The following is a 288,358-nucleotide window of genomic DNA, read 5'->3' on the forward strand; positions in this document are numbered from 1 at the left end:
TCATACACAGAAACGCGATCAATATTTAAACCGTATTTTTGCCAGCTGTAGTAGCTCCACAACAGCACGCATCTTTGCGTTCGTTCGTTCATTCATTCATACATACACAGAAACGCAATTCATATTTAAATAGTATTTTTGCCAGCTGTAGTAGCTCCACAACAGCACGCATCTGTGCGTTCGTTCGTTCATTTATTCATACACAGAAACGTGATCATTATTTAAACAGTATTTTTGCCAGCTGTAGTAGCTCCACAACAGCACGCATCTTTGCGTTCATTCATTCCGATTAGAACAAAGCAAACAGAACTGACCTAATTCCTCAGCGGGATCCGTTTGCTCCTCGAAATGATACTTCCAGAACTTCTGAGGTAAATTTTTGCAGGATTATCAAGATAGTAGTATTCCTCACAGCATCGTAAAGTACATAAGTCTGAAAGTGAACTCGCGGTGTGTGTTATCCAGCTGATGTGGGCGTTTCACAGGTTTGTTTGGATCGCCTCACATTTGCGTTTGAATAGCGCGCGCTCTCCGTGGGCGGAGCACATTAAAACTTAATTAGCTGAGATGAGAACGACTGACATCTCTCTCTCTTCGCATACATATTACATAAACTGTGAATATTTGTTTTTTATAAAAATTACTTAATTTAAAAGAAGAAAATTCAAGCTTCATGCCTGTTTGACTGAGTATTCGCTGAGTTACAGTTCATTTTCGGACGCGTTTCAGAATTGACTTCACTGACAGAGAGTAGGCAGAACTCGCATCATGTTTATTTTTCTTTATTTGGCAAAAAGCACAACACTTTGTTTTTATTATGACCATACACAAAAAAAATACACACTAAACAGGATCGATTGATGTACAACACAAGCATATAAGATAAAAATTAATATTTTTTTTTTATTTTTTTTGCACTCATACGGAAAAAAACGAGCCTATTGCGCCGGCGCGATAGCCGACCTCAGGGGGTTAACAATAAGTGCTTTTGAAGTAAGGGATCAAATATTCAGCAACCCGAGCTTTATCATTTGCTCATTTGTATTATATCTGTTTTTTATTTGTTGAACATTAATTAAATTTTTAGGAGTTTTTTTGTATGTCCTAAATCGGGGAACAGACACAGTCTCTATATGATGATATCTAGATGAAAGAGGCTCTATGTGATGGGATTTATCTGACCTTGGTGACGTGAGACAGCTAGTAGACGGTCGGTTTAGCCAGTCTGTCTGCTTCCTGACCTGAGCCTCAGATTGTCATGTTTGAGCTCTAAGACTATGTGCCATATTACTAGAGAGAAGAGCAGCACCATCCCAGGAGGGATGAAAACCATCTCTTTTCAACAGGTCAGGGGCCTCATTTATAAAACTGTGTGTAGGAACCTTACTAAAAATGTATGTGCGCCCGAAAGCCAAAAATGGCGTACGCAAAAAAATATTCAGACTTATAAAACCGTGCGTACGCCAGAACCTGCGCAGAATTCACTTTATAAATCCCAGTCAGCGGAAGATTGTGCGTACATGCGTCTCCTCCCCGAAATAACCATATATGGAGCTTACAACACCTAGTTTTACTATGCAGATCCTCATCTACATATCATTTGCATATGATTATTCATCCACGTGATAACTTAAACGTTATCACGTGGATGAATAATCATATGCAAATGATATAAACGGTACAAGAAACATTACATTAATACAAATCAAGTAGTTGTCTATCCTTGCCTTGTTTTTGAATAGCCTACATAAATCAAATAGTGTAAAATACATTTCAGAGAAAGTTTTTCTCAATCTTTTCCACTTGCCGAATTGTATTTTTAATTGATTTATATTTTTTTTTTATGGAAACAGATAGGCCTTGGGCATTATTTGCACGAAACTATTTTCTCAGACAATCTGGTATTATCATGATAAGCAATTATCTCTGTGGTTAAAACATTAAAACACAGCATGCCAGAGGAAAAGTGTTCAAAAACAATCGCATCCACAACAAATATTTCTAATGATTGAATTTAAAAAAATGTTGTAACTTCAGTAGCCTAATGATTTCATGTTTAAGTGTTTAACTCCATTAATTTGAATGCATATTTAATATAAATGTTTATATCAGAAGTATTTTATTTATTTAAACTGTTATTTGCGTCAGTTTCACTAAACGGCTCAACTCGCTGCCGCGGACATTTAAGAAGGAATGGATATTTGCTTCAAGTGACAGGCTTGGTGATTGAAATTGTATTTGTATAGTCTTTCTGTATATGTTTAATTTTCTTTAGATTTTCTGTATAAAAGTGACCAAAAATACATTTAACTCCAGCTCACCATCGGTGTCGCCAAAGTGCTCCATCTCCAAAACGTTCGTACGCATGGGTCAGAGTTTGCGTGCAGGTGCGCAAATTTTCCCGTCAAGTTTTTCTTTATAAATCCCACCTTTTGCGTGGGAACTGGCGTACGCATGTTTTCAGCCCCGTTTTGTGCGTACGCAAGCTTTATAAATGAGGCCCCAGGTCTGCCCCAAAAACTTTTTCCAATTGTCTATGAATTCTATATTATTTTGGAGACACCACTTTGACAGCCAGCGATTGAGTGAGGACAATCTACTAAATATCTCATCACTCCGTCGAACAGGAAGGGGGCCAGAGCAAATTACAGTGCCTGACATCGTACTTGCAAGATCACACACCTCTTTAATGTTAATTTTTGTGATCTCCGACTGGCGGAGTCTAACATCATTAGTGCCGACGTGAATAATAATCTTAGAGAATTTACGATTAGCATTAGCCAGCACTTTTAAATTTGCTTTGATGTCAGGCGCTCTGGCTCCCGGCAAACTTGTGACTATGGTGGTTGGTGTCTCTATTTTCACGTTCCGTGTAATAGAATCGCCAATAACTAGGGCACAATCAACAGAATTCTCAGTGGGTGTTTCACTGAATGGGGAGAATCTGTTTGATGTTGTAATCAGAACGGAAGAGCGGTGTTTTGTCCCGCGACTAGAGCGTCTCAGTGTCACCCAGTTGCCCTGCTGCATTGGCTCTACTTCAGCTGGAACCGAACAGTGTACAGAGTTCACTAAGCTAGTCGCATCCAAAGCAGTATCTAAAGCCCTTGCACTCTTACAATTAACCTCGATTAAAGTTTGGATGCGTGTCTCTAGTTCTGAAATCTTCCCCGTCAGCTTTACTATCTCCCTGCATTTATCGCATGTGAATCCTGTGCTGACAGAGAAGGCTATGCTATACATGTTGCATGAGGTGCAGGTGACAATAAGAGGAGATGACATGAATCACCGTGTTTGTTGACTGATACTCACCACAGTTTTTTGATGAACTCTTAAAAGGCGTGAGAGAAAAAATAAATAAATAAAGACGCAAACTAATGCAACGCAGCAGCAGGCAGGGTAGCAGCAGCAGGATAGACAGGAGCAATCAATCAGTCAGCAATCGATCAGATCAGTTTCAGAGCGGTCAACTCTGACTATATGGCTGAATAAAGTCTGTATCATTAAATGGTAACTTGTCTTTCTGTTGTTATTTTGTAGATGTTTGTTGTAACTAGAGATGTTCCGATACCCTTTTTTCCTTTCCGATACCGATTCCGATACCTGGACTCAGGGTATCGGCCGACACCAAGTACTAATCCGATACCTGGGTGTGTATCTATACAGCTGCAATTCATACTAGTCCTGTATGAATTGATATAATTATTTTATAAAAGGTATTTTAGTTTTACAATATAACTGTATAAAAAAGTGCAACAAATAAATCTAGGAATCTAAAAAAATTATATTTGAATAATAACGGTCCACAAAATTCACGGTTTGGTTCGATAAGATACACTGGTGTCATGGTTCAGTACCTTTTCAATACAGCAAAAAGAAATGCCAGAGAAATTTCCTTGATTTACATTTTTTATTAAAACTAACATCATAAAGTATGATCATTTTTTACTTTGAGCAATGATGGAGCTATAGCGTACTCGAACTTATAAAACATAAACAGCACCAAAAAAATGAAAAGTAATATTGTAGTAGTTATAACAAAGGTTTATTTTATTTCAGATTAACATTTGAGGGCAGCAATTTTATTCATAATGTCAAAATAAAACCAACGTAACGTTACTTGAAAGCACAATGTTCCTGGTTTCCACGTCAGCGCTGTTTGATCCGTTATTAACGGAGAATGTTCGCTTTTCACTAGATCTCGCAGTGATGTTATTACTTCTGTGGCTTTTTTACTGGATCTCTTAGCGCTGTGTAGTAACAGTGTAACTTAGCTTGATCTAGATCGCCTCGCGCTGCATTGTTCCAAACTGTCTAATGGTCCGTGAAGCACAAAATAACGAGTAGCGCAGTTTTGTTCCGTTTTCATTACATTTGCCATTTGATGTTGGGCGCCAGCGTCTCTTAACGTTACATAATGCGCTTGCCGCGCGACTACATTTGAAAATATGCGTTTTCATTTCTTCTTCGCTGCTCTAAACAGTGGTTGCTTGTGGCAACACAGGAAGTTGTGCTGTTGCCACAAGCAACCACTGTTTAGAGCAGCGAAGAAGAATTGGTCTCTGATTTGCAGCGTTAAGCAAAGCTAGCGTGCATAACTAGGTATTTTTTAATAAAATGGTATCGGATGGGTACATGGGTAGATGTACTCGCCGATACCGATGCCAGAATTTTTATTGGTATCGGCGGCATTTCCGATACTAGTATCGGAATCGGAACAACCCTAGTTGTAACTAGGCTTAAATGTAATTCAAGATACGTTAGTAAATCCATGGTTAAACTGTGGTAATTCAACCAATTTGTGGTGCATGAACCTTGTTTAAAAAAAAAAAAAAATCATAAGGGATATACATTTTCAAGTGGAACCCAGATTCGGGCCTGTACCGGCTAATCGTACAATTTATGTTGGCGTGATTATGGCCCTAAAAGTATTATGAAAAGTACAAAATAAAGCAGGACAGAACAACCATTAATAAAGAGAACTAAAAAAAACACTTAATCCAGAGTTTCTGACAGGAATTACATGTGTGGAAACTACCGGCGAAGAACATTACAAACGACCGCCACGGCTAGTGAAGTAAAGTCATGCAAAAGAGGAGTCAGAATCTGGCAGGGAGTCGACATCTTTCTTTTACGGTCTTTGGTCGTTCCTGTTTATGAAGGTAGCGTCATAATGCCTGTGTATCAATAAGGAAGAAGGGGCTCATGGGGCCTTTAAATGTCAGAAACATTCCTCCTATCAGTCTAGGGAACAGTTGACACTCAGTTGAATGTAGAGCAGGCCTGCAGCGAGATAAAGCTAATAAATGCTGTATTGTTGGAGTCTGAGGTTTGAGATTTGTAGCCACTGGTCTAGGCTGTTTGCTTGAAGAAGAATGATGTGTGTGTGTCACTGTGCTCGGACAATACAAGCACTGTTTGCTCTCCTCCAGAATGTATGAGGAAAAAAGACAAATGGGGGAGAAATAGGAGGTGGTCATTGAAGGGACGAACCATTTTGAGAGATGTGAGCATTAGCACTGCCGTCTGTGACCAGTTAACACATTAAAATTGTGTTAATGAACTACTGAGGAAAGCTTGATGGTGATCTTAAGGGAATTGCTAATATTGTTCAGAGACACAGGTGAGCTTGTTTTAACTTACTAAATCTGATTATTTTTCATGAACAGTTGCAGGGACTTTAAAAAGAGTATCCAAAACGTAAAATACTATTTTACATATGTCTATACTTGGAAGCAAAACATTACCATTACATACTGACAAACATTTGGACTGTCCATATGTCACTAACCTCAATAACAGGTTTAATATATATATATATATATATATATATATATATATATATATATATATATATATATATATATATATATAGTTAAGTAAGTAAACATTTTCTAAATATTAAATGTTAGTCTAAACTTAAAAAAAAATAATAATTCCATTTGTTAATTAGCATACATATACACAACATTTTAACTTTTGCTTTTTTAACAGTTTTCACATACGTAATATGTCTTTTTTATGTGATGTTTAGTTTTTCCATAGTTACACTTGAACCAAGCGTGTCATTACCCATCATGCATGACGGTAAACAACACATCACAACATGATTCCCCTAATGACCAATTAAAGTGTGCTAAAGATTTGACTGTAGCATGGGACAAAGTTTGACAATCTTCAGTCGTGTCTTGGCAGTCCTTTCAAAAAAGCTTTACCACAATAGTTGTGTGCTGTAATAAATACACATTTAAAATACTAAACACAAAAAAGATACTCTGTTAAACACACCATTTCACATACATGAAGTTGGTGTTTGTGATATATATATATATATATATATATATATATATATATATATATATATATATATAGTTGTCTCTATATCAAAGAATTTCTAATTATTTTCACTTATGCCATGCATGGATGTGCATGAAGTCTAAATAATGCTTTAGTTCAGTATAAAGCAGCAGCACAAAATGTGTTTAACTCTGAGAGGTTAAACATCCTAAATGTGTTTGAGTTGTGTGGTGTAAAAAAAACCTGGTAACACTTTATTTTAAGGGTCCAGAATTATGCATTAGTTCAGCATAAATACACTAGTAATTAATGATTAACTTAGCATATAGTAAGGGCATATTAGTCATTCTTTACCATTTTAAACATTTGAAGGATCCACATTAATGCGATAAATAAGCAAAAATAAGCTACTAATTAATAATTAACTGAATAAACAGTAAAACCTCTTAGCCATTATTTACAATTTAGCAAACCATGTAGTTTTTTTTTTGTGTAGTAATGTACTTTGTTATATTTCAATCATTCACCATCTATTAAGTTAACTGAACAATATGAAGCTAATAACTATGTTTAATTAGTGCTGTTTCTAGTTATAATTTGCTATAATAGTGTAAAAAAGACAATTTCATCATCTGTTCTAAAGTGAAAGTTATATCCTTGTTAATTATGGCACTTATTGAGTGATATTTAAGTTAGACCAGAATAAGCCAATAATTGTGGCTAAACTGTCACTAATACAGTACTAATAAAGACAATTAATGTGGATCCTTCAATGGCTAATATGCCCTTACTATATGCAAAGGTTAATCATTAATTACTATGTGTTGGTGCTTAACTAATGTATAATTATGAGCAAGTTAAACACTAATTACTAGTGCATTTATGCTTAACTAATGCATAATTCTGATCAAAAACCCCGTCCAGGGTGAAGTATCTTTAAAGAGAAAGTAAATATGACCTATGGAAATAATAATCTTAATTTAATTTAGATTTATTAATTTACCATTATATAACCGCTCATATGATAAGGGTTATGTAAGGGTGTAAATCAATGAAATTGTCACGATTCACCTGTATATACGTGTATATGTATATATATATATATTTATTTATTTATTTTACTTGAAATAGCAGAAGTAACACATTTTATGAAACCAGATCCGAGCAGAAATACCTTGAAACATTACATTTTAAATTCTCTGCTACAGTAGGTTGGGTTAGGTTCATGATTAGGATCAACCAACAATGCCACTCAAAAGACAACAAAAAGGACTCCAATTGCTTAAAGTTATACATCCATTGCTGTAGTGTCACTGCTGATCTGGTTTGAGTTTGGAACGTTTGATTTTGTTTGAAATACTGCTGTGTCTAGATCCAGCTCCTCGTTTTTTCATCTTTGCCTCAACCACGTTCTGACACATAGAATCAAAGTCAAATATACTAGCTTGGGATTTTGACCCAAGACATAATTGGCTGGTCAGGCACTTTTTGTTGATATTGTGGTATAACTGTTTCACAGCTTTGCAATATAAGATTTAAAATTTAAAATAGCAACACACATGCATTCCTGCTCTGTGATATCATAACTAAATTAAATTAAATTAGACTTTCACAAGATGGAAAACTCGGAGTCATACTGAATGAACTGTGTTCAAAATAGTTTCATCTTCATTCATGTACAATGAACTATTTGTTGTCCCTAAAATTCTGGGTAACAGTGATGGGAACATCAGGTCATTTTACTGTCTCTCTTGTTCAATCTCATTCAGCAAAATGAAAATGAGAAAAAAAATTATTTGTCTTTTTGTTAATTTCAACCCTGTTGAATTTGAATTTGAAATTAATTTCTTGACAAAAAACAAACAAAAACAAAGCAATAACAACAACAGAAAACACAGGTAACTGGCAGGTAAATATTAGTCACAATAATTTATTTAAAACATAAAAAAGGCAATATAAAAATAACCTCTCACTGCAATAGGTTTGGTTGAAAATAAAATCACATCAACAAAGTGTATTATTTACACTAAGTATGCTATATCTTGTCTAATCGATCTGACTTATAGAATTCCAATATTGGGCTTCCAAACAGGCCCAAATTCCCATAGACCTCCGTTGAAGGGGTGAAAACTTTTAGACAATACCTCTTGTATGTTGTTGAAGCCATCCGTTCGCATTATTTCATATTATTTATAGAAGAATATTGTTTAACATCTGAATTTGTGTTGAAAAAAAACATTAACCAATAAAGAAATTTTCACCAATCAGAGAGCTGACAAAATACTTCACTGAATTGTAGTTGTTTCCCTCGCAGGAAGGAAACAGTCTTGTATGTTTATCTTTTTGTCCGATTTTAAAATACCTTTTTATGTCGTCAGATTTTTTTACAGCGCTTTAACAAAACATTGTTTTAAAGCAGCTTTACAGTAATTGACAGGATTAAATAACAGTATTAATTTTGCATAGTTCTTCAATTATGAAACATATACAATTTCATCTGTGAATAAGTTTCAAAAAGACAATAGTGTCATTATTCAGCTCAATTTAGTTCAATGACTGAGACTGTTGCAAAATTCATTGATTATGAAGCAAACTATATTTATTATACAAATATAATGGAATCATATTAAGTTTCAAAAGCTGTGTGTAAATATTTGACCTGTCAGATACTGTCAGTACATCCAAATTGTACATTCAAGCATATATAAAAACTTAGAAAAATATCCATATTTCTACATGTAAACTGTAAAGTTAGGCAAACTCAGAAATGAGGGAGAGAAGGGATTAGTGATGTCCAATTCTTGAATGAATCGTTCTTTTGAGCTGGTTTATAGGAAGGAACCGGTCGAAACGATTCACAAGATCAAACTGAATCCATCATTAGTTCTGGGTTGATGATGCAAGACGAACAGACGAAGTAGCACGCAAGAACCAAATGAGCCGGTTCAACTAAGTGTTGAAGTTTGCCGAAGATTACTCAGGAATTGCCATATGTGTCACGTTACTAGCAGTAGCCATTTATAAACTTACAGATCAACTAGCCAGTGTGTGTGTCTTGACACAAGCCGGAGAGCCAGTTTGTAAATGACTTATTGAACCAAAGAATCAAACTGACAGGCAGATGTCCGAGCTTACATGCATTAAGCTCTCATGGGCATAGTATAGGACATCTGCCTGTCGGTTTGATTCTCTGGAAATATACTTATTATGGATAAGTATGCAAAACCCTTTCTGTTGAGAGATTAATTGTGCATTAAGATTGTATAAGTTAGGGTTAGTTATAACTAAATAATGGAGCTTATTAGACAATTTTATTCTTTTTATGGTTTATTCTTCCATCTGCATTTGTGCAGCAATTTCTGCATTATTTACTTCAGGTGTAAAACTTTAATGTAGAAAACGAGTTGGAAGAGTTCCTCAGCAAGTGTTGGTTTGATGGCGCATCAGTGGTGGTCACTTCAAGAGACACTGTCACTTTGGTGAGAGCACCCTCTACGAAGCACGCCTACACCTTGAAGTGGAACCTGTTCATTGAGTGGTGCTCTTCTCACCGAAAAGCCAGATCAGAGCTGTGCTCTCCTTCCTGCAAGAATGGCTGGAGCAAAGGCTGTCTCCCTCCACCCTGCAAGTGTATGTTGCTACTATCACCGCACATCACGATGCAGTAGATGGTAAGTCTGTGGGAAAGCCCGACCTGATCATCAGCTTCCTGAGGGGCGCAAGGAGGCTGAATCCTCTCGGTCCTCAACTTGTACCTTCTTGGGACCTCTCTTTGGTCTTAGCAGCCTTACAGAGAGCGCCCTTCGAACCACTGCAGTCATGAAGTGAAAAATCATGTCTCTTAAGATGGCGCTCCTGACTGCACTGGCTTCTGTTAAGAGGGTGGGGGAACTGCAGGCGTTTTCGGTTGACGAATTGTACTTGGGATTCGGACCGGCCAAATCTCACGTGATCCTGAGACCCCAGCCTGGATACATGCCCAAGCCTCCCACTACTCCTTTTAGGGATCAGGTGGCCCAGCCCAAGCTTTGCTCTGTCCCATTCGAGCTTTGCACCTTTACGTGGACCGAACACAGAGCTTCAGGACCTCAGACCAGCTCTTTGTCTGCTATGGAGTAGGGCTGGGCGATATGGACCAAAAGTCATATCCCGATATATTTAGGCTGAATATCGATATACGATATATATCCCGATATTTTTTTCCGCAAAGTGAGAGCAAAAAGTAAAGACTATACTAATAAATAAACATTAGGCCTATGCTAAAGCGATTAAATAGCAGTCCCAAACTAGTTTTTGTTAATACAATGTTGGTATGAGCCACTACAGTCATTTAAAAATATAAAAAATAACACAAAGAAAAATAAAGTGGCATTTTGGGGTTAATATGGAAACGACAGTAACCATGGTGAATACACAATACTAACAATAATGAAACATGGAAACTGCTCCTGATGAAAAGAATGAAAATCATACCTGCATTACTTTTATTTTGTGTAATTTACAATGTAACGGCGTTGCATGATCGTATTTCTTTCGCACTTTATATACAGTGGAGTGGCTCATTTAGTTTACACTCGAAGGTGATTGGGCTCTCAGGCGAGGTACCAATTCGTCAGTTCAGTTCTGAAGTAACGTCTCTGTCGCCTCCTTCAGGGAACGGGGGTTACAAATGTAACCTAGACATTTGTGGAAATGAATCGGACTACCCATCACTAGTAGGGATCCAAATGCAATGTAATATTTAAAGGGGACATATCATGAAATCTGACTTTTTCCGTGTTTAAGTGCTATAATCGGGTCCCTGGTGCTTCTACCAACCCAGAAAACATGAAAAGTGAAACCCAGTAACTTTGTTTTGGTGAGCCTTTCTCTGCAAGCATGACAAAAAATAAGATTTCGCTCTCCTTCTGACGTTGGAAGAGGACCTTATTATAATATTACTGGCCCTTAATCTGCACGTTTACACACACCAGCCGACATTTGGTTTCGCGAGCGACAACAGTGACCAGTTCTAACACAATGGCAGAAGATCCAGCAAAGCATGAAACTGTTCTGTTGTTGAGCACAGACGAGCACTGAACACAATTGACCAAAACATGTCACAGCTGTCTTATAAAGACCTCAGGAACTGTGTACACTTGTGGAAAAGTTAAACATGATGGTACATGCAAGTCGATGAGATGAATCAATGTAACTCCACAGCAACTACATAAATGTATCCACTAACCATTCAGAACAGGTGTATCTAAAAGTTGAACCTCTGAGTCTCTCCGTAAGGCTGCACTCGCTACTGGTTATTCTGAGATTTTGGATGAGTGAGATTTGCATGTTTTGTTATTGCCGGAGTATCTGACGCTTGAGTAAAGGATCGGCGCTCTTCTGTACGGAGGTGGAGCAAAAGCTCATTTGCATTTAAAGGGACACACAAAAACGACGGGTTTTTGCTCGCACCCAAAAAGGGGCAAATTTGACAAGCTATAATAAATGATCTGGTAATTTGAGCTGAAATTTCACAGACACATTCTGGGGACACCATAGATTTATATTACAACTTGTGAAAAGGGGCATAATATGTCACCTTTAATAAAATAATAACAAAAATACATAGTTCACACAACCAAGGAGACAAAACTGTGCTCATACATGACAGCCATTAAAGAACAACACAGAACAATGAATACAGAAAACACAAGGGCTGATAAGAATAACTTATCACAGTTGGGAATGATCAAGACAAACGAGGAGAAACACAGGAACAGAAGAGACAAACTAAAATTCCACATAATACAACGGTACAAAAGACACAGAACCATGATCTAAATATTATCTACAAAATACTTCAGTGACCAAAACTAGCTTAAGTTAGTAAAATGGCTGAAATAAAATGTAATTAATAATTAATTATTATATACAGTATATAATAATTAATAATAAATAATTCATCTGCCTCTTGTATTTCTGTTTATTAAAGTTTTGTTTGCATATTTTAAAACATTTAAAACATGATTAAATATTTGAGATGGTTGTTGTTGTTCCCTGTCAAGGGAACTCGACTGCGTCAATGACACTTTGGGGATGCTCCCTTAGCGTAGCGGCTCTGAAGTATGAATGAAAACTAATCCAATCCTATTGGCGTTGCGTCATGACGAAATGCGTGACGGCATAGGCGGAAGCTAGATAAGGACGCCGGCACAGCATAGAGTTAACTTTTTGCTCTTCAGCAAGCGCCTCTCTGTTGTGTGTGAAAACTGAAAGAGAAAAGAAAAAGTATGTGAAATGACTAGTGAGCAGTTTAAGTTGTGTGTTCCTCCCTGCCCACGCTACATCACGGGCGGGGATACTCATGATTTATGTGTGCTATGCTTGGGAATGCAGCACGCCCAAGCAGCCCTCGAGGGGGCTGCTTGTGGCCACTGTGAGAGTTTATCTATCAGAATGCTGCGCTCTCGGCGGGCTATATTTGATGAAGCTGGCCAACCTCGCGCTCCCCGCAGTTCTGGTCGCAGAGGGAGCTAGCATTTAGCTTTTGCACTGCTTTTGCACTTTCCCGGTCCTCGTCTGGTAGCTCGGATTCCCTTCCTCCCCGTGCGGAAGCCCGCCCCGCGGCTTCTCCCGCTCATGCTGATAATCCCGTGCTGCAGCTCTCTGATTCCGAGGAATTAGATGTGCTCAGCATCGCGGAAGGGGAATTCCTTGAACAGCCCACACACACTGTGCAAACCTCATCTGCACCAGTTAAATATGAGGAGCTTTTAGAGGTTATTACACATGCTGTAGAAAAATTAAATATTAACTGGCCTCAAGAGAGGCAGGAAGCGTGTGCTTCAAGCAAACTGGATGAGCGCTTTTTACAGCACCGACCTCAGCCTCCACGCAGGGCTTTGCCATTTTTCCCAGACTTACACAATGAGTTGTGTAAGTCATGGAACAGGCCGTTTTCTGCTCGCCTGTCTAATCTCCCGATATTGGATTACAGCAATATCGTGGGGTTAAGGAAAATGGATATGGGGTGTTACCGCGGGTCGAGGAATCTTTGGCCAGTTATCTGTCTCCTGACGCGGCGTCATCTCTCAAAGCCCTGGCATTGCCTTCTAAGCCCTGTCGCATGACATCTGGCTTAGTAGGCATGACATATATGGCAGCGGGTCGGGCTGGTGCGAGCCTGCACACCATGGCTATTTTGCAGGCCGACCTGCTACAGGACATTGATGAGGGCGAGGGCCCGACACCTGAGGATGTCGTGGAGCTGCGCAGAGCCACATATTTGTCTCTCCGGGTTACCAAGGAGACGGCCCGTGCTATTGGGTGCTCCATGGCAGCTTTGGTAACTGCGGAGAGGCATCTGTGGCTCAATCTTTCCGGTATAAAAGAGAAAGATAGGGCTTTTCTTTTGGATGCCCCTGTTTCAGCCACTGGTCTGTTCGGCGACGAGGTCAATACAGTTATCGACAGATTTCAGGAAGCCAAGAAACAGAGCGCAGCTTTTAGGCAGTACATCCCTCGCCGCTCAAGGTCCAGGAGGGTGGCTTCTGGGAGAAGTGACCAGCCTCAGCCATCTGCAAGCTCCTCATATAGGCAGGATCAAAGAGAGAGTGTCGCTTCTAGAGCTCCCCCTCGAAGAGCTTGGGACTCTGGACGGCGCTCTCACCCGCAGCCTCCTGAGAGGGCAGATTTAAGAACTGTCCTTCAGGCTAAGAAGGCCAAGGGAAAGAGGTCCTAATGTCAGTGGGACCTCTGAGGGCCGCCCCCCACGAGAGAGAGCGATCGAGGTCCTCTCTCCCGTTGGGCCCTCAGGAAACTGGTGTCAGTATCCCGCTGCCTTTGGCGCTTTGGGACACATCAGTTTCCAGCGCACAGGCTTGTGGTCAGGCAGCGTTCGCGTCCGCACAACGAGAGTCATTTTCGACCACTCCCTGCTGGTACTCCGCTTCAGGGAATCGTCAAGGGCTCTCACAAAACACTAGACCCCAGCCCTGAGGGGCTAGTTCCCTTGGTGAATTTTGTCGAGGCATGGTGAAGCCTCTCCAATGTATCACCTTGGGTCCTGCGTACTGTAGAAAAGGGGTACAGACTGCAGTTCCACGTGCGCCCACCCAAGTTCAACGGGGTGCTCTGGACTGCAGTGGACCCAGAGCAGGGTCTAGTGTTAGAACAAGAAGTTCACTCGCTGCTGGCAAAAGAGGCCATAGAGTATGTTCCTCCACCAGACAGGGAGTCCGGGTTCTACAGCCGGTACTTCATAGTTCCAAAGAAGGATGGAGGGTTGCGTCCGATTCTAGATCTAAGGCATCTGAATCGGTCTCTGAGGAGATTCAGGTTCAAGATGCTCACCATTCCCATGATCGTGAACCAAATCAGGTCCGAGGACTGGTTTGTCACGATAGATCTGAAGGACGCATACTTCCACGTCTCCATCCTTCCCTCTCACAGGAAGTTCCTGAGGTTCGCTTTTGGGGGCAAGGCGTACCAGTATCGGGTTCTTCCATTCGGCCTAGCTTCCCCTCGCACATTCACCAAGTGCATGGATGCAGCTCTGGCCCCACTGAGGCTCCAGGGCATCCGTGTGCTAAACTACATCGACGACTGGCTCATTTTGGCCCAGTCTCGAGATATGGCGGTTCGTCATCGAGATGTCGTCCTTGGCCACATTCAAAGCTTGGGGTTGAGACTCAACACGAAAAAGAGCGTGTAGGCACCAGCCCAGAGAACTACGTTCCTGGGAGTGGTGTGGGACTCGGTTTTGATGCGGGCACAGCTGTCTCCTGCACGGATCGAGTCCATCCTGGCCACGGTGTCCGGGTTAAAGCTAGGCCAAGCCATCACTGTGAAACATATTTTTAGAGAGTGTTAGGGCTCATGGCAGCGGCATCCACCGTGATTCCGTTTGGCCTGCTGCACATGAGGGCCCTACAGTGGTGGTTGAAAACCAAGGGGTTTTCTCCGAGGGGAAATCAATTTCGCATGATAACGGTTACGCGCAAATGCCTTCGTTCCCTATCAATGTGGAAGAAACCTTGGTTTCTGTCCCAAGGGCCTGTGTTGGGAGCGTCATGTCACCGGAGGGCCGTTTCGACAGACGCGTCCCTCACGGGCTGGGGCGCGGTCATGGAAGGCCGCTTTACAAGAGGTCTGTGGCAGAACCAACATTCCTCCTGGCACATAAATTGCCTGGAGATGCTGGCGGTTTTCCAGGCTCTGAGGAGCTTTCTCCCAGACCTCAAGGGTCACCACGTTCTTGTGAGAACAGACAATACGTCAGTGGTGTCATATTGAAACCATCAGGGGGGACTGAGGTCACGCCCTCTATGCAGACTGGCGCATCAGATTCTCCTCTGGTCTCAAGGGAAACTGTTGTCTCTCAGAGCAATGTACGTCCCAGGCATAGGCGTCGATTTCGGTGGGGACGGTGGGTACGTGTACCCACCAGATTTCGTCATGAGTCATTTTGTACCCACCACTTTTAACTTCCGTCCATATTAATTTGACTTTTGGTTCAATTTTTTTTACCGTTTTCAGTGGTTATGAGGAGCAATATGAGAGAGAAATTTGGTAATCATTGTCTGACCCAACAATTTTTTTTTTAATAATATTCATTTATTCAATTATGCATTTATGAGGGAAAAAACACGTGTCAGTTCTCGGTTACGGACGTGAGCGCTCTGAAAGCGGCACTATAAGACTGCTTTAAAACTTTCACAGAGACCTCAAACAGAACAGCTGCCTTTCTTTAAATTGAATTTCGTTTTGTATTAATTATATCTTAATTTTAATCAGTGTTTCATGAACCAATTGCCTAGATTTAATAAATAAGAAGTAAATATCATAAATGAACCGAAACTCAGCGTATAATGCACATTCACATTCACAGCGTATTTAGACACATTCAGACGCATTCATAATCATTACTTTTACCGGTTCTTTGTGGCAAGCTTTATGCGTGCGGTCATGCGCTTGAGTGCGGCTATATTAAGTAAACGCTCATTATCCTGTAGGCTATATAAGTAATTAAATTAATATAAAGGGGCTATTTGTCCACGAATGACTTAAATGAACAACTAGCCTACTAGTCGACTAGAAAAAAATCTTTTAGTCGGAAGCAGCCCTTATTCCACATATTTTCGAACCAGGCAACAGGACATCTGGGTTGAGCAAGCGACCCTGCGGAATGAACGAGCGGAGCGGAATATTCAGAAATGCGCTCTCCACTCTCAGAAACAAACCCGAACCTCAATGTCTGCTGAACTTGCGCAGAAACATCAAAATATAACCAGCTTTTTAAAATGGTTTTTAAAACTAAACACTATTTTAGCACAAATTATGAGCTTATTGGCGATTTTTTTTATAATTATTGACAAAATTAGAATATAGTAAAGTTATATACCTAACCCTAAAGTTTTGTTTTGTTTTTTGTTTTAAAGTTTTGGGTGGGTCTGTTGAAAAGTGGGGCAGTGCCTGAGCTACAGGACATCGTCTTTCAAAACATAACCTGCGCGGAAGAGAGAAAAAAAAATGAATGTGTCATTGTACCCAGCACTTCTGAAAATGCACTTCCGGATGCGTCTCTGTCCCCAGCACATTTCAAACCACACTGACGCCCATGGTCCCAGGGGACCAAAACCTAGGAGCAGACGTCCTGTCGAGGCATGGGCTGAGGCCCGGGGAATGGAGGCTCCACCCGGATGTGGTGGAGTCGATATGTCAGAGGTTCGGCCCAGTGGAAGTGGATTTATTTGCATCTTGAGAGATGACCCACTGTCCACTGTGGTTCTCCCACACTCATCCAGCCCTGCTGGGATGGATGCCATAGTGCAGACGTGGCCGAGGCTGCGTCTGTATGCTTTTCCCCCGATCGCTCTGCTCCCGAGAGTTCTAGAGAGGGTCCGTTGCGACGGGATCAGTCTACTGTTGGCTGCCCCATTGTGGCCGGCCCAAGTATGGTTCTCGGACATCATATCACTCCTGGTCGGCCCTCCATGGGAGATTCCCATCCGGAGGGACCTGCTGACACAGGCGGAGGGCTCAATATTTCACCCTCGCCCAGAGCTGTGGAGTCTTTGGGTCTGGCCCCTGAGGGGGCACAGTACCTAGAGGCTGGTCTGTCAGCAGGAGTGACTGAGACCATACTAAGCTCTAGAGCTCCCTCCACGAGGAAATTGTACGGCCTAAAGTGGAATGTCTTCACCACATGGTGTAGACAACGTGAAGTGGATCCAGTTAACTGCCCAGTGGCTTCAGTGCTGGAGTTCCTCCAAGATGGCTTCTCTGCTGGCTTCTCTCTTACCCCGTCCACACTTAATGTGTACGTGGCTGCCATTGCGGCTTTCCATGCTCCTCTGGGTGATGGGCCGCTGGGAAGACAACAGCTGGTTGTACGTTTCCTCCATGGGGCTCGGAGGATGAGACCTGCGGCTCGTACCAGGGTTCCCACCTGGGACCTGGCAGTGGTTCTTGAAGGGCTGGTCGAGGCCCCCTTTGAACCTCTGGAGTCGGCTGAGGCCAAGAACCTGTCCTTGAAGGTGGCTTTCCTGTTGGCCATTTCCTCTCTGAGGAGGGAAGGAGATCTTCAGGCGCTCTCTCTATCTCACGGGTGCCTGGAGTTTGCTCCAGGGGACATCAGAGTCATCCTTTATCCTAGGCCGGGCTATCTACCTAAGGTTCCATCCAATGTGGCTCGGCCTGTGGTTCTGCAGGCTTTCCATCCTCCACCTCATGAGATGGCGGTCGAAGAGAGACTGCATCGGCTCTGCCCCGTCAGAGCTCTCAGAATCTATATTCAGAGGTCCTCTTTGTGGCGGAAGTCGGACCAGTTGCTGGTGTGTTTCAGGTCGCCCAAGAAGGGGCTTCCTGCCTCCAAGCCCACCATCAGTAGCTGGATCGTTCAGGCTATATCTTAGGCCTACCAAGTGCGCAATCTGCCTTCACCTCTGGCCGTGAGGGCTCATTCTACCTGAGGCATGGCGTCCTCTAGAGCCCTCCTTTCTGGGACTCCCATCCAAGAAGTCTGCGATGCAGCAGGGTGGGCTACCCTGCATACCTTTATTAGGTTTTATAGTTTGGACCTTCCCTCGACACCTGGCACCCTTGTGCTCTCGTCCTAAGTGTGCCTGTATTCAGCTTCACACTGGGACAGGCAGGGCTCGTTGTGGCATAGTGGGTATTCGTTCCCCAAAGTGTCATTGATGCAGTCGAGTTCCATTGACAGGGAACGTCTCGGGTTACGTATGTAACCCTTGTTCCCTTAGAGGGAACGAGACTGCGTCCCTTCGCCACGCCTCCCTCTGCCTGGGAGCGCTTGCTTCATCGCAAAGCTAACTCTATGCTGTGCCGGCGTCCTTATCTAGCTTCCGCCTATGCTGTCACGCATTTCGTCACGACGCAACGCCAATAGGATTGGATTAGTTTTCATTCATATTTCAATGTCCCCAAAGTGTCATTGACGCAGTCTTGTTCCCTCTAAGGGAACGTTTAAGACGTTTTTTTTTTTTTTCAGAAAATGAAAAACCCCTTGCAGATTACACCTAGCCTGATTTGTACTCCAGCTAGACTCCAACACTTCAGTCTATTGAAGAATTCTGTTCACCTTCACCTTAACCCTATAAATCATTCTAAGAATATCTTTCCTCTTTCTCAATAACAGAAAAGTGATCATTTCCTTCTAATGGAGTTTTGCCTCATATCCTGTTTGAGTCCGTCTCCCCCGTTGGCATTATCACCCTGACATCCAGCCCTAACACTCAATGAAACACGGATTTAAAGAACTTCTCAACAATGGACAACTGTTCTGTTCTTCATTTGCTCCTCATGATCTCCATCATGCCTGGCTGGCTTGGGGGTGACCTTATTATCTCAAGAAAACAGCAAGAGATCCTTTCGAGTAAAGCCTCTCGTGGGTCCCATCTGAGAGTGAGACGTGGCTGGATTTGGAGCCAAATATTTGTTGAAGAAGAAGATCCAACACCAAGGAAGATTGGTCAGGTATAACTGGAGTTCACAAAGAACATTGACACCTCTAAACTAAAGAAATGTGGGCAAAGGTCTCATAGCTTAAAGACAAGGATGGGGAGCTCATGAATAAATTCTGTGACAGTCTTACAGTGACAGCCATTTTATTTACCAACAAATATAATAATAATAACCCCTAAAACCTAACATTACGATATTAAGTTGCACTAATAAAATATTGAAAAAAATATGATGAAATATTATTAAAGTATAATTTTATAATTATTAAAGTGTGAGTTCAGAAAATGTTGTTAATTATTTAAAAAAAAATTGTAAGCAATTTCTTACATACCCAATTAGATGTACTTTTGAATAGTAAACCAAACCAACATTAAACCGTATTAATGCTCATTTCAGCATATTCACATTTTAGTCTCCAATAGCAATATTACTTACTCAGCTCAGCTGCTGTCAGAGTTGAGTTTGTTTTCACGCTTTGTATTGTTTGATTTAGCTTTCCTTTTCTGATTGAGAGTTTGCTGTTAGTCTGTTAATTAGTTCTGTCTTCCTCGTCCCTTGCCTGTTGGTTTTCATGGTTTCTGATTGATTTGAGTATTCTGTTCAGGTGTGTCATGTTAACTCACCAGCTCCTTTATTTGTCCTCATGTATTTAAGCCCTCAGTTCCAGGGTGCTTTCACACTGGTAGTTTAGTTCGGAACGGGGCACGGTTAGCATGAAAAATCACTAATGTGAACGCTGTCATGTGGACCCGGGTGCGCACTGGGGTACTGAACCCGAGACTACCTGGAGAAGGTGGTCTGAGTTCAGTTGAACTCGAACCGTGCCGCGGTTCGTGTGAATGTGAAAGCAACACGGACTCGGGTGCGCACTTGTTCAGGAAGAAATGTGACCTGGCCATGCATTTTAACTGATTATTATGTATTTAGTTAAATAAAACACATATAAGGGATGATAGTGTTGATGATTTACCTTGGATACGAGCGAGAGTGAGCCTGCAGTGTATTCGCGCATAGTGTGTGGAATCAGGACAACAAATTAATGGAAATTTCGTTTGCAAGCAGCGGAAAACCACCTTATGCGTCACACACATACAGTAAACTTGTGTTGTTCACTCAGCTGTGCATAATAGCACCAAATTAATAAAAAAACACAATATATTGACTCAAGTTCTGTTTTCTATCATGTGGCGTGCACGTTTGCGATGACGTAAGATGCACGCAAATGCACCAGGGTTCGATAGAATCAAGTTGAGTGTGAAACCAGACCAACATCGCGGGGGGCGCCAGGAACAATCGCGCTCAGGCTCGGACCGCAGCAAACAAGCCCAGTGTGAAAGCAGCCTCAGTCTGTTACTTGTCCTGTATTGTTTAAAATTTATGTTGTGGTTGCTATATTCCATGTCTCCAAGTAGTCTCCAAGTGACCTCCTGCATGTTTCTTTGTTTTGAATTTGCAATTAAATACTATTTTGTTTACTTCCTAATCATGCGCTTCACTACAGCCACCAAACCGTGACAGATGGTGTAGTAAATGTGAAGTCTCAAGAGTGTCTTTTTTTTAAGGGGCATGAGTGACAGTCCTGGTACTTCTCAATTATAATTAGATATTGATATATAGTTGATATGTCTTGCAAAATCTCTTTTACATCCTGTTTATTTTCCTTCAGCTGAAATCAGATTACGACACAGGCGACTTTACTATCAAGTACATCCTATCAGGTGAAGGAGCTGGTGAGATATTCATCATTGATGAGTACACAGGTGACCTTCACTCATTACAGAGTCTGGATCGCGAGCTGAAGCCCTTCTACATACTGCAAGCCCAGGCCATCAACCGCAGATCCAAACAGCCTGTTGAACCTGAATCTGAGTTTATCATTAAAGTCCAGGACATCAATGACAATGCTCCAGAATTTATCAATGAGCCTTACATATCCAGCATCCCAGAGATGTGTCCCACAGGTGCGTTGACCCACTGTGTTTCATATGTTCATAACAAATAAAGAAAACATAAAAGATTATGCATGGTCTAAGTTAATAAATTAACTTCTCAGTGCTAAAAAAAAAGTTTGTTCATACACAGTTTGAGGTGACACTTTAGAATACAATTAATGAATAACTACACAGGATCAAATGAGTAACAATACCCATCCTTCGGATGAGACGTTAAACCAAGGTCCTTTTGTGAAGTATTGGATAGTAATGACTCAAGTATTATCACATCCTTCAGAAGGAACTACTAATTATTTGGATCAGTATTCTAAAGTGAAAACCATAATAACTCCTTAATGTTGACTGAAGGCATTGTAAGTTTTGGAGTTTTTTTTTTTTTGTAAGGTATTGAATAGTAATTCCTTCCGCTCTCCACTCTTACTAATCAGTTAATCAGAGTTTATTGTTAGTTAATAGTAGTTACTAGAGTGTTAATAATGCATTACTCATTTGTTCCTGTGTAGTTATCACTGTAAAGCTGTAAACAATCTGTATTGTATAAAGCACTATAGAAATAAAGGCTTGAGTTCAGTTGACTTGAAGAAATTGACCGACCCTTACAAAGCCCAGACCTGAACCATTATTCAGTATTTTTATAGATGAATTGTAACAGTGGGCCCCAACACCCAACATCAATACTGCTCTTGTCAAAATCATGGCAAAAAAAAAAAAAAAAAAAAAAAAATCTCTCCATTTGCTACAATAACAACTTACAGGGAAATCCTTCCACTTGATGTAGAAAAACATAGATGCAGGGATTTGCTCCCATTCAGAAACTAGAGCATCAGTGAGATCAGTCTGTGCTCAGTTTTTTTGTGATCCAGAAGTGTTTAGTGGGGTTCAATACTGGGGTTGTTCTACTTCTGGGTTTTTATTACCTAATAGAGACAAATACATCAGCACAGACACAGATCAGCACCTACTTCCTCATCGTCTCTTTCATTTCACGTTCTTCATCATCGCCCACTGATGCATTAGTCAAGTCAAGTTACCTTTATTTATATAGTGCTTTATACATTACAGAAGGTATCAAAGCAGCTTTGAAGTGATAACAGGAAAATTATGCATTTCGGCTTTTGTTCGGCTAAAGTCAGTTCAGTGTGGATTCAGTTCCATTTTAAAGATCATCAATTATTAAATTAGTTAATTAAAAGCAGTTCTGCAAAAAAAAAAAAAAAAAGATGTCATTGTCCAGCTCAGTTCAAGTCTCATACATACTGATGCTTTACAGTCAGATCAATAATATTGTTGAATATTAAGTGTCCCCAACTAAGGCTGGGCGTACACTGTTCGATTTTTGTCCGATAATGAGACGAATTCTGACTCATGTGACTCTTTTTTTGAGTCTTTTTCAGCTTTGTCATGCACCGTTTGTCATGCAGTGTACAGAGGGAAACAATCGGCTGGTTGGATGAATTTCTGGCATGTCAGAAATTTTGATCGCCCCTCGTGAGATATCGCACAGTTGAAGCAGAGCTACGAACCGATTGACCTAAACTCAGTGTTTTTTTCCCTTACTGTGCCTGCGCGAAAGTTAAATCATTTCATTTTTAATGCAGCAAGGAAGGAAATGAAAAGAGGGATATATTTAAGTTATGTAGCTATCAAACTAGCTGAAAATTACTGTTGCTTACCTCCAGTTCGTGTTGCAAAATGGATAAACCATATTACCCACATCTTCAAAGCCACCTGCGATGTAGCTACACCGTTGCCTCTTTTATTAATTTACTTGGTAATTAATTTCACTTTTCACTTTATTTACTCATTTATTTAATATGTAGGCTACTTCATTTTATTATCAAGGAAAATGTGAACTATTGTCCATATGCTGATAACGACTATAGCATACTGTCTTGATTTATTTTCTTAATATTTCTCTTTTTGAAATAAAGCTATTTTTAATATTCATGATGACTGATTATTGCAGTGTTCGGAGTTTGGACATATTATAGACTGTTAATAATTTTAATTATAAGCCTCTAATCCATTTGTCACGCACAGAGAGAATAAGACAGGTAAACAGTTCAGAATAGAGCTTTATTGAACAGAGGCACGGAGTGGAACAGCAGAGGAGACTGGTGAATATGTGTTGGAGAATCAGAACTGGATGATAATCTTGATATCTTGATTACAGGAGATGGAAGAGGATTCAGCAGGCTGATGACAGAAGACAGATGATGGATGACAGATGACGGATGATCAGAGATGAAGTCCAGGTGAGGAAGGGTTAGGGTTCTTCAAGGTAGGTAGGAATCGGTAAGTATACGAGTAGAGTCTGTTAGTGCACGTAACGATGAGACCAGACAAGGAAGTGAAGGAGAAGTGTCTCTTTATAGTGTGTGTTGATGATGTGCAGGTGCGGTGAATTGGAATTCCGGGGAGAGTGAACGAGTGGGCAGAGCGTGCTGATCTGATGACTCCTTGACAGTACCCCCTCCTCCACGAGCGACTCCTGACGGCTGGATGGAAAGACGATGGGGCCTACCTTGACCCTTGGGAGCTGGTCGATCTGGGTGTTCTGTATGGTATTGTGTGAGGAGTGTAGGATCAAGGATATCATGACGAGTTACCCAAGAACGCTTCTCGGGACCGTAATCCTCCAAGTTGATGAGGTAATCCAGCCTGGGACCCCGTCATCGTGAGTCTGGGTTAGGGTTAGGGCTAACCTAACCCTAACCCTAACCCTGTGCAAGCATTTATCTCCTCTCTGTCTACTACAGATCTTTGTTAGGAGTTATTTAGTCTAAGCTGACAGTGTGCAGATTTTCTCTTTCTCATCTCTTAATGATCTAAAAAGAGTTTTGAAAAAGTAAAAAAGAGAAAGAGAAATGAGTCAACAGATTAAGCGCTGTGTGTTCTCGTCCCATGTCAGAACTGGATACACACGCTTACTGTTTTGTCTGTTTAGGGGAAGAGCATGTGGCTCTTGCGTTGGAGCAGGGTGAGTGCGAGCATTGCGAGTTGTTTACAGTCAAAATGCTGCGCGCTCACCTTAGCTACTTCCAGACCGCACCCACATTGCCATCGTGGGGCTCTCACATGGATCTGGCTGACGAGCAAGAGGCGGGTCCGTCCCTTTCGCTTGCTTTGTCACCAGATCCACGTGCTCCCTCACATGATCCTGAAGCGCACCCCGGTGCTTCTTCGGCTCACACGGGGAATGACGAAATATCTCTTGGGTCTGCGGACTATGAGCAGCTAGCCTCTGAGCGTTCCTCTCGCGAAGATAAATCTGTCGAGGAATTGCTCGAGGTGGTTACTCGAGCGGTGGCCAGTTTACAGCTTGACTGGCCAAGAGATACCCAAACAGTCTAAGCTAGAGGATAGGTTTCTGTCCGGTGGCAGGGGGGAGGGACCAAAACACCAGTCTCTCTCTTTCTTCGAGGACCTCCATGACGAACTAACAAAGTCATGGAGTAAACCATATACTTCCCGTGTCTTTGTGCCCTCGACGTCGACTTTTTCGACTATCGTGGGTGCGAAGTCGCAGGGGTATTTGGAGATGCCTTGGGTTGAAGAGACACTCGCGAGCTATCTCTCGCCCAAATCGGCATCTTCGATTAAGAAACCTATCCTCTCCACGAAGCCATGTAGAACAACATCAGCGCTCGTGGGTAAAGCTTATCAAGCTGCAGGTCAGGCTGGTGCTGCGCTGCACGCTATGGCAGTGTTACAGACGTACCAGGCTGACCTGTTGAAGGACTTGAGTGTTGGCAGTACCATTGACAAGGAAGCCTTCACCGAACTGCGTAGAGCCAAAGATCTGTCTCTCCATGCTACCAAACAGACGGCCCGTGCATTCGGCCATTCTATGTCAGCACTGGTTAGCACGGAGAGGCATCTGTGGCTGAATCAAGGATAAGGATAGAGTTTTCTTGATAGATTCCCCAGTCTCACCCTCTGGCCTGTTTGGCAACTCAGTTAACACCATCGTCACCAGGTTCAGAGAGGTCAAAAAGCATGAGGAAGCTTTTGTGCAGTTTGCCGCACTCAAGGGGATGGGCCATCGGCCACCCAAACTTTCCCCGGTCCTTCAAGAACTAGGGAGGTTAAGAAGCAGAGTGTGGCGAGTCGCACTCCCCCTCGTAAGGATGGGGGACCGGCTCGCCGCACCAAGCAGCCTCCCAGACCAGACCTTAGGACTATTGTCAATAAAAAGAGGAAGTCCTGATGGTCTGGCGCCCAGTCTGGTGTGGGTAGCCCCCCACGGGATGGAGCGCATATTATATCTGACCGCCCCTTCTCGTTACCCCCACAAAACCTCTCCATCCCTGACACCTCTGGTGCTTCGGGGGGCAGCGAATTGTTAGATGTTCCGTTGCTTCCTGCTTTCACCCAGGACATGGAACATCTAACATCCCCTCAAAAGGAAGTGTTAAAGTTGATACCACTATCAGAGAGTCTGGCAGAGTTGAAACATCTGCCAGGCATTTCTGCTTGGGTATTAAGCAAAGTGCAAATAGGATACAGAATCCAATTTATTTGTCGTCCTCCGCGTTTCAACGGCGTGGTCTCCACTTCTGTGAGACCGGAGCTGATGCATGTACTGTCACAAGAGCTACAAACTCTTCTGAGCAAAGAGGCCATAGATCATGTTCCTCTTCCAGAGAGGGAGTCAGGCTATTACAGCAGATACTTCCTGGTCCCCAAGAAGGATGGGGGGTTGCGTCCAATCTTAGATCTTCGAGGCTTAAACCGTACAGTCAAAGCACTCAAGTTCAAGATGTTAACCGTCAAGATGGTCGTGTCGCAAATTCAACATCACGATTGGTTCGTCACGATCGATCTGAAGGACGCATATTTTCACATACAAATTTTGCCACAACACAGGAAGTTCCTGAGGTTCACTTTCAGGGGCAAAGCATACCCGTTTCGGGTTCTTCCATTCGGCCTAGCCTTATCACCTCACATATACACAAAATGCATGGATGCAGCACTGGCTCCATTACGACTCCAGGGCATTCGCATTTTAAATTATATTGACGATTGGTTAATACTAGCACAATCGCAAGAGATGGTGCTTCAACACAGAGACATCGTGTTAGCTCATCTAGTTTCTCTAGGGTTGAGACTCAACACCAAGAAAAGTGTTCTTTCTCCTGCCCAGAGAACGACTTATCTCAGGGTCGTTTGGGATTCGGTCACGATGCGGGCACAACTGTCTCCCGCTCGAATTGGCGCCTTGTCGTTGCAGATTGTTAACGACAGACGCCTCCCTGATGGGCTGGGGAATGGTCTTAAGTGGTCGTCCAGCTCAAGGGGAATGGGAGGGTCATCAGCTCGATTGGCACATCAACTGCCTCGAGTTGATGGCTGTATTTCTGGCCCTGAAATATTTTCTCCCCCAGTTGAGAGGTTGTCATGTCCTAGTGCGGGTGGACAACACAGCAGCAGTCTCTTATATAAATCACCAGGGAGGTCTGTGCTCGTGCAATCTGAACAGAATAGCGAGGCAGATTTTTCTCTGGGCCCAGGAATAGTTCCTGTCCAGATTTTACGAAGCGGAGGTGGACCTTTTCGCCTCCCAGCAGACAGTGCAATGTCCCCTCTACTTCTCTCTGAGTCACCCAGCCCCCTGGGTCTGGATGCGATGGTGCACACATGGCCCAAAATGCGCCTGTATGCGTTTCCTCAAGTGGCTCTGCTCCCGGGAGTTCTAGCAAGAGTTTGCCAGCAATGGTCTTGCCTCTTACTGATAGCTCCGCGTTGGCCGAACAGAGTATGGTTCTCGGAGAAAATATCTCTCTTCGACGGCTCGTCATGGGCGATTCCGAAGAGGAGGGACCTTCTGTCTCAGGCGGAGGGCACGATATTCCATTCCAGGCCCGACCTGTGGAACCTTCATGTTTGGCCCCTGATGGGTACCAACTGAGGGGCACTGGGCTTTCACCTGCCGTTATTGAGACCATTCTAAGTGCTAGGGCCTCCTCCACTAGAAAGAGTTATGCCAACAAATGGGGTGTTTTTGAAAGGTGGTGTGTTGTACATAATGCAGATCCGGTCAGCTGCCAGATTGCTTCAGTTCTGGATTTCCTGCAAGAAAAATTATCAACAGGCACATGCCTTGCCACTCTCAAGATTTATGTGGCCGCTCTTTCGGCTTGCCACGCTTTGGTTGACAGGGTACCACTCGGGAGACATCCTCTGCTCGCTCGCTCGCTTCATTCGTGGGGCCAGACGACTGAGGCCTCCCGTAAGAACCAAGATCCCTTAATGGGACTTAGCAATAGTACTCGAGGGTCTGGTTGAGACCCCCTTTGAACCTCTAGAGTCAGCGTCTGACAAACTTCTGACCCTAAAGTTGTTTTTTCTTATGGCTATAACCTCTCTAAAAATAATTGGGGATATGCAGGCTCTGTCAATATCGCCATCCTGCTTAGACTTTGCCACAGGAATGGTGAAAGTGATTTTGCATCCTCATCCTGATTACCTGCCTAAGGTACCTTTCTCGGCTGTACATCCGGTCCCTCTAGAGGCATTCTGCCCTCCACTGTTCACAACGACGGAGCAGGAGAGATCTCACAGACTGTGTCCAGTTCGTGCTCTTCAGACATACGTCCACCGCACTAGCCAGTGGCATAAGTCAGAGCAACTATTCGTTTGTTATGGGGGCAGCAACAGAGGCACTGCCGCCACCAAACAGATCATGTCACATTGGGTCAGGGATGCTATTGGTCTTGCCTATGAGGTGCGCGGTCAAGCTTCGCCAACGGGTCTAAGGGCTCACTCCACCAGAGGGGTCGCCTCCTCTGCTGCCTTGGCAAGAGGTGCCCCCTTGCAGTATGTTTGTGATGCGGCAGGCTGGTCCTCTCCGCACACATTCACAAGATTTTATAATTTGGATGTTCATGCCACTCCGGGCTCCAGGCTCTCACGTCCTTGAGTCGACATCACAAGCTGATGTCTAGGGCTTTCCTGCATTCTTGTTAGCACACCTGCACAACCGTAAGGAGTCCAGACAACTTCAAGCACGTTGGCGTGGGCATTCTCGTTCCCAATGTGTTAAGCAGCTCGGCATCGATTGCAGCTTTTGAAAGGGAATGTTCCGGGTTACTTCACTGTAACCCTGTTCCCCGAAAAAGCGGAATGAGATGCTGCGCTGCATTGCCGTGCTGATGATGTCCCAGGACTGCTCTTCAGACAAAATATCCTGACGATGCACCTGTGGCTCATCTAATTATAGCCTCGTGTTGCGGGTGCGTGCCGATGACGTCAGCGACCGAGGCTATATTACTTCCGGTCGATTCCTTCGACGTGTTTATACACTATATTCACAGCGCGTCACGATTAAAGACTTTCCCAATGCGCTAAGCAGCGCAGCATCTCGTTCCGCTTTTTCAGGGAACAGGGTTACAGTCAAGTAACCCGGAACGTTTTTATCCCCAGGTTGATATGAGCCGGTGAAATTAAACCTGGTGAGCAATAAAGTCCACTGGGCTTGACATGGGTTTATTTGAGGTGGAAGTTGAATATTACTCAACTGGACAGGCGGTGATGACATGTCCTTCTCTCCCACAGTACAAACACAGTTGATCGAAGATTCTTTGCTGACGCTCCGCATGTGTTAGGTGATAGGAGTCTATCTGCTTGGGTTCAGGTGCTGGAAGGGCGACTGATGTTGCAGAGGGCGGAGGAAATACAGCAAGATTCAGGAGAGAACAGGCGGTGAGATGTTGAGAAACTCAGATGTTTTTTTGAATAAAGTTCTCTATCCCCATCGCGTTGTCATACACGACCATCAGTTGACGAATATCAGTGTTGAGTCCCTGACGAAAGGCGGTAAGATGTGCAGTTTCATTCCAACCACTAGCGGCAGCTAGAGTGCAAAACTGGAGAGTGTAAGCACTGACAGAATTATTGGCTTGGCGTAGGTTGAACAAAAGGTCGTGAGCTGATAAATCCGAGGCAGTTTGTCCAAACACTTCTTTAACCGTCTGGGGTCTACGGTGTTTTTGTACATGTTTGTATTTTTGAGAGAATAATGTTTATGCATGGTTATTCTGAAATAAGGCCACAAAACACATACTAAATTTGTGTCCACAAGACTTTTGACTAATGGATGTTGTCTCCAGGAGTTTTTGCTTCAAAATGATCTGAAAATCATCCTGCCTAATCATTCACATAAAACAATACATTGATTTAAATTTTGTAAGATACGTTTTGTTTGGAAAGGCAATATGCGTGGGGGCGTGAATGAACATGAATAATGCTCTGATTCACACCTGAGAGGACAATGACCCGCATAATGAGCCTTTCAGTCTTTTAATTTATTTAGAATATAGTTAAGTCCAGGTGAGGAATCTTTGAGGTAGGTAGGAATCGGTAAGTATACGAGTAGAGTCTGTAATTGCACATAAGGATGAGACCAGACAAGGAAGTGAAGGAGAAGTGTCTCTTTATAGTGTGTGTTGATGATGATGTGCAGGTGCAGTGAATTAGAATTCTGGGGAGAGTGAACGAGTGGGCGGAGCGTGCTAATCTGGTGACTCCATTGTATAATCGACCTAAATGTTTTTAAATAATTTTCAATGAGGAGGAGTAAGCTTCTATCTTTATTATCCTCGCAGCATGTCGGTTATGCGGTGATGCGCTATGAAATTATTGCATGGCAAATTAATTATAATAGTCTATCAATTTAATAATAAAAGTAGGCCTTCCCTAATAATAATAATAATAATTACTATAATAAAAGAAAATAATAATTAATAAAATAATACTAATAATTATTTAATACATACATTGGAAATGCTAAATCCTTTTGATATTGATAGCTGATGCTTATTTTGACAATATCTCTGGATACATGATATCATGGGTTTATTGCGCATATTTCAAGTCAAGTCGCAGCTCGATGTTTGTACCATATAGTGTGAGGACACACAGTGGAGAAAATTATTAGTTGATCCTCTGCTGATTTTGTAAGTTTGTCCACTTACAGAGAAATGAAGAGTCAATCATTTTTATGGTAGGTTTATTTTAAACGGAGAGAGACTGAATATCAACCAAATAATCCAGAAAAAAACACACACATTATACATAAGTTATAAATTGATTCGCATTTCAGTGAGTGAAATAAGTATTTGATCCCCTAGGAAAACATAATTGAGTACTTGGTGGAGAAACCTTTGTTGGCAAGCACAGAGGAAAGACGTTTCTTGTAGTTGGTCACCAGGTTTGCACACATCTCAGGAGGGATTTTGGTCCATTCCTCTATACAGATCCTCTCTAAATCCTTAAGGTTTCTTGGCTGTCACTTTGCAACTAGAAGTTTCAGCTCCCTCCACAGATTTTCTATCAGATTAAGGTCTGGAGACTGGCTAGGCCACTCCAAGACCTTAATGTGCTTCTTCTTGAGCCACTCCTTTGTTGCCTTGGCGGTATGTTTTGGGTCATTGTCATGCTGGAAGACCCATCCACGACCCATCTCCAGTTTTCTGGCTGAGGGATGGAGGTTCTCATCCAAGATTTTATGGTAGAGAAACAGCCCAAAAGCATGATGTTTCCAGCTCTAGCTTGACTGTAGGGATGGTGTTCTTTGGGTCATAGGTCTACAGTCTTGTCCCTGATGTCCTTCGACAGCTCTCTGGTATTGCCCATGGCGGTGGAGAGGATGGAATGGAAAATGCATTGGAAGTATTTTATACATATAATGTGCTGACATTAGGAATACTTTCTTAAAGTGACAGGACTAATCTGTGTGTTACATGGGCACATAAGCAATCTGTGGGAGGAAGAACTCTTGCTGGTTGGTTGGAGATCAAATACTTATTTCCCTCGATCAAATGCTAATCAATTTATAACCTTTATATAATGTGTTTTTTTTCTGGATTTTTTGGTTGATATTCTGTCTCAATCCGTTAAAATAAACCTACCATAAAATTATAGACCCTTCATTTCTTTGTAAGTGGGCAAACTTACAAAATCATCAGGGGATCAATTAATTATTTTCTCCTCTGTAAATCCTGAGCTTTGGGTTTACTTTGCATGCAATCTACTCGTACAGTGTCAGTACGTAACCAAGCTGAAATCGCACAGTGTATTCCCGCCTTAAGCAAGCCTAAGACAACAGTGGCAACAACCCAAACTCCATCAGTAAAAGAATGGAGACAAAAACCTTTAGATAAACCAGGCTCAGTCGGGGCCAGTTCTCCTCTGGCCAACGAGCGAACACAATGTCATTATGATTCAGTAAAATGAAAGGCAGGAGAACAGGATCACCAGATTAAAGATGCCACCTTCCAGCAGTTCTAAATATAATGTTATAATCAACACTTTTCATAATTAGTTAATCTCAGCAGCTTTAATAGTACAGATGTAGTAAGGATTTTCAAAGATCCACATCTAATACTTATTTCATATGCTAAAGATGTTACCCAATCATGACAGTGGGTGTTTCCATTTAAATGAGACCTGCCAATTTAAACTGAGTGTTCAAATTAGAAGACTAAAATCAGGGTAAAAAAGGATTTTTATTTCTACTATTTTATGATTATTATTGATGTAAAAAAATCCTACTAACATTATAAGTGCACCTCAGGCAATATTAAAAAGTAATAAAAATGCAATTCATGAACCCCTTAAATGGAACTAAATGCAGTCATTTTTTAGAAGAATTAAAATAAGAAATGTACAGACACCCTAAAAGGACATAGGTAAAAAAAAGAGAGAATTATATGAAAAATTTAAATATAGTATATCAATGAAACATTGTATATCAATGCTTTTGCATTTCCCCGCAAAAATTTTGTAAAATAATATAAGGTAGGAGGAAAAATGTATGTCAGTACTTTCACTATTATTCAGTACTTTTATTTTAATTAATTATTAATGCAGATATCTGAAGCGTCTGTATTGGAGCTCATTTCTGAGATGTCAAAACTCAAATGTCAATGACGACAGCTATACACTACTGCTATGATAGTTTTAAATGTCTGTGTCATGTGTAGATGAACATTCACAAATCAAAGATAAATAAAGAGTATTTTAGTTAGCAAAGGGATAATAAGCAGGAGTATCAGAATCAATTTAGAATTGCGTAGGACACCATACCATCCATGTAGGATTCCAGTGACGAAGAGCTTAGGGTGTTCCATTTAAACACATTTCAAGGCAGTGTGAAAAGAACAATGACCTGACTACTTTGAAAATCGTGCAGTGTGAACTCGGCATAAGGGTGTGTAAAGCAGGGAGATAATGAGTAGAACAGAAACAGGTGTGTGGAAACTAATTAACAGCCAGGGAAACTAACTAGAGAACTAAGGAAGACAGGAACGAAGCAAACTGAGTAAAAACAAAACTAAAACATAACATAACAGAGCATAACCATAACAGTCTGTCGATAGACAATGCCATCACACGTCTTTTTCAGACGTGGCACCCTTAGCCTGTTTCAAACTAAAATACGCTTTTAACCCTCTGGGCCCTGGAGATGTTCTTACATGCCCTGACATTTGTGCTTATTTCTGTTACTTGAAATATTTTCATGGCTAAAGTCTGATTGCATGTATTAAGCACTAACTCTGCTACAATAATATGTGAGCAAAGAATGTGGAGAGATTAAAAGAATGGCTTTTTGATTGTTTGGATTTATTTACAACACAACATAATCCAAAGATAAGTAATGAAGGACAAAAAGTCACAATGTTGAGCACACTGATTTCAACAGAGAGACTTGAACAGTCATACACATTTTAAGCCATTCATGAAACTGTTCCACATACCTGTATAAAAATAAATTGCATTTAAAATTCACAAAAATATATATAAAGAACACCAGATTTGTTGTGTCTTGTATTGTAGGCATATACTTGTAGGGCGCTATAAAATATTAATAACAATACTAATCATTTTCAGTTTACAAAAAACTTTTGGTTTTGTGGGGGAGAAATGTAGGTGGCCTATAACTATACATTATTAAAAAAGAAAACTTCAGTACACTACACTAGAGAAAAATATATGAATTATCATATGTTGCTTCAAATGTTAGTGTTAGGGTTAGGGTTAGTGAAGTTTATGCAACAATAACACGCTAATATAAGTGAGAATTAATTTCCAACTCTAAAAATCTTTCTTACGTTCTTCTTCTTCTGAGGTAAATCCAAGGTAAACTCGCAGCGTGTCTTTTAAACTCGATGAAAAGCAGAGGAAAGATCAAGTTTGGTTTGTTTTGAGGTATTGAGGGCGTTTACAGGTTCACGTTCCTTCACGTGGACGATTAGCAAGAGAACGTATCTCTCATGTCTGTGTGGAAAGTATTTGCTGAGTTACAGTTCATTTTCTGTTGCGTTTCAAAATGGACTTCACTGAGAGAGAGATGGCATCATGGGGTTTAATTTGAGCCAACAGATGTAGGCAGGGGCGCTGCTAAGGATTTTGGGCCCCATGAAAAGAATCTTGACAGGGCCCCCAACACAGCTGAGACTTTTTTCATATTAATTTACATAAAATCATGGTTTATGGTATTTTGACTATCATTCTCATATATTTAAGTCAATCAGACAATTTCCACACCCGTAATTTGTCCTCTGTAATACTGCACTACTTCAGTACTGTATAATGTATATACTGTGCATAGCTGTACATGTGTCATATAGTGTATTCACATATATTTATATTTGTATGTATGTGAGGCAAAGCCGTGCACCCGCTGCACCCTGCTCTATCGAAACGTGCTAACTTGTCGAAAAATGCTACCGTAGAGACCTGGGGCCTCATGTACAAAGCGTGCGTACGCACAGAAAATTGCCGTAGGCTATGATCATTGTCACGGGCGGTCCACTAACAATTTAGGCCTACTTACAAACTCACCTTTTCTTGTGAAATATTGGGTAACATACTGTCGACCCTTTGCCTCTTTCCAGGGTTTCCCCAGGTTTGATCACCCCAAATTTAAGACCTTTTTAAGACCTTTTTAAGACCACCTACATCGCACCCATTATGCAGTCGTAAAACACCAGATCAAATCCCAATAATGACTATTACTAACAAATGTTTTAATTAAAAATGCATTTATTATAAAAAACTCATTCAACAACACACTGCAAAGTGATGTTTTTGGTAGATATCAAACATTCATAACAATAAACAGATAAACTAACTTTTCAAATCGTCTTAGTAAAGTTTCTCAGCATTCAAATTGCTTCAACCATTGCTTCAGAGGGCTAGACAGATAGGTAAGAGAGATATAGATAGTAGGGGTGTAACGGTTCACAAAATTCACGGTTCGTTCAATACGATACACTTGTGTCACGGTTTGGTACGTTTTCGATACAGCAAAAAGAAATAAATGCCAGAGAATTTTTTTTCTATTATTATTATTATTTTATTAAAACTAACACACTTTGACCAATGATGGAGCTATAATAGACTCTTCTTGGGAGCATAAACAAAACAGCTCCTTGAAAAAAAATGAAATGTAACCCTTATATTGAAGTAGTTATAAACAAAGGTCTATTTTTAGTTCAGATTAACATTTGAGGGCAGCAATTGTATTCATAATGTCAAAATAAAACCGATGTAATGTTACTTGAAGCCATTAGCCTACTATTCCTGCCAAACTTCCATGGTTGCAGTTAGTGTAACTACAGTAAATCCATGGTGAATGTTGCAGATCTGTGGACACTGGATAGTTCACTTCATTCATGGCACAATTATTCTTCCTGGCTTCCACGCGCTGTTTGATCTGTTAAAAACGGAGAAATGAGAATGTTTCTCACTAGATCTCACAGCGATGTTATTGCTTCTGTGGCGAATTCAAATGCTTTATTTACTGGATCTCTTATTACCGCTGTGTAACAGTGTCGCTTGATCAAGATCGCTCGCGCTGCACTGGTCCAAACTGATAAGCGGTTCGTCAACCACACAATAACGAGTAGCCAAGTTTCGTTCCGCTTACATTACGTTTGCACATTTGATGTTGGACAATGTTGTGGTCGCGCCGGCGTCTCTTACATTATGAGCGCGCTTGCCACGTGCAACGCGCCTACATTTGAAATAATGAAATTTTGGTCGGCAGGAAAAATGGTCCAACGAACCGTTCGGTTCTATGATACTTCATCACACCGGCGATATAAGTGAAGTCAAGCTGTTTGTGTTGCCTGGATACAATTTGGGCGGACTGAACCATTTTATGATAATCGAGAGGGGGAGAGGGGCCCACGGACGTTTGTGTTTCCTAAACAAATACATTTTTTTGACACCAGGAAACAGCAAATAGAATAATTTAAAGTTAATAATTTTTACTATCAAATATTTTTTTAGCACCACAATTTTATTGGGGGCTTCTCTGGGCCCCCTCTTAGTCATGGGCCCCGAGAATCGTCATCGTTTAGCCCCCCTTTACAGCGCCCCAGGATGTAGGCAACATATTTTAACAACAGACAGTAAGAATAAATACACACATTTAGCAAAGAAGAGACAGGACAGAAGACAACTAGGAACAATTACATCATATAGACACTTCAATTCAATGGAATGAATAAAGAACAGACTCATTAAAGGACTTTTTGTAAATGAGAGACAGACACGCAATGGCAGATTCAATGGGAGTAGCACAATGAATATGTGTGAATGAACCACTATTCACTCATTCACCCTTTTCTCTTCTCTACAGGGACCACAGTCATCCAGGTGACAGCCACAGATGCAGATGACCCTTTGTTTGGGAACAATGCTAAACTCATCTATTCAATCCTGCAGGGGGAGCCCTACTTCTCAGTGGAACCCAAAACAGGTGCAGATCTTGCTCAGCAATAACCTTTGTGCTTTAAACAGCCAAGTTTAAAATGATCTGAATCTCACTGCATTAGGGTTAGGGTTAAATGGCATTTATGTAAAATAAAGACAAAATTGTAAGTACAGTGATTAAAATGAAGATACTGTGTCACAATGAAGTATTGTGAAACATGTCCATTCTATAAACTACACCTGTGGTTACTCTGCTAGGATACCCGTTTTAAAGTCCTGACACTTTGGGCTGGTCGTTTATCTTTTTATCTTTTGTGGCAGGGTCATGGCACAATTGTTTATGTTCTTTGTTTATTTTCCTTGTGCTTCTCTGTCAGTTTCTTGTGTCTCTGGTACTTTTTCACATTTTTATTGAATACACTGAGCAGTGAACCTTCTAATAACCTCCTTTAACAACAGAGCCTCTTTCCTCTAGCTGCCTATAGGACTTCTGACCAATTATGTACTAATTATGTACCATTCCTCTCCACAAATCAGTTTCAGTTTATAAATATTTTTTTATGAATAGTTATCTATCACAGATTTACTTGTGTTCTTTACTTGTTTGCTTTGGGCCATTATTTTGTTGCATCACCCAACCTCTCTAAAGCTTAAAGTCATAAAATGCTGTTCTGGAATTCTCCTTTAAAATTAATTTCCTTCAATGAAATTCAATGCAAAATGTCCAGGTCCTGAGGTAGCATTGCTTCCACAAAGCTTCACAGCTGGGAAGAGGTTTTGGTGTTGGTGTGCAATGCCCCCTTTTCTCCAAACAAAAGCATTGTGCATTTTTGACAAAAAGTTATTTATTTCTTTTTTGTCTCTGCTTTTCGGGTTTCTTTAAAGGAGGTCTGTCCAGTGTAGGCTGGACAGATGATAATTATAACACTGAGTTTGATACATTTGAAATCGTGGCCTGATTTAATTTTTTGAGGCTCCAGTTAGTCCTTGCTGGAAGTTGTATTCTTGAAAAAGAGAGATCTTTGATTAATGAAAAGACAACACTGGAGCCTGGCGCAATCTTAGGGGTCTAGTTCGCTTGCTAAAGGGTTGTGGTTAATTTATGAAATATAACAAATAACTATTGTGCTGATGCAGTGTCTTATTTTCTAGCCCATGAACAAGAAATAAATTGTAACAGAATGTAGTTGTAATTCCTAAATATGTGACGCAGAAATATAAAAGACTTTAATGAACATGGAGAATAACACAGGAGAACACTCAGGCATGTCAATACCAAACAATACATACATAAACACTAGGGCTGTCACAATATCAGGTTTTTCACACCATGGTTATCGTGGACAAAATAATTCACGGTAACGATATATAGCAATATCAATAGTCAAGTCAAGTCACCTTTATTTATATAGTGCTTTTTACAACACATATTGTTTCAAAGTAGCTTTACAGCGATAACAGGAAAATAATGCAACAAAGTTAGTTTCGGCTTGACAGCAGATCTAGAAGAAAATAATGTCATAGTCCAGCTTAAGTAAGTTCAGTGATGGTTCATTTTTGCTGTAAAAAAAGTTATTAATTTAGTTAATTTATCTATACAGCCACTCTGGAGAAAACATTGATGTCAGTTCAGTTCTCATATAATAGTGTCAATGCAGGCAGAACAGTAATATTGTTGAAAATTAAGTGAGTGTGTGTCATTAACTTACAAGATGGCTGCCGTGGTATGAGTGTGTGCTGCAAGCTGCAGTCTGCTGGCCCAACGTTTTGCTTACTGAGGTCATTGTGACATATTTTTCCGCTCAAACTTTTTTGTGCAAATGGTCTACTATTGGTTTATCAAGAAAGGCAAACTAAACCAATCTTCAACTCTAAACCAACTAATTATTGGACCACATCCTTCTCTTTGTGTGAGTGGAAAGAGGCTGGCCTCTCAATGGGTGACGAGACAATTACTCTCCAAAGTATTTGGACATGATGCTGCAAATGAAGCGTGATATGATTTCACACATGGACGCTAAAATTGACTCACTTGGAGCCAATCTGACCAAAATAGATGGATCGCTTCAAATGTTTGGAGAGCAGGTTATCGAGCCAGCTCAAACGAGGATGATATAACAGGTCAAACGTGTAAAAGTGCTTGAAGAGTGAAACACTGACCTGAAATCATGGGCAGAGGACGCTGAGAACCGAAGCAGACGCTCCAATCTACGATTCACTGGCATCCCAGAGAGGGCCGAGGCTAAAGATATCCTTGGCTTCATGAGACATTTGATTCCACAGCTCCTAGGTGAAGTGAATTTCTCCACTCCTCCGGTGATCGAGCGCTGTCATCGTATCCAGGACAACTCCAGAGCCAAGGGTCCCAGGCCGATCCTGGTAAACTTCCACTATTTCCAGGATAAGCTAAAAGTAATGAAACTATCCAGGGAGAATAATGAGTGCCTACAGTACAAAGGAGCCCGTGTCTTCATTTACCCGGACTTCTCCGCTGGTCTGGTCCAGAGACGCCAAGGGTTTGATGCAGTTAAGTAAAAGCTCTGTGATCGGGACATTAAATACGCATTGATCTATCCTTGCACATTGAGAGTTGACTATGCTGGTAAGACCCAATTCATGACATGACAGCCTTAAAGTTAGAGATCGAATGCTAGTGCCATATTCAGCTTGCTGATGAACTCTTTCAACTCTTTAGTTCTTCTCCCTTTTTGTAATAATTTCCTTGCCGGACCGGCATTGAACTTATTATTTATTATTTGTATTGTTGTCACTGGCATAAGTGCTACTTGAGCGGCTGCTGCCTTACTTTTTGTTCAAGTTCAAGTTCAAGTTCAAGTTTATTGACATATGCATATTCGTACAGAGTACCACAGCAATGAAATACAATGTGCCTTAGCACTCTCTCAGCACCAGTCAATAAATAAGAAAAAATAGAAAAAAAATAAAATTAAATTAAAACATACGCTCAAACCTAAACCCTCCTTCCTCTTGCACTATCGTTCAATAGCCTTACAGCCTGTGGATAAAAACTGTCCCTAAAACGTGACGTACGTGTTGGGATGCTCTGCCAACGTCTCCCTGATGGGAGTTGGGAAAAGAGACTATGTGCCGGATGACTAACATCCTGTATTATACTCAGTGCCTTTCCAGTGCTGCGTTTCAAATAATGTCCTGGAGTGATTCCAGTGGAACCCCAATAATGTTTGATGCAGTTTTAACCACCTTTGTCAAAAGATTCAATTCACTTGAAGTAGCCCTTCCAAACCACACTGTAATATTACCTGTCAGTATACTCTCAATTGTACAACAGTATTTTTTTTTTAAATGCTTAGTGACATACCATATTTCTTAAGACAACTCAAAAAGTAAAGCCTCTGGTGTGCCTTCTTAATGGCACAGGTGATGTGAAAAGACCATGAAAGGGAGTCTGAAATATGAATGCCTAAAAACTTAAAAGTATTAACAATTTCAACTGCAGAGTTATTAATGTAAACAGGTGTATGTGTGGGTTTCTTTCTTCTAAAATCTATGATGACCTCCTTAGTTTTCCCCACATTCAGGGACAGATTACTTCTTCGGCACCACATGATCAAATTACTCACCTCATCCCTATAGGCAGTTTCATTATTGCTGTCAATGAGTCCTACCACTGTAGTATCGTCTGCAAATTTCACAATACTATTTGTGGGATATTTTGCAATACAGTCATAGGTATAAAGACTATATAATAGAGGACTAAGACAGCAACCTTGTGGTGCTCCGGTATTTAACACTATTGGGGCTGAGTATGTAGTGCCTACTCTAACTGTCTGAGAACGGCCTGTTAGAAAGTCCTGTATCCATCTGCAGATGGAAGTACAGAGGCCCAGGTCTAACAGCTTAGATATTAAAATGGAAGGTCTGATGGTATTGAAGGCACTGCTATAATCAACAAACAGCATCCTGACATACGTATCCCTACCCTCTAGATGTTGAAGTGCAGAATGTAAAACCAAAAATACAGCATCGTCCACAGCTCTATTTGATCTATATGCAAATTGTAGTGGATCAGTGAAGACAGGAATGCAGTTGTTAATATATGATTTCACAAGCAGTTCAAAGCACTTCATTATCACAGAAGTCAAGGCTACAGGTCTAAAATCATTCATACAGGTGGCAGTTGTTTTCTTAGGCACAGGAATTATGATTGATTTTTTAAAACAATTCGGAACCATACAAAGAGAGAGTGACAGGTTAAAGATATTCATTCATTTTCATTTACTTTATTTATAAAGCACAATTAAAACAACGTGATGTTGACCAATGTGCTGTACAGTCACACAATAAAAATTACATAATAAAATATTTCTTTTTCAGACAGGACAATGACTAACAAACATCTGAAAAGAGCCTCTTACTAGTTAACCTACTGAACCAAACGCTAATTCTAGCAAATGCAGTTTCAGATTTCATTTAAAATAACCTAAGGAAGGAGTTCAGTTCTGACATTTCACAAATCCAACACTCTCTACAAACGGACTTAATATAAACTTAGTTCAAAAATGGTTTTCTTCTAATAAACTCCTCTTGAACAGGAAAAAAATCTTGCAGTATGTTGTTTTGCACTCGACCTAATTCTTTGCCTTTATCTAAAAACTGGTTTATTAGTTTTCTTGATGGAACAGCTTTAACAAAAGTCGAAGAATTTAAATATCTTGGTCTCTGGCTTGATACCCAGCTCTCCTTAAAACCTCATATTAACTCAGTCTGCAAGAAAATATATGGTCAATTGAAGTCACTTTATCGCTCTGCTGATTGCTTCTCACAACAAGTTCAGAAAATGATTATTACTCATTTATCAGCTCTTCTTTCATACACCCAGAATCAGCAAAGAAATAGGTTGTTGTGCATTTAAATTTAAAGCTCCAAGACTGGAACAATCTTTCCTGCTCGCTCAGATCTATAACCTCTTTTTATGTTTTCAAGTCATCTCTTCTTACTTGTTTTCAAACATTGTGTTCTTGTTTCTGATCCCTCCCTCTTTTTATTTTATTTATATATTTATTTATTTATTTATTTATTTTTGCTGTTTATTGTACATGTTTGCATTTATGTATCTGTACGGGTATATTGATGTGTGTAAGCATATTTACACCTTGATTTTGTATTTGCATTTTCGCAGATGGTTCACAGATTGTCTTTGATTATGGTATGGGCCAAAAGGGAAGGGACTAGGTTTGTGGGAGCACTGTTAGAGTGTGCATGTGGATGAATGTGAATGTCAATGTATCTAAATGTTTGTTATAGTCCTGTGTTGTATTTACTTTAATTATGATTTTCTATTATGATGTTGGTTTCTTTGTACTGTAAGGACCCCCTCGAAAATGAGATGGTTCATCTCAAGGGGCTATCCTTGAAAATAAAGAATAAAGAATGAAGTGTCCCCAACTAAGCAAGCCAAAAGCCAAAGGTGACAAAGGCGACAGTGGTAAGGAACCAAAACTCCATCAAGTGACAGAATGGAAAAAAACATTGGGAGAAACCAGGCCCAGTCGAGGGGCCAGTTCTCCTCTTGCCAACAAACGAACAGTGTATGACTTTGATTCAGGCATGATCCGGCTGACTACAGTAAATCTCGGGATAAACAGATAGATTAATTTTTAGTCTTGATGCCATTCTTCTTATGATGCAATGAGTACATCTGGTGTTTTAGGAAGTGTTCCCGGTTCCGACTGACCTAGTTTATGCAGCCTAACAATCATTTAACTGATTGGAATAATAGACATTCATAATGTTCTATGTGTATGGCACGTTAAAGAGATGTGTTTTTAGTCTGGGTTTAAACTGACAGAGTGTGTCTGCTTCTCGAACAATGCTTGAAGACTATTCCAAAGTTTAGGTGCTAAATAGGAAAAAGATCTACCAAATTTAAATAGCAATATACATGCGTTAAGAGCTCGCTCAAGTACTGTGGAGCTAAACCATTTAGTGTTTTGTAAGTAATCAGCAATATTTAAAAATGTATGTGATGTTTAATAGGGAGCCAATGCAGTGTTGACAGAACCGGGCTAATATGGTCATACTTCCTGGTTCTGGTAAGAACCCGAGCTGCTGCGTTTTGGACCAGCTCTAGTTTGTTTATTAAGTGTGTAGGGCAACCACCCATTAGAGAGCCAAGGTCATGGGTTCAATTCCCAGGGAAGGCAAGAATTGATATTGAAGAATTGATAAGAATTGTGTACCTTGAAATGCAATGTAAGTCACTTTGGATAAAAGCGTCTGCCAAATGCATAAAATGTAAAAAATTAAAACAATCTAGCCTTGAGCGCATGAAGACATGAACAAACTGTTCTGCTTTTGTCATTGAAAGCATGTCGTAATTTAGATATATTTTTTATATGGAAGAATGTAGTTTTACAGATGCTAGAAACACGGCTTTCAAATGAGAGAATGGTATTAAAGAGCACACCCATGTTCCTAACTGACGACGAAGATTTGACAGAGAACGTGCCTCATCCACTTCACGAAGTGGAACGCACTTAAAAATGGCAGCTGGGATTCCCCTGAGGGAAAGTGCTTAGGGAAGTTTGCGAGTGTGTGTCTAAAAGTGGAGTGGAACGCAACCCTAGTAATCCTGAAGTCCTTGATAAGCTTGCTCAGGTGTGTTTGATCAGGGTTGGAGCTAAACTCTGCAGGGCATTGGCCCTCCAGGGCAAGATTTGAGAAACCCTGCTATAGTGCAAACGTACATGTCTTACTAGAAATAACATTTAGCACACTTGAACAAGGACAGTCTGTGCTCAATGTTTATTTTTCTTTCTCTCCAACACAGGCATAATTGTGACGTCATGGTCTAATATGGACAGAGAAGCCAGGGAGGTATATCTGGTTGTGGTTCAGGTGAAAGATATGCTGGGACTTAACGGAGGCTACAGTGCCACAACTACCGTGACCATCAGCCTAATGGATGTCAATGACAACGGACCCACTTTCCAGCACAGTGAGAAACCAAAACATGACCATGACACATCAGATGATCAAACAAACCGATGAATTATATTAAACTTATGGGAAAGACAGGACCTTTTATACCCATTAAATTTGGCTTTATCACATTATATATTATTATATTATATTTCTGTGATTTATTTTCTTAAATATCAACTTTGAATATAGCAGTAGCGAACCATGACTCTCGATCCTTGGCCCCCTTCTCTCATCGGTAAAAAAGTATACTTAGCCTAAAATCAGCCTAGCTTACTGTGTCCTCTTCTATAATACTGCATGTTACCTTTGACAAGAAATGCCACAAGCAAACATCAGAGTGAGCATGAGAGTTAAAACCAAAACTATACAATAAGTAATAAAATGAAAATCATTTCAAAGAATTGCATCATCACACAATCTGTGTGTCATTTCAGGGGAATATGGTGACAACTGTCCACAAAACCAACAGAATTTAATGTAAGCCATCATGACAGCGCTCAGACCAAAGCACATTAGTGAGCAACACTTCCTCATATGTTGATAATAAATCATATCATTAGACTGGCACAGCAGCTGATTAAATGTATGTAACTATGGAATTCGAACGCTGCCAAAATTAAAAATAAATAAATACATAAATAAATATACAAATAAATGTAAAAAAAAAAAATATATATATATAAATAAATATACATAGAAAAGCAAAAAAACGAAAATAAAGAATTATTTATAGATTTATCTTCTTTATGTATATATTTATTTTTTTCATATTTATTTATTTATTTATTTATTTTTTATTTCTACATTTATTCATTTCTACATTTATTATTTCTACATTTATTTATTTTTACATTTATTTATTTCAACATTTATGTATTTCTACATTTATTTATTTATTCATTTATTTCTTCCTACATTTCTTCCTGCGCAGGGTAATGAGGAGGGCGTGGTTTACCTCAGACATAGCAATCGAGCTCAGAGTAAGCGAAGGCGAAGGGTTGAGGCCACAGTGACACCCTGTGGCAAAATACAATAAGTATATCTCACTGACGTTGATGCGGTCTGTGACTGCGAGGTATATGGTCAAAATCCTAAATCTTACTGTCTGTGTGACATGGATAGGCTACTCTTTATTCCGGACATGGCCGTAGAACATCGTTTGGTCTGGATTTGTAAAATGTCCTGGGCTAACATGAAACAGGGACTCTGAAACGGAAGCGCTTGATATTTTCCATTTTTCGGTCAGAACTCATGGAAAGGAAGCAGGGCACATATAGGCTACAGTGAAGTCGACGCAAGCATATTGACCAATGCTTTTGAAACGAGACCATTGCATTTTAATGTAGCCTAATTTCCCAAAACAATACTGACAGCAACAGAATTTTTTTTTTATTCTATTAAGCGGTGGTAGTCTTTAGCATAAACTCATGTCCAGGGGCAACCTTATTAAATGTATGAACGTCACGTTAATCCACATCGATAAATTCAGTTAGAGGATAAGACTGTAGGGCAGTGTTATTTCGTTGACGAATAATTTTCATCATTATTTTCGTCAACAACATTTTTTCACAGACGAAAACGAGACGATAACTAAATAAAAACTAGTTTTGAATGACAAAAACTATGACGAAAATCTATTGACATTTTCGTCAACGAATAAAAACTAGACGAAAATGTTAGATAGTGACGATTTGGAAAGCGATCCAGTATGATGCCCTGCATTTGTGGTAGATGCGCACAATTACAGTAGATTTAGTCGACTAAAATATAATGAGTTTAAATTGAAATGCATTAATTTAGAATTTCTCTAAAATTCCCAAACCCAAGGCTACTCCTGGAGAAAACATATATTAACCCGCTAATATGAATGATTTTAAAGTTTTAACATGCAATACAGATACAGATTTAACTACTGTAACTTAAAAAAAATATCTTAAAATTAAATAAAACCACTTTTCCTAAAGTAGAACACAGTCTTCTTTTCAATGAATGATATATGCATTCTTTATAACTACTTGCATACATCATTCTCTATTCTTTCAAGCAGACATATTTATTTGTATGAATGAAATATAATTAATCCTTATTAAAGCTATTAATGAGCAATGAATGCTTTTCTCTTTTGCTTTTGTTGCTTGATCAATATTAAAGGTCCCATGACATGCTACTTTTTGTAGGCTTTAATATAGGCCTTAGTGGTCCCTAGTACTGTATCTGAAATCTCTTTCCAAAAATTCAGCCTCGGTGCAGAATTATAGCCACTATAAGCCAGTCCCAGAATGAGCTTCCTTCAGACGGGCCGTTTCGGTGTCTGTAGCTTTAAATGTTAATGAGGAGGAGAAAGGCGGGGTAAGGTGGAGGGTGGGTGTGGCCTTGACCATCTGCACCAACGGTAGACCATGCATGTTTACATTGGATATATTGCAATGGCACGGAGACACGCAGTCGTTCAAGCATTTCAGTTTGACCCAGAATCTGATCCGGATGGAGAAGCAACGGATGAAGAAGTTGCAACTCAGCAGCTCCAGCAGGACGTTTCCGAATGGTTAGTTTAAAATATTATGTCTGGATACGGTACTTTATTCGGATGGTTTACAGTTATTATCATGTAGCTAACGCGAACCTACTGTTGCCTTTTCACGGGAGATCTGTAACGTCTGTAATTTATCTTATTACAATTACATCAAGCTCTGCGATCTTGAAATGCGGATATCGCGCACGCCGGATAACCAACAGGAAAACGCTATCCAAATAACAAAGAAGTGTACAACACTCGCGTTACAGTGTGTGTATTCACACACCTACTTGATGCTGTCTACCTTTACATTAGCGCAAGTAACTGCATAGCTAATGTTACATCCACATTCTACGTGTAACAAGCTAGGTAACCATAAACAGTAAAGCAACAACTTGTATCATTAGTTGACTTACTTGTCCGAGTTGTGTAACGTTAGCTGAGCCAAAGAGAGTTGGTACTGATCCAGACTTTAGTTTCAGACGTTCAGCAAGCCCAGCTCTGTATTAACCCCTCGGTGTTCATTTGTACATCCAATTATTGAGCAATTATTGTGCTTCGCTCGCTCAAAAGCCGTTATATCTCTCGTGGACAAACTAAAATCGCGCGCGCGCGTTCCTACTTCCTAGCTCATTTTCTCATGGGCGGAAAATATTCTCTGGGCGGGCAAAGCAGAGACAGGGGAGGTAACATTCCTCCTTATAACGTCATAAGGAGGAGATTCAAGATCAGCGCGGTTGAGCGTCCATTTTCTCAAAGGCAGAGAAAGATAGCAAAAGCTCGATTTACACCGATTAAAATTTCTAGAAACTTGGGGACCATATACAGGCTAGGGGAACTCATATTAATGTTAAAAAACCTCAGAAAGTGAAAATTTCATGTCATGGGACCTTTAAGGACACAGACCGCATTAAGTTTATTACTCACTGTCACTTTAAGACATCGAATCATGTCCAATGACATGCGGATCCAATTGCACTGATGGACATGCGATACATACACTCACAACTGTTTAAGACATAACCGACATAATTTACGTGAATACTCTCCAAAACTGACATTTAGACATAATGTTGTGTGTATTTGTCCATTCAGACACGAAAGAGAGCTCAATTCTGTACTCGCGCGCTGTATAGGTGTCTATGTGAATGGCTGCACGCTTCGGGTCGGGTGTGTGCGCACAGAAAACCGTACCGAATAGAGCTCTTTTTTGCGTCGTCACTCTTATTCAGATCTACATGTCTGCTCTCCTCATTCTCCCAGACGTGTACATGTTTTAACGTTTTATGAGACATGCAGCGCATGCCAACCCGTGCCGCTGGGTAGATCATGTCACAGTACAATTGTGCGCATCTACCACAAATGCAGGACATCATACTGGATCGCTTTCCAAATCGTCACTATTTAACATTTTCGTCTAGTTTTTATTCGTTGACGAAAATGTCAAACAATTTTCGTCATAGTTTTTGTCATTCAAAACTAGTTTTTATTTAGTTATCGTCTCGTTTTCGTCTGTGAAAAAATGTCGTTGACGAAAATAATGACGAAAATTATTCGTCAACGAAATTAACACTGCCCTACAGTCTTATCATCTAACTGAATTTATCGATGTGGATTAACGTGACGTTCATACATTTAATAAGGTTGCCCCTGGACATGAGTTTATGCTAAAGACTACCACCGCTTAAAGGAATACTCCACCGTCTTTTCATACTAAACTATGTTATTCCCTTAACTAAGACGAGTTGATACATACCTCTCTCGTCTCAGTGCGTGCACTCAATCGCTCTGGCGCGCGGCGAAACTTTGTTCACTCAGTTCATTCAATACGGGCCAAGCAGAGAAGCTACCAAACACCTCCACGTTTTCCCTATTTAAACACAGTTACTCGCGTAGTGTAACTCGACCTAGGACGGTGACACAAAACAAAACGTTGCGCTTTTCTAAGCGTGTAAAATGGATAACTATATTGTATGGCGGAATACCATAGCAAGTGCTTGTAAGCACTTCGACTTCGGCACAGTAATATCTTCACCAGAGGGAGCGGGGGCCGGTGAGAGGATTTTTCACGAGTGAAGATATTACTCCGCCAAGTCGAAGTGCTCATAAGCACTTGCTATGGTATTCCGCCATACAATATAGTTATCCATTTTACACGCTTAGAAAAGCGCAACGTTTTGTTTTGTGTCACCGTCCTAGGTCGAGTTACACTACGCGAGTAACTGTGTTTAAATAGGGAAACCGTGGAGGTGTTTGGTAGCTTCTCTGCTTGGCACGTATTGAATGAACTGAGTGAACAAAGTTTCGCCGCGCGCCAGAGCGATTGAGTGCACGCACTGAGACGAGAGAGGTATGTATCAACTCGTCTTAGTTAAGGGAATAACATAGTTTAGTATGAAAAGACGGTGGAGTATTCCTTTAATAGAATAAAAAAAAAGATTCTGTTGCTGTCAGTATTGTTTTTGGAAATTAGGCTACATTAAAATGCAATGGTCTCGTTTCAAAAGCATTGGTCAATATTTTTTGTAAAGCAGCCAATGTTGCTCACATAGAAAACAGCTTAATAAACAACATAAGATAACATCTTATAATGTGGTGATGGGAACTATTTCTAAGAGGGTTAAAAATTAGATGTCCATGGAACATTTGCACAATAGCAGAAAAAACACAAAGGTGTGTGAGTGGTGACAATTTATATCATTATCAGCATTCAGTGATTTATTACATTATGTAGTTTTTGTGTTTCTGTTACCAAAGCACATGAACATTGAAAGTTTTCTATCATTTTCCTCTTTATGTCCAGATTTGTACACATTTGCTATATCAGAGTCAGCCCCAGTGGGCACCACAGTGGGAAGAATAATGGCAGATGACAGTGATGTTGGTCTGAACGCTAAAATGAACTACAGCTTAGAGGATCTCGAGGAGAGCAGCACCTTCACAATCCAGACAGACCCTGACTCTCAAGAGGGGATTGTCATACTGGATCAGGTCTCATAGTACAATCCTGTTATATGCATATGTTCTATCATCTAATCATAGTTTACAAATGTTGGACATGATGTTCTCAGATTCAAGCATCAAACGTTCAAGACACTTTTATTATTATTAAAATTTTGTTGAATAATATTTTCATTTATGATTAAAATGTGTTGATATTATTTTCATTTATTATATTATATTATATTATATTATATTATATTATATTATATTATATTATATTATATTATATTATATTATATTATATTATATTATATTATGAAAGATAAAGTCATATTGAGGCAGTACTTTTTAGATATACAAAAAGCCTTACAACCCCCATGGGAGATCTTTTATGTGTTTTCTGTCTTTTATAAGTGTTTTCTCTTCTCTGTAGCCACTGGATTTTGAGAGCAAGAGGCGGTACGTCATCGCTGTAGAGGCCATCAATGAAAACATAGACACACGTTTTTTAAGTGCATATGAGTTTCAAGACAGGACAACACTCAAAATTACTGTGACAAATGTGGATGAACCACCCATATTTTCTGAAACATCTTATAGCTGGAAAGTTCTAGAAAGCACCCAAATTGGCACTCAAGTTGGTACAATCTATGCTAGAGACACAGACACCACCAACAACCCCATAAGGTAATTTTCATTTTTATTTTTCATTTTCTCCTTTCCCGTTTGGACCCATACTAACCCCTAAATGCCAGGTGACTCAAACACAAGCAATGGAATATGTCCAGGGCAGAACTGCAAGGGCCGGATCAAACGGCAAAAAAAGAAAAGAAAAAACTCAACCCCTCAAAGCCTACCTAGCTACATGACACAATAGCCGCTTTTCTACTGTCAGGCTAGTGAGATTCAGGGCTATAGTAGGAAACTCAGAAGCGAAGATCAGACTTTATTGAGAATATGCTGTTTCGCACTGCAGTCATCAAGTCTAATTTGAGGCAGACATGTATGATGTTTTGTAAGCATTCGGTCCTTATCAATATTGGCCTTACACCCAGGGGTGGATCAATGATCTTACCTAGGTCCATCACAACCCATGCCAGTCTCCCAAGGAGAAGAGCTGCTTTAAATTCCAATACCATAAATTTCCAAACATTAATTTACTTACTTAGCTTGCATTCATCAATCACGTTGTGTTTAATATTGTTAGACCAGAAGAGAACCCTCTGTAAATTTGGAGCAATCTGGAGAAACAGACCGAGAGATTCTGAATCTACAGAACAGAATACATTATGTTTGCCATATAGTCTATGTGCTTGTATAGACAGTCCATAATATTTTGATTTACATGCTGCTTGTGAATGGTTGAAATCTGCATGTGGTAACAAACATTAGAAGTATATGAGAAAAATTGCCCCAAATAACAATTGTTTTCCTTGAACAGATACAGCATTTCAAAAAGCAGTGACACACAACAGATATTCAGAATTGATCCTAGTAATGGGACAGTGTATGTGGCCAACAGTTTGGATCGAGAAACAGCAGCCTGGTACAACTTGACCGTCAACGCCAGAGAGATCAGTGAGCACATTCTTGTCATTAACATTCATCAACCTCTAACACAAAACTTCTGAGACCACTAGTGAAAATGCATCTATGCTTCTGATTTTTGCATTTTAACAAATAGATACACTATCGTTCAAAAGTTTGGGTTTGGTAAAAAAAAAAAAAAGAAAAAAAAGAAATCTCTTCTGCTTACCAAGGATGCATTTATTTTATCAAAAATACAGTAAAAACAGTAATATTGTGAAATAAAACTGTTTTCTATTGTACTATATTTTTTAAAATGTCCCTGTGATCAAAGCTGAATTTTCAGCATCATTACTCCTGTCTTCAGTATCATATGATCTTTCAGAAAACATTCTAATATATATGCTGATTTGCTGCTCAGTCATGTTGAAAACAATGCGTCTGGCATTGATCCAATGGGGAAAGGCATCAGCGTGACCGTTGTCTGAGGCAGGTGTAAACAAAAGCCAATGATCGAAAAAAAAAAAAAAAATATTTACCAAAAAACTGGGTAGGAATATTAAAGGTTAGATCAGAAGTTTTATCAGGCAATTATGTATTTTATTTTTTCATTTAGACACCTATGTGTATGGCACATAGAAGCCTTGGGTCTGAGAAAACATATTGGAGCTGCAGGGTTTACCTCTTAAGAAAATTATGGGCCATTTTTATATTTTGCACAAAGTAATAAATTACTAAAAACAAACAATATACATAATCTAATAATAAAAACTGTCATCATGAGCACAAAACAAAGATAACTTGTATTTTCAAAGTTTTTTATCTTCCTTTGCCATCTCTACATAATTTCCATTGTTAGTTATGAAATGCTCTTAATGTGCTGATTGGTAATGCGGAGAACCAGCGGAGAAGAAAGCTCTGTGCTGGACGGGACCAGCAGGGAGGAAGGCGCTGTGCGGGACGGGACCAGCGGAGAAGAAGGCTCTGTGCTGGACGGGACCAGCGATGAAGGCTCTGGCTCTGGCGGGCAGGCTACTGGCTCTGGCGGGCAGGCTACTGGCTCTGGCTCTGGCGGGCAGGTGACTGGAACTGGACTCAGAACTGGACTGATGGCTGAAACTGGACTCGGAACTGGGCTGATGGCTGGATTAGTGGATCTGATGGGACGTGGAACAGATCTGAGAGCTACCCGGACAGACATCAAAACTGGGTCAAACATTTTGGAGGTTAAATCAGCACTGTTAGAGATGAACTTACGTGCTCTGGGCCATGTGATCTCAGACAGAGGTCCAGAACGGATTTGGGGCTTAGTGGGGAGTGGTACAGTGTGTTTGTCTGTGCTGGTAGTATGAGTTGGTTTGGCTGGGCTAAATGAATTTGTGAGAATAAAACTCTCCCGGCAGATGGCAACTGCTTCTCTCCAGTTCAGCCCCGTGAAATCGGGAAATGGTCGAGGATCAATGCATCCGACTCCGATCATAAAATTTGTCATAATGGTTTCATCACTCCAATCACTGTTAGCAGCCAAGTCACAAAACTTCTCCATAAACTCCAGCAGATCACAACTTTCTCTCACCATCTTCACGAGCTGATCCCTGCACATCTTTGAAAGAGGTTATGTTCCGTGACTCAGAGAGGGAAGATTCTCACTGCAGTCAAACAGTCTCCTTTCTTTTTAAGGTCGGTTGTTCTGTCACAAGTGTGGTGCAGGTTGAAGGAGACTCAAAGACCAAAGGCTCCAATACAAACAATTTACTTAAATCTTACTCATAGGTACATACAGGTAGGCAGGATGACAGGCAGGTAACACACTCTACATATGACTAACAACCGGCAAACACTGAAGGAAAACACAGGGCTTAAATACATAGGGACTAACAAGATAATTTACGAGGAAATTAACAGGGCACAGGTGAGTGAAATAACTAATTAGACAGACTGAGGAAAACTAGGTTACAGGGACTAAACCAAAAACACAGAAACAGGGTATACAAGAAACTGAATGCAATAAAGACAGTCCAAAACACAAACGGAAACGTGACACCTGAGCGCTTGTATTGTGAACTGATCTGTTGTTTTGATGCGCTGCTTACTTTAAACTGTAAAAATGGTCAAATTAATGGTCCTGATTTTTTTTAAACATTTATGTGGTAACATCTTGAACAGGAGCTTGTGCAGGGTCTAAGATTTGTTGCAATCCACTGCCTTTCTTTGGCACGATCAAGTAAGGGCTGTAGAGACCCTTCTTCATCTCCGCTGGATGAACTATTGCTATTGCAAAACTATTGCTTCCCTAGCCATTAGGACTGCAATATCTGTATGCAGGACAGGGACGTCTTTGTCTGCCACAAGGTAAAGAGAACACCGCTGAACCTGTGCGGGTGTCTGGCGAACTGAATTGCATAGCAGACTCTAACTGTCCTCATGAGCCAACGCGAAGTGTTGGGAAGTGCTAACCAGACCAAACTCTGCATGAGCGGCACTAGAGGAACATTTTTTTTTTAATTACCAAAGGTGGGACAGCAAAGTGGAGCGGTGCTCACCATGTCGGGAAGCCACGCATACTGATCCTGTGGCTTTGATGGAATACTTACATTGCTCCGTAAAACTGGAACTGGCCTGTAACTGTGAGGAAGTTGCGTATCCTCTGAATGCACCACAGCGACCTGTGCAGGGCTGTGTGTGAGTCACGTCCAAACATGAGGAGGTGGAGATTTGGCATCCATCATGTCCGGGCTGCGAACTGCGTGACTGTTGCTTAGTAACTAGCTGATTATTTAATCAGCCTGCAGCTGAAGCTAGTTAATTCTGTTGTTAGCTGCCTATATCTAGCAGGAGTGATTATTGCTTGGTGTCGGTTCGTCACTCTTGTTTATGGTCTCTTTCCCAGTTCCGGTGCCTGAGTTTCCTTATGGAGTTATTTCCTCGATTTCGTCTGTGTTCCCAGACTTCTGGAGATCGTTTGGAGTTCTCCTCATTCCAGTTCCCGTTTGGCATCCACACAGGATTATTCATATCACTCATCCTCTCCGGTGTATTTGTATCCTGGTCACCCGCCTGCTATACGTGGTGTTTTGAGTATTATCATCTGTTCAACCTGCCTTCAATAAACTGTTTGCTTGCAATTGGATCTACGACTCTCATTCTGACAGTGACCTAGAGAATGAAGAAATTACTTTTTCTTTGAAAAAATGACCTTGACAGTCTTTAGGTGGCCGTGGAGTCAAACCAAGGGAACATATGTTTAATTGCCTACTGGACTGCTGAGAACTGCTGGGCGAGAAGTCCTCGACAGTGTCGGCGAAATGGGCATTGTGCAAGAGGGGGGCATCAAGAAAGCAGACTTTGTCTGCCTCCCTCATCCCAGCAAGGTTGAGCCAGAGATGGTGCTACTGGAACACCATGGTGGACATTGCCTGGCAGAGAGCCAGTGCTGTGACCTTTGTCGCTCGGAGAGCAAAGTTGGTCTCCAAGCGCAGTTCCTGCATCAATCCTGGCTCAGAACTACCCTCTTGCAGCTCTTTTAGAGCTTTAGCCTGATGGACCTGCAGAATGGCCATGGCATGCAGGGCATAGGCGGCCTATCCAGCAGCCCTATAAGCCTTCGTTATGAGACGAAGTGAACTTACGGGCCTTGGACGGGAATCTGGGACCATTCTGCCAGCTGGTGGCATTTTGTGAGCATAAATGCCCCGCAACAGCACTTTCCACCTCTGGAACATCCGTATAGCCCCAGGATCGTTCCACCGTCGACGGTAGTGAGGGTGGAAGAGATCATGAGCTCACTTTTCATATGGAATGCTGTATTTTAATATTTTAACTACAGCGAGGTTTGATAATTTTGCTTTGAATTGTGTTCTAAATAGCAGAACTAATGTTCTGAGAAAATAGTACGTGAATAATGAACAATGATGCACACTTTGGGGATACTTAATTTAATTAATCAATCAACAATACTATTGATGAGCATTACCAAACGTGGACGTTTTACACTAGAAACAAACACTGATGTACTATTTTATTTAATACTGTGAAGCTGCTTTGATACAATCTGTATTGTGAAAAGCGCTATATAAATAAAGTTGACTTGACTTGACTTCGCCTAAGCAGATGGCTTAGCAACATAGTCAGTAGGCCTATAATGACAGACACTGAAGGAGACGCTCGGTGATCAAACAGTCCATTGGCTGGTTTGAATAAGTCTGATGACAGTAGGCTGTAAAACCTCTGCTGCACGCAGGTGCTCTTGGTGTCATGCATGGAGAGTAGCCTAATGATAACCATTTTCGGGGTCTTCTCAATATTATGAAAAATACTATTGTATTTGAAGGATAGAATATGAAGAAAACAGTAAGATTTGCACATTTTATTTTTTTTAAATAAGTTTTGTCAGTGACACGCTGAGTCTCACAACAGGCACTTTTCTCTTTTTACCGCTGCTTTACATGTGACTTTAACTGTTTGCATAATTAAATCATTATTTTCCTGTTGATCATTGTAAAGCTGCTTTGAACAAATCTGTACTGTATAAAGCGCTATTAAAAAAAGTGAGGAACAAATTCATATGTTAATACATGTTATATATTACTAAGTTATCATCTCTGAAACTCTGCCAATTTTCACCCTCTTTTCAGAAAGTGATGACTTGGTCAAAACATCCGGTAGTGTGGGTCAGAGTCCTGCACGGGTCCGATTTTGTAAACCCGCACCCGCCCGTACCCGCAGTGCTTAAAACCGCATCCGACCCGTTATCCGTCAACAGCACTAATTAAAATCTGCACCCGACCCGACCCGCTTAAAATAGAACCGCTACCCGACCCGCACCCGAAATAAAATCAGTTTAGACTATCACATTATAGACACAATTACAAAAATGTTTATTGCCAGGTCATACAGAAGTTATTACAGGACAATTAACACAAGGACAACTTCAGCCGAAGCTGTCAAAAGGCCGGTACATGAAGAACATGGCTAACGTTACCACAAAACTGAGTAGCCTTATAACATTTTACCAGTCGAACAGATGCGGCTACAACACTATCTGCCACGCAATTCGTCTAGCCGACAATTTTGGGTTCAAACACGCCCTGCACACCACACATTATTAACAGTGCTAAATTTGAAAAATACTGTTCGATAGAACTGCTTTGTTACCACAGTTATATGCGTGCTTCCTCAGTGATGAAGTTCCACATTTGCGGCTATCCAAAACGAAAATGCATGCAGCAAAGCCTTTCACAATATTTTCTTCAGATAACTCCAAATTTCTCCCACACACTGGACTTTATTTTTGATGACGTATTGTCGACAACTTTACAATCTCCACTAGCTATTCTTTTCTTCAACTCCTCAGCATCCATCTCGACGACTGCAAGCAGATCGCGCGCGCCGTTATGAGGATTTTTTTAAAGTGAAAGTAATCTATACGTTATACAGTTATACGTTTCGTGCATGGGAGGGCGTGGCGCGTGGGCACAAATAAGCTGATGTGGATTTTAAATGATTTTATCAACTTGAAATACTGGCATATTTTTGTAGATGTGTTCCTAAAATAATGCATATATTTTTACTTTGCATGTGATTGTTTTAAACCCGTGTTTAGACCCGTGTTTAGACCCGTGTTTCCCCCGTGTCCGACCCGACCCGCACCCGTATCCGACACAGTTGGATATTTCTCACCCGTTTGAGCAAAATTTGCGGGGTACCCGAACCCGTGCAGGACTCTAGTGTGGGTTTTCCAGGAAATGCATGAACTTGCTGGACCTCTGCTTTTCGTAAATACTACCATGCATTTTTGACATTATTTTTTGACAGACATCAATGTAGATATTCAAATAATGTGGATTTGAAAACAGATGGATTGTAAGGTTGTGATGAGGTTCAGTATATGGAAGGAAGGAGACAGGGTCGGCTTTACTGAGACTCGTGGATTTATTTTATAAACTGCTCAAAAACAAACAGGTGCACTCTGCACTTCAAATAAACTCAAATTAAGTCTTTCAGCAAATTCAATCCAACGGCAGCTCTCCAGAGCATTCTCCTGATCGCCACGAGCCCTCAGTCAATCTCTCTCCAGCTTCCTGTTTCCCGGTGGCTTTAATCCAGTCTCTCCACACCAATTACTGAAACAAGACACAGGTGTTTGTCATTTGCACTTGACCTACTTTCAAACCGCTTGTCTCCTGGCTCTCTCTCCTGTTGCAGACCTCACTGAACCACGCTGCCCTTGCCATAAAGGTAATAGTTATTTATTTCATAGCAGGCAAGTATTCAGTGAAGTGACTCTTTCTCATTCAATTAATCAGAATGACTAGTTCACAGTCAATCTGAAAGATGAATGAATGAATGAATGATGTATGTAGCGCTTTCATATGTACTATTGTACACCCAAAGCGCTTTACAATCATATCAGGGGATCTTTCCCCAACCACCACCAGTGTGCAGCATCCACTTGGATGATGTGAGAGCAGCCACAGAACAGCAGCACCAGTGTGCTCACCACACACACACACACACACACACACACACACACACACACACACACACACACACACACACACACACACACACACACACACACACACACAGAGCTATAGGTGGAGAGGAGAGAGAGTGATAGAGCCAATTCAGTGGATGGGGATTATTAGGAGGTCATGATTGGCAAGGGCCAATGGATGGAGTTTGGCCAGGACACAGGGGTTACACCCCTACTCTTTACGAGAAGTGCCATGGGATTTTACATGACCACGGAGAGTCAGGACCTCGGTTTAACGTCTCATCCGAAGGACGGTGCTTGTTACAGTATAGTGTCCCCATCACTATAGTCAAGTCAATTCATTTATATAGCGCTTTTAACAATGTAGATTGTTCCAAAGTGGCTTTACAGTGATAATAGGAGATTAAAGTAACAGAGATTGTTTTGGCTTTATAGCAGCTCTAGAATAAAGTTACTGTCCAGCTATACTGGGGCGTTAGGACCATAGATATCATATAAAGGCTAGATGTCTTAAGGCGGAGTCACTTCCGGCATCACCAGCGGCCATCTTACTACAGGGCTCTGTGAATTAAGGTGAGTGATCAGCATGCACACAAATCCTCTTATCTCGGTGAAATCTTGACGGATTTACAAACGGTTTGGTTTCTTACAAACGTCATTACCGTGGCTATAATTCTTTCATATGGAAGTCCATTTGTATAATTTTTCATATGTATGCAGTTTCATAGCTACATCTCTGACGTTTATAACAAACCAAACCGTTTGAAAATCTGTAGAAAATTGAGCAAGTTATGGTTATTTAAAAGTACATGCACCATGTTACGAGTGAGCGAGCACCCTGTCGTAAGATGGCCGCCGTGTGCGGACGTCGACCTCCATTGACCAGCAGCGCGGACGAGACATCTAGCCTTTATATGATATCTATGGTTAGGACCCACACAGCCCACAGGGTGAGCGCCCCCTGCTGGCCTCACTAACAACTCTTCCAGCAGCAAATTAGTTTTCCCAGGAGGTGTCCCATCCAGGTACTAACCAGGCTCAACCCTGCTTAGCTTCAGTGGGCAACCAGTCTTGGGCTACAGGGTGGTATGGCTGCTGGCAAAAGATGTTTTTTTCCACATAATCCCCTGCACAGAACTTTTCTTTGATTGTCCAAGTTCTGTGTATGTATGAGGCAAGTTTACCCCGGCTGAGAATAACATATCTCAAACTATCATCTATCATCACAAGTGGATGACGCCGACCACTTCCAGAGGTAGTAGAAAACGCATTTGACCAGATTGCTTTCGTTGTGTGGTGTTCATGTTGGCGAATGCATTTTATTTAGCTCATCAAAGAGGTGTTTTCTGGCCAGGGATTGATAATGTATCGTACAGTGAATCACAAGACATTGGGGAGTCTTTTCATTCAAACACTTATTTTTTTCCCATGATTGAAGCAGCTCCATATGTGCAGCATGTGACTAAATTATTAATTACTAAATAATAATTATTATTTTTATATACACTATAATTAAAATATTCGAATTATTTATTGTGCTGTTACAATTAATAATAGAAGAAAGCATTTCTTACTCTTGTAACCCTTAAAATGAGAGTGAGTTTGGCAACCCCTCAAAAATCTTTAGCGACCCCTAGTGGGGATCCACTTATCTATAGCAAGAGCCCATTCTCTCCCTAATGAATTGCCTCATACAATTCAAGGAAGGAGCGAGGTTACAATATCACACATTTCAGACTATAGTGTCTTTTTTCCATCATATATCTTTTATAGTTGCTTAAACACACTTTGAAAATGAACAAGATTGATTAATTGATGGGAAACCTACATTAACATGTATGTGTTGCTGCACCTTTCAGGAGATGACCAGCTGTCCTCCTCTGTGTCTGTATTCATCTCAGTCCTGGATGTCAATGACAATGTGCCTACCCTATCACAAGACTATCAGCCCTATGTGTGTGAGGACACACAGGCAGGAGAGGTAACACACACACATGCTTTTTTCATAATCGGTCCTTACATTATAGAGCTTTTTCTGTCTCCTATGAGAATTACTTGCTCACCCCTTTTAGTTACAATAACAGTTTAGATCAGAGAAGTAGAGAAATCACAGAAAGATTAACAGCTAACAATGGCCCGATGTATTAAAACATACAAAACAGATAGATTTACACTAACAAGTCCATATTCTGTATCTAACTGGATGATTTTATTTTTTTATTTTTACATAAAAGCAACATTTCAACAATCCCCAGATATATACACACAATAGTCATAGTATATGTCCTATTGGCAAGGTTCTAACTGGTTGAGTTTGAACTGTCGATGAATTCATGTACATGCACAGATCGTAATGTTCTCTGTATGTCTCACTTGAAGCTAATTGAGTTGATCAGTGCCACTGATGCAGATGATCCTGTAGATGGCCATCATTTCTATTTCTCCATGATCCCAGACAAACACATCAATCCCAACTTCACCATCAGAGACAACCAAGGTATGTCACAACATTAGCTTTCTACGTTTAGAATGGCGAGTTTCACACATCTTACACCTGCGACACCAACAGTGCCTTTTGCTGTCTATATTGGTGAAACGTTTTCCCAAGGAAGATGAAATAAAACAAGACTAATTAAATAACTCAGAATAGTAAAACAAACAACGATCCATCAATACAAAACTTTTGTGCACAAATAATACCGGAGAACGAGTGATACAAACAGAGGAACTTAAATAGACAGAAGCAAAGAACTAAGTGATAAGCAGCTGTGATGATTAATCAGTGTCCATAGAAACTAATGATTGGTGGGAAACTAAGACAAAGGATAACATGTGGCTGAAAAACTTTAGGTATAGGTATCAATTAGGTATAGAGTATTCACACAGCATATGTGATCAGTACAGTGCTAAACACCAAACTTCAAGAAGTTTCATGCTGAACTCAGCAGAAATATGTTTGCCAAGCACAAGCAAACAAACAGCACTTTCTGTTTAGTCAGTCTGACAGAACCTAGATGATAATTTAGCAATATATAGCTACAGTTTGGGGTTTGGATTCTATTACCCATAACCATTTAACTTATGGCTGTTATTTAAGATGAAAAACATAATGTAGTAACTTCGAAATCACTTTTTATTAATAACTGTAATAATTCTTAAAAATACTAACTTGAAGAGATATTTAGTTTTAATGAAAACAACATTCATTAAATTGATCATTTAAAAATACAAATTATAATTTAATTGGTTGCTGTTTTTAAAACTGGAATGTTTATTTAACCTGGAAAATTTGTCAACATTAAGTGCAACTGAAACAATAATTTACATTGGATTAAAATAAAGCATTTTAAAATAATGAGGACTTTGCCTCCTCATTTAAAAAAGCACTGCATGCCACTGATATACAGATCCAATGATAAAGTCTTCTGGATACTTTTTGTATACTGCACTGTATGTATATAATTGTATGGTAATCTGAAACTGTTGCAGATAACACAGCTAGCATTCTGGCACGGCGGAGCACCTTCACCCAACATGATCGCACACACTATTATCTTCCAGTGGTGATCAGAGACAGCGGTTCCCCCATTCTGTCCAGCACCACCACTCTCACCATCAGGGTGTGTGTGTGCCAGCCGACCGGTCACTGTCCATCAGCCGGTGTTGAAGCCCAAGCGCTCGCTCTGGATCTCAACATGCAGATTCTGCTGGGCCTGTCTGTTTGCCTCATCACACTTGCAGGTGAGGCTGAATGAGAAGTGGCACTGTGCAATTATGACCATCTGATTCTTAGGGAATCTTTTAAAAGTGGTACATAGCCCAGGATAAATTTCTCCAGTTCTCCATTTGAGGTTGCATTAGTACTGAATCACAAGACTCTCTTTTCTAGCAGAGCTTTTGTGTTAATGAGGGAATATTCTTCAAGCTTCAAGCAGGCAAGTATGACAGCAGTGAACAATCTAATAAGCTCTCATAATCAATATACTCATATACCAGTGTGACCTCACACTAATATAATAACAATGATGCTTGGGTAAGTGTCATAATGCTAATTACATACTGTACGCAAATGAGACTGCATATATAATTGCAATATTGGGTGTAACATAATGGATATTCTTCAAAGTCAGCCATTAAATTGACCTTATCTAGGTCTAATGAAGACTTGTGATCTTCTCCATACCTAATCTAGATAAATAGTATCACCAAAAGTTTTAAAGAGCATCAATAATAGCTGTGTTTTCACTGTCACTTCTAGGGCCAACGACCAGGAGTTTTTGGCCCGCTGATTACCTTGAGATGTGGTCATAGTTTATCTGACTAAAGTACCACTAAAGCTCATTTGCTATCTTGTCATATCATGCCAACTGCTAACATTAAAATTGAATACATTTAAAACTTTTTTCTCATCTCAAAATGGACTTTCAAGATGTCCTGCTTTGAAACTCTCTTGACTAATGACAGACAAAAGATGCAATGATTAAGTAGACATTGATCCATTCATGTTGTGCTAACATATATCAATCTAATCTTGAAAGTATTTACCATCACATGCATGGATACATTTCTACAGACATGCACTGTGACAATGTAGCATTTTGTTTCGGTACACAGCCTGGTCAGTTTTCAGTTGTCACCAATGGTTTACCTTAAATCTGAAATGGCATTTGGGATAAAGAAATAGGGTGCATGCCTCATTTTCCTAAAAAGAAACTGAGGAATTATTTTAGCTGGCATTCCTATTATAAATAGTTTAGGGATATTTATTTCAATTACATTAAAGGCACAGTATGTAAGTTTCGTCACTAGAGGTCACTTCTTCAAAACAATTAAAAGGGCAATTAAAAAACAATTAAAGTTTTATTAATGTTACTGTGGTATGAAGCAGGGCGCAGACGAGAGTGGGATATTTTACATTGCTGTTTTTACTATATGCCTATATGGCGCTAGCCTGGAAATCCAGACCTAAATCTAAAAGATTAATGGTCTGGCGTCGACTAACGAAAATCGGCCAGCTCGAGGGGCGGCACCAAGAATGCATTTGAAAATCTCACTGCACGCAATTGGATAACATTACGACCAATCACAACAATAAACCCCATATGCTCAGCAACCAGTGGAGCTAACTGGTAGATTAGACTCTTGCCTTAACCGGTCAGCAAAACAGCAAAACGTCCTTCTTGCAAAGGAACGATTCGAGCGGTGTCTTCTGTTCCTGTTTTAGATAAAAAGCCAAGTCTAACTCGTTCATTGTAGCTGCCAAAGCCGTTTCAAACAACTGGTGTTCATCCATAGCCATTTGCCATGTTTATTAATGACTTCGACGTCACAGCGCTGTCGTCATCTGTTTAGCTCGCCTCTGGCCCGCCTATATCAGATAACCCAATGTGATTGGTGCAGCTCAGATCGAGGGGCATATTTCTTTTTTTAATTAATTATGCATCACATCTTATTCACATATACAACATTTTTTACATCTATCCCCCCCTTCAAGAGAACCCCGCCCCCCCCCCCCCCCCTCCAAAGTTGAACATGCAGCACAGCATTCAGCCACAGTCATGGAAGAATATCATATGGCAATGGTAATGACAATAATTAACAATAGTATAAAATTAAAAGATAATAATAATAATAAAATAAAAATAAGTATACATTACAACAATTAGGAGATAAGATAGAAAGTAAAAAACAAAACAACCAAAAGTAGTATTACAAACAGCAAAACTTCTCCTTTAACATTTAACTGTTATTCCTTGGTCTGGGAAGCACCTTCCAAAATATGGCAGATATTCTAGGTCCTACATAATCAAGAAATGGGGTCCATATATGATAAAATAAAACAATTTTCCCTCTGGACCAGTATGTCAAGTATTCCATGGGTAAAAGTTCAAATATTACCTTATGCCAGTCTAAAACTGTAGGTGGTTTATTTGAAATCCATTTCAACAATATAGCTTTATGTGCAGCATATGTTAAAACATTCCACAATTTTTGACAATGTGATCCTTTTATTTGTGGGTGTGGTAATCCCAACAATAAACACACTGGGTCCAGGTCTAACTTCTTATTAAAAACCAAGTCTAATTTCAAAGCCACTTCTACCCAAAAATCCTGGATATGCATACAGGTCCATACAGTATGTATAAAGCTACCAACTTCCCTGTTACATTTCATACACAGAGCTGATCTCCTTGGGTCCATCTTATGTCTGAGTTCAGGTGATATCTGAAGGCGATGCAGTAACTTAAATTGTAATTCCTTTGCTCTATTAAACATGGATATGCTATTAGCATGCTCCCATATGTCCGCCTCCATACCTTTATCTATTACCGTCCCAAGGTCCTGAGCCCATGTTTGAATAATTGTATTATTAGTCTTAATGGACTTATAAAAGGCCTGATAGCATCGCCTTACTATAGCCTTATTGCTATGTATTTTGTATAGTAGTTGCTCAATTGGTGACATTTCCAGAGTAAATTTATGCCGAATTGGATTCTGTATAAAGCTTTTGATTTGTAGGAACCTAAAAAATTGTGTGTGTGATAAGTTAGTGTGGATTTAACAATGAAATTACCCTCTGCAACCTCTAGTTTATTCCGATTCAGGATAAAAGGGAGACTAGCTAATTGTAATGGCTTACATCGAGGGGCATATTTAATGAGCATCGTTACTTGACACCAGAGTAACACGCTGAGCAAATTCAACTTGTGCTCTCGCGAGATCTCTGGATTACCAGGGTAATATGGCACAGTGGGCCAAGCATGCGCCCTTAAAATAGCATCTGAACGCGCCACTGGCTTTAGACTAGGTTTTTCCTGGTCTGTGGCGGAATTGTTTTCTGGAACTGCAAAATAGCACCAGGGAACGTTTGTGCCAGAACACGCCTCCTCTTTTTGCTGATCCGCCCCTGGGAGCACAAGTTCATTCCCTAATTTCCTAATTTACTGACGTGCGTCTGTCGAGGGAAAAGTCCGCTGTGCGTTGGGTGCAAAATAGGAATGACACATGCGTCGGTGTACAAAGTCAATTGCGCTGGGAGCAAGATAGGGCCCATGATGTCATTTACAGGCAACGCAATGACACTGTTACACTTGTTAAAATTGCTGATTTCTCTAATGTAGTCAAGTCACCTTCATTTATATAGCGCTTTTAACAATATACTGTAGATTATTTCAAAGCAGCGACAGTGATAATAGGAAATTAAAGTAACATAGATTGTTTTGGCTTTACAGCAGCTCTAGAATAAAGTTATTGTCCAGCTAAAGTTAGTTTGATTGATTCAGTTCCGTTGCGAAGATCATTAGTTATTGACTTAGCGGCCGCTAAAACGACACCGTTCTAAAAGAAAACCCTTAATGCAATCCGGCTGCTCATTCGCACAAAACCGTGCTTGATGACTCGAGAACGCAAACCATGGAAATAGGATCCAAGGTACAAGCCTTGAAAAATGTATAATACAGAATTTTTTATCGCGTCCGCATAGCCACGTGGATTTATCTCGACAACGGAATTATCTCGACAACGCTTTATCTGTAGAGAGGTGAAGGAAGGGAGGGAGGGAGCCCTTTACAGGGGAGAGCCTAGTTGACACTTCAGCACTGCGTTGTTGTCGCGTCCAAGCGCAGGTCCTTCATCAGATCTGGATACAGCCTGGATCCGGCGGACTGCAGTAAACCTCGGGATAAACAGAGAGACTAATATTAGCGTAGATGCCATTCTTCTTATGATGTAACGAGTACATCAGGATTTATGGGAAGTGTTCCCGGTTCCGGCTGACCTAATCTATGCAGCCTAACATTGAATTATTTTTTATTAAGCGTGCAGGGCAACCACCCATAATAGCATTACAATAATCTAGTCTTGATGTCATGAACGCATGAACTAACTGTTCCGCATCAGACATTGAGAGCATATGACATAATTTAGATATATTAAAAATGCGGTTTTACAGATACTAGGCATGTGACTTTCAAATGAAAGATTGGTATCAAAGAGCACAACCAGGTTCCTAACCAACGACGAAGACTTAACAGAGCAGCCATCAAGTGTTAAACAGTATTCTAGGTTATTACGTGAGGAAGTTTTTTGTCCAATAATTAGAATCTCTGTTTTTTCCAGAATTAAGTAGTAGGAAATTACTAGTCATACAGTTTTTTATATCAGCTGTGCATTCCGTTAATTTTGTGAATTGGTAAGTTTCGTCAGGGCGTGAAGAAATATAGAACTGAGTATCATCAGCATGATAATATATTACAAAATTTTTGTAATATCGATTTCTTTTTTGCTCTTTTTTTAGGAGACACTGCCTCCCTTTCCTCCTCGGAGGAAACGCCCCTGATATATATGTCTATGTACACACACTTTATAAAGACATTAGTAGATGTAAACATGACTGTGTGGTCACAATTTTGAATATGAGACTACTGATATAAACTTCTTCTATTTTGTATGTGCATTTTGTATTTTATTATGTATTTATATAAGCAGAATATTTGCAGCATAAAGGGAAAAAAGTGGATTTTAGGTTAGAAAGCATGATGCTCACGGTGTCAGAATGGAAGTCTGTCAGTCAAGTTCCAACCAAGACGCAATCGACAGCAACACATTATGGGAAAGATGTCTAAAATAGTCTGACGGCAGTTAAAAATTAATAGTAAATAAATGACATTTGAGTGTGCATCAAATACGCCTAACATTGAAGCTTGAATGTGTGTGTGAGACATGCTAGAACAGACTGCATTGGTTCTCGAGCACATTTGAGCTTCTTCTTTTCCATTTAATGGCGGTCGCTGTTTGGCAATCCTACAACACAACACCGGCGTGACAGCGGATGTAAAATAAAGGCTCGGGTTTAGGGTAGCCGATACCGACCAGTTAAAAAAATGCTTAATCGGCCCTGATCCTGATCCTTGAGATCGGCTTGGGATATTCCTAATTGTAATCCAGAAATGTTACATATTGTGCCTTTAATACCGTTTTTAATGTATTTGATGTTTTTATGAAGTCCTGGACATGACCCTGGTAAGATTTTCTTAACTATATCCAGTTTAAAAAGTGTTCATTTTAAAAGTGTAGTATTTGTTTTTTTATTTTTCTTAGTTTTATTCTGTTCTGTATAGCACTTTGGTCAGCTTTGGTTGTTTTTAAATGTGCTTTATAAATAAATATTGTATTGTAAAACACTTCTCTTTCTGGCTTGCCCTGCAGTGCTATCCACGTTAATTCTAGCTGTGCGAAAATACAAGACATTACGGCAGGAGAAAATGGCAACACAAGAGCTGGAAACAGAAGAGTTCTCTGAGAAAATCTTGAGTTTTACAGTCCCAGAGACACAGTCCAACCAAACAGTTTGTCTTCGGCATCCGCACCGGCGAGAGCGCAAGCTCTGTCGAGAACAAGTCACCACCAGTATCCGCATGTCTCTACGCCACTCTCACCTCATAGGACCAGAAGACGGGGTCTTTCAACAGTTTATTATGGATCGTCTGGCTGAGGCAGATGAAGACCCCTACGTCCCACCCTTCGACTGTCTGCACACGTATGCGTTTGAGGGGACGGGGTCGGTCTCGGGGTCACTGAGCTCGCTGGAGTCTGAGGTCACGGGGTCACCGAGCTCGCTGGAGTCTGAGGTCATGGGGTCACCGAGCTCGCTGGAGTCTGACACATCTGACCCTTGCGTGAGTCAAACTCGTGATTCGGGGCCACAGCTCTTGAAGCTCTCCCCATGGCTGGGAGCAGCCGATGATGACACCTTATTCTGACCTGACGATAAAAAAATATTATGATCATACCTACAAATCTTGGAGTGACTGAACTGAACTTTTAGGGGTCAAAACAAAGAAGGATCTTGAACCTTGTTTTTCTTCTACTACTGAAACTCTTTGGGCATCAGAGAATGTATATTGCAGAGACCCTAAAATTGTTATGATGGTCTAATATGGCACTAATACTCATGTCTACATACACACATCCATCTTTATGTAACATAATAATAATAATTGAATTTATATTCATATCTCAATAGGAGCCCTAGCGACTGATGGTAAAGTGCTGCAGTTTTTTTATCGCCCCCACCTCCCATGCCGGTTCGAACCCTGCTCTGAGCGGTTGCGAGTTGGACCAGCCACTAAAAAAAAAAAAAAAAAAAAAAAATTGTACTGTCCAACACGCAGAACCTGATTTCACCAAGTGCAACATGTTCCTGGAACAACATTCCAATCAACCAATAAGATTTGAGGGACAAGTTTAAAGTTTATGTCAAGTCAAATTTAGGATTGCAACCAGGGTTAAGTGCTTCTACATCAGTGTTATTACAATAATAATAATAATATAATAATAATAATCATTAATTCTTCAGATAAGGGACAAAATGTTTTAGAAGTTAGTTTTTATTATTTAATAGTACATTAATTATAAACTGATAGATTTGTAGACAAAGGTCTCAGCTAATTAACCATGTGAGGGAACAGGTTTTTCTGAAAATGTTTTTTTTTTTTTTTTTTTTTTTTTTATATAGATTTATTCACTTCATAACCTAATTGCATTACTTAAAAACACATTAAAAAGCATGCTATTTTAATTTGATTTATTGGACAACAGTGTAAAGTCTTCAATTATGTAATGCTGGTATTCAGTAAAGAGGCTAAGTGAAAAAGTTAATTTTCTAAAAAAAAAATTGGGTTGGGGTTATTATGAACAATCCAGTCATAAATTCCTTAAATCTCTAACCTCCTTTTTAATATTAAACATATATAACCAATGTTCTTAGGTAAATCAGACATAATATCATGTAGTTCAGTTGATGTTTTAATATTTTAACACAATAAATGGAAAAAAAAAAATATTTATTTCAAAATTAATAGAAACCTTCATCTGACGGTGTTAAAAACTGAGGGTGTTGACAAAGGACCAACTGAGGGTACAACAAACGATTGACGAGACAACCAATTAAGACAACTAATTTTTATACTAATATTTAATTTAAAACAACAGTCCTTTCAATGGTTTGTTTTTCTCCTTTTAGCTGTACAGAACATCTCATTCTGGGTCTCCGCTAGCTCACAGAACACAAGAAGCGTACGTTAGGTTGAGTGTAATGTAAGCATTATTATGAGCCGCTGTAGCAGCGACAGAAATCTTCCTGATGTGAATCCAGAGGATCTGTAGCCTGTGTTTAAACCACATCAATTACATACATTTGATTTGTGCCGACCTGCATGACTTAAGCAGTGGGAAATGCCATCAGACATGTTACTCTCTATGAAGTCCATTAATATAAAATCATGAAACAACATTAGAATAATTCCCCATATGCTAAAATAAATAAATAAATAAATAAATAAGTAATATAATATATGACAAGTTTTGTGAGCACTTGTCAACTCCATCACCATACAGGTCAACTCCATCAGACAGAAAACCTGACAGAGTTGACAAGTCTGAATATGTCCACCTTCACCACGTGTTGTACAGTGGAACAAGTTTTAGTCGTAGCTGCCTTAATAAACATACCAATGTCTAGATGTATCCCACAGCTATTTACAGAAACTATAACACTGGGATGACGAAGTTGACATGTTAAAGCTATGACTTTGAAAATATATATAAAACGTTTTGGACTATGTGTCTTAGTGTGAGATCCACAATGAGCAGGAAAGAGAAAAGGGGTCCTCAGAGTCAAAGATGACCATGACATTGCCTGATTTATTCAGAATTATAAAAAATCCTGAAGGAGTTTACGCATAGTGAGGATACAACTTTGGCATTTTTTTATGGCAAATATAATTCAAGATTTACTTTTTATATTGTTTGATATATTACAGATCTCTGCCTTTCAATTTAAATGTTTGCATTTTTAAACACTTGTTTGGCTGTTTTACATTATGACCTCATGCTGAGGACAGGTTAAACTACATGTATTTTCCAAGTATAGAGCATGTATTTAAAATAATACTAACAAAATTATTTAAAAATTAAAGCACTGAATGTCCTGAGTATCCAGATTTCCTTTAGATGTATCTTTTTAAATATTTTTATTTTTATGAATTTCTTTATTTTTGACATAAAGATGTCTTTTGTGTGTAGGACATGTTTTGTCCTTCATCTCAAGAATATACATATATATATATATATATATATATATATATATATATATATACATACATACATGCAAATGTTTTAACTAATCATCTTGTAATGAATGTCATTTCACTTCTCCTTTCTGAGTATGAATTATCATATGCAGTAAAAGACAACAATACTCGAGCACTGTAAAAGGTTTTGACACAAACTCAGCTGACTGGCTTCTCTCCTGTTTGATTTCATGAGTCTCTTCAGACCTAACTGTACATGGTTTATGAGCTTCTACAACTTTTGACCTCCTAACTGAACTCCTTTCCACAAATTGATCACAGAAATTAAAACAGTATAAATAAAAATGAATAACACAGGTTTCTCTAAGTCTTATTAAGTCCAATCATAATCAAAGTATGTCTCAATATTAAAGTGCAAATAGAGACCAAACTTTAGCTAAAAGAAGGTTATAACTACACAGCCCAGCCTAAGATAACTTTCATATTGGGAGATATTCGCATGCATCAGGGAGCCGCTATCAAAATGCGGGGTATTGAAATACCGTTTGAATGCGCACTCGTGTTTTGCTTACACTTTCGATTTCGTGATTGCACGTAGGCCTACTCTGTGAGTAAGGAGCAGCGGCGGCGCTGAACATGCATTCAACAAGATAAGACATTTATCAGATGCTTAGACTGTGTTGTGCAACGAATCCTCCGCCATGGTCGTGTCAGTCATTTCGTCACTTACTATCGTCATGTGATCAGTGAACTCTGATTCTGCTGCAGTACGTATGACACTGCAGCTTAAATACAATACAAATTAAATATACAGTGTTTTTTGGGTTTCTCAGGTAGGCCTAGGTCTAACAGTAGTTTTCATGTTCAGAAATTTAAATAATCAAATGTGCAATGACACTGCATATTCATCACTATATAAAGTAAATATAGATGGATCTTTATAAAGTTACAAAAGTTATTCAGTCAAGAGCCATGAGTGATTTATTTGACTTTGTTTGAATAACATTAAAACATAGCAACAGGTTTATTGCTGTCCCATTAAGACCAAACACACGGATCCCATTTGAATATACTGTCTACGTTCACTTGAGATATAACCGACTATGTTTACTAGGATACTCGCCAAGACGGGCGTTTTTACACAATTATATGTGAATTCGTCCGTTCAAGTGCAAGACGTGAAATAGAATTCAGTTCAGTGTTCGCGTGCTGTCTGAGACAGCAAACACTGAGACAGCAAACGTCCTGCAATAATGTAAGGAACCACTGGTTATACATTAATCATTAAACAGACACAGTGTACATGTGCATGGTGCATCGACGATCCCCTCCATCTGGTCTTCAGCTGCGCGTGTCGCGCTACAACGGCGTCATCAGAACACTGCAGAGCTTGGAGTATGTAGTAACCCTACACCGCTCCTGAGAGCCTCTAGCGGTGGGAGATATATAAAACACGGAGAGGACCACAGTGTACTGCGGAGCTTACAGAGACTTTCCCCATCAGCTCTGTCTCCAGCCACTATGGAATTATTCAACACACAATCCCTTACCAATAAATCCCTGCTATCCATGACCATATTCTGGATAGAGGATTAGACTTCATGTGCCTAGTGGAAACTTGGCACAAAACAGGCGGCCACTCAGTACTCAATGAAGCTTGCCCCCAGGGTTATGTCTATATGGAAAAATCACGCAGCTCTGGACGTGGGGGTGGTTTGGCCGTCATCCATCGGGATGAACTGAAACTCTCTCCTCTGCTACTGCCTGATCTTACCTCAATGGAATGCTTAACCTTCAAATGTAAACCTCCATACTCCATGACAGTGCATCTCATATACCGTCCCCCCAGACCACACTCCTCATTTCTCCCTGAAATACATGATCTACTCACATCACTCTGTTCCATGTCAACCAGGATTGTTATTCTTGGTGATTTTAATATCCATATTCACAAACCCTCCTGTCATCTTGCAACAGAGTTCATGAGTCTAATTGATTGTCTTGGTCTCCAGCAACATGTGAAGGCTCCTACGCACACCAAGGGCCACACCTTAGATCTTGTCATTACTGACGCGGCCCCCATAAACAGCCTGGAGGTAAAATATCTGGGTGTGTCCGATCACAAGTTGGTCTCTTTGGCCCTTACATTCTCACTGCCCATCATCAGACCTAAGCGCCAAATATCTTTCCGGAACTGGAAACAAATAAACCCAACTTTCTTCACTGTAGACCTTCAATCCAATATAAACTGCCCAGTCTCTAGAACAGTGGACGGACTAGTGGATCACTACAATACATCATTGAGCAGTGTTTTTGACCTCCATGCCCCTGTCAGGACACGGGAATTCAACTTTGAACGCTCTGCCCCCTGGTTCACACAGGAACTGCGGCAAATGAAAACTGAGGGCCGTATCCTGGAACGCCGCTGTAAACAGACTGGTCTAACTGTTCACAATCTTGCATTCCGCGACCATCAAAAGGCTTATCTTAAGTCCTTGAAGGGTGCACGCTCAAAATTTTATTCCAACCTCATCAATAAGAACACTGGAAATTCTAAACAGCTTTTTTCTTCAGTAAACAATCTCATGAAGCCGAAATCATCTTTATCAACTGAAACCACAGTGGAGCGATGCAACAGCTTCAGTGACTTTTTTAAATCTAAAGTCAATAACATCCGCTCTTCAATATCTGGCTCTCCATCACTGTCTCCACCGTCCTCCAACCCCCTGTCCGGTGGATTGACAATTCTTCCGTACTTTACCGAGGTTCAGCAGAGCCATGTTGAGAAAACCATTAATAAAATGAAGCCGTCCGCCTGCATCTTGGATCCCATCCCGACTGTTTTGCTCAAGTCACTCATTCCCAGTGTCAGCCCAATCATCACTGAGTTCATTAATCTCTCACTAAAAACAGGCGTTGTTCCTCCTGCCCTTAAAGCTGCTGTCATTCGTCCGATACTTAAGAAACAACCTAGACCCAGAGGTCCTGGGAAATTACAGGCCAATCTCTAACCTCACCTTTTTGTCAAAGGTTCTAGAGAAGGAAGTCGCCATTCAGCTTCACAACCATCTAGAACACAATAACCTATATGAGGTATTTCAATCAGGCTTTCGTTCGGCCCACAGCACCGAAACAGCTCTGCTAAGGGTGACAAATTACCTTCTCATGGCAGCTGATTCAGGATCACCATCGCTGCTCATTCTACTCGACCTAACAGCCGCATTCGACACAGTGGACCATACCATCCTTCGGGACCACCTCCACAATACAGTTGGACTATCGGGAACAGTGCTGCAGTGGTTTCAGTCCTACCTTTCTGGCAGGACTGAACGAGTTATATTAGGAGAATGTGAGTCCAGACTGCTCCCTGTTACATGTGGTGTTCCGCAGGGGTCGGTTCTCGGCCCTATCCTATTTATTCTATACCTGCTTCCCCTCGGTTCTGTCATCAGCAGACATGGACTATCCTTCCACTGTTATGCGGACGATTTGCAACTTTATATTAAAACTGCTCCAAGCCCCTCCACAACCTTGTCGCGACTCAACACATGTCTTCTGGAGATAAAGGAATGGATGAAAAGCAACTTCCTCCAGCTAAACTCCGGTAAAACTGAGGCACTACTTGTTGGAACCCCGCACCAGATCCACTCCTCTCCTGTATCTCAGTTCATCTTGGACGACCAAGCCATCACTTTCTCCTCCTCAGTTACAAACCTAGGGGTTAGGTTTGACCCGCAACTGACCTTCAACGAACACATTAAATATATTTGCAAAACCTCCTTCCACCAACTTCGAAATATCTCCAAACTACGTCCTCTTTTAACTCTTCCGGATGCAGAAAAGCTTGTTCATGCTTTTATTTCCACCAGATTGGATTATTGCGACGGACTCTTCATTGGGATTTCTTCATTGAGAGTCCGAAAATATGATCACATAACTCCCATCTTGCACTCACTCCACTGGCTCCATTTTTCATTCCGGATCGACTTCAAAATTCTGCTGTACACACACAAATGTATCACTGGACATGCACCACCTTATCTACAAGAACTCATCACCTTGAAATCCTCCTCCCGCACTCTCAGATCATCAGGCCACCTACTTCTTCAGGTCCCGACCACCAGACTTCGTACTATGGGGGACCAAGCTTTCTGTTCAGCTGCACCGCGGCTTTGGAACCACCTGCCAAGTGAGCTGAGGGAAGTACAGAGCTTGGACACTTTCAAGGCAGAACTAAAGACTTTTTTATTTAGAAAGGCTTTTATGTGCTGATTGTTTTATTGTTTTTATGGGTTTTAGTATTCTGTAGTTATTATTGTTCTTTTGTGTAGCACTTTGAGATTCTTCGGAATGAAAAGTGCGTTATAAATAAAATCTATTATTATTATTATTATTATTATTATTATTATTAGTGTGAGTAGTGTCAGGCCTAGGAGAGGCATTTATTAAAGTAAATAAACATAAAATGTCCAAAAATGGGGGAAATAAAGTTTTAAAACAAAAGGGAATCTGGTGTCCTCGTCATGCCAGGGAATCGTGAAGGATAGGTAGTGAAGAGATGGGATGGGTCCAGGTAAGAGGGTGGTGTCCGGCGGTCGTACGCGCTTCTCTCTCTCTCCGGTCTGAGGCGCGAGGGGTGGCGGCTTCGGCATCGCGGCTTGTCCTCTCTAGGCCCCGAAAACTGAGGGGAATAGCGGCCTGGCATCATAGCCCGTCAGCGGCGTCATGCATGTTTCTCCATTCTGGACCGCGGGTCCGGCGACTCACATATTGGACGGCGCGGGAATCCCTCCGCGCTCTCTTCCTGGACCCACGAGGACACCAGTGTGCAAGCACAGGGAAGAGACCGGTCTCTCTAGGAGAGGCGCGCTCAGCATTTAACAGCGGCAGTGATGAGGCTTCATTCTCGTCAGGTATGCCTCATCACACGCCGCCAGTTCTCCTCTTCAGCGCCCCTCCTCTCCAATCACACACACTCCAGTCGGGAACCTCTCTCTCTCTCTCTCTCTCTCTCTCTCTTTCTCTCTTACCATCAATTAATAATACATGCCTCGTTTTATTTTCTTTGCCATTGACATATACAATCATACGGAGCCCCTGAGGGGACCTGTAAAAAAAAAAAAAAAAAAAATAGGACTTTCGCGTGCGCACGAGAAACTATCGCGTGTGCACGAGAAACTATCGCGTGCGCACGAGAAACTATCGCGTGACAGAGTTGAGATGTTTCCTTCATCTCAGTAGCAGAAGATTATTAGCCTGTTGTTTATTTTTTATCAATACACATACAAATACAAAGTTTATTAAAAGTAGGCCTATATTCAAAGTTAATACATTTGAATTGTGACTAAAATATGCCTCTAAGTCTTGTCTTTAATAGCACCTTGCTTGAGATTTTTGCTAAAATATACACTTCAAAACATGTCAAACATCAACATAAATGATATATACATCATCCATATTTCCACATTTGTATTAATGACGCTATAACGCAAACCGAAAGTTTCTCGTGCGCACGCAATAGTTTCTCGAAAGTTTCTCGTGCGCACGCGAAAGTCCTATTTATTTATTTTTTTCACAGGTCCCCTCAGGGGCTCCGTACAATCGAACTACAAACTCTATTGTCAGTGTTTCTTTGTCTGTACACTGTACAGACGCTGCATGGTATCGTTGTTGGTATCGAAGCATTTTTATGAGTTCAAGTACACAAGCACATTATCGGGCCTAAAAAGCATAAAAGTTACATCCTCGTTTCGTTCGACATTTAGTTACCCATTTCTGTCCTTATGTTTGATATTTCAATATGTTTCTTTTGATTTAACACAACTAAGTCTGGTAATATAGTTGGGAAAAACCCAACTAGTAAAATTAGTACATTTATTTAAAAATGTTATATCAACTTATGTAATTCATAAATGAGTTACTCAACAGAAATCTATCCTCTATTTGAATCAAGCTGTGTCGGATCATATTCTTCTTCTGAGGTAAATTCTTATTCCTCACAGCGTGTCGTCTTCCAAATCTGATGTAGCTTGATGCATTGTTTATCAAGGTGATGGGGACATGTACACATTCGCCTGGTTTACGGATTAAGTAATCAGAGAATATTTCATTTCGATATGAATTTGTTCATTTAAAAGACATAGACATTTCTATTCAAGCTTTCTATAGACATGTTTCTCATGTCTAGGAGGAAAGTATACGCTGAATTTCAGGTCATTTTTGTGACGGGCTCCAGAAGTTGTTCACAGTAACAGAGATGGCAGAAAGGGCATACTGTTTGTTTTCTTTATTTTACAAAAGCACAACATTTAATTGTTCTTGTAAGCATACATAAATAAAAGTAGACTTCTGTTCACAGGGGTGCCGCCAGAAATTCTGGGCCCTATGGAAACCAAAATTTCTGGGCCCCCTACATTTTTTACAGATACAATTTAACCCAATAAACATTCCCTGTATACTTTAAAAAAGATACTTCGCACATTGCGTAGTTAAAATGTCTAAAGATGAGTACAAAGCCTACAAAAACAAGAAAAAAAAATGTATTTATACAAATTTGACTTAAAGTCAAACACACACGTAATAACCATTGGCCTATTTAGTTTTCATAATATAAAATATTAAAATATCTATTTTGTAAACACCTTATAGCCAATGGTTACTACAGACACATGTTTTATTCGTTTTTTTTTATATTATTTTTTTTATGGGGCATTTTATTCATATTAAGAACGTCAAGTTTGACATAATCGATCGTAGCAGCAGCACTGTCACTTCACAGAACACACAACACACTGATTTTGTGATTTTTGAAGCGTATAGATTACTTTGTTTTGTAAAGTTATCATCATGTGGCGAACACAGTAGATAAGACGTGTTTAGAGGCTTCAATCTTCGTGAAGTTTCGCGCTCAGGCTCACCTTGTTCGGCTGAAGGTCCTTGCACACTGAATCCGAAATTTTCGCATGCGTTTTTTCGTATCCGTCATTCTGTGGCTCTAAACACCATTCAAACCCTTGTTACGGATGCGAAAAACGCAGAAAATCGAACCCAATCCGATTTTTTTATTTATTTTTTTGACGGACGAAAGTTTCGGAGGCAGTGTGCAAGTGTGATTGACCTAACGTGAGGTTGTAGTTATTTTTTAACGTGCTAAAATATCGGACGCGAATTTCGCACGGGGGGAGAAGGAGGATGTGGGTGTGCAGCAGCCGCTGAATCTGTGTAGCTATTTTTTACAGTCTATGTTGTAGAGACATGATAACCCAGAGATGTTATTATTGTTGGATGTAAATCATAATTCAGTAATTATTTTACTAAGCTAGCTAGATAAAAGCAGGTCATGTAGCAACAAAAATAAGTAACTCTGAAAGTTTTGAAATACAGGAATAGGGCCAGATACCTTTCTTTTTGAAAAACTGTGTGACATACTGTCGACTTCGGCGTTCTCTGTTTTCTCTTTCCTTTTCTTTTTTGATGTCCTAACTTTTGATGTGACATGCCTGCGTGAGTCACTGTCTGCGCTGCAGCAAGTACAATAAGAGACGTTAGGCCTACACTAGCGATCGTAGCTCGGACAGAGCAGGTGGAATGAACCATTGTAAGGGGGAGGGGTGTGACTGAAACAGTAAATACGTTATTTGTTTTTTAAATATTAAATCTATGGTCAAAACGGACAAAATACACATTTAGTGCATGAGGGGCCCTAGCAGATTTAATGTATGTATAAAAAAAGAAAAGAAATAAGAAAAAAAAAAGAGGGTCTGCTCTTCTGGGCCCTAAATCAGCCTGGGCCCTTAGAATCGTCCTAACCTTCCACCCCTTTACGGCGCCCTTGTCTGTTCAGTACATCGAGGTCAGTCATCCCTAGGTAAAAAGAGCTGCTTTATACTTCAAATTGATGTTGTGATACTAACTTTTTATTTTATTTATTTTAACTTTATTTATCCAGGGACTGTTTGAGAACCACTTCTCATTTACAAACATGACCTGGCCAAGAGGCTACAGGAATAAATAGGAACATACTGTACAACTATACATAGTCAAACACATGACACATATAACAAGCTATTGAATTAAAAAAAGATAGACAACAAAGAAAAAAGAGAAAAAGAAAAAGAATAGTATGTAAAGTATGTGTGTATACATATGATTCATGATTGTCAGCAGGAACAAGAGTCAACTATGTAATTTTGGAGGTTCTGCTTAAAGGTGGAGACTGGGATCAGAGATGTTAGTTTCAGGGTATTTTGTAGTATGTTCCAGTCATGTACTGCTGCAAATCGGAAAGGCATTACTAACTGAAAGAGACACTGTCACTGTTTTATTTTTCATGATTAATGCTGTAAAGATGCTTATTTTAAAGCAATCTATTGTATAAAGTGCTGCATAAATAAACATGACTGGAGTCTGAATAGCAGAGCTGGTGCAAACATCCCCATCATGATCAGCTGCTCTCTGACTTGTGTTTAGGCTATTTACCCGTAAGCGAGGAACGAGATGTGACTATATCGGGGTCTTGACAGAATACTTTAAGTTCTTTCTAAAGGAATAAATGCAAGTGATCGTGCTGGTGCCTCCACTGACTCCAGAGCGATATTATTGCATTAAAGGTGAAAAAGGATATGATATTATTTATCTTGGATTTTTTTTACATCTCAAAAACCTGCAATTTTAACAGGGATAAGTAGTTAAAAAAACTAAAGCTACATTATTGGCCCTCTTAAATCAAACTATTGGATCTGTAGTAGTTGAAGTATAAAACTACAAGTTACTTGCAGAGAGATCTTGTTGAGGTAATTATGTGAGTTGGGTTTCAGTGCTAATGTCATGTTGTGTTAGCTAACTCATAAGGAGCTGGACAGACTGAATACATTACCATCATCAGGTCAATGTGACAACAACATATCATGCCCTTATTGAAAACTAACATCACAACTTTCCTAACACTTGTAATAAATGAACACAAAGAACAAAAATCAAGCAGAATATAATCTACCTGGTAATCTTCCACTATCAAAAAAGAACTGTATTAAAAAAATTCCAGCAAATGTTATGTTGGGAAAACCAAACCTCAATTTTAACAGACTGAACAAAGATTGAACAAAGGAGATTTGACAGCTTACTTCGAGAGACATAGCTTAAGCAACTTTAGAATTAGAATTTTGAAATCTAAGCAATTCTTCCTGCTTGCCGTTCTCAACGATTTAGACGTTGACTGGTGCACTTTTATATGTTAATGACATTAATAATGTTGCATTTGAGGAGGACATCTGAAACCATTCAGCTGCACACAATTTCAAGATAATTTGTGATTTTTATACATTTCACATCAAGAAAAGAGGGTTAGATGTGAAATTTATAATCTCTCTGAATCACACGTACGCACATTTGAGAAATGTTCCTAAGGTTAAATGTAGGACGGTTTATATGCAACATTTTATAAATGAGGCCCTCTGTTTCCTCACAGCTGGTTGAGTCCCGGTTTCCGTGTGTCATCCGGTTTCCTCCACAATCCAAAGACATTCAGTTTAGGTGAAGAGGGCATAATAAATTGGCCGTCGGTGTGTGTGTGTGTGTGTGTGTGTGTGCGTGTGTGTGTGTGCGTGTGTGTGTGTGTGTGTGTGTGTGTGTGTGTGATCCCTGTGATGGACTGGCCATCAGTCTACAATGTTCCTCGTCTCGGCCCTAAGTTAGACTTCAGCATTTACAGAGAATAAGTGGTTTGTATAATATATATATATATATATATATACACACACACACATTTATTTACATTTATATATACTGTATATGTAAACAAAATCAACTATATTATATTTTTTAAAGAAATTTACATTTTTGATGAATAATGAAATAGCCATAACCAAATAATATTTTTTTTTTATTGAATATTTGTTATAATTGGCAAATTGTGAATACAAATTGAGTGATTCACTCAATTAGCCTATAAGTTTTAATGAATAGCGAAGATGTTTTAATGAATAGCGAAGATGTTTTAATAAATAGCGAAGATGGGTGGTGGGGGGGGGGGGGGGTTATGAGTCTTGATGCGTATAATTAAGTTCAGTTTACAGTGTGTTCTGTGTTTGTCATCATTAGACATGCCTGGGCTGCTGTGTGTGTGTGGGTGGCATGCGTGCATTTGTTTATCATGTTGACACAGACAGCGCTTACATGCAACAGTTCTGCTCTATTGCTCTCTCTGTTCCCCAGAACAAGTCCTGCCCTAATGATGCTGACAGCACTGCGTGTGTGGGTTCATACATAAAGGAGCATTATCATGAAACATATTTTTAAGCCACACAAGTTTAAGTTCCCCCTTTATCATTACAGTGTCGTTGAAGCATTTCTCAGTGCTCAGGATTGAGTAGTTTAATCACTCTGTGTTTCATGTTCAGATCACATCAGAGGTTGCATTAATCGAATAATTTTCTAATCGAATATTTGAAACGTACCTACAAATCAAACCCCAGATTCGAACTAACTCAGGTATTACTACAAATCCTTTACAGATCCTTTACAAAGATTTTTATATGTCCTTGCATTCATTAGAGCTTTCTTCTAATTCCTCCAGCTTTGATGATTTTTTTTCAGTTATGCCTTCCATTGAACAATCATCTTCGGATGAATTAGACCAGCCAATTACTATCAAAGAACTTTATGTAGCTGTTTCTTTTTATAGTCTGGGAAAAGTCCAGGACCAGACGAGGACCCGGTGGAATTCTATAAAGTGTTTTGGATATGTTTCATGAATAATTGAAAAAAGGCCTTCTACCTCAGACCCTCAGTCAGGCTTCTCTCTTCTTTTGAAAAAAAAAAAGACAAGGACCCATTAGACTGTACTTCCTTCCATCCGATAAGTTTGATAAATGTAGATTTCAAACTGTTATCAAAATTGCTGGATTTAAGACTGGAACACGTTCTTCCGACTATTATTTCAGTAGACCAAACAGGTTTTATCCGGAATCGTCACTTATTCTCTAATCTCAGGCAGCTTTTTACAGTTTTTCTCGATTGTTTACACACATTTTCTGAAAGCATGCCTCATATTCTCAGAACTTTACACACAAATCAAAAAACACACACACAATGGGCAAAACCCCTCAATTCTCCTGCAAAATGAAACTTTACATTCAAAACAATGTTATTTCTTCTCAAAATGGTATTTTGTTTTCAAATGACACACACAAACCATCATATGAATAGACATTTATAAGAACCAGTTGAACACTGATGTGCTCAATGGAAAACACTATGATGAATGGAAAACACTTCTTCTCCATTCATCATAATGACTTAGGCCTTTTATTTTGTTCAGTGTTACACTTACTACAGACAGTACATACATAAGTATGTTGTAAAATATTTGAGAATATTGTTTTTATACTCAGAACACACAAATACACGGTAACAAATATATTTTATTTTTCCCACAAAAACAATGTACACAGTGTACATCCCAACCAGCACAAAGTAGGACATACAGTGGTCTACATACAAAACAACAGAAGAATTGACTGTATACAGTTACAGTAAAAAAAAAAAATCCAATGTTGGCATCCATTACTCCATTGAAGAGCTGACCTGTTGAAGAGCTGCCCTGTTGAAGAGCTGACCTGTTGAAGAGCTCACCTGTTGAAGAGCTCACCTGTTGAAGAGCTCACCTGTTGAAGAGCTCACCTGTTGAAGAGCTCACCTGTTGAAGAGCTCACCTGTTGAAGAGCTCACCTGTTGAAGAGCTGACCTGTTGAAGAGCTGACCTGTTGAAGAGCTCACCTGTTGAAGAGCTGACCTGTTGAAGAGCTGACCTGTTGAAGAGCTGACCTGTTGAAGAGTTCACCTATTGAAGAGCTGACCTGTTGAAGAGCTGACCTGTTGAAGAGTTCACCTGTTGAAGAGCTGACCTGTTGAAGAGCTCACCTGTTGAAGAGTTCACCTGTTGAAGAGTTCACCTGTTGAAGAGCTCACCTGTTGAAGAGCTGACCTGTTGAAGAGCTCACCTGTTGAAGAGCTCACCTGTTGAAGAGCTCACCTGTTGAAGAGCTCACCTGTTGAAGAGCTGACCTGTTGAAGAGTTCACATGTTGAAGAGCTGACCTGTTGAAGAGTTCACCTGTTGAAGAGTTCACCTGTTGAAGAGCTGACCTGTTGAAGAGCTGACCTGTTGAAGAGCTGACCTGTTGAAGAGCTCACCTGTTGAAGAGTTCACCTGTTGAAGAGCTGACCTGTTGAAGAGCTGACCTGTTGAAGACCTGACCTGTTGAAGAGCTCACCTGTTGAAGAGCTCACCTGTTGAAGAGCTGACCTGTTGAAGAGTTCACCTGTTGAAGAGCTGACCTGTTGAAGAGCTGACCTGTTGAAGAGCTCACCTGTTGAAGAGCTGACCTGTTGAAGAGCTCACCTGTTGAAGAGCTGACCTGTTGAAGAGCTGACCTGTTGAAGAGCTCACCTGTTAAAGAGCTCACCTGTTGAAGAACTGACCTGTTGAAGAGCTGACCTGTTGAAGAGCTGACCTGTTGAAGAGCTGACCTGTTGAAGAGCTGACCTGTTGAAGAGCTCACCTGTTGAAGAGCTCACCTGTTGAAGAGCTGACCTGTTGAAGAGCTCACCTGTTGAAGAGCTCACCTGTTGAAGAGCTCACCTGTTGAAGAGCTGACCTGTTGAAGAGTTCACCTGTTGAAGAGCTCACCTGTTGAAGAGCTGACCTGTTGAAGAGCTCACCTGTTGAAGAGCTCACCTGTTGAAGAGCTGACCTGTTGAAGAGTTCACCTGTTGAAGAGCTCACCTGTTGAAGAGCTGACCTGTTGAAGAGCTCACCTGTTGAAGAGCTCACCTGTTGAAGAGCTCACCTGTTGAAGAGCTCGCCTGTTGAAGAGCTCGCCTGTTGAAGAGCTCGCCTGTTGAAGAGCTCACCTGTTGAAGAGCTGACCTGTTGAAGAGCTGACCTGTTGAAGAGCTGACCTGTTGCCCTTTTATGATAAAGCTCTGATTGCTAATTGTAAAACTGTGTGACGGGTGTTTGCCCATGTGATGAGTCAGTGTGCATATTTGAATGGCAGTGTGTTCCTTGTGAAAACAAGAGATTTTCTGCATGAAAATTGTGCCAAAAGCAGAGAATTGTGTGTAGTGTTTTGAAAAAGGTGTGTTTTAGAACTGCAACCTGAGTGTAAAGCAGGAATTGTGCTTGTAGTTCAGCAGAATTGGTTCAGGGGGTTGGTGAATGAGTTACATGTTGTGGTCATTGTGTCTCAAGTACCAGTATTTGTGTGTAAACAATTGAGAAAAACTGTAATATAATTTACAATCCATCTCAGGCTAATACAGAAGAAGCTATGATTTAGTTGGACGCTGAGAAAGTGTTTGATAGAGTGGAGTGGAGCTATTTATTTTATACTTTGGATAAATTTGGTTTTGGAAAGAAATTTATTTCTACCAGAAAGACTCGGGAGAATTAATACTGTAACAATAACATTTATTTAGGAGCTCAGCAAGCAATCAGGTTCTTTGGCGTAGGCCCCGTTCATAACTCGCATTCAGAGGGTACTGAATCTGCGAGTCCCGCCTGAAGACGAAGGCGGGGGCGCCGCTCACCCCCCGGCGGAGTAAGGAAAGGGGCCGTCTGGTGGTGGTGGGGTGGATGGAGGAAAAGACATCTGAAGTCTTCAGGATGGAAGGGATAGCCTGACTGATGGTGTTGGGGTTGATAGAGGGAGGACCCAGCTTGGTTGAGTAGAGGAGTTGGAGGAAAGATCCCATCTTGGTGGAGGCGGGGAGGATGGAGGTACTGGAGTGACAGCATCTGCGAACTCAGACATGTGTAAGCGCTGCCCTTTTAAGCTACAGTAAGTGATATAATTGGATAGATGAGGAGGTAATTAATGACGCGAACGATTGAGTCTTCCTGGCAGAACTTGCGCTAGCTTCATTTCTACCAGAAAGACTCGGGAGAATTAATACTGTAACAATAACATTTATTTAGGAGCTCAGCAAGCAATCAGGTTCTTTGGCGTAGGCCCCGTTCATAACTCGCATTCAGAGGGTACTGAATCTGCGAGTCCCGCCTGAAGACGAAGGCGGGGGCGCCGCTCACCCCCAAAGATAGGTGGAATTAAGGATCCGCCGGAACGGGGCCCACCCCCCCAAAAAAGTTTTTTTTTTTTTTTTTTTTTTTTTTTTTTTTTATATATACATATATTTTTTAATTAACTCACCGGCCGTGAATCCTGAAGTTCCTAACATATATGAGAAAGGAAGAGAGAGAGAGAAAAAAAAAAAAAGAACATTAGATTTAGACGAGTACCATCCTTGATTATATCGAATAAGCCACTGCCGTCGTGGTTCTAGCATATTATTATTATTTATAATAAGAAAATATATATCAACTTTCGAGATACATGGACATATGCTGCTGGTATCCTTGGTTGCACGCATAAAACAGAACCGCCTTTAGATGGACCTATGAGCACGAGCCGTCTTTTGATAGAACACATGGGCCACAGGCCATCTTTTGAAAGAACACATGGGCCACAGGCCATCTTTTGATAGGACACATGGGCCACAGGCCATCTTTTGATAGGACACATGGGCCACAGGCCGTCTTTTGATAAAACGCATGGGCCACAGGCCATCTTTTGATAAAACACATGGGCCACAGGCCATCTTTTGATGGGACACATGGCCACAGCCGTCCTTTAATAGAACACATGGGCGCAGGCAGTCCTTGATAGAACACATAGGCCGCAGGCCATCTTTTGAGATGACACATAGGCCGCAGGCCGTCCTTTGATAGAGCATGTAGGCCGCAGGCCATCTTTTGAGAGGACACATAGGCCGCAGGCCGTCCTTTGATAGAACACGTGGGCCACAGCCACTTTGGTAGTACACTTGGGCCGCAACCACTTGAAACCATAACATGTAACAACTGTTTAAACAGACGTGAAACCCACGGCCATCTTGGTTTAGTAGCTAGCCATACGATCATAGAATGCCAATCTGCTTTGGCAAAAACACCACCACCAGTAGATAAATAGGAATTTACCTAGATCAAGACTGGAGAGCTTGCTGGGCTTCGAGGATGGATTTTAAATCTGGTCTTATGTAGGACTCGAAAGCCGAGGAGGACCACCTGCCCAAGATTTTGATAGCTGCTGTAGAGATGCCGCGCTCGGCTGCTGTAGTGGCAGCTCCAATTCTGAAGGAATGTCCGGTGAATTGAGAAGGAGATAAGCTGCAGCTTTTGAGAACGGAGTTGAGATGGAACTTGAACCAGTTTTGAGAGAGAGGTGCTCCGTTGGGTAGAATGAAGAGGGGAGAACTAGCAGAATGTCTGAGACGGATTTTTAGGAATTTAGTCATTGAGGAGAAGGGGCAGAAATCGCTACTGATTTTAGAGATAGTTAAAGTAATGCCAGAGCCTTTAGAGTCATTCTTGGAATGTTTAAGAAAGAGTGTGAAAAAATAAGGAAAGAATTGTAAGTCTGAAAAGGAAAGACCGCGTGCTGGATCGAATGTATTGGTTGGTGAAGTAAATTCTCCTGGACGCATAAAGCCGTAGAAAGCTGTAAGAAATACTGCTTCGAGCAGAGTGTTGATATATTTGGAAAAGAGGCCGTTGCGAACTGAAATGATTAACCTATGAATTAAAGGTAACGTCAAAGGCAGCCTTTTGTCAGGGGACACGATAGAAGTTTTAGCCATACCTTTGAGCATGAGGCGAATAGGAGTAGCGGTGAATAGGCTAGGAGAATCGGGGTTATAATATTTGGCGTAGAATTGAACACCTGCGAGTAATCTACGAATGGAAGAGATTTTTAAATTTCGTTTGTCGAAATTAAACGCGAGAAAGGAGCAAACTGTCGAAATCAAAATAGGGAATAAAGGAAGTTGAAAGGCTAAACAAAACATTGAAAACGAATACCAGGCAGAAGTATAAGCTTTGAGAGTCGATGGAGCAACGCCTTTAGACATGTAAAGTCTGGCTGAGCAAAGCAAATCTTCTAGTATAACGTTGTGGCTGACAGGGGAGGGCAGGGTGTTGGATCCTTGTTGGCTGCGGGGCAGAGCCGTCTGAAGGTCTGAAAACGAAAGCGAGATAGAGCGTCAGCGACAACATTGAAATGGCCAGGTATGTGAGCAGCTTTAATAATGAAGTTGTGGATGACTGACTGCCAAATTAAGCGACGCAGAAAAGGCATGATCATCAGGCAAGATGATCTGCCTTTATTAATAATAGCTACGGTGGCTTCGTTATCGCAAAACATAAGAATGCGTTTCCTAGACCACTCAGGACCCCAGATTACGCTGGCTACGACTAGAGGATAGAGTTCGTATAGCGCTGAAGAGAGTGAACTAGATGTAGAACTAGGAAAATCATTCGGCCATCTCTCTGCGAACCAGTGCCCTTGGAAAAATCCCCCGAACCCGACGGACGGAGCAGCATCGGTGAATAAATGTAAATCTGCGGATGATTCGAAGTTCTCGTTATAGAAAAAAGAAATGCCGTTCCAATCATTTAGTAAGCGAGACCAGAATGTAATATCGGACCGACAACCTTCGTCTAACTGAACCGGATTACTAAGTTCGGGCACGGAATGTGCAGCTGTTAATAGACGCGAAATGAAAGCCCTGCCTTGCGGGATGATGCTCATCGCGAAATTTAGGTGGCCCAAGAGGGACAATAGATCGCGCTTCGAGACGACTGGTAGAGAGGAAATTTTTTCCAGGAAAGATCGGATTCTTATAAGCTTTTCTAGGGGAAGAGAAGCTTGCATCTTAACCGTATCGAGGGAGATACCTAAAAATTCGAGATTGGTGGAGGGGCCCAGAGTTTTCTCTGAAGAGAGGGGAACGCCGACGTCACTGAAAACCTGCTTTAAGATATCGAGGACGGAAGAATGAGGAGAAGGGAAATCGATAAGCAAGAAATCGACAAGTAAATGCAAAACGAACGGGAGTTTGCAGACGTTCAGCAGGATCCAACACAAAGCTTCCGACAGACTATTGAAGATATGAGGGCTGCTCCTACACCCGAAAGTGAGCCTTACTGCAAAATAGAATTTTGAATCCCATTTAACGCCGAAAAGTGGCCAGTCAGCAGGGTGTATTGGCATGGTTTTAAAAGCGTCTGTTATGTCTGCTTTAGCCAGCCAAGCACCATGGCCAGCTAGCTTGATTAACTGAATAGCGTTGTCCACCGAAGCGTAATGAAGGGAGAATGGTTCGAGGGGAATGCATTCATTAACGCTTAGAATTTTGCTGGAATGGGGAGAAGACATGTCAAAAATGAGACGTTTTTTACCAGAGTATTTTCGGGTAGCGACACCAATAGAGTTAATCCTGAAGGGGGAAAAAGGAGGGAAGGCGAAAGGGCCGATAACATAGCCTTTATTGACTTCTTTCTCGAGCAGTGTAAAAACAACGTCGGGCTCGTTCATAGCTGATTGCAAGTTTTTAGCTGAAAAGGATGAAGTGAGTTGTGAGAGAATTCCCACCCTAAACCCTTGAGACAAGCCGGTGATGAGATAATCGACGAAAGATGGATCGGGGTGAGAAGAGAGGTAGCTAGAGAGGTTTGAAATGTTGATAGGTGTGGACGGATGTTTGCTCAGAATTTCTTCTGAAACTGGGCTTTCCTTGTGGTTTGAGGTTTGTATCGGCGTGGGCAGACTGATTTCGGGTGTGGGTCTTTGCACAAGCTGCAAATATGAGCGAAACGACAGTTATTAAATGTACACACAGCTTCGTTAAACTGATTGCAAATAGGATTGTCATTAAATGTTTCAGCGGGGCGTCCTCTGCTGGAGGAGCTGCGTCTTACATTTTCAGTACCGCGGACAGCGGCCTAATCGCGGCTAGGAAAAGCTTTCCGGCAGAAAGCAGCTGAGTGTCCGTGAGCGCTGCATATAGAACATGACAAACTTCTTTGACCGCCGAAATGGCGAACTAGCAATTCAGTATCCGTGATGGACCAGTCGAGTCTTGAATTGTAGAGTGTAATGCAAGACGCGGATTTAGCGGAAAAGGATTTATGATACTCATAGAATAAGGTGCCCCCGTACCTTTGATTAAAGTCTGCCATCATGGATAGATAGAGGTCTAACTCTTCCCTCCTATCTGGAAAAACTTGGCATAGAGTGTCCCTGTAAATGCTGAATGCAATTACGAACTCTCCGAACGAAAGATTGCGTTGCAAGCGTGGATCGGAAGTTTTAAGGAGCACTGCCACGTCACCGCATTCCACCATTTTCCTGTCGGCAGCAGGCGAAGGGAGAAGTAAAGAAGCCAGGTTGATGTCCTTACCTTGGATAATATTTGACCTGAGATGTGGAGAGACTGTAGCGGCGGCGGGAGGAACGAAACGCCTACCGAAAGCTTGAGCTGGTGTAGATGAGGAGAGATTAAAACTGGGAGAAGCCGGTGAAGCTGAGACGTTTTGGAATGACGGCTGGATCCTGAGAAGAGGAGCGGGCAGAGAGGTCAATGTAGAAGGTAAGTTTGCTGAAATATTACCGGAGAAAGAGGGCCGAGTTGTAGCGGGATCTGGGCTGCTGTCAGGGTTGAAGAGAGAGTTTTCAAAATCTGTCATCTTGGACTGTAATCCTTTGACCGTTTGGGATAGGTTTTGAACTGCGGAAAGGAGCAGCAGATTAGTATCGGGTGGGTCGGCGATTTGAGAAGGAGATATCTCTTGATCCGGTAATGATGTTCTTTTAGCTGAACGAGGTGTAGATTTTGCAGATCTTTTTCTGCTGGCTTTTTTCGGTTGAGCAGAGGTTGTGGCGGCGTCTGGATGTGGAGAAGTAGATGCAGGAGGATTGCCCAGTGTGTTCTGGGCCAAGAGCAGAAGATCTTCTCTAGAAATTCCTTCGCTAGCAGGGATGCCGGCGTCCTCGAGAGCGTTTAATATGAGTTCAGAAGAGCAGCTCGCCCACGAAGAGGTGCGGCATTGAATTCGGGTACTCCGGCGTGTAGCAGAAGGGGATGGCTGAACGAAATCGTCTGAATCTGAGTAGTCACAAATGGATTGGTTATCCTGAGACATGTTTGGTCGGCTACTGTCGCTAGCAGTTGAGTTACTGGAGTGACAGCATCTGCGAACTCAGACATGTGTAAGCGCTGCCCTTTTAAGCTACAGTAAGTGATATAATTGGATAGATGAGGAGGTAATTAATGACGCGAACGATTGAGTCTTCCTGGCAGAACTTGCGCTAGCTTCATTTCATGGATCAAGTTGCTTTATTCCTCCCCACTGCAGTAAGGATAAACAACAGTCAATCTGATTATTTTTGATTATATCGTTCTACAAGACAACGATGTCCCTTAAGCACTCTCTTATTTGCAGTATTAAACCCCTTTCTATCATCCTTCGGTCTAACTGTGCCATTACGGGCATGGTTAGGAACTGTGTCAAGTTCAAAGTTTCTTCAAATGCGAATGATTTACTTCTTTATGTTTCTAATTTGTCTGTTTCCGTCCCTGCTGCCCTGGCCACTCTTCAATCCTATGGTCAAATTTCTGGTTACAAATTGAACTTAAAATTAAAAGTGTAAAATTTCACATTACAGTTTTTCTTAATTGTTTACACACTGGTACTTGAGACACAATGACCACAACATGTAACTCATTCACCAACCCCCTGAACCAATTCTGCTGAACTACAAGCAAAATTCCTGCTTTACACTCCAATTGCAGTTCTAAAACACACCTTTTTCAAAACACTACACACAATTCTCTGCTTTTGGCACAATTTTCATGCAGAAAATCTCTTGTTTTCACAAGGAACACACTGCCATTCAAATATGCACACTGACTCATCACATGGGCAAACACCCGTCACACAGTTTTACAGTTAGCAATCAGGGCCCGTATTCATAAAGAATCTTAATGCAAAGAGTAGCTCCTAGTGACAAAATTCTAAGAAAATTCTTAGAAATGTGGGCGTTTACTCTTAAATTTAAAGAAAAAATCCTAGCAAAGAAAAAAGTAATTCAGAAAGCATCTTAACCCTTAAAAGAGGTCTTAAGGTCAAAATTGTTACGAGCACGGACGAGGACTTTTAAGAGGCTTAAGAGTTTCTTTAGCAGAGGAGAAAATGGCAGAAAGACGAAGAAGGAGAAGAAATGTGTTGCAGACAATGGATGACAGTGAGTTAATAAGACGCTTTAAATTAGATCATGCATGGATCATGTTTGTGACAGATCTTTTTAGAGACACGCTAATATCTCCAACACAGCGCAGAAATGCCATAGCGCCTGAAATGAAAGTAATCACTACATTACGATATTTGGCAACTGGGAAAATTCCATGTTTGATACATTAAAACCAACATTCAAACCACCATTTAAATAGACATGCCAACAATCAGTGTAATTAGAAAGAGTGGAACAATTTTTATCATTCTAAGCCAAGCAAATACCTTATAGGAAATCAACTGCATGGTTAATAAAATAAGGATTTATATATATAATGTGTGTGTGTGAGAACGGTCAAATAGGAAAAATTACGCATGTAATTTCAAAGTGAAGGCTTAGAATAGACCCTATACTTAAAATCACTTTTTTCCCCTTCTTGGACAACCAACCAATCACAGTCTTCAAAAGATTGTGTCATACATAGCAAAGGGGTCAACCCCGCCTTCTTACTAAGATAAAAGTTTTTGTCTTTTCCTTACTCAGAGTTGCTCTCAGATCAGTCCCGAATTGCTCTTAAGCTAAGACTCCTACGTAAAAGTTTTTAAGCTAAATTAAGAGTTTTCTGAGAGGATTCTTAGAATCTTTATGAATACGGGCCCAGAGCTTTAGCATAAAAGGGCAACAGGTCAGCTCTTCAACAGGTCAGCTCTTCAACAGGTCAGCTCTTCAATGGAGCAATGGATGCCAACATTGGATTTTTATTTTTATACTGTAACTGTATACAGTCAATTCTTCTGTTGTTTTGTATGTAGACCACTGTATGTACAACTTTGTATTGGTTTGGGATGTACACTGTGTACATTGTTTTTGTGGGAAAAATAAAATATATTTGTTACCGTGTATTTGTGTGTTCTGAGTATAAAAACAATATTCTCAAATATTTTACAACACACTTATGTATGTACTGTCTGTTGTAAGTGTAACACTGAACAAAAAAAAGGCCTACGTCATTATGATGAATGGAGAAGAAGTGTTTTCCATTCATCATGTTTTACACTGAGCACATCAGTGTTCAACTGGTTCTTATAAATGTCTATTTATATGATGGTTTGTGTGTGTCATTTGAAAACAAAATACCATTTTGAGAAGAAATAACATTGTTTTGAATGTAAAGTTTCATTTTGCAGGAGAATTGAGGGGTTTTGCCCATTGTGTGTGTGTTTTTTTATTTGTGTGTAGAGTTCTGAGAATATGAGGCATGCTTTCAGAAAATGTGTGTAAACAATCAAGAAAAACTGTAATACTTTAGCAAAGAATTTTCCTCTAATTAGCCTACCCTTCAAAAATCGTTTAATTTAGTTTTTCATATCTTGGAATTCATGTTACACATAAATATGCAGATCTATTCAAAGCAAATTGGATTCGTTTGTTGTCCCATTCTAGAAAGGATTTTGATCGATGGTCCCTCTGAATCTCTATTTAGCTGCTCGAATTACAGTTTTTGTCGATTGTTTACACACATTTTCTGAAAGCATGCCTCATATTCTCAGAACTCTACACACAAATCCAAAAACACACACAAAATGGGCAAAACCCCTCAATTCTCCTGCAAAATTAAACTTTACATTCAAAACAATGTTATTTCTTCTCAAAATGGTATTTTGTTTTCAAATGACACACACAAACCATCATATAAATAGACATTTATAAGAACCAGTTGAACACTGATGTGCTCAATGTAAAACACTATGATGAGTGGAAAACACTTCTTCTCCAGTCATCATAATGATTTAGGCCTTTTTTGTTCAGTGTTACACTTTCTACAGACAGTACATACATAAGTGTGTTGTAAAATATCTGAGAATATTGTTTTTATACTCAGAACACTCAAATACACGGTAACGAATATATTTTATTTTTCCCACAAAAACAATGTACACAGTGTACATCCCAACCAACACAAAGTTGGACATACAGTGGTCTACATACAAAACAACAGAAGAATTTACTGTATACAGTTACAGTAATAAAAAATAAAATCCAATGTTGGCATCCATTGCTCATTGAAGAGCTGACCTGTTGAAGAGCTCACCTGCTGAAGAGCTCACCTGTTGAAGAGCTGACCTGTTGAAGAGCTCACCTGTTGAAGAGCTGACCTGTTGAAGAGCTCACCTGTTGAAGAGCTCACCTGTTGCCCTTTTATGCTAAAGCTCTGATTGCTAATTGTGAAACTGTGTGATGGGTGTTTGCCCATGTGATGAGTCATTGTGCATATTTGAATGGCAGTGTGTTCCTTGAGAAAACAAGAGATTTTCTGCATGAAAATTGTGCCAAAAGCAGAGAATTGTGTGCAGTGTTTTGAAAAAAGTGTGTTTTAGAACTGCAATCTGAGTGAAAAGCAGGAATTGTGCTTGTAGTTTAGCAGAATTGGCTCAGGGGGTTGGTGAATGAGTTACATGTTGTGGTCATTGTGTCTCAAGTACCAGAAAATGTGTGTAAACAATCGAGAAAAACTGTAATGCTGTGAAGATGTTTGTTATCTCATGATTTTTTATATTTGTTTCAATGCATTCCTCTCTTTCTCTTTAGAAATTGTTCTGGGATTTAGACTCCAAGATACTGGGCTTTATCTGGACTAAAAAGGTCCCCATGTTACGTAAAGTATATTTACAGAGACCCAAGCCATTGGGGGGTTTAGCAATACCTAACTTGAGGTTCTATTATTGGTCCGTGTACATGTTGAGTCAGATCAAAAGTATTTAAAACAGTTATGATTTATTTTGCCATACTGGTTTCTGCATTATCTAAGTGAATATTAAAATCCCCAGCAATAGCAAAACAGTCAAGCTCTGAGGAAATTGTTGATAACAGTTCTGTAAAGTCAAGGCTGGAGAGTATTTTGGAGGCCTGTAAATAATGATAAGTAAAATGCGTGGAGCACCTTTTAACACAATACCCAGATATTCGAAAGAAGGGAAATTCCCCGATGATATTTGCTTACATTGATAGACATCTTTACAGTTTTTCTCAATTGTTTACACACATTTTCTGGTACTTGAGACACAATGACCACAACATGTAACTCATTCACCAACCCCCTGAACCAGTTCTGCTGAACTACAAGCACAATTCCTGCTTTACACTCAAATTGCAGATCTAAAACACACCTTTTTCGAAACACTACACACAATTCTCTGCTTTTGGCCCCTTTTTAATGCAGAAAATCTCTTGTTTTCACAAGGAACACACTGCCATTCAAATATGCACACTGACTCATCACATGGGCAAACACCCGTCACACAGTTTTACAATTAGCAATCAGAGCTTTAGCATGAAAGGGCAACAGGTCAGCTCTTCAGTGGAGCAATGGATGCCAACATTGGATTTTTTTTTTTAAATTTACTGTATACAGTCAATTCTTCTGTTGTTTTGTATGTAGACCACTGTATGTACAACTTTGTGTTGGTTGGGATGTACACTGTGTACATTGTTTTTGTGGGAAAAATAAAATATATTTGTTATTTGGCTCAGAGGCGGGGAAGCTGGAGAGAAGAATAACGTGTCTGATGAGAGGGGCTGTTGCTCTGGTGTTACCGGAGGCTGTGATATGTTGTCCTGGTTTTCCTGCCTGTTTTCCAGGAAGTCGTCCTTGGGTGCTGAAACTTCGAGCAGTTCTAATGCGTCACAGTTTGTCTGTGGTGAGCTCTGTGAGCAGGGCTCAGCTGAGATTGTGTCTGTGAGCAGAGGTTGTTGTGGCTCAGTGGTGTTATCATTGTCCTTGTGTGATATGTCAACCAAGCTGAAGTGAAGTCCTGTGTTTATTTATACTCTGTCCAGGTTGTGTGTGCCATTCAGATTGAGTGGATTGGCACACACTGCAGAAGGATGATTGAGGGATATGTAGATATTGTCCTTTAGCACTCTTGCACCAAGTTTGTTTGGGTGGAGGCCATCCTGATGAAACAGTTGTCTCTGACTCCAGAAAAGATTGAAGTTGTCAATGAAGTGTACTCATTTTATATTGCAGTTTTTTTGCAGCAATGTATTAAGCCCAAGCAACCGCGAAAACCTGTTTGTTCCTTTGGCTGGGAGTGGTCCACTGATGAATGTTTGAACTTTCAGTCTTTTAAGTGTTTCAAAAAGTTCATTGAAATCCTTCTTAAGGAGTTCTGACTGCTCTTTATGAATATCATTCTTCCCCACATGAATGATAAGTCAATTTGCAGTCTTATGTTTCATCAGAATGTTCTGAAGTTCCCTGTTTACATCAGAAGTTGTTGCTTGTGGAAGGCAGCACGTAGTTGTATCCCCACTGCTAATGTTTCTGATTATGGAGTCCCCCACTATCAGAGTCCTGGGCTCTGCTGTGCTCTGAGTGCCGCTGTCTGCTCGAACTTGAGCGCCAGTTAGCATCAGTGTTAGCTACTGGCTGATTCAGTCTGTGTTCGATCACATTCATCTCGTTTGGGGATTCCTCATTTACATTCATTAGTACTTTTTCCTCTCCAGATAACCTACGTTGAGGGAGATTTCTTTGGAGATATTTTTCTTTATTTTTTCTTTATTGGTTCGCTATTATTTTCACCTGCTTTGTTGTTCATTATGTTGGTTTCCCCTATCCTGTAGACCTGATTGCCTTATTGGGTTAATTGATTGTATTAGGCCTTATTAGGCTAATTGAATTTTCTCTGATTATGGGTGGGACTTAACTTATAATGTGGTGTCATTCTCATTCTCTGTTACTTTGCCCTGAAGAAGACCACTTGTTGGTCGAAACATGTTGACTCATGTATTTTTAAAATGACTTAAGCCATACTAAATAAAGGCTTATTAACTTTATCCTTCTCCTCATTGAGTGCCTGGGACCTGTTTTTCGTTTATTTGGATTTTTTCCCTACTCCAAGAGCACCTATCACGGACTTTATAACTTTACCTGAGCGCCTGGTTGAACCTCTTACAGTACTTCAAATATGTTCGCAAGATGTATAGGCGGTAGTAGGAGACCAGTGTTTGCAATCCTTGTCAGAGCTGTATCTGGGGTAGAGGATGCACTGTGGCAATATGTGAGGCTTGTGACAATCTGATGTCTCGAGTGCCTTTGGGTCTCGCTCCCTGTTTGTGCCATCGATTAGTGTGTTGATCAGCTTGTTTCTCTACACTCAGTATGGATTTTCGAGAAGCACTAGATTAATGGGACTCACTGGCTTGATGCTGGGAACGTCCATGACGAAACTCTGTTGTGTGTTCCGTCTGGTTTGGTAGACCCGTAAGTAACTTTGTTTCAAGAACTGCAATCCTTTGTAAAAGTATGTGGCAGTTTGTAGAGCAAGTAGATTCTAGAAGAGGCATTTTCTTTCTTATCATTTTGGATGCAGGCAGCTGTGTTTTCCCTTCTCCGCAATATAAGCTCAACAGCAGTAAAAAATATGAAAAGACAATGCAGAAAAGCTGAGCGCATGTGGCGGAAGACAAAACTTGTAATCCATTATATCATCTATAAAGACAGCCCCCACACTTTCAATGTGGAACTAGGCAAAGCAAGACAGACTTTCTTCTCAAATATTATAAACAGAAACAGAAACAACACACGCACTCTTTTTGCTACCGTAGAGAGACTGACAAACCCCCCAAGTCAGATAACCAGTGAAATGCTCTCAGACAGCAAGTGCAGTGAGTTTGCTTCTTTCTTCTCTGAGAAAATCAATAATATCAGAAAGGCGATCAGCACATCCTTGTGTGGCACTGAGATCAGACAGATCAGACCACATCCTTGGAACAATCTACATTGTTAAAAGCGCTATATAAATAAAGATGACTTAACTTGACTTGACATGTCTCCCCAGAGGCCCATCACCCAGAGGAGTGTGGAAAGCCGTAATGGCAGCCACGTACACCTTAAGTGTGGACAGGGTAAGACCAACAGAGAAGCGATCCTGGAGGAGCACCAGAACTGAAGCCAAACCGGGCAGTTAACTGGGTCCACCTCATGCTCTCTACACCAAATGGGAAAAACATTACATTGTAGGCCATAAAATTTCCTCATGTAGGGAGTTCTAGAGCTGAGTATGGTCTTGTCTACTCCCTACTGACAGGCCAGCCTCTCGGTACTGTGCCCCCTCAGGGGCAAGACCCACAGTTTCCATAACTCTGGCCTTGGGTGAAATAATGAGCCCTCTGCCTGCAACAGCAGACCCCTCCTGATGGAGATCTCACATGGAGGGCCCTCTAGGAGTGATATGTCGGCCCGGCCACAACGGGGCTACTAGCAGTAGACAGACGGACCCTCTCCAGAACTCCTGGGAGCAGAGTGATCAGGGAAAATGCCTACAGGTGCCGCCTCGGCCACGCCTGCACCATGGCATCCAACCCCAGCGGGGCTGGATGAGTGAGGGAGAACCACAGTGGACAGTGTGTTGCATCTTGAGACACGAACAGATCCACTTACACTGGGCCGAACCGCTCGCATTTCGACTCCACCACCTCATATAGGGCGTGGTTTCAGACCCCCCTGATGATTTAGATAGGACACCACTGACATATTGTCTGTTCTTACAAGAACGGGGTGACCATTGAGGTCTGGCAGGAAACTCGTGAGAGCTCGGAAAACCACCAGCATTTAAAGGCAATTTATGTGCCAGGAAGTCCTACCTCAGACCTCTCATAATGCGGCCATCCATGACCGCGCCCCAGCCTGTGAGGGAGGCGTCTGTTGAAACGGCTTTCCGGCGACATGGCGCTCCCAGCACAGGGCCTTGGGACAAGAACCAAGATTTCTTCCACATAGAACGATGGGATCTGCGGGTAACCCTGATCATGCGGAACGGGTTCCCCTTCAGGGAAAACCCCTTGATTTTTAACCACCACTGCAGGGCCCTCATGTGCAGCAGGCCGAATGGAATCACGTTGGACGCTGCTGCCATGAGCCCTAACAGTGTCTTTTTTGAAAATGTTTTACAGTAATGGCCTGGCCTAGCTTGGGCTAGGATGGGCTCGATCCGTGCAGGCGACAGTTGTGCCCGCATCGAGTCCCACACCACCCCCAGAGAACTACGTTCCTAGAACTAGGAACTACTACCTAGTTCCCTCTAGGCAGGTGCCAACACACTTCCCTTTGTGTTGAGTCTCAACTCCAAGCTCTGGATGTGGGCAAGGACAACATCTCAATGCCGAAATGCCAGCTCCTGCGACTGGAAGGATGGATATGTGGAAGTATGCGTCCTTCAGATCTACCGTGACAAACCAATCCTTGGATTTGATTTGGCTCACAATGATGGAAATAGTGAGCATCTTGTGCCGATTCAAATGTCTTAGATCTAGAATTGGATGCAACCCCCCATCCTTTTTGGGAATTACGAAGTAGCGACTGTAAAACCAGGACTCCCTGTCCGGCGGAGGAACACATTCTAAAGCCTCCTTTGCCCACAGGGAGTTTACTTCTTGTTCCAATACCCGACCCTGCCGTGGGTTGACTGCAATGGGACTGCAGCCTACATTTACATTTATTCATTTAGCAGACACTTTTTATCCAAAGCGACTTACAAATGAGAACAACAGAAGCAGTTAAACTAACAATAGGACAACAATATGCAACTGCTATGACCCTTTCAGTTTAATCTAACACAGTACCACGTTATTTTTTTATTTATTTTTTTATAAAGATAATAGATACAGAATAGAAGAGAAAGTGTTAGTATTAATGGATCAAGTGTTGCGGAAAAAGATGCGTCTTCAACTGTTTCTTGAAAATGGACACGGACTCAACCGCTCTGGTTGAGTTGGGCAGATCATTCCACCAGCATGGAACAGTCATGGTGAAGGTCAGAGAAAGAGATTTTGTGCCTTTTTGAGATGGCACCAGAAGATGGCGTTCACTTGCAGAGTGCAAGTTTCTGGATGGCACGTAAGTCTGAAGTAATGAGTTTAGGAAGGAGGGAGCAGAGCCAGTGGTTGTTATGTAGGCAAATGTCAGTGACTTCAGTGTAGGCAAACCAGTGCAATTTTGTGAGGAGAGGAGTGACGTGTGCTCCCCTGAAGCGGAGGACTGGCAGAGAACAATCGAAAACGATTTTCGGTGTGCGGACGCGAATACAGCCTGGCTGCAAGACTTTGGGGAAAACACTGCAGTGTGTGTTCACTGGAAACAGATGTGTCCTGAAGCGCACTTTACGGCGGAATACAAACATCGATTTCCTGAGGGCTCCATGGAGGAGCGAAAACTTCAGAGCTCTGCGCACAGTGACAGAAGCTTACCTGAAGCCATCTTTGAGAAAATTACAGTCCTCAGATCTGTTTTCTCTTTGGAAAGCCTCGAGGAAGAGTGTTGCTTCGACCCCCAGGCTTCCTCATGGGGGGCTCGAGAAGCAACCACTCATTCGCTGCTGCTTAAACTAGGATCTCGGCACATAATGTGCGCAGGCACCCCCCTCAAGAACTGCCCATGCATGCTCTGCTCCCAGCTTAGTCAGATGAATATTTCACCTTTTCAATTCCTGAATGGTAGGCTGAATTAAAATATTTAGCTCAAAGTCAGATATTCCACCAATTTAATTAATCAGAATTAAATGCAGTCATAATAACCAGACAAGTGAAACATGGTCTGAATGGTAGGCTGAATTAAAATATTTAGCTTAAAGTCAGATAATATTCCACCATTTTAATTAATCAGAATTAAATGCAGCCATAAACACCAGACAAGTGAAACATAGTCTGAATGACAGGCTGAATAAAAATATCTAACTCCTCAAAGCCAGATAATATTTATACATGTATTTAACCGGTCTCGCAATCTACACGTTGCCCCGTAAACGCGAGATACGAGCCGTTCATAATACATATCGGCTTTCTTCCCTCGAGAAGGGCGTGGGGTTGAAACTGTCACGGAATGGGTAGGTGGAAGTAGCGAGGACTCAAGTGCAGAAAAAGATGTTTATTAAGTAAATAAAACAAAAACCAAAACGACAAACAAAACTCCCTGTGGGGGGAAAACGAGACAGGTCTCAGGTGGGAACAGAAACACAAGGGAACATGGACAATGAACCAGCACAGGACTGCAAACACAGGGAGACTAAATAGGGAGCAAACAAAAGATGGTAACAAACAAGGCAGGTGGGGCAAATTAATCAATAATCAGGTAACAAGATGGGAGGGGCCAGACAATTGACAGGAGAGCACATGGCACAAGGAATACAAGACAAGCCATGTGCTCACAAAAAACCAGACTAGACACAAACACAAGACAAACCGGGAATGTCAGAGCTCTGTCACCAAACCAGATACAAACCAAACAGAGGTGACAGAACCCTGACAGAAACACCCAAAAGCGCACGTCTTTTTTTTTTGCTGTACGCTTCGAGATATTTCTCAATGAACACAGCCAGTACCCTCAAGAGCCGACTGTGCATGCCTCACATCCAAACTGTATCACACACCGAGGTTTAATAGTGGGCAGGAAGACACACGCTTTCTGCTGTGCTTATAGTAACAATTCATATTCCTACAGGACAAACAACACCAAATAGGACATACAGTTGAAACAGAGCGCTTGCTTCATCGCAGAAGCTGTTGTGTGCCGGCATCCCTTTGTAGCTTCTGTGTATGCCGTCACATGTTACGTCATGACACAGCACCAACCAGGATTGGATTAGTTTCATTCATACTTCAGAGGCGTTACGCTAAGAGCATTCCCCAAAATGTCGTCATCGACGCAGTGTGAGTTCCCTCGAAAGGGAACCATAACATGTCGGAGATCCAGGGTCCGCTGCACTCATGCACACTCACAGGAACCTGCAAACACGACCATATCACACATATAGTATTTTACACTCCTTGCATTGGCTGCCAGCCCGTTACCAAATTGATTTCAACATTTATTGTATTAGTTTATAAAGCTCTTAATAATTTAGCCCCTAAATACCTCACCGATCTACTTGTTTCTCATAACCCATCCAGATCACTACGATCTCAGAACTGTCACCTCCTGTTTGTTCCACGATCTCGCCTGCGACGCAATGGAGATCGAGCTTTTGATCAAGCTTCTGTCTGTTAGAACAGCTCCTATGTTAGCTGAATTCAGATCTAACCTAAACCTAACTAACCCTAACCCAAATGTTAAAAATCTTTTCTCTCAGGCTTTTAATAATTTGTAACTCTTACCTGTCTCGTTTTCATATTTCTTTGTCTTTTTTATGTACATCACTTTGGCAACCAAGGTTGATTTTAAATGTGCTTTATAAATAAACTGAATTGAATTTGAATTGCATTAAATATATAACCGGGTTGAATTTCAGCCCACTGAAATGCAAGCACTGAAAATGCAATGCATTTTGTTTAATTAATGCAGTTCAACATGCTTTTTTTCCCAAAGAAATTTGTCATTAATTTACTTCCATAGTTTACCATCACTGGCTGGAGCAGCAGGTTTCCTGTTTTTGAGAGTAACTGCAGTCTCTCACTGAAGTATTACTGTACCTGTTACTTACAGATACTTCTTTGACCTTATTTGATCATTGTAAGAATAAAGTGATTTGAAATTAAAGATGGTGTAGAATATGTTATTCTCTAATTATTATGTTATTCATCAATTTATCTTTGGATAAAAGTAATAAATGTAATGTAAATGTTATGGTTCAGTATAAATATCTGGATGAAGATTCGTAAATCCTTCACATGTGTAGTTAGTTTCTGGATTATTTTCACTGTTGTCTTTTATTTATTTATTTTATTTAAATAATTTATTTATTTTGCAGATTGAATGTTGGGCCAGATCTTTGAAACCCTTTGCTGAATAAAAAAAGGTTTTTATACTTCAGTCTCAGTTTAGCTGCATTTTCTCTTGCATGATATAAATGCTACAGCTGAGAAAAAGCACACACACATACAGAAATGAGGACTGATGTGTCAGAATCCATTTATGCGGTGAATCCCTAGCAGTCTGCATTTCTGTCCACTGAGAAGACGCACTCTCCCTCAGGTCTTGGTTGACATTAACATATCTCTTTTGGCAATTGATCATTCAGAAAATTGAATCTCCCCAAAGACCTGAATCACTGAAACATGAAGAGCAATTAAGGAACAGAAATACTCATGTAATGAATGTTACAACAATCTACAGATGTATGGCAAGTTGTTTTAACATATAATTCCCCTTTACAATTCCAGATATCATGCAATTTTGACTCGTCGTAATTGGCATTGAAGATATCGAGAACACTATTTTGACTAGTCATACTTCCATTGACATTCTTCAGAAAGTATTTTATGATATTTACAAATTAGTTTGGATTGGTAGGGATTGACTGAGTGCGTTGTTGTGTTTGGAGCTCCGTCGAATTAATTCAGAAACCTCGTTTTTCTTCTTTACACTCTTTTACAAACGAACTTTTTCATTTTTATAGCGTGTGAACATATCTGGAATACTATTCTCCTTAAAAAACAATCGGATTGCTCGGATATCGCTACATATATCCAACCTTTCGAACTTCCGCTACTAGCCTTAGCCCGCTAGCATTACACGCGTGGTCGCGCCTATCGATCGACTTATTTACACCCGTATCACTGAAAGCTATAATTCGCCATTATAGCACATCTGCTATAATGGCGAATATATCGGATGTGTGTCTAACATTACCTTTGAGTGCAGGTGAGGACACCTTCGAGCTGCATTCGGTGCAGTTAGAGCTGGAATCCGTGGAGAAGCAGATCCGCGACCTACTAGAGAGACAGGCCGAGCAGCGAGATCGACGATTCGCGCTTGAAACATCACGCGCCGATGTTCACAAGTCAGTGGTTAGTAACCTTTTGACTCTGACCTCGTCTACTCCATGTGTTTCTCTGCCCAGGATGCGATCATCCCTGGTTTCATTCACTCCGGCACCGACACAACAACATGGACCCTGGGTGATTCCACAGCGGAAGACGCGGGCCAGGACCAGAGCTAGGACCTCTCCGCCCCTCCCGGCCTTCGAGATCTCCACCCGGAACCGCTTCTCCCCTCTACGCGAGACGGAACGCGACGCTGTGATCATCGGCAGTTCCATCGTCCGGCATGTCCATGCTTCCATAGGTAAAGGTAAGGTGCGCACTCACTGCTTTCCTGGTACTCGTGTTCTCGATGTCGCTGCACAGGTTCCCGGGATTCTGAACGGTGACGAGCGCGTCGGACCTGTCGTGCTGCACGCGGGAATGAACGACATCAGGCTACGGCAGTCGGAGGTTCTGAAGAAGGACTACAGGAGCCTGATCGAGACGGTACGCAGCACATCGCCTGAAACAACGATCATCGTGTCTGGATCGCTTCCCACTTACCGACTAGGACATGAAAGGTTCAGTAGATTATTTGCTCTAAATGAATGGTTAATGTCATGGTGTAATGAACAGAGACTGCTCTTTGTAAATAATTGGAATCTTTTCTGGGAGCGACCTAGGCTCTTCCGTGCTGATGGCCTTCACCCCAGCAGAATCGGAGCGGCTCTTCTGTCGGACAACATCTCCAAGACGCTACACACCAAATGACTAGTAAGTCAAAGTCCAAATCACACTCTTTGCTGTCCAAACTTAATTGATATAAGTACCAATGTAGAACATTATATTGAAACTGTGTCTATTCCTCGTTTAGTGAGATCAAATAATAAATCTACTGCAGGATCTAGGAAAAATCTAATTGTGATTAAACCAGAAAATCTCAATATTGGTGAACAAAAACAATTTATAAAGCTAGGTCTTTTAAACATCAGATCGCTTACACCTAAGGCAGTTATTGTAAATGAAATGGTCACAGATAATAGTTTCGATGTACTTTGCCTGACTGAAACCTGGCTTAAACCAAATGATTATTTCGGTCTTAATGAGTCTACTCCATCAGGATACTCCTATAAGCACGAGCCCTGTCTGATTGGTCGTGGCGGCGGTGTTGCTATAATCTATAAAGATATTCTTACTGTTACTCAGAAAACAGGTCACAGGTTTAATTCGTTTGAAGTACTTGTGCTAAATGTTACTCTCTTAGATGTAAGAAAGAAATCCCTATTATCTCTAGCCTTGGCTACTGTATATAGACCGCCTGGGCCTTACGCTGATTTCCTAAAAGAGTTTGCAGACTTTCTCTCAGATCTTTTGGTCAATGTCGATAAAGCATTAATTGTTGGAGATTTTAACATACACGTAGATAATTCAAATGATGCGTTAGGGACTGCGTTTACAGATTTATTAAACTCCTTTGGGGTCAAGCAAAACGTAACTGGTCCCACTCATCGTCTTAATCATACGCTAGATTTAATTATATCACATGGAACCAATCCAACCGATATAGATATTATACCGCAAAGTGATGAAGTCACTGACCATTACATGGTCACTTGCATATTACGTACCGCTGAAATTTGTCATGTTGCGCCACGTTATCGACCAGGCAGAACAATCCTTCCAACAACTATAGATAATTTCTCAAATAGCTTACCTGATCTATCTCAGCTGCTCAGTGAACCCAAACAAACAGATGAACTAGAGGAAATGACTAGCACTATGAGCACCATTTTCTCTAGTACATTAGACATCGTTGCACCAATTAGATTAAAAAAGGTTAGAGAGAAAACTAAAGCACCATGGTACAACAGTGCTACGCATGTTCTAAAGAGAGAAACTCGTAATTTAGAGCGTAAATGGAAACAAACTAATTTAGAGGTGTTTAGAATCGCATGGAAAGACAGTACGTCACGTTATAAAAAGGCCCTAAAAGCGGCCAGGGCTGAGCATCTCCGCAAACTAATAGAAAACAACCAAAATAATCCTAGGTTTTTATTTAACACCGTCGCTAGACTAACAAATAAACAGACGTTACCGGAGCAAAATATTCCGTTACAGTGTAGTAGTAATGATTTTATGAATTTCTTCACTGAGAAAATAGAAAGCATCAGAAACACAATTGTAAATGTACAATCTTTAATGGTGTCTTATGATTCAGCCTCAATTATCACCCCGCAAGAACAATTACAGCGCTTTGCAACTATAGGAAAGGAAGAGCTAAATAAACTTATCATTGCATCTAAACCAACAACGTGTTTATTAGATCCAATACCAACTAAACTACTGAAACAAGTGTTACCTGTAGTGGAAGAGCCTCTTCTCAATATTATTAACTCGTCTTTATCCTTAGGTCATGTTCCAAGAATATTCAAGTTGGCAGTCATAAAACCTCTCATTAAGAAACCACAATTAGATCATAATAATCTAGCAAATTACAGACCCATTTTAAATCTTCCATTTATGTCTAAAACACTATAGATCACAAAATACTCTTAGACCGACTACAAAACTACACTGGTGTTCAGGGACAGGCATTAAACTGGTTTAGATCGTACTTATCAGACCGCTACCATTTTGTCTGCGTAAATGGGGAAAAATCGAAGATAACGTCAGTAAACTACGGTGTACCGCAAGGATCTGTGTTAGGCCCTCTGCTATTCTCAATATATATGCTACCACTTGGTAATATTATAAGAAAACATGGAATTAATTTCCACTGTTATGCTGATGACACTCAATTATATATTTCATCACGACCAGATGAAAACAATAAATTATCTAAATTAACAGAGTGTGTTAAAGATATAAAATACTGAATGACATGTAATTTTCTGCTATTAAATTCAGATAAAACGGAGGTATTACTTATTAGTCCAAAAAACTGCCCACAAAATCTCTTACAATACAACTTTAATTTAGAAGGGTGTCCTGTTACTTTATCCTCTACAGTAAAAGACCTGGGTGTTATATTAGACCGCAACTTGTCTTTTGAAAATCATATTTCATATGTTACAAGAACAGCCTTTTTCCACCTTAGAAACATTGCTAAGCTACGTAACATGCTATCTGTTTCTGATGCAGAAAAGTTAGTTCATGCATTTGTCACGGGGTGACAAACAGCCCCGGAACAATTCCCCTCTGGAGAATTGTTCCCGTTGGGACGTCTTCAGCGCAACACCGTCCCCGGACGTGTATGAGTGTTTGTCGTCATGACAACTAAACGGCAGATTGGTGACAGGTGTAGGGACTTCACGCTGAGCGTTTGATTGAGACCACTCCCGCTTCTTGACAGGATAAAAAGACACAAGGAAGAGAAGGCTGGGTTGTGCTGGGTTGTGCTGGGTTGTGCTGGGTTGTGCTGGGTTGTGCTGTGTGGTGCGGTGCCATGCTGTGGTGTTGCGCTGTTCTTCTGCCCCGTTGATCTGGATTGTTCTTCCCCCTGATCGTTGGTGGCTTCTCTCCCGTGGGGATTTGTTTATGGAACTGCAGCTGAGGGGTTGTCTTGAAGGAAAAGGAGTGTTATTTGAGAGGACTCGGGGACGGTCAAGAGGAATGAAATTCGCTGACTGAGCTGGGGAAGAGAGAGATGAGTAGTTATCAAACTGAATCTCATAACTGCATGTGTTCTACACTAAATTGGGTATTGGATTGAAGTGCTTGGAGCATGTGTACACCTTTCACCGAGTGAAATATTGATTCCTGTTGATTTCCTCATCTCCTCTCCCCGATTGGAGTCCAGCAGAGTGAAGTCCGTCTGTGACCGTGAAGACCAATCTCTCGAGTGTTCTGTCCGCCCCTGGCGATCATCAGTCCGGTAGACCAGGATCTGTGGGTGAGTGCTGGCCTTATGCGCACTAGAAGAGTGGAATTGCAGTGTGTAAATTGACGTTTCCCCTCACGAATACATGTTTAGAGTTGGATTGCAGTACATCTACGTGCGGTGTCTAGAAAGAAGAACCTCTGCGAGACAACATCACCCCATTTGAGAACTGTACACTGCTGTTGAAGTTGATTCTGTCTGTCCTAGAGAAGCCCCGTTCAGCCTGCGACTGTGAGTCTGCTGCAGCCCTAAGCCTACCTGCATGGTGTGAAGTTATCTGTCCCCTGCAACACACGTGAGAACTGTATACTGCTGTTGGAGTTGATTCTGTCTGTCCTAGAGAAGCCCCGTTCAGCCTGCGACTGTGAGTCTGCTGCAGCCCTAAGCCTACCTGCATGGTGTGAAGTTATCTGTCCCCTGCAACACACGTGAGAACTGTACACTGCTGTTGAGGTTGATTCTGTCTGTCCTAGAGAAGCCCCGTTCAGCCTGCGACTGTGAGTCTGCTGCAGCCCTAAGCCTACCTGCATGGTGTGAAGTTATCTGTCCCCTGCAACACACGTTAGAACTGTACACTGCTGTTGAAGTTGATTCTGTCTGTCCTAGAGAAGCCCCGTTCAGCCTGCGACTGTGAGTCTGCTGCAACCCTAAGCCTACCTGCATGGTGTGAAGTTATCTGTCCCCTGCAACACACGTGAGAACTGTACACTGCTGTTGAAGTGGATTCTGTCTGCCCTAGAGAAGCCCCGTTCAGCCTGCGACTGTGAGTCTGCTGCAACCCTAAGCCTATCTGCATGGTGTGAAGTTATCTGTCCCCTGCAACACACGTGAGAACTGTACACTGCTGTTGAGGTTGATTCTGTCTGTCCTAGAGAAGCCCCGTTCAGCCTGCGACTGTGAGTCGGCTGCAACCCTAAGCCTACCTGCATGGTGTGAAGTTATCTGTCCCCTGTAACACACGTGAGCACTGTATACTGCTGTTGAAGTTGATTCTGTCTGTCCTAGAGAAGCCCCGTTCAGCCTGCGACTGTGAGTCTGCTGCAGCCCTAAGCCTACCTGCATGGTGTGAAGTTATCTGTCCCCTGCAACACACGTGAGAACTGTACACTGCTGTTGAGGTTGATTCTGTCTGTCCTAGAGAAGCTCCGTTTAGCCTGCGACTGTGAGTCTGCTGCAGCCCTAAGCCTACCTGCATGGTGTGAAGTTATCTGTCCCCTGTAACACACGTGAGAACTGTGCACTGCTGTTGAAGTTGATTCTGTCTGTCCTAGTGAAGCCCCGTTCAGCCTGCGACTTGGAGTCTGCTGCAGCCGAGCCTTGATCCCTCTACTCACCGGAGATACTCACCTGTCTAACGCTCTTCCACTGCTCTCCCACCGTGAGTCTGGCATCCGTCTGTGAGGGAGCGAGCTGGGATTTCTCTACTCACCTGTGGTATTCACCTGCCCAACGCTCTCCCACTGTGAGTCTGACGCCAGTCTGTGAAGGAAGTGATCTTCGTTCTCTCTACTCACCTGTGATACTCACCTGTCCAACGCTCTCCTACTGTGAGTCTGACGCCAGTCTGTGAAGGAAGTGATCTCCGTTCTCTCTACTCACCTGTGATACTCACCTGTCCAACGCTCTCCCACTGTGAGTCTGACGCCAGTCTGTGGAGGAAGTGATCTCCGTTCTCCCTACTCACCCGTGATACTCCCCTGTCCAACGCTCTCCCACTGGGAGTCTCGCCGGTTCATACCCGCGGCGGTGCTGCTCTGGGTCCCTGGGAAGGAGAGGACAAGGAATTTTAGACTAGGACTTCTTAATTGCTTTTTAATACAAAATAAAGTTGTTATTCCTTTTACTCCTGCCTCCTGCCTCCTCCTTTGATACGCTCCTCTGGGTGATAGTGGGTTAGGGGTGGGTGCAGTCTGGTTTGGCCCACCCCGACCTGTGACAGACATTCATGACCTCGAGACTAGATTACTGTAATGCTTTATTAGCAGGTTGTCCTGCATCCTCAATAAACAAGCTACAGTTAGTCCAAAATGCCGCCGCTAGAGTTCTTACTAGATCAAGAAAATACGATCATATAACACCAATTCTGTCGTCTCTACATTGGTTACCTATAAAGTTCCGTATTAATTACAAGGTATTGCTACTGACTTATAAAGCCCTAAATGGTTTAGCTCCCGTGTATTTAACAGATCTTCTATCGCCCTATAATCCATCGCGCTCTTTAAGATCACTAAATTCGAGGCTTCTGGTCATTCCTAGAATATCTAAGTCCACTAAAGGAGGGAGGGCGTTTTCACATTTAGCTCCTAAACTCTGGAATGGCCTTCCTGATATTGTTCGAGGCTCAGACTCGCTGTCCCAGTTTAAAACTAGATTAAAGACGCATCTCTTTAGCCAAGCATTCACATAATACTTACCTTTTATACTACAGTTGAATCAGATTGAATGCATTTATATTGCGAACAGCAGCTACGCTAATTATTTCCCATATGCTTTTCTGTTGTTATCTCGGGACGCTAGTCCCGAGGTAAATACAGATCGTCAGCTCCAGTTTGTATCCAGCCTCTCATGGAAACTACAGATTCTCCAACACCCGTGCAGAGACGACTCGGCGCCTGTGAAGAGACGACTCAACGCTGGCGATATATTTATGCCCTAAATCAATACGTGATTAACTAACTGTATTTCTCTATGTACATTTCTGAAATGCACTTTCTGTAAAGCTGCTTTGAAACAATATGTATTGTGAAAAGCGCTATACAAATAAATTTGAATTGAATTGAATTGAATTGTAAATAAAGGAATCTATAATTGATGTTGTATGTGGTGGTGGTGGTGGGGGGTTGTTCAGCACAGTCAGCAACCGGAGAGAGAAGCAGAAGATAATCGGTGAGTAATAGTTTAAATGACCTGCACTTGACCTACAGTACTTACTCACAGACGAGTCAAAATTACATTATGGGCCATATTTTAACGATCTGAAACACAAGTGTCAAAGCGCAAAGCACAAGTAACTTTGTGGGCGGGTCTTGGCGCTGTTGCTATTTTCCCGGCGGGATAAATGACTCTTGCGCCAGGCGCAAATCTAAAATGTGTTGGTCTGAAGCAGCTTCATTATTCATAGGTGTGGTTTGGGCATAACGTGAAATAAACCAATCAGAGCGTCATCTCAAATTCCCTTTAAGAGCAGACGCGTTTGTTCTAAAGCGGATTCCTATTATAACGGCGGATTTGCCAGGCGTGCGCCAGGAGCCAAGGAGAGCAACGCTCTCGTCAGGGACGTTGGGGATGGAGAAACCCACCCAAATTAACTTCGGTTAAAAAGGCGTATGATAATTTGGGTAAATGTGTAAGCTAGATGTGTAGATGAGAGAATCAAAGTGTATGCGCGTTGTGCACACGCTGCATTTATTATGGCCAAGCATGCGCCCTTAAAATAGCATATGAATAACATGCGCAACGCGCCACTGACTTTAAGGGCCCTATCTTGCACCCAGCGCAATTGACTTTGTACACCGACGCATGTATCATTCCTATTTTGCACCCGCGCAAAGCGCGCTTTTCCCTCCACAGAAGCACGTCGCTAAACTAGGGAATGAACTTGCGCTCCCTGGGCAGTTCAGCGCAAAAAAGGAGGCGTGTTCCAGCGCAAACGTTCCTTCATGCTATTTTGCAGGTTTAGAAAACAATTGCGCCACTAACCAGGAAAAACTAGTTTAAAGTCAGTGGCGCGTTGCGCATGTTATTCATATGCTATTTTAAGGGCGCATGCTTGGCCATAATCAATGTAGCGTGTACAGAACACACACTTTGATTCTCATCTAAACAGAAGCAGCAGTTTTCATTTTTGCTAATCATACATTATTACAATAAATAGATAGATAGATAGATAGATAGATAGACAATTTATTATAAAAGCATACATCTAGCTTACACATTTACCCAAATTATCATACGCCTTTTTAACCGAAGTTAATTTGGGTGGGTTTCTCCATCCCCAACGTCCCTGACGAGAGCGTTGCTCTCCTCGGCTGTGAACCGCTCCTGGCGCGAGCCTGGCAAATCCGCCGTTACAATAGGAATCCGCTTTAGAACAAGCGCGTCTGCTCTTAAAGGGAATTTGAGATGACGCTCTGATTGGTTTATTTCACGTTACGCCCAAACCACACCTATGAATAATGAAGCTGCTTCAGACCAACCCATTTTAGATTTGCGCCTGGCGCAAGAGTCATTTATCCCGCCGGGAAAATAGCAACAGCGCCAAGACCCGCCCACAGAGTTACTTGCGCTTTGCGCTTTGACACTTGCGTTTCAGATCGTTAAAATAGGGCCCTAAACTATTTTTTCCTGGTTAGTGGCGCAATTGTTTTCTAAACCTGCAAAATAGCATGAAGGAACGTTTGCGCCGGAACACACCTCCTTTTTTGCGCTGAACCGCCCAGGGAGCGCAAGTTCATTCCCTAGTTTAGCGACGTGCTTCTGTGGAGGGAAAAGCGCGCTTCGCGCGAGTGCAAAATAGGAATGATACATGCGTCGGTGTACAAAGTCAATTGCGCTGGGTGCAAGATAGGGCCCTATATCTCAAATTACACCTTGAGATCTGGTAACACTTTACAGTAGAGGTGCACTAAGATTCATTCATGTTTAACTAATGCACAGATAATCATGAGTAAATGAAGAACTAAGACAGTTATAAATGATAATAAAGAATATAATAAAAAACACAAACAAGCTAATGAACCACAGTTGGGGGAAATCAAATACTAATGAGTAGAAACACAATGAATTCTTCAGAGTCTGGGGCCACTAAGTGGCTGGGAGAATCATTACAAAAGTATTGATCAAATCAGACCCAAAAACTCACAAACCAGGGCCCGTATGCAAGGGCGTAGATTTGGTTTGAACATTGGGGGGGGAGGGGGGAGGGGGGAGGGGGGAGGGGGGGGGGGGTTGAAGTTCGGGTATGCCTCCTGATATTGTGATCATGTTATAAATATTGGGGGGGTTGTAATGCATAGATTTAAATATTGGGGGGGTTATCTCCCCCCCATCCCCCCCACAAACTACGCCCCTGCCCGTATGTATAAAACTTTTAAGAAATGCTCTTTAGAATAGTCTTCAGCTTTGACTTAAGTGTCAAAAATCCTTAGTAAAAAGTAGGACTTCTCTAAGAGTAGGAGACTTTTATAAAGAAGCTAAAAGCAACTCTCAGTTAAGTCTAGGACTGATCCTTAAGTGCTGACTGAAGTGGCACTTAAAGTCCCCATGAAATCAAAATTGACCCTATTTACTTTGTTAGCGCATATTACTAGTCTTGTGGTGAACAATTAATCCGTGCAAGAAAATATTTAAAAAAAAATTTTTTTACCATGGTAATCTTTAATCAAAATCTGAAAATGCCCCTCCCCTCTGCATTGGAGGACCTTCTCTGATGACGTAGGTTTGAGGAATTGGTTTGGGCAACGCGTAACCACTCCCCTCAAACCGTTAGTCTGCTATGAGCAGAGATGGAGAGGAGGAGCGCTAGAGTAAATCCCTGCCCTCTGTTCAATATTCCGTTTCACTGGGAAATACGTCATAACACTGGAGAAAAGTCGTTTGCAACTTCCGGTTCACGGGGACTTTAAGTGTTGTGAACTAAGGACTACAGTGATGTCAACCCAAAATGGCCGCCCTCAACCACTGAATCAGCCAATAGTGAGCCTGCAAGGGTGAGGTCACTGCAGCATGACACCAATCATTTAATCTAATTATAATAAAATCATTTAATTAAAACACTTTAATATTTAAATTTATTTAAAAAAAAATGCTTTGCATTGTGCAAAATTATCACAAATTAGTATTTATGCTGTGGAATCCTCTTCTGTTGATGCCTGTCTCCTCATTTACAATTATGCAAACATGAGTTCCATCAATGGATCCAACAACTCAGGAAAGCCCGAAATACTCATTAAAGTGGCTTTATTTTGCTGCGAGATTTGAAGATCAATTGCAAAGTCAATGAACTGCCATACAGTAGTGGCCAAAAGTGAGGCAAAGGAAAATTGTCAGATTCACCCTTTATTCAAATAGTATTAAAAATGTGTTAAAGATTTTGAACGCGTATTGTGTAGTTGTGCTGAGAGTCAATTGTTTATTTGTGATAACACAATGAAACATGCCAAATTGTACAGACATAATTTTTAGCCAGGCTGTCAAACAAATGAACAAGAGAGGACAATGAAATATTAATAACTGACTATTGCAGACAATGTATGATTTTTTTTCTCCTGTAAGCTTTTTTTTCTTTTCTTTTTTTTTTTTCTTTTTATTTTTTTTATAAAAACCTGTAGCTGTAGTTAGGCCTTTTTTCAACAATATTATTGATCTGCCTGCATTGACACCATTGTCTCTGAACTGAACTGAGCTGAACGATGACATCACTGTTTTCTCCAGAGCGGCTGTATAATGAACTAAATAGTTATCTAATGATCTTTTACAATGGAAATGAATCATCATCGAACAAACTTAAGCTGTACAATGGCACTATGTTCTTCTAGAGCTGCTGTACAGCCCAAACTAACTCTGTTGCATTATTTTCCTGTTATCACTGTAAAGCTGCTTTGAAACAATCTGTACTGTAAAAAGCGACTTGACTTGAAATAATTTTGTCAGATAAATATCTTCACTAAGTTTATTTTTATATTTATATATTTTAAATATTTTTAAATATGAGGGATGAACAAAACACCATTTTCCTCATATTTTGATGGTTTAAGCAAACTTGTAGTGTCATTAAAAAATTAAAAATAAAAACTCTGCACATCACTTTTAGCCACTACTGTATTTGATGTGGTCAGTGCCACAATAGTGCTATTGAGACCCTGCTTACAGTGGACTGATGAGCTCAAGTCATCACCGGTGCACTGCTGCTTTTTTACCAGTCAGCAACAATGTAATTATTACTTTCCTTTCATTTCATTGCTATAAAATTTCTTAAAAGTCAGTTCGAAAAAGGATCCCTTGATGATCAAACTTTTATTGTTTGATCAACTCCGTCATCATTTACTGTAACTCCAATACATCATATTTTCATTGAAAAGTGAGTGGCCTCCTCCTCTCTGCGGCCATCTTGTTACTCCTAACTAGGTTAAGAGACCTCTTCAGCTCTCTTAAATAATTTAGGAGCTGAGACCTAGTCTTGACACTTAGTAACCTTTATGAATCACACTTATTCTTAAGTCTAGGAATAAAAGTAAAGTGCATCATTCTTAGAATTTTGAGAGACTTAAGACTAAAATTTTACTCTGAGTGGCTTTATACATACAGCCCCAGGTTTCTACAATTCCAGATGCATTTCATAAATCTTTATGTAACTCTAATGTTAAAGAAAAGGCCTTTTCTCCCAGACTAATCTGATGTTTCCAAACTTTCTTCTTTTCTCTATGTACAGTACGCCTATCTTCAAAGTGTGTGGTGTCAATAACCTCAAGGATAGATTCTGTTTACCAGCAAGCGGATATGGATTACATCCTCATTGCATTTGGTTGCATCACGGTAAATTAAAGAACACCTTGCTGATTTCAATGACATGATGCTCATACAATCAAATCCTTCACCTGGTATTGCATCACTATAAGCTAGTGGTGCATATGGCATACAGTTAAGGAGAAAGCTGACTGTAATATTAACCCTGCCAAACAGGGCAGTGATGCAATAAAGATGCCACAGAACATCAGCACTGGACTTTTTCTGAGGATGATCCAAACACGGAAGAATGACTGTTTGGGCAAAGCTATCCATGGATAAACATAAGATTTAATAAGTGTGGCGGGACGAGTAAAGACATACACAGTGGGTGCGGTGTCAGGCCTCGGGGAGACTTTTATTTAACATAAACATAAAATATCTCAAAAAGAGGAAAAGTGTTCAAATAAACAGGGGTTTCAGTGTCCTAGCCGTGCAGTTTTCTTCTATAAATCTACAACTGCATTATGTTTAATGCTATTATACAAGAAACACGAAGAAGAAGAAGAAGATCACAGCATATGAATAAAAGTGTCAGGATCATGAAGGAATGAGTCTGGACTAATTTGTTCCATCATAATGGATTTCATTAGCTGGGATGGGCAGTCTTATATTCACCAAGAAATAAAGATTTCACCAATGATCTTCCTTACCTTTATAACAGAAAATTACCAAAGACTTCTGCTCTCTTCCATAAAAAAAAAAAAAAAAAAAAAAAAAAACGAATAGCAGGCATTCAGTAGGGTTTTGAAGAATCGAATTTTCTTTTTTTATTGTTCACCCAAAGAGGATTTTTTTTTTAAATCCATTAAATATTTTCCTTCCTTACATCTTCAAAATGTAGAACTTTAAGAGTTCACACGTTTGTTTGCTCAGCTTTGACTGTGATATTTATCTTCAGTGAAAAACATATTAACGGCATTGCTTTGTAAACCTCAGTTTTTCAACGAATGTATAAAATCCTCAGCCTTGTGTAATCACACATATTTGTGCAAGCTTTCACTTTATTATACTGATTAAGTTTAAAGCAATATTATTTGTTTTTAAAAAAAAGACTGCTGAACTGATTTTTACATTTCAGACTGAAACTCTAGGTCACATAGACAATCTGAGGTTTACAAAAAAACATTCAAGAATTATTTTTGAGACTTTTGTAGAGATATTCAAGCAAACAATCTAGATCACCAACAGTATTATTTGGAATGCAACCCTAGTTCATGATATCAAACGTAAAATAAAAGCAAATTGAAAATATTTGTCCAATCTGTTTACGTGTTTTCCCTAAAGGTGTTTCAATCCGGCCCACAATCAAAATTATACATTTATTCACTAGACTTATCTAACTCCAGTTCGCCTTCATAAAATGTTCCCCAATTCTTCTCAATTATGTTTCAAATGCAGGGCAGACACTGGTACGGTGATGCATGTGTTTTGGGGTTGTGATAAAATTAAAGGTTACTGGAAGGAGATCCACAAAATTATTCAAAAGATTACTGGAAAGATTTTTGCATTGTCTCCAAATGTATATCTTCTGAACTGTAAAGGTAGTCTGTGCCTTGATGGTGACAAAGAAAGTGTACTGAATTTGTGTTTATATTTAGTAAGAAAATGTATATTACTACTACTCCTCAGATACTCTCAGTCAATATGTGAATGAGTCAAGCCGCTACTTCTACCTCTAGAGAAACTAACATATGATCTGCATTAAAGATCTGATGTTTTCTGGTGCACTTGGTCTTCTCTGTGGAACTTTCTTGAAGATGCTCAGTGACTGATATATCCTTTTAATTTTTATTTTTTTTGGTTTATAAAATGTACTCAGATATGCCCTGTTGTATTATAACTATTAGTTCTATTTTTGTTATCATTTTATATGCATATGTATGAACATGTATATCCAAAGATTGTAAGATAATATTTGGCTGTACGTGCTGTTATGAGATACCAGGATCACTGTTGTGTTCTTGTAAAAAAAAAAAATAAATTGTCCTTTAACCAGGTTGAATGATAACAAGTAGATGTTTCTGGACTGTTCTGAAAATTACGGTTCTTGTAGATTACTTCATTATGAATATATCATCATTTTTCCTATCAGTTTTTTACTCCAGCTGCTCTTTTAGAAGCCTCTGAACATGGACAAACTCTTTGAAGTGTAAAATGTATTCTATCCATAGTCTTATATATACAGTGCACAAGGTTCCTCAGATCCTTCCCTGGACAACCACTGCCCTGCAGAGTTTAACTCAAAACCTGATCAAACTCACCTATATGTAGTTCCCTTTCGAAAGGTAGCATATGGACTTGGGCCTCCAGAGTAGGCTCCACTCAGCTCGCTGAGCTACTGCTCAAGCGATGGGTTGAAGGTGGTTGGCTTGCCGCACTCCCCTAGGCTGGGCGCAGACATATTTCTGTCACCTCTAGAGCCACTGGCAGGCCCACACCCTGTTAAATTATCAGGGGCAGGTGGTTGGTACTCCCCTGTTGATACAGGGTAGTTCTGAGTACTCCACTTTCAGCTCTGTATCATTCTACCTCACACTAGAGGTCTGCAAGCCCGTTGGGACCCCATTCGGGCCGGGCTCGGGCCATTTTTTTTTTTTTTACAGATCGGGCTCGGGTCGGACTCGGGCTTATTTAGCTTCTCTCCTTTCATTGTGCCCATATACGTGCAGAGCACACGTCACATAATGTGTGTGAAATATTGTTGTATTTATTATTTTATAAATATTATACATCGCATAAGCAACACAAACGCAATACGCAAATTGTCGCAAATACGCATGCGTCACTCACGTGCATTAACAGGTGACAGTTGACCATGCAGAGGATCAGGGAGAAGTTGGATTTTTTTATTTTCTTTTTTATTAATATTATTTAACATTAGCCAGTTGGCGAAGAGTTCTTCATTTTTGAACATTGTTCTTTAGTTACTTAAAAGCAAAAAAAGGTAGGCCGTTTATTTACTTATTTTTGGGGTTGGATCCCGTGGCGCTATATTCTCTACTGCATGCTTATGCTTCTCTCTAATGTACAGTCTGTTCAATATTTGTGGGCATGATTGGTGATGTTTCAGGCCAATAATAAAAGTTTACCTTTTAGTAGCGTGTGATGTGCCGTGCGTGAAGCAGAGACAGCACGCATCAGAGAGCGCGCATCAAAGAGCGCGGGTCAGAGAGAGCTTAAAGTGATACGTCTCGGGTCGGGTCGGGTTCGGGCTGAAAAAATTGCAGCAGTTGTCGGGCTGGGGCCGGGTAGGGCTTGAACACCACGGGCCAGGTCCGGGTTAGGGCTGGAGTTTTTGGCCCATGCAGGGCTCTACCTCACACCACTATGGCTTGTGTCGAGCAGAAAGATCTAACCTTCACTTCATTTTGGTTTTCGAAGTATGCTCCCTTGAAGCCAGAGCATTGCCATGAGCTGATACCCATGCGTATAGATGGTAGGCCCCTCAATCTAGGGCCTCCATTTAGGCAAGGTGGCGTGTGTTGTACTCCCCTTACTTAAAGGGTGTTGCGTTTGTGCTGAGTACACTGCCATGGGCAATGTAGTTAGGTACCAGGATGCTGTAGGCGCTGTATAAACAGCTTATCTGCCAAAGAAGGCTGCGCTGTCAAGTAGTAGGCCTCAGTAGGCCTCCTTGATGGGCAGCCCCCAAAAGGGCTCTTTAGGCCAGCTTGCCTCAGGTGGTTGGCCTTAGTAGTTCAGGCAGTTGACTCACTGACGGGTAGTAGGCCTTAACAGGCCTCCTCGGAAGAGAGTCCCAACGTTGTGGGTCATACATTAAAGCTGCGACCAGGTAGCCAGCCTCAAGAGGCCTCCTGTGGGTGACCCCAATATTTGAGTTGGTGTAGTATGGTTCCCAACAGTGTTGTGTTCATAGCAGAATAGACTTGCTATCAGCTAGTAGGCCCTACCAGGCCTCCCTGAATGCGAGTCCCCAGCAGTATGGGTAGATGGCTGACAGCACTGGCGTGCTTCAGGCCGAGTAGACCTCTCACATCCTCAAATGACTGTTTGAGTGACGCGGTATACTGCCAGCAGTGTTGACAGTCAGGCACTGGCCTTAGCAGGCCTCCCTAACCCTGAGACCCAACATGGGGTGCTTGGCTGTTAAAATTCACTGGCCAATCAGACAATTGGCTTCAGTGGGCCTCTCTGGAGGCGAGCCCTGATTATGATCAGCTAAATAAGATTTGCTGCTGCATGGTTGGCCGTTTAGGCCTCCCAGAAGGCAAACCCTAATTTTTGCCAGCTAGTATGACCACTGTCAGGCGGTTGGCCTTATCAGACCACCATGAAGCTCAGTCCTCAACCTTACTGGTCCATGGCAGTCAGTTTTTTACCTAAGAAAACGTTCAGGCAGCCGACCTTGACAGGCCGCTCCGAGACTGAGCCCCAGGACTGGGTAGCTGGGCTTAGCTGGCCCTGGGACTGACACCCAGAGTCGGAGTTCATAGCAATCAGTTGCTATCAGGTAGTAGGCATCACCAGGCCTCCCTGTAAGTTGTTTCCCAGCGATACTGGGTTCTGGCAGCTAGTGGCCACTTGCTATCAGTTCAGCTGGCCTTCTGAAGCCCAGCTTGCGCCCTAACACGATTAAAGTGTTCACTTTCTGCTACTGGTTCCCTCTTGAAATCTCTTTTTTAGCCTACAGCCTGGTTTGCCTACCAGCCAGGCCATGTGCTCCCCTCACTGAGGGTCACTATGAGTACTCAGCCTCCTGATTCTGGTCAGACAGTTGTAGACCTCTCGTGAGGCCTCCCAGTTAGATCAGTCCTTAGGCCTTTTCAGGCCTCCTCAATGCTTTTAAACACAAGCGCTGGGTAGATCTGCGGATCGAGCAGAGAAACTCCCCTCACTGGCAAGAGTTGTAAGTGCTATGCTGAGTCATGCTCTCCTGGATACCCCGTCTCTGAGATCCAGGCTGAGTGGTTCACTGTCAGCTTTGCAGTCCCTTGCATTGGATGCCTTATCTATAGACAAGTGTCCAGAGGCTCTGTCTTTGGACAGACAGGAAGTTGGCCAGACTGAAATGTCCAATGTAAGTGACACCAGGTCAGGCCTTCCTGGTGGCATTTCGGGTGAGTATGTTCCCCTGAATAGTGTTTGGCTGGCGCTCCTTTGGGTTCCCTAGCCACATTCCCTAGAAGAGACACCTTCTAATTTGAAGCTGTGGTCCTAGGCCCTTGAGCAGGCCCATGTAGGCCTTTCATTAAATTCGGTTTATGCAGGTTTCCCTGTGAAGCATATAGCTTGGGCTATGACTGTAGGGAATGTTGTCACTGACAGCCCAGTGTGACCTGAGGGTGAGTGGTTCTGGCATTTCATTTGAATTTTGCTGGTTCTGACAGTTGTCACTGCCAATGGACATGCACTCCCCTTAGCGTGGTGGCGTTGGTATATCATTCCCCAAAGCGTCATCGATGCAGTGCGAGTTCCCTTTCGAAAGGGAACGTCTAGGTTACAACAGTAACCTCTGTTCCCTGAGAACAGGGAATGAGACACTGCATCTTTTCTCCATGCCTCGGGGCCTGCCTGCCAAACAGCCCCTTCAGACGAAAGGTGATTGTCATGTTGGCAAGGCGCCCTTATATAGTTCCGGGTTACACGTTAATGAAGTCAGTGGCTGTCGCCGGTCAATATGATTGCCGTGATTTGACAGTGATTTCAGACACCTGTCACGCCTGAGGCGTTCCCCAAAGCATCATCGACGCAGGGTCTTGTTCCCTGTTCTCAGGGAAGATAGGTTACATTCGTAACCTAGACGTTTTCCAGAAACCAGCTTAAGTCGTTACATATCGAATACAGATTACTGGTCCAAGCCTCCACTCTGTTTCAATTGAGAATACCATTTCAACAGCAATTTATGAGCACTTTCATAGCATTTATCGTGGTGTAGACTACAGTCCCGTGAAGACGTGAAGTCTGAGAATTTCCCATAGTGACAATTGCACAGTGTTTAAATCAGACAAAGATTGCACTGCTTCAATCCAGACAGCGATCGATCTGAGTAGAACTGCACTGAGTCGAACGCACTCTTGATTAGCTTGCTCAGGTTTCTTTGATTAAGGTTGAAACTAAACTATGCAGGGCAGTGGTCAGATTGGAGGGACACTACAGTACACCTACCCAATCAAACCCTGGCACCACACTTTCGTTTCATTTGATTGAGTCGACAAACCTGTTAAAGCCAACTAAAGAAATTTAGACCTTACACATTGTCTTTACACCTGCAGAACAATAACAATTGTTGTGTTGTCGAATGTTTGTAGCCCATTATTAAGGCTAGGAGAAAACCCTGTTTCCGTCAAGATTGCCGTACAGGTCTGCCAGCTTCTTGAAGCGTGGTCCACAGTTGCTGAGGTAATCGTAACTCTGTTCTGAATCTGAACTGGGAGAATCTAGGGAGCTCAGAGACCCCGCCACAGAGCCGTTTCCCTCAAACGCATAGGTCTGAAGAGAATCATACGGTGGAGCTGACAGATCGACATCAGTCACTCTCAGTCTGTCCCAGATAAACTCTTGAAAGACAGTGTTGTCAGGAAGTGATTTGTAAGATGTCCTAGCTGAAGCTGAGTATGGGTTAACAGAGTTAACTGGAGTTAAATTTTGGACCTTTGAATCACGTATGACATTGAGATTACGCAGAGCAGCCATATCGAAAGCTTCTGTATCTTCTTCACCTCCTCCTTCATCATCATACTGAACAATGTTTTCCCGCACATCACGCTCATCCTCCAGGAAAAGAGGCACTTTTCGTCTGCGTTGCATCGCCACGATCAGCAGCATCAGAACTAGAGGAGAGACAGCAATGAAGGTTCAGTGGTTGCACCAATACAATGGAACAAAACTCTGATACACTTATCTTTACTGGATTTGTTTTTACTGAATGAAATGTCGACCTAGGATGAGCTATAGGACTGTGAAGCTTTGGGGGTGTTGATGGACTTGATCTAGTGTTTTTATCATCGTTCTGAATCCAATCTGAATGTAGTCTTTGACAAAAATGTGCTCAAAATGTTGCTTTTGTTAAGAAACTTAGTCAAGTCCAGTCAAGTCACATTTATTTATTTATAGCACTTTTTACAATACAGATTGTTTAAAAGCAGCTATACAGAGATAACAGGAAAATGCAGCAAAGTTTGTTTCCAGAAGAAAATACGTCACAGTCCACCTAAAGTAAGTTCAGTGATGTTTCATTTTGTTGTGAAAAAGTTATTAAGTTAGTTCATTTATATATATAGCCGCTCTGGAGAAAACTGTAATGTCATCCAGCTCAGTTCAGTTCAACCAGAAAGACTTGGGAGGCAAAATAATGTAGTCAAGTCAAGTCAAGTCATCTTCATTTATATAGCGCTTTTAACAATGGAGATTGTTTCAAAGCAGTTCTTTAATAAAGTTATTTTCCAGCTAAAGTTAGTTTTGATTGATTCGCTTCCGTCGCAACGATCATTTGTTATTAAATTAGGGGCCGCTAAGACGACACCATTCTCTCTACACAGACTTTAAATGCGAACCTGTGAGAAACGCTGATGGCGGTCACATGCGCATTTAGAATTGGTTCTATAGTTATGTGCGTTTGAATATACGCAGGTTTGGAATTCCCTACAAGCCAAGCCTAAACAAAGTACTTGTCTTTCCTTATAAATTTTGATCAAGAATTTTATTTTATTTTGTCGCTTCAAGTAACAAGTATGCATTTATTAACAGCCCAGCAAGCAAGTATTATGATATAAAGTTATTTGGCGTAGGCCCCGTCTGTAATCTGAGGGTACGGAATCTGCATTTCCTGCCTGAAGTCAGAGGCAGGGGTGCAGCCGACCCCCGGGGAGGTATGAGAAGGGACCATCCTGGTGGTGGTGGGGAGAATGGAGGGGAATGTACGCATCAGCATCTGTGAACTCAGACATGTGTAAGTACCGATCTTTTATACTAAGTATTAGAGCTCGATTGGATAGATAAGAAGGTAATAAGTGACGTAACAATTGAGTCTTCCCGGCAGAACTTATGCTGAAGCTTTCATTTCTCATATAATGGTGTAAATGCAGGCAGATCAATATTATTGTTGAATATTAAATTAAATGTTAAATTTAATGTCCCCAACTAAGCAAGCCAAAAGCCAATGGCAACAAAGGTGAAAAAAGGCGACAAAGGTGACAGTGGCAAGGAACCAAAACTCCACCAATGACAGAATGGAGAAAAAACCTTGGGAGAAACCAGGCTCAGTCGCTCAGTTCTCCTCTGGCCAACGAACGAACTGTGTGTGATTATGATTCAGGCAGCATTACAGGTCAGAAGTCAGATTGGATTGGAACAATCAGAATATTATCCAGTTCCATCTGGTTTAAGATCGGAGTCATCACGCCGGTATGGAGACGGGTTTGTTGAGGATCAGTGCCGATGGCTGTCGTATCAATGAGGCAATTTTTTTCAAAAACGATGGTGTGGAAAGAGTTAATATAAATCAGATAGAATTGTAGCATATACGACTCTGGGTAAATATGAATTAGCTCAAGAATATGGGGAATTTTGGGAATATTAATATTTATGACTCATGGTCCTAATTCATAAGTCGCATTTATTTTATCAATTATCGAGATTACCTTGTTCTGTAACTGGTCTGACCAACATTTAATTCGTCCCGCGAATAAATGTAAGATCATTACAGTTAAGAAGAGGTATTCACAAACTCCAAGAAAGTTTTATGTTCTGGCCACGGACATCAAACTTTCTGAGTTTATTAATTAAAACTACTCAAGTAGTCTATATATCGAGCTTTGTAGCTTATAATTGGATCTTTTAAGTTTCATTGACTTATAAGGTGGTTTTTTAAAACACAGAGACAGTGAAAAGTATTTATGAATTTTAATAAATGTAAGACTAGAGATTATATGAGCTACAAATATAAACGTACGTAAAAATGCAAACAATAAACAAACAAACACTTAACCGAACCAAAACATAAAACATAGCATGATCAGAATGAAATGAAAGAAAGAAAGAAATAGAGAGAAGGGAAAATTAGTAATTATTACATACAGAAACCTTTGTTCACGAGACCCCTGGAAACAGCTTTTATCAGCTCAATATACTTGCAGAATTCTGTGCTCTTTCGGGTGAGGCTGAGGCTGAGGCAGGAAGCGGACAGCGCGGACGGTGTCCTGTTTCTGCTGGGTCTTCCAGTGCCGCGAAGTTTAAAAAGGCTCACTGAAATGTAACGTTACCGAGAAAGTTCAATTCGTCTCCCGGGATGGGAGAGGCCGGATCTTATTTGCAAAAGACGGCAGGCAACTCTACATGACGCGGGGGTTTGCGTCCCAGAGGCCAAGGCAAGGCCTGTCCAGCTGGAGCAGCGCTGCACGTGGAGAAGGAGGAGGAGGACAGGGACCGGAGAAGCGAGGAAGTGGGATCAGCGGGATCGATGAGAGAAGAGAGGGTGGAAACAGGGTCTCTTGCTTTTTAAAGACATCTGTTTACGCCCTGCTTTCGGTGACAACAGCCAATCAGATCTTCTGATCTGTAGCGGGAAGAAGTCTTCTTTGTGTGAAGAAGACACGCCTACTTTGACCATATGTCTTATGAGAGAAAGGATTCATACTTAGAAATATGATATTTCCTGGAACAAATGCATATTATTGTACTTTGCAGTCAAGATTCGTCTCCGTGAGATGGAGAGGATTACAGAGATATCAAAAATAGAATATAGACGTTGTAGCAATGCACAGATACATCATTATGCATTAGTATAGGCATTTTAGTTCTATTAATGTTACAATAGGACACATATGCTTTCCTATGGTTTACACACTTCTTAACACAAAAGGGATATATTTTAGTACATTTAAAAGCGACTTTATTGGTGAAAAGTATTTTTCCTGTGGTGGGTTTCTGTTTGAAAGTCCACGAGTGTGTGTGTGTGTGTGTGTGTGTGTGTGTGTGTGTGTGTGTGTGTGTGCGTGGAATGTCACGAGCCTGTGAGGTTGGGGGAAACACCAGCCAAACCGGCGCTGGCAAATTGCTGCGTGGCTATAAAATCACTAGGGGTCCACGCTGAGCTGGGGGGTTTTAGAGGGGATTCTTAAAAACAGGGTTTCCTTTGTGACTCAAATGTCCCTCTGGGGGGGCAAAAAGGTTGCACCTTTGATATGTCCAAGCAGACTTAGCGACGCCATGGACAGACCCGTTGTCTGAAAAGACAACGAAGGATGTGTTTGGAGACAAGGTTTTACTAATTGGAACAGCATGTGACCGCATGTCAGGCATTGTCGCTACAGAATGTATAAGCAACATAAAATTAATTTTAACTAAAACTTTAGCATGTTTTAAAATGTCATTTTAATGGTAAAATAATGTAAAATGTTGCAGTAACAACTTATTAATTTATTATTTATTCCTTAGTTACAGTGAAAAATTAACTGATCTATGCAAAATTACATTAAAATAATCAAAAATTGTCAATTGACATTTAAAGTGATGATTTCTTAGCTGAATTAATAGAGCGCAAACTTTAAAACTCCAGGTTTGCAGTGTTGAAAGAAAGTGGAGTAGATTGTATATGTTTACAACTTAGATTAATGCCAAATTTGCAAAAAGAACAAGATTTTGAGATGTTCACAAACCTGTTTTTGTTTTAACCATTTTTTTTTTTATTTTTTTTTCAGTTTTTTTTCCATTTTCAGTTCAACTGGCAAACGTTACAAAGCAGTGTACCTTTATCTAAAAATATATAATCACCCATTGGCGATCAGTTGTATAACGGCTGATACCTGTCAACACCAGACATGATCATCAAAAGCAAATAAAAGCCATTATAATCAAATGACGCTGTCTACACTGGATACAGTATATGGCTGTCCATTCAGTTTCTGATGTTCTCTACTAATTTGAGTCTTCTGACAACAGGACAAATGGAAGAATGTTCACTTAATGAATTCCATTTAAAAAGTTAATTTGTGTCTCTGTACAGACTTCAGAAGGACCCCAGCATCAGGAACAAGTGCAGAGATTTGATTGTGTGACTAAGTGTGTTCCACAGCTTATTCTGATCAAGAACAACCCATGTAGACAGGAAGAGACTGTCTGATTGACATGTAAAGGAAATTCAAACAGTGCTAAAAAATACTTGTGGAATTTTTTATAGAAACATTCCTCCTCAGGCGCCATTGCCATCTCACTTATTTTGCCACATCCCCTCTCATTGATTACAAAACTAAAATAATCTACAACAAAATGTCAACCAGCAGGGAGAGTGAAATATTGTTTAGTGAAAGCAATATTTGACTGTGATTTTTAGTGGATCCTTTAGTGAAGCTTCCAGATAGTAAGGAATGTGGTGCATTCATACAGACTCGAGCAGATCGAGGGTTTGAGATTCAGAATGTCACATATGAGATGAATATGGAGACTATGGCGAACTTTAACTGTATGCATCAGTTCTCTTTGTACAGTCGTTATTTATTACCTTGATCATTAAAGTTGAAATTGTGTAAAAACTCTCCATTGAACTTGAAGAATCTTTCCCTGTCGCCTTCATTTGCATCCATTTTTACTGAGAAATTTATGTAATTAAATTGTGCAAACGATCCATCACATGCAATCAATAAGAAATGAGTGAATTTTCAGGCCTCACGTCTCGCTACCTCAAGTGTATATGAGTAAAATGCAGGGGCGATTCTAGGATTTTCATTTTAGGGGGGCTCAGCCCCCAATTTTAAAATAAAATAAAATTCTTGAAAAAAAAAAAGTTAGTTTATGGTCTAATGCTCACTATTAACTAGTTTCATTCATTCATCCAGTAACAATATGGCACGGTTTTATAATCACTGGTCCTGAATGTGATGTATTTAGGGGGGTTGGGGGGCATGCTCCCCCGAGAACATTTTTATTTATCTGATCTACATGTGTGCATTTTAAGATGTTTTGAAGGCCAAAAAAATGGATGACAACAGCTTTAAAACCATGTGCGGGCAGCTGTTTTTTTTCTCACCTCATCAGCATCACACTCTTTTTCTTTTTGTTTTTATCTTGCTCTGTCTTTTCCCCTCCTAAAGCTGAGCTTTGACTGATATAGGCTTTTTATTTTTGTCTGTCAGTGAAGAAAGTAATTTCAAATCATTTAACTAACCAGCTAAACGTGTATTAATGTAACTGTCTATTGGCAATATGAATAATCTGTTCTATATTTATTTGTCGGTCTGAAATACGATGGGATCATCGCTCTCACCTCAATGGCTGGGTGAAGTCCCAGCCGCCTATTTGAGGTGATGGCCAACACTCGCGCATTACAAGTCCAACCTACTGAGCTTTGTGGTGTGGGCCCAAGGTGCTTTCTTCGGGTCATCAGGTGGGTACCCTCCTTCAACAGTGTTTCGTCAATTAACCCACAACACCTCCAGAGGGCTTGACAGCCAACCCCAGCGTCCTGGGGCAGCCCCCTCGGCCCCTTGGGCTCCACAGCCAGTGCTCTTTTATGTTCCCTCCCTACCCGGTGGGTTGTTCCATCGCTCACAGCGCTTCAGCCACAGCCATCTCGATGCTGTCTCTGCTCTTTTTGTAATATTCGCCACGAGCCGTCTCCTGCTGGCACCTCTTATTCCAAGTCTGGACAAGGCACTCCAAAGTGACTGCCCGGGAAATCCTCGGCAGCCCACTTCCACTGGCAAGTTCCATGCCCGCCACCCCACCTGTTGGCACTGTTGGATGAGTGGTTGGTACTTCCCAAGCTTTCTCTCATGGGCCTCTTCTATCCTCTCCTCCCATGGTACAGTCAGTTCCAGCAGCACCACCTGTTTTGTTGCTCTAGACCACAGAACTATGTCTGGTCTGAGAGTTGAGGTAGTAATCTCCTCTGGAAACTTAAGCTGTCTCCGGAGGTCAACTCTCATGTCCCAGTCAGCAGCCGATGTCAGGATTCCTGAGCCAGTCGATGTCACTCTGGAACTCTCCCCTGCTCTAACAAACCTGATCAAACGGGGTGCTGTCGTCCTCATGATGTTGTGGGTCTTCCTTCTCTCTTCCTCCAGGCCTGTAGCCAGCTCGGCAAGTATCTGGTCATGCCTCCATCTGAACTTGCCATCAGCCAGGCTAGCTTGACATGATGACAACACATGATCAAGGCTTGCCGATTTCCCACACAGCATGCAGTCTGGGCTCTCAACCAGCCCCCAACGATGGAGATTCACTGGTGTTGGTAGGACATCGTATGTGGAGCACAGGAGGAATTTTATCCTATTCTCCTCCATGCCCCACATATCCCTCCACCCCAATGATCTTCCTTGGACACTGCCCCAACGCTGCCCTCACTTGCCTGTCCTCCTCCTCCACCATACGGAGCTCTTCCTGGACTAAGCTGCGGCGACCTTTGGCATTAGCATCCCTCCACCTAGCTCTGGTTATAACTCCTAGGCCCAGCCTGCCTTGGTTGACCGTCCCCACGATGTCTTTGTGGCGTAGCCTTGCCTCTGCATCTGCCACAGCCCTGCTTGCTGACCATTTCCGTCCTGTGCGGATGGTGATATCTGCCTGGCGGACCAATTGGTCACTACTGTCGCGAAGCATTATCACCTGCCGGGCTTTGGCCACCTTAAACTCTTCAACCACAGATGTTAATGGCAGCTGTAACTTGCTTCCTGAACTGTACAGGCCGATTGAAGAAAGGCTTTTGGGGACTGACAGCCATCTGCGAAGGAAGGTGTTGATCCTCCTTTCCAAGGCTTCAACTGTTGTTAGGGGCACTTCATACATGAGCAATGGCCAAAGAAGTCTTGGGAGCACACCATGCTGGTAGCCCCAGAGTTTAAATCTTCCAGGTAGCCCACTCCTATCCAAGGCTCGCATCCAAGCTTCCGCCTGCCCAAGCATCTCCTTCACACTCTCTCGGTCATTCAGTTCCGCTCTAAACCATTTTCCCAAGCTCTTAATGGGTCTCTCACTGACAGTGGGGATGAGGTCTTCTCCAATCCTGAAGCGAAACTGGTCCTGCACATGTCCTTTCCTCAGCACAATGCTCCTCGACTTTGCTGGCTTGAACTCCATCCTAGCACCTGCAATGACTTTGCATAGATCTTCCAGAATCCACCGACCTTCTGGGAATGATCTTGCCGTTATGGTCAGGTCATCCATGAATGCCTTAACTGGAGCCTGCTGAATCCCGCTTGCCAGAACTGCACCTCTTCTAGGCTTCTCTACTGTCTTAACCAAGAGGTTCATTGCAGCTGCAAACAAGATGACCGAGATGGTGCATCCAGTTACGATTCCTTTTTCTAACCGCTGCCAGCTGGTGGTGAAGTCCCCACAGGTGAATCGTATCCTGAAATGGTTGAAATACTCCTGCAGGAGATGCTGGACTTTCCCTGGGACATGGTACGCATGCAGTGTGAGATCCACCAGCTTATGAGGGACAGTTCCATATGCATTGGATATATCGAGCCACAGGACTGCAAGATCTCCGTGGTTGGGCTTTGCATCCTCAATTATCTTTGAGATGACGCTTGTATGCTCGATACAGCCTGGAACTCCTGGGACTCCCCCCTTCTGTACAGAGGTGTCGATATACTTGTTGCTCAGCAGAAAGGTGGTGAGTCTGCTCGCCAATATTCCAAAGAATATCTTACCCTCCACATTCAGAAGGGAGATGGTACGAAACTGCTTTATACTTGATGAGTTTTCCTCTTTGGGGATAAAACACCCCTCTGCAATGAGCCACTCATCTGGAAGATGATTCCCCCTCCACACCGCCTTCAACAGCTTCCAGAGTCTCCTTCTCAGCCGCTCACATTGTTTGTACACTTTATATGGAATCCCATTGGGTCCCGATGCTGAGCCAGCCCTTGCCCTTTTGAGGAAGTCGTTGACCTCCTTCCATGAGGGTTCTTGGTCAGCAAACTTGGTAGTTGGTTCTCCAAGTTTCATCAAGGTCTCTCCGATCTCAAGTTCGGTGCCCCTTCCTGGATCGCTGTGTGTACTTGAGAGGTACTTCTCTACCTCTTCCCTTGATGCCTGAAGTTGACCCGATCTTTTGTCCCCCAGGAGCTTAGTCAGGTAGGCGAACGGGTTCTTAGTGAACTGCTCCCTCTGCTTTGCCCGCCTTCTTCGGTCTCTCCTGTAGTACTCTGCTCGGCGTAAGGTTTTTATACGCTCTCTCAGGTTGTCCCGGATTTCCTTCAAAGCTGGTTTTTCCCCCTCTTCAGCTTGCCTGAAAGCTTTTCTGAGCCTCCGGAGATCAGCACGAAGTTGTTTGATCTCCTTAATCCTGCGATTCTCCATCAGCTCAACAGGTCTTGATTGGTAAGATCTCATCTGTTTTATTCCAAAACGTTCAGCACCAATATTCCAGATAATACTTGCCATTGCCTTCATTTTCCGGTTCAGCTCCCCTGCAAGAACGTGCTCCAACACCTCATCCACTTCCTGGTCAAATCTGTCCCAATCCTTCCTTGCATACGCTGCCGGCCAGTTGACTGCTCGCTTCCCTGCCTCCTGGCTGTGCTGCAAGTGCCACTGGGTGCTCCCCCTCTGCCGTGGTTCTGCCCTCAGAGGTGCTCCCCCTCTGCCGTGGTTCTGCCCTCAGAGGTACATCCGAAGTGGTATTGCCCGCGCTCTCTCTGCTGTGTGCCTGGAGATTCTGGGTACTGTGGTTGGCCACCGGTCCCAGCCTCTCCTCCGTCTCACCAGGTTGCCCTGTGCGTTGCACACTACTTGGGCGCAGGCAACCCATCTTTGCCTGATGGATCTTAAGGCCTTTCGTATTCTTACAAACTTTCCCACATGTGCAAACCACAGCTGTACCGTCATGCTGTGTCAAAGTCCGATTTATACTTTCCGAGGTTGTTGCCATGGTCCGTCCTGTAGGTCGATCATCCTCCCCCGCTCTCGCCCGACCTTGGGGGTATCTTATCACGTACTTGTTCATAGCGAGTGTTTTGGGTTCCTCCTCACGGAAGATGTGTTTTGGCCTGCCAAGCCGCCACACCCCTGACTGACTCTATTTATTAAAAATAATGCTATTTTTAATAAATAGCATTATTTCTATTTATTAAAAATAACAACATGAATTATCAATTTGCCACTTCTATAAATCAAGTAGCCTACTTAAAAGAAAATCACAAATCCCTTTACTCTACTCTTACTCTAATATATGTATCATGATAAACTCCTCCTGGTTCATTATTACTCAATACAAAACTATATTTATTAATACAAAACATAATAACTCCACATGATGTTTCTCTCTCTGGGCAATCTAGTGCTTTCAGACAATGATGTGTCTTTAATCATTTATGTGCATGGCTGCATAATGTAATGCCGAAATACAAAATAATATGTTTTAAAGTTTAAAAAGTAAATTAAAATAAATCATGACCGTTTTCTAAAGTATGTTTTCATGGGTGTTAACCTGTTAAGCTGCAACCCCACTTTTGAAAAATCCCCAGAAATGACATACCCAAACTGAAACAGATACAGTTCATGAACCCTTTGTACTAAAAGCACAAGTATGGTCTCATTTGAAAGCTGACACCTGGCAGTTTATTGTAAATGTAGAATTAATTATTGTCATAATGACAAAAATTGTTATAAATAGCTTCAAAGTTTTGTAAAGTTATTAGAAATTAATTTTAATGAAACATCCTCATGAAAATAAAATTGAAGTTGGCCCTGTAGCAATCTAGAAATGCACTACAGCTAAAGCCACATGTCTAAACATTTTATGTTTAAAATCTGAAGATAATAAGTCCAAAACTCTGTATTTAGTTAAATGTTTTTCAAGACCATGTCAGTTGACTTAATTTTGATTTGAGGCTAAAATGCTGCTGATGTTTAGTCATCTTTTAAGTCATCCATTCAGTCTTATTGTCTCTATTGTTTTGTGGTGCAAACGATCCCCATTCAGTCTCAGTCTCCCCCTGCACACATTCACACCTCTCCAGCCTGGTTATGGCTCTAAATATGCATTTCTTTTGTCTGCATTATAGTTACTAATGACTGGCTATTCACAGGCTATTCATATGGTTTCAATCCCTAAATTCTTTTCTCAAAGTTCACCTCACATTTTAAATAAAGAATAAAGAACATTTTTGAATAAAGAAACTTTCAGTAAGCATTCAAAAAAACATAAAAGTATAACTTCTAGGTTGCAGGTGCACCTAGGGAGCTAGCATGTTAGCTTAGCACACCATCAATACATGACAATTTATGAGATTAAAACGTACTCGGTTACTAACGTAACCTCGGTTCTCTCTAGAGAGAGGAACGAGTACTGCGTAGAATACGCTAGGGGAAAATCCTTTTCCACGAGAATACTGAAGCCAAAAAATTATCCTTTAATTTTGTATTAATGTAAAACGCGTTGCGGCAGCATACAGACATGTCAAGTCATCTTCATTTATATAGCGCTTTTAACAATGTAGATTGTCTCAAAGCAGCTTTACAGAGATAAGCGTATAATTTAAGGTAACAGAGATTGTTTCGGCTTTACAGCAGAGTTAAGTTATTTCCATCTAAAGTTAGTTTTAATTGATTTGGTTCCGTCGCAATGATCATTTGTTATTAAATTAGGGGCCGCTAAGACGACACCATTCTCTCTACACAGACTTTAAACGCGAACCTGTGAGAAACGCTGATGGCGGTCACATGCGCATTTAGAATGGGTTCTATAGTTATGTGCGTTAGAATATACGCAGGTTTGGAATTCCCTACAAGCCAAGCCTAAACAAAATACTTGTCTTTCCTTATAAATTTTGATAAGGAATTTTATTTTATTTGTTGCTTTGGGGTAGGACCGCAAGACGAATTTTCCCGACAACGCCTTATCTGTAGAGTGGTAGTGGGATCCTCCATAGGGAGAGACTAGTTGGCACTTCAGCACTGCGTTGTCATCGGTCCAGGTGAAGGTCCTTCGTCAGATCTGGATACGGCCTGGATCCGGCAGGCTGCAGGAAAAACCTTGGGATAAACACAGACACTAAAATTAGCGTAGATGCCATTCTTCTCATGATGTAACGAGTACATCAGGATTTTTGGGAAGTGTTCCCGGTTCCGGCTGACCTAATCTATGCAGCATAACATTAAATTATAGAAGTCTATAATGTATTATGTGAAAGCTAGGTCAAAGAGATGTGTCTTTAATCTGTCTTTGAACTGACAGAGTGTGTCTGCTTCCCGGACAATGGTAGGAAGACTGTTCCAGAGTTTTGGTGCTAAATAGGAAAAGGATCTACCGCCAGCAGTGGATTTTGATATTCTAGGTATAATCAACTGGCCGGAATTTTGAGATCGTAATAGACGTGACGGACTATAATGCGTTAAGAGCTCGCTCAAGTACTGCGGAGCTAAACCATTCAGTGCTTTGTAAGTAATCAGCAATATTTTAAAATTTATGCGATGTTTAATAGGGAGCCAGTGCAGTTTTGACAGAACTGGGCTAATATGGTCATACTTCCTGGTTCTGGTAAGAACTCGAGCTGCTGCGTTTTGGACCAGCTGTAGTTTGTTTATTAAGCGTGCAGGGCAACCACCCAGTAGAGCATTACAATAATCTAGCCTTGAGGTCATGAACGCATGAACTAATTGTTCCGCATTTGTCAATGAGAGCATATGACGTAATTTAGATATATTTTTAAGATGGAAAAATGCAGTTTTACAGATACTAGACACGTGACTTTCAAATGAAAGATTGGTATCAAAGAGCACACCCAGGTTCCTAACCAACGACGAAGACTTAACAGAGCAGCCATCAAGTGTTAGACAGTATTCTAGATTATTACGTGAGGAAGTTTTTTGTCCAATAATTAGAAACTCTGTTTTTTCAGAATTTAGAAGTAGGAAATTACAAGTCATCCAATTTTTTATATCCGCTATGCATTCCGTTAATTTTGTGAATTGATAAGTTTCGTTAGGTTTTGAAGAAATATAGAGCTGAGTATCGTCAGCATAACAGTGAAAGCTAATTCCATGTTTCCTAATGATATCTCCTAATGGTAGCATGTACAGAGTGAACAGCAGCGGTCCTAATACTGAGCCTTGTGGTACGCCATACTTAACCTGTGATCGATGAGACATCTCATCATTTACTGCTACAAACTGATAACGGTCAGATAAGTATGATTTAAACCATGCTAGTGCATTTCCTGTAATGCCAACATAATGTTCTAATCTATTTAAAAGAACGTTGTGGTCGATGGTGTCAAATGCAGCGCTAAGATCGAGTAACACTAATAGAGAGATACAACCACGATCGGATGATAAGAGCAAATCATTTGTGACTCTAACGAGAGCTGTTTCGGTACTATGGTACGGTCTAAATCCGGACTGGAAATCCTCGCAGATATCATTTCTTTCAAGAAAGGAACACAGTTGTGAGGATACTGCCTTTTCTAATATCTTTGACAGAAAAGGTAGATTCGAGATCGGCCTGTAATTGACTAATTCTGAAGGATCAAGTTGCGTTTTTTTAACAAGCGGTTTAATCAAAGCCAGCTTAAAGTTTTTTGGTACGTATCCTAGAGACAAAGACGAATTAATGATATTAAGAAGAGGATCTATGACCTCTGGAAGTATTTCTTTCAGTAGCTTAGTCGGTATAGGGTCTAACATACATGTTGTAGATTTAGATGATTTAATGAGTTTAGTAAATTCTTCCTCTCCTATAGCAACGAATGAATCAAATTTTTCCTCAGGGAGACTACAATGCACTGCCTGATGCGATACTGTAGTAGACGGTTGCATAGTTATAATTTTGTCCCTGATATTATCAATCTTATAAGTGAAGAAGTTCATAAAGTCATTACTGCTGTGTTGCTTGGAAACTTCGGTGCTTGAAGCTTTATTTTTCGTTAGTTTAGCCACCGTTTCAAATAAATACCTAGGATTATGTTTATTTTCTTCTAATAGGGTTGAAAAATAAGCAGATCTAGCAGCTTTTAAAGCCTCTCTGTAAGTAATTGAGCTCTCTTTCCATGAAATGCGAAATACCTCTAGTTTTGTTTTCTTCCAGTTGCGCTCCATTTTTCTGGCTGCTCTCTTAAGGGCCCGAGTGTGCTCGTTGTACCACGGCGTTGGACTATTTTCTTTAATCTTCTTTAAGCGCAACGGAGCAACTGTGTCTAAAGTGCTGGAAAAGAGAGAGTTAAACGTTTCTGTTGTAATATCTAGTTCTTCTAAGCTATCTGAGATGCTGAGATGATGAAACTGATTAGGAAGATTATTAATAAAGCAATCTTTAGTAGCAGAAGTGATAGGTCTCACATATTTGAAACACGGAGTCGGCTTTGCAGCCTTGGCTAAATGCAAATTACACGAGACTAGATAATGATCTGAGATGTCATCGCTCTGCTGCAGAATTTCAACGGCATCCACATCTATTCCGCGTGATAATATTAGATCTAGAGTATGATTACGACGATGAGTAGGTCCTGACACGTGTTGTCTAACTCCAATTGAATTTACAATGTCTTTAAATGCCAATCCCAATGCATCTTTTTCATTATCGATGTGTATATTAAAATCACCAACAATTAGTACTTTATCTGCAGTCAATATTAATTCTGATAGAAAGTCCGCAAATTCTTTGATAAAGTCTGTATGGTGCCCTGGTGGCCTGTATACAGTAGCCAGCACAAATCTCAAACGTGATTTATCGTTTACACTATATATTTTTACATTAAGCACCAATGCTTCAAAAGAATTATATTTAAAACTTGATTTCTTAGTGGTTTTGAAACTATTACTATAGATTACAGCAACACCACCCCCTTTGCGTTTCAGACGAGGCTCATGTTTATAACAGTAATCTTGCGGGGTTGATTCATTTAAAGTAATGTAATCGTTTGGTTTTAGCCAGGTTTCTGTCAAACACAGCACATCTAGGTTATTATCTGAAATCATATCATTAACAATGAGTGCTTTTGAAGTAAGCGATCGAATATTCAGCAACCCAAGCTTTAGCATTTGCTCATCTGTATTATAGCTGTTTTTTATTTGTTGAACATCAATTAAATTTTTAACCTTAGTTGGGTTTAAACGTTTTTTGGATTTCCAAATTCGGGGAACAGACACAGTCTCTATATGATGATATCTAGGTGAAAGAGGTTCTATGTGATGGGATTTATCTGACCTTGGTGACGAGAGGCCGCTAGCAGACAGTCGGTTTAGCCAGTCTGTCTGCTTCCTGACCTGAGCCCCAGATTGTCATGTTTGAGCTCTAAGACTATGAGCCATATTACTAGAGAGAAGAGCAGCACCATCCCAGGAGGGATGAATACCATCTCTTTTCAACAGGTCAGGTTTGCCCCAAAAACTTTTCCAATTGTCTATGAATTCTATATTATTAAGCGGACACCACTTAGACAGCCAACCGTTAAGCGAACACAATCTACTAACTATCTCATCACTCCTGCGAACAGGAAGGGGGCCAGAGCAAATTACAGTCCTTGACATCGTACTTGCAAGTTCACACACCTCTTTAATATTAATTTTGGTGATCTCCGACTGGCGGAGTCGAACATCATTAGTGCCGACATGAATAATGATCTTAGAGAATTTACGATTAGCATTAGCCAGCACTTTTAAATTTGCTTTGATGTCAGGCGCTCTGGCTCCCGGCAAACATGTGACTATGGTGGTTGGTGTCTCTATTTTCACGTTCCGTGTAATAGAATCGCCAATAACTAGGGCACAATCATTCTCAGTGGGTGTTTCACTGAGCGGGGCAAATCGATTTGTTATGGTAATCGGAACGGAAGAGTGGTTTTTAGATCCGCGACTAGAGCGATCCCTCACTGTCACCCATTTGCCCGGCTGCACAGGCTCTACTTCAGCCAGAACCGACTCATGTAAAGTGTGCACTATTCTATGCGCATCCAAAACATCTAAAGCACTAGCACTCTTACTATCCTCAATTAAAGTTTGGATGCGTGTTTCTAATTCTGAAATCTTCTCTGTCAACCTAACTGTCTCCTTACATTTATCACATATAAATCCTATATTGTCGACAGAGAAGCCTATACTAAACATGTGACATGAAGTGCAAGTGACAATAACAGGACAAGACATTACTCACCGTGTTTGTTGAGTGATTCTTACTCACCTGAGCTTTTTATGAACTCAAAGGCGCGGACGCGCGAGAGAAAAATAAATAAATAAAATAGCTGAGCGCACGGGTGGCGCGTTAACAGGCTAGCGAATTACTAGCGTTTTGAGCTAGTAGTACTAATAACAAAAGCTAGCGATGTCAGGTTAATCTGAGATGTTGGGTAAAATGTAGTAGTATAAACAACTAGAAATGGTAGTAAAATGATGGTTCAAAACAAAGAAATATATGGCTAAGACGGAGCTTATCGCACCGAATCAAACAAACACACTCACAGCAGGCAGCGAGGCAGACAGGAGCAATCGATCAGACAGGAGCAATCCTCAGACCAGCTGCCTCGCCTATCAATCCATAGGCGAGGCAGCTCGCGCACCTATTGGCTGGTCTGCTGGCAACTGCTTAAGCCTATCGAGCGAGACCTAGAGTGACGTCAGACCCAATGAGGGCGCTTCGCGCCCTCTGCGTCACGTCCCGCCGAAACGGGCGTGGCTTAGGTCTATAAATACCGCTCGCAGGCATTATATCTCTGGTTTTTCATAGTCGAAGCAACCAGAGCGCGTGCAAGCACGGCAGGATACGCAGTACTCGTTCCTCTCTCTAGAGAGAACCGAGGTTACGTTAGTAACCGAGTACGTTCTCTTACGAGAGATACTCTCGTACTGCGTAGAATACGCTAGGGGAACCTACTGTAAAACGCCGTGCGTGCTGGGATCTGATACCATAGACTCAAGGGCGACAGCCCGGAGTTCATACAGTACATAATCACCCAGGGGACTCACAGGGAATCCTGGAAGAGAGGGGGGTTAGCCACTATCTTCCTTATAGCAGTATAGAGCAAGGATTGCAATACTCAATAGCTGCATAACTGACAGCGCCAGTTATGAGATTTTGGCCATACTAGACCGACAGTAGTCTGGCCTGTAGTGCGGGAACCTCTAGGTTGTAAAACCTAATAAATGTAGACGGAGAGGCCCAGCCTGCCGCCATACAAATATCTTACAAGGCAATCCCACTTGACCATGCCCACGATGAAGCCATGCTTCTCGTGGAGTGCGCTTTGACACCCAGCGGGCACTGCATGCCCTTGGTTGTGTAAGCTAGCGCTATTGCGTCCACTACCCATCTGGATAGGGTCTGTTTCGAAGCGGCTAGTCCCTTAGAACGCCCGCTGAATGAAACAAAGAGCCGCTCCGTCTGTCTGAAAACAGACGAGCGAGACACATAAGCTCTTAACGCCCTGACTGGGCAAAGGGAGCTTTCGTCCATATTTCCTTCAGTGACCGGCAGGGCAGACAGGGAAATGACCTGTGCTCTGAACGGTGTATTGAGGGATTTAGGAACATAACCGTGCTTAGGTTTGAGTATAACTCTAGAGTTATTCGGCCCAAATTCCATGCACGTCGCGCTTACTGAGAGCGCGTGTAAGTCCCCTATGCGCTTCACTGAAGCGAGAGCCAGAAGAAACGCCGTCTTGAAAGACAGGTGTTTAAGATCAATCTCCTGCAAGGGCTCAAATGGATGACCTTTCATGGCTTCCAGTACCGTAGAAAGGTCCCATATAGGGACTGTGGGAGGTCTGGGAGGATTCAGTCTCTTAGCTCCACGAAGGAAGCGAATAACTAAATCATTCCTTCCAATAGACTGGCCGAGCGTGGTCGAAGAGAACACTGCTATGGCCGCTACATAGACTTTGAGCGTGGAGGGGGACCTGCCCTTATCCAACAGCTCCTGTAGGAAGGAAAGAACCTCCGTCACACCGCAATGCAGGGGTGACACACCACGAGCTGTGCACCAGCTAGAGAACACTGACCATTTTGAGGCATAGAGACGTCGCGTAGACGGAGCTCTGGCCTGTGTGATAGTGTTTAGCACTCCCTGTGGGAGGTCAGCGGGTACCCGTTGATGGCCCACACATGGAGGGACCACAGCTCTGGGTGAGGATGCCAAATCGAGCCGTTGGCTTGAGAGAGGAGATTCCTCCTCAGAGGCACTGGCCACGGGGCGGTTCTTGCTAACTGCATCACAATTGGGAACCAAGGTTGGCTCATCCAAAGTGGGGCTACAAGCAGCACTGAGCATCCTTCTTCCCTGACCCGTTCTACCACCTGAGTCAGGAGGGAGACGGGGGGAAAAGCGTAGAGAGGACGGCGAGGCCACTCGTGGGTCAGCGCGTCCTTGCTCTCCGAGAAAAATTCTGGACAGTGAGCGTTTTCCTGAGACGCGAACAGGTCTACTTCCGCTCTGCCGAATTTCTTCCACAGCAGCTGGACTGTCTGTGGGTGCAAAGACCATTCTCCTGTCGGAACTTGCTTCCTGGACAGTCTGTCTGGTCCTATGTTTAGGAGCCCTGGCACGTGCGCTGCTCTCAGCGAGAGCAGGTTGCTGCGGGCCCATATCAGGAGGCGCCTGGTTAGCCTGTACAGAGACAGGGACCTGAGGCCGCCCTGGCGATTTATGTAGGACACCACTGAGACGTTGTCTGAACGTATTAGCACGTGGTGTCCCTGTATGAGGGGACAAAAGCGCGTGAGCGCTTTGCTCACTGCCAGCATTTCGAGGCAGTTGATATGTAAGAGCATCTCCCGCTTTGACCATAGGCCAAAAAACGGTCTGCCCTCGAGCAGCGCTCCCCATCCCGAGGTGGATGCGTCCGTGGACACCACCATCACTCTCGAGGAAGTCCCCAGGCTTACACCTGATTGGTACCAGTCTTTTGCCTCCCAAGGTTTCAAAGCTGCACAGCATGCTTGATTGACCTTGACGCGAAGCTGACCGGAGGCCCACGCTTAGCGTGGTACTCTCTTTCTGAGCCAGAACTGCAGTGGGCGCATGCGCAGAAGGCCCAACTGGAGAACTGAAGATGCTGAGGCCATCAGACCGAGCATCCTTTGAAAAGCTTCAAGAAGGACTATCACGCCGCAGCGGAACGAGCCGGCTGCGCGCCGAATGTCCAGTGTGCGCTGAGATGACAGGCGTGCTGTCATTAGCAGCGAGTTCAGCTCTATTCCCAGAAAAGATATAATCTGTCTGGGGAAAAGCGAGCTCTTTTCCCAGTTCACTGCGAGACCGAGATTCTCGAGGTGATCGAGTAAAATGGTCCTGTGCTCTACGAGCTCTGAGTGAGATTGGGCTAGAATCAGCCAGTCGTCCAGATAGTTCAGCACTCGTATGCCCCGTATCTGAGGGGTGCGAGCGCTGCATCCATGCACTTCGTAAATGTACGGGGTGCCAGGGACAAGCCGAAAGGCAGGACTGTGTACTGATATGCCTGGCCCTCGAAGGCGAATCTCAAAAATCGCCTGTGACGTGACGCTATTTGTATTTAAGTACGCGTCTTTTAGATCTATTGACACAAACCAGTCCCCCTGGCGGACGTGCGCGAGGATTTTTCTGGTTGTGAGCATCCTGAACTGGCGCTTCATAAGCGCTCTGTTCAACTGCCGCAGATCTAGTATGGGTCTGAGACCCCCGTCTTTTTTGGGCACCAGGAAGTATCTGCTGTAAAGCCCCCCCTCGCTTTGAGCTTGAGATAGGGGTTCTATAGCCCCTTTGCTCAACAGTTTCAAAATTTCGGCTCGAAGTAGATGGGCTACTTTCGATTCTACCGTGGTCTCGACGCGCGCCATGAAGCGGCGAGGGCGTCGGCGAAACTGCAGCGAATAGCCTCCTTTTACAGCATTGCTCGCGTGAGCAGAGCGTATGCATACTGGTCCTGTATTTACAGAGACCGTGAGACATGTGTGAAGTAGCGTTTGTGGGCACTGGGTAGTGGGCACGTTTGCTACGTTTAAAGCGCAATCGATCTGAGTTGATTTTATGTGCGCGAGCCCTGTGTGAAGGGCTGTGTTTGTGTGTAGGAATGGGCACTGAGTAGTGGCCATTTTTTCTACACATGAAAACACCGTCGGCCGTGGCCGGGACACCAGAAAATACACTCTTTAAGGGATTTATCTGGGTAGCCGTAAAATGGCTTTTTTTTTTTTTTTTTTGTGCAGGCAAGCGGGCAATGGAACCGGCTTGTTGGCTGCTAAATACGCTGGACCAGTCACATTTCTTGGAACTGGACGAGCGGCAAGGTTTGGGTGCAGGCGAGGGGGTTGTACAACGCACTCGTTGGCTGCAAAATACACATCTGCAGTCGCCTCTTCAGGGAACTGACAGAGCGAGCATTGGCGGCATAATTTTATTTGCCGGTAGACCCGGGATCGAACACGGGTCTCTCGTGCAGAAATTTGTGAATCTGCCACTGGCCCACAGGGGAAGACACATAAGATTTCAGTCAGCGCGAGTTTTATCAGAGAGCGTCAACATGCTGGCGTTTGTTTGCAGGCGTGCGTGTAACAACAGGCTCGCTCACTGCAATAAAGACATTTCCAGTCGCCTGAATATCAGAGGGGAATGAGAAATGTGTAAGAGATTGAGATCGGCCCGGCCGCAGCGGGACTAAAACACTCTTTTCTCCTTTCGCCAGTGACGCACGGGAACCATAGAAACGGTGTCTGGGTGCAGGCGAGCGGGTTGCACAACGCGCTCGTCGGCTGCAAAATGCACGTCTGCAGTCGCCTTCCAGGGAACTGACAGAACGAAGCATTGGCGGCATAATTTATCTGCCGTTAGACCGGGATTCGAACACCGGTCTCCCGTGTGACAAAACCTAGGATTCCGCCACTGAGCCACAGGGGGGAAACACAAAGGCTTTCAGATGCACGAGCATATAAAAGAGCGTCAACATGTTTTCTTCGGCGTTTGCTTGCAGGCGTGCGTGTATAAAAAACAGGCACGTTTGCTGCAGTATAGACATTTCCAGTCGCCTGATCAGGGAACTGAGACATGTGTGAGAAATGAGGTCAGTCCGGTCTCGACGGGACTGTAAACACTTTTCTCCTTTCGCCGGTGAGAGACGCGTGACGGTCCGCTCCAGACATCCCCTGTGAACGGCGCGGTTGCGCGGCTCGAACAGAGGGCGAGCAGGTATCATCCCCCAAGCAGGCAAGGCAAGCGGGCGAACCGGCGAGTTTTGCGGCTTGGAAGGACGGAGGAGCAGTCTCGGAGAAGGATGCCCGGTGAGTCCTCAGAGTCACCATAGGCAGTACCTAGCTCGCAGTGAGGGCAGTCGCCGTCAGCGAGCGCAAGAACTGCGTGATCCTCAGGAAAGGGGCGTCTTGAAAAAGACGCCCGGCTCTTTTAGTGCAATGAGAGTGTGTGTCGCGGCGGCGAGCACACACACAAGGCATAGTAAAAGAGAAAAAGGATACAGCACCGGATAGCACAGCAGGAAGGCGATGAAGGCGGCGCAGCCAGCAGCTTCTCGACTCGTCCCGCTGAAGTGCTTCTTCAACAGCGCGGCTTCTTCTCGGATCCAGCGATGTGAGTTGCTTCGCTGAAGGATGAAAAATCAGAGATATAATGCCTGCGAGCGGTATTTATAGACCTAAGCCACGCCCGTTTCGGCGGGACGTGACGCAGAGGGCGCGAAGCACCCTCATTGGGTCTGACGTCACTCTAGGTCTCGCTCGATAGGCTTAAGCAGTTGCCAGCAGACCAGCCAATAGGTGCGCGAGCTGCCTCGCCTATGTCTGTATGCTGCCACAACGCGTTTTACATTAATACAAAATTAAAGGATAATTTTTTGGCTTCAGTATTCTCGTGGAAAAGGATTTTCCCCTAGCGTATTCTACGCAGTACGAGAGTATCCCTCGTAAGAGAACCATGTTTGTGCTCCAAACTTACTTTAAAACGCAAGTGGAGTATTTTAAATAATCTTCTGTAATCTAATTTGGCTTCAGATAAAAAAATCAGACAGAAAATATACTATTGTATACTGTTCTGCACAATGATAGTCTATATAGATTAGCATTACATTATAAATATAATCTATTATTATGAAAATACCTGGCATGGCTTGGAAAACACAGGTAACTCAAATATCATTGCAATCATGTTTATTATCTTCAAAACATCTGTATCTGCATTTTACAGCGCGAACTCTGTAGCTTTGTGTGTATCAGTGACGTCCTGGAATGTCACATGATCATGGCTCTTCTTCATGTTCTATATATGGACAATTATTGTGCATATAGCGCCCTCAGGCTATTGGTATGAATTGAAAACACAGTATCAGAGTATGCAAACGCTCATAATGATTACATCGACGCATTTGGGTATAAATTCAATAAATATTATTCCTGTCTATAGAAATATGATGTGAATCTATGAGAATAGATCAATATTTCTCCAAATCTGCACATTTTTGAGCTAAAGCCCTGAGGGACGTTGTTTTGTGTATCGCTGTCATGACGACAGCACGGGAGTTTTTTTATGAATGAAAGCAGCTGACACGCATAATTCATATCAAAGGTATCGACTCATTTTTTCATTTCATAACTCCTGACACAAATTAAGAAATAACTGTCGCTATAAGTTTCTCAGAATACAATAGTGGTCAAATACTGAAACTTGAGTCTTATATCTTTTTAATGATGTATAGTTTGTCGAAGTATAACATTAAATCTGATAGTAACTTTGAGCTATATATAAAAAAAAAAACGCTTCAGTGCGCCGACGCACTGGTGCAGCTTAACAGGTTAATCGCTTCATTTTTGTAGGAATAAAAAACAACTATCACACTGTGATAAGGGCTGAAAGGTGAACGTTGGTATTGGATGAGAAACCGAACCGTCCCGTGTTGCTCCCAATGCTCCAGTAACATTACATTATGTAAACTGCAATGCATTTATGACAAAGAACTGCACCGATGCAGATATCATAGGCCTAATATCATAGCAATCTATCAATAAATGCACTCACGAGTCACGACAAACCTTGTACTCTCTGATGTTCGCTCAGCTCGGCGCATCTGCAGATTGAAAAATGCGCTAAATCCAAGCAGACTCAGATAAGGGGAGGAGCCGAAACTTGACGCAGCTTGCCGCCGTTTCAAATGAGTTTTTTTTTAAAGGGGACTGAAGCGATCAAAAATGTATTAATCAAATATTTTTAGGGGGGCTGGGCAGAAGTGACGCCTAGTGACGCCCCTGTTCCCCGTTAGGTTTAGCAACGCACTGCGTTGATCTTTTTTTATTTTAGTTTGTTGTTTTTGTGCTGACACTGAGTTGAGAGCGCTGCCGCTTTTGTATGTCTCACTGGTTTGTCCGTGAGTTTATACATCTGATGGTATTTGAGTGCTTAAAAATACTCGACTCTTGGTGGAGGCATGAAGACTAGGGTTGAGTTATTTTAGGGGGGAGGAGAGAGAGTAATCACTTGTTAGTGCTTGTAAATTAAAGCAATCGATTACGAGTTCTGCTGAATAGAAAATAGATAATGGCTACTGTTTTAGATGTATTTTTTGAGTCTCCTTGTGAGGGATTGTTTAATCAACTAACGAAAGAACAATTGTTGGAGGTGGCCGCTAGGTATGAGATCTGTTTAACCACCAAAGAAAAAAAGTTAACCTACATTTAAGGAGCAAGGAGTCTGTTGCACTAATTGTTAAAGCCGCTCTAGTTAAGTTAGAGGTCTTTGATCCTGATAAGCCTGTTGGTTTTGATGATGATGATGATGATGATAGCGCTGCACAATCTTTAGTTGTTGCTTCCACATTCTCTTTTGAGCAACGAAAAGAACTTATGCTTTTAGAGATAGAAAAGGCGAAATTGAATCGTGAAATTGAAATTCGCAAATTGGAGGTTGAGGCTTTGCAGTTTCAGTTAATTGGTGAGGGTAAAATGGGGGACAGTGCAAGTGGTCTACCCAGTTCTGTCAGAAAAGGGTTGGATGTAGCCAATAATATTAAGCTGATACCCAAATTTAGTGAAACTGATGTAGACACATTCTTCAGTCTGTTTGAGCGTTTGGCAGATGTTATGAAATGGCCAGATACTGAACAGACTTTGATGTTGCAGTGTGTGCTAACTGGTAAGGCACAAAAAGCTTATTCTTCTTTAAGTGCTCGTGATAGTCAAAATTATCATAGGGTTAAAGAGACTGTACTGAAAGCTTATGAGCTGGTACCAGAGGCCTATCGGCAGAAATTTAGAAACATGCGAAAACCTGCAGAACAGACTTATGGTGAATTTGTGAGAGACTTAAAAATCCCGTTAGATCGCTGGTGTGCTGCTTCAGGTGTAACTAGTCGTGAAGATCTTCATGAGTTGTTCCTGTTAGAACAGTTTAAAAGCACTTTGTCTGAGCATGTTTCCATCTTTTTGACTGATCGAAATGTTACATCTATGGAAGAGGCTGCCATTCTTACTGATGAGTATGTACTCACTCATAAATGTGAAGTCAAGAGAAGTAGGTTCAAGTTCAGTGATAGTCCAACAGAGAGTGTAACTGCCCGTCATGCCTTGTCTGATAAGAGTGAGAGGAATTTTAAAAGTTACGCTGATAAAAATGACCGGGGTGCTTATTGTCATTTAAAGGGACACTGGAAAAAGGATTGTTTAGCACTTAAAGGAAAACTGATGCGTGTTAAACCTGAACCTAAGCCTGCTCTTGCTATTTCATCTGTTCAGACAGATAATAATTCTGACTGTTTTGATATTTTACAGAATCTGGAGAAACCAGTGGTACCTTACAATGTTGGAGATGTTGGATATGCTCCCTTCATTACAGAAGACTATGTGTCATTGCTTGGAAGTACTTCCTATTAAGATTCTCAGAGACACGGGTGCATCGGAATCATTCATTTTGCAAACTGTCCTTCCTTTTACTCAGGAGTCAAATACAGGAAGCAGTGTGCTGATTCGCAGCATTGGCTTGCAAACATTGTCTGTACCCCTACATAACATGTTTCTCCAATCTGATTTAGTAAATGGAGCAGTGGTGATGGGAGTCCGTCCTTCATTACCAATGGAAGGAGTTTCAGTGATTTTGGGGAATAATCTGGCGGGTGACCGTGTATGGTGTGATGTTCCACCTCCACCTGTGGTTGCTACTTGTCCTGCTCCGTGTCTTGTGCACTTACGCGTGCAATGCGTAAACAATCAGCCGATGCAAAACTAAGTGATGTGAAGGATTTGTTTACCTCTAAGAGGGTAGTGCCTGGTCTCCTTGCTTTGCCTTCTATTCCCCATCAGGTCTGGGTGTCTGCTCAGAAAGAGGATTCATCTCTGAACTCGCTGTTTGATGCTGCTTTATCTCCTGATGTAGCAGAGAGTTCCGTTAATGGGTACTTCATTGAAAATGGGGTACTATTGCGGAAGTGGACTTCTAACACAGAGGGAGGTTTGACTGAACCAATTATACAGGTAGTTGTGCCTGTTTCTTTGCGAAATGCTGTGTTGGATTCTGCTCATGGCGGGGTGTCTGGTCATTTGGGCGTAAATAAGACCTACCAACATTTGCTGCAGTATTTTTACTGGCCTCGTGTTAAGAGTGATGTAAGGCAGTATATTAAGACTTGTTCGGTCTGTCAGCTGACTGGAAAACCAAACCAGACCATAAAACCTGTGCCTTTGTACCCCATACCTGTTATGGAACAGCCTTTTCAGCATCTTCTGGTGGATTGTGTTGGGCCTTTACCACCTTCAAAGTCTGGTAGCGTTTACTTATTGACAGTGATGTGTCAGAGCACTCTATATCCTGCTGCATTTCCTTTGCGTTCAATCACCACACGATCAGTTGTAAAAGCCTTGCCCCAGTTCATTTCTATTTTTGGAATTCCAAAAGTTGTTCAGAGTGATCAGGGGACAAACTTTACATCTAACCTGTTTCAAGAGGTTCTGCGGCAGCTTGGCATTAGACACAACAAATCCAGTGCGTACCATGCGGAAAGTCAGGGTGCCCTAGAACGTTTTCACCAGACGTTAAAATCTTTGTTGAGGGCATATTGCACTGAGTTAAAAGGTGATTGGGAGGAAGGTCTACCTTGGTTGTTGTTGGCCACACGTGAGGTTATACAGGAGAGTTTGGGATTTAGTCCCAATCAGTTAGTCTTTGGACATTGTGTACGGGGACCCCTGGCGGTACTGAGTAATGCTGCTTTACCGGAGGAGCCACCACAGAGTCTGATTCAGTATATCCAGGGTTTTCGTCGACGTTTAGTTTTGGCTGGGGAGTTGGCAAAAGAAAAGTTGGAAAAAACTCAGGAAAAGATGAAAGGCTGGTTTGATCGCAAGTCTGAGATTCGCATGTTTAGTCCAGGAGATCAGGTATTAGCCTTATTTCCTTTGCCAGATTCTCCTTTTGCTGCAAAGTTTTTAGGACCTTACACTGTGCTGCGAAAAGTGTCTGATCAAAATTATATTCTTTCTTCCCCTGAGCGCAGGAAACATACCTAGTTGTGCCATGTGAATTTGTTAAAGCCCTTTTATTCTCGTAATGCTGCTCCTGAAGTCATTCCTTCCTCAGTTGCGTTAGCTAGTTTGAGTCAAATAGGTGACGTGCAACAGGATGTGAAATCACCTGATGATGTCATTTTACGACCTCGCCTAAAAAACTCTGAGACCTTGGCTAATTTAGAAGGATGGGTAAAACATTTATCTTGCAAACAACGTTCTGAGTTAAATTCTATGCTGACCGAATTTTCTGTTCTTTTTTCAGATACTCCTTCTCGTACACACTTGATTGAACATGATATTGATGTAGGCGAAGTTAAACCTGTCCGACAACGATTTTATCATGTATCATTTGACAAACGTCAGAAATTGGAGGCTGAAGTCAATTACATGCTTGAAAACAACATAGCAAAGCCTTCCTTTTTAGATTGGGCTTCGCCTTGTTTGTTAGTGGGAAAATCAGACGGCACTCAGCGTTTTTGCACAGATTATAGACGAGTAAATATCCTAACTAGACCTGACTCATATCCATTGCCTAGGATGGAAGACTGCATTGACCAAGTTGGATCAGCTAACTATGTCAGTAAATTTGAATTGCTCAAAGGGTACTGGCAAGTGCCTTTGACCGCCCGAGCACAGGAAATTTCCTCTTTCATTACACCATTTGGATTATATTCTTACACCGTAATGAGCTTTGGTCTCAGAAATGCCCCAGCTACATTTCAGCGTTTAATGAACAGAGTGACAGCTGGTTTAGAGGGTTGTGCCGTGTACCTGGATGACATTGTTGTCTATAGTGACACATGGGATCAACACCTTATCCGAATTCGTGCGCTGTTTGAGCGTTTGTCTGATGCCAAACTCACAGTCAACCTGGAAAAGTGTGAGTTTGCCAGGGCGACTGTGACTTATTTGGGCAAGGTTGTCGGAATGGGCAAAGTGCGGCCTGTACGTGCTAAAGTCATAGCGATTGACAAATTTCCTAGCCCTCAGACTAAACGTGAATTGATGAGATTTTTAGGAATGGCTGGGTATTACATAAGTTTTTGTCCAAACTTTTCTTCTGTTGTTGCCCCGCTTACAGATTTGTTGCAAGCAAAGGCTAAATTTGTGTGGACTCCAAAATGTGAAAGTGCCTTTGAGAATGTTAAACGATTGCTCACATCGTCCCCTGTCCTGACGGCTCCTCGACTTGATAAACCATTCAAACTTCAGGTGGATGCTAGTCAGGTTGGAGCGGGAGCTGTTCTGCTGCAGGCTGATGAGAGTGGTATAAATCGCCCTGTCAGCTATTTCTCACGAAAATTCAACTCGTATCAGACCAATTATTCTACCATTGAGAAGGAGGCGTTAGCGTTGATTTGGTCCCTGCAGCATTTTGAGGTGTATTTGTCTTGTGGGACTATGCCAACCGTGGTGTACACAGACCATAACCCCCTTACGTTTCTTCACTCTCTGCAGAATCCGAATCAGCGTCTTATTAGGTGGTCTCTTTTCTTACAGCCTTATGCTTTGGAGATTTGTCATGTGAAAGGCGTAGATAATATTTTAGCTGACGCCTTGTCCCGTGCTCCATGTGGTGGAGAATAAAGTTTCTTGACTATTAATACTTCTCTTATTTTCCCTTTTATTGGTCTTCAACTCCTTAATTTTGCTTTTTCCAGGCTCCGGGAGATTGCTGGTTTTGAAACTAAGAGATGGGTAGAGTTTGGGGAAGTTGTAATGGTTAATGATCGATATTAACTTCACCCTAACTCCGGTAAGGTTGTTCTTTTTGTATGTATGTTTTGGGGTTGGAACTTGTATAAGGTAGAGTTTCTAATGAGAATCTCTCCCTTTTTAAGGGGGAAGGTGTTACGGCTCAGTTTTGTTTTGGGTTTGTTCTGTTGTTTTGTCTTTTCTTATAGGTTGCCAGATAAGGATCCACACCTGTGTTGAATTTGGAAAGCAGTATTTAAGATGGCTGTCCTTTGTGGGAGGGAGTGCTGACCCCTATCCTGCGGTTGTGCTCAGGAGCTGGACCTTCATATTGTTTTTCTCTTTATTGTTTGCTTATTTTCTGTTGAACATCTATTTTCTTTATTATGTAACCCCTAGACGTAAATAAATATTTTTTTTTATTCATTTTTTGGACTCTGATCCCTTTATTTTGTTACTTCCTTGAGCCGGAATGTAACAAGAGGGAAAGCAAATCTACAGTACAGGAGAAGACAACAGAGCTGAGAGTAACAGCATACACACGTCACTAAATGAAGTGTGAGCAATCGTTTTTAAATAGATGTATAATATTTTTGGAGATCAGCTTGTACACTGTTGTGCTCTGGCAGTCTTACCCAGCAGTGTGATGATGCAGGCCAGTACAGCGAGCAGAGCTCCAGTGCTCAGACCCACTGGGAGAGAGAAGGCCACGGATCCACACGCCTCAGGAACCCCGTCCGCATCACACTGACACACGCGGACCGAGAGAGTGTTGGTGCTGCTCAAGGCCGGGCTGCCACTGTCCACGATCAGCACTGGTAACCAGTACAGAGACTGCTCTCGCCTCCGGAAACCAGCTCGGTTGGTCAGCACTGATGCGGTGTTATCTGAGAGGGACGGGCAAAGGTCAAGGGTCAAGGGTAAGAATGTGAAATTAATTGTTAGACTCATTAACATGTCAGAAGTGTTAGACTGGATCAAGACCCAAACCGAGGATTGAAAGATGAATGAATCTCTGAATGAAGGGATGGATGGATGAAGAGTTGGAAGATGGGAAAACACAATCACTTCATGAAAACTGTTTTTGCTTCATGAAAAAGAGAGGAAAATATGTATATAGAAAATATGAGCAAACATAAGACTCCACTCCACCTGCTTACGTCCTCAACTACAACCCTCTCCCGTCTCTGTTGAACTATAATCTGCGGCGCGAGGATGAGAGATTAATGTCACGGTTATGTTCAGCTTTGTGGACTTTGATATTCTGTTCAGTTTCCTTTGGTTCCTGTTTCCCTGATCTGTTTTTCCATGCTTTATGATTAGTTCCTCATTTGTTCCTATAGTCAGAGACTATGTTCTACTGCACTCCTCATTATCCCCTGTGTATTTAAGTCATAAGTTTGGTTCTGTTCTTTGTCCGGTATTGTCTTGTCTTGTTTAAGAATGAGCTGTTACACTATCCTTTGATACTCGTGTGCTTCCTGGATTGTTTCGTTTATTTGGATTAAAAGATTGCAGTGAATCCCTTCATCTGTTCATCATTACCTTGAACGATGACAGTGTTTAACAGCTCACTGATTATAACTGAATAACAACTTTTGTCTGTTTGTGACACAAAGCTTTTATTTAGCTGCAGAAGACGTAAAATAAACACACAAGTTTGGATTACTTTTATGATCCTTTTAGAATACATTTATAGTTCTTTGCAAGCTTTAAAGCTTTCATTTACTATTATATGGAAGTGATTGTAATTACACAGAAAAGAGTGGTTAAATACATTGCAAATCTTTATTAGCAGGTTTGTGTTTGCAGGGCTGCAATTATAATATTCGGCTTAACATGAAAATTGACCTCGGTTCTTCAATTAATCCATATCCTAAAATCACATACATTTATCTGACTGAAGATTCCAGGACAATGTTCTGCATATATACAAGAAAGAAATCTGAACTATAACATCGAGAATGGATTAAAATTGTGCTCATATTTAAGGTATGAACTTAAATACAGTTCATATAAAACTGTATTAAAGATTAATTGTTTATTTTCTTTGCCAGCAAACTGAATTGCAAATAGTTCCCTTTTGTCAAACAAACAGTTTTTTTGCCCTCTAAAAAAAAAAAAGTAAAGAAAAAAAAGAACAACACCCTGCAATTCTGTTTGGTTTCACAATTCACCTGTAGCATACATGAACATGTCAATTTGAAATATCTCATTTTATGGTCATAAATGCTACAGTGCTGCATCATACAAACAGTACCTGTAATTCTCTCTCATGGTTTGCAGAGTTTACCTTTATTATCTCTGAGGGTGAAGTTGTTATTATTGATGGCAGAGAAAGCGAAAGAGAAATAGAAACGATGGCCACTGGGAGGGTCGTCTTTATCCACAGCACTGATCGTCTGAATAACCTATCATCAGCCACAAGAAGACAAAAAGAGTTAGTTAAAATCTACAGCAAGGTTGAGAGTTTAAATGACAAAATTTATTATTAATGTTAAAGAAACAACTAAGAAATTTCATGTTGTTTTCAGGTTTCTGAAAATCTAATTATAATGCAATCTTCATGTACATCAATTTAATCACAATACTCTATGTAGCCATTATTATTAGCATATTTAGCGTTTGATGACTACTCACTGCAATAATGTACACTATAAAATTTTGCTGTAAAAAAAATACCCAAATTCTGACAGTAACATACAATTTTACATTAAAACTGTAATATACCATATAAAACAATCCATTCTGGGTAATAATATTTGTAGTTTTTGAGAAAATAGCCTACAGCAATATACTGTGAATTACCGGCGCTCAAAGTCGACTCTCAGAGGCTGTGTCCAAAATCACACCCTATACCCTCATTCATTATTCCCTACATTAGTTAACTAATATAGTCCCTAACCCTAACCCCGCACAGATTTATATTTTGGTCACAATTTCGAGCCTTGATCTACCAGATCTACCATTCAATCCTCACTCTCAGAGAAGAGAATATAATTATCATAGTCGATCATCTCAAACATCTTGTCTGCTCTACTTCCGAATATTTTATCAGGGAGCCAAACACGCAGTTCTAATCCCTCTTTTTAATGTTATTATTATTATTTTAATTATTATTCTCCTCTAATAACACTTCTCTGCACCCCAGCACCCTCCTCAGAGGGGGAGGGAGGATATTTTAGGGAAATAGTTTGAATAAAAAGGGATGGCAGAGAGTAATGAGAAGAAGGAATGCAGAACGGGGAAAAGCTTGGAGGTGGTGCACAGGCGTCTACACTTGCCTTCCGCTCCTCTCTCCAGAACTCGTCGCAGAGCTCAGACAGTCTAGGAGGAGCCTGCACTCGGCGAGAAATGAACTTGGAATGAAGCCGAATGCACCTCTCTAATTCTGTTCACTATCATCTCAATAGCAGCGCTGAACAGTCCAGCGGGCGAGACAGAATCTAGGAGGATCGCTTTGTCATACTTCTTGATGCCCCACAAATGAAGCCTCTCCACTGTCACCAGAGCAGCCATAGATCGTCCAAGGGAACGAGTCGCCTGGTAGCGTGGAGAGCTAAACCCGTGGCCATGCGCAGGAGACCGCCTCAGGGATTATCTGTGGGTTCTCCTGCTCCAGCTCCACCAACCCTCGGTCTGCACCTGCAGGTTCTCCTGCACCGGCTCCATCAACCCTCGGTCTGCACCTCCAGGTTCTCCAGCACCAGCTCCATCAACCCTCGGTCTGCACCTCCAGGTTCTCCAGCACCAGCTCCATCAACCCTCGGTCTGCACCTGCGAGTTCTCCTGCTCCAGCTCCATCAACCCTCGGTCTGCACCTCCAGGTTCTCCTGCACCAGCTCCATCAACCCTCGGTCTGCACCTGCGGGTTCTCCAGCACCAGCTCCATTAACCCTCGGTCTGCACCTGCGGGTTCTCCTGCTCCAGCTCCATCAACCCTCGGTCTGCACCTGCGGGTTCTCCAGCACCAGCTCCATCAACCCTTGGTCTGCACCTCCAGGTTCTCCTGCACCAGCTCTATCAACCCTCGGTCTGCACCTGCGGGTTCTCCTGCTCCAGCTCCATCAACCCTCGGTCTGCACCTGCGGGTTCTCCTGCACCGGCTCTATCAACCCTCGGTCTGCACCTCCAGGTTCTCCTGCACCAGCTCCATCAACCCTCGGTCTGCACCTGCGGGTTCTCCTGCTCCAGCTCCACCAACCCTCGGTCTGCACCGGCGGGTTCTCCAGCACCAGCTCCATCAACCCTCGGTCTGCATCTGCGGGTTCTCCTACTCCAGCTCCATCAACCCTCGGTCTGCACCTCCAGGTTCTCCAGCACCAGCTCCATCAACCCTCGGTCTGCACCTGCGGGTTCTCCTGCTCCAGCTCCATCAACCCTCGGTCTGCACCTCCAGGTTCTCCAGCACCAGCTCCATCAACCCTCGGTCTGCACCTCCAGGTTCTCCTGCACCGGCTCTATCAACCCTCGGTCTGCACCTGCGGGTTCTCCAGCACCAGCTCCATCAACCCTCGGTCTGCACCTGCGGGTTCTCCTGCTCCAGCTCCATCAACCCTCGGTCTGCACCTGCGGGTTCTCCAGCACCAGCTCCATCAACCCTCGGTCTGCACCTCCAGGTTCTCCTGCACCGGCTCTATCAACCCTCGGTCTGCACCTCCAGGTTCTCCTGCACCAGCTCCATCAACCCTCGGTCTGCACCTGCGGGTTCTCCTGCTCCAGCTCCACCAACCCTCGGTCTGCGCCTGCAGGTTCTCCTGCACCGGCTCTATCAACCCTCGGCCTGCACCTCCAGGTTCTCCTGTACCGGCTCTATCAACCCTCGGTCTGCACCTCCAGGTTCTCCAGCACCAGCTCCATCAACCCTCGGTCTGCACCTGCGGGTTCTCCTTCACCAGCTCCACCACCCTCGGTCTGCGCCTGCAGGTTCTCCTGCACCGGCTCCATCAACCCTCGGTCTGCACCTCCAGGTTCGCCTGCACCGGCTCTATCAACCCTCGGTCTGCTCCTCCAGGTTCTCCTGCACCAGCTCCATCAACCCTCGGTCTGCACCTGCTGGTTCTCCTACTCCAGCTCCACCAACCCTCGGTCTGCACCTGCAGGTTCTCCTGCTCCAGCTCCACCAACCCTCGGTCTGCTCCTGCTCCAGCTCCACCACCCCTCGGTCTGCGCCTGCAGGTTCTCCTGCTCCAGCTCTCTTGGTCCTCCCCCAGATGTCAGCACAGTTTGGCTCTGGGTCAGCGTCTGCATCAGCGGACACTTTATATCTTTGCCACTGGGATCTCGTTGCCGTCCGCCTGTCCCCATTGCTATATATGTTATATGAGAGGAATGCTATATAAGTTGAACCCACACATTCATTCTCTGTTCAGTCACGTTCACGTTAGGTGTGTTTCTCTGCACTAATTGGACTATCTTGCCTCTTTGGATTTATGTAACTTTGTGTTGAAATTATATTCATCTTCTGTCTGCCTGTCTGCTTGATACACACACACTGTATGGTGTCAAATGTAGTAACTAGACTTAATTGAATAGCTTTGCAAAGTTTAAAAATTATATTCTTTATCTGACTGATCTTAATATTATATCTGACACTATCAATTAAAAATTTATTCAGCTTTTTGTTCTAAATTTTGTGTGAAATATGCCTTCATGAAAATTAACCATGTATCCATCCAGTTTTTAAAACAGCTTGTCTTTGAATTGATTCTTGGAGTCAACCAATTCTGACCTGGAATCAAAGATGTCTGCATCTGTTTTCACTAACCATTTAACCAAAAAAAAGTTAAAGTTTTAAGAGCTTAATGTCTAATTTTTGTGGAATGTGCTATTTAATATATGTTATGACCCATGTTGCTTGTTGAGGCTAGACAGTTTCAGGTATTTAGGTTTTGTGACATTATTTATCGTTCAAACTCAAAGTGGTTATTTGGCAGGAAGTTTGAGGCTGAGCTCAGAAGGAGAATCTTTTTAAGAAGATCTAAATCTTTATGTCTAAGACAAGAATCAATACTGTAATTAACTTATGAGGACATTGTCCTTTCACAAAGAGGATGCATGATTCAGCCAACTTGGCACTGATCGAGATAATGCTGAACAAATTATAGCACACGAGTCATTGCAGGACTGGGGATTTGGATGGCAGGAAAGACTCAATCGCCAACAAAAGAAAAGGAAAAGAAAAAAAGAGGTAGAACATGTATCTACAAACAATTATGTATTGTGGTTTATTAATTGTATATAGAGCCTAAGGCCCACATATAAGGTACACTTTCTTTCTTTATGGCATTAAAAGCACCCAATAAAAAGCATTACAAAGAACAACAACAATAATAATACTGGTCTGTATGTCTCTCAATGATAACATTTCCTTACCCATTACATGATATGCAATTTTGTACAGAGATATATCCAATTTAGGCTGAAATTTCTCATTTAGTACAATTCTAATTTCACATAAACTAGTAATTAAACAAAATATCAAACATATACAAATCCTCTATTCCTTGCTAAAAATGAGTTATTATTTACTGAGAGAAAAGGCATTTGGAGAATCTGCACATCAGCGTTGATGGCTTGTCTCTCTTCTACTCTGTGAATGGAGCTGAGAACACTTAGCATAAGAGAACTTGCCTGAGACAGACCATTATCACTGCAGATCAATGCATTCACAGTTTTTAGACTTTACATGCTTGATGCTGCAGTATTATGAATGTCTTTAAAGGGCTTCATATCATGGGCAATAAAATGTTCACTAAAAAAAAGAGCATACACTGACATATCAAAATATGGCAGTGCCATTGTTTTGTCTTAAGAATTTCTAAGGCATGTTTATAAAAGTTACTTAAATGTCCTAATTAACCCTCTGGGGTCTGGGGTGTTTTTGGGGTCCTTGAGATGTTCTGACATGCCCTGACATTTGTGCTTTTTTCAGTTGCTTATAAACATATCAATGGCAAAAAAAAATTACACTCTATTTAGCACAAACAGGACTACCATAATATTTGAGCCACATGTATGTACATGTTTTCATTTTTGAGAGAATAATGTTTATGCATGGTTATTGAAAAAACTAAAAATGAAAGTTTCTGAAATAAGGCCACAAAACATACTAAATATATGTCAATAAGACTTTTGACTAATGGATGTCGTCGCCTAGATTTCTTTCTTCAAAATGATGTGAAAATCATCCTGCCTAATCATTCACATAAAACGATACATTGATTTAAGTTTTGCGAAACACTTTTAGTTTTGGAAAGCCAATATGCGGATGGGGCGTAAACGATCATGCATATTTAGTAGTTCACACCTGATGAGACAATGCCCCTGCATACTTAATGAGCCATTCATTCAGGTGTGTCACCTATAGCTAACTTAAATATACAAGCTTCATAAAAATTATCATTCTAGAAGAAAATTTCAGATGGCATTTAGAGGCTTTTGCATCTGAACTCTTCATATATATACACACACACACACACACACACACACACACACACACACACACACACACACACCTATATATACTGTATATATATATATACACTACCAAATTGGTTCACAGTTGGAGGCATCACAATTTTTATTTTATTTTTTCACAAATTGTGCTTGCAAATTGTATAATATCCAAGGTAAACATGCCTAGTAATTGTGCAGTTAATTCTCATACTGTATTTTCAGTTTTGGAATATTTATCCTCTCCCCAAATTTGTCACTAATAAAACACAATACAAATTATTTAAAGAAAAAAAATTATATTTACTTGTTTACATCTACCTTATAAATATATATATTTTTTTTATTAAAAAGGTTACAATTACAACAACAATTCAAGTGTAATCTTTCTTTTTAAAAACTAAAGTATACAAAACGTATTATTTGATGACTTTATTTTTGATAATTTTTTATATTTTTCCTCATCTCAGTATAGCAATAGAGTTTGCTAAAAGCTGTTCATTCAATACAGCAGTATTTGAAAATCGATAATATTTTGTAAAATTACATTTATATTTGCATTTATGTCAAAACCTAGACACTTTATTTCAACATATTTCAGTCGATTTTTACTCATCTCAGTATAGCAATACAGTTTGCTAAAACATCATCATTCATTCACACACGCGATTTAAATTTAAACTGTCTTTTTGCGAGCTGTGGTAAACAGCGCGCATCTCTGCCGTTCATTCATTCATAAACAGAAACCCGATTCATGTGAGAAGGAAAAACACTTACTACACCATTCCTCAGCTCGCTCCTCGATATACCCGCACTTCTGAGGTGCATTTTCCATTATTATTATTCCTCACAGCGAAGCGAAACGGTTTAAACAAGTAGGCTACAATGATCTGATTTAACTTGTTTTCTCGAGCTAATATGGGGGCGTTCACAGTTTGCACGGATTGCCTCAGTCATTTGCGTTTGAATAGCGCGCGCTCTCCGAGGGCGGAGTCACATTACAAGTAATTAGATGAGATGAGAACGACTGACATCTCGCTCTTTTCTTACAGATTACATGAACTGAGAATATTTGTTTTTTATAAAAATTACTTCATTTAAAAGAAGAGAATTCAAGCTTCGTGTCTGTGTGTCTGTATGCCTGTTTGACTGAGTATTCGCTGAGTTACAGTTCATTTTCGGACGCGTTTCAGAATTGACTTCACTGACGGAGAGTAGGCAGAACTCGCATGTTTATTTTTCTTTATTTGGACGAAAAGCACAACACTTTGTTTTTATTATGAGCATACACAAAAAAAATAAACACTAAACAGGATCGATTGATGTATAACACAAGCATATAAGATAAAAATTAATATATATTTTTTATTATTTTTTTGCACTTGTAAGGAAAAAAACGAGCCTATCGCGCCGGCGCGATAGCCGACCCCAGGGGGTTAAACTAATGCCTAATCCTGGTTTAATCTAAACCCTGTCTGTGAAACCGGGCCTAGGCATCATACACTTGGCAAAACTGAGAAAAACTGGGCTTCACACAATAAACAACACTACCAGATTTTTAAGTTGATCCAAACAAACTCAGGCAGAAACATGTGAAAATAAATCAGTGTCTAATATGTCCATCATTCCCTACACACTTTTCTGTGAAATCAATCAACTCTGACTGCTCTAAACCTGCAGACTGCCTCTGACTTTAGACAACTAGTGTTGACTTGCCCAGACTGTAAATCAGGGACAAAATCTGGGCAAAAATGACCCGTTATGAATTTTCATACAGATCTCTCTCTTGGTAGTCCATCGTATCCGATGATGGCATTCCACTTCATTTGCAGAGTACTCTTTCATGACTGTAGAGTCCAATCCTTGATCCACACATTTTATTACATATTGGGCATGTAAAGTCTGAGTTTGTAGAGGCAGACATGTTTGCATGTCTCCATAGTCTTTTTTGTTGTTTCTCTCAGATTCCAGCTGCACTATTCCTGTGTGGCAAAGCTGCTTCCAGGTGCTTCGGTTTGCTGTGAATTCTACAAGGCATGATGGATTAATTTGACACTTTCCTAGTGATGTTTTTAGTTGGTCTTTGTACCGCTTTTTCTGACCCCCTGCAGAATGGCGGCCCTGATGCCGCTGACCATAAAGGATTTGACGTGGAAGACGATCTTGAGGCATCTTAATAACATGCCCAAGCCAGCATAGTTGATGTTCAGTGACTGTTACCTCCATACTCTTGCAGTTTGTTCTAGCAAGCACTTCAGAATGTGGTACATGGTCATAGCATGTGATCCCCAAGATTCGCTGCAAGCACCTTATATGGAAACGCTCCAGCAACCTTAGGTGATGGCTGTATATGACCCAGGCTTCACATCTATAAAGAAGAGTGGTGATGCACACAGCTTTATAGATGGTAACTTTGGTGCACAATTTAAGGTGCTTATTTTGAAAGACCTTGCGTCGAAGGTTGCTAAAGGCTGCAGAAGCTTGCCTTATCCGATTTTTTATTTCGTAATCGAGATTGCAGTCCTCTGATACAATGCTGCCTAGATACTTAAAGGATGGCACTATTGTAAGTGATTGTTGTTCTATGGTAAAAACAGGCTTGGTAGGTGGAGGGCTGAGCCTCCATTGGCATATCACTTCAGTTTTGGTGGTATTAACTGACAAGCCCAATCTGCTATAGGTCTTCACAGCAGCAGCAAGGATAATTTGCAGGTCTTCTGGGGTATGTGCCATGAACACGCAGTTGTCAGCATACTGCAACTCAAGGACCCGCATTACTGAGATCTTAGTGGCGGCCTGGAACCTTCGAATATTAAAGAGATTTCCATCCAACCTGAAGTCAGCAGTGATCCCAATACTGCTTTCAAGCTTATCACACAGAAGCTTTGTGACACAGAGGATGTAGATATTAAAAAGTACCGGTGCCAGCACACATCCTTGTCTTACCCCAGTGCGTACTCCAAAAGGCTCTGACTCCTGACCACCTGTGGTAACACGAGCTACCATCCCTTCATGGAACTGTGACAGGATGTTACAAAACTTTTTTGGACAACCAGATTTTGTTAAGATGTCCCAGAGCAGCTCTCGATTCACAGTGTCGAATGCTTTGGAGAGATCGACAAATGCCATGAAGAGGTCCTGATGTTGTTCACGGCATTTTTCTTGGAGCTATCTCACTGTGAAAATCATGTCCAAAGTACTCAGATTCTTTCTGAAGCCACACTGTGACTCTGGCAACAAATGTTCGGTTAGGTTTTCCACCAGCATATGTAGCATGATTTTTGCCAGGACCTTACCTGCGACCGCTAGCAGTGATACACCTCGACTGTTGCTACAAATATATTTTTCACCCTTGTTTTTATATAAAGTGACAATGTTTGCATCTCTCCATTGTTGAGGGACACACTCCTGTTCCCAGACCTGCATTATGTATTGATGAATCATCCTGGTACACAGGTTGCCACCCTGTTTAAGGAGCTCCGCTGGGATGCCGTCATTGCCAGGGGACTTATTATCTTTGAGGGAGTTGATCACTGCAAGCACCTCTAGAAATGTTGGAAGATGATCAAGGGCTTGGACAGGTGGTCGATTTGGTAGCTCCTCCAAGATGGAATGATCAGTTGGCGACTGATGGTTAAGGAGGACTTAAAAATATTCAGCCCACCTTGCCAAGATCTGTTTCCTGTCTTTTAAAATTGTTAGTCCATCTGCTGCTTTTAAAGGTGTAATAGAACAATTCCTAGGTCCATACTGTATATGATTTTTAAGGAGTTGTAGAAGTTTTACATATCGTTTCTATCAGCATATGATTGAATGTCTTGAGCCTTGTTCAACCACCATGAATTCTGTAGAGTACGTAAAGTTGTCTGTACCTCCTTGCGTGCTGTTTGTCATTGCTGCCGAAGGATGGTGGATGCAGGGCAGCAGATGATAGCCCTGTATGCTCTGCGCTTAGTTTCCAGCATGGACATGATGGCATCAGAGTTCTCATCAAAACAGTCCTGATGTTTTCTGGTTTTATAGCCTATAGAATCAACTGCAGTTTCATGTAACATTGAGGCAATGGATGCCCATTTCTGATCTATGGTTTAATCAGAACACAGAATGGACTCGCACTCTGATGACCTCATACCTATTGAACGGCGGAACATATCCCTTGGTGAAGCCGACTTTAGCATAGCACAATTCAGTTGCTTTCTGGTGGATTTCCTGAGATGCTGTGGGGGGACGCACTTTGAAATGAAGCTTGGTAATAATCGTCCACAGTAGTCGATTGTCGATTTCGCTCAGTTAGTTAGTTACCTATGATCACGCGCGTGAACTTGACAATCGACTACTGTGGTCTTCGACCGAAAACAGGAAATAAATACAGGTATGAGCGCTGGCTGAATTAACATATCTTTTATTAATATCTTTCACATCTACTGCAGTCAGATTCACCGCGTTCACTCTGAAGGAATCACTCACATTGGCTGTGCACTTGTAATGACACATCAAGGATGTTAAGAGGCTAAAAGCAGGTTTAAAACTTGCCCCATTGAAGTCAACAGGGTGAAAATTTTAAAAAGAGGATAACACGGTGTAGGCAACACCGATTTTTGTCATTGTTCTCTGTACTGACAGCACTCCAAATTTACAAAAAAATTTGCTCAATGTTAAAATTGACCGGAGTTCTCCTTTAACGCATTATAGTCCTTCACGTCTATTTTGATTTCAGGTCACCAAAACGCCGTTGTCAAGTAAATGAACAGCCTGAACACATTAAAAGTTTTCTGTTTTCTGTTGAAAACAGTGTTGTGTAAGCGTCCCCTAAGATAATAACTAATGATTTTTACAATGGAAATGAATCAATCAAAAACTTACTTAAACTGGACAATAACTAGAGCTGCTGTAAAGCCAAAACAATCTCTGTTCCATTATCACTTTCCAATTGTCACGACCGACTCAAAGCCATGACAAATGAAATAAGGACAGAATAAGGTTGGTATGGTTGCAACCAAAAATATTTATTAACATAAGTAGAAAAAAATATATAATATAAAAAAACAACGTAATCAAAGACAATTTCTGTCAGACACATGATGTAAAAGTATTAGACAGAACAAAATTCAAAAGTAATAACAAGGTTGAAGTAAACAAACAGAAGCCAAAACCGAGCACAAAACAACCGGGAGCAAGTGAGCGCACCCTCATACCAACAAACCCTGAGGTTTAATAGAGGAAGAACAGGCGCACATCATTCTCCTGAACAGCCTCCGATCCACACTGTTATCTCTGTGAAGCTTATTGGAAACAATCTGTGGAAACAATCTGTAAATGAAGGGGACTTGCCTTGACTTGAGTTGGTTCTTCAGTCATATTAATCCACTGTCACAAAAGTCTAGTATTAACTCTAATTGTCTGGGACATAATTTTATGCTCCACTGTAATTACAGATTTAAGACATGTACCTTGATATCATCTTCAAAGTACAAAGTACATGTCAATTGAAAGACTCAATAGTGCTCACTTCTGATTCTACACAGCCAACCTTTTCAGATTCTTTTGATTCTAAACTCACAGCTGAGCCACTGACACAACAGAAGGGAAGCCAAACACAAAACTGGTATGATTAGTAGCAGATTTAAAAGAAAGCTTTTCTTTATTTGCTTTTATGAGCAGCAAGAGCCAATGCAAATCCACATCAAATTAGCCTATCAGCCATTTCCTTAATAGTATCATTTTGATCTATGATACTTTTTTCATGTCCTTGTGGCTTTTCTCTCTTGCTGATTATATTTTCCTGATGCCAAGAGCACCCAGTTCAGGCATGTACCTCCACAAAAGACTTTTGATAAATATTTGCTGTGTGATGCATGGATTGTGTGCCTCCTCTGACCTTCATTCGCTGTCATTCATTCATTCTTTCTGTTTGACTGCATCTTGTCTATCCAAACCACATGAGGTGAATGTGAAACACTGATACAAGCACATTACACAAACTTAATATATAATCTCATATTATGGCTGACTGTGTTGATAACTAATTATTACTTTATGGCCCGGTTTCACAGACAGGGCTTAGATTAAAAAAAATAAAAAATAAAATAAACATCACTGGTGTGCATCTACAAAACAATGGAACCGACATATTTTAAGCTATGCTTTCAGTTAAAACAGTTCAAACATGCATTTTAGTCTGGGCTTTAGACTAGGCTTGAGCCTTGTCTTTGAATACAGACAAAAGTATTTTAAACTTAAACTAATCAATGCAAATACATTAGAGGAATGTGTTTTATTCGTGCAATTAATGCATATATACATATTCTGACTTTATGAAATCTGAATTCAATTGTATTATTCTGCAACAATTCATAATTATAAAAAAAAAAAAATACTCTGAAGACATTGTAACTAGAGAGATAATTTGAATTATAGTCAAATATAGACAAAATAATATGTCCGGTTTAAAAAAGAATATGAATTGAATTAAATTCTGAAAACAAATTCATATACATTTATTATTGTAAAATGTATAATTTTACAAACTAACCCACGTTAAGTTGACTCTTGAAAAAAAAATGTCTGTCAAAAATGTAAATATGTAAATATAACAATAATTCAAATATAATTGTAGTCGTTCATGCTCGTAGTGAGAGCGTGCTTGTGTAATCCGTGTTACACTAACACATTGTGTCAGGCTTCTGGTTTATTCTTGTTTGGTGACAGAGCCCTCACACTCCTGCCATACAGCATGCTGTTCGGACCCGGCACTTCTGTCTAGTTTGGTTTCGGTTCAGTGTCGGGGTTTGGACATGCTCTGTATGTTTTATTTCCACTGTGAGTGAACGGAATGGGATTCTCGGTGCGCTCTGGTCTCATTTTGTGAACGTGTGTTTTCGAGTTCGCTCGGGCCATACGCTCTTCTGTCCGTGTGTGTGTGTTGTGTTCTGTGCAGCACAAAGCTCGTGGTTTTCCATCGGCCCTGTGCTTTCATGTACTCATGTTTTGTGTGGACAGGCGGTCGGTGAGAGCTCTCATTGGCTGCGTGTTCGTGTTGTGATTGTGTTCGGTGGTCGTGTGCTAGTTTTTTGTCATGTTTGGTGTGAGCACATGGCTTGTCATGTTTGTTTCTATGTGCCATGTGCTCTCCTGTTGATTGTCTTAACCTAACCCCTATTGTTCCCTGGTTATTGGTTTATTTGCCCACATACTCTCTCATGTTACCCTCCTATTTATTCTCCTTATGTTCTCTGTCCTGTGCCAGCAAAGCCCATAACACTCTGCCTCTCTGAGTCCTCGCTCATCCTTCACTACAACCTTGACAGATTGGTTTTTACTATAGTCATCGTACTTAAATTCCATAATCAATGAATTTCATTTTTATTACCATACAGATGTATTGTTGCATTTTGACACCCGTAATAAACATGCACAGCGCTACACGTACCTGTCCAGGTGCAGCAGTTTCACAAAGGAGTGTCTCGTACTCAATAGCAAACACTGGAGCATTATCATTAATGTCCATGACTGTGATCAGAGCGATTCCTCTGCCAACCTGAGACGGGTCCTCTGACACACACACACACACACACACACACACACACACACACACACACACACACACACAGTTAGCATCAACAGCTATTCGCTAAGACATACAGACTCACCACATAGAAAGAGACTTTTGATTGGTGGTCTAAGACGGGTCAATAATACAGTATGATGTTATGTCTAGATCAGGGGTGTCCAATCCTGCTCCAGGGAGGCCTACATCCTGAACACTTTAGCTTGCCTTTCAGAACTCTGTTTGCATCATTGAATCACTTTCCTGTTATCCCTGTAAAGCTGACATGACTTGACTTTAGCTTCTACCCGCTCCAACACACAGCTGGTCAGGTGTGTTTATTAAGGGTTAGCTGAACTCTGCAGGACAGTGCAGGATAGGTTTGAACACCCCTAGTCTAGATCGTTATGATTTTCTGACAACTTCTGGAAATCAGAATTGCAGTTTTGTAGTTTTGAATGGTTGACTATTCGCCAACCTGCAAACGAGTCAATTGGTGAAACCAGTTTTCGATTTATTTAGTGTTAACTTTATCTTGAGAATGTGTGAATTAACTTTTGGAGAACTTTCCAGTCTGATCTGTAAGAAGGAATAATGTTAGTATGACATTTAGTGTGTGTGGATGAGAGTCACATCAAGATTCTGTGGAGTGAGATCCTTTCTCCTTGAAAGTGTTATTCTGCACGTGTGTCACCTCGCGGCAAGACATCTCCATAATTAAACAAAGAACAGTTGTGTAGACATGCCTTAGTCAGCAGCTCAGCTCATAGACCCTGAGCTACAGGCCACAATCAGTCCCAGAAGAACACATTCACATTCAAGTGCTTTATTGTCCTGCTCACGTGTGATTAGAGGAAGGGCATGTAGAGCACAAACATGTTTTCAGTGGGTGAAGAACCAGCAATGCAGAGCTGATATGGACCAAACATAATTTGGTGATTCTATCTATCTATCTATCTATCTCTCTATCTATCTATCTATCTATCTATCTATCTATCTATCTATCTATCTATCTATCTATCTATCTATATATTCTGACTAAGTCATGTATACACAATTGTTCTGCTTTTAATTATGCAAATGTAGATTATCAGATGTGGCTTATATTATACTCACGGTTCTCAGTGGCAAATATGGTGATGTTGTGGACTGAATTGAGTTCTCTGTCGAGAGGTTTGGCTGTGCTGATGACACCAGACAGTGCATCCACGTTGAAGAACCGCTCCAGGTCTGTGTTACGGTCTATGGAGTACCTGGACACACCAGTCACGAGTCTTTCAATAATAACACAGACAATAAACTAATCTTTATAGGCTTTCTTCTTTTCTTATTTATCATCATTGGCTCAAACCTGGAAAAATAATTCACCCGGTTAACCGTAGCATAACTAAAAGTATTCTTGGATGCTTTTTCCCCCTATTAATTTAAACTTAGCATATCCTCAAGTGTTGTTATTAAACAAGTACAGATATTAATCCATAGCCCAATCACTGATGTTTCATTTTCCTGCCACTCCTATGATTCTATGGTTACTGTTATTAGTTCATTCTGTTCAGGTGCACGTCATTAATTATCTTCAGTCACTACTTTAGCTCTTCCTTCACAGTCTTCCAGTGTTCAGTCACGCTTACGTTTAGTGTGTGTGTTGCTCTGCCTTTACTTATTAAACTCCACTCTTCATCTTCATCTGTTTGCCTGCAACCACCCGTGTAGCTTACCTGTGCAACCAACCGTGTCAGTTCTATTCAGAATGTCTATATACTTACTGTTATAGACTACTACAAGTCATACCCTGAAGCAGTAGTTATTGCTGATATAACTTCCAAGACCGTTACCAAGGAAATTATGCAAATATTTGCCCGATTTGGGTATCCCTTGGAAGTAGTGACTGACAACGGGAAGCAGTTTGTCGGATACGTCTTCGAGGCATTTCTGAGAACTAGTGGAGTTAAGTACATCAAGGCCTCAACTTACTACCCCAAAAGTAATGATAAAATAGAACGATTTCATCGTTACTTGGAGAAAGCCTTCAAAGCAGCTAAAAGTGAAGGACGGAATTGGAGTGAAGATCTCTCAAAGATTCTTCTTGCCTATCGATCTACACCACATAGAGCATTGGGTGAGACACCAGCTTATCTGATGTTTGGACGAGATGTGCGTACGAAGTTGCCTAGTCTCATCACAGATAAAAAAGAAACAAAAGACATTGAAAGTCATCATAAAAGGTACAATGAGAAAATGAAACAGTACGCAGACATGACAAGACGAGCCAAGGAACACAACTTTAAGTTGGGAGACATTGTATATGTGGCGAGAATGGAAGATGGTAAGCTGGACTCTAAGTATAGAGATACTCGTTTTGTGCTGCTGAAGCACACATCTATGGAATTAATTTTGTTCCAATAATAATGAACGTAACTTTTCAAGAAACTACTTAAAATATAAATTGAAACTGAATAAAATATCTTTGAAACTGAAAAAGAATAAATCGCAGGCAAATTTTTTGACTTCGTTTTTAATACACTGCATGTTTTGCTAACTATTTCTCATATTGCGTTTGCTGATCTGAACTTACAAATGCGCTTCCAGAGTTTTCATTTACGCTTTTGAAGTTTTCGTTTACGCTCCCAGAGTTTTCGTTTACGCTCCCAGAGTTTTCGTTTGCTGTTCTGACACATTTCTCTCGTGGGGGCGGGGCTAGTAGCAGTGCGTTCTCATTGGCTACTGAGGTTTTTATTGACAGCTTCTTGACCAGGAAGTGAAGATGTCAGTGCTGTGTTTATGTGTGGATTTGAGCGTCTGTAAGCACAGCATTCTATTTCATTTTAATGATATTAAGTTAGGTTTGTTTTTTTAATTTTATCTGTATTTACCTGCTGCTACTACTTTGTCGACAGAAGCTTTTAGGAGCACAAGAGATCTATTCAGTCTATTTATGTGTAATTGTACATTAAAGTACTGTATATAATACTTAAAATATTGTATAGTGTCCAATGTTTTTGGAGAATATTTGTTTATTCCTGATGATTATTTTGCATGTTAGGCTCTGATTAGGTTGAGCTGTTACAATTTAAAGAGAATACTAGCAAACGTGTGTGACATATTCAGCCGTCAAGAAAGTCAAACTTCAACCAGGTAATCAAGGTTGTCAACCATGGCCATCACACTACTCACTGTTAGCATGATATACATTTACACCATCAAAATTAATGATCACTTAAATAAGAGGAATTTAAACAATATGAAAATTACAATCGTGGCCTGCTGTCAGATACAGACCTCAAAGGGCATTTCATTACATATGTCACAGAAAGAATGTTCTTGTTGCCATTTTTTTTAATTGATAATTGTATTTAGTTATTTCATTTAATTAATACTATCTTCTAAGATTTAAAATTGTAAATATATTTCAACAATCATCAACCACTTTAATTGTGACTTATACAACCAGTTAAATTAATGTAATTGAAAATATTAATTCAATTAAACTTACATTCTTTATTGTCACTAAAGCATACACACAAGTATCAGAGTGAAAGTCTTGGATGCAATTATGTTGTGACAGGAAAGACCAGAATTCACAAAACATTAACTGCATAATATACATGTAATGTAAAGAAAATAATCCATCTATTTGAGTCCATGATACAAGTGGATTGTAACCCATGTACGTAAGACAGTTGGTCGGAAGTGATTTTTCGCGTAGATTACCATCACGCTCACTGTGTGTGGTTTTTAAAGCGTCTTTGGGACTCGCAGAGATGGATTACTTTCCTTACAATCTTGATTCGTGTTTATCTGTAGAAAGAAAGCAAAATGCATCTGGGACAGCATGAGGGTGAGTAAAATAAGAGAGAATTTTATTTTTGGGTGAACTATCCCCTTAACATTCATTTGCTGTTGGTATGCTAATCCAAGATCAGCATAGTTTAATAAGAATAAATGAAACCTCTTGTGAACTGTGTTTGTTTTAATCTAGAGGAAATTAAAATATTTGCTAGTTTATATTAAAATAAAATAAATCAGGTGTCTGAAGATCAAGATCCCAGTCATTCAAAGGTGATGTGTCTGAAAGTAAGATTATTGTCTGATAGGGACAGTGTATCTCTGGTACTATCACTCCATCCTCTGTGTCAGCATCAGAATTTTGTTTATGGAAAAGTTGCTCCACTCCCTGGAAAATGAGAGAGGAAATGTATTATAATCTAACAATACAAACTACTTTGAACTCCCACATACAGTAACAAGTTTCAGATTTAAAATATTTTTTCCAAACAAATTATATAAATGTTTTAAGGGATTTTACAGTACTAGCTTAAATATTTACCTCGGGAGTCATGAAGCATTTATCATCTGTAATACTGTTGTGTAACCAGTAGATGGCTGTATAGCCCTATATATAAACATATATCCATGGCTGTGTATTCCCCAGTTGCTGGATGTTTTCAGTCATAATTACTTGCATGTATTAAGGTTTTAATTTGGACATATATTTATTATTAAAGACTATTAAAGATTAAGCATTTTTCTCAGAAATGTTCATTTGAAGTGCAATTTTTGACATTATTATTAGTCAAATATGGACACAGAAAAAGCATTTACTCATACTAGCTACATAAAATAGCTTTATCTATCAGTCATCTTTATCAAACAAAAGTAATCAGAATAAATCATTTCTAAATAATTAAATAATTTTCAAGATTCAAAATAATTGAGTGTTTACATGTTATGAACAGAGACGTGTTCTGTGGTCAAGTCGTGTCTCTCCTCTTTCAAAAACTCTGCATCGCAAATTAATCAGCAATTGAGAAATTCAGGTTTAAATAGCTTTATTGGCATGGTAAAAAAAGGCTTTACATTGCCAAAGGTGAGGCAGTGATTGACAGCGCTCGATCTGGTCCTATGGAATCGGTCATTGACTGATACAGTACTTTTTGTACTTTAGGCTACAGTACAGATACTGTACAGTACTCTAGCCCAATGTTGTTTGGGGTGGCTGTGGGGAAATATGATCTAATCGAAGACTGTAACCGAATGTAGATTAACAAGTCATGTAATGATTGGGCTAACAGTTAAATCAAGACAACACAGCTCAGCTGTATAATGTTATGGGCTCTCACTGAGCTCTAAAATGCCTCTCCCCCTGAAAAAAGCCAGTACTGTATTATAAATAGTATTAGTATAGTATTGATTAAAAATAAATAAATCTGACTTACCACGAGTAGGCTATCCAGTATCCTGATAGTGACGATTGCTAATGATAATGATAATGATTCGTCTGTAGGCTACTATTCCTTCTATAAGAAATCATCTCAACAATATAGTGTAGCAGCAAAAAAATACAGATATAAACTTAATATCATTAAAATGAAATAGAAAGCTGCGCTTACAGATGCTCACATCCACACATAAACACAGCACTGACGTCTTCACTTCCAGGTGAAGAAGCTGTCAATCAAAAACTCAGTAGCCAATAAGAGCACACTGCTACTAGCCCCGCCCCCACGAGAGAAATGTGTCAGAACAGCAAACGAAAACTCTGGGAGCGTAAACGAAAACTTCAGAAGCGTAAGCGAAAACTCTGGAAGCGCATTTGTAAGTTCAGATCAGCAAACGCAATATGAGAAATAGTTAGCAAAACATGCAGTGTATTAAAAACGAAGTAAAAAAATTTCCCTGCGATTTATTCTTTTTCAGTTTCAAAGATGTTTTATTCAGTTTCAATTTATATTTTTATTAGTTTCTTGAAAAGTTACGTTCATTATTATTGGAACAAAATTTATTCCATACACATCGGACAATTCCTTTGAAATTGTCAATGTAGAGGATGGCTCTAGGATTGTGAGAAATGTGAAGCACATTCGTCATGTTCCCATTCAGTTGGAGATTAGCAAACCAGAACCAGCAGAAAAACAAAGCAATCAAGGAACTCAAGAGACAGCTGTCAAGTCAGATTTCTCCGAAGAGCCACAGAGTTCTTCTGTTACAGACCAGACACCTGTAGCAAGCCTTTGAGTGGTTAAGAAACCTGCTCGTTTCAAGGACATGATTATGTAAATGTTTGAGTATGTTTGTTGACAGGTTAGTCCGTTTGGATTGAAACAATATAGCAGTATTCAGAATAACGGTAAAAAAACATTTCATTTTCAGGCCCCCAAAATGCTGTTGTCATGTAAATGAATGACCAAAACGCATACAAAGTTTTCCACTTTACATGACAGCCAGTTGTCGTTCTGTTTAGATTTTTGTTTGTTCTTGGTTTTCCCAAGAAATATCTTAGAATGCAATACTAACTTTGTAAGAAATTCTGATAATAAAGTGAAATCAAGTAAATGTGTTTAGCAGCCTCTGTCACAACACTAAGAAATAGACTAGACAGAAATGACAGAACCCTGACACTAACCCCCCATGGGCAGGGCTAGACAATCCACAGGAGAGCACAGGGCACAAGGAAACCACATGACAAGCCATGTGCTCACAACAAACATGACTAAAAGACGAGCACATGGCCAGTAAAACAAATCACAAGCCATGTGCTCACAAAACAAGACGTGAACACGCTGCTAATGAGAACACTCTTAAGCCACGTGTTCACACAAAACATGACAACATGAAAGAGACAAAACAGGAGTGTCAGGGCTCTGTCACAAAACCAAGAAATAGACTAGACAGAAGTAGTCTCGCGTAGCCAGACCTCCAGACTGACGGCTGAAGGTCTGGAATTCATAGCAGCTTTCTTTGGCCAAGGCCCGCCCATAAGGCCGTTTGACCGACATGTCAAACAACCAATTACAGTTCGTTTCATTCAGCGTCACGTTTCGGGGCGTGGAAATGTCCCCACAACAACAGACCGGCGTGCAACAAGTCAGTCAGCATAGAAAATCAAAGAAGGAGAAGAAAACAAGCAGTAAGTCATTGATCTGTTCGTGCACGTATATTACGTTTAGCTGATCTTGATAAATGCTCATTGTCACTCATGTAAACACAACAGTTTTTCTTCCGCAATCACACGTCTGCGCTTTGTTTCCCGGCTGACCGAAAATAAACGCGACACTCGCGCCCCCCGGAAATCCGATAAAATTCAACCAATCAGATGACGACTTCGACATTCCTGAAGTGTTTCCAGTTAAGTGTACCATATGCATCAGACGTTTAGCCAACGTTCCGTGGGCGTGACGTCTGAGGCTGAGACTAAGACAGAAGTGACAGAACCCTGACACCTGTTCGTTCAACCCTTACAACCAAACTTGCAAGTTCTTGCTCTTTACAAATTTTGGCTAAAACTAAATGGCTGAAGAGTTGACTTTATTTTTTATGTAATGTCAACTTTTTATACATTTGATAATTCAATCAACCGTTTATCTGACCAAAAACAGAAGCAGCAAACTAATATAGGCTCTTATTCATGTGTGGTTACAGGTGCTTTCTGATGTCCAGTCAGTGTTATGTTTAGAACTGTATTTTATGTGGCTAACAGGTGGTAAAATGAACAGCGATATGAATCACATCAGCATATTACACAGCAAATAAACAAATAAATGAAGCGTTTACCTGATGGCGCTGCTGGATGAGTCTGGGTCACGGGCCGAAACAGTCCCAATGACAGAACCAACCCTCGCTGCCTCCGACACCACCATCTTACTGATGTGGGCTGAGAAGACCGGCGGCTCGTTTACATCTTCTACGGTGACCTTTACAGCCACCGAGTCACTGAAGGGCCCATAGCTCAGAAAATGAGGGTCAATATTCCGATTAGTCGCTTCAATCTTCAGAGAATAACTGCTCTTAGTTTCATAGTCCAAAGGCTGTGTGTGTGTGTGTGTGTGTGTGTGTGTGTGTGTGTGTGTGTGTGTGTGTGAGAGAGAGAGAGAGAGAGAGAGAGAGAGAGAGAGAGAGAGAGAGAGAGAGAGAGAGCGCATTTAAAGACAGAATGAAAGACATGGTAAAAAAGTACAGGGCAGGAGAAAAGCAAAAAACACAGCAAAATTTAAATCTTAATCAGTGTCTGATTTTGTCTTTTCATAAAAATAAAAAAAATCTAAAGAATGTAACATAAGGGAACGGGACCAGGACATGGCTATGGCGGGCATGAGCCGTGGAGCGTGGGCGTAGCTGGCCATCTTGGGACGAGACTCTGGCATGGCGGCGGCCATCTTGGGACGAGACTCTGGCGTGGCGGCGGCCATCTTAGGACGAGACTCTGGCGTGGCGGCGACCATCTTGGCGTGGCGGCGGCCATCTTAGGACGAGACTCTGCCATGGCGGCGGCCATCTTGGGACGAGACTCTGGCATGGCGGCGGCCATCTTAGGACGAGACTCTGGAACGGTGGCGGCCATCTTGGCCGAGGGCTCACGGGCTGGAGCCGATGTGTGTGCTACCCAAACACTCAAAATAGCCGTGGCGACTATGATGAGTGCTGTATCTTCCGGAGCTGACTCAGGCACTGCGGCCATCTTGTTTGAAGGCACAGGCTCGGCAGGCGTGACGTGAAGAAGCTCAGACTTGGTGTGTACTGTGGGGTTGCGGGGCTCCTCGTCCGCAAAACCCACAGAAAAAAATTGAGCCGCTAAACAAAAGGGCATAGTCTATGTATTGGGCAAGGGAAAAGTGAATTTCCCCCTCTGGCAAACAAGACCGGATAGGTTCATTGAGACCCACTCTAAAAATGTCCTTGAGGGCAATCTCATTGAAGTCATCTTGGTGGCAAAGTTCACAAAAGTCTGCCACATAATCCTCGATGGCCCGGTTGTATGGAGTTAATTATGTGCCATAATTGAAAAAACAAATCCATCATTTTGCAAACAAACTCGATCTACTTCGCAAAGGAAAACTCAATTCACAAACAAACAGAAAGCAATGTGCAAGTACAAAGGTCAGTTTGAGTGAAAATGCAGTGGAGTAACAAATATGCATTGTGTTTTACAAATATAAATAAATGAGCCAAGATAATACTTCACAAATAAATACAAACCATCCTACAAATTGCATGAAACCTTTGAACAAATACCAAATCTAGTGCATACAAATGCATATCTGTCTGTTATGATTGTGAGACACTTAGCTTTTTTATGAGATCTCTCGGCTCGATTTTCTCACAAATGCAGTTGAGCAACTTCCTCTTCTTAAACAGTAGATGGTGCTAAACTAGAGTATTAATTTAGCGCTTGTCTCCCAGAGAAGCACTGATTTGAAACTGGCCTTTGCCTACAGCTGAGAAAAATGACAGATGTCATGTAATTAACCTTTTTAAGGTTTTCTTTTGCAAAATGTTTATTATATATCTAGACAGAAATCCACAATAGCACTTAGTAGCACTTCACTCTCTCTAGGATAGGGGAATCTATAAGCTGAAAGCTCTACCATCATATGTTGCTTTTTGTAAATTTTTTCTACATTGGACGCATGCGAAATTACTAAATTAGTGATTATGTCTACACTGAACGAATCTATTTCTTTCGTTCCCCATAAATTAATGAGAACATTTCATTTAATTGAGAGGCGGGTTTCATTTGTCTGTCCAAAATAATCATTTGGGCACTGCATACGTTACAGGCAAGTTAAGAAACAATTGTATATTGTTTGTTTTGTTCATTAATTATTTTATTACATTAACAGTTAAGCTGACTGAATTCCAACTAAATAAATAAATAAGTGGGACCCTCCTTTCAATTAAATTAAATGTTCTCATTAATTTATGGAGAACAAAAGAAATAGACTTGTTCAGTAAATGTAACGTTTTTACAAAATTTTTAAAAAGCAACATATGATGGCAGAGCTTTCAGTTTATAGATTCCCCTATCCTAGAGAGAGTGAATTGCTAAGTGCTAATCCATCTAGATATGTAATAAAAATTTTGCAAAAGAAAACCTCAAAAAGGTTTATTATAGATAAATTAAGACAGAAACATACCCGTTCATCGGTCATTTCTCTCAGCTGTAGGCAAAGACAAGTTTCAAATCAGTGCTTCTCTGGGAGACTAGCGCTAAATTAATACTCTAGTTTAGCGCCATCTACTGTTTTAGAAGAGGAAGTTGCTCAACTGCATTTGTGAGAAAATCTGCCTGGACGCATTTGTGAGAAAATTGAGCCGAGAGATCTCATAAAAAGCCAAGTGTCACACAATCATAACAGACAGATATGCATTTGTATGCACTAGATTTGGTATTTCTTCAAAGGTTTCATGCAATTTGTAGGATGGTTTGTATTTATTTGTGAAGTATTATCTTGGCTCATTTATTTATATTTGTAAAACACAATACATATTTGTAACTCCACTGCATTTTCACTCAAACTGACCTTTGTACTTGCACATTGCTTTCTATTTGTTTGCGAGTCAAGTTTTCCTTTGCGAAGTAGATCGAGTTTGTTTGCAAAATGCTGGATTTGTTTGTTTAATTATGGCACATAATTCGCTCCATACAGTTGTCTTGACGAAGACAAAGGAGGGCAACTGCTGGGTTCATTGTGGGTCAAGTATTCTGTAACATAGTCCACTGGAGGCAAGTTTGTAGAGAACCCCAAGTGCAGTATATTTACAGACTGTGATCAAACATAATATTGTGGCGTGGCGTGGCGAAAACATAAACATGACAGGACCTTACCCACTGAGGTTACAGTGAAACAATACTTGCCAAGGACACATGGCAAACATGAGGGCTTAAATACACAAGGACTAATAAAAGGACAAGGGACACCTGTGAACAATGAAACAATGAACCAATGACAACATGACACATCAGACAATGGAACACATGGCAGGATCACATGACTATAACAGGGCATCACATGACAACAGGAAACATGAGACTTGACCAAAACAAGACGTGACAATAGTCCAGTGGTTCAGAAGCATAAAACAGTCCAGAAGAGGTTCAGTCTATATACCATTAATGCAATGTGTTATAATCCTGGGACTGAAGGCGATGTCCTGGGAAGGAGAGTGTCACCAGGACTGTATTCTTCAATCCGGCCTTGATGATCATTGACCTAACTGTATTCTAAGTCTCAGACCCCAATGTTTGGCCAAGCTGCTCCTTTAATTCATTTAAAGAGGTTACTTCACTTCCTCTCTCAAATGACAGATGGGCCATGTCTGAATATACACATTTCCCTTCTTATATAGTGGGTGAAACACAGTATGTCAAAACAGTAGTCTGTCTGAATTCACAGCACAGAAGGTATCCGTAATGTCAGAGCAAAAGCCACAGCGACCGAGGCCTTTGCCTGTCCTGTTCCCCTCTCTCTCTCCGGCCTCCTGTTCTTTCATGTCTCATCTACACTGTCCTATCGAATAAAGGCTTAACAATGGCAAAATATAACTTAAAAAAGGACCCAACAAGATTCTAAAGGAACACATTCATTGGACACTCGACTCTACCATAAGGCCACTGGAGTTGAGGAAGCCAGTGAAGAGGCGCACCTGATGCTGTAGGTCACTTGAAAATGACAACACAAGGAATGTAATGCATCCCGATTACATTTGATAATTGAACATACTTTTTAACAGTCGTGAAGTAAGTACTTATTCAATAGAAGTCAGAGAGTATGCGACAGATGCAGATGTCGACTCACAGTTCTTAAAGACAAACACACACATACTTGAGAGAAGTTGCAATGGACAAGGAAACATGTAAAATCTGTTAAAACTCAAATACACATAAAACACTTCTGCTGTGAAGCCCTCCTTCCCTTTACCTCTGTACAGATAAAACGTTGTCAAAATAATTCCAGTTCAGATGGCTATGCGGAAGCGCTAAATAATTCTGTATTATACATTTTTAAGGCCAGACAAGTATTTTTTTTAGGTCAATTTGTAAAGAAGGACAACACGCCTGTGCACATATATATATATTCAAATGCGCACACCTATGGACCTATGCGTTTTTGAAGTTTGCGCAGAGGTAACTTTTTTTTCTAAAAATTTTCAAGGCTTGCACCTTGGAACCTATTTCAAGGTTTGGGTTCCTGAGCACCAAACACTGTTGTTGTGTGAATGAGCGGCCGGAGCCCATTGAGGGTTTTCTGTTAGAATGGTGTCGTGTTAGCGGCCCCTAAGTTAATAACTAATGATCTTTACAACGGAAGTGTATCAATCAAAACTAACTTTAGCTTTAACTTTAACTTTATTCTAGCCAAAACAGTCTCTGTTTCTGTAATTTCCTATTATCACTGTTAAGCTGCTTTGAAACAATCTATATTGTTGAAAACACTATATAAATGAAGGTGACTTGACATATGTGGCAGTGCTACAAGTAAATTTACATTGCAAATTTATTACAGAAATTTAGTGAGGTACTATATTAATATATTTATATGAAAATATAGATATAGTATATATTAAACTCATCTTACACAATGTTTCTGCTTAAGGACATTTACCTTATTTCTAGGATGCTTCATTTTTATTTATTTTTTATTGGAAGGCAAGACAAAAATGCAATGGAAAACAAAAACAATGAAGAACAGAAAAAGTTGGTGAAACTGAGCAAAGCCCTTTGCCTCTAAATAAGATAGGATGCTGCCAGACACGGTCAGTAGTGGAAGAGCCTCTGGTCAGTGGAAATGTGTGAGTAAGTGTCTATAAGTCCAATGACACAAAAGTGCTCTGCCTGCAGGTGTGCATATGGACAGCTCTTCACAATATTACCCACATAGTAACAGTGTGTTCCTTGTCCCGCTCAACCCAAACCCCTATTGCAATAATGAGCTGAATAAAAATTACCGAGTTCATTTATGTATTAATTGCTGTGTCCGTAAATGGTGTGATACAGTGGTTCTCCGCCCTGGAGACAAAAAAAACTGAATTTACACAAACCATCCAGTTCAAATCTTTGCCTCAGTATATTCCTCCTCTCAGACATTTTGAAAGCAAATATGCTCATCCAAAATTTTGAACAGATTTAATTTAGACTTTTGTCTGAAATATAGAAATGGATCAATACACATAAAATATGCTCAATGGAAGCTCAAACATGCTCGCATGACACCGGAACTAATGCTGTTTTTTCTTGCACATCAAGGAAATACAGTTGAGCTTCAGTTTACCATATTTGATGCGACTCAGTTTGTGTGCGTTATGTGTTGGGTGTCTAGCCTGGGTTTCCCCATGCTGCCTTGAGCGCAGCGCGATTTTATTCACGCTGCTAGGCAGTCTGGATACCATGGACCAGATTTTCCCCTCAGCTAGGGAACCAATCACAGAACGGGGAGGGAGCAGCAAGACGATGACGACATCTATGCGACACACCGAAGCAGTTTGTTTATATCTATGGATCCAACATGACAGACGTAAAAATATATGCATATTTTTATTTTTAGGAACACATCTATAAAAATATGCCTGTATTTCAAGTTGATAAAATAATTTAAAATCCACATCAGTTTATTTGTGCCGACGCGCCACGACCTCCCAGGATCTATAACGTTACCTAGGCTACTTTCACTTTTAAAAAATCCTCATAACGGCACGCGCGATCTGCTTGCAGTCGTCGAGATGGATGCTGAGGAGTTGAAGAAAAGAATAGCTAGTGGAGATTGTAAAGTTGTCGACAATACGTCATCAAAAATCAAGTCCAGTGTGTGGGAGAAATTTGGAGTTATCTGAAGAAAATATTGTGAAAGGCTTTGCTGCATGCATTTTCGTGTTGGATAACCGCAGATGTGGAACTTCATCCCTGAGGAAGCACGCAGAAACTGTGGTAACAAAGCAGTTCTATCGAACGGTATTTTTCATATTTAACACTGCTAAGTACAGTATGTGTGGTGTGCAGGGCGTGTTTGAACCCAAAATGGTCAGATGTAGGCTAGACGAAATTGCGTGGCATATAGTGTTGTAGCCGCATCTGTTCGACTGGTAAAATGTGATAAGGCACTCAGTTTTGTGGTAACGTTAGCCATGTTCTTCATGTACCGGCCTTTTGACAGCTTCGGCTGAAGTTGTCCTTGTGTTAATTGTCGTGTAATAACTTCTGTATGACCTGACAATAAACATTTTTGTAAGTGTGTCTATAATGTGACAGTCTAAATTTTATTTCGGGGCGGGTCGGGTGTCGGTTCTATTTTAAGCGGGTCGGGTGCAGATTTTAATTAGTGCTGTGAGGGAAACGGGTCGGGTGCTGTTTAAGCACTGCGGGTACGGGCGGGTGCGGATTTACAAAATCGGACCCGTGCAGGACTCTGGTGTACACATAAATCTCTGACCCAAGGTCGTCTTCTTCGTTGAATATCTGTCCCTCTACATACGTCATCTGGTATAATTGAAACGATTGGCTATGAGCTACGTACAGGCGCATTTGATAGACATTTGTAGCGCCCAATAAACGGCTCTGGGCATTCGTAAACCACGCCTCAAATACGAGAAAATGAACATGTAGTTCCCAGACCACGTCTCAAAGAGAAAGTGGTCTGACGTTAGCCAGGCTATTGGGTGTCAGTAAAATTGGAAAAGAGCCAGAATCCACTTTGACAGTCTTGAACACAAAGTGTTGTGGGATGCGGATCTCCTGCAAGATGGTCCTTACAATCTGGAACATACAGACAAGGCCTTGAAGTAGGCGCAGAAGGTCCTTAACAATCTAGAGCAACCTGGTTGCAAATGTGTCTGTAATGTTTTCTGCCTCACTGGGCCAGAGACACAGAACTTGGTCAAGGGTACTGTATTCCTTTTCTAAAGAAGAGATTGCCATTTGGCACATCTATATGATGTGCAATGATTGGCTGCTGGCATCAGAGGTGTGGCCCACCCTTCTTTCCCCCGTGAAACTAATTCGCATAATCTAAAGCACACACAGAGTCTTTATCTATCTATGCCTTAATCACTTCCCAAACCACCAAATCTCCAAAACACATTTGGCAATGTTTTAAATGCATGGAGTCAAGCATGATGGAAATAGACAGAACTATTAGGAATGCATTTATGTTAACAGCTGAATTTGTGTAAACCGTTGAAATACAAATAGTTGATATTAAGACTACTTATTTCTCGGAATAAGCATTAAGTGGATGTGTTGTAGGCTTTAGTCCATTTTGTGTAAGAAGGTGTGTGGAGATTTGTCCTTCTTTATTCCAGTCACTGCTGTTGCGTGGCACGTAAATGATCTCGCTTCATCTTCATCAGTTGTCCTCGCAGCCTTGTTTGACGGCGCTGGACATTTGTTTGAGTTAGCCCACCAAGATCCAATCGAAATGCTGTCAACACCATTATACTGGCTCCTAGATTGCTCTAGAACAGGGGTGTCCAATGGACTTCCCTGCAGATTTCAGTGCCAACCTGCTCCAACACACCTGGTTGTGCTTTTCAAGTAATCCTGAACACTTTGGTCAGCTTCAGGTGAGTTTGTTGAGGGCTGGAGCTGAACTCTGCAGGATGGTAGTTCAGCCAAATTTCATTTTCAAAAAATTTCTAAAGACACATCTTTTTCGTCAGCACCTGACCAATTAATACGAGCACTTACATTTTCTGTTCTATTCTATACTATTCTATTTTTTTTTTTTTTTTATTAAAAACAAAAACAAAACCTTGCTATGTGTACTGTGCTAGACTAACTGAGACTTGTTACAGCACTTGCATACTGTTTTCCTCTTGTTGGTCTGATTGCTTCTATTGCTCTCCTCATTTGTATGTCGCTTGGGATAAAAGCGTCTTCTAAATTATTCAATGTAAATGTAAGTTTTTATTTTTTTCTCCAGACCCAGAAGTGAGGAACCCTGCATACCACCATAATCAGTTGACTACAGATATATTAACAAAGAACAACAATCTAATGTATTGTTCTCATTCTTTCCCTATGAAGGCCAGTGTGATCTCACCCTCTGCAGAAAGATGACTCCCTCCTGAGTCTCCTCGTCTGTGGTGATGTTGAACACACCGGGTGCATCTCCATCTATTATGCGGTAGTCCATCTCCGCATTGAAGCCGATATCAGCATCTGCGGCTTTCAGTTTTGCCACCACTGATGAGACCGGCAGAGATTCCAGCGCTGAGAACTGATACGACTCTAGAGGCAGAGAGATGTTTAACACTCTAAACTCATTCAAACCTGTTATGGACCTGCCTATGTCCAGGTCATAATCAAAGGAAAGGAATTAGAAATGTGATTTTGTTTGATGAAAATTAAGCATTTTGTATATTTTGATGACAATTAAGCACATTTTCCTGCAATCCACTTAACTATATTTTTAGCCTAATGATATGTATCTGTCACAGGAAGTTGTAGGAAGGCAGACGAAGATGAAGAATAAAGTTCCAATATGAAGTTTAATGAGGGTAATACAAATAACACTCAGACAGGCAGGGCAACACACACTAAATGTAGCGTAGATCGAACAGACACTGAGTGAACAAGAGGAACTTAAATGCACATGGTGATTAACTAAAAGATGAACAGTTGTGATGATAGAGTTAGTGTCCATAGCAACAGATGAATGGTGGGAAAATCAAACAAAGGAACATGTGACTAGAGAAAACAAACTAAAAGTCCATCGAAACTAAACAAACTGAACATATGTGACAATATCATTGTAATATTTGTAGTAATACAATATTAGTAATAATGTAATACAACAAAATTACTGTTGTTGCATAGTTATTTATTGTCCTGGTTTGTATTTATTGTTTGATTATAAAAAAAAAAATTAAAAAAAAAAAATTCAGAAATAAATATTTTCAATGATTTGGAGTGATAGTGAAGCATACAACAAAACTATAGTATTACTACATGCAAACTCCTGCAACACGATAATATAGATACAGAAATGAGAATTTAGGAATAAAATGAGAAACATTTTAATCCCAATAGGCATGATTTTCTTCTTCCAAAATATGATTTCTTTTTTCTTTCTTTTTGTTTTAGGGTGAAATGTGTGTCTGTTTTCATGAGCCTGACCCAAAATTAAAATTAAGAAGGCTAAAAAACAACAACATATAGGGACAAAAATGCCCACCATCCAATAGCTCAAAAAAAAAAAAAAAAAAAAGGTAACAAAAATAAATAAATAAATCCCCTACAAAGATCCTCCTAATAAACGAAAATTATGTACCTTTGCCAGTTACAGGCGCACAAGGTAAACTCTTAAAGGGGTCATATAATGGTACATGCACTTTTACAAGTTGATTGCACTGAAATGTCTGTTGGCAGTGCCTGTACACAACCATCCTATCATGATAAAAATCCATCCAGCGGTTTTGTTTTAATCTCCTTATATGTTTGACCGTCTCTGAAATCAAGCTGTTCGATATTGTGACGTCATAATATCCAACGCCCCTCCCGCGATTGCTGAGTGACAGCCGTGTTTCAACACAAGACCCGCCCTGAGCGAGCTGTGACAGCCGTCAGTAGTCCGCCATTGTTGTTATGCTGGAGTAGAATGGCGTCTAAGCGATTGTGGTGTTCTGTTCTTAGATGTAATAAGGAACACAGCAGTCATTTGGATGTTCCTAAATCCGAACCGTTGAAGACGCAGTGGCTGAGTTTTATTTTTGAAGCGATATGCCCAAAGGATTGACGCGGGGATTCCCTCATGGGGATTCCCCACGATCGTCCATGCTTTCATGTTTGCGCGAATCATTTCACACCAGACAGCTTTACAAACGAGAAAAAACGGATCGGTACCAACGTGTTCCTGCTGAACCTCCAGAAAATGTGAGTGTAATGTTTTATTAACCTTTATATTAGTATTTATATTAATCTTTGCGAAATTTGCAAACCATGCTGAATGCATCTAAGGTTTACACTCAGGGTACATTATGGCATGTTTTCTATGTACGACATTCTCAATATAATTCATAATCCCACGTTTATAATGAACAACACGTGGTTATTGTGTTAGAAACGGTGTACGCACAGAACAGAGGGGCGGGGTGAGCAAAGCTCATTATCATTTAAAGACACATGCACTTAACCTGTTAAGCTTCACCAGTGCGTCGGCGCACTGAAGCGTTTTTTTTTTTATTTAGTTAAAAATTACTATCAGATTTAATGTTATACATTGACAAACTATACAACATTAAAAAGATACAAGACTCAAGTTTCAGTATTTGACCACTATTGTATTCTGAAAAACTTATAGTGACAGTTATGTCTTAATTTGTGTCAGGAGTTATGAAATGAAAAAATGAGTCGATACCTTTAATATGAATTATGACCGTCAGCCGCTTTCATTCATAAAAAAACTCCTGTGCTGTCGTCATGACAGCGATACACAAAACAACGTCCCTCAGGCCTTTAGCTCAAAAATGTGCAGATTTAGAGAAATATTGATATATTTTCATAAGTTTTCATCAGATTTCTATAGACAGGAATAATATTTATTGAATTTATGCCCAAATGCGTCGATGTAATCATTATGAGCACTGGACGCTGTGATGTATTGTGTTTTCAATCCATACCAACAGCCTGAGGGCGCTACATTCACAATAATAGTCCATTTATGTAACATGAAGAAGAACCATGATCATGTGACAATCCAGGAAGTCTCGAACACACACACAGCTATCAGAGATCGTTGTTACATGCAGAAAAAAGACTTTCTGAAGACAATAAACATGATTGAAATGATATTTGGTTTACCTGTGTTCTTCAAATAATGTCAGGTATTTCCATAATAATAGATTATATTTATAATGTATTGCTAATCGATATAGACTTTATCATTGTGCAGAATAATAAAAAATATATATTTTATGTCTGATTTTTTAATCTGAAGCGAAATTATATCACAGAAGATTATTTAAAACACTCTACTTGCGTTATAAATTAAGTTTGAAGCACAAAAATGGTTTTAATCTCATAAATTGTCGTGTATTGGTGGTGTGCTAAGCTAACATGCTAGCTAGCTCTAGGTGCACCTGCCGCATGTTGCAGTTATCCTTTTATAATTTTTTTCTAAATATACTTACTAAAATGTTTCATTATTCAAGCAGGGCATTTGATCCAGTTTTTAAATGTTAAGTAAGAACTTTGATAAAAGAAATTAGGGATTGAAACCCTATGAATAGCCAGTCGTTAGTAACTATAATGCAGACAAAAGAAATGCATATTTCGAGCCATAACCAGGCTGGAGAGGTGTTAATGTGTGCAGGGGGAGACTGAGACTGAATGGGGCTCGTTTGCACCACAAAACAATAGAGACAATATACTGGATAGATGGTTAGAAGATGGCAATAAACATCAGAAGCATCTTTAACGTCAAATCAAAATAAAGTCAACTGACATGGTCTTGAAAAACGTAACTAAATACAGAGTTTTGGACTTATTATCTTCAGATTTTAAACATAAAATGTTTAGACATGTGGCTTTAGCTATAGTGCATTTCTAGATTGCTCCAGTGCCAACTTCAATTTTATTTTCATGAGGATGTTTCATAAAAATTAATTTCTAATAACTTTACAAAACTTTGAAGCTATTTATAACAATTTTTTTTCATTATGACAATAATTAATTCTACATTTACAATAAACTGCCAGGTGTCAGCTTTCAAATGAGATCATACTTGCTTTTAGTGCAAAGGGTTCATGAACTGTATCTGTTTAAGTTTGGGTATGTCATTTCTGGGGATTTTTCAAAAGTGGCGTTGCAGCTTAACAGGTTAAACGGCGTGCTGAAAACAGAGCTGTTTTTGACCAGGTAAAATTAGTGTTTTCTTACAATACTAATGAGAATTTTTAATTAAAGTATATTACAAACTTTTAATTTAGACTCTAAAGAATCATATTAGCTTGTACAAAAATGGCATTATATGACCCCTTTAATGTAATTTAAAAAGGGATCCCAAGTCTTGTAAAAGGATGTAAGTGAACCAGAGAGTGAATATCTTAACTTTTCAAGTCCAATACAGTGAAAAATGTCCTGTATCCACCCGTCATGTTTTGGAGGGGAAGCATGCCTCCACTTAAGAAGGATGGCCCTTCTGGCCAAAATTGTAGTAAAAGCAATGACTGTACGATCTCGGGCAACCAAATCAGGCATAGGAGAAACCCCAAATAGGGCTATAATTGGGTCAGGGCCAATATTAGTGTTGATAGCTTTTTTAAGCATCTGAAATACATTAGACCAAAAGGTCACCAGCTGCGGACAAGTCCAAAACATGTGCAGATGGTCGGCAGGAGAGAGTTTACAACGGTTGCAGGCAGCACTCTTGTCTGGAAAGATTTTTGCCAATTTGGCATTGGTTAAGTGCACTCGGAATAGTATTTTACATTGAATTAAGCCATGCCTCGCACATATGGAAGAGGTATGTACCTGGTTCAAGATGTTATGCCATAGGTCCTCTGTAATAGTAACACAGAGGTCTTGCTCCCAGGTATCTTTAAGAGTGGCACTAGTGTCAGAATTAAAAGAATTTATTAAGTTATAAATGACTGAGATTAAATGTCTGTGGTTAGCATTTAAAGCAAGAAAGTGATCAATTTTTGTTTCAGGGGGACGATTGGGAAAGTAGGCGAACTGCTTCTGTACGAAGTGTCTGATTTGAAAGAACCAGAATAAGTGATGACTGGGTAGGTTATACTTTTTAGATAAGGAAGAGAAAGAGACAAATACTCCCTCATCATAGAGGTCACTAATCTTGAGAAGGCCATTAGATGACCAGAGACGAAATGCAGGGTCTGAACTAGACGGGGGGAAAAGTAGTTATTGAGGATGGGCATATAAGTGGAGCCTCTATGTAAACCGTAATGTTTCCTAAATTGGACCCACATTTTAAGAGAGCTAGTGACTACTGGATTATCTGAAACTTTGTTTACAACTAAGGGAAGCTGAGAACAGACAACCGAATAGAGAGTGCTTCTCATTGATGACGTTTCTGTATGCACCCAAGGAGGGCTGTCAGAGTAGATATCTTTGTTCCAAAAAAAGAAACTTGTTGATGTTACAGGCCCAGTAATACTGCTGAAAGTTGGAAAGTGCAAGGCCTCCTTTAGCTTTAGGAAGTTGGAGAGTTGATTTCTTAAGGCGAGCGGGTTTATTCCCCCATATAAATGACTGCAAAAGACTGTCAAAGCCAGTAAAGAACGATTTCCTAATACAAAAAGGTAAGTGTTGAAAGAGGTACATAAATTTGAGTAGAATAACCATTTTGACCAATTTAATTCGACTTACAAGGGATAAAGGTAGAGAGGCCCACCTACACATATCTAGTTTTGACTTGGTATATAAATCATTCAATGGCCTAGGACCTCAATACATTGCAGATATGCTCACTGAATATAAACCCAACAGATCACTCAGATCACTAGGATCATATCAGCTAGAAATACCAAGGGTTCACTCAAAGGATGGCGAGTCCGCTTTTAGCTATTACACTGGACCAGCTTCCAGAGGAGATCAGACGTGCTCCTACAATAGTCACTTTCAAATCCAGACTCAAAACACTTCTGTTTAGCTGTGCATTTACTGAATGAGCACTGTGCCAATGTTCGTCCGACTGTACTGTACTGTATTTTATTTTTTATTTTTCTAAACTGTTTTAATTATTCTTATTTCTTTTTATTATTTTTTTATTTCTTCTATGTAAAGCACTTTGAATTGCCATTGTGTATGAAATGTGCTATATAAATAAACTTGCCTTGCCTTGCCTTGTCCACAAGCGGTTGAATTTTTTTTTGCAAATAGATTATTATATGAATTCGTAAAGAGGACCCCCAGGTATTTGAAACCTTCAGGCGCAATCATGAAGGGTAAGAGTGATCGTGGGAGTTTTTTAGCTTCAGAAAACTTCACTTTTTTGTAAATTTATCTTGTAGCCAGATAGTTGACTAAATTTGTCTAGGATATCCAAAACTGGGGGTAGGGAGGCAGCAGGATTTGAGACATATAATAAAAGGTCGTCAGCATAAAGAGAGAGCTTATGAACTAAACCATGGCGAGAAATTCCCTCAAAGCCATTGTGGCAACGGAGCCAGATAGCTAAAGGTTCTATGGCTAGATTAAAGATTAAGGGAGAAAGAGGGCATCCCTGTCGCGTCCCACGCTGAAGCGAGAAATAGGGTGATCGTATGCTATTAGTATGAACAGATGCCATAGGGGAGGAGTAAAGAAGTCGGATCCAGGAGATAAAATTAGAATCGAACCCAAACTTTTCCAAAATAAAAAACAAATAACCCCATTCCACCCTGTCGAAGGCCTTCTCAGCATCCAGAGACACAATAATCTCAGGTAAGTCAGATGGGCGGGAAATAAGAATGTTGAGAAGCCTTCTAGTGTTAAAAAAAGAGTGTCTTCCTGGGGTGAAGCCTGTCTGATCATGAAAAATTAAACATGGTAATACACGTTCAAGGCGAGAACATAGAACTTTAGCCAGAATTTTAAAATCTACGTTCAGAAGTGAGATTGGTCTATAACTACCGCAAGAAATAGGGTCTTTATCCTTTTTAAGGAGCAAAGAAATAGAGGCCTCAGATAAAGTAGGAGGAAGGCAGCCCACCTTAAAAGAGTCATTGAAAAGCAGTGCTAAAGTAGGAACTAAAAGGGGAGCAAAAGCTTTATAAAACTCAACAGTAAAGCCGTCAGGGCCAGGAGATTTTCCCGGTTTCATAGAATTAATTGCTACCTGTATCTCTGATTCTGTAATTGGGTCGCCTAGATTCTTAGCAGTGTTTTCATCAATAGTAGGATATTCAAGCGAATTGAGAAGATACAAATTTGTAGTATTATTGGGAGGGCTTTCTGAAGTGTACAGTCTAGCATAATAGTCTGAGAAAACCAGGTTAATTTCAGCTGGTTCCGTAACTAATTCACCTGTTGGGGATCTGATACCAGAAATCCATCTTGAAGTGCTAGCCGATCAAGCCTGATAGGCCAAGAGCTTACCAGCCTTATCTCCATGCTCAAAAAAATGCTATCTACATTGCCTAAGCTGTCTCTCTATTAGAACGGTCAACTGAAGGTTGAATTCTGAATGTAATTGAACTCTTTTAGCATAGAGGACAGGTGAAGGGGAAGCGGCATAAGAGACATCTAACTTAGACAGTTCGTCAGCTATAGCGGATAGTCTAAGTTTTTTGGCTTTCCTTACATGTGATGAATATGAAAATACCTGGCCACGAATGAATGCTTTGAAAGCCTCCCACAAGGTGTGACTGCTAATATCTGGAGTCTGATTGAGTTCAAAGTAAAACTTAATCTGTGAGGAAAGGAAATCTTTGAATGCGCTATCTGATAATCCGGAGGAGTTGAATCTCCAGGGTGGGGGTGACGGTCTGTTAGTTGGCCAAGTTATGTCAATAGATACTGGGGCATGGTCAGAGACCACTAATGCGTGATAAGTGCACGTGGAAATACAGTGTAACAATTTATTATCTACCAAAAAGAAATCAATTCTAGAAAATGTATGATGAACATTAGAAAAGAATGAAAAAGCCTTGCCTTGAGGGTTTTTAAACCTCCAAGGGTCAGAGAGTCCCAGTTGAGAGGCGTTGTTTAGCACCACATTGGCTGATTTTGTTAGAGTAGACTGTTTAGAGGAAGACCTGTCCATGGATATGTCTTGAACCAAGTTAAAGTCCCCTCCAATAATTATATGATGTTCATCTACTTTGGGTAGGCTTGAAAAAAAACTTAACGAAAAACTCATCATTGTCCCAGTTGGGGGCATATAAGGAAGCTAAAATTACTGGTATGTTTTGGAGCTTGCCCGAGACCATAACAAAACGGCCAACGGCCATTTGGATCTATAATAGTATCAGTGTGTTCTTAGCCGATTTAGAAGTCATGTTAGACAAAGTTACAGCGTGCGTAGTATATTTAGTTCAGTTTGAAACTAAATAAACGATCAAGTTGGCTTAAAATGTTGGGTTAAACTGAAAGATGCAGGACCAAGAGACAACACGTCTACTCCATTAGACCTTAAACCGGAAGTCCCAAAACCCTTTTTTTATTTGAATTTTCAATAAGGGCAAGAATATCTGCAGGTCAGTTTAATCACACGATCTCAGGTTTACCTCAGATCTATTATGAAATGCTGATGCTGAGACTCATGAAATGATGATCTCTCTGTGTCTGTATGATTATGCCTCCCTCATGGAGAACTGGCGTGTAAATCTCTGTAATGACTTTTTAATTTGCCATGGAATTGAAGCTTCTAGCAGACCAAACCTTATCTGTCATCCTTGCCTTGGTTTACCTCTTTTTCTCCCTGTGATTGCTTATCCCTCCATCCATCTGTCACATGTATGTTCAGTTTAGTTCAGTTTCTGTCTTGTCTCCATTAGTTATTGTTAGTCAATATGGTTTCTAATTAGTTAAGTCTTGTCAGCGGTTCCTGTTAGGGATCTTATTTGCTATGAGTATTTATACTCCCGGTCTGTTCAGTCTCTTGTTGGTTATTGTTTGTGTGATAGACGCCGTTACTGTCCGTCACCTGTCTGTGGATTAAACCTCGTCTATATTGTTAATCTGCCTTCGTCTGTCTTCATCGTGTGACACCATCTAGCTATCCTTTTGTTTTTAATTCACATTCACCTTTTTTTCTCAGACCTCTCTTTTTTCACATTGTCTCACAAACATTGCTCTTCTTATTCTAAGTTTGTTTGACTTCTGTCTGGCCTGATTAGACTCATTTTCTTCGTAGAGGAAATCATTTCTAGTGTTAACATGTTAGTCGTTCTATCGTTGAGCTCTGAAGTTGCGTGTATCGTGAATAAAGTGCCGCACACATTTTGTAGCGTCTCTGCTTGTTTGCAATGCAAAGGTAAATAAAGAAGAACTGGTTTGTTGAATAAGTACTGCGTTTTCTTTTACAGTCTCCTCCGTGTCACTTCCGGTGTGAGAACGCTAGGCGCGCTTGTGCTGCCGCTTCACGCTGGTACCTGTATGTCTGCTGTTGTTACGTCTGTTTTTTGGATATGTTTTTTCTTGGAATCGACCTTCTTGGATTATTCACTGGACTATTTTACACCCCCGAAACTTTTTGGATTATTCACTGGACTATTTACACGTTCAAAAGTGTTTGGATAACTGACCTGGCTGTTTCCGTGATCCGTTCGGTCACACTGATCGGCTACGAGCCCTCTCCATTCCTATCCTCATATCCCTCGCGACATCTGATATTGTGAGTCTCCCCTCTCTTTATCATTTTGAGGTGTCAATCCTTGGTATGGTTGGGTAGCCTTCCCTTCTGTGGATTGTGTGGATTGTGGGTCTTATACGGTTCTGGCTAACGTAGTTAAACCGATAAATTGTTGTGTAGGTCGCATTGGACATCACTGGTCATGTCGTCACTTATCCATTTGCAGGTTTTGTTTTTTGGTCTTTTTTGTTTTTTGCTGTTTTTGAATGACGTGAATCAAATTAATTTCCTCGAGATGGCTTTACAATTTTCTGAAGCCCATCTCAGAACATTTAAAGGATCGTTCCAATTGGCTCCGGACACTTATAAATGGTGTGAACAACTTGGAGTTTTACGCCGACCGCGCTACATACACCGGTCGCGGAAGAAACTTCGGAATTATCACTACTCATCTTCTAATAATATTCCGGTTGTCTGTACCAACACCCGTGTGTCAGATACAACACAGATGGAAAATCGATCCATTAACCTTGGAAATCTAAGATCATTGCGTTTTGATCCTGACCTCATAACCTGCAGACGCGCATCTTCAGACCTGCGAGGTGCGCTGTTGAACACACGCTCTCTAACTGATAAAGCATCAGTGCTGAATGACATAATCACTGACACTAACCTGGACATGCTACTTCTGACGGAAACCTGGCAGGTTCCTAATGACCTTTTCAACCTTAACCTCTTAACTCCACCTGGGTACATCAATTTCTCTCAACCGCGTCTTCAGGTGGAGGGCTGGCTGTAGTTTGCCGTGAGACTATTAACATTTCCAAGATCGAGTTTCATGAGGTTTCAGTATTTGAATACCTAGCGCTGAAAATGACTGGCCAAACGTCGCTGGCTGTAATCTTAATTTACCGAACTCCAAAATGTCCCTCTGACTTTTTCTCTGAGATTAGTGCGTTACTTACTCTTGTCTGTGGTGTTATTTATCTGTTATTCTCCTTGGTGATTTTAATATACTTGAAAACACAGCACAATGCAATGAATTGATGTCTGTACTGGACTGTTTCAACCTAACTCAACATGTAACTTTTGCTACTCACTCCAGGGGTCATATACTGGATCTCATATGTACATCTGGCTTAAATAATATCTTTGTTAATGGTTCTGATTTTGCTTTCTCAGATCATAAACTCATAAGCTTCAGTTGTAGTTTTCCAATATCTATATCACCACTGAAGAAAATGCTGACTTTTCATAAAATTAACTCTGTGAATCCATCTTCTTTCTCTGCTTCAATAAGGGCTTCTACCCTGTCAGAATGTCTACTATCTAACTGTCCGTCAGAAATCTGCTGTATATGCAATAACGCTTTGTCTCAAATACTTGAGAGGCATGCTCCTGTTAAAACTAGACTGGTTCCATCTACTCGTGCCTCACCCTGGTTCACTCCTGAACTACGAACGATAAAAACTGAGGGTCGGCGCCTAGAAAGACTATACAGGAAAACTGGACTTATCGTGCACTCTTTGGCTTTTAAAGAACACTTGCTTAAGTACCTCAAGATCCTCTTATTTCACCTCCACCATTAGAAATTCTAAGTGCATGCCCAAATCACTCTTTGCAATGGTTAACAAACTCACAAATCCACCACAACATGTTATTTCGGGCTCTGTAGGGCTTGTGAATAGCTTTTCTCAATTTTTCTGATAAACTGAAGTCAATCACTGCATTGATTTCATTTAATGTTAGCTGATTCCGCTCACTCAACAAACGGTAACACTTTATAATAAGGTTCAGTTGTAAGTCATTTATAAGTGGTTAGTTAATGATGAACTAATCATTTACAAAACATTCATAAATGATTAGCAAGTGATATATTAACATTTTATGTATGTTTTGTAAATTCTGTTACAAGTCATTTACAAGTAATTAGTAAATGATCAACTAATTATTTACAAAACATGACTATGCATTTCATAAATGATTAATAAGTGATATGTTCATTATTTTATGTATGTTTTGTAGATTTGGTTATAAGTCATTTAAATTTGATTAGTTAATGATTAACTAATCATTTACAAAACATGACTATGCGTTTCATAAATGTTTAATACTTTTTTTTATGTTTTGCTCACATCAAGTGCACAGTGGTTAGACTCCATGTGTTTCAGAGAAGACAGCTGTCTATACCCTCGCCAGTCAGCACTTACACTGCAGTACACACTACAGTGTTCAATACCTGTTATAGATGTGTAAACGCATGAATAAATCATTTACAACACTTTCTGCATCCCCTAATCTAAAGTGTAAACTATTCTTCACTTGTAAATGTGTTACACATCATTCGTAGATACGATTTGTTGATCTTATGCCTTACTGATTCTTGAAGTGGTAATCTACAAATGATGTGTAACACATTTACAAGTGATGAATAGTTTACACTTTAGATTAGGGGATGCAGAAAGTGTTGTAAATTATTTATTCATGCGTTTACAAATCATTGTGTTGAACACTGTTACTTACCTGTTATAAATTATCTGTAAGTGTATACAAGGCATTTACAACACTTTCTGCACCCTCTAATTGCTACATACATACAAAAAAACAACAACAACAATTTATTAAACATTTATGAAACGTATATTCATGTTTTGTAAATGATATGTTAATCATTAACTAATCAATTGTAAATGACTTACAACTGAATATACAAAACATACAATAATGAACATATCAATTATTAATAATTTTTGTCCATGGATTCAGGGCTGATAAACATCTTGATGCTCCTCGATTTAAGCGCTGCTTTTGACACAGTCTGCCATGAGATAATGATCTCTAGGCTTTCTGATATTGGCATCACTGGCTCTGCTCTTTCCTGGCTCATTTCCTACATCAGCTACAGAAAGTATTATATCACTATACAAGGGTTTAGATCTGCCACTGCTTCACTTACACAGGGTGTTCCTCAAGGTTCGGTTCTTGGCCTGCAATTGTTCATCATCTACATATATCCACTTGGTGACATCATACGCAGGCATGGACTTAAATTCCATTGCTATGCTGATGATATTCAAATCTATCTTACCACCAGCTCCGATAGGCCATCTCTGCCTGACTCACTCACTGCATGTATCAGGGACATCAAGCATTGGATGTCCCTGAATTTCCTCAAATTAAATGATAAGAAAACCGAGATATTAGTGATTGGCTCTACTGCCTCAGTCAAAAGGATGGACCAGTCCTTTGATATTGATGGAACTCATGGTAAGCCTTCGTCATCGATTTGTAACCTTGGTGTCTTATTCGATCCAACTCTATCTTTTGGCTCTCAAATTTCTTCTCTTGTTTAAAAACTCTTTTTTCCATCTTCGTAATATTGCTCATCTACGATCTTCTCTCACTTTAGCTGATGCTGAAACATTAATTCATGCATTAATCACATCACGCCTGGACTATTGCAATGCCTTATTTCTTGATCTTCCCAAAAAACTTATTGCAAGATTACAGTATGTTCAAAACTCTGCAGCAAGAGTTCTCACCTCCACTAGGCGTTCTGCTCACATTACTCCTCTACTTCATGACCTTCACTGGCTACCTGTGGCATCACATATTTACTTTAAGGTATTGCTTCTAACGTTCAAAGCATTAAATGGTCTTGCTCCCCAATATCTGCCTGACCTACTCTACCCTTACCACCCTGCCCGGTCCCTTAGATCAGCTGAACTTGGTTTATTGTCCATCCCTCGTTTCCCGTTGTCTACAGTAGGTGGAAGGTCATTTAGTGTTAGCTACCTCTTACACTACGTAATACCTCATCTGTGGCTACTTTCAAGACCCAGTTAAAAACATATCTATATAACATGCATTTTGGATAATGTGACTATATGTACCCTATGTAACTGTAATGTATGTGTGGGTGTTTACATGTATTGTAATGTACAATGTAAAGCGACCTTGAGCTATGGATAGGCGCTATATAAATAAAACTTCTTCTTCTTCTTCTTCTTCTTCTTCTTCTACTACTCAAGAAATACTACATGGCTAATGTTTTATGTATTTAAGGAGCGGAGAAGAGTTTCTTAGTCTAGCATTTGTCGTCGAGTCACAGCTAATACTGTCTTCAATGGTGCGTGGCTTAGGGAGCCCTAACATTTATTTTTGAATTAAGAATTAATATATTCTATGTCACAATATGAGGTAAATTAGGCCCTGGCTATGAGCCAAATTCCTGAAAAAAAGAGTAGCAGACTGTTTTTCCTGGAGAGACAGACTCTGTGTCTCTTCAACGGGTCAGATCTGGCCAGTTCAGCTTGTTGGACTTACTGCGGTTTAGGAAGTCTGCAATGATCTATTGATTGTGACTAGACTCGGAAGCAGTAAAGGTCAGCTTCTGTTGACATTCTCTCTTCCCATCACAAAAGGTTTAATCCTCACAGACATGTGTGGTAACATTGGTCAGTCTCCAGCATTTTAATTATAGCTAAATTGACAAAGGTTTAAATACGCTTACTAACAGCCATTTAAAAAGATTACAGACAGCACAGAGTTATCATTTCAGACACTCCTCACCGCTAATGTGTAGAGCAGTCAGTGTAGTATTCAATGAGGCATTAGAGGAGCTGAACACGCAACAAACACTAGCAAACAAAAACTGTGATCTGAAATATCACAAAGATCTAATCAAAAGATTTGTTGCTTTTACTTGAATTAGTATCACAATTCAAGTAAAAGCACAATTTATACTTGTTAGTATCACAAATGATAATTTTTTTTTTATTAAATTATTAAACGTTTATTTGTGTTTCAGCATCCAATTTTCTAAACAAATTATGCAAATCAGGTAACAGCCCAAAGATGGCCTCGAACTCCCAATGCACACAAGGCAGTTTCCCAGCTTGAGGCCGGCTGTGTGTGAAATGGGACAGAACTGGAGGAAGACGCAGCAGACTATCATGATCTGATCTGGAATACTTCGTAAACCCTACACTGCAACCGGAGCGCCTCCTTTAGCTCTATTAAATGAGCTCGACTGCACTGAACGCTTGAGCACAGCTTTCATTAGTCTACTCTTGGTGAGTGGGAAAAGTACATTTTAACTGATTCTTATTAATCTGGCTTTTACGACAATGAGCAAACAAAGAAGGTGTGTCTTCCCAGAAAATACTAATAAATGACCAGTGTTTGGAGTTCCGTGATACAAAGCAATTGTATGTGCAATTACTGACTTCATTTCAATTGTTACTTTGTTACTTGGTTAATGCATAGAGAATAATATGTTTTACTAGGAACACATTTAAAGCGTAAATTCTGTTAATGCGTGTCTGTTTACTTTTCAAAAAGATGAACTAGACTCCACAATGACATGCTTGCAATGTAGACAGCTTTTTTTTATTGTAAGAGCTTATCCTATTGTTGCCTTGATCCTACAGAGTTAGTACTGATCTCGAATCTACCCTTTCTGTCAAAAATATTAGAAAAGGCAGTATCCTCACAACTATGTTCCTTTTTAGAAAGAAATGATATCTGCGAGGATTTCCAGTCAGGATTTAGACCGTGTCACAGTACTGAGACTGCTCTCATTAGCCCTCATAATCTTTGTTGCATTAATTTCCTATTATCTCTGTAAAGCTGCTTTGAAACAATCTGTTTTGTAAAAGCGCTGTATACAGTAAATGAAGGTGACTTGACTTGACGCGTCACACAACTCGCTTTCAGTATAAACACAAAGCACTTTTTCCAAAGCACTAGAACATCTATCAGCTGTAGTTCGACGACCAGTTTATCAAGTATTTCTGTTGCATTTTCAGATATATATTGATTTATAAATGGACTGCATTTATATAGCGCTTTCAACAGACCTATGGCCACCAAAGCGCTTTACATATTGCCTCACATTCACCCATTCAATCACTCATTCATACATACACCGACTGCGGATTTATAGTGTTGTAGGAGTTTGAAATGTAAAGGGCATTTGGTACCTGGTTAAGATGGACTGTGTACATGTGTTTCCCACTGAAAAACCACATGCTAAAGTGACTAAAGAGGAAAATTACTGTAGATCATATTCACTTCCACAATCAGCAGATGTCCTCAGGATGTCAGACATGTGTTGCTCTTACTGTGAGAGAAGCGTGGAGGGTTATCATTGACGTCCGTGAGGGTGACCGTCACAGAGGTGCTGCCGGACAGTCCTCCCATCTGACCCAGCATGTCCTTGGCCTGAATGATCAGCACGTACTGGTCACGCGCCTCTCGGTCCATGTTGGGCAGGGCTGTCCGGATAATGCCTGAGGGAAACAGCCTTTATTTGGTCTCTAGAAATATACACTGAGGTGCAAAGAAAAACATATTTCAATCTAAAACATATCTTAATTACATAAATCAACCACAGCGTGAATTTGTGTGCCATTCTGTTGTAATGCTGTTTGAACAATTGTGGTGCTCCTACATAAACCAATAATGGACTGATATTGTCCAGCATTTTTTTTTTGTAAAATTTAAGTATGCATAAAATAAAATAATAAAAATATGTATTGTTGAAATATGGTTTAGACAATTAAGGTTTTTTATAAAACTTGGCTGATAATCTGGTCCAGGTGCTTTTCACTGACTGGTAGACTTTTCAAAAGTTATGTTTTTTTTTTTTTTTTTATTATTGTTTTATGGGTATAATGTGTACAAATCACCAGAGGTGGGTAAACTAACCAAAAAATATACTTGAGTAAAACTACAAGTGCTTATAGAAATAATGTAATGTATAATGTGTAATGAATAATGCAAGTAGAAGCAAAAGTGATAATGTTAATAATTATTTGATTAAGAGTGACAAGGTATCCAATGAAAAGACTATTCAAGTAGCAAGTTACTAGTTACTTCCGATCTGATTCAGAACAAGCGAGATGATAATGAAGTCAATGAAGCATGTATTACAATAGGGATGTTTTGTCCCTATTATGTCCTCGCATGAGTTTTGCCAAATGTTTGATCTTTGAAAACAATCAACTCAATAGGGTGATCCATTCGCTCCAGTCAAAGGAGACTGTGCATTTGCATTAAGAATAAAGTAGCAACAGGAACGTCACCGGTGCCCCCCCAACATCATTGGGCTAGATTTACTGTCACACACACACACACACACACACACACACACACACACACACACACACACACACACACACACACACACACACACACACACACACACACACACACACACACACTCAATGTTTGTGTTGAGAATAAAGCATGTTAAATGACTAATTAATGCCTATGTGATATTTTGTATTTATTAGAACAAAACTGTGTGGTCCAATCCATGCAAAATACAAAATGATTTTCAGGTTCTTGTGCAGTGCAACATTTAATACCATCTACATTAGGGCACTGGGCATTGAAAATATTTTTGAAATAATGCTTCATATTTTCTAAACAAGTATTTATTTTTAGTTGAATTTTCTGATTTCCCTTGTTTATCTGTCTTTAGTGTGTAATGCTGCTGTTTGATCATAATAAAGCTCCAGTTCTTCTCTATTTCAGTGTCAGTGTTTCTGAACTCCTGAAACGCTTCCATTGTAGTCTTGAGTTTCTTCTGGGAACGAACACGTCACGATATTCCTCATTATAATAATTAATACGCAGAATAAAGGGGCGGGGCCTGGTTGAGTTAGTTAGTAGTTTGTTAAACTGGCAGTTATGGTAAGGGGCGAAACACACTCAAAGCGCTCGACCAATCACAACACACTGCTCCAGCCAACCAATCAGAGCACAGTGTGCTCTTCAGAAGGAGGGGCTTCATAGAGACAGGAAGTAAACAGAGCGTTACTGACAGACTGGGAAGAGAGGAGCCGCAACAATGGAGAATATGAGGAGAATAATCAACATTCAAGCAGGAAAACCTGTTCTAGTAGAGCCTGAAAGAACACCAAGACTTTGGAAAAGACCATAATAAGTCCTCTTTAATGTCAAAATGGCATAGACAGCTAATTGTGCAAAATAATTGTGCAAGATTCTATTAGCGCAGATGTTGTGATTGTTTGTGTGGAGGATCACAACATCTCGACTGTCCAAGATGAAGCTTGTATGGCCGTGGTTAGCTGAAAAGAGAGAAAATAAGCCAGTCTAATAACTAAAAAGCATTCACAACACATATGCTGTGTTTGTGTCACATCTATACATGCCTCAGGAACATTATAAAACTAAAAAAAACTCAAAAGGAAAAAGGAAAAACTCAAAAGGAAAAAGGAAAAACTCAAAAGGAAAAAGTTTATGACAGATGACAGATGCATCAGATAGAGCAGCAAATAACATGCACACGTGTTGGTTAACACCACAGGCATCAGAGAATAATGAGACAGGTCGACACGTTCCTCTCCCCTCAGGAAAGAGGAAACTAACAAGCAGACCTACAGCCTCCTGTCTGAGATTCATACCCAGAGTGCTTTGCAGGAGCACAGTAGGATGCTGGGTAATGAGACTGCAGCAGGTATGAACACACACACACACACACACAGAGAGAGAGAGAGAGAGAGAGAGAGAGAGAGAGAGAGAGAGAGAGAGAGAGAGAGAGAGAGAGAGAGAGAGAGAGAGAGAGAGAGAGAGAGAGAGAGAGAGAGAGAGAGAATCACCCTCACAGTGAATCAATAGTCAGTGCTTCTGTCATATACACGAATGTAATTTAGTGTTTGCTAAGGCAAGGATTACTATTACTTTTGTTCACATTTAGGGTTAGACAGAAACGCTGAATATATTCAGCAGACTGCAGAGCACATTAAACTAGAATTCTATTTATTGATTTTATCTCAGCTTTTAATACAATGAAGATACACATTTTCTAGCAGAGACTAATTGATGTAAGAGTTAATGGTAGCCTCATGATGGATCAGAGATTTTCTGTCTAAAAGTCTATGGCCCTGATGTACTAAAGGCTTGCGGGATTCATGTGCACAAAACAGTGTGTCCTGTCATCTTTTTTGTGGGTTTCCTTGGATGAATCTGTATTTTGCATGAGCTCCTCATTCACACGCAAAACACAAAGTGGTGCCAATGCAAATCGAGTCATTTGCTCCCTCAAAATTACTTACTAAACCTAAAGGTTTTCACTTACGGCAGGTTTGGTTTGATTAAAACGAACTGTGGTGCGATTGTTCTGTTAGTGCGGTTCATTTGAACATGTGTGAACGCTGCCATCTGAACCCTGGTGACACCAAACAAGCAGACCAAGACCCCTGAAAAGATTTCAAAACCCAGTCAAACTAACTCAAGTGCGGTTCGACTGAAATATGAACGCAACATGGACCTGAGACATCTAAACGAACCAAAAATAGGACATAAGATGCGACCCTAAAAAGGACAGAATGCCAAGCAAACCTGTTTTTTATGAAACCAATCTTTTATTTGAAAGCCAGATTTGTTTCGTATTTGTAAAAACACATTTTTCCATCAAAGATGTTTAAATTATATGCTCTCAATGTCTGATGCAGAACAGTTAGTTCATGCGTTCATGACCTCAAGGCTAGATTGTAATGCTCTTATGGGTGGTTGCCCTGCACGCTTAATAAACAAACTACAGCTGGTCCAAAACGCAGCAGCTCGAGTTCTTACCAGAACCAGGAAGTATGACCATATTAGCCCGGTTCTGTCAACACTGCACTGGCTCCCTATTAAACATTGTATACATTTTAAAATATTGCTGATTACTTACAAAAGCACTAAATGGTTTAGCTCCGCAGTACTTGAGCAAGCTCTTAACGCATTATAGTCCTTCACGTCTATTGCGATCTCAAAATTCCGGCCAGTTGATAATACCAAGAATATCAAAATCGGCTGCTGGCGGTAGATCCTTCTCCTATTTAGCACCAAAACTTTGGAACAGTCTTCCTAACATTGTCTGGGAAGCAGACACACTCTGTTTAAATCAGTTTAAATCGCTTTTTTTCTAATCAGTGTGAAAGAGACTCAAATAACTTTTGTCAATAACAATTTTTGTCATATAGGCAAGTGTTATACATCATTCAAAAATGTTAAATGTCTTCTTTTATTTGTGTAAACTCATAATAAAAACAAAGGCCTCTATTTTAACGGTCTGAAACGCAAGTATCAAGCGCGAAACGCAAGTAACTCTGTGGGCGGGTCTTGGGCGCTGTTGCTATTATACCGGCGGGATAAATGACTCTTGCGCCCGACACAGATCTAAAATGGGTTGGTCTGAAGTAGCTTCATTATTCATAGGTGTGGTTTGGGCGTAACGTGAAATAAACCAATCAGAGCGACATCTCACTTTCCATTTTAGAGCAGGCGCGCTTGTTCCATGGCGGATTGCTATTATAACGGCGGATTTGCCAGACGCACGCCAGGAGCGGTTCACAGCCGAGGAGACCGACGTTCTCGTCAGGGCCGTAAAACACAGAGAAGTGACATTGGGGATGGGAGAAACCCACCCAAATTAACTTTGGTTAAACAGGTGTATGATAATTTGGGTAAATGTGTAAGCTAGATTTATGCTTTTATAATAAACTATCTATCTATCTATCTATCTATCTATTGTAATACTGTATGATTTGCAAAAATGGAAACTGCTGCTTCTGTGTAGATGAGAGAATCAAAGTGCATGTGTGTTGTGCACACGCTACATTGATTATGGCCAAGCATGCGCCCTTAAAATAGCATTTGAATAACATGCGTTGCGCAACGCACCACTGACTTTAGACTAGGTTTTTTCTGGTCAGTGGCAGAATTGTTTTATAAACCTGCAAAATAGCATCGTTTGCGCCGGAACACGCCTCCTCTTTGCGCTGAACCGCCCCGGGGAGCGCAAATGCATTTCCTAGTTTACCGACGTGCGTCTGTGGAGGGAAAGGTCCTCTGTGCGCGGGTGCAAAATAGGAATGATACATGCGTCGGTGTACAAAGTCAATTGCGCTGGGTGCAAGATAGGGCCCAAAATGTTGTGTTTTTCGTAAAATAAAGAAAATAAACATGATGCGTGTTCTACCGTCTCTCTCAATGTGAAGTTCATTCTGAAACGCGACAAAAAATGATCTGTAACTCAGCGAATGTTTGCCACACAGACATGAGACATATGTCTTTACAAAGCTTGAAGTCTGTAGTTTTAAATGATGTAAATCAGGGGTGCCCAATCCTGCTCCTGCCGATCGACTGTCCTGCACAGTTCATCTCCAACCCTAATCAAACACACCTGAAGCAACCAATTAACGTCTTCAGGATCACTTGAAATTTAAAGGCAGGTGTGTTTGATTAGGGTTGGAGATGAACTGTGTAGGACAGTCGATCGGCAGGAGCAGGATTGGGCACCCCTGATGTAAATCATATCAAAAACGAATATTCTCTACTTAAGTAATCTGTATGAAAGCAACGAGATGTACAGTTTCTCAAGCATGTCCCACGCGCACAAGAGCTGTTCACATGCAAATCGTCCACGTGAAGGAACGCTGACCTGTAAATCTCATTACCTCTAAAGAAGGCATTAGACTTGATTAGTCTTCTGATTTACATCGAGTTTGGAAGACACGTTGTGTCTGTGCTGTGCTGTGCTGTGCTGTCTACTTTGGATTTACCTCAGAAGAATTAGAAGAATGTGATTTGAAGATAAGAAAGGTTTTAAGGTAAGAAATTCCCACTCATAATAGTAAGCTTGTTATTGTTGTATAAACTTTACATTGTAGCTACTAGTTAAACTGGTGCCAGACTAAAATGTACGTTATGAAATGAAATTGGAGTAAAAACATGAAGCCTAATGCTAAATTTATATTTTATACATGTACACGAGGATGTTTTTATGTTCGATAATAAAACAAAGCATGATATTAAAGTAGGCTAGTATGAGTGTTTACTTTAATATGGTGAATATTATAATGTTTAGACTGAATGTTTGTGTGTGTGTGTGTGTGTGTGTGTGTGTGTGTGTGTGTGTGTGTGTGTGTGTGTGTGTGTGTGTGTGTGTGAGTGTGTATGAGAGAGAGAGAGAGAGAGAGAGAGAGAGAGAGAGAGAGAGAGAGAGAGAGAGAGAGAGAGAGAGAGAGAGAGAGAGAGAGAGAGAGGGGGCGCAGGCGCGATCAAACAGTGGAAACATAAAAACATACTCTGCCATTTTGTTCATACAGGACATCATTCAAACTGCAAAGTGTTTACTTATATTTGTATACACTCGCAATAAAACACAACATTGTGCTTTTGTCAAACTGTAAACTCTAGTCAAACTATAACCTACAACTGTCACCCAACCAAACTCTCTCACACACACACACACACACACACACACACACACACACACACACACACACACACACACACACACACACAAACACACACACACACACACACAGTTTAAAAGCAAAAAATATTTATCTAACCCCATTTAAAAACAGTCAGTGGGTTCCATCTTTTGGACATTCATCATATTGCATTGGTTTTTATTTCTTGTCCTCAAACAGAGGACTAATCTGTTTATTTTTAAGTTACACGTTCTACATTGATTAAAAAAGAAAATCAAATGTGTTTTTAATGGTAGTATTATTTTATATAGAAATAAATTATTTATAATTCAGATGAGAATAAAGTTAGTGTTTATTAAAATTTTAAGGAAAACAAATATATTGATCTGAAATATAGCAAATTAATTTTACATTCATTCAGGTACAATTACCAAACATATCTCAAGGTCTTTTTATCTTTTTATTAATTATATAAAACTATTGTCAATGCACTACAAATAAACTGGTTCTATGCCTTTACTTTATTAACAAGGCTTAAGACATTTATTTTACTTTGGTGGTACAGCCTGAGACATGCACAATAAAAAAAAAATTGCCTTCTACATTTTTGTTTTGCTTTTCCCTCCATTGTACCGAACTCTTATATATACAGAAAAATCTAAAATGTATTCCCAAAATCGTGCAGCCTATTTTCTCTTGATATCAGCATGTTCACAGTTGTTTCATTTTTTTTTTTAAGGGACCAGATGCCACTGATGTGTCCTGCTGACTTCTCTGTACATGAGTTTCTGTACATGACCATGGTAAACTGAAAAATCAAACACCATGGAAATGACAGGTATGTATTATGTTTCAGGAATGGCACAAATGTGTGTGACTGTTCGGTCTTTAGATCAGTGTGTTAAATAATGTGCTTTTTTTGTCCTTTGTTGTGTATCTTTGGATTATGTCGTGTTGTAAATAAATCCAAACAATCAAAAAGCCATTCTTTTGTAAATCTCTACTCATTATTTGTGTATAGTTCTCTCACAGCCCCACCTGATAGGGTCATTATGGGAGGGTCTTTGTCTTTCTCAGGTGTGAAACACATCAATATTCATGAGGATTCACGCCTCCTCGCATAAAGCTTTCTTACACAAAACATGTCTTACAAATTTAAAATCGATATATTGTTTTATCTGAATGAGTTGTCAGGATGATTTTCACATAGTTTTGGAGCAAATATTCTAGGTTACGTGATACAATTTTAAAAAGTCTTGTGAAGAAATAATCAGTATGGGTTTCATGACCTTATTTCAGTGACAATTTATTTGTTTGTTTTTTCACAAACCACGCATAAACGTCATTATCTCAAAACTACAAACCTTTACATACATGCTGCTGACATATTATTGTAGCAGAGTTTGTGCTAAATACAGTGTAATCAGACTTTAGCCATGAAAATGTCACAGGTAACAGAAATAAGCAAAAATGTCAGAGCATGTCAGAACACCTCCATGGCCCAGAAAACACCTCAGACCCCAGTGGGTTAGGAAATAACCTCTTCTTCGTGTTGCACAGCTCACTGCTCACAGCTTTGACTGACTTGTGCACTGTGGACTGGTACAGATTTCTTTTACTATATGTCAGTGTGAATCATAAATTATTAATTACTGTTTTGCATTTGTGGTGTTACACCCTTAAATTAGTATTGCCCAATGTTTAAGCCGATTCACAGCAAGTAACCGGCCGAGCCAGTTCACAAAATCGTTCTGAATCAAAGTTTAGTTCCAGGTTGATGATAAAGACAGCCGAAGCGGCACATGTGCTCCTTATGCAGCACAGAATGATCCAATGAGTCTGTTCAGACCAGTTATTCAATATATATTCAGTATCTTCCGTGGAAGTCAAAATGCTCATCTATAAAATGTTTGTCCAATCATTGAATTCTACCTGCCTGTAAACTCACCTTGCTGACACACACATCTCAAGTCATCAGTGAGTTGCTACAGTCACAGACAAACAGCAGCCACCTTTTACAGTTACTCCTGAACCACAACAACCAGCTTACAAAACAGATTTGAGTAAGTTACAGATAAATAAGTTGTTTACATTAATTTTTACTGGAATGTTACACTTTGTCTACACCAAACGAGACCGTTATACAGGCTGTCTACATATGAAAAAGAAAATGTTCCAAATCCATTTGTCCTTTGTACTAGAAGTAGCGTGAGCTCTTTGAGCATGTGAGAAATAAAGCGCAGCATCAGTTTACTGTCTGGGATTTGTTATTTTAGTCGATAAAGTAAATGGATATTTTTCTTACACAAACACATCGCTTTACTTCAGAAGACCTTTATTAACCCCCGCAGAGCCGTGTCGAGAACTCTAATCATGAATATATGCGCTTTAATGGACTTCCAAAGTCAAATACCCATTCACTCTCATTATCAAGCTTGGAAGAGCCAGGACATTTTTTAATATAACTCCAATTGTATTCGTCTGAAAGAAGAATGTCATATACACCTAGGATGGCTTCAAGGTGAGTAAATCATGGGCTAATATTCATTTTTGGGTGAACTATCCCTTTAACTTAGCTGCATTGACGACACATCCAGAGAAAAATGGAGGGGTGAAATATAAGCCAAACATGACAAAGATATTTTTTCTCCTTCAGAAACATAATAAATGGGCTGGTCTTCTTTTAAGGCAAGGACACTTTAGTAAACTTCGGCAAAACTATAAAGGAGGTCTATTGACAAAGAAGCGATGCATAAAGCACCATTTGCTCGGAAATCAGTGGAACTGAAGATATCAGAATAAACAAGAAACACTTGTGATCATTGTCTTCATTGAATCCAGCCAAACTTGAGCAATCAGCTTGAGCATCTGGTCTGGAATAAATCCAAATAAATCCAAATAAATCCAAACAATCAAAAAGCCATTCTTTTGTAAATCTCTACTCATTATTTGTGTATAGTTCTCTCACAGCCCCACCTGATAGGGTCATTATGGGAGGGTCTTTGTCTTTCTCAGGTGTGAAACACATCAATATTCATGAGGATTCACGCCTCCTCGCATAAAGCTTTCTTACACAAAACATGTCTTACAAATTTAAAATCGATATATTGTTTTATCTGAATGAGTTGTCAGGATGATTTTCACATAGTTTTGGAGCAAATATTCTAGGTTACGTGATACAATTTTAAAAAGTCTTGTGAAGAAATAATCAGTATGGGTTTCATGACCTTATTTCAGTGACAATTTATTTGTTTGTTTTTTCACAAACCACGCATAAACGTCATTATCTCAAAACTACAAACCTTTACATACATGCTGCTGACATATTATTGTAGCAGAGTTTGTGCTAAATACAGTGTAATCAGACTTTAGCCATGAAAATGTCACAGGTAACAGAAATAAGCAAAAATGTCAGAGCATGTCAGAACACCTCCATGGCCCAGAAAACACCTCAGACCCCAGTGGGTTAGGAAATAACCTCTTCTTCGTGTTGCACAGCTCACTGCTCACAGCTTTGACTGACTTGTGCACTGTGGACTGGTACAGATTTCTTTTACTATATGTCAGTGTGAATCATAAATTATTAATTACTGTTTTGCATTTGTGGTGTTACACCCTTAAATTAGTATTGCCCAATGTTTAAGCCGATTCACAGCAAGTAACCGGCCGAGCCAGTTCACAAAATCGTTCTGAATCAAAGTTTAGTTCCAGGTTGATGATAAAGACAGCCGAAGCGGCACATGTGCTCCTTATGCAGCACAGAATGATCCAATGAGTCTTTTCAGACCAGTTATTCAATATATATTCAGTATCTTCCGTGGAAGTCAAAATGCTCATCTATAAAATGTTTGTCCAATCATTGAATTCTACCTGCCTGTAAACTCACCTTGCTGACACACACATCTCAAGTCATCAGTGAGTTGCTACAGTCACAGACAAACAGCAGCCACCTTTTACAGTTACTCCTGAACCACAACAACCAGCTTACAAAACAGATTTGAGTAAGTTACAGATAAATAAGTTGTTTACATTAATTTTTACTGGAATGTTACACTTTGTCTACACCAAACGAGACCGTTATACAGGCTGTCTACATATGAAAAAGCAAATGTTCCAAATCCATTTGTCCTTTGTACTAGAAGTAGCGTAAGCTCTTTGAGCATGTGAGAAATAAAGCGCAGCATCAGTTTACTGTCTGGGATTTGTTATTTTAGTCGATAAAGTAAATGGATATTTTTCTTACACAAACACATCGCTTTACTTCAGAAGACCTTTATTAACCCCCGCAGAGCCGTGTCGAGAACTCTAATCATGAATATATGCGCTTTAATGGACTTCCAAAGTCAAATACCCATTCACTCTCATTATCAAGCTTGGAAGAGCCAGGACATTTTTTAATATAACTCCAATTGTATTCGTCTGAAAGAAGAATGTCATATACACCTAGGATGGCTTCAAGGTGAGTAAATCATGGGCTAATATTCATTTTTGGGTGAACTATCCCTTTAACTTAGCTGCATTGACGACACATCCAGAGAAAAATGGAGGGGTGAAATATAAGCCAAACATGACAAAGATATTTTTTCTCCTTCAGAAACATAATAAATGGGCTGGTCTTCTTTTAAGGCAAGGACACTTTAGTAAACTTCGGCAAAACTATAAAGGAGGTCTATTGACAAAGAAGCGATGCATAAAGCACCATTTGCTCGGAAATCAGTGGAACTGAAGATATCAGAATAAACAAGAAACACTTGTGATCATTGTCTTCATTGAATCCAGCCAAACTTGAGCAATCAGCTTGAGCATCTGGTCTGGAAAAGCTGTGTAGAAGGAGCCAGACAGATGCTCTTGAATCGCTCTCAATGTATTATGATGGCAATATTCACAGTCATGTGGCGTCAGTGCCATCTGAAGTCAGACAACATTTCTAACCAGCATGCACTGCTTCAAGTCAGACACGGTCGGTCCACATAAAGTTGAACACACCTAATGTTAATGAGGTGAATGACACCTAATAAATAGCAGTTGAAGGATAACTGAAATGGTAACGTAGAAGCACTTGAAGCGGCGCTGCACAGACCGATGACATCAAAGTACGCTGGATTTCTCTATTCATTTACTTACCCTCATGCCATCCCAGATGTATATGGAGTGGAGGGAGCATTTGAGAGAACACGTTTGAAGTACTCTGAACTGGCAACCAAAGCTGCGCAAAATGTCTGGAAGGTAAGGATTGTCCCAGTGGAAGTGGGAACCAGGGGTTAGACCACTAACCCTAACCCCTCGCTACATCCACAACCAGTCTACAGAAGAAAGGGAGGGTTAAGGGTCGCTCTCCCCAACAAGCAATCGAGTCCCTGTCGAACGCAACGCAAAGAAACAGCAGTTAGCTGTGGATTAATGGAAGGGCATCCACTGGGCGGCAAGATTAAGACTGGGGGATATGGAGTTATGAAGACTGGGAGATATGGAGTTATAAAGACTTGGGGATATGGAGTTATGAAGCATGCGGGGTATGGAGTTATGAAGACTGGGGGGTATGGAGTTATGAAGACTGGGGGTATGGAGTTATGAAGACTGGGGGATATGGAGATATGAAGACTGGAGGGTATGGAGTTATGAAGACTGGGGTTCAAGACATTCAACTCTCTCCTCTGTCCACCTCCACCACCACCCACCTCTTCTGTAACTGCTGACGATTTTGCTAACTTCTTCACCAACAAAACAACAACTATCAGCAGTCAGTTCTCAGCTCCACACACATAGGAACCCAGACCGACCCCTTCCACGTCCAATAACCCTCTCTCCTCCTCCTCTCCGCTAACCGAGGAAGAAGTTTCTACACTTCTCCTTTCCAGTCATCCTACCACCTGCCCTCTAGACCCCATCCCCTCACACCTTCTACAAGCCATCTCTCCCACACTTCTACCAGCACTCACACACATCATCAACTCATCCCTCCAGACTGGCACTTTCCCTACAGCATTCCAGCAGGCTCAGGTAACTCCACTGCTGAAAAAAACAACACTAAACACATCATTTGTAGAGAATTACAGACCTATCTCTCTACTACCATTCATTGCGAAAACACTTGAAAGAGCTGTTTTCAACCAAGTAACATCCTTCTTGTCTCTGAACAACCAGCTGGATGTCAACCAATCCGGCTTCAAGAAAGGGCACTCAACTGAGACTGCATTACTCTCGGTCACAGAAGCCCTACGGATCACAAAAGCTGCTTCCAAATTTTCAGTTCTCATTCTCCTGGATCTGTCTGCTGCCTTCGACACTGTGAATCATCAGATCCTTCTGTCCACCCTCTCATCACTGGGCATCACAGGTACTCCTCTCCACTGGTTTGAGTCCTATCTCACAGGTAGGTCCTTCAGGGTCACATGGAGAGGTGAGGTATCCAGAGCACATCAACTGACCACAAGGGTTCCTCAGGGTTCAGTTCTTGGTCCCCTGCTCTTCTCCATCTACACCACATCACTGGGACACATCATACAGGCACATGGTTTCTCTTACCATTGCTATGCTGATGACACACAGCTCTTCCTCTCATTTCAACCAGATGATCCCACAGTAGCTGCACGGATCTCAAGCTGTCTGGCGGACATCTCAGCATGGATGATGGAACATCACCTGCAGCTCAACCTGGCAAAGACTGAGCTTCTCGTCCTCCCTGCCAATCCATCTCTACAGCACGACTTCACTATCCAGCTAGAATCATCATCAACCACCCCATCAAGGTCGGTCAGAAATCTTGGAGTAACATTTGATGACCAGCTGACCTTCACAGATCACATTTCAAAGACCACTCGACCATGGCGATTTGCACTGCACAACATCAGGAAGATCAGGCCTTTTTCTAAATGAGCACGCAACACAACTTCTCGTCCAGGCCCTGGTCATCTCTAAGCTTGACTACTGCAATGCTCTTCTGGCTGGACTTCCTTCATGTGCAACTAAACCTCTACAAATGATTCAGAACGCTGCAGCTCGTCTTGTCTTCAACGAGCCCAAGAGGGCCCACGTCACTCCTCTGTTCATCTCTCTGCACTGGCTACCACTCGCTGCTCACATCAAGTTCAAGGCATTGACGCTTGCTTACAGATCTATCACAGGCTCAGCTCCCTCCTACTTTCACTCACTCCTACGAGCCTACATCCCTACCAGAAGCCTACGATCGGTCAACAAGCGACATCTCGTGGTTCCATCACAGAGAGCCACAAAATCACTTTCCAGAACATTCTCATTCACAGTTCCATGCTGGTGGAATGATCTCACCACCCTCATCCGGAATGCAGAATCCCTGACAACATTCAAAAGACAGCTGAAAACCCATCTCTTCCGTGAGCACTTAACCTCATAAAAAAATTTTTTGTAAAAAAATTAAATACAAAACTTTCCTCTTCCTTTTTCCTTTAAATCCTCGCTCATCGGGCTTATGCTACTCTGAATAATGCCTGAACTTAGTATTTTGAGCACTTCTTGCGTTGTTTTTTGCCTCTTCACGACGACTCACTTAATTTAGTCCTAATTTGTACGTCGCTTTGGACAAAAGCGTCTGCTAAATGACTAAATGTAAATGTAAATGTGGTAGGTATGGAGTTATGAAGACTGGGGTGTATGGAGTTATGAAGACTGGGGTGTATGGAGTTATGAAGACTGGGGGGTATGGAGTTATGAAGACTGGGGGATATGGAGTTATAAAGACTGGGGGGTATGGAGTTATGAAGACTGGGGGATATGGAGTTATAAAGACTGGGGGATATGGAGTTATGAAGACTGTGGGGTATGGAGTTATGAAGACTGGAGGGTATGGAGTTATGAAGACTGGGGTGTATGGAGTTATGACGACTGGGGGGTAAGGAGTTATGAATACTGTGGGGTATGGAGTTATGAAGACTGGGGAATATGGAGTTATGAAGACTGGGGGGTATGGAGTTATGAAGACTGGGGGGTATGGAGTTATGATGACTGGGGGATATGGAGTTATGAAGACTGGGGGGTATGGAGTTATGAAGACTGGGGGGTATGGAGTTATGAAGACTGGGGGTATGGAGTTATGAAGACTGGGGGATATGGAGTTATGAAGACTGGGGGGTATGGAGCTATGAAGACTGGGGGGTAAGGAGTTATGAAGACTGGGGGGTAGGGAGTTATGATGACTGGGGGGTATGGAGTTATGATGACTTGGGGATATGGAGTTATGAAGACTGGGGGGTATGGAGTTATGAAGACTGGGGGGTATGGAGTTATGAAGACTGGGGGGTATGGAGTTATGAAGACTGGGGGATATGGAGTTATGAAGACTGGGGGGTATGGAGCTATGAAGACTGGGGGGTAAGGAGTTATGAAGACTGGGGGGTATGGAGTTATGATGACTGGGGGGTATGGAGTTATGAAGACTGGGGGGTATGGAGTTATGATGACTGGGGGGTATGGAGCTATGAAGACTGGGGGTATGGAGTTATGAAGACTGGGGGGTATGGAGTTATGAAGACTGGGGGGGTATGGAGCTATGAAGACTGGGGGGTATGGAGTTATGAAGACTAGGGGGTATGGAGTTATGATGACTAGGGGGTATGGAGTTATGAAGACTGGGGGATATGGAGTTATGAAGACTGGGGTGTATGTGGTTATGAAGACTGGGGGGTATGGAGCTTTGAAGACTGGGGGGTATGGAGTTATGAAGACTGGGGGGTATGGAGCTATGAAGACTGGGGGGTATGGAGCTATGAAGACTGGGGGGTATGGAGATGTGTGTTGTGAAGTGTGAAGTGTGTTGTGAAACTGAGCTCCGCATCACTTCTCGCACAAGGTTCACAATGTAATTACATTATGCTTCACAACGTTTTGTTATTCACAACATGGAAGTGGCAGGAAGTGATTCTTTATAATAAAATAAACTATACAATATTAGTATTTTTCTCACACACAGAAGACAGTGATTCATCAACCGGGCTCGTATGGATTCCTGTTGTGTTTGTTTGGAAGGTTTTTGAAGTGTCAGCTTTGAGAGTCCCGTACACTTGCATTATATGGACTCACAGAGATTGTTCTTTCATCTGTGAAAGATGTTTTTTTCCACAGAAGAAAGAAAGTCATATACATCTTGGACTGCATGAGGGTAGGCCTGTCGCGATAGTCGATAATTCGATTAATCGCACGATAAAAAAAAATGAGCTCGATAATTTTTCCGGCCGCGATAATTCCATTTGCATGCTTGTTTGTTTTCCTCATCTCTCTCTCTCTCTACCAAAGAGACTGGATGACCACTCTCGCTCGGTTCTTTAGCGTATAGGAGGAGTGAACCCTCTTTGTTGTCAGTTGCATGGTCTTTGTGTGGGGAGGCGGCGCCGCGGCGCTTGTCACATGGTCTTCGTATGGGAAAACGCCGGCGGGACTGTTTGCGGCGACTGCCGGGAGAGAGAGAAGACGCTAGTTGTGAGTTGCGACAGCGAGCCCGATCACTTGAAAATGCGTATCTATACCACGAATGTTATTTCTCGTGCCATTTATACGGCAAAAATAGTTTTTGCATGCATATGATACGCTCTTTATGGCGTGTAATACGCACGCACTCCTCACCCCTAATCCTAACCAAGTATTTTCAGTGCGTATCATACACGCAATAAAGTGCGTCTCCGTCTTCCCGACAGTACACAATCATTTGACAAAGTAACAGGAGGACAAAGTAACAGGAGTAAGGGGCCGCTCACATATCGCGTCTTTTGCGCGCGCAAGTTCGTTATTTCAAATGTAGCCGCGCGGTATGCGCGCTCAAAATGGAAGCGACGCGGTCGCGGTGCGACGCGCTCGTTTTTTCCAAGCGCGTCCGCGCCGCATCGAGATAAAAACATCTCAACTTTTCAGAATGCCGCAAGCGCACCGCAGGTCACGTGACAAGAACCAAAGCTTAGCAACGACAGACGCCTCCGGAGCGCAACCACCCGAGCGCTTTGGAAAAAAGGACAACGCGGCGCGCCTAGCGTTTTCGACGCGTTTTTGGGCGCGATATGTGAGCGGCCCCTAACAGTGCAAAATTGTGTGATATGGCTTGTTGAGGCTTTTTTTTATTTGTTTACAAAGGTCCTAACTGTCAGTTTTGCCTGTTATGGAATGTATCACTATTTAAGCCTAATGTCTAAAGCCTAATGTTTAATATTTTTTGAAGTGCAATTTTGTTTACATCCATTTTATTTATTAACAGACATTTATTTTGTTAACAGACACTAAAGCGGGTCGCACACCGGACGCGCAGCGCCACGTCTTTTAAATTCGAACACATTATTCTCTATGAGAGTACACACACAGGCGGCGCCTTTCGGCGTCTGTCCGCGGCGCCCAACAACGGCTCAGGACCGTGTTCAAAATCCTGCCGCACCATTTACATAGTTTTATATAAAATTTACATTTATGTGTCTCAAATCGTAGTTAATGTATATATGGACTTAATCCTGTGCTGCAATATACATTTAGTTTTATATTTATTTACAGAAATCAGAAAATTGCTGATGTTATCGGATTTTCAGGTGACAGTTGTCCTAGACGTGGCGCGGCGCGGCGCTGAGCTGCGCGTCCGGTGTGCGACCCGCTTTAGTCCATTGCTTTCATTGTTTTTGGTTGTTTTGTTCATTTTTTTGGATATTTAAAATGTTTTCCGTTTTCAATGTTTAATATTCTTTAGAAATAAAAGTTTATAGATCGTTGAAAAGGTGTACCTGCATTATTATGCCATTATAATTATATTAAATGAAAATGGTCTCAGAACGACAATATTATCGTTTATCGCGATAATTTCTTGGACAATTTATCGTCCAGCAAAATTTGTTATCGTGACAGGCCTACATGAGGGTGAGTAAATTATGAGAGAATAAACATTTTTGGGTGGAATATCTATTTAAGCTTGGGATATGGACCTGCCCAAAAAATGGACAGTGACATAACACTCTGTTTTCACTCTTCAATTCGTTGAGTCTTGGCTCATCATGCCAGAAAGCTTGCCAACCCCTGACATAAAATATAACACACATCACACAAGTCATATGCTCCAAAAATTAAGCATAAAAGTTGCACATATGTCCACTTTAATTTTAATTTTTTTTTGCTTGGCCAAAAACAATGTTGAAAAGTACCAAATTTCTAAAAATATTTAATGCCAACTATTCAGATATATTTATGAGATAAATGTAAAGTTACCTGTCTTGGGCTCCACAGAGAAGTAAGGGTGTCCGTGTATGATGCTGTACACAACTCTGGCGCTGTTGCCGTAAGTGGGGTCGTCAGCATCCGTCGCTGTCACCTGAACCACCGCTGTGCCTGTGCAGAACATACGCAACACAACACGCTAGTGAGCATCAGGAAACAATATAGCTGAAGGGAACAGGATGTGATGTGAGTTACCATGGCAATGCTGTGTCTTACGGTGGCCCAGTAGTTCACAACACAACAAAATCAAGTCACAACACAATGGAATTTAAAAAGAAAACATCAGTTCACAACACAACGGAAACAAGCCACAACACAACGGAAACAAGCCACAACACAACAGAATTTTAAAATAAAGCATCAGTTCACAACACAAAGGAAACAAGCCACAACACAACGGAATTTAAAAAGAAAACATCAGTTCACAACACAACGGAAACAAGCCACAACACAACGGAATTTAAAAAGAAAACATCAGTTCACAACACAACGAAAACAAGTCACAACACAACGGAAACAAGCCACAACACAACAAAATTTAAAAAGCAAACAATCACAACACAACAGAAACAAGCCACAACACAACGGAATTTAAAAAGAAAAACATCAGTTCACAACACAACGAAATCAAGTCACAGCACAACGGAAACAAGTCACAACACAATGGAAACAAGCCACAACACAACAAAATCAAGTCACAACACAACGGAAACAAGTCACAACACAACAAAATCAAGTCAAAACCCAATGGAAACAAGCCACAACACAACGAAATCAAGTCACAACACAACGGAAACAAGTCACAACACAACAGAAAAAAGCCACAACACAACGGAAACAAGTCACAACACAACAAAATCAAGTCACAACACAACGGAAACAAGCCACAACACAACAAAATCAAATCAAAACCCAACGAAAACAAGTCACAACACAACGAAATCAAGTCACAACACAACGGAAACAAGCCACAACACAACAAAATCAAGTCACAACACAACGGAAACAAGCCACAACACAATGAAATCAAGTCACAACCCAACGGAAACAAGTCACAACACAACGAAATCAAGTCACAACACAACAGAAACAAGCCACAACACAACGGAAACAAGCCAAAACACAACGAAATCAAGTCACAACACAACGGAATCAAGTCATAACACAACGGAATCAAGTCACAACACAACGGAATCAAGTCACAACACAACAAAATCAAGTCACAACAACGGAAACAAGTCACAACATAACAAAATCAAGTCAAAACCCAACGGAAACAAGTCACGACACAACAGAAACAAGCCACAACACAACGGAAACAAGTCACAACACAACGAAATCAAGTCAAAACCCAACGGAAACAAGTCACAACACAACAAAATCAAGTCACAACACAACGGAAACAAGCCACAACACAACAAAATTTAAAAAGAAAACATCAGTTCACAACACAACGGAAACAAGTCACAACATAACAGAAACAAGCCACAACACAACGGAATCAAGTCACAACACAACGGAATCAAGTCACAACACAACGAAATCAAGTCAAATCCCAACAGAAACAAGTCACAACACAACAGAAACAAGCCACAACACAACGGAAACAAGCCACAACACAACGAAATCAAGTCACAACACAACGGAATCAAGTCACAACACAACGGAATCAAGTCACAACACAACGAAATCAAGTCACAACATGAAATGAAGACAAGACACAAAGCTTTAACTATCTAGAAAAATAATTGGGCTCATCTAGGCAGAGATATCTGGGCTATTCTCTAAATATTTTCTATTCTCTAAACTGGAAGCGTTTGTTGAACATGAGCTCATGCTGTCTGCTTCAGGACGCTGTACTTGGGAGCCACATAATTAGAGTACGCTAATATTCAGTTTGTTAGGTTATCTTCACCGTCATGCAGTCTATCTCAAACGAAACACTTTGTCAATGACATTTCGCATGGAAGTAAACAGTATGAAAATGTCACAGAGAATAGATGAGATATTGTTCCATATTGATCTGGCCTTAATGTAACATTACACTGTCTGAACTGAGAGCTTAAAGTCATAGAATTCCTGCAGAGGGGAGTACTGATGCTTTTAACCTAATTACTACATAAAGCAAATCATAAAAACAAACTTATAAGATGCGTTAGGAATGTACAATAAATCCAACAACAGCTTTTTTTTTTACACATTCACTGCCTTGCATGTAAACCACACACACACACACACACACACACACACACACACACACACACACACACACACACACACACACACACACACACACACACACACACACAGACACACAATATTTTATTTATCCATCAGCGGTGCCATGCTTACAACAATCTGAAGTGTTATTTGATTCTGTCCAGTATACTATAGATTCAGCTGGAATGTTTTTTTGTTGGCTTGAGTCGAAGCCTGTGCAGCTGAGTGTCTAATCGCTCTCTCTCTCTCTCTCTCTCTCTCTCTCTCTCTCTCTCTCTCTCTCTCTCTCTCTCTCTCTCTCTCTCTCTCTCTCTCTCTCTCTCTCTCTCTCTCTCTCTCTCTCTCCCCCATCATCTCTCATTTGTCCATCTTCATTACAGTGAATGATCACATTCTCAGGTTTCCATTCATTTTCTGTGTACTAGAAGTGCATCTCTGTGGTTTTCAATCAAATCTGTGCTCTAGGCAGCCGACTGTCATCTGACAGTAATGAAAATAAATATATCTCGACTAATTTTAAGAGATGACAATTTTTCATATTCCTCCCCCAAACAATAGCTGAAATTTGACCATTATGATCACTATATCTCATTTTCTTATCACAAGAATCAACACAAAATGCAACATTGTGAGAGTGTGATATATTGTGTCTGGTAAATGAGCGAAACACTGAATTCGCAATGCTCTGTAGAATGTGAGGTAATATATTTCTATCTATCTATCTCTATCTGTGTGTTGGTCATCAGGTAATACTCCTGAGGTTTATATATAGACAGTGATTTTATGAGGCCTGCATCCCCTCAGATTCACCTTTAGTTATCAATATCAAATACCGGAGTTATTGCAACAGGAGATTTCTGTCATGCATTGATGTTATGCTTCAGTGCAAGACTTGCATGTGCCATCAGTGTCATATATGTCTGTCATGTGACTGATCCACACACACTGAATACGTCAGTCATATGACTGATCCACACACACTGAATACGCCTGTCATGTGACCGATCCACACACACTGAATATGTGACTGATTTGTAACATCCTGACTGTATGTCCCAAAAGGGACACCGTAGCCCTCGGGCAAGATCTCTGTACTAACTGCACGAGACCTCCTGTTCTGGCCCGGGATGGGCAAACAAATAGAAGCAACAGTAGAGCAGTGCAGTATATGCCAGGAACGACGTGATGCTAACCCCAAAGAACCCCTTTGGTCACATGACATATCTGAGAGACCATGGCAAGTAGTAGGTACAGACCTCTTCACATGGAACACTCAAAACTTCATCGTCATTGTAGACTACTACAGTAGATTCTTTGAAATGGAGTGGCTCACAAGCTGCACCTCACTTGCGGTAATCACCAAACTCAAGTCCGCGTTTGCTCGTCACGGCATCGCAGAGACAGTCATCAGCAACAATGGACCATGCTACAGCTCCGAGGAGTTCCGCCGCTTTGCAAACGAGTGGGACTTCACCCACACCACCACAAGTCCGCGTTACCCACAGAGCAACGGCCTTGCTGAAAAGACTGTCCAGCAAAGTGCATCCTGGACAAGGCAAAAGCTGGAAACACAGACCCCTACCTCGCTCTGCTGGAGAACAGGAACACTCCAGTGGACAACCTTCAGTCACCGGCCCAACTTCTGACGAGCCGGCGACTACGTTCCATACTCTCAGCGACCAGCAGGCATCTGCAGCCACAGGTAGCACCCCAGAAAACCGTCCAAGATAGACGAAAGGCATGCCAACACCGCCAACAAGAATACTTCAACAGAGGCACCAAGCCACTGTCTCACCTACCTGTTGGCACACCCATTCGTTTCCGTCAGGAGGATGGCTCCTGGAGACCTGCAACGGTAACACAACATGCACACACACACAGGAGCTACCACATCCAGACAGAAGATGGACAGACTCTACGACGCAACCGCTGGCACCTCCGCAAAAGCAGAGATGCTCAAGACACCAAAGACATGCAGACACACACACCAACAACACACAGCCACCACACTCTGAACCTGAGGACCACCCACAACCAACAAACCAACAACAGTCCAACTACACAACAAGGTGTGGCCGGATCTCCAGGCCAAGACAAGTCCTCGATTTATAATGTAAAGGGTGCAGGCGCATCTCTGCCCTATAAAAAAAAATAATTGTAGTTAAACTGTTGTTTATGACCACCTGCCTCTTGTAAAAAAAAAAAAAAAAAAACCAAGAGAAAATGTTTACGTACCTGTTACTTACCTGTTACCTCGGAAACACTGTGAAATCAGTTTGACTGCCTGTCTTGCCTTTTCACAACTAGTTCACTTATAAGTTACTTGAATCCTACAAGAAATGAAAACCTTGCTTTCTAACTTGAACACTATTGACTTGTTTGCATTCACGTCTTATGTCATTTAACCGCTGCCTGTACCTGTTTACATTACAGCAATGACACTAATGACCACAGACTGTATTGTTCAGACTGCTTATATGTGCCTTAAGCACAAGTGTTCTGTTCATGGAATTAATGTTGTGTGTGTTCAGGTAATGCTATTTTTTTTTTCTTAAGAGGGGAGATGTAACATCCTGACTGTATGTCCCAAAAGGGACACCGTAGCCCTCGGGCAAGATCTCTGTACTCTCGCGAGATTGTGTGGAAGCACAGGGCAAAAAGAAATAAAGACATACAGTTCAGAATGTCCGGTGTGCGTTCCAGTTATTATATATAAGTAGCTTTAGCCAGTGAGCAAACAAGCAAACATTACATGATTCACACACACTGAATACACCAGTCATGTGACTGATTCACACACACTAAATACGCCTGTCATGTGACCGATCCACACACACTAAAAATGCCTGTCATGTGACTGATTCACACACTTTAGGCTTGTTCGACTTCATGCAGCTCTGCGTAGACCGATCGGTGGCTGACTTGAAGCAGTGCATGCCGGTTAGAAACTTTGTCAGACTTGATCCAGCGCCGACGCCACGTGACTGTGACGTATGCCATCAAAGCACCGCGAGACCGATTCCAGAGTAGCCGGAGAACTCAGCCAGCGCAGCTTCTCCAGAGCGGCTGCACGAGGGCTGATGACGACACAGCTGTTCCACCATTGGCTGATGACGACACAGCTGTTCCACCATTGGCTGATGACGACACAGCTGTTCCACAATTGGCCGGATTCACTGCATGACAGCGATCACGCGTGTTTCGTGTTTATTCGAACACCTTTAGTTCCTCTAAAGCTCACAAATCATTTTTTTTATAACAGTAAACACTCTTTTCATGTCGTTGCGATGCTATATTGTCATGTTTATTAAATTAAAACTGATTAAAAAACATAGACTCCACTTCATTGATAGTAGCTTATGTTGATTAACTTAAACAGTAGATTAACTTGAACAGACGCTGTATGAAGCAGTACATAAAGTATTGAATGAAAATGTCTCTGAACATCTGTGTATTATTTGGCAAATATCGCATTTATTTCACTTCAGCTGTGGTAAAGTATGCAAACAGCACGTGAGCGGTCACTACGGGAACCAGAAAGTGTCCGACTTCACGTCTCCGTTTGTAGCTCGTTGTCATGCGGTGAATCCGGCCAATCGTGGATCAGCTGTGTCGTCATCAGCCCTCGTGCAGCCGCTCTTGAGAAGCTGCGCTGGCTGAGTTCTCCGGCTACTCTCGAATCGGTCTCGCGGTGCTTTGATGGCATATGTCACAGTCGCGTGGCGTCGGCGCTGGATCAAGTCGGACAAAATTTCAAACCGGCATGCACTGCTTCAAGTCAGCCACCGATCGGTCTACGCAGAACTGCATGAAGTCGAACAAGCCTTAAGTGACTGATTCACACACACTAAATACACCTGTCATGTGACTGATCCACACACACTGAATACGCCAGTCATGTCACTGATCCACAGACACTGAATACGCCAGTCATGTGACTGATTCACACACTCAATACGTCTGTCATGTGACTGATCCACACACACTGAATACGTCTGTCATGTGACTGATCCACACACACTGAATATGTGACTGATTTACACACACTGAGCTGCTGTTCGCTGTCGCAGCTTCTGACACACTGTCACTCCAACATAACCTGGAAGTTGAATCTAAGAATCCCGTTCTGACAGGGTCCTCAGGCAAGGGGCATTAAGCTTCAGAATCCTTCAGGAGATGTCCTGGGATCTGACACATCAGCGACCTGATACTTTGGCAGCTTCTGCCTCCATGTTTCATTTTAGTGACTGTGTGTTTGTCTCTTGCTCTCGCTCTCATTTGTCATGTTCTTGTGCTTCGGAAAGCTCTTGGTTATTTTCATGTTCAGTTTTCAAGATTTGACACACATTCAGTGGCTCACTGCGTCTTGGGAGTAAAAGCACACAATTCTGTGCCTTAAAATATATAATATTGAGAAAACAGGCAAAAGTTTATCATCTTCTTAACTCACAGGAGTTTTGTAATAATCTCATTCTGTAAATAATTTTCTTTAGTTGGTATCAGTTTTCAGACATTCTTCAATAACTGTAGATTTAAAAAAAAATCATCATGCTTTCCCCATTATGGTTGAATCGCGGAAGCTACACCAGTTACTTTTGCCAAGAGATTTATCATTAATACATGTGTCAGCATAGGAGAGAAACAGGCATATAAGAATAAGGCTACATGATAGGTGGTGTTCATTCTAGATTTCTCTGTTCCCCATTTCTCTATCTTCTCACCCCATCATACTAGCTGTAAACATTTTCTCTCATTACCATTACCCCATAAACATTACCCCATCATCTCTATGTTTCCTCTAACGCCCTCATGCCTTTATGTTTCACTGCCTTTATGTTTCTCTGCGGCGGTACAGTAAAATTGAGCTTATATACATTACAGAGAGACTTCCTTTTATGGTAACAAACTATGTTGCTTAGGTTTAAAAATGGTACATATGTCATTATGCTCACACATGGCACACTATCCCTGTTGTTTACATCTGCATCAGTCAAAACATGTTAGGGTTCTCAAGTCTCACGCATTGGCCGTGAGACACACGCAATTCAACCAGTTCACACGCTCACATGCCACACCGTGTATTTCTCACGCTGAAAAGGCAATGCCAACCAAGTTGTCCTACAAGCTTTATATATAACGTTGTATATGAGGCGCAGGCACACAAAGTGAAGTTTCCTGCCGCCAGCACGTATCTCGGCCAGATTGCGTTCGTTAATAGGCAACATAGATGCGCGAACACACGTAAGTTGACGGAACATTCTCGGCCACCATGCGTTCGTTACTAGGTAACCAACAACATCGCGCGAACACACGTCGTGATGATGGAGAAGGTAAGTTGGAAGAAAGCTCGTCTAACATTTTAAGGCTAGAACATTTAATATATAGCCCATCGTATACATTATTATTGATGCAGTCAAAAACTCTACAACTACTTTGCAACCAGGCCAGAAGCTTTGGCTCAGTTTGGCTAGCTTATGTTATCTGAAACTAAGGGAAATGTTAGTGGGTATGGGAAGGAATGAAGATGTATTTCTTCATTTTATTTTAAATAAATTTAAATGTATTTATTTTATTTTAAATGATATTATATATTATACTGTATTAATAGTATTTCTAGTTACATAATACGTATTAAAGCAGAGTGCTCTGGGTAATATTTTATATCCTGTCAAAACATAACGTTACATTAATCATTGATTGCCATTGCATTTGTATTTTTCAAACACTTGCAACACAAAACACATTTCATAAGCTGGAGTGTGTACTCTTGTGTGTACACACACACACAAACACACACACATACCTTAATAATACTCTAATATGTCATTTGTTCTCAATGTCCCACCACACAATAAATCATTAAACCATTTCGACTAGACACATTCAAAATGCAAAAATATTTGTTTTTCCAAACAGTTTGGAGCAATTTGTTATATGTTTGTAATTTTTGTAACTTAATTGTAATTTTGAAATATAACATTAAAGAGTATATTTGATGTGATTAATTGCTCTGTCATTTATCAGATTTACCAATTGTTATAATTTCAATTTGTGCTGTTTAATTATGAACAATGGGTAAAATTGGGGGGCGGGGACAGGTGGGTGTGGGGCTCCATTAGGGCTCCTCCCCCAACCGCATGTGATCTCACTCCAAGATTTTGATAAAACTTGAGAACCCTGCATACCCCTCTACAAAATATAGCTCATCCCCCTGTCTCATGTGATCCTCACATGGTTCCATGCTATCTATAGCATTCAACACATGCACATAAAACTCTGACTTGACAAAATACATTATGAAATTATTATGAAAATGAATAAAGAAAAATAATACAGATACATAACATTAAACAGTAAAGTTTTTAGTCTTCAATAACACACTGCAGAGAAATACAGCTATGATGGAGATTATTAGCATGTCCTGCCTCGTGTTACTTCAAGAAACAGCCCAATTCACCTTTCCTTGTTCTAACATGACGTTTTCATCAGTTTAGTAACAAAGGCTTAGACTTTTTTTTTTTAACTAGCAATGGCAGATACTGAATCTGTGAAGTAGTTTCCACACACACAAGATTTTTTTTTTTTTTTTGTACAGCCCTTGTTTGTCAAATAAATGCAGTCTCTGAGAGCAGAAGAAACTTACTTTAAAAACATTTTAAATTATCATACCATTCCCAAATTTTTGAATGGTAGTTCTTGGCTATTTTTAAATTTATTTTTATACGTGTCCTTCTAAGAAAGTAATCATAAGCTTTTGAAGATGAGCAAAGATTAGTTAAATGAACGTACCGAGAGGAGACATTTCGGGCACTCCTGAGGTGTACGGCCCGTCCAGGAACTTGGGCTCGTTGTCATTGATGTCCTGGACCTTCACAATGAACTGAGACTCGTCCTCTAGCGGAAGGCTAGTTTCGCGGTCGACCGCTTGAGCACGCAGCGTGTAATAACCCTGTTCCTCTCGGTCCAGGCGTTTGGTAGCATGGATGTCTCCTGTATTCTCATCGATAGTGAAGACTGAAGATGCTCCCTCCCCTGTCAACACGTACCGGACATTTCCATCACTCTTATCCACATCTGAATGCAGCTGTGAAAAAACACACACAACACAGACTTGTAGACAACCAGAACACACACTACAGCAATTTAATGTTCTGACATTTAGATGTGAATAAATGGATAACAGCTTTTAAACAAAACAGTACAATAAATTACAGTAAAGTTATAATAAACCTAAATTACTATTTCAGCACAACTTTTAAACTTTTAGAATCTCACTTTTGAAGTTTTCTTTGCATGTACACACTTGGAGCTGCAGTCAAGCAATTTTGTTAATTTTTTTCCATGTGCAAAAATAAAGTGCTCAGAGCATGTAAAAGTAACAAACATTTCAGTCATGGAGGAACTTCCTCAGTGTTTTACAGCATTTATTTAAATCTTTGCAATCATGTCATTTGTTTTGAAAAAGTGTGCAAGATCCTCTACCTTAATTTTGTAATAAGAGCCACACTTTCTGCTGCCAGTTGGCGGTGCTATGATTGAGAAGAACAATATCCACATCCATGTGATGATCCATGATCAATCATACACCGCCCACAAGACATGTGACACTTCCGCTTTCCTTTTTTTCCATAAATGTTTTGCCTTGTCATGGTAAAACCATTTGAGATATCAAAAATTTATTTGCAGTTTTTATCATCAGGGCTCTCAAGTTTTGAAGACAGGCAAGAGTGACATCCCTTTCATTGGTTGTTGCATTAAATCTTACTCAGATACAATAGTGCTATTTTCTGATTAGCTATTGAGTAGCCCCTTTCTTTTTTTTTTTGATTGGCTGATAAGTGGCAGGCTCGACTAAGAACTCCAGGGGAGACGCGCTTGATTCCTGCCGGTTCCATAGTGAGAGCGGCGGGGCCAGAGAAATTTTGGGCGCTGCGGCATATTAAATATATTATAAATAGTTTTTCCGTGTGAGAAATACAATGTGTGGCGGGAGTACGTGACAAAAGACTGAAATGAGTGACTGTCACGCTCAATGCGTGACACTTGAGAGTCCTGTATCATGTTTGGGAGACTTTGACTGTCTGGATCTGATTTGTAATTAGATGAGTGAGCCCCTCTGGGTGCCTGTCAGAGCACAGTTTAATATAAGGATGAGGAGACAGTTGAGCAGGTTTAGAAGACGTATTGATAAAAGAACAAGCCGCAGAGGTACAGGTATTTCACAGGTAGGTATCAATTACAGGCAGTAGAGGCAATAGTCTGGAAAACGAAAAATACCATAAAGGAAAAGTGAATAACAAGAATGGCTGGGCATATATACAATAATAAACATCCATTGGTACATAAAGGCAGCCAAAGCACACTAAATCCTCATCAGTAACATTTCACCATGGAATATACAATCCAATAAAGGAAAATAAGGTATCACATTGTACATTATAGACCATAAGCAATCATCTAACATGCTAAACATCACTCTATATATGGATAACTCAGCACATCAGATTGTAATCACTCGTTTGGTATAAACAGCTCAAAATATCAAATTCACATCCCTAAGGACTCATCAAAAAAACAAAAACAGTGATATACATCTCAATAAATAAGAAATAATCACATATGGAACAGTGTCATTAAGCCAGACTAAGAGAAACAACAGCTGAGGGCATGTCTGGACATGCGTGTGTGACGCAGTTATAAATAACTAAATACCAATCTCTATAAACACAAACATAAGGCAAACATGCTTACTTGTAGGTCAATGACTAACACCTCAAGGCAACTTCTGCAGCAAATATCACAGATAACAAGAATAAATGTCCTTTCAGCAATCGGCGCAACATAACAGTTCAGCAGGCAACAGCAGCTTCACTCGAGAGAGTGCTCAGTCCGAAACCGATACACTATGTCAGAATAAATGTCCTCTCTTAAAGGAGCCTTTACAAAAGCCACCCCCAAAGATGAGAAGCATCTTTGTATTCAGGAAAGGTGAATCTATTAATGAGGGTTAGGAACTCCAGGATCATCTGAAGGCAATGTTGGTTGGACAACCAAGCGGGCAACTGGTCTGGTGTAGATTTTACCCTTGATCTGCACATCTGCTAATCTGTTATGGCCATCGGGGCTCAGGTGTGTCTGAATGACTTCACCTACAGGCCATAAACCTCGGGGAAACTGAGGGTCAACAATCATGACGTAGGTATGCTCTTGGAGGTCAGGAGGCGAAGCTTGCCTGGTCTGCAGAGTGGGAAGGTAATCACGGATGAATCTGGACCAGAATCGATCTGCCAGGATCTGGGAATGTCTCCATCTTCTGCGACTCAACATTTCAGATTCAATGACTTGTGGCAACAATCCATCAGGTCAATATCGGCTACATCGGAGGATACATAGCCCACAGGTTTTGAGTAAAAGATAGCTTCGACTTCCAACAAAATTGTCATCAGGACCTCCTAAGGAACCGACTGGGAGCCCAAAATGGTATACAAAGCTGACTTGGCAAATCTTACCTCCCTCTCCCAAACCCCACCAAAGTGAGGGGCTGCTGGGGGATTAAAGCAGAAGTGGATCTTCTGGCGAGCAAGATGACGCTGCAGGTCAGGAGCTAAGGCAGCAAATGCTTCCCGCAACTCACGCTCGCCTCCACGAAAGGGACTGGGTTGGGGTGCCTCACCTAGTGATGAGGGCCATAAGGAAGGAATCAGTACTCAAGCTAGGGAGTAAGTCTAGGTGTACTGCTCTTGTGGTGAGACACTTAAAGAGAATACCCCAACGCTTCTCGATACGTCTTCCAATTTTGATCAGGAAAGGACCAAAGCAATCCATGCCACATGAATGGAAGGCAGGCTTGTAAAGCTGGAGACGGGCAGAGGGTAGATCAGACATCTGAGGCACCGAAGGTTGGGCTCTCCACCGACAACATTCCGGACAGGTATGCTGAAAACGTCGAACAGCTTCACGGCCTCGCAGGATCCAATAACACCTCTTTATTTCAGCAAACAGCCGTTCTGATCCAGGATGATGCAGTTGGTTGTCGTACTGATGGATAATCAGGCGAGTAACTGGATGCTTAGGGTCTAGGACTACAGGATGGAGAACAGAATCCGCGAAGTCGGCCACTCTCCTCAAATGACCACCCACTCTAATCAAGCCACTAAAAGGATCCAGCTCCGGAGCCAAGGCGACTAGACGGCTACTAGGTTTAACTGTCTTCCCAGATTCTAACAGGTGGTAATCTTCAGAGAAGGATTCCTGTTGGACATGTTTAAGGACATGGGCTTCAGCTCGACGATAATCTGTGGCTTCTGGACCGTTGTCAGGAACTGGGTCACTTTGAAGGTTTCGGGCAGTGGCGTCCAGCAGGTCTAACCAGGTAGGATAATTCCATCTACCAGGGTGGCTGCAAGTGGTAGGTGAGGCAACAACTCCACAAAAGCTAGACTTCTGCAACTCCGCTGGATCTTTACTAGGCTCAGGATTAGGAAGGACCGGCCATTCTCGAGGGTCAAGGAGAAGGAAAGGGGGTCCTCGGGACCATCGGTTTGGGGTAGCAAGTTAGGAAAGAGGACGTTAGAATTCTGCGTCAGCCAGAACTCCACACTAGTAGCTTGAGCGTCGGGAGGTAGGTGACTTAATACAGCAGGATCGTTACAGGCCCACTGACGGATCTCAAATCCTGCTTCGGAAAGGATAGTACGCAGGCAATCAATCAGACTATGGGCTGCATCAGCAGTAGGTAGGCTCTGGAGGCAATTATCAATTATCATAAAAACATCTCTCCACAGAGAAACGAATCTCCTCATCTGTCAAGGGGTGCTGACAGGTGTGGCACTGGAGTGCATAGATTGCACAACAAGGACTGGAGGTGGTACCAAAGGGTAGGACTAACCACTCGAAGGTCTGAGGAGCCTCATCCATCTGCAGGTCTCGCCATAGAAAGCGGAGTAGAGGACAATCTTCAGGGAACATTGCCTTAATATCTCCGTTTACGGCTACAGGATGCTCTCGGAAATGAAGGAGGACACCTAACAACGAGGCTCCAAGGGTAGGTCCGGGCAATAAGTGCTGGTTAAGACTCTGACCTCTGTACTGATGTGAACAATTAAAGACAAGCCGGGACTTTCCATTGTGACTAACAAGATGGTGAGGAATGTACCAACACTCAGGGGAATCAGGAACAGGATCAGGAACTATACGGACAGATCCGGTCTCTTGGAGTCTACATATCTCTGTTCGGTAGGTCTCGGCTTTCTCAAGATCCTTCAGCAGACGCCACTCCCCGCTGCGGATTGAATCTCGAGACTGAATCTCTCAGAGCATTCAACAACGGCATGTCTCTACGGCGAAGAAGGGGAGTGGCGAGGCGACGAACACCTTCTATCTTTAGGGTAATGGTCTTGAGGTCAAGCAGCTGAAGGGCTTCCTGGTCTTGCTTGGAACGAGTAACTTTGTTACTCTCACGGTAAGGAATTGTATCCAGCTGCCACAATCTCTGAACATGGTGAAGGAGCTCATCTTGGACAGAAACCAAAGAGGTAAACAAGCACTGGGAAGGGGTGGAAGGACAACCCATAGAAGCAACAGGACCCTAAAGTGTCCATCCCAAGCTGGTACGAACAGCAACTGGCGCTCCCGGGCCGCCCCATCGAACAGGCTCAGTAGGTGTTGTAAGGTGGGGCTAGTCGGAACCAATAAGGAGAAATGGTTGGACATCGGTAAGGGTACGGATGGGAAGTCCTCTCAAGTGTCTGTTCTTCCGCTTTAACTGCTCCACAGGATAGGACTGGCGCGACAGGTTAAGGTGATCAGCAGTAAAGGCATGACTGATCTGATAACTAACCTGTGGTCGGTAGACGGGAGAAATCTGGAAGGATATGGAACAATGATATGGTCCAGATCTTCAGGAACACCCTGAATTTCCAGTGCTTCAACGGCAGTAGAAAGAAGGATCGTTCGCTCTGATCCGTCATCCAGGAGGGCAAAGGTATCCAAGGTACGATCTTCATAATGCAGATGCACTGGAACCACCTTGAGCATAACACGGCCGCTAATGGAAGGTTTATCATAGAAGAACCTATCTGAGGAGAAACTCGTCTGAGAAAGGCAACTCTTCTCCACAGTAGCAGGATCCTCTGTAGAGGAAGGACCGGCATTTACATTGTGCTGGGGGCGAAGATCCCAACCACGATCGTGCCTACGGATCCAGGTCTTAACTTGATCAGGGGTAAGCTGGGTGAAGGAAGCACACTGACTCGGTAATGCTCAAATGTGTCACAGAAAGGACAATAGCGCTTCGCACTAACAGGCTTGGCTGACTGAACGGAACCCCTACAAGGCATGAAAGACTCAAATGAGGAAGGGGACAGGGATGAGGATGTTCCAACTCCATGCAGGATAGCAACAGATCTCTTGCCAGCATGTGAGCTCTTAGATATCAACTCTGCATCGTAACTATGCACGAAGTTTTTTTGGCTTTTAACGAAGCCAATTAAAGAGGTCAGTTAGGTTAAGGTTAGAACCAGGTTGATGAAACATATGGCAACGGAAGTCCGCTCTCTGCTCTGAGGGAAGCTTGCTCACAAGGCATGCGACGTGGGAACCACAGCTCAACTCCAACTCCCCTTCATGTCCTAAAGTTCTCAACAGGCCGACTAGAGACTGGACTTGGAAAGCAAATTTTTGAAAGGCTGGGACATCATCTCGTCTAACATCAGGACTATCAAGGACACTAGCTATCCTCCTCAAAGCTAACTGATGTGGCTGACATAGTATCCATGAAGGGGGTAGGGGAATTTAAGTAAGCATCAGCTATCATCTTGGCTTTGTTGAGCTTAAGGTGATCTACTAAGATCTGGTACTTAAACAGCTCATTACCATCTGGGAGTAGCAGGTTCTCCAAGGATATGCGAAGACGAGTGAACTCACTAGGATCTGGACGAGTAAACTTAGGGATCGTAGGAGGGGGACCACAATACGCTGACTCAGAGGAAGGGAGTACAGGGCGCACCCTTGGCTCTGCCTGAGGAAGGGAAAGTGTGTGACTAGGATAGGCAGGCGAGGGTATGGCACTAGGAGTGAGCAACTCTCTAAGGTCCTGAGGAGTAGGAGGCGGAAGGAACTCACCAGCCTCTGGAACACTAGGCCGAGACGGGCATGAACGAGTAGTAGGGAGCTCAAAGGGATACCGCTGAGACTCCGAGACCACAGGCTGTTTGCTCGTAAAGAACTGTTTGCCTGCCATTCTCACTCTGTCTGCACTGCATATGTGAATGTCTGATGTGATGTCTGCATGAACAGACCAGCAGACAAGTGTGCAACCACTTTAATAACTTCGGCTGCAATACACAACGGTGCCACTTCCTCCACATATGCAACTTTTACACTAAACGAAATTGGATGCCACTGGTACCCCTTCAAAAACAAGAAAAGAAGACCAGGTCTATCATGTTTTCTGTTTCTTCTAGTCCTGGGGGAAGGCAATGTCATTTTCCATTAGTCAGTAAACAGTCAAATATCTGCATTGTTTGGGTCCATAAAATACTGCATTATATAATTTCTACAAGCATCCTTTCAATATCCATATTAAAGCCAAAAAAAAAATCAGAAGGTAGAGTAATTTTTATGCTTAGAAATGCATCTAACCCTATAAAATAAAATGTGCTACAGAGATGTTGTCTAGCTGAGACAAGAAACAAGGTAATTTATAAATATTTCAAAACCACTACAGAGATGAATTCCTACTTTGAATATACTTAGAGAAATCTAGTGATGATCTGAGTTTCATTACATTACTCATTGTAATGTCCAACATACTCATTGTAATTTACCAATTCAAGCAGGTGCACTGACTTTTGGGAGTTGAAAATCAGCCAATCAGATTGCCATTTTTGAGTGCGATATACATCAGATGGTCAGTAAATGGTGCATGGCCATTTCCATGGGTCTGAGTGAAAGCTCTTATTTGTTGTGTGCTAAACCCAATTGAAGGTAAGTGATGGTAAGGCAGGTTAGCAGCTTTGGGAGCATCAGTCAGCTCGGCACAGTCAACCATGTGTATCATACATTGACAGTAGCTCTGAAGCATATAGAGACGGGCCCTTTACAAATGCAAATGTGAAAATATCTTCAGACAGCTTTGCTGAGGATAAGACAAGCTTCAGTGCTCACAGACCAATCAGCTTCCCATCAAAGTCACAAATGATTCTTACATTTCTGATTATAGATTTTCTGAAGCACGGGAAGACTTCACATTTGTGTCCAATCACACTATCACAGAGAAAACGCTATAGAGGGAAGTCAGGTATAGACGAATGCTAAATGTGTGATGTAAAAAAAGAGCCATTAATATAGTGTTACGTCCCTCGTTAATTAGATGTTATTTGTCTAGGAATATTATTAGACGTAACAAAAGTTTTGCATGTCAATACAGTAACAGGAATTGCAATGGAAAAGGAACAGACAACAATCCATGATTTAGTTGAAAGATTTTAATGCTTCAACTGCAATAAAGTGAAGTAGTAATAAAGGAATAAAGTAATGAAAAGTAATGAAGTAATAAATATTTACAATTCGTACAACGTAACCAGAATAATCAAAAGTTCAGACAAACTGAGGGAGAGGAAAGAGCAAGAGAGTGGTGCTTAAATCAAAAACTGAATATAACAAAAAGCCCCTTTAACTAAAGTTAAAGAACTAAACTAACTATCAACAAAAGAGGTAAAAATAAACATCTTCAGCGTACGAGACGCTATAACTAAACTATACTAACTAAAACAAAAACATACATAATTAGCACCACTCCTAACACTAGTGCATCTAATACATCTCAGTAAACTACGTGTGCAAATGTAGGTCGCGACCTGCTTACCTGACTCACAACCTCTCCCGCCAGTCTACACAAAGTTGAACGATGAACTGAGATGAAGATTTCATGACAGCAACAAACACTTAGCAGGCACTGCAAGCACGTAAGTTACCAAGAGTAACACAAAACACATTCGCGCAAGTTACCAAGAGTAACACAAAATTCGAGCACAAACAAAGAGAACTGATCTAACTGCAAGATCACAAAAGCAGCGAACCCCAAACAATGATCAGTCTCTCAGGGGGCTTTCACACTAGCACTTTTGGTGCGCACCCGGGTTCGAATGACATCAGAGTTCGGTTCGTTTGGATGATGTGAACGCTGTTTTCCGAACTCGGGTGCGCACCCGCGAACCGTACTCGAGTCCGCTTAAAAAGGTGGTCTGGGGTACGGTTCATGTGAACTCGGGTACGGTTCGCTGCTGATATGAACACAATCGAACCAAATCGCGGAAGTGAACCACTATTGATGCCATATAATGTGGTGCGTGCCTGCGTGCGTGTGTGTTTAACAACTTTAAAAGGGTCTATACACTTACCTTGACGAAAAGCGGAATTGACGCACTGCAAGCAGAGATGATTTCTGCTTGCCTCCACAAAAATTGTCTTCGGCGGACATCCCGCTGGCTTTGGAACGGTTTTAATATTTTTGCGGCAGACAGACCCAAGTGTGTTTCTGTATCTTTTCTTTGAAAACAAAACCAAAGGTTAAAATAAGAAGAACAAATGTGAAGCGAGCAATTCTATCCATTTTGACGCCTTTTCATAGCGGTTACCAAGCAACACGAGCACGCGCCAGCTGCAGCTTGATGACGCAAGCGTACCGCGGTTCAGATACAAATAATATAATGTGAACACAGTCCATCGGGGGCAGGGGGAGGGGGGAGCAATCGAACTCGGGTTCGGAACAGGCAATCGAACCAAGTGTGAAAGTGCCCTCAGACTGGTCTCTCAAACAAGAGAACCGTCCTCACAGAGTGTGCAAACTCTTTCCCAACCCAGAGTCTGTCTCGACTGTCGTCATTGAAGTTAGAGCCATTCATAAACTGCATGGCGACAGGCGATTGGTGGCGCGATTCCAGACGTCAGCATCCTACGTCAGCAGATTGACAGGCGGACTCTCCAATCGAGCTTCACACCTGAAACAAATAAAGTACACGGACATACACGACACGCATATGCAGCAACATAATGCAAGAACAAAAATTACGTAGCGTGGCGTACGTAACATATAGCCATTGCTTAAATTAAATTAAAACAGCAGATGTGGAAGTGATTTAATTCTTAAAGTAATACTTTGACATCAGCAGAAAATGTAAAACAGTCTGAACTACAAATACATTATGATCTGCACATTTAAACATCAAATAGAACTGGAACATAAATTTATACTGAACTAAATTATTTTTGATAAAAGCAAACACTGAAACCTCAAGTGTAAACAAGCTATTTTTATTTAATTAATAAAGCACCAATTAAAACAGCAGACGTGGAAGCGGTTTTAGGAGCCACTACCGAGAACACATTCGCCCCTCGATTTCAGCGTAGTCCTAGGGAATATCAAAGGGTTGTGATTGGACGATAGCCTCGAAACCATTTGAATGATTTAAAAATGAGAAGTAGTATTTCATACTCAATTATAAAACCAAGACGGCGTCTGATGCAAACCTCCGTTATCTGCAATAATCCTGAGCAACGTCAATTGAAGAATTCTGGAAGCTAGAGCCACCTTTGAGTATCGGGATGCTGGTACTTACTGAAACTGGGCTTCGACTGAAGATGCCAAGCTCGCTGAAAGAGGAACAAGGCTTTTCTCTAATTCAGGCAGATAGATCTATCAACTCGGCGAAGAGCAAAGGCGGTGGCATATGCGTGTTTGTAAATTACCGATGGTGTAGCCATTCAATCCACAGTATTTAATCCAGACATTGAACTTTTATGTTTAAGTTTGAGACCTATTTGTCTGTCAAGAGATTTTGGGAACGTTGTGAACAGTTGTTGTTTATGTCCCACCATCGGGTGAAGCGGCAAACATCATTAGAGACTGCATTCAAGCCCAACTTCAACATACCGGGTTTTCACAAATTCACACTTACAAATAAGTCAGATAGAATAATGGTATGTGTATTTGGTGTGCTGTCTGAGGAGAGGCTCCGAGCTCGGTGTTTGGCCCGAACTCAGAGTTTTCCCCACCATTCCTGGCTGAGATAGGAACCAGCCAAGAGTGAGGAGTCGGGGTGAAGGAGGGATGCTGAAAACTGTTGAGGACTTTAGTTGAGTTGACCATGTATATATATAGGCTTCCTCTCATGCTGATAGGATATATGTGGTAATTGATGTGGTAATAAATAAATAAATAAATAAATAAATAAATAAATAAATAAATAAATAAAAAGCATTGTTTTTGTAATCAACTCAGAAAAATATTTTTGTCCTTGCTGCTTTCACAGAATTTTGAAACTTTGATAAGATTATTTCATTAGACAGCATTCTTCCATTGACATTCCTGATATCATCATTTAACCAAGGGACTGACTTGGGTTTAGCATGTTTCTTCCTCGGAGGAGCAAAAGCATTTAAGATCTTTACACAAGTGGAGTTAAAAGCCTTAACATGTTGCTCTACATTTTGATGAGATATAGAAAAGTCTTAAAATGATTGTAGTGCTTCTTCTTATGCATAATATGCAAGTCTCTATGTGAAATAGAGCAAAATATATGAGTCCACTAGATAGAAGAATGGACTTTCACCAACAATGAACAAACCCAGATACAAGACGGGTTCAGTGCATTCCCACACAATAGAGCCTTTCCCAAATTAGTCAAACCCAAACGCGTCAATAAGCATTTTATCATCGTTAGGGACAATACCTCTGACAAAATCCATACATTCATGAATACATTCTTTGATACATTTGGGATATGCCAGTTCCAGTAAAAAGAATTGCACATCAGATCTCCGTCTGAATGAGAGAACAGTCGAAAAAGTGCCTCTCAAACATGTCTCTCAGTTCCTTGAACAATGCGCTTTGTGTCAAAATATGTTTGTGTGCTCTGAAGTTGTCTGAGGGTTGTCATTACATATGTTTATCCAGGAAATATCTATCTGCTGCCTTTCATCTAATCTCAGTCTTTGGTATGATGCCATTGCTAACAGGCTCGCCTAAGGGACGCCAGCGCAGAAAAATCATATAAATGCAAATGGCACATTCGCCTGTGGAAATACCCACTCTCTCACCTTCCTTTTTTTCAGATTCAGTTTTTGTCTCTCATTCTGTTTTTGTCTAAAGTGGTTTAGTTGTCAACTTTCAGCTTTATCATTTCACAGGAAAACAGGAGAAAAGGTCACAGATATGCCCTTACAGGGGAGAGAATGGGAAAGGAGCTTTGGTGTTCTGCTTCAGAATACTTTGAAGAAGAAGTGCATTCATGTTCTCCAGTTGTGATTCCACTTCAACAAACAATGCATGTATTACACTATGATGAAATGTGCCAACTAGTATGGTTAGTACCGCTGGCAATGGCAAACGTCCATGATGCAAAGCTGTTTCAATAGAGGTAGTGAAGATGAGAAGAACAGCCTAAATAAACACCCCAAAGAGTGAAACACACCACATTCTGTGTGTCTCCCTCATCCTTTCCATCCTGCAGACTCGACTGATGCGGCATGCGCACTAGGAACCAGGACAGGTTTCAGAAGCACTGACGATGCCTCATCATTTAAAAAACCCATATTATTTATATCTGAACACAAAAGCCACCAACAATTGATTGATATCTGTTTAAAATCTGCAAGAGGGGGGGCGCTATGGCGTGTGGTGAAGAGTAGACGTGTCCTCCACTAGCTCCGAGGGAAATTGACTTTTATATATATATTTTTTGTACCTTTCTTTAATTTATCTCTTCGTGATTGCTTTTACGGTATTTAGAAGACAATCTACATTACTTATTTCAACTTGGGCATTGCAAGATGTACAATACTCGACAGAAACAGGACACCCAAAAAGGAGGCCGCAAAACACCGCCTCCTCCTGACTCTGAAACACCGGACCAAGAGAGTAGTGCTGCTAGCACTTTGGACGCTAGGATACAGGCTATGATGAACGCGCTAAAGAATGATATTTTCTCTAAAATGGACACTGTTGCTGTTGGATTGCATTCTGAGATCTCGTCTGTTAGAGGGGAATTGAAAGTCTCCATTGAACCACTTCAGCGGTTAGTGGACTCTCATGAAACGGCAGTGCGGGATCTTGAGCAGGCCGCTAACGACCATAGCTCCCGTATAAGCGAACTTGAGGCTACTGTTAGCAAGTTATCCGCTCAGGTGAATCGTCTGGATGATAAGTGCGAGGACTTGGAAAGTAGATCTCGAAGAAATAATATTCGGGTGATTGGTGTACCTGAGGGAGTGGAAGGACCGCGTCCTACGGATTTTATTGCAGTCTTGCTACAGGATCTACTAGGATTGGAAGAAAAACCACTACTTGATCGTGCTCACCGCTCTCTGCGGAATGAACCAGCGGCTGGGACCCAACCTCGGGCTTTTATCGTGCGGGTGCATTTTTTCCATGCTCGTAACGAGATTTTACGGCGAGCAGGCGAGTCTTCCCCACTCCTTTACAAGGACAAACGGATCTCTGTGTTCCCAGACTTTACATCCTCTGTTGCTAAGAAACGTTCTGCCTTTTCTGCGGTAAAACGCAGTTTGCGCTCCTTTCCGGAGGTAAAGTATGGGCTTCTATACCCCGCCACACTTAAGATCACTATGCCGGATGGCACTTCGCGGCGTTTTGAGGATCCCTCTTTGGCCAGTGACTTTGTTAAAAAGAACTGTAAGTAGTGTGATCGTCTTGTTTTGATGCCAAGATCAGTCTAATGCCTGCAAGTAGATAACGTCACGTTAATTGTTTTGTTTGGTCTTCTATAAGTTACCCCGCCACATTTAAGATCACTATGCCGGATGACACTTCGCGGCGGTTTGAAGACCCCTCTTTGGCCAGTGATTTTGTTAAAAGAATCATCATTATTATGTCGGATGACACTTCGCGGCGGCCTGAAGACCCCTCTTTGGCCAGTGACTTTGTTAAAAGAACCATTATTATGTCGGATGACACTTCGTGGCGGTTTGAAGACCCCTCTTTGTCCAGTGACTTTGTTAAAAAAGAACTGTAACGTTAAGTAGTATGGACATTTTCGGTGCTAATGCCTACAGGTAGATTGTCTTTTCTTTTTGTATATTGGCCCTGGGCTATCTACAGTTGTTCGTGACACTTGTTTCTATATATTTATTTTATTTTATTATTATTATTTTTTTTTTTTTATTATTTTTTTTTTGTATATTTTTTTTTTTTTACCAGTTGTTAATGTTTTAACAGTAAAAGCAATGTTGTTCTGGTCTCATTAGATGTTTAGGGCAATTCGTCTGGTTTAAGTTGGATTTTGTGACCTTTACAAACCCTGTAGGTACATTGGTTCAGTTTTCTTTTATTCATCTTTCTTAGTCAATTTCTCTCAGGTAGCGCTATTCATTTTAGTTTAGAGCTATTACGGAGCGTTCTGTGCCTTTAGTTAGGTTTGGGTTTGTGTGCATCTCATTTGGGGAGATGCTAACAATGGGGTGGTGTGGGGGGGTGGGTGGGCTTGTGTTTTATTTTTGTTGTTGTTGTCACGTGTTTTCTAGGTTTTATTGTATCGGTTTTTATTTTGTTTTACCAATTTATGCTGCTGTGGTGACGGTTTATTTGTCATTTTCATTGACATTCCTTTTCTGTCCTATTTTTGGTGGATGGCCCAATCAAGTGTAAACCTAAGTACTGATGGAGGTGATCTCAAGTTAGTGTCCTGGAACTGTAAAGGCCTGAACTCCCCTGTGAAGCGTACGAAGGTATTAACTCATCTCAAAAACTTAGGAGCACAGATTGTTTACCTTCAAGAGACGCACCTAAAATCTACTCATTCTCAAATTAAAAGTAAGTGGGTTGGTCAATCTTATTTCTCATCATTTTATAGTAAGTCCAGGTGCGTTGCAAATTTAATTAGATATTTGATAGTTACAGGCAGCTTATATGGCACCCAACTAATTTTAGTTAATGTATATGCCCCAAACTGGGATGACGCTGAGTTCTTCAAGAAACTTTTTTCTGCTCTTCCGGATATGTCCTCCCACTTACTCATCTTAGGTGGGGACTTTAATTGTTGGTTGAACCCAAATCTTGACCGTTCCTCTAATAAATCTGTAGCACTTTCAAAATCGGCTAAAGTTATAAAAGACTTTATGGAGAACTTTTCAATTTCAGATCCTTGGCGTTTCTTTAATCCTACTAGTAAAGCTTTTTCTTTTTTCTCTCCTGTGCATCGTACATTTACTCGGATTGATTATTTCTTATTGGATAATAGATTTCTTCCATGTCTCTCTTCTACCTCTTGCTCATATGAACCAATGGTTATCTCAGATCATTCTCCTGTCGTACTCAATATTAGGTTTAAAGGCTTGGTTCGCTCACGTTACCCTTGGCGTCTTAATACGTGTTTATTGTCAGATAAAAAATTTACTGATATGATTTCCAGAGAAATTGATTTGTTTTTGAGTACTAATAAGACCTCTGATGTTTCTGCGTCTGTCTTATGTGAGACATTGAAAGCTTACATTAGAGGTCAAATTATTTCTTACGTGAATTACGATAGAAAGCTGAAGAGGAAGAGATTGGTCACTCTAACTAATCGTATTGCCCAATTGGATGCCGCGTATGTCACTTCTCCAACTCCTGAATTGTATAAAGAACGCCTCACAGCTCAGTCAGAATTTAACACATTGGCCGCGGACCGTGCTGTTGAGCTGTTACTTAAGACTAGCAGTGCATACTTTGAACAAGGGGATAAAGCTGGTAGAATGTTGGCACATCAGTTGAGGCAGACTATCTCCTCTCACCAAATTCCGGAAATTGCCACATCTTCGGGCACTACGATAGACCCAGAAGAAATAAATGAAGAATTTAGAGCTTATTATGCCTCATTATATACATCAGAGACAAATGTGGGAAACTGTGATTTTGATGGCTTCTTCTCCCATTTGGAAATCCCTCAGGTTAATTTGGACATGGCTGATCAATTAGAAATCCCAATAACTGCTCTAGAACTTTCTGGTGCTCTCAAAGCGATGCAGTCTGGCAAATGTCCAGGACCAGACGGCTTTCCTGTAGAGTTTTACAGATGCTTTCAAAATAAGTTAGCCCCGGTTTTGATTGATATGTTTAATGAATCTTTTCTGGCTGCTAAACTTCCCCCTACACTTAATCAGGCTTCTATTTCTCTTATTTTGAAAAAGGACAAGGACCCTCTTAGTTGCTCTTCGTATAGACCAATTAGTTTATTAAATGTTGACTTCAAAATTTTATCTAAAATGCTTGCTCTTCGTTTGGAAACTGTTCTTCCAGATATCATCTCTCCGGATCAAACTGGGTTTGTTAAAAATAGGCACTCCTTTTTTAATTTGAGAAGGCTCTTTAATACTATTTATAATCTTTCGTCAACACCCTTACCTCAAGCAATTATAGCATTAGACGCGGAGAAGGCCTTCGACCGTGTGGAATGGGCATACTTATTTTATACTTTGGAGAAATTCGGCTTTAAGGAAAATTTCATTTCTTGGGTGAAGCTTTTATACTCATCCCCTTTGGCTTCAGTTAGAACAAATAATAATCAGTCTTCTTATTTTCCTCTTTATCGTTCAACGCGGCAAGGGTGTCCTTTAAGTCCTCTTTTATTCGCCGTGGCAATTCAGCCTCTTTCCATTGCGCTTCGTGGTGACCCGCATATTAAAGGTATTGTGAGTTGTGGGCAGGAACAGAGAGTGTCTCTATATGCTGACGATCTTCTTTTATTTATTACTGACTTCTCTGTGTCAGTTCCGGCGGCACTCTCTGTTCTTTGCTCATTTGGATCCATTTCTGGATACAAGTTAAATTTAAGTAAGAGTGAGCTTCTACCTCTTAATAAAGCAGCACATGATTATCCACTTCACACCCTGTCGTTTAAAGTTGCTCAACACAAGTTAAAATATCTTGGGATTCAGGTTACTGCTAAGTTCAAGGATCTTTATTGCGCTAATTTCACTACTCTTCTGTCTCAGGTACAAAGCAGTTTTAACCGTTGGTCAGTGTTGAACTTATCCCTAGCTGCTCGGATTAATAGTATTAAGATGAATGTTCTTCCCAGGTTTTAATATTTGTTTAAATGTATTCCGATTTTCCTTCCACAAAATTTCTTTCGTAAATTAGACGCCATTATTTCGGATTTTGTTTGGAATGGGAAGCCACCAAGATTGCGCAAACAGTATTTACAGAGCCCGAAGAAGCTAGGAGGTATGGCCTTACCCAACTTTAAGTTCTATTATTGGGCGGCTCATCTTAGAATAATTCAGTTTTGGTTACATTCTGGTCCACAATTATTATCGTCAGTCTGGTTGGGAATGGAACATTCTTCCTGTAAGCCTGTTTCACTTTCAGCTTTGGCTCATTCGCCTGTTAAATCACCTATAAAAAGTTACACTAAAAATGTCATTATTAAGACAACTGTGAAGATTTGGAATCAGTTTAGACGTTCCTTTGGTCTTCAAACATATTCTATTTTGCCGCCAATAACAGCTAATAACTCCTTTCCTCCATCGTTAATTGATCGTGCATTTGAAGTTTGGTCCAATAAGGGTATTAAAACATTTAAGGATCTCTATATTGATAACACTTTCGCCTCATTTGAACAGTTGTCCCAAAAATTCTCCCTCTCAAAACAACACTTTTTTAGGTACTTGCAGATCCGTAATTTTGCTTTTCATAGGTTCCCCCAGTTTCCTTCTATACCCTCTGACACACCCCTTGATATTTTTTTAAAACCAGCTCCTGCTTTGAAGGGTATGATCTCATTCATTTATGCTCAGATTCACTCACTCAGATTGGTTTCTTTGTCGTCAATTAAAGCGCTATGGGAGGAAGATCTGGGGATTGCGTTCACTGACGATATGTGGGGGAATGTTCTCGACAAAGTGCACCGCTCTTCAATTTGTGCCAGACATGGACTCATCCAATGTAAAATTTTACATCGTACTCATCTGACTAAGACCAGGCTCTCTAAGATGTTTAATAATATTGACCCGACTTGTGACCGATGTCACCAGGCAGTAGCAACACATATACATATGTTTTGGTCTTGCCCAGTCCTAACAATTTATTGGCAAAATATTTTTGATTCTTTGAGTGAGGTCACAGGGAAGAGATTAGTGCCTGATGCGGTCACTGCACTTTTCGGGGTAACTCCGGTTACAATATCATTGTCTGCAGAACTTAAGATGTTCATAGCCTTTGTTAGTTTGTTAGCGAGGCGCTTGATTCTATTGAAGTGGAAGTCTCCTACACCTCCATCGTACTTTCATTGGATTAGGGATGTCCTTTACTTCGCCAAACTAGAAAAAATTAGACATTTGTTAAGGGGCTCCCAGGCTAAATTCTCAAGGACGTGGGATCCCTTTTTTGAATATGTGGGGAAGTTGACCTTCCCAGATAATCCTGAATAAATTTAGTGTCCCGCGTCTTTGCTGCAAACGACTGGGCAGTAGGTGTTAAGTGTTAAGTTTCTGTATTCTATATGTGTAGAGGGATTTTGTTTGTTCTTGTTTCATGTTCAAAATTGAATAAAGAGATTTGAAAAAAAAAAAAAAAAAAAAAAATCTGCAAGAGATGTTTTCCCTGTTTGGCTGTTTGGTAACAGGGGCTGAACAGCTGTCAATCATATCAACGAAAGACCAGAAGGCCAGAATTAAAATACTTTACTCAAAAGTTGCAGTTTACTAAAGGGCAAAAGGTTCCAGAAATAAAAGAGCAAAAAGAATGTAATATTGTAAGATTTATGCCCATTCTCTGTGTGCTGTGAAGTCTACTCCGTAATAATGCTACTACATTACTCTCTACTGAAATTAATACCCATTACTGAGCAAATATTGCATTAGTGCAGCACAGAGAGAACAAAAAAATACCTGTACATGTTTGAATAGCACTTGACCGAACTTATTCATGATTCTAAACACTAAACTTTTTTGGTGATTATTTAAAAAAAAACAAGACTTCCATGTGAGAAACGAGTGAAGAGTTCTTACCTTGCCCACATACAGCGGCTCCATCCCGGTGTATTCCTCAAGCACAAAGAACTGATTCCAAACCCAGTTGCGTTTTTGTCTCTGCAGGGTGTCCCGTGAGTGTGTGGGGTGTTTGTGGGGTCGGTCAAGGGTCGTGTCAGCAGACCAGATCATTTTCTGAACAGCGAGGAGCCAGACGGCACAACACACGAGACGGCCACAAACACTCATCTAGGGCAACGTGAAGGATCAGCACACGGGAGTGAAGGATCAGCACACCGGAGTGAAGGATCAGCACACAGGAGTGAAGGATCAGCACACGGGAGTGAAGGATCAGCACACCGGAGTGAAGGATCAGCACACAGGAGTGAAGGATCAGCACACAGGAGTGAAGGATCAGCACACAGGAGTGAAGGATCAGCACACGGGAGTGAAGGATCAGGACACCAGAGTGAAGGATCAGCACACCGGAGTGAAGGATCAGCACACAGGAGTGAAGGATCAGCACACGGGAGTGAAGGATCAGCACACCAGAGTGAAGGATCAGCACACGGGAGTGAAGGATCAGCACACAGGAGTGAAGGATCAGTACACCGGAGTGAAGGATCAGCACACAGGATTGAAGGATCAGCCCACGGGAGTGAAGGATCAGCACACAGGAGTGAAGGATCAGTACACCGGAGTGAAGGATCAGCACACAGGAGTGAAGGATCAGCACACGGGAGTGAAGGATCAGCACACAGGAGTGAAGGATCAGCAAACAGGAGTGAAGGATCAGTACACCGGAGTGAAGGATCAGCACACGGGAGTGAAGGATCAGCACACGGGAGTAAAGGACCAGCACACGGGAGTGATAGGGAGTGAAGGATCAGCACACAGGAGTGAAGGATCAGCACACGGGAGTGAGGGGTAGTGAAGGATCAGCAAACAGGATGGATCAGAGACTGAACAAAAATAAATCCGTTCTGAAATATCACCAACGCAGATAATTAAATGTCAAACCCTTGCAGTTTGTGGATTTTCCAAAGTTTTTTATGCACAAAACCTAGAAATCCCTGAAGTGTACTGTGAACTGTAATAGTGATGTCATTTCTGATGGTTCAGGAGGAGTTTCTGATGCCTGTCAGAGAAAGAGAGATAAAACAAGGGTGAGAGGATCTGCCTTCAACTATTGTAGGCTTTCTGAAGAGTTGTTGCAGCAAATCCCCACTGCCATGTTTGGGTGGTTAGCAGAGTGTTGCTAAAAGCAGATGGTGCGTCTTGCTATGTTTTCTAGGGTTGTTCCTGTTTTGCCTTGTACCTTGTTTATTGTCATAGTTACCCTCATTAGTTCCCATGACATCTACAGATGGTGCCCAACCAGAATGCGACTTTTACCGCCGCCGTTCCCACGGCGGCAAAATTGGGATGTGTATTTGCTGCCTTTTACCGCTGAGTGGCGCTGTAATCACAGACTTTGAAAAGTGTCAGTTTATTCTCTTTAATGCCGTAATCTGCCGCGGCAGTAATCTGAGCTGAGGTCACAGATAAATTTAAGATAAATATTGTGGTTAAACGAATTCAAATTCATTTAATTTAAAGGGATACTCCACTTTTTTCGGAAATAAGCTCATTTTACATCTCCCCCAGAGTTAAACAGTTGAGTTTTACCGTTTTAAAATCCATTCAGCCGAACTCCGGGTCTGACGGTACCACTTTTAGCATAGCTTAGCACAGATCATTGATTCTGATGAGTCCAGTAGCATTTCTTTCAAAATGACCAAAGAGTTTCAATATTTTTTCTATTTAAAACTTGACTCTTCTCTAGTTAAACCGTGTACTAAGATCGACGGAAAATGAAAAGTTGCGATTTTCTAAGCCTATATGACTAGGAACTACTCTCATTCCGGCGTAATAATCAAGGAACTGTGCGGCTGTACCATGGGTGCAGCAGGCGTAATGATATGACGCAGCGCCTGAAAATAGTCCCCAGCTTGGTAACTTCTTCCAACGTGACCGGGACTAAGTTTGTCTGACCTATTAGACCTATTTTCAGGCGCTGCGTCATATCATTACGCCTGCTGCACTCATGGTACAGCCGCACAGTTCCTTGATTATTACGCCGGAATGAGAGTAGTTCCTAGCCATAGAGGCTTAGAAAACCGCAACTTTTAATTTTCCGTCGATCTTAGTACACGGTTTAACTACAGAAGAGTCAAGTTTTAAATAGGAAAAATATTTAAACTCTTTGGTCATTTTGAAAGAAATGCTACTGGACTCATCAGAATCAATGATCTGTGCTAAGCTATGCTAAAAGTGGTACCGTCAGACCCGGAGTTCGGCTGAATGGATTCTAAAACGGTAAAACTCAACTGTTTAACTCTGGGGGAGATGTAAAATGAGCATATTTCCGAAAAAAGTGGAGTATCCCTTTAAACAAAGTAGACACACGTTAACATTGTGTGCCCAGTTTTTCTATAATTTAGAAAGGCTATGTCAATAGGTTACTTGTCATTTACTTCGTGTTATTTTAATGTGTTTGTAGATTTATTAACTGAAACATAACAGTGAAATAAATTAAAATAATTTACCGTAAAATTAAAACATTTTCAGGACTTGCAGTTACTAACCGATGTTAGTCGGTTTAAGCATTATTTCTTATATTCAGAATTAGGCTTACATGTTGTTATGATTATGAGTTGAATTCTTTAATAAATAATCAACCACAATGCCTATTACTACTGCCGCAGCAAAAATAAACCAGTCGAATTTCAAAGTCGTTCGCGAAATTACTATAGGCTATACCGGGCAAGTGACAGGGCAAAACAGCAGCAACTGCGGCATTTTAAAAGGTAAGCTTCCTATCTGTTTATTTAAAAAAAAAAAAAAAAAATAATTCATTATTTGAACAAAAATGAGACTGATTGAATATGTTAAAATATAAACAAACAAAGCAGAGAATAAAACAAACTTTTAGGGAAAAAATATAGGCCTATTATGCTCAGAATTGGTTAACATTAACGAAAGCAAAATATGTAAAAATACATTTCAAACAAAATAAAACAAAACAAATTCGTGGCCGAGTGGTAGGCTATAACTTACGTTTCAAATCCCGAACAAACATGGGCTACTTTTTTATTATTAATTTGATTTGATAGTTCTAAAATATTGCTACACCATATTGTTTTTTTCTCCTATAGCCTATAGGCTATTAAATATTTTATATTTTTAAAATAAAATTACCATTCATTTCCATTTTACATTAGGGACAATCTTTTTCCAACAGAATGGCTGAATTAACATCTGCATAATAATAATAATAATAATAATAAATAAATAAACAGCACAAGGTCTTGTAAAAACACTTTTTTTATTTTTTGACATAATTTTAATTTTTTTTTTTTTTTTTTTTTACTTTTAAAACAGAGAAAATAGTAGACCGAGGCTATTCAGACGATATCTGTGGTCAATGCATTAACAATAGACTCTCTGAGCTTCAAACGATCTGAGATCGAATCTCAGTATAGCCGACAGTGTTTATGTTTTTCCGTTCTTGATGCTTAAATATGCATCTGTTTATTAAAGTCAATCATCTTGTTTAATTATCAATTGTACATTAACATAAATTTGCTACATTCCAGTTGAGCCGCTGCACGCTATGACATATCTGATGAAGGAAGACTGTTAGCCGATTGCACCAGAAAATGAAGATGATGAAGCTCGTCTTTAATCTGCTAAATTATGTTTTTTTGTGTGTGTGAATCATTCACGAGATTGAGATGACTGACAGTTATACCCGGCCATAGCAACGGTAGACATTTTCCAAAACAGATCGAACAAATCAGAAAAATACTTTCAATACAGTATTGCTTTCAATTAAAAAATAAACAATGAAAATGTAAAAGAAAAAGAAAATTAATTAAGTTTGAAAACCCATCGCACATTTCAAGGTATGAATAAAGTGTCAGGACAGTTTATTTATTTAAACAGGGTTGCATCGATTCGATAGAGTTTATTCCCTTTGCAATGCAAAATAAGAAACATTTTAAATTTATTGTCAAAGAATTGCAGCTAAATTAAAAAATGAAAACGGTACAAAACGAAAAAAAAGTTCAAAGCAACATAAATTAAGAACAGGCGTTTTTCTTTGCCTCTCTCGCGCTGGATATTTTTTTAGTAAGTTTGGTCTCCCTCACTGCGCGCGGCGGGTCTTTCTCGAAATTAAGCATTTCAGCGTAAAAAACACCATACAGCTGATAATACTGTATATGTCGCTGTGTGTCATCCACACAAATCACGAAAGAAAAAACTGTAACAAATAGCTTTTGTTCCTTCAAAGATACAACATGCCTTGCTGAATTCACCTTACAATAAAACGAGGTGGGTCGCGAATTAAATAGCTCTGTATCTGCTAAATTGAAATTGTGTGTGGAAAACCTTTAAATACAATCAATAAAACTACAATATATAATTTAATAAGATATAGGGCCTACTGTACATAGGCTATGGACTTTTGGAGATTTTGAGATTAAACCTTAAAATAACTTTGCCTTTGCCTGCTCATCAGGCTGGCTCCGACACTCTCCATATGAAAGACGGAACATTAACACCTCTGTCCTGCACCCCCACGATAAAGCAACTATTGCCTTCTCCAAACCCCCCACAGGCTAGCTGAGTTTGCAAAACAAAACAAAGAGTTTGCCACTCGTTGTGGTGTGCCAAAACACTTCATTATAAACTTCAATATTTCATTCAAAACAATCTCAAAACGCTTTGTGACATTTTGAAAAGCCGTGGATGCATTACTGCCACTGGAACCATGAACGCAAATACTGGTTCTGATTTTATTGTTTGTCGTTTAAACGTCATATATATATATATATATATATATATATATATATATATATATATATATATATATATATATATATATATATATACAGAACTGCTTTTGAAATTACGATTGGAATTATTATAGGCTACAGAAGTAAAGTCATTGTATAATATTTGTTCCTTAGTGTAAAATGGAAATGCATGGTGATTTTATTTTGTAAATAGGCTATAAGCAAAAAACTATGTTTTAGAACTAGACAAATCTCTCTGCATCAACAATAGACTATAAAATGCATTAATAGGCTAATATAAAAATATCAATAGTCTAAGTTAGTTCGGGATTCGATCCCGTGTCATCTAAATGATCGTAACGTAAGTTCAACCCCTCGGCCACGATTCACTCGTTGCGACATGGCCTAATTTTCCAGTGTGTGTTCGCTCACACGAGCGAGAAGCGCTCTTCATTCAAATGAACGCGCCGCCGCGTTTGTCGAACACTAATTCAACATGCCAGAATAAAACCTGGCTTTGGAACAATGCATAGCGCCACTCGTCGTGGTCTGTGCCAAAAAATTATAATAATTTAGTTTCATTTATTTCAGTGTTAGTGTTTGAGTTAAAAAAAATCCTCTACAAATTATATTAACACAAAGTCGGCTGTAAGAGTCCTATAGGCTAAGTAAAAAGCAAAGGGCTTACAGTCTTAACATTTAGGCTACTTTGCTTAAATTCGATACATTTATTTTCAGTAGGGCCTAATAAATTTGTAGGGATGTAATTTCAGTATGCTTTACCAACGTTATGTATTCAATTAAAGTTCCAAGAGGTCTGGTATATATTTCCTTCCCAGCTGACACTAATATGCAAGTGCACAGCAAAAATCACAACTTGTGCTTGCTGCGAACGCAACTTATTTAAGGTGTCTCAACTGTACACAGTCTACCCTACAGTGTGAATTCGTTACAAGGTTTCATTTAATAATTTTTTTTCCATCTATGTTGAATATGAAAAGTGAACAGCACGAGTAAGATAGAATGCATTAGGCTATATCGAGAGATGGATATGGAGTGGGTCAGACATGATTTTGACCACTTCATTAAGTTTTGTTCAGTAGAAAACCTTTCTTTAAAGTGAATTTCGTTTTCTATAAATTGTATCTTAATTTTAACCAATTTTTCATCAACCAATTGCCTGTATTTAATAAGTAAGAGAAGCAAATATAACAGACACTAATCATGGAGGCGCCCGCGCGGTCACTTGCGTTGCACCTTAGCTGGAGCGCATCTCATCCTAACTTAACGAAACTCAGCGTATGCCTCACACAGACATGATAAATACATCAAATACACAAAGCTTGAAATGCCTTCAAACGAAATAATTCAAAACGAAAAGAAAAGGCTACTCTCTGATAATCAGATTATGTCTTTATGTGCATTTATCTCTAGGTGCGTTCACTACAAATATGGCGATCGTCAAGAAAACACTAGTTTATTGATAAAAATCAATGCACGCATCACCGGATTTACAAATACACATCTTGCTTGTTGCACGCACACATATTATGTCGACAAAGCGATATTATGATATAACGAAATATTATGTTGAAATAACATTATTATTAATAATACATCTTTTAGAATATTTGATTAAATGCTGATTGTTGCGCTTGTTCAATTTAATAAAATTAAAACTTTAATTGTGATAATTCAAATAATTGAAAATTAAATATTTAGTGGCCAAGTTTTGCTAATTTATTATATAGGCTATTATATGGCTATTGCCTATATTAAGTAGGTCATATTAAGACAAGGCATATATTAAGTTATTTTAGCTGTTATGAGAAAAAATAAATCTAACGAAATCTAAAATCTAAATCTAATAAATCAAAAAAAAAAAAATTCTAACGCCAATTCAACATGCCAGAATAAAACCTGATTTTTGAACAATGCGTAACGCCACTCGGCCTGGTGTGCCAAAACACTACATTTTAAACTTCAATGTTTAATTCAAAACAATCTCAAAACGCGTTGTGTCATTTTTTTTAAAGCAGTAGCCAAGCCAATATAGATTAAGGGCATTGAAACCAGGATCTTAACTAAAACGCGTTCCGCGTAATCTCTCAAAATTTATGCCACACTACTCCATGTATTTATTTTTTTAAGGACTGCTTTTGAAATCATTATAAATTACTATGCAATTGTATCGCTCACGAGAGCTGTTCATTTATCTAATTCCTCAATAGAATAGTACAAATATTCAGCGTCATTGCTCCTAATATCGTCTCTATTTTTAACTTTTGATTCTATTTTTTCAGTTCTAAAATTGATTCTCTCTTTAGTTCTATTCTGTTGTAGCCTTATAGGCCTATTTATATATATGAAAAATATGCCTATTAGGCTTAGGGTTTTATATTTAACCCACTTACATTTTAAAATACGGCAATTGCTGCTGATTTGCACAATGTCCCTTTGCGCCACCTGGCGGTCATTTCGGGAACGACTTTGAAATGCGGCTGAATTATTTTCGCCGCGGTGATTCCGCCGCGGCGGCTGGTAATAGGCATTCTGGTTGGGCACCATCTGTAATCACCCACACCTGTTCCTCATCAGCCCCTTGTTAACCTGTCTATTTAAAGCTATGCGCTTCAGTTGTTGGTTGTTGTTCCTGTTGTTGCTCTCCTGCCTGCTCTATGTGGATTATGCTCTTGTTCTTGGATTATCTGTGTTTATGTTTTATTAATAAACCTCTGTGCTTGCGTTTGTATTCTCGCTTCGTCTCAAGCCTGCTAACACCTTACAGTTAAATAGGATGCCAAGTCTACTTTCAGGTGAGACATTTTAAACCATGAAAGGTGTTTTCCTGTAATTTGTCACCCTTCTGTAGAATGCTATAACAAATGCTTTTCTTAATAGCACAATAACATAATTTAATGTGAAGAAGAATGTATAAGTACATATATGAATGTAAACCAGAGGCAGCCTTTGCAATTGGGAGGCCTGTTTCAAAAAAACATATTGTATGCAATTCGACTGTAATTACTTTTATCTGTTATGTTTAACTCAAATTTCACACTTAATAGTCTATTTATATTCTATCTACTGCTATCCATGCAACAACCGACACCAAATCAACATTCAATCTTCGTCAATTCAGTTTTCACCTCAAATAGCAGCTTGGACAGTTTAATGACAGGCCTTGAAGAGCAAAGAAATTAAAATTAGAGAACAGGGATTAGATAAATAGTTTAATAGGAATTAGTAATGCATTATGAATAGGATAGGTACATCAAGAGGAAATATTTTACACTTCGAATTTGACATTTATAACTTGGCTTTCCGATGACCAAGTGCTGCAAAAGCTCTGACAAGCTAAACTACAGTATGTGCTTATGCAGCGAACTCATGATGCCGTGTTCATCAGTGACAGCCACAGGAATTATTCTTATCAGCCAGGGGCGGACTGGCCATCTGGAGCACCGGGACTTTTCCCGGTGGGCCCCTGGCCAATGTGGGCTGGTCCACCCGGTACACAAATATATATATATATATTTTTTTTTTAAATGACGGAAATCTAAAACCTAAACCTAATATTACATCTCTGCGCAAATGGATGAGTGAGTTGATTGCGCCGGCGCGGGCGCGGGCGCGGGCGCGGCCAACAAGGAGTATGTTTTGTGTGCATGTAAGTGTACTGCCCTCCCTCCATGTTTTTCTGTTTGTTTCCCTTTGTTTTACTATAATTTATGTTGTGTTACTTAAAATAAATGTTTAAATAGCATTTATTTTTGTATTGTGTTATATTTTTATGCTATAAGTGGTGTTAAATATTATTCTACACATTAATGAGCCAATGTGTTATGATGTGGGATGCTGTGGGCCAGAAAGTCTAGGGCCCCTTTTTGGTCCCAGTCCGCCTCTGTTATCAGCCACATGTGCCAGATATAAATAAAAATGAAATGATAGGGAAAAATGAAATGAAACAAAAATTGCCAGGAGGTTGCGGCAAATCATTGTCTTTACGTGCGAGTCATTCAGTCAAAAACATCCATTCAAAAACGGCTGACTCATTCAGGGACAAAGTTATTGTGACTGACTTGTTGCCTCAAGCAGTGTTTGTGCATGAAGGTACAACACAAAAATGATTTCAAACAGACTTCTGAGGCACAGTGACAGTTTAATGAACTACAGCAAAATATAGAGAGCTTTGGTGAAAACTAAGTGAATATTTAATTGCTACAATAATTTCTCACTAGAAATAACATCAAAAGGGGAAAAGGTTTATATAAACTGTACATTTACACAACTTTCAGACGCCATGTATATTTTTAGCTCTGCACTTAGGTTTGATGAATGGATTGAATCTGAATGTACTGTAGTTTACATGAACGCTAAACGTGATCGGGTTGATGTGCGCATTTAAATGTCACAAGCTTAAAATCTAAATAATTTTTTTGACATGCCGCACGAATATACAGTTCTTTTTCTAACTTCGCTCGATGTTTCACTATGGGAATTGCTTTGGCTGTGACCAACTACAGAAGCTCCTATGCCACCACGTCTGTCTTTGACAGACAGGTCGACCTGAGATCATGCTCCGCCCCCACCTATATCACTCAGGTCAACCCCTAACAAAGTCATTCTCGCTTTCTTCCCGTGAGGGACTACAACAAGCTCTCTCAGCACTTCCCGACTTCGTCGCTGATTTTCACTAAACAGTTCAACAGGCGGACCGTCATTGGATTACGCCACCGAACGTGACATCAGTGGATTGGACTGTGTTGAGTGTCACATCGAATAGTGTCCGCGTCAAGGCGAGCTATTCTGTTCGGACTATCGTGTGTTTAATTACAACGGTAGGTTTTTCAGTGGCGTCAAGCCATCTTTAGGCTTTACGCGTTAAGGCGAGCCGTGAAAAGGGCTAACTACCCTACGTAAACCATCAGACTAACTTGTCGTGACGAGTCATTGAATCGCTCTTTCTTTCTCCCCCCCAAAGGGAATCGCAGGGACCCCCATCCCATGTGCATCATGTGCATGGGCACTAAGCACGCTCAAACGTCGCTTGTGGACCCGCAAACTTGCGTTCACTGTGCGTCACTGCCGGTAAAAATTGTGGCTAGCCAGCAAGACCCATGTCTGTCCGGAGCTGCCACGAAATCTAAGGCTACTGACCATCATACGCGAGATATCACGAGCTGGGCTGACATGATGGAAGTTGAATCCCCGTATATGCCTCCTCTGTTTGAAGGCCTTCTCACACACGAGGAGGAGGAGCCGGGTGACGAGGACGCAGAGGGCAACGCAAACTCTGACCTCCTCGACTTGGACATGGATGATGAGGAGGAGGAGGAGGATAACTCTCTCTTCCCTGTCCAACAGTCTAGACCCCCTAGCACGACTGATTCCGGCTCTCAGGCAGACGGTAAATTGCACGAGGTGTGCAAGCGAGCCGCGGCTAAACTGGGCCTAGCGAGGCCCACGGCGCAGGATGCAGAAGGAGCAGACAAGGGACCTCTCTCGGCTCGCATACTCAATTGGCGCGCATGCGCAGCTCATCTGTTGAGAAACAAAGGGATAAGAATATTGTCGTACATAGACGATTATCTGATATGCGCCTCGTCGAAAGAGCAAGCGATCAGAGACACAGACATGGTGTTGATTCATCTCGACAGTTTGGGATTCAGAAAAAACATGGAAAAGAGCCGCTTAGAGCCAGCACAGCACACAGAATATCCAGGGCTCAGTATAAACTCCCTCTCTTATCGGGTGACAGAGGGGAGGATCACGTCCTTCACTCAGTGTCTCTCCCGTTTTAAGACAGGGAAAATTGTCCCGTTCAGACTGTGCTTACGAATGCTGGGGTTAAAAATATACTATGGAAGTCAATGGGACCCAGAAACTGTCTGGTTACTGATATTCTTCTAAATATCTTCCTTTCTGTTCAGCAGAAGAAAGAAATTCATACAGGTTTGAAACAACATGAGGGTGAGTATATGATGACAGAATTTTCATTTTAAAGTGAACTATTCCTTTAAGACAGCACTGCTGTTAGCGCTGGCGACAGCTAAGCGTGTGAGCGACTTCTGTCAGCCCGTCTTGTCTGCAGTTTTCTCCAGGGCTCACAAGGGTTTCCTTTCGCACTAACCTTGCTTTCATACCTAAAGTAGTGGACTCGTCTTATAGATGTACAACTACAGAACTTACAGCCTTCCACCCTCCTCTGTTCTCTTCTCTGGGGGGTAGGAGATTGAATTCTTTATGTCCTGTATGGGCGCTTTGTGTGTACGTGGAAAGGATGGCAGGTTTCAGAAAGAATGACCAGCTGTTTATGTCTTGGGCTACTCCTCATGAAGGGAAGCCGTTGTCACGTCAGCGACTGTCCCATTGGATTGTGGAAACTATCTCTCTAGCATATAAATGCAGAGGTTCTCAACCTCCTGAGGGCTTAAGGGCCCACTCCACTAGGGGAATGGCTACATCATGGGCCTTACTTAAGGGAGTTTCAGTCCAGGAGATCTGTGCGGCAGCAAGCTGGGCTACGCTGCACACTTTTGTGCGATTTTATAGACTGGATGTGTCGGAGCCATCCTTAGCTCATGCAGTGCTAGGAGCCAGCACGTCAGGTCCCATATGATGAGGTATAGCGTATATTGTGCAATCCGGGAGGGGTCTATATCTCCCATAGTGAAACCCTGAGCGAAGTTAGAAAAAGAACAATGGGTTACTTAACGTAATCCCGGGTTCTTTGATAACAGAGTGAGTTGTTTCACCAACATTTCCCTCCTTGCACAGGAACGGGAAGAAATCTCTCTATAATGACTTTGTTAGGGGTTGACCTGAGTGATATAGGTGGGGGCGGAGTCTGATCTCAGGTCGACCTGTCTGTCAAAGACAGACGTGGTGGCATAGGAGCTTCCGTAGTTGGTCACGCCCAAAGCGATTCCCATAGTGAAACACCTCACTCTGTTATCAAAGAACCTGGGATTACGTTAAGTAACCCATCGTTTCCTGTTTGCATTTAATAACCATTCTCCTACACTGGTTCTTTATTTGTTTTAAAGAGCACACTTAATATTTATCCATTTCTGGTCAAAATTTGGAGACTATGAACCGTTGTGCTGTGCTGTTTATATTGATCACGCAGTAAAAATGCCCAAAACCAGTCCTCTGTGGATGAGTCTGAAACCAGCACTGGTGGGCCGTTGTCCTGCTTCACTTCACACACGCAGAGAAAGGAGAATTATAGAATGACGGAAAACGTACTCGGTTACTAATGTAACCTCGGTTCTCTCTAGAAGAGGGAACGATTATTGCGTAAGTTGCTTACGTATCGGGGAAATTCTTCTTTCTTCGAGATCTGAAGCCAAAAAATTATCCTTAATTTTGTATTCATTGTCAACGCAGTGCAGCAGCCGACAGACCTAGGCAGGCTGTATAAGCGTGCTCATTGGCTGCTCGGCGGCAACTGCTTAAGCCTATCAGTAAGCGCTCTGAACGCGGCAACCAATGAGGGCGCTTCGCGCCCTCCACACCCTTCTAACCGTCAGAATGGGTGTGGCCAGCGTGTATATATTCAGTGCTCACAGGCTAAAATTCTGGTTTTCGCAGTCTGAAGCGCAAAAGCTCGTGGCGCGATACTCGTTCCGTCTTCTAGAGAGAACCAAGGTTACATTAGTAACCGAGTACGTTCTCTTGTCAAGTCAAGTCAAGTCAAGTCATCTTCATTTATATAGCGCTTTTAACAATGTAGATTGTCTCAAAGCAGCTTTACAGAGATAAGCGTATAATTTAAGGTAACAGAGATTGTTTCGGCTTTACAGCAGAGTTAAGTTATTTCCATCTAAAGTTAGTTTTAATTGATTTGGTTCCGTCGCAATGATCATTTGTTATTAAATTAGGGGCCGCTAAGACGACACCATTCTCTCTACACAGACTTTAAACGCGAACCTGTGAGAAACGCTGATGGCGGTCACATGCGCATTTAGAATGGGTTCTATAGTTATGTGCGTTAGAATATACGCAGGTTTGGAATTCCCTACAAGCCAAGCCTAAACAAAATACTTGTCTTTCCTTATAAATTTTGATAAGGAATTTTATTTTATTTGTTGCTTTGGGGTAGGACCGCAAGACGAATTTTCCCGACAACGCCTTATCTGTAGAGTGGTAGTGGGATCCTCCATAGGGAGAGACTAGTTGGCACTTCAGCACTGCGTTGTCATCGGTCCAGGTGAAGGTCCTTCGTCAGATCTGGATACGGCCTGGATCCGGCAGGCTGCAGGAAAAACCTTGGGATAAACACAGACGCTAAAATTAGCGTAGATGCCATTCTTCTCATGATGTAACGAGTACATCAGGATTTTTGGGAAGTGTTCCCGGTTCCGGCTGACCTAATCTATGCAGCATAACATTAAATTATAGAAGTCTATAATGTATTATGTGAAAGCTAGGTCAAAGAGATGTGTCTTTAATCTGGCTTTGAACTGACAGAGTGTGTCTGCTTCCCGGACAATGGTAGGAAGACTGTTCCAGAGTTTTGGTGCTAAATAGGAAAAGGATCTACCGCCAGCAGTGGATTTTGATATTCTAGGTATAATCAACTGGCCGGAATTTTGAGATCGTAATAGACGTGACGGACTATAATGCGTTAAGAGCTCGCTCAAGTACTGCGGAGCTAAACCATTCAGTGCTTTGTAAGTAATCAGCAATATTTTAAAATTTATGCGATGTTTAATAGGGAGCCAGTGCAGTTTTGACAGAACTGGGCTAATATGGTCATACTTCCTGGTTCTGGTAAGAACTCGAGCTGCTGCGTTTTGGACCAGCTGTAGTTTGTTTATTAAGCGTGCAGGGCAACCACCCAGTAGAGCATTACAATAATCTAGCCTTGAGGTCATGAACGCATGAACTAATTGTTCCGCATTTGTCAATGAGAGCATATGACGTAATTTAGATATATTTTTAAGATGGAAAAATGCAGTTTTACAGATACTAGACACGTGACTTTCAAATGAAAGATTGGTATCAAAGAGCACACCCAGGTTCCTAACCAACGACGAAGACTTAACAGAGCAGCCATCGAGTGTTAGACAGTATTCTAGATTATTACGTGAGGAAGTTTTTTGTCCAATAATTAGAAACTCTGTTTTTTCAGAATTTAGAAGTAGGAAATTACAAGTCATCCAATTTTTTATATCCGCTATGCATTCCGTTAATTTTGTGAATTGATAAGTTTCGTTAGGTTTTGAAGAAATATAGAGCTGAGTATCGTCAGCATAACAGTGAAAGCTAATTCCATGTTTCCTAATGATATCTCCTAATGGTAGCATGTACAGAGTGAACAGCAGCGGTCCTAATACTGAGCCTTGTGGTACGCCATACTTAACCTGTGATCGATGAGACATCTCATCATTTACTGCTACAAACTGATAACGGTCAGATAAGTATGATTTAAACCATGCTAGTGCATTTCCTGTAATGCCAACATAATGTTCTAATCTATTTAAAAGAACGTTGTGGTCGATGGTGTCAAATGCAGCGCTAAGATCGAGTAACACTAATAGAGAGATACAACCACGATCGGATGATAAGAGCAAATCATTTGTGACTCTAACGAGAGCTGTTTCGGTACTATGGTACGGTCTAAATCCGGACTGGAAATCCTCGCAGATATCATTTCTTTCAAGAAAGGAACACAGTTGTGAGGATACTGCCTTTTCTAATATCTTTGACAGAAAAGGTAGATTCGAGATCGGCCTGTAATTGACTAATTCTGAAGGATCAAGTTGCGTTTTTTTAACAAGCGGTTTAATCAAAGCCAGCTTAAAGTTTTTTGGTACGTATCCTAGAGACAAAGACGAATTAATGATATTAAGAAGAGGATCTATGACCTCTGGAAGTATTTCTTTCAGTAGCTTAGTCGGTATAGGGTCTAACATACATGTTGTAGATTTAGATGATTTAATGAGTTTAGTAAATTCTTCCTCTCCTATAGCAACGAATGAATCAAATTTTTCCTCAGGGAGACTACAATGCACTGCCTGATGCGATACTGTAGTAGACGGTTGCATAGTTATAATTTTGTCCCTGATATTATCAATCTTATAAGTGAAGAAGTTCATAAAGTCATTACTGCTGTGTTGCTTGGAAACTTCGGTGCTTGAAGCTTTATTTTTCGTTAGTTTAGCCACCGTTTCAAATAAATACCTAGGATTATGTTTATTTTCTTCTAATAGGGTTGAAAAATAAGCAGATCTAGCAGCTTTTAAAGCCTCTCTGTAAGTAATTGAGCTCTCTTTCCATGAAATGCGAAATACCTCTAGTTTTGTTTTCTTCCAGTTGCGCTCCATTTTTCTGGCTGCTCTCTTAAGGGCCCGAGTGTGCTCGTTGTACCACGGCGTTGGACTATTTTCTTTAATCTTCTTTAAGCGCAACGGAGCAACTGTTTCTAAAGTGCTGGAAAAGAGAGAGTTAAACGTTTCTGTTGTAATATCTAGTTCTTCTAAGCTATCTGAGATGCTGAGATGATGAAACTGATTAGGAAGATTATTAATAAAGCAATCTTTAGTAGCAGAAGTGATAGGTCTCACATATTTGAAACACGGAGTCGGCTTTGCAGCCTTGGCTAAATGCAAATTACACGAGACTAGATAATGATCTGAGATGTCATCGCTCTGCTGCAGAATTTCAACGGCATCCACATCTATTCCGCGTGATAATATTAGATCTAGAGTATGATTACGACGATGAGTAGGTCCTGACACGTGTTGTCTAACTCCAATTGAATTTACAATGTCTTTAAATGCCAATCCCAATGCATCTTTTTCATTATCGATGTGTATATTAAAATCACCAACAATTAGTACTTTATCTGCAGTCAATATTAATTCTGATAGAAAGTCCGCAAATTCTTTGATAAAGTCTGTATGGTGCCCTGGTGGCCTGTATACAGTAGCCAGCACAAATCTCAAACGTGATTTATCGTTTACACTATATATTTTTACATTAAGCACCAATGCTTCAAAAGAATTATATTTAAAACTTGATTTCTTAGTGGTTTTGAAACTATTACTATAGATTACAGCAACACCACCCCCTTTGCGTTTCAGACGAGGCTCATGTTTATAACAGTAATCTTGCGGGGTTGATTCATTTAAAGTAATGTAATCGTTTGGTTTTAGCCAGGTTTCTGTCAAACACAGCACATCTAGGTTATTATCTGAAATCATATCATTAACAATGAGTGCTTTTGAAGTAAGCGATCGAATATTCAGCAACCCAAGCTTTAGCATTTGCTCATCTGTATTATAGCTGTTTTTTATTTGTTGAACATCAATTAAATTTTTAACCTTAGTTGGGTTTAAACGTTTTTTGGATTTCCAAATTCGGGGAACAGACACAGTCTCTATATGATGATATCTAGGTGAAAGAGGCTCTATGTGATGGGATTTATCTGACCTTGGTGACGAGAGGCCGCTAGCAGACAGTCGGTTTAGCCAGTCTGTCTGCTTCCTGACCTGAGCCCCAGATTGTCATGTTTGAGCTCTAAGACTATGAGCCATATTACTAGAGAGAAGAGCAGCACCATCCCAGGAGGGATGAATACCATCTCTTTTCAACAGGTCAGGTTTGCCCCAAAAACTTTTCCAATTGTCTATGAATTCTATATTATTAAGCGGACACCACTTAGACAGCCAACCGTTAAGCGAACACAATCTACTAACTATCTCATCACTCCTGCGAACAGGAAGGGGGCCAGAGCAAATTACAGTCCTTGACATCGTACTTGCAAGTTCACACACCTCTTTAATATTAATTTTGGTGATCTCCGACTGGCGGAGTCGAACATCATTAGTGCCGACATGAATAATGATCTTAGAGAATTTACGATTAGCATTAGCCAGCACTTTTAAATTTGCTTTGATGTCAGGCGCTCTGGCTCCCGGCAAACATGTGACTATGGTGGTTGGTGTCTCTATTTTCACGTTCCGTGTAATAGAATCGCCAATAACTAGGGCACAATCATTCTCAGTGGGTGTTTCACTGAGCGGGGCAAATCGATTTGTTATGGTAATCGGAACGGAAGAGTGGTTTTTAGATCCGCGACTAGAGCGATCCCTCACTGTCACCCATTTGCCCGGCTGCACAGGCTCTACTTCAGCCAGAACCGACTCATGTAAAGTGTGCACTATTCTATGCGCATCCAAAACATCTAAAGCACTAGCACTCTTACTATCCTCAATTAAAGTTTGGATGCGTGTTTCTAATTCTGAAATCTTCTCTGTCAACCTAACTGTCTCCTTACATTTATCACATATAAATCCTATATTGTCGACAGAGAAGCCTATACTAAACATGTGACATGAAGTGCAAGTGACAATAACAGGACAAGACATTACTCACCGTGTTTGTTGAGTGATTCTTACTCACCTGAGCTTTTTATGAACTCAAAGGCGCGGACGCGCGAGAGAAAAATAAATAAATAAAATAGCTGAGCGCACGGGTGGCGCGTTAACAGGCTAGCGAATTACTAGCGTTTTGTGCTAGTAGTACTAATAACAAAAGCTAGCGATGTCAGGTTAATCTGAGATGTTGGGTAAAATGTAGTAGTATAAACAACTAGAAATGGTAGTAAAATGATGGTTCAAAACAAAGAAATCCTCTCTTACGAGAGGTTCTCTCGTATTGCGTAAGTTGCTTACGCATCGGGAACCCCTTGTCAACACCGTGTGCGCCGAGCATCCAGCCCATGAATCCCAGGGAAACCGGGGAAAAACATTCTGCTGGAATATGTGGCCGGTCGGAGAGACGGGCCAGCACAGTACAAGCACTTCATGCCGTATATGAAATAGAGCGGCGCGGCCGGTCTATAAGCATATAACAGTGCAAAACAGTAGGGCCGGCAGAGCGAGCCCATACAGTACATAAGCACTCATAAGGGTAGGAGAAGAACGACGTAGTCGGTCTCACATGAAGAGAAAAATCCCCGCGCCACAGAGAGGAATACGGGCGGCCAGCAGCGCGGGCCAGCACCGATAACAGCGCGTAACGGGAAATAGGAAACAGAGCGGATCAGCCGGTCTGAGTCAAACACTTCACCCTGAGTATAGTACCAGAATAGCGCCAGCATATGAACGTAGTCTGCACACGAGAACTGGGCAGAGCATACATGTCACTTATACTGACAATATTTTTGCCTGTAGGGCAGGAACTTCCAGGTTATAAAACCTCACGAATGTTGACGGGGAGGCCCAGCCCGCCGCCATACAAATATCGTGGATAGAAATTCCGCTGGACCAGGCCCACGACGAGGCCATGCCTCTAGTGGAGTGGGCTCTGATGCCCAGAGGGCACTGCAGGTGTCTGGAGGCATAAGCTGCTGCGAAAGCGTCCACTATCCACCTGGACAGGCTCTGTTTTGAGGCGGCGAGACCCTTGGTGCGTCCGCCGAAGGAAACAAAGAGCTGCTCTGAACGCCTGAAAGCGGCGGAGCGCGTGATGTAAACTCTCAGCGCCCGGACAGGGCATAGGAGGTTATCACTGTCCCCATTATCGGATGCTGGCAGAGCCAAAAGGGAAATAACTTGTGCCCTAGACGGGGTTCCAATCGCTTGGGGATGTAACCGTGTCTCAGTCTGAGAATGACTTTCGAGTCATTCGGCCCAAACTCAAGACATGCAGGGCTAACAGATAGCGCGTGCAGATCACCCACTCGTTTGACTGAAGACAGAGCTATCAGAAAAACGGTTTTAAGCGACAGGTACTTTAGATCCACAGATTCAAGCGGTTTAAAGGGAAAAGCCTTCAGGGCCGCCAGGACCAAGGACAGATCCCAAGAAGGAACCGAAGGGGGCCGCGGGGGATTCATCCGTCTAGCTCCTCTGAGGAAGTGGATAATGAGTTCATTCCTTCCCATTGCCCGGCCGCGCGTCGTCTCAGCGAACGCTGCAATAGCGGCCACATATACTTTGAGCGTGGAAGGGGATCTGCCCTTTTCCAACAGCTCTTGTAAGAAGGAGAGCACCCGCGGGACCCCGCATGCGCGCGGATCCAAGCTTTTAGTAGCGCACCATTTGGAAAACACCGACCATTTAGACGCGTAGAGCCGTCTCGTAGAGGGGGCTCTAGACTGTGTGATCGTGTTCACGACCCCTTCTGACAGGTCAACGGGTATCCGTTGATCACCCATGCATGCAGCGACCAACGCTCTGGATGGGGATGCCAGATCTATCCACCGGCTTGGGAAAGGAGATCCTTTCTCACCGGGATCGGCCACGGGGGTGGGTGCGACAGCCTCACCAGCTCTGGGTACCAAGTTTGGTTTTCCCATCGCAGGGCTATAAGCAGCACTGAGTGGTGTGTTTCTCTGATCCTCGAAATGACCTGTGGCAACAGGGAGATCGGAGGAAAAGCATACAGCGGGAGGCTGGGCCATGTCTGGAACAGCGCGTCCTCGCTCTTCGAGTAAAACTTCGGGCATTGAGCATTGTCTTCCGACGCAAAGAGGTCGATCTCCGCTCTGCCGAATAGGCGCCAGAGAAACTGGGGGTGCAGGGACCATTCTCCCGGGGGAATGTTGTCCCTGGACAGTCTGTCTGGACCGACATTCAGGTGGCCCGGCACGTGCGCGGCTCTCAGCGAGCGCAGCGAGCGGTAAGCCCACACGAGAAGGCGTTCTGTCAGCTTGCACAGATTCCTGGATCTGACACGGCGGCGATGGCGGCGTCGGGGGCGAAAATGTTCGTTGTGTTCGAAATGTCGTTTACTGCAATAGTAATATTTCCAGTCGCCTGAGCTTAAGAGGGGACTGAGAAATGTGTGAGAATTGGCAGTTGTCCAGCCGCAGCGGGACTAACACACTCTCTTCTCTTTTCGCCATTGAGTGAGGCGCACACGCTGAACGTTGCTCGTGACCGCCTGCTTTGTCATCCCTTGAACGGCGCAATCTGCGCGGCCCAACGAGGGAGAGAGCGGGCTTGCTTTCTGTATGTAAGAAAAACTGTCCGCGAGCTCAGAGAAGCGAACAGCATAAATTTTATCTGCCGCAAGAGCCGGGATCGAACCCGGGTCTCTAGCATGACAGTCTAAGATTCCGCCACTGAGCCACAGGGGAGAATACATTAGCTTTCGGTTAGCGTCATGTCTTGTGACGGTGTTTGCTTGCAGGCGAGCGTATATTTATAACAGGCTCGTATACTGCAATAGTAACAATTCCAGTCGCCTGAACTTAAGAGGGGACTGAGAAATGTGTGAGAAATGGAGGTTATAGTCCGGCCACGGCGGGACGAAAACACTCTGTTCCCCTTTCACCGGTGAGTGATGCGCGAGGACGGAGTAGCTTTCTTGTAACGTAAAGAGAGCTCCAAGACCGTCCGCTCCTGCCATCCCTTGTGAGCGGCGCAGTTTGCGCAGCTCGAACAGAGGGAGAGGAAACTCGCTCCGAGACCGTCCGCTCCTGCCATCCCTTGTGAGCGGCGCAGTTTGCGCGGCTCGAACGGAGGGAGAGGAAACTCGCTCCGAGACCGTCCGCTTCTGCCATCCCTTGTGAGCGGCGCAGTTGCACGGCTCGAACAGAGGGAGAGTACGGGTATCTATCACATTCGCCTCATCTCCTGACGCGGCGGCGGCGCGGGCGAGAGCCGGCGGTTGAGCGGCCGGGAGGGAGAGGGCGAGAGAGAGCTCGAGGGAGAGGTTCCGGCGAGCTCCTCAGTCACAACAGTCTCCGGTGGTCTCTGCGAGCGGCGCTTCTTATTGCGCGGCCCGGCAGGGACAGGCGGAGCGACAGCTTGGTCGAAAGCTTCAAGTCGAGCCCGCAGGGTCGACATTGAAAGCTCTTCGCACTCGGGGCAGCCGCCCGTAGAGAGTGCGGTGGCGGCGTGCCCGCGGCCCAGGCAGAGAGCGCATAAGAGGTGGCGGTCTCCGTTGCTGAGCGGGGCGCGGCACGAGCCGCAGGAAAAACGAGGCGTTTTGACAAAAACGACTTGTGCTCTTTTTAGAATACACACAGTAACAGCAATAATGTAAAGGATATGTCGCCGGATAGCGTAGCAGGCACGGATGGCTGAAGGCGGCGAAGACGGCCGGCTTCCTCAGACACTGTCCTAAGCTCGCTGGTCGCTGGTTTCAACGGCGGCGGCTCTCAAGATCCAGCGATGCGAAGAGCTTCGCTGAAGACAAGAAAATCAGAATTTTAGCCTGTGAGCACTGAATATATACACGCTGGCCACACCCATTCTGACGGTTAGAAGGGTGTGGAGGGTGCGAAGCGCCCTCATTGGTTGCCGCGTTCAGAGCGCTCACTGATAGGCTTAAGCAGTTGCCGCCGAGCAGCCAATGAGCACGCTTATACAGCCTGCCTAGGTCTGTCGGCTGCTGCACTGCGTTGACAATGAATACAAAATTAAGGATAATTTTTTGGCTTCAGATCTCGAAGAAAGAAGACTTTTCTGATGCGTAAGCAACTTACGCAATACGAGAGAACCTCTCGTAAGAGAACTCATTTATACGATACTTAATTCAACAGGAGAACAGCTCGTTCAGCGCGTCATACGTCGTCCTTTCAGCTTCGGTTTTCAATCGATCAAGTGTTATGTTCTCTCGTTTGGACTAGAAAAGGAATAAACCACCCCTTTCAAGTCGATCGAAATTATTTGTAATAGAGCTGACACTGAGTTTTTAATGGGTTATGTTATAGCCCTACTTGTTTTTATGAAATATCTGTAGTGCATGATCATATCACCGTATTATTGACCGCCATGCGAGCCACAGATTAAAGCTTGGCGAGCCACAGGGGACTCGCGAGCCGTGCAATGAGTAACAATGATCTACTAATCTTTAATTTTCCTCGCAGTGCGTCGGTTATGGGGTCAGGGGTGATGTGCTATAAAATTATTGCAGGCCAAATGAATTGGAATATTAATTTAATAATAAAAGTAGTAGTAGTAGTAATAATAATAATAATAATTTAATACATTTATTGGAAATGGCAAATCCTATTGATAAGGTCGATAGCTGATGCTTTTATCACAGGACCCTCCGTGTTGGACCCGACCTCCCGGTCCTTTCCAATCATTCTGCCCCTTCTTGCCAAATCATACACAACCACATCACATAGACTAGATCTATGAATATTATTATAGTCCAGCGGCTGCAATCAGAGAAGATATTATCATATATGTATATATAAATATATATAACGTTGTATATAATGTTATAAATCGGCCAGTTCACACATGCAGAAAATACACTCAGAAAATATGTTCAGATGATTTATGAGCCATGAGTGTTATTAGCCTTCTTGATTTTCAGCAATCTAACTCTACCACATGTCCCCCAATTTCATTTTCCAATAAAATGTTTGTCTTTTCTTGAATTTTCTCTGTTTCAGATGATTCTTTTCTATCGCTTCTGTTTCATCCATACGATCCACCACTCCAATATTTCACACATATTATAAAGGGAGAATTAGCACCTGTGCCTTTGGTTTCACAATAATTACCTCAGAGAGAAAGAGAGAGAGAGAGAGAGAGAGAGAGAGAGAGAGAGAGAGAGAGAGAGACTAAATTAAAGTCCCACAGAATCGCTACATTTAAAAGCATTATAAACCAAAGAACTGAACCCTGAAAAAAGTCCCTCAGTTCTGAGACTACACTAACCTGACTAACACTAACACTAACCAGTCTCAGACCAGCACTGCTTCTCACACTAACATCAGGATAAACCAAAAATACATATCTGGAACATTGGGATCAGGAAACTAAAACACAAAGTAAATTACAATTTTAACCAACTCTGAAATCAAATAATGATTAGAAGAATATCTCCAGAGTCGGATCCCGATTCTCGCCATGGAGAAGGACAGAGATCGAGAGATCGAGACAGACGCTCGTCCTCCTTTACCGTCACAAATACAGTTCAATCAGAGACCTCTACTTAAACAAATTCATTAAATTAATGAAGACCTTTACAGCCATGACTGAAGTAGAACAGATAGAGATAATATTAGGTGAGGGACAGACCTCAGTGTGTTTCCCTACTGTCCCCTAAGGGTCACATGTGAACATTATCTATGGCCGGTTGGGTTGTGGTATTCCTTGTGATTCCACAATGTTGGTAACTTGATGCACCTGATGGTGCTGATGATTTGAGGAATGAGGTTCACCTGTGTTTTTTTTAAAAAACTATCTTTTCGGTGTTTCACAAGTACACACTGATGATGACTTAGGCCGAAACGCATCTGTGTAGACATGGTTGTAATAAATGTATGCAATTATACTTTGAGAGTGCGGTTTTTCATCTTTATTTTTTCCCTACTGTCCACCACATTGACCCTGTGTGTGTGCATATATATATATATATATATATATATATATATATATATATATATATATATATATATATATATATATATATATATAGTTCTATTTACAGTCATGCCAATTTAGCAATTTGAGAGAGAGAGAGAGAAAGAGAGAGAGAGAGAGAGCATAACTCAGACATGACAAATGCATTTGAAATGACTATAAAGAACAAAAGTTCTACAGAGAAGATAAAGAATTATGACGTCTCTAAGAGCATTCATCATCTTCACAGTTTTTCGCATCCTATCACTCTTTTTATTTTTCTTTATGCTGTTAGTGAAGCTAATATATCCAGGAAAACGTTACTGAAGATTCACAATCGTCTCATTCAATCAGCACTTTCAAAATCTCACAGTGGTTTGTCTGTCATTTTCCTCAGGAATTTATTCTGTTTTATTCTTTTTATGGCTAATAATTGTATTTAAAAAAATAATAATTCCTTATCAAAATTGACAGAAAAAAAACACTTAGAATTTCTATTTCAAATAAATGCTGTTCTTTTGAACGTTTGAAGAATCCTGACAAATTAAATATGTGACGATTTCCACACAAGCAAAAACCCACAGATTGTCGGTATTCATTTCTGGATTGGTTGTCCATGTTGAACAGTAAATATATATTCAATATTAAACACATATACAAAAAAAGAACCATTAGAATTATTCACATTATGTATCAAATAAGATCTTAATGAATAAAACTAATGCAGTTCCTTTCAGGGGCATCATACTTTTTTATTGGCAGAAAGGATTTTAAGCAAACAATATAATATGTAATATATACTTTTAATATATAATATATGTTCATTTTGCTCATGTAAGATGTGTCACTCCAGCGGACAAAAGACATGCATACGTATTATAACAAACTAAGAAATTATTGCATCTAAATTTGAGTCTTTGAGAAGCAAGCATATTTTTTATTTATTACTATTATTAATATTGTTATTATTTGGAAGTTGTATTCAAAGTCATTATAGCGCAAAATTTATGTCTAAGTCTGGATAGGCATTATGGATCTGGTTCACTTTTATCTAAAAAAGGTTAAAAAGGTAAGAAAAAAAAGTCGTATATATAATAACGTCTGACAGTCCCTTAAAGTAAGATACAGACTACATGTACAAAATGTTCGCAATTAAATAGTTACAATTTGCATATTTTAATATTCATTTTGTATGTTCATCATGAACTACTGATTATGTGTGTTTGTAAATTACTTAATCATTTAAGACATTTTACTACTTTATATAATAATTATAATAAAAGTAGTCTTAATGTAGCCTACTGTGAAACCAATACATGCTCATTATTAAACATAAGTGTCCCACATAAACTATAGCATCAAAACCCAGAGAAACAGAGAAATAACCCAACCATAAATAAAGCATATTCTCATCTGAGTGTTCTGAACTATAAGCGCATGTGGAAACCTCTGAGTGAGATCATGAAGTCTGATCGCTTCTGTCTACTGACCTTCACGTGAAATCGTGTAATAAGAATACAGTTTAAAGCCATATAATTTCTGTATGTTGTTTTATGGATGTAAACGTCCGTGATAACAACTCCCTCATCCCAGACACATGTGAACACTCACCTGATGTGACTGTAGAGAAACTGAAGTTCTCGCTTCGATATGATCGTGTGGACGCGACGAGCTCGAGTAAAGAAAGCCGACAGAGAGACTGAGAGTCTGAGAGGCTGATATTCAGAGAAACAGAGAAACAGAGAGACTGAGAGACAGAGAGTCCGAGTCCAGTCCTGTCAAACGCGTTGATGCTGCGCGACGCGTGAATGAGCGCGCAGGAGTAAGAGCAGAGGTGTGTGTGTATGTGTGTGTGTGTGTGTGTGTGAACATGGTTATTGTAGTTCTAATCTAAATGTGAACATGCATTTATTCATCTCACTTGCACAAGCACAGATTCAGTATTCCTTAAAATAAATAAAACAGTGAAATGAAAACACAGAATATTCCGCAAACTAGCAATAATTAAATATTACATTACACAAATACACTTTATGTTATTTATAAGGATAGTTCACCCAAAAATGTAAATTCCGGCATCATTTACTCACACTTATGTTGCATCATTATGCATTAATATGAGGAGAGTCTCCACATGAATGACCCGCGACTGCGCGACTGCAGATCAACGAGCTTCTGCATTTCTCTCCGATACGTAAATAAATGTGGAGGAATTTAAGGGCCCCGATTATGCTATTTTAAAGTTTCCTAGTGTTGTTGTGGAGTCTCCTACAACATTACATCCATCAAAGGTAAAAAAAAAAAAAAAACTGTTTAATTTCCTCATAATATACATTTGCACATCATCACATTTTCAATGACTCTCAAACGACTCATCAAATGAATCAATCTCTCTAAATCCCGCCTTTCCGCGATATACTCTGCTCTGATTGGCCAGACGGCTCAGTCTGTTGTGATTGGCTTACTCGTTTTTTAAGCTTATATACATGCCCAGTGGGGTAACTTTGCTAAATCAGATATATGTAGTAACATTACGATGTCCAGCAACATATACCTTAATGGTCCAGTGGTAGAACTTTAGCTAACCGCGTCAGAGATTCTAGGTTCAAATCCACACTCGCATAATTTTTTTTTCTCGTATAGTTTTTTTTTTCTCATCAAAAGAACCGATTATGTTCATCAGTGGTTGTATATCAAGCAGAGACGTTTGTGTGCATTATGTTTTGTAATTTCACCAGAATGAATAGAGAGTATCCACAACGGATTGAAGCGCGCGTCCGAGTAAAGACAGTGTGGCGTGTGCGCGAGCCACACGAGAAAACACTGTATCCGCGCCACTGATCGCAGCGGCAACGAGCACTTTGATCACTTGATTTAAAAAACACATTTCAGCACTAGATCGTCTCCTATTTAAAAAACAAACGAAATTAATTGTTTTTATTAATCTGATTGGGTGGGCCACCAGTCAATCTAACCCATAAATCCGCACCTGGTCCTGAGGCTTTCAACACCGTAAACTAAACACAGTAACGAACAATGACGTCGATTTTACCATATCAATGTGAGCGCGAGTGAGATGACGAAACTCTGGAAGAATTCATTCAACCCGAACCTCCATCAGGACGACTCCAGCAGGACTCAGTGTTTCTCAGTGAACCCGAACCTCCATCAGGACGACTCGAGCAGGACTCAGTGTTTCTCAGTGAACCTCCATCAGGACGACTCCAGCAGGACTCAGTGTTTCTCAGTGAACCTCCATCAGGACGACTCCAGCAGGACTCAGTGTTTCTCAGTGAACCCGAACCTCCATCAGGACGACTCCAGCAGGACTCAGTGTTTCACAGTGAACCCGAACCTCCATCAGGACGACTCCAGCAGGACTCAGTGTTTCTCAGTGAACCCGAACCTCCATCAGGACGACTCGAGCAGGACTCAGTGTTTCTCAGTGAACCTCCATCAGGACGACTCCAGCAGGACTCAGTGTTTCTCAGTGAACCCGAACCTCCATCAGGACGACTCCAGCAGGACTCAGTGTTTCTCAGTGAACCTCCATCAGGACGACTCGAGCAGGACTCAGTGTTTCTCAGTGAACCTCCATCAGGACGACTCCAGCAGGACTCAGTGTTTCTCAGTGAACCCAAACCTCCATCAGGACAACTCCAGCAGGACTCAGTGTTTCTCAGTGAACCCGAACCTCCATCAGGACGACTCGAGCAGGACTCAGTGTTTCTCAGTGAACCCGAACCTCCATCAGGACGACTCGAGCAGGACTCAGTGTTTCTCAGTGAACCCGAACCTCCATCAGGACGACTCCAGCAGGACTCAGTGTTTCTCAGTGAACCCGAACCTCCATCAGGACGACTCCAGCAGGACTCAGTGTTTCTCAGTGAACCCAAACCTCCATCAGGACAACTCCAGCAGGACTCAGTGTTTCTCAGTGAACCCGAACCTCCATCAGGACGACTCCAGCAGGACTCAGTGTTTCTCAGTGAACCCGAACCTCCATCAGGACGACTCCAGCAGGACTCAGTGTTTCTCAGTGAACCCAAACCTCCATCAGGACAACTCCAGCAGGACTCAGTGTTTCTCAGTGAACCCGAACCTCCATCAGGACGACTCGAGCAGGACTCAGTGTTTCTCAGTGAACCCGAACCTCCATCAGGACGACTCCAGCAGGACTCAGTGTTTCTCAGTGAACCCGAACCTCCATCAGGACGACTCGAGCAGGACTCAGTGTTTCTCAGTAGGGCTGACTTCTAATAGTCGAGGATTCGACGATTCGATTCGGAGAGGTCTGATATGACTATGAACCTCATAGTCAAATACATGGGCGTCAGTTTGGTTTGAAATGTGCTGGGGACAGAGACGCATTCGCATTTTCAGAAGGGCTGGGTACCATTTTTTTTTTATTTTTTCAGGTCATGTTTTGAAAGATGATGTCCTGTAGCTTACTAATGTAAATAAATAAAAATGTATTCAAAAATCTGCTTCACATTTTCAGCAGGGCTGCGGAGCGGCTGTGAGTTGACTCCACACGGTTCTCATGTGCGTTAAAAGCTTTACATGGTTTAATGTACCTAAACAATGATTACCAAATTCCCCTCTCATGTTGCTCCACATAACCACTTAAAATGATAAAAAAAAAAATCGAACCCAGAGTCCAATTATTATGGACGTTATCTGATATTAAGCGTTTCTGCTTGACATTTTCAGCAGGGCTGCGGAGCGGCTGTGAGTTGACTCCACACGGTTCTCATGTGCGTTAAAAAGCTGACTCCACACGGTTCTCATGTGCGTTAAAAAGCTTTACGTTGTTTAATGTACCTAAACAACGATTACCAAATTTCCCTCTCATATTGCTCCTCATAACCACTGAAAATGGTCAAAAAAATCGAACCCAGAGTCCAATTATTATGGACATTATCTGATATTAAGCGTTTCTGCTTCACATTTTCAGCAGGGCAGCGGAGCAGCTGTGAGTTGACTCCACGCGGTTCTCATGGGCGTGAAAAAGCTTTACCTGATTTAATGTACCTAAACAACCATCACCAAATTTCTCTCTCATATTGCTCCTCATGTTTATGAAATGTTATGATATATGTGTGATGTATATGTGTTTTTTAGCTCTTTTGTTTGAAATGGAAAAAATCTAGCTGCTATCTGAAAAAAAAAAAAAAAGAAAAAAAAAGGTTCGACTATCAGTCGACTACGGCAAAATCTAACGAATCAGATTCGACTATGAAAATCCTTAGTCGAAAACAGCCCTATTTCTCAGTGAACCCGAACCTCCATCAGGACGACTCCAGCAGGACTCAGTGTTTCTCAGTGAACCCGAACCTCCATCAGGACGACTCCAGCAGGACTCAGTATTTCTCAGTGAACCTCCATCAGGACGACTCCAGCAGGACTCAGTGTTTCTCAGTGAACCCGAACCTCCATCAGGACGACTCCAGCAGGACTCAGTATTTCTCAGTGAACCTCCATCAGGACGACTCGAGCAGGACTCAGTGTTTCTCAGTGAACCCGAACCTCCATCAGGACGACTCGAGCAGGACTCAGTGTTTCTCAGTGAACACAAACCTCCATCAGGACGACTCCAGCAGGACTCAGTGTTTCTCAGTGAACCTCCATCAGGACGACTCCAGCAGGACTCAGTGTTTCTCAGTGAACCCGAACCTCCATCAGGACGACTCGAGCAGGACTCAGTGTTTCTCAGTGAACCCGAACCTCCATCAGGACAACTCCAGCAGGACTCAGTGTTTCTCAGTGAACCCGAACCTCCATCAGGACGACTCGAGCAGGACTCAGTGTTTCTCAGTGAACCCGAACCTCCATCAGGACGACTCCAGCAGGACTCAGTGTTTCTCAGTGAATCCGAACCTCCATCAGGACGACTCGAGCAGGACTCAGTGTTTCTCAGTGAACCTCCATCAGGACGACTCCAGCAGGACTCAGTGTTTCTCAGTGAACCCGAACCTCCATCAGGACGACTCCAGCAGGACTCAGTGTTTCTCAGTGAACCCGAACCTCCATCAGGACGACTCCAGCAGGACTCAGTGTTTCTCAGTGAACCCGAACCTCCATCAGGACGACTCCAGCAGGACTCAGTGTTTCTCAGTGAACCTCCATCAGGACGACTCCAGCAGGACTCAGTGTTTCTCAGTGAACCCGAACCTCCATCAGGACGACTCCAGCAGGACTCAGTGTTTCTCAGTGAACCTCCATCAGGACGACTCCAGCAGGACTCAGTGTTTCTCAGTGAACCTCCATCAGGACGACTCGAGCAGGACTCAGTGTTTCTCAGTGAACCTCCATCAGGACGACTCGAGCAGGACTCAGTGTTTCTCAGTGAACCTCCATCAGGACGACTCGAGCAGGACTCAGTGTTTCTCAGTGAACCCGAACCTCCATCAGGACGACTCCAGCAGGACTCAGTGTTTCTCAGTGAACCCGAACCTCCATCAGGACGACTCCAGCAGGACTCAGTGTTTCTCAGTGAACCCGAACCTCCATCAGGACGACTCCAGCAGGACTCAGTGTTTCTCAGTGAACACAAACCTCCATCAGGACGACTCCAGCAGGACTCAGTGTTTCTCAGTGAACCCAAAGCTCCATCAGGACGACTCCAGCAGGACTCAGTGTTTCTCAGTGAACCTCCATCAGGACGACTCCGGCAGGACTCAGTGTTTCTCAGTGAACCTCCATCAGGACGACTCCAGCAGGGCTCAGTGTTTCTCAGTGAACCCGAACCTCCATCAGGACGACTCCAGCAGGACTCAGTGTTTCTCAGTGAACCCGAACCTCCATCGGGACGACTCGAGCAGGACTCAGTGTTTCTCAGTGAACCTCCATCAGGACGACTCGAGCAGGACTCAGTGTTTCTCAGTGAACCCGAACCTCCATCAGGACGACTCCAGCAGGACTCAGTATTTCTCAGTGAACCTCCATCAGGACGACTCCAGCAGGACTCAGTGTTTCTCAGTGAACCCGAACCTCCATCAGGACGACTCGAGCAGGACTCAGTGTTTCTCAGTGAACCCGAACCTCCATCAGGACGACTCCAGCAGGACTCAGTGTTTCTCAGTGAACCCGAACCTCCATCAGGACGACTCCAGCAGGACTCAGTGTTTCTCAGTGAACCTCCATCAGGACGACTCCAGCAGGACTCAGTGTTTCTCAGTGAACCTCCATCAGGACGACTCCAGCAGGACTCAGTGTTTCTCAGTGAACCCGAACCTCCATCAGGACGACTCGAGCAGGACTCAGTGTTTCTCAGTGAACCCGAACCTCCATCAGGACAACTCCAGCAGGACTCAGTGTTTCTCAGTGAACCCGAACCTCCATCAGGATGACTCTAGCAGGACTCAGTGTTTCTCAGTGAACCCGAACCTCCATCAGGACGACTCCAGCAGGACTCAGTGTTTCTCAGTGAATCCGAACCTCCATCAGGACGACTCGAGCAGGACTCAGTATTTCTCAGTGAACCTCCATCAGGACGACTCCAGCAGGACTCAGTGTTTCTCAGTGAACCCGAACCTCCATCAGGACGACTCCAGCAGGACTCAGTGTTTCTCAGTGAACCCGAACCTCCATCAGGACGACTCCAGCAGGACTCAGTGTTTCTCAGTGAACCCGAACCTCCATCAGGACGACTCCAGCAGGACTCAGTGTTTCTCAGTGAACCCGAACCTCCATCAGGACGACTCCAGCAGGACTCAGTGTTTCTCAGTGAACCCGAACCTCCATCAGGACGACTCCAGCAGGACTCAGTGTTTCTCAGTGAACCTCCATCAGGACGACTCCAGCAGGACTCAGTGTTTCTCAGTGAACCCAAACCTCCATCAGGACGACTCCAGCAGGACTCAGTGTTTCTCAGTGAACCCAAACCTCCATCAGGACGACTCCAGCAGGACTCAGTGTTTCTCAGTGAACCTCCATCAGGACGACTCCAGCAGGACTCAGTGTTTCTCAGTGAACCCAAACCTCCATCAGGATGACTCGAGCAGGACTCAGTGTTTCTCAGTGAACCTCCATCAGGACGACTCGAGCAGGACTCAGTGTTTCTCAGTGAACCTCCATCAGGACGACTCGAGCAGGACTCAGTGTTTCTCAGTGAACCCGAACCTCCATCAGGACGACTCCAGCAGGACTCAGTGTTTCTCAGTGAACCCGAACCTCCATCAGGACGACTCCAGCAGGACTCAGTGTTTCTCAGTGAACCCGAACCTCCATCAGGACGACTCCAGCAGGACTCAGTGTTTCTCAGTGAACCCAAACCTCCATCAGGACGACTCCAGCAGGACTCAGTGTTTCTCAGTGAACCCAAACCTCCATCAGGACGACTCCAGCAGGGCTCAGTGTTTCTCAGTGAACCCGAACCTCCATCAGGACGACTCCAGCAGGACTCAGTGTTTCTCAGTGAACCCGAACCTCCATCGGGACGACTCGAGCAGGACTCAGTGTTTCTCAGTGAACCTCCATCAGGACGACTCGAGCAGGACTCAGTGTTTCTCAGTGAACCCGAACCTCCATCAGGACGACTCCAGCAGGACTCAGTATTTCTCAGTGAACCTCCATCAGGACGACTCCAGCAGGACTCAGTGTTTCTCAGTGAACCCGAACCTCCATCAGGACGACTCGAGCAGGACTCAGTGTTTCTCAGTGAACCCGAACCTCCATCAGGACAACTCCAGCAGGACTCAGTGTTTCTCAGTGAACCCGAACCTCCATCAGGACGACTCCAGCAGGACTCAGTGTTTCTCAGTGAACCTCCATCAGGACGACTCCAGCAGGACTCAGTGTTTCTCAGTGAACCTCCATCAGGACGACTCCAGCAGGACTCAGTGTTTCTCAGTGAACCCGAACCTCCATCAGGACGACTCGAGCAGGACTCAGTGTTTCTCAGTGAACCCGAACCTCCATCAGGATGACTCTAGCAGGACTCAGTGTTTCTCAGTGAACCCGAACCTCCATCAGGACGACTCCAGCAGGACTCAGTGTTTCTCAGTGAATCCGAACCTCCATCAGGACGACTCGAGCAGGACTCAGTATTTCTCAGTGAACCTCCATCAGGACGACTCCAGCAGGACTCAGTGTTTCTCAGTGAACCCGAACCTCCATCAGGACGACTCCAGCAGGACTCAGTGTTTCTCAGTGAACCCGAACCTCCATCAGGACGACTCCAGCAGGACTCAGTGTTTCTCAGTGAACCCGAACCTCCATCAGGACGACTCCAGCAGGACTCAGTGTTTCTCAGTGAACCTCCATCAGGACGACTCCAGCAGGACTCAGTGTTTCTCAGTGAACCCAAACCTCCATCAGGACGACTCCAGCAGGACTCAGTGTTTCTCAGTGAACCCAAACCTCCATCAGGACGACTCCAGCAGGACTCAGTGTTTCTCAGTGAACCTCCATCAGGACGACTCCAGCAGGACTCAGTGTTTCTCAGTGAACCTCCATCAGGACAACTCCAGCAGGACTCAGTGTTTCTCAGTGAACCTCCATCAGGACGACTCCAGCAGGACTCAGTGTTTCTCAGTGAACCTCCATCAGGACGACTCCAGCAGGACTCAGTGTTTCTCAGTGAACCCAAACCTCCATCAGGACGACTCTAGCAGGACTCAGTGTTTCTCAGTGAACCCGAACCTCCATCAGGACGACTCCAGCAGGACTCAGTGTTTCTCAGTGAACCCGAACCTCCATCAGGACGACTCCAGCAGGACTCAGTGTTTCTCAGTGAACCTCCATCAGGACGACTCCAGCAGGACTCAGTAATTCTCAGTGAACCTGAACCTCCATCAGGACGACTCCAGCAGGACTCAGTGTTTCTCAGTGAACCTGAACCTCCATCAGGACGACTCGAGCAGGACTCAGTGTTTCTCAGTGAACCCGAACCTCAATCAGTACGACTTCAGCAGGACTCAGTGTTTCTCAGTGAACCTCCATCAGGACAACTCCAGCAGGACTCAGTGTTTCTCAGTGAACCCGAACCTCCATCAGGACGACTCCAGCAGGACTCAGTGTTTCTCAGTGAACCTCCATCAGGACGACTCCAGCAGGACTCAGTGTTTCTCAGTGAACCTCCATCAGGACAACTCCAGCAGGACTCAGTGTTTCTCAGTGAACCCGAACCTCCATCAGGACGACTCCAGCAGGACTCAGTGTTTCTCAGTGAACCTCCATCAGGACAACTCCAGCAGGACTCAGTGTTTCTCAGTGAACCCGAACCTCCATCAGGACGACTCCAGCAGGACTCAGTGTTTCTCAGTGAACCTCCATCAGGACGACTCCAGCAGGACTCAGTGTTTCTCAGTGAACCTCCATCAGGACAACTCCAGCAGGACTCAGTGTTTCTCAGTGAACCCGAACCTCCATCAGGACGACTCCAGCAGGACTCAGTGTTTCTCAGTGAACCTCCATCAGGACAACTCCAGCAGGACTCAGTGTTTCTCAGTGAACCTCCATCAGGACGACTCCAGCAGGACTCAGTGTTTCTCAGTGAACCTCCATCAGGACGACTCCAGCAGGACTCAGTGTTTCTCAGTGAACCCAAACCTCCATCAGGACGACTCTAGCAGGACTCAGTGTTTCTCAGTGAACCCGAACCTCCATCAGGACGACTCCAGCAGGACTCAGTGTTTCTCAGTGAACCCGAACCTCCATCAGGACGACTCCAGCAGGACTCAGTGTTTCTCAGTGAACCTCCATCAGGACGACTCCAGCAGGACTCAGTGTTTCTCAGTGAACCCGAACCTCCATCAGGACGACTCCAGCAGGACTCAGTGTTTCTCAGTGAACCCGAACCTCCATCAGGACGACTACAGCAGGACTCAGTGTTTCTCAGTGAACCTCCATCAGGACGACTACAGCAGGACTCAGTGTTTCTCAGTGAACCTCCATCAGGACGACTACAGCAGGACTCAGTGTTTCTCAGTGAACCTCCATCAGGACGACTCCAGCAGGACTCAGTGTTTCTCAGTGAACCTCCATCAGGACGACTACAGCAGGAATCAGTGTTTCTCAGTGAACCTCCATTAGGACAACTACAGCAGGACTCAGTGTTTCTCAGTGAACCCGAACCTCCATCAGGACGACTCCAGCAGGACTCAGTGTTTCTCAGTGAACCCGAACCTCCATCAGGACGACTCCAGCAGGACTCAGTGTTTCTCAATGAACCCGAACCTCCATCAGGACGACTCCAGCAGTACTCAGTGTTTCTCAGTGAACCCGAACCTCCATCAGGACGACTCCAGCAGGACTCAGTGTTTCTCATTGATACTCTACTCAGTTTGAGGAACATTATGAGATGTTGCAACTGTAATTCCTCACCATCAGCATTAACAAGTGCATGTCCAACAACAAACCCATTATTTTACTTGTACTAATTTATTTACAGAGTATTTTTTTATATATATTGCAGTGAACACGTGGAAACTGTATCAATAACAGTGCATGTATGCAGTGTATACATTAGCCGAGCTCTAGCGTGAATGATCTGATAAACGTTGGCAAAACAAATGTTTCCTCAAACTAGTGAGAACGACAGACAATCTGCATTAATCAACACAGTTATAGGTAATCGTGGCCCACAACTAGGGTTGGGTATCGTTTGGGTTTTTTTCGATACCGGTGCCAAATCGATACTTTTAAAACGGTACCGGTGCCTAAACGGTGCCTGAATCGTTACTTTAAAAAAATAAAAAAATAAAAAATAATAATTAAAAGCCTCAAAACGATGGTGAATGACATTAAAGAACGGCTTTTTCGAACAATATTTTAATTGAACAATATTTTCAAATTTAAGTATACTTAAATATATTTAAATAAGTAGCCTAAATAGAAAACACAACAAATTCACAATAAAACCTAAGACGCCTAAAGCCGAGTTCAGACTGCACGATTTTAGCCCCGATTTTAGCTCACCGACAGGTTTTGAGAAATCGCCGACAAATGCCCGAAATCACAGGCAAATCGGTGCTCGTTCACGCGAGTGACAATCAAGTCCTACTCGTTTTGCCCACTTTGCTGTTGTTTGAAGTTGAGCTTGCGATTTTTCTAGATTTTGCTGCTTGTTGTTGTCGCCGCCCTCGAGCAGCGCAATGTCGTCGGCAAAATCGAGGTAGAACAGTGAAGTGGCTGGATATCTCGATGATCTAAATAGATTCGTCGTGAAGCCATGTGAGCCTGTTGATGTTGCATGCTCTTGTTCTGCTTTCTTTAGGACGAAGTCTATGACGATGATGAATAGAAAGGGAGCTAGTGTGTCTCCTTGAAGAACGCCAGTTGAGATGTTGAACTGTTCTGATAGCTTGCCCTCGACCATTACTTGACTTTTTGAGTTGTTGTAGATCAGGGTTCACCAATCTCAGTCCTGGAGGGCCGCTGTCCTGCAGAGTTTAGCTCCAACCAGCTCCAACACACCTGTTTGAAAGTTTCTAGTATGCCTAATGAGACCTTGATTAGCTGGTTCAGGTGTGTTTAATTGGGGTTGGAGCTAAACTCTGCAGGACAGCGGCCCTCCAGGACCGAGATTGGTGAACCCTGTTGTAGATAGTGCGAATCACTCTTACGGTATTATCAGGAATTCCGTAGTGTCGCAAGTTGTCAAACATGACGTTTCATATGAGCAAGTCGAACGCTTTCTTAAAGTCAACGAATATGATGTAGAGGTCTAGGTTCTTGTCGATGGCACCCTAGATTATTCGTCTAAATATGTGAACTTGTTCGATGCATCCTCTTCCTCTTCGAAATCCTGCTTGATTCTTTCTCATGTCGTCGTCGACTGGTTTTCTTATTCGATTAAGAAGAACTTTATTGAAGACTTTCGCCGCGATCGACATCAAACTGATCCCTCTATAGTTATTCATCAGTGTAAGATCGCCTTTCTTGTGTAATGGAACGATGAGACTGGTGGTGAATTGCTCTGGTGCTTTTTCTTGCATGTAGACATCATTGCATATGTTACACAGCTGTCTGACTGCGTGATGGCCTCCATATTTGAGAGCTTCGGCGGTAATGGGGTAGTCGCAACCTGGTGATTTGCCATTTTTGAGTTCGTCTACGGCCATTTTGACTTCGTCGAACGTGAATGGGCCTATATCGATCTCTAAGTCTCTGGTAGCTGGCTCGATGTGTAGATGTTCCGTGACTGTTTTGTTGTTCAGTAGAGTTTTGAAGTAATTTTGCCCTTCGTCTAGCAGTTCCTTAGGATAACTGATATCGGTACCATCTGTTTTCTTCATTTTATGCTTGTTTATTGATTTTGTTTTGCCGCTGATCTCATTGATAACTTCCCATGTGGTTCGTAGCCTGTTTGCTTTTGCAGCTTCCTTGAGACGCTCGAGTTTCTCTGATAGGAAGGCGATCCTGTCCTGCTGGTAAGACTCGAGAAGCTTTTGACATGGCACTCTTGCTTTTCTTTTCGGTCTCGTTTGGCTCGGTTTTGTTGGTCAAGTAAGTTTGTTGTTCGGCTTGAGACCCAGTTTTTAGGGGCTTTTTTCTTGATAAGACCGACTGTTGATTTAGCCGCTTTTTCGATGGTTGCTACAAAGTGGTCATATTTAGTTTGTACGTCTTGTTCGTCTTCGCTTACCACGCTGAAGTGTTTTTTGATTGCGATCGCATATTTGTTTTGTAGCTCGTTATTCTCTTTTAGCTTCCTCCAGTCGTATTTTGGTCTCTTATTCTTATTTTCGACTGGTGCGCGCAGACTGACTCTTATTTGCGCGTTGACTATCCGATGATCTGAGCCGACGTCTACTGTGTTATATGCTCGAATGTTCTTCACTGAGTTTGCCCAAAGAGTTACCCACAACTCTCTTTGCAGAACACACAGTCCTTGCTCCCCTCGTCTTCCTAACCATTTCCTCCTGCATAAACTTTATTTTTCTCCTTTTTGCTGCAAATTAATCAGCGCACATACAATTTGGATCATAATCTTCTTGCAGGCTATCATTTTTAATAACAATTTCAGTCTTGCGAGAGCTCCGGTTTCACGTACGCGTGATCTTGTGTTATTTCCTTATCACTTCTCGCGTGTGTTTGGTTGTGAAACGTAGTTTGCGGACCAGACAGAAGTTGTCAGCGATTCTTTCTTTTGTATAGTCATGCAGTGTGAAACCCCCTGCCGTTGATCCATCGTGCAGTGTGAACACACCAGCAACTGAATGTTACCCCAGATAGTCATGCAGTGTGAAAAGAACAGTGACTCAACTCCTTTGAAGATCGTGCAGTGTGAACTTGGCATAAGAGAAACGCCAATCTTCTCTCTACGACGCTAAGCCTGACAGACTTCTAACCCAACTACAATAATTTAACACTAAATAACACTAAAAAACAGTTACAGTACTAATAACAGCTAAGTAGTCTGTATTCTTGGTTTGCTAAAAAACAGCTTTACATTTCAGCAATTCTTTTACAAAAATATGACCACATTTTTGCCTTTTCTGGCAAAATACGACACCTCTCCTGACTTATTGCATGTCCTGCACAAGGCGAGCGTTATTTTACAACGCATCCCCTTAAATGCTGTGACACGAAACCCCTTGTGGAAGAAGAACGGCGTCATGTTTACAACTGTGACAAGGAGCGCTCATCGGGATTAGATGTACGCCGGTCTGTTGTAGGGACATTGACTTTTCACACTAAACATGACGCGGAACAAAACAAACTTTGATTTCCTGCTTGTGTATCTATTTTACAAACTATAAACGTATTGTTTTGTTAGTACTTATGTGTATTTAAATGTCTGAAACCTAAAATAAACTTTATGTGGTTGAAAACACTGATTAGTTGTGATATATGACAGCGCTGAACGCGTCTGTCTCTGGCTCAGCGCCAGCCAACGTACGAACGCAGATCTGAATTTAGAAGTTGATGATCACGCGATCTGAACGTTCTAATCACAGCGGTGTGAACGATCATAAGCATCGAATGGTTAACTAGCGATTACATACTGATTATGCTTCTTACTTCTGTGTCAGAGAACCAGATGGCAAATATTTCAACTGACAGCTGGCAAGTTGAGGCATTTAAGTGGCACCGAAATGAGGCACTGAAATCTGCGTTTTGATTCGGTCCGGTTACATACCGTTACCTGGGTACCAGTTTCATATAAGTACTGGGTTTCAGTACCCAACCCTACCCACAGCTGATCAGCAGAAGTATTTCAGTAATGCAGTGATAACGTGAGTTAGCCAGTTAGCAGGAGACATACACAATATAAAACTTAAAACTAAGTATTTTGAACACCATCTTTCAAGAGCAAGCGGTTTGCGAATCCTCCATTGAACTCCGAGATTTGAGAAGCAGTCGTCAGTAAAATAAAGGGAACACAGTAAAAGTTTAGGATTACACTGCTGTGATACCGTGGTAAAGATGAACTTTAGCCACTGATTCTTCACATGCTCGTCCTTGGGCAGTGAAAACACTGGCTTTACCTTTACATTATAGAGCACAGCGTCTCCTGGACATGATGCTCTCCAGTGTCCACAGGAATCAGCTGCTGGTTTGAGGATCGAGTTTTCCCTGGTGTCTGCACGCTATAAGTGGGCGGGCAATATGCTAATGTTTCGTCTTGACATCACAACGAAATGGCTTATGACTCGTTTGAAAAACAATTCATTTAACTGACTCAGAGTCGACTCTTACTTTTGAAAGACAATAACTTTATATACGGTGCACTTTCAGATTTAAAACTTTGCAGGATGTTTTCATTCACTTAGAGCTGTGTTACACACTACATGAAAGGTAATTTTTAAAAATCCATAATAGGGGCCCTTTAACTGTGACAAGATGATTGACAGGCCAGTTTACTGTGACAGGATGCAACTGTCACGGTTCATTGATCCGTGTGTTCATTTTGTGTATCTGTTGGTTGTTGTGGGTGTGGGGTCTGAGTGTGTAGTGCTTGTTTGTTGCTTAGTAACCAGCTGATCACTTAATTAGCCAGCCCGCAGCTGCAGCTAGTTACTTATGTTGTTAGCTGCCTATATCTAGCGGGTGTGATTATTGCTTGGTGTCGGTTCGTCACTCTTGTTTGTGCTCTCTTACCCAGTTCCGGTTCCTGAGTTTCCTTACGGAGTTATTTCCTCGATCTCCAGACTTCTGGAGATCGTTTGGAGTTCTCCTCATCCAGTTCCGGTTTTGCATCCGCGCTGGGTTTTTTCATATCACTCATCCTCTCTTGAGAATTAGTATCCTGGTCGCCCGCCTGCTATACGTGGTGTTTTGAGTATTATCCCTGTTTCCACCTGTCTTCAATAAACTGCTTGCTTGCATTTGGATCTACGACTCTCATTCTGACAGCAACAGAGAGCAAACGTTAAAGACACAATTGTATGACGTGATAGTTTGTCCCAAAGCTTGTCTACTTTTTGCTTTACTCTCAAAAGTATCTACTTTTTTCACAAACAGAAAACATACTTTTAGGGCGTAGTATAAGTAGGCGAAATTGAGACACAGATCACATTTGTTTTTCCATTTAAAAAAAACAAATCCCATTCTTCTTCAATCCAGAATGGCAGAACCGCTGAAAGGTTTGTTTGAGCGGCGCCCTCTACTGTACAGGCGTACAATCATTCAGAGGTGGAAAGAGTAATAAAATATTCTACTCAAGTAAAAGTACTATTACTACAATTTTTTTTACTTAAGTACAAGTAAAAGTACCGGTCGAAAAATCTACTCAAGTAAAAGTAAAAAGTAGCTCATTTAAAATGTACTCAGAGTAAAAGTAACTGAGTTACTTTTTTAACAGCGGGGGTGGGTTGGGGAGTCCCCCGAGTAGGGTTGTAAAGTTAGGCCTATGAGATTTTAACAGTATGATAACCGACTAATATAATGGTATTAAACAATTATTAAATATAAAAACTGTATTATTAAATTAGGGTTATTATTATCATCAGTTATAATGACAGTTACAGTGAATGGGATGAAAACAGTATTTTTGGAAACATTTGTTTTGTTTATTAAAATTTCAATAAAACATGTCTAATCAACTAATTTCAATAAATGATTATGAATTTGATTAAAGGAGTAGTTCACTTTAAAATGAAACCAGCCCATGATTTACTCACCCTCAAGCCATGTATATGACATTCTTCTTTCAGACGAAATTCAGAATTATATTAAGTCAAGTCTCCTTCATTTATACAGCGCTTTAACAATATAGATTGTTTCAAAGCAGCTTTACAGAGATAATAGGAGATTACAGTAACAGAGAGTGTTTTGGCTTTACAGCCGCTCTAGAATAAAGTTATTGTCCAGCTAAAGTTAGTTTTTGATTCATTCATTTTTGACTGATTCATTTGTTGCGAAAAGCACATTAGTTATTAACTTAGGGGCCGCTAACACGACACCGCTTTAACAGAAAACATTAATGTGTTCTGGCCGTTCATTTGCACGACAACAGTGTTTGGAGCTCGAGAATGTAAACCTTGAAATAGGTGCAAGCTTTAAACAAATTTGAAAAACACTATCATCTCTGTGTAAACTTCAAAAACGTGAATCTGTGAAAACGCTGACGGCGTGCACATGCGTATTACGTGTTTAATCTATAGGTATGTGCATTTGAATGTGTGCATGCGAGTAGTCTTTCTTTACAAATTGACCTCACCAAATTACTTGTCTGGCCTGCATAATACAAAAAAAAAATTTGTCGCTTCCGCATATCCATGCGAACTGGAATCATTTTGATAATGTTTTATCTGTACAGAGGTGAAGGAAGCCTCTGATATTAATAAACACCCTGACGCTTCCTAGCTTGATAATGGCTGTGGATTGCAACCATCAGTTTGAAGCTCATAAAAGTGCATCTATCCATCATAAAAGTGCATCCATCCATCCATCCATCATAAAAGTGCTCCACACGGCAACGGGGGGTTAATAAAGGCCTTCTGAAACAAAACGTTGAGTTTGTGTAAGAAAGATATTCATATTTAAATCTTTATGAAGTAAAATGACTAGCTTCCGGCCAAACGAACATATGTATTCGACTTAAATCTAAAGCGCAACTTATGCGAGTAATGCGACGTACTGCTGATATTTATGCTACGCCAGGACGCACTAGCACTACACTACTTCTGACGTCATGAGTTGCATAAGTTGCGTTTAAGGTGTAAGTAGACTGCGTATGGCGTACTTTTTTGAGCTTTAAACTGATGGTTGCAATCCACTGCCATTATAAAGCTCAGAAGCATCAGAGTGTTTATTAATATAACTCTGATTGTATTCGTCTGAAAGAACAAAGAAGAAAGTTATATAGCCTACACCTAGGATGGTTTCAGGGCTGATAAATCATGGGGTAATTTTCATTTTCATTTTAACTACTCATTTAACAACTTATTTTTTATCATTAATAATTTATTAAAATGTTCAAGAACAATAGACTTCTATGAAATGCATTTAATTCAGAAAAATCCTTTTTGTTTTTATGATTTAAAACAAATATATTATACAAAACGGTGGTAATCAAATAAAAGTTTAACACATTTTTTTATCCTTTTATTTTTTGGCAAAGTGCTGCAAAACAGATTTACTCAATTAAACCATGGACAAAAATCCTTAAATAATGTTTAAATAATCTGTATTATTATTGTTGTTGTTAATATTATTATGAGAAGTACATTCTATTGTAGGCCCACAACAGTTATGTCATCATTTCTTCGTAGTTAAACCAAACTTTTATTTTGATGGGTTGTAATTAAGTCCTGTTTCAGAGTGTAGGCTATTTGACAAGGTTTTTCCTCAAAGGTCATTCTCTCAGAGCAGCTCTGGAGATGTTCATGTTTTCATGTTCTCATATTGTTTGTGAGATGCTGAAAACACCATTAGCGCGTCGCGTACTTGAGTATGTAGTAGACGAAACGGCTCGTCTCATTTGCACTGATTCACACAGACACGCAGATTATACATTTATATAGCAGTCTCTTGTGCTTTAATATATAGACTACAGACCATGTCGCAATTTGATTTATTGTACAGCTTTACTTTCATGTGATTTACGTGACGTCTGCGTTAGCCTACTGTAGGCTAAATTCCATTTTCATGATAATGAAACTCCGGGATTCCCTCTGCATCACAGAAATCCTTCGACCTTAAATTATAAACGGGACATATCTTAATCTGCACGAAGGGATGGTGTTCCCGAACACGTTCTATGTGTTTCCTTCTTTTGCAGCCAATTTTTTGCGTCCACAATTTTTGCAAAATGAATAGGCTATGCTCAAGCCTCGAGGACAACCACGCGTTCGTTTTTCTATATCCAAAGTATCCCCATACTTACCAGGGGTTCGCCTCACGTGTGTGTGTAAAGAATCTGTGTTGTCCGTCTCCATATTTTTTGTGGTTTTTGCGTGTCTGTGTCACGTAGGCTAAATTACAGAAAACAAAGGGAGAACTCAAATGCAAAGGGAAAAAGATATTTATTACAAAAGAAACACTAAACACAAAACAAAACCCACGAGGGGGAAAACATAACTAAATACAAAACAACAACTTCAAAAACGAACATACCAAAAGGGGTCACGGGAGAACAGGAGACGTGTACAAGACAACGATCCAACACAGACTGCAAACACAAAGGAACTTATAAAAGGGACAAATCAGGCAGGTAATGAGGGAACAACAGGTGGGACAAATGAAACCAATAATGAGATAACAAGGAGGGTGGGGTCAAAACAGAGACAGGAACACAAACACCACATGTGCTACACAAGACAGGACAGGCATGTGACAGTCTGTTCTCCCGCCCTTCAATCAATCAATGCTGAGCACGAGCGCGCGCTGTTTTACCCATAGTAGGCTAGTTCATTTTTTTAATGTTTTTTTTTTTACTCAGTAACGCATATGTTTTAAAATGTAGCGAATTACAATACTTTAAACAAAACATACTTAAGTAAAAGTAAAATTACAGATTTTAAAAACTACTTAAAAAAGTAGAAATACACAAAAAAACTACTCAATTACAGTAACGCGAGTAAATGTAATTCGTTACTTTCCACCTCTGCAATCATTCCAACTTGTGGAAAATGGGCATCCGATGACCCCTTTAACCAACCGCTTGATTCTCCAGATGACAGTCCCGGCCACACAACTACTAGGCAAAACTGTCTCTGTGGTCGAGGCGTTCTCTGATGAGCCGAACTGACGGGAGAGGGCGTCCGGTTTCACATTCTTAGAACTGGGTCTGCAGGAAATAGAAAAGTCGAAACGGCCAAAGAAAAGGGCCGGAGTGGCCATCGGGAGAATCGGGAGTATTCCCGGTGGGTCGCTCATAAATTGAGCTGGTAGTAGGTCTACCACCTCGACATAAAGGCAGTTTCACACGGGACGTGGAAAGCACAAGTCATAGTTTATTTTCAATGAGAGGCACACAGCAGCAAATCACAGGCGATTCTAGTAGCAGCGAAGACAGTCCAAGCGGTGCTCGCACACCTCAAATCCCGTGGCATGCGTTTGCACAGCTCTTCGCAGTGGTTATTATAAATATTATAAATATTATTATAAGGCTTATATAGCATATATATTACGCACACCGTAAGACGAGCCACATGAAAATGCATGTTACATTACTGCGTGACTGATAATTGAATAAACTAATCACACAAATTTACTTTGTATTTAAAGCAGTGCATCAGTTTATGCTATGCGTTAATGTGTTTAACTCATGTCACTTGGCAGAGAGTGTGCATGCTCTCTCTCTCACACACACACTTACCCAGAGAGGAAGTGAATCTGCATAGGCCTATCTCCCATGTACAGAATAGATGCTAGGTTTATACATGTTCTTTCTTGTTTGTTGTTTATTCCTGTCAAAATGGAAACATTTTGAATTATCTATCTGTTTTAAAAGTAAATGAGTTAAACTTTTTTTTGAGGCAATCAATCCTCCCTTAAAAAAAAAAGCTATCAAGACAATATCAAGGTTTTTATACATCTGTGTAACATGACATTTTATTGATGAGCATAGACTAAGCCAGTGGTTCTCAAACCTGTGCTGGAGTATCACCAGCCCTGAACACTTTGTATGTCTCCCTATATCTGACACATCCATTTCAGGTCTTGCAGTCTCTAGTAATGAGCTCTTGAGCTGAACCATGTGTGATAGATGAGGGAGACATACAGAATGCGCAGGGCTGGTGGAACTCCGGCACAGGTTTGAGAACCACTGCTCTAAGCCATATTGCTGTCTGATATTCATTTTAATTTATTTCACTTTTTACTTTGTATGTGCAATATTTTTAATAATAATAATAATAATACATTTTATTTGTAAGCGCTTTTCTGAATACTCAAAGACACTTTACATAGAATCATAAAAGCAGCAGAAACAACATCAAATAGTAAAAACACTAAAAACACACCGGACTAAGCTAAACATTAAAAGCAATTTTAAAAAGGTGAGTTTTTGTCAATGATTTGAATGTTGGAAGGTCAGTGCAGTCACGGATTTGTTTGGGGAGAGAGTTCCAGAGGGAGGGGGCAGCAACAGAGAAGGCTCTGTCACCCCAGGTTCGGTGCTTGGTCCTGGGAGGTGGAGTCAGGAGGTTAGCATCAGATGAGCGGAGGCTATGAGATGGGTTGTGGCAGTGGAGCAGGTCAGTGAGGTAGGAAGGGGCCTGGTTATGGAGGGCTTTGTATGCGAAGAGAAGGATTTTGAATTGAATTCGTTGTGGGACCAGGAGCTAGTAAAGGTTCTTGAGTATGAAGAGGAGAGGACCAAGCACCGAACCCTGGGGGACACCTTGGGGCAGCGGAGCAGTGGAGGAGGTGCAGTTGTTGATGTGGATGAACTGTTGTCTGTCGGTGAGATAAGATTGGAGCCAGCAGAGGGCAGTGCCAGTGATGCTGAGGGAAGATTCGAGGCGGGAGAGAAGAATGGTGTGGTTGATAGTGTCAAAAGCTGCAGTGAGATCCAGGAGGATGAGGATGGTGAGGTGACCAGCATCTGCGGAGAGGAGGATGTTGTTGGTGACTTTGAGGAGGGCTGTTTCAGTGCTGTGTTGTGAACGGAAGCCAGATTGAAATGGTTCCAACAGGTCATTTGAGCAGAGGAGGGTTTTGAGTTGTTTGGCGACAGTGCGTTCCAGTATCTTAGACAGAAAGGGGAGATTGGAGATGGGCCGAAAGTTTGACATGATGTCGGGGTTGAGTCCAGGTTTTTTGAGGATGGGGGTGACAGCAGCCAGTTTGAGTGAAGGGGGGATTTAGCCAGAGCTGAGAGAGGAGTTAATGATTTCTGTGATGAGTGTGGAGATAGCTGTTAGACAGTCCTTGATGAGGTGGGATGGGATGGGGTCCAGGACACATGTTGATGTTTTCATTCCTGTCACGATTTTGGACAGCTCCCCTGCCGACATAGGGGAGAACTGAAACAGGGACTGAGAGGTGTAGCGGGGAGGAACAAATGATGGAGTGGAAGTGCAGACAGTGGTGACAGAAGAGGACAGGTTGTTGTAAATGGTGTCAATTTTGGTCTGAAAGAATGAAAGAAAAGAGTTGCATTTATCAGTTGTGAATGAGTTGGTGGTATTGTCACTGGGTTTGAGAAGTTTATTTACTGAAAAGAGCCTTGGGGTTGGTGGAACCAGAGTGAATGAGGTGTGAGTAGTAACTGGACCGGGTAGTGTTAAGAGCTTCCTTATACTGCTGAAGGTAATCTGTGTAGGCTTGTAGATGAACAGTTAAACCAGTTTTCCTATGGAGTCTTTCAAGCTGACACTTACGGGATTTCATTTTGTGCAGATCAGGAGTGTACCAGGGAGCAGAGTGAGTGAATGAGACAGTTTTGGTTTTGATGGGAGCCAGCTGATCGAGACAGGAGGAGAGTGTTTCATTGTAGTAGTTGAGTAGTTGAGTAGAGGTTGGAGGGGTTGTCAGTCAGTGGTGGGGGGGAGGAGGATATTTTGCTGGCAAGAGAGGCTGAAAGGGCAGGAGTAGAGATAGATTTAAGATTTCTGAAATAAATTGTCCGTTTGTCCTTGGTGGTCGAAATGGCGAGATCAAATGTTCATGGTGATTGCCAGATGGTCAGAGATATTGAGGTTGAAGCTGGAGAGGTGAGGTATGGTGAGACCAGTAGAGCAGACCAGATCCAGGATGTGACCACGGCTGTGGGTAGGAAAGTTGACATGTTGGGTGAAGTTGAAGCAGTGTAGCAGTTCCAGGAATTCAGTGGCAGATTTGCAATTAGTGTCAATGTGGATGTTGAAATCTCCCAGAAGCAGAACAGAAGGTGAGATGGCAGATAACATAGTTAAAAAGTCAGAAAAGTCAGAAAGAAAGGAAGGATTTGGTTTGGGGGGGCGGTAGATTATGGCAGTGACCAGAGGAGTGGGACCAGAAAGTTTGAAAGTGATGTGTTCAAAGGACTGAGCAGCAGGGATGGAGATGGTGGATGTTTTAATGTCCTTTCTGTACACTACAGCGACACCACCTCCCCGCCCCTCAGGTCAGGATTGTCCATGTATGTATATCCTGTGGGTGTGGTTTCGTTGAGTGAGAAATAGTCCAGAGGTTTGTGCCAAGTTTCAGTGATACAGAGGAAATCCAGGTTATTGTCAGTTATGAATTCATTTAAAATGAGACTTTTATTGTTGAGTGAGCGGGTGTTGAGCAAAGTCAGTTTCAGGTGACGTTGCTTCGTGATGGGTTGAGAGGACCGAGGAAGGGGGCAGAGATTAGATAGGTGCACGTGTCGTTTGTTGTGATGACATAGTGAGGAAGTTGAGGTGCGCAAATAGGACCAGATGGATGGAATAGAGTTTGGGGTTGAAAAGATGTAGTTGAACATACGACCAGAGCCTCTGTGTGGAGGACGGCGAAGTAGTCTAGTTTCTCGGAGGATGTTAATGCAGTCCGGACGGCGGTGGTTGTTGAGTGAGCGGAGGTCAGCAGTGGAGTAGAGCGGTGACATGATCCAGGTGTGGTGCATTAGCGCAGAGCTAGCGCTAGCTTGTACCAATAGCTTGTACCAATCATGGAGTCCAGACGCTTATCCAGGATGAAGGCAAGAGACCATGTGGAAATGAAGTGTCCGTCTCATTCCCAGTCAATAAGTGGAAGAGCGTGAGCGTGAGTTTTTTCAGCTGTGCTTATTAATAAGTTTGATTCTAGAATGTTTGCTTAAAAGGTTTAGTATGTAAGTTTAAACATGAGTTTTAAAAAAGGGGTGTCTTGTAGGGGCTGGTCTTGGCCATTAAAATCATGGGCTGAAAATGGGTCCCACTCCGGCCCTGCAGCTGGGCATTTAATTCTTGGCTGAACGAATATACTTGAGATTTCTGTGATCAGTCCAGACAACGAACAGAAGTGTTTCCCCCATAGCCATTGGCGCCACTCTCCCAGATCCAGCCGGATGGCCAGAAGTTCCCAGTTGCCAATATCATAATTGTGTTCTGCTGGCGAGAGCCGGTGAGAAAAGAACCGTCTCGTCGAGTGAAGAGCGCTGCGAAAATACCATCCCCATGCCCACGTCACACGCATCTACTCTAACGATGAATTGTCTCTTGGGGTCAGGAGTAATAAGAATAGGTGAGGTGGTGAATAACTCTGAGGTGAACAAATGCAATCTGGGCCTCCGACCAGACAAAGTGAGACTTGGTCGAGGTGAGAGCAATCAGTGGCGTGGCTATGTGACCGAAATTACAAATGAAGCATTGATAAAAATACACAAACCCCAAAAATTATTGGAGCACAGTGCGAGATTCAGGAACGGGCCAATCAATGACTGCCAGTAACTTTGCAGGATCCATACTGATCCCATCTACCGACACGACCGAACCCAGAAATGTAACGGCGTGAAACAGGCACTTTTCAGCCTTAATAAAAAAGACAGTTCTCTAAGAGATGGACGATACACGGTGGACGTTTTGACAAGCCCAAATGGTAAAACCTAATATTCAAAGTGCCCTAGGGGAGTGTTAAGCGATGTCTTCCATTTTTCTCCCTCCTTTATGCCTACTAAATGATACACATTGCGGAGGTCCAACTTCGTGAAAATCTTTGCTCTCTGCAAGATCTCGAAGGCTGATGACATTAGTGGTAAAGGGTACCAATTCTACATTTATTTGTATAGTGCTTTTCACAATACACATCATTTCAAAGCAGCTTTACAGAAAGTGCATGAGTCCATATTACAATTTAGAGTACCAGCGGTGAGAGAATCAGTGATATATTTCTCAAGTGCTTCGTGCTCCGGTGCGGACAGAGAATACAATCTGCCGCAAGGTGTGTGGAGTGCCCGGGAGAAGATCAATGATGTAGTCATTGAAACAGCTGGACAAAAAAACAGAGAACCCAAGAGCAGATCAGTTTAAACTGTATTTATTGGGAAAAAAATCTGAGTAAAAGGAAACTATATTTAATCAGGCAACCAAGCCACTGAGCAAGGGGAGAAGATATAATGTAGTCCAAGGACAGACAAGGGTCAGCAACGGGTAGACAGTCCAACAAGGCAACAAGGCAGGCAGGGTCAGAACCAGAAAATGACACAGTCCATCGAGCAGAGCAGAGAATAATCGTATAGGCAATGGTCCAATAACAGAATGGTCTGCATGGGCTCAGGTTCAGGACCAGCCTCAGATGAGACAGCCTCATATGTGACCACACCCCGAGTGCAGCGGCACAGCTCAAACAGCTAGTCAAGGAGAAGGGATAACTCCACCAGTGGGTCCAAGAGAGGAGGAGACTCAGGGCCCGCCCAGGCCCCCCCAGTGCCCCCCTCAGTGCCCCCCCCCCAGTGCCCCCTCAGTGCCCCCCTCAGTGCCTGCACAGTGCCTGCCCAGGCCCCCCTCAGTGCCCCCCCAGTGCCCACCCAGTGCCCACCCAGTGCCCGCCCAGTCATCAGAGAAACACGAAGGCAACTGTGGTACAGTCCTCAGCGTAAGTGGAAGACTAGAGGGAAAACCCTACTTGGCACTCGGTTCAGAATGCTCGGCATTCAGTGGGCTCACCCCAATAACCAGGAGGATTGCTGATTCTGGGTTCAGTGGAACTATGAGACCCTGGTGGCATCAGCTGGTCCTGATGGAGGTGATGAAACCGCCTGGTTGAATCCATGACCTGGGCAGCCGGAGTCTCCATGGCGTTTGATAACTCCTCCTCGGGTCTGCCCAGCACAGCTCCCTGCACTTCGACTGCAGAGAAAACGGGTGACTCCTTCGCTGGGTTCATGCTGGCCAGATGATTATGTCAGGGGAAACAGAGGACCCAAGGTGCAGAAATAAACTATTGCTTGAAGAGAACAAAGTTCATCTACCATACACCTGACACTCTTAGAGGACGCAGATCTGGAAACAACTCGGGGTCAGAAAAAATGTCAGGTAGTGTCAGGAGTCGAAGGATCCGGGATTGGAGGCGAGCATGAGAGAGAGAAGCCCAGTCCCCATTCGGCAGAACCAACACCACATTTAGAGGTATAGAGTCCACAGACTGGGCAGAGAACAGGTATGACGTATGGTATGAACAGGTATGAACAGGTAGGACTATACTGTAATATATACAGGACTTTAATGTAAAGTAGCAGAGAGAATCAGGGTAAAGAAAGAACAGGTGCAGTGACCATCAGCTTGAGAGCCGATTGCAATAACGAACAGCTCAGTCCAAGTACAGAGAAGAGAGAGAGAGAGAGAGAGAGAGAGAGAAGCAAGGATAAAATCAAACACGACTAGTGAGTCAAACTCAATTAGTTTAATTTTTCAGAACGTTTACGGTTAGTTTCTATGGTAACTTATCAGCTGTGTCTTATTTAGTTCATTGTTATCTCCTTCATATATACTCCCCGTTCTGTTCAGTCCTCTGTCCGTTATTGTCTTTCGTAATGTGTTTATTTCCAGTCTATTCTCTTACGTTCATCAATATAAATTTTGATTATTCCCTTCCCGTGCGTGTTGCCTGCTACTCCGACACGTTCCCTATGTGGAAGAAATTTGATATGTTCTATATGTTTGCATTTTCTTATATTCATAGAATCTTAGAAATATGATGATAATCAGATGAATGTAGTGTTGATACATATTCTTATTAATATATGTATGTCTATGTCCTTGTATATGACCGGACAAAAGTTAATGTGACTGAATGTATGACCGGGACAGAGAGTCTCCATTCAAGGGTGTTATATGATTAAATAAGATAGACAAATCTAAACAATATGTTAGTTATGGCTAAGATGTATCTTGATGTAGCATAGGGAAAACAACCTTGGGGGAGGAACAACTATAAAGAATGAAGGATACCCCCCACTCGTTGTCACACTCTGCAGGCACTTTGTAATGACTGTATGACTGCTGACCTTTCCTTGCAAGGGAATAAATAATTGTTAAAGACAATTGATACCTGTTTGTCTCTTATTCAGTGATGTAAAATTGTTTGCCACTACACACACACAAGCTGTAATCATGTCCATGTCTGTTTAACTGAATGCATGACGTTAACTAACCACATAACTTATGCGATATACTATCGCATCGCTGTAAATCACTGCCATATGGACATTATTTCTCTCTGGCTGATAACACAATGCTTCATAAACTGTAATGCTGAAACAATCATTTTCTGTGAAGCTGCTTTGAAACTATGTATTGTGAAGAGCGCTATGCAAGTAAACTTGATCTGAATATGCATAAGTGTGTGTGTGTGTGTGTGTGTGTGTGTGTGTGTGTGTGTGTGTGTGTGTGTGTGTGTGTGTGTGTGTCTCATGGGAAAATGTGCCGCCGTGCTTCAGTGCTCCGGTTGAAAAAGCCACACGCGTTTCTTCACTGTCTCACACAAACAGGAACACACAGTGTGTCACACATGCTGATGATTTGGCAAAGGTTGCATGACTTTTTCAGCCACACTTTTCCTCCCTGCCATCCTACCTTCACAATCTTTCTCTCTCTCCAACATGTATCCTTCTTTCTGGCTCCTCTGACCTCAAACCAGGGCAAACTCATGAGGGAAAAGTTGCTGTATTCATTCTGGTGAAGTTCTCACCTCATTTCACTTGATTTGTTCAAACATATTAAAGCAATTTAATAAAAGCAACTGAAAATTACCAAAAATGTAATTTTACAATTTTAAAATTAAATTCAAGAAAATGACCTCAGTCTGTTCCAGTGTGTTTAAATATTTAATAATAGAGTAATCAGAGCAAACATCAGGTGTGCTTCTAAAATCTTCATGGTGAGAGTTGAACGCATCTTAACCTCCGGCTGCATGACATTATGATAGACAATGACAAGCAAGAGGTCAAAAAAGTCAATGGTAGAGTTATATCTAAAACATAGATGAGTACATTTGGAAATGATTGAGACGTTCGCATAGTGCCCTAATGAGAGCGACGTGGAGGGAAGTGTAAAATCTTTTAATAGTCTAATCATCATTCTGACACTTCAGTGTGAATATTGAGCCTTAATCATTATTCATTACTGCCACTGATTACAGCTGAGCTTTTACAGAGGATTGGAAATCAATTTGTTGCAGCAATAATTATTTAGTGAAATGCATTTATTCTCCTGAGATTAGAGTGTGCACTGACTTCCAGGAAGGAGACCGCTTTGCTTTGTGATGTCCTAGACTTTAACATGCTCAGAAGAACAGAAGACTGTTGTGATTTGAAGTTGGTTCAAACATTAGTTAATTAAAGGGATCATGACACGAGAAACCAAATCTGCCTTGATCTTTTGATATATAAGACGTCTTTGTACCATTAAAACATCCTACAAGTTTCAGAGCTTAAAATATCCTCCTCATTATAAACAAAGCATTTATTTAATCAAGCTCCA

At 41.5% G+C, this 288,358-nt stretch overlaps 2 protein-coding genes across 2 annotated transcripts; one reads left to right on the forward strand and one right to left on the reverse strand.

The window, feature by feature from the left end:
• The first annotated feature begins 5,485 nt into the window (after positions 1 to 5,485).
• cdh19 (cadherin 19, type 2) lies at positions 5,486 to 66,511 on the forward strand. Its single transcript, XM_081352420.1, has 12 exons — positions 5,486 to 5,623; positions 18,935 to 19,272; positions 20,927 to 21,221; positions 35,863 to 35,982; positions 42,748 to 42,915; positions 48,221 to 48,408; positions 48,794 to 49,047; positions 49,802 to 49,938; positions 58,243 to 58,364; positions 58,763 to 58,880; positions 59,873 to 60,124; positions 65,591 to 66,511. Exons 2-12 carry the CDS (start codon positions 19,066 to 19,068, stop codon positions 66,142 to 66,144), a joined length of 2,415 nt encoding a protein of 804 aa, XP_081208546.1. The 5' UTR covers positions 5,486 to 5,623; positions 18,935 to 19,065; the 3' UTR covers positions 66,145 to 66,511.
• Positions 66,512 to 118,010: 51,499 nt separating this feature from the next.
• On the reverse strand, positions 118,011 to 236,677 carry LOC308682403 (cadherin-7; the record flags this gene model as incomplete). The annotated part of the gene is made up of 11 exons (XM_081352113.1): positions 118,011 to 118,519; positions 146,423 to 146,674; positions 148,081 to 148,198; positions 160,672 to 160,793; positions 161,905 to 162,041; positions 168,340 to 168,593; positions 176,598 to 176,785; positions 191,918 to 192,085; positions 209,234 to 209,353; positions 218,252 to 218,546; positions 236,468 to 236,677. 11 exons carry the CDS (start codon positions 236,675 to 236,677, stop codon positions 118,011 to 118,013), a joined length of 2,373 nt encoding a protein of 790 aa, XP_081208239.1.
• Between the last annotated feature and the right edge of the window lie 51,681 nt (positions 236,678 to 288,358).

The sequence above is a fragment of the Scardinius erythrophthalmus genome (genome assembly GCF_964197995.2).
Source record: "Scardinius erythrophthalmus genome assembly, chromosome: 22".
In the NCBI taxonomy this organism is placed as follows: domain Eukaryota; kingdom Metazoa; phylum Chordata; class Actinopteri; order Cypriniformes; family Leuciscidae; genus Scardinius; species Scardinius erythrophthalmus.

Coding starts and splice junctions, on each gene's coding strand:
- cdh19 (XM_081352420.1), top strand. CDS start 19,066: ATGGACAACTGTTCTGTTCTTCATTTGCTCCTCATGATCTCCATCATG. Junction 19,273..20,926: donor CACCAAGGAAGATTGGTCAG/GTATAACTGGAG, acceptor ATTTTCCTTCAG/CTGAAATCAGATTACGACAC. Junction 49,048..49,801: donor ACCACCAACAACCCCATAAG/GTAATTTTCATT, acceptor TTCCTTGAACAG/ATACAGCATTTCAAAAAGCA.